The sequence below is a fragment of the Zalophus californianus genome, chromosome 11, assembly GCF_009762305.2.
Source record: "Zalophus californianus isolate mZalCal1 chromosome 11, mZalCal1.pri.v2, whole genome shotgun sequence".
NCBI classification, from domain to species: domain Eukaryota; kingdom Metazoa; phylum Chordata; class Mammalia; order Carnivora; family Otariidae; genus Zalophus; species Zalophus californianus.
This window is the reverse complement of record NC_045605.1, coordinates 112,540,716-112,817,951: the sequence shown is the minus strand read 5'-3', so window position 1 is coordinate 112,817,951 and position 277,236 is coordinate 112,540,716. Positions and strand designations below refer to the sequence as shown.

At 61.1% G+C, this 277,236-nt stretch overlaps 5 protein-coding genes across 17 annotated transcripts; 4 read left to right on the top strand and 1 right to left on the bottom strand.

Moving 5' to 3' along the window:
• Positions 1-3,536: 3,536 nt before the first annotated feature.
• Positions 3,537-29,110, top strand: MUC2 (mucin 2, oligomeric mucus/gel-forming). Its single transcript, XM_035723154.1, has 48 exons — positions 3,537-3,618; positions 4,478-4,748; positions 5,343-5,457; positions 5,819-5,909; positions 5,982-6,091; positions 6,197-6,407; positions 6,653-6,778; positions 7,289-7,406; positions 7,688-7,826; positions 7,917-8,027; positions 8,119-8,188; positions 8,291-8,428; positions 8,523-8,687; positions 9,085-9,179; positions 9,474-9,600; positions 9,826-10,081; positions 10,200-10,252; positions 10,367-10,467; positions 10,808-10,959; positions 11,143-11,281; positions 11,576-11,686; positions 11,771-11,950; positions 12,053-12,292; positions 12,676-12,832; positions 13,023-13,154; positions 13,657-13,804; positions 14,061-14,104; positions 14,469-19,844; positions 19,924-20,064; positions 20,691-20,996; positions 21,274-21,509; positions 21,820-21,994; positions 22,426-22,673; positions 23,270-23,453; positions 23,691-23,913; positions 24,524-24,702; positions 25,052-25,136; positions 25,243-25,343; positions 25,434-25,465; positions 26,159-26,333; positions 26,542-26,646; positions 26,808-26,848; positions 26,988-27,110; positions 27,198-27,296; positions 27,921-28,049; positions 28,168-28,207; positions 28,485-28,611; positions 28,713-29,110. Exons 1-48 carry the CDS (start codon positions 3,543-3,545, stop codon positions 28,948-28,950), a joined length of 12,039 nt encoding a protein of 4,012 aa, XP_035579047.1. The 5' UTR covers positions 3,537-3,542; the 3' UTR covers positions 28,951-29,110.
• Positions 29,111-40,430: 11,320 nt separating this feature from the next.
• Positions 40,431-89,214, top strand: MUC5AC (mucin 5AC, oligomeric mucus/gel-forming). Its single transcript, XM_035723153.1, has 59 exons — positions 40,431-40,468; positions 43,152-43,294; positions 59,347-59,413; positions 59,578-59,651; positions 60,934-61,005; positions 61,639-61,716; positions 61,896-62,157; positions 62,485-62,599; positions 62,912-63,002; positions 63,671-63,780; positions 63,910-64,123; positions 64,205-64,330; positions 64,492-64,609; positions 64,871-65,009; positions 65,198-65,308; positions 65,893-65,962; positions 66,036-66,173; positions 66,260-66,424; positions 66,775-66,869; positions 67,301-67,427; positions 67,604-67,859; positions 67,937-67,989; positions 68,712-68,812; positions 68,991-69,142; positions 69,283-69,421; positions 69,523-69,636; positions 69,730-69,909; positions 70,610-70,849; positions 71,075-71,231; positions 71,762-71,890; positions 72,113-72,275; positions 72,712-72,755; positions 72,843-73,031; positions 73,678-75,333; positions 77,464-77,672; positions 77,735-77,950; positions 78,047-78,238; positions 78,335-78,514; positions 78,695-78,850; positions 78,935-79,232; positions 79,363-81,309; positions 81,605-81,813; positions 82,224-82,398; positions 82,730-82,980; positions 83,065-83,248; positions 83,658-83,865; positions 84,212-84,390; positions 84,739-84,826; positions 84,932-85,035; positions 85,229-85,260; positions 85,621-85,792; positions 86,121-86,222; positions 86,468-86,505; positions 86,994-87,116; positions 87,203-87,301; positions 87,636-87,755; positions 87,952-88,015; positions 88,115-88,229; positions 88,622-89,214. Exons 1-59 carry the CDS (start codon positions 40,431-40,433, stop codon positions 88,956-88,958), a joined length of 11,724 nt encoding a protein of 3,907 aa, XP_035579046.1. The 3' UTR covers positions 88,959-89,214.
• A 15,148-nt stretch (positions 89,215-104,362) lies between these two features.
• On the top strand, positions 104,363-134,343 carry MUC5B (mucin 5B, oligomeric mucus/gel-forming). Its single transcript, XM_035723152.1, has 50 exons — positions 104,363-104,476; positions 106,573-106,644; positions 107,038-107,088; positions 107,406-107,667; positions 107,784-107,898; positions 108,030-108,120; positions 108,371-108,477; positions 109,278-109,479; positions 109,955-110,080; positions 110,191-110,308; positions 110,408-110,546; positions 110,879-110,989; positions 111,249-111,318; positions 111,684-111,821; positions 112,181-112,345; positions 112,682-112,776; positions 113,695-113,821; positions 114,031-114,286; positions 114,599-114,654; positions 114,742-114,842; positions 114,925-115,076; positions 115,393-115,531; positions 115,615-115,728; positions 116,432-116,611; positions 117,521-117,760; positions 117,986-118,142; positions 118,377-118,505; positions 118,606-118,750; positions 118,843-118,886; positions 118,969-119,169; positions 119,372-125,341; positions 125,508-127,034; positions 127,147-127,331; positions 127,595-127,766; positions 128,494-128,759; positions 128,968-129,154; positions 129,251-129,476; positions 129,557-129,735; positions 129,804-129,873; positions 130,098-130,198; positions 130,513-130,544; positions 130,836-131,016; positions 131,181-131,285; positions 131,377-131,414; positions 131,917-132,033; positions 132,176-132,262; positions 132,373-132,495; positions 132,729-132,774; positions 132,982-133,090; positions 133,484-134,343. The coding sequence occupies exons 1-50, from the start codon at positions 104,407-104,409 to the stop codon at positions 133,686-133,688; spliced, it is 13,899 nt and encodes a 4,632-aa protein (XP_035579045.1). The 5' UTR covers positions 104,363-104,406; the 3' UTR covers positions 133,689-134,343.
• An 11,106-nt stretch (positions 134,344-145,449) lies between these two features.
• On the bottom strand, positions 145,450-163,968 carry LOC113914759 (toll interacting protein). Of its 3 annotated transcripts, none has more exons than XM_027580259.2 (6): positions 163,801-163,968; positions 154,812-154,961; positions 152,889-153,071; positions 151,669-151,821; positions 150,777-150,867; positions 145,450-147,993 (listed from the first exon to the last, which is right to left on the bottom strand). In XM_027580259.2, the coding sequence occupies exons 1-6, from the start codon at positions 163,831-163,833 to the stop codon at positions 147,779-147,781; spliced, it is 825 nt and encodes a 274-aa protein (XP_027436060.1). In that variant the 5' UTR covers positions 163,834-163,968; the 3' UTR covers positions 145,450-147,778. The 3 variants fall into 3 exon arrangements, with proteins under 3 accessions (XP_027436060.1, XP_027436063.1, XP_027436061.1); XM_027580262.1 differs by lacking the exon at positions 163,801-163,968 and adding an exon at positions 162,466-162,535 and having other exon boundaries at positions 147,779-147,993; XM_027580260.1 differs by lacking the exon at positions 163,801-163,968 and adding an exon at positions 161,867-162,036 and having other exon boundaries at positions 147,779-147,993.
• Positions 163,969-214,930: 50,962 nt separating this feature from the next.
• On the top strand, positions 214,931-275,122 carry BRSK2 (BR serine/threonine kinase 2). Of its 11 annotated transcripts, none has more exons than XR_003517239.2 (22): positions 214,931-215,113; positions 251,914-252,008; positions 253,264-253,349; positions 255,486-255,626; positions 256,463-256,579; positions 257,192-257,225; positions 257,395-257,463; positions 257,540-257,686; positions 258,838-258,869; positions 259,202-259,366; positions 259,500-259,597; positions 259,683-259,833; positions 262,063-262,128; positions 264,022-264,082; positions 264,826-265,033; positions 265,670-265,718; positions 269,200-269,323; positions 270,436-270,616; positions 270,689-270,778; positions 271,002-271,096; positions 273,346-273,393; positions 274,970-275,072. XR_003517239.2 is itself a non-coding variant. In XM_027577782.2 (21 exons), exons 1-21 carry the CDS (start codon positions 215,020-215,022, stop codon positions 274,745-274,747), a joined length of 2,232 nt encoding a protein of 743 aa, XP_027433583.1. In that variant the 5' UTR covers positions 214,931-215,019; the 3' UTR covers positions 274,748-275,122. The 11 variants fall into 11 exon arrangements, 7 of the variants coding, with proteins under 7 accessions (XP_027433583.1, XP_027433582.1, XP_027433587.1 ...); XR_003517240.1 differs by lacking the exon at positions 274,970-275,072 and adding an exon at positions 274,572-274,660; XR_003517238.1 differs by lacking the exon at positions 274,970-275,072 and adding an exon at positions 274,524-274,617.
• Positions 275,123-277,236: the final 2,114 nt, after the last annotated feature.

Genomic DNA, 277,236 nt, shown 5'->3' with positions numbered 1-277,236 from the left:
GACTGCCCAGCGGTGGCTGGTCTTCTGAAGCACAGTGGCCCTTTCCTCATAGGAAGGCCAGCCCAGTGGACACCTACCCCGTGGAGCCCAGGCCAAGAAGCCCACATTGCTGACTTGGCCTCTCCCCATTTTTACCCAGAATAAATACCTCTGCGTGCTTACCCACCCACCCTTTACACCCAGCTGTGGGGTGGGCAAGTTAACATCCTACTAGTAAACCCTTGCAGTCCAGTGGCAGATGACGTGGGACCTGGGCTTGCACACCCCGGATCTTTTGGAATCTTTGAAGGTGCAGGAAGTGGACATGCTGCGATGTCTGGGTCCCCCTTTCTGATGTCTTGGGGAGGACATGGGGAGGAAGTGAGCATGGCTGGTGCTTTGTCTGTCTGCTCTTGAGTCCTAAGATACTCACTTGCCAGGGACTCTGTCCCTGTGGCTGGCTGGGGCTGGAGTCTCCCTGGGTGTCCATGGGATGAGAACCCAAGATTTCTCTGGGCACACCCTCCATCTGCCTGATGAGGATTGGTCAGAGCCGTGGAACTGGGTTTGGGCCTAGGGTCTGAGAAGGGTATATACACATATATAAGAGAGAGAGAGACAGAGATTTATTTTCAGGAATTGTGGGGGCTGCAAGTCTGAAGCCTCAGGGTGGGCCTGCGGGCTGGACACCAGGGAAGAGCTGATGTTGCAGCTCTAGACCAAAGGCCCTCTGGAAACAGAATTCTTCCCTCCTGGGGACCTCCTTCTTTCCCTCTTAAAGCCTTCAACTGATTGCATGAGGCCTACCCACATGAAGGGTGGTCTAGTCCCATCTAAAACATACCTTCGCAGCAACATCTAGACTGGCGTTTTATTGCTGCCATGGCCTAGCCCTGTTGACACATAAAATCAACCTCTACACTAGGTGACTCGAAACGGGGGTCTGGTGGGCCGGGGACACACCTGCTACCCTCAGTCCCCCCGACAGGTGTGAGCCTTCCTCCTTTCTCTCCACAACACCCCTTCTTTTCCTCCCCTCCCCTACAACCCCCCATGCCGCTCACCCCCATTCCCTCCCCTGCAACCCTCCCCCACAACCCCTCCCCTTCCTGATGGGTCAGGTTTGTGGACAGAAAACAGTGACACACTCACTTCAGGCTGTTTCATGACGTCTTTGTGGCCTCCTCCCCGTGGTAGATTCACGCAATCCTCGGGAGCAGTGTCTTGTCAGGGTAAACGCTGCTGGGCGTGGGGCCTGGCAGGGAGGCTCTGGGTGTCCCGGGCCCTGTGCTGGGGGGTCCGCCTGCCTGGGCAGTCAGCATCTCCTCAACAACCTCCCGGCTGCAGCTGGGCAGGGCTGTGTCCTCCACTGAGGACTGGGGATGGGGGGGGGTCCCCGTGGGTCCCAGGGGGAGAACACGCTCCAGCTGCAGAGGGGACACTTCCAGAGACGCATCCACATCTGTCCACGTGGTAAAGGTGATAGGGTTATGAGTCTCAGTGTAGCAGGCGTCAGTGGCCCTATTTGGGCATTTCCGTCCTGTATTGTAGCAGAGCCTGCACCCTGATTCACCTGTAAGGGACCCCACAACCACAGTGAGAAAGCCCAGCTGGCTGTGGGCACTGACCAGGGATCAGAGAGTGGCGCCGAGCACGGGAAGCCGAGCCAGACTTTGCTGGGGGCAGCGGGGTGATGCGGGCCACCCCAGCCTGACGGAGCGTTCACCAGCACCTTCTGCAGGCTCCTTCCCACCGCACACTCTGAGCCTCCACCCCATGCCTGGCGGCCTGATGTCACTGCTCCTTGGAGCCCCACCTGAGACCATGCAGCTTGGCCAGGAGTGTTAGGGTCAGACCTCTGGGCCTCGGGTCAGCACTGCTGCCGCACCCATAGGAGATATAGGGCTGCCTTTCTCAGACCCCAGTAGTGGGCTCCTACCTTCTCCACCCTCAGTCCCAGGGAGGGCCCCGCTTCTCCCTCCCAGGGGAGGACGCCTCTCATGCTCAGGGCAGGAGGGGCTAGGCTGGGTGTCCGGTATGGGGCCAGGACTTCCCTGAATCCTACTAGGGCAGAGGAAACCTGTCATGGAAAATCACTGCCTCTGGGGGGAGCGAGGGGGTCCGTCCTTGGGTTTTCCCCAGGGCTCACTGCCAGCCTGTTTGGCCCCACAGGGAAGTGGACAATGGGCCCACGGGCGCGTCTGGCTCTGGTTTCTAATCCCTGTTGCTCCTGGCTCAGGCCACGCACTTGTGCCTGGTCCCTGGGCTCCTACAGAGAGGACAGTTTCTGGGCCTGGGGTTGGGCAGTGGGATGCGAGAAGGGGCTTCATCCCAGGCTCCCTGACCTTGGCTCCCGGTTACCCTGTCAGACCCTGGGGGACTGGCCCCTCGATGGGACCCCCAAGGAATCTTCGGGTGGTGCATGCACGCTTCTTGTCCCTAGATGCTGTCACGGTGGCGTGGAGGTCCTGTCTGCAGAAAGGGGCCCCTGGAAGGTGGTAGGCCAAGGTGCCGACTCCTGCCGGGCACTTGCTCCTGGTCATATCTCTGGGGGGAGACTGGGTCAGGCAAACAGCGTGTCCCATGCCCCCATCCGAGGGCGTCCATCTCGTCCAGAGTCTCAGTGATTGTTGACATGAGTCTCTCCCCACTTGCCCTGAAGATTGGGGCACTAGATTATATAATTTGTGGAGTCCGGGCCCACTCGGTTCTCTCTGCACTTCCCAGAAGAGGAAGCTCTGGACCTGCAGCAGAGGCCGCCAGCCTGGGGCTGCCTCTGGGCCACGGTCCCCTCAGGGCCGTCCGCTCCCAGCCTCCAGCCAGGCCCCCTATGCCCCAGAGGATGTGTTTCAGTTAGGCGCCCGTGGGCTGGGCTCCCAAGTTCCAATTACAGGTAATTCCAGAGACTGGCTCAGCCTGGGAACACGAGGGGATCAGAGGGTGTGCCGGAGCTGGGGGCCGGACGTGGAGCTGCCAGCCGAAACGGGCCCAGGAGCAGAGTCCACACCGAGATGGGGCGGCCCCTGGACCTCCCAGGAGCCCACACGTTCCCTGGCTTGGGGGCCTCGGGCCCGTGGTAGGGGAGGCTGGGGGGTCAGAGTGGGAGAGAGGAGCAAACACGGGGCAGTGGTCCTGTCTGGGAGCCCCCCGTGGGGAAGCGCCTCGTTCAGGCCTGGCTCTGCGGGGACGCTGGGCAGGGTGGGCTGGGGCCGGGAAGGGCATGCGCCTGCCAGGTTGTGGTGGTGTAGGGCCCCCCCGCTGGGCCCCGTCCTGCTCGCAGCTGGGAGGGCGTGTGTTGGAACTGGGGTCACTGGTGCTGAGGCATCCTGAGGAGGGCTAGCTTTACTGAGGGCTCAATAAAAAGATAAACCGCAGATAACTTGAATCAATATTTCCCAGGTGGCACCTCGGGAGCCCCCACAGCTGTTTTCTTGATAACCTGGCAAACGCCCCACCCACCCCTCGCCCCTCCCCTGCTCGCCCCGCCTCTGCCGGCCCTCCTGGGCCATATAAGGCCTGGACCCCTGCCCCAGCTGCTCTCCCTGCCGCCCTTCTGAGCCACCATGGGGCTGCCGCTAGCCTGCCTGGTGGCCGTCTGTCTGGCCCTGAGCTCCTCTGGGGGTGCAGAGCTCCAGAGAGGTGAGAGGCAGCAGGAAGGCCGGGGCGGCCCAGAGCAGAGGTTCTACCTGGGAGTAGGTGACCCTCCTCTGCCCAGCCTTTGGGGGTGTACCGCTTGGGTCGGGCATCCTGCCCCCAAGCCCTGCTGACTTTGGGTGGAGGAAAGGAAGGAGGGCAGGTGGTCTTGGGTTCGCACCATCCCTTTGAAGGTGATCTCCTGGCTCGGGAGGTGGTACCTGGTGGAAACCCCTGTGCTGGGCCTTTGTCCAGGGGGTGTGTGGGGGAGGTAGGGGCAGCCAAGAGGGGCTGGCTGTCAGGGACCCTCGGAGGGCCAAGGCCAAGATGGCCCTTCCGCAGAGGGTTTGGCACATGATGAAGGGGTCATTCCAGAAAAGACTGGTCATGTTAGTTGGGGACATCTCCATCCCATGTGGGTTGGGTGACAAAGCCACTGGAGGGGAGCTGGCCTCAAATGTTTGGACACGACGTGGGCACCGTCTGAGGGTGCAGGGACGCAGTCCTGCTGGATTAGGGGCTGTGAGAGCAGCAGGGGGGTACACGGATTCTGGCAGTGACAGGGTGGGGGACACTGGGCCGGGTGGAGAGGGTGCCCGGGGGTCTGGAAAGCCCCTCTGCCCCCGCTGCCCGCCTGGCAGATGGCTGCATCCCGTGCCAGGCTGGGGCGCGAGGGTGTGGCAGCTGGAGATGTCCTTTTGGGGGGCTGAGACCCCCAGGCAGGGTGACCAAGGTCCGGCAGGGGCCACTCTGACAGGATGGCCTCACGGAGGGTGCTCGGAGGGCGGCTGCAGGGCGGGGCCTCGGGACAGGCCTCCGGGGGGCAGCGCAGGCTGCTCACCCCTGCGTGCCCCTGTTCCCCCAGAGGGCAGGACCCGGAACCATGGCCACAGCGTCTGCAGCACTTGGGGCAACTTCCACTACAAGACCTTCGACGGGGACGTCTTCCGCTTCCCGGGCCTGTGTGACTACAACTTCGCGTCCGACTGCAGGCACTCCTACAAGGAGTTCGCAGTGCACCTGAAGCGGGGCTCGGGCAGCACCGGGGGGCACCCCCAGCTCGAGCACATCCTGCTGAACATCGGGGACGACACCATCTACCTCACTCGCCATCTGACTGTGGTCAACGGGGCCACGTGAGTGTGGCTGGGTGGCGGCGGGCGCGAGGGCTCCCCGCCCCTCCCCTGGGGGCCCCAGGCAGCATCCACCCTCTGCCCTCTGCCCTCTGAGTGAGGAGGCCCCCCCTGTTACCCAGGCTCTAGTTACAGAAGGGGGAGCCCCTGGGAGCCCCTCCCGCTCCCAGGCAATTGTCCCCCATTGTCTCTGGAACAATGGGGCTCTAAGCTGCATTCCTGCCCAGGCTCCAGCAGGGTCCGTCCTTTGTCTCGCCCGGTCTCAGAGGTGTGGGTACAGACTTGGGGCGAGCTAGCACCTGGGCCAGCCTGGGTCAGGCGGTGGGGCAGAGCCCGGCTCTGAGGACAGGGCCCTGAGGAGGGGCGGGGCCGGAGAGACAGGCAGGCAGGGGGTGGACAGGGGCTGTCCTGCCATGGCCCACCACGCCGTCTGTGGTCCCCACATGGCTGGCTGGGAGCTGAGGCCACCCCACCCACCCGACGTGCAGCCTCAGGCCCCCCCAGCCCCGCCTCGGGCAGGGGATGGTGGCGGGCCTGCTGCGGTGGGTGGCCATGTGTCGGCTGGCGTGTGACCCTGGCCCGGCGCCCCTGCCCCAGGGTCAGCACCCCGCACTACAGCTCTGGGCTGCTCATTGAGAAGAGCAACACCTACACCAAGGTCTACTCCCGCGCTGGACTTACCCTCATGTGGAACCGGGAGGACTCACTCATGGTGCGTGCAGCCCCACCATGGGCCTGGGGCCGGGGTGCCTCCACCAGGTCTGAGCCTTGTCCCGAGGGGTTCGGCCATGGGGGGGCGCGCTGTGGAGGAGCAGAGGTGGGGCCGAGCAGCCCACCCAGGGAGGGGACCCTCGGGGCCTGGGGAGCTGGGCTGGCCCTCCCCCTGTCCCAAGCCCCTCCTGGTCCTCAGTGACCCCCGGTGCCAGGACACCCTGGCCTGACTCCAGCTCTCCGGTGGATGTCACTTGGAGGAGCTGCTGAGGCTGACCTGGCCACGGGAGGCTCATCCGGCTGCCGCGGCCTGGGGTCCAGCCGGCCCCCAGCCCCTCACCTGCCTCCTTTTCCGCCAACAGCTAGAACTGGACAGTAAGTTCCGGAAACACACGTGTGGCCTCTGCGGGGACTACAATGGCCTGCAGACCTACTCCGAGTTCCTGTCTGAGGGTGAGGGCCTCCCCGGGGGCGGGGGGGCTGTGCGGGCTCTGGGCGCCCCCCGCTGACGGGCTGTGCCCCCAGGCGTGCTCTTCAGTGCCCTCGAGTTTGGGAACATGCAGAAGATCCACAAGCCCGAGGTGGAGTGCGATGACCCTGAGGAGACGCCGGCCCCGGAGTCCTGCTCTGAGCACGTGAGTCGCGGCCCGAGTTCCCGGGTGCGGGCGTTCTAGGCACGACACGGAGGTGGGGTGGGCACGGGAAGCCCTCACCTTGTTCCTGCTCCTGTGTGTCGGCAGCGCGCTGAGTGCGAGAAGCTGCTGACAGCCGCGGCCTTCGACGACTGCCTGGGCCTTGTGCCGCTGGGGCCCTACGTGCAGGCGTGCGTGCAGGACCGCTGTGGGTGCCTGGCGGGCTCCTCCTGCACCTGCAGCACCCTCGCTGAGTTCTCCCGCCAGTGCTCCCATGCAGGCGGGCAGCCCCGCAACTGGAGGACCGCCGAGCTCTGCCGTAAGCGCCACAGAGCCGCCGGGATGGTGGGGCGGCAGGCACCCTTGGGGCCCCAAGGCTGGGGGCGCCGTCTGGGGGGCAGGGCAGCCCAGCGCCCTGGTCCGGGAGGAGCCGCGTCTGTGCCCACCAGGCGGCGGGGCGGCCCAGGTGGAGGCGTGTGAGGCAGCAGTCGGCCGAGCCGGTGCCCCGCTCCCCTGCCCGCTGCACTCCCCTCCCCACTCAGGGGCCTGCCTTTGCCCTCCTAGCCAAGAGCTGCCCCGGGAACATGGTTTACCTGGAGAGCGGCTCGCCCTGCATGGACACCTGCTCACACCTGGAGGTCAGCAGCCTGTGTGAGGAGCACCGCATGGACGGCTGTTTCTGCCCGGAAGGTGTGTGCCGTGGAGGCCGCAGGGCAAGGGGTGGGGGCGCTGCCCCGATGTGGCCCCCTAGGCCAGCGTGCCCTGGGACCAGGGGGCAGCCGTGCAGGTGGTGGGGGCAGCGACAGGGGCGGAAGTGAGGTGTGGTGCCTCCTCCCCTGGCAAATGCCGAAGACCCCCTTCCCCCAAACACACACAGTGGTGGCTTTGGGGGGTCTGGATGGGGGGACTCCTTCCTGGTCATCACCCCGTGGGCACACATCCTGCTGCCCCACTCACGGAGCCTGGAGGCCCCTAGGAAGGTGGTCTGGAGGCCAGGCTCCCATGGCATGGGGGGGGGCACCGAAGCAGAGGTACCTGTGGGGGGAGCGGGGAAGGCCTGGCTGGTGATCCCACCTTGGGGCTCGCCCCACTTTCCGCACGCCGGCCCGGGGCTGTGGCCCCGCCAGTGGGAGCCCCGCTGTGGGGATTCTGGGCTTTCTGAGGCCGGCTGGCTGTAACGTCGTGTCCCGCACCATCCAGGCACCGTGTATGATGACATCGCAGGCCTCGGCTGCGTCCCCGTGAGCCAGTGCCACTGCAAGCTCCACGGGCACCTGCACTCACCTGGCCAGCGCATTAGCAGCGACTGCGAGGAGTGGTGGGTCGGGGGCCCAGGGCTGGGGGCAGGGCTGGTGGGAGGGCTGGCGGGGTGGGCAGGGGGGAGCAGGGCTGGGGAGCGGGGCTGGGAGCTGGTGGGCTGGGGGGGAGCAGGGCTGGCAGACAGGGCTGGGGGGCAGGGCTGGGGGGCAGGGCTGGGGGGGCAGGGCTGGCGGGCAGGGCTGGGGAGCAGGGCTGGGGGCCAGTGGGCTGGGGGGGAGCAGGGCCAGTGGGCAGGGCTGGGGGGCGGCTGAGCCTCATGTCATGCCTCATCGCCCACAGCATCTGCACCGCCGGCCGCTGGGTGTGCAAAGACCTGGCGTGCCCAGGCACCTGTGCCCTGGAGGGCGGCTCCCACATCACCACCTTTGATGGGAAGAAGTACACCTTCCACGGGGACTGCTACTATGTGCTGATCAAGGTAGCTGGCCGGGCGGTGTGCGGGCTGAGCGGGGGCCTGGCCCCGTGTCAGGCTCCGGGTCGGTCACTGCCACTGCCCCATCCCCCGCAGGGCGACCACAAAGACTCCTATGCCCTCCTGGGCGAGCTGGCCCCCTGCGGCTCCACGGACCAGCAGACCTGCCTGAAGACGGTGGTGCTGCTGGCCGACAGCAGGAAGAACGTGGGTGCCCCCGCCCCAACCCTCCCTGCCCCGCACCCCGGGGCCCCCGAGGCCCTTCTCAGCCCGGCCGTCCCCTCTGCCCCTCCCGCAGGTGGTGGCCTTCAAGTCGGACGGCAGCGTCCTGCTGAACGAGCTGCAGGTGAACCTGCCCCACGTGACCGGTGAGTCCCGCCCCCGGAGCACCCAGCAGGGTCTGCTGGCGGGAGAGTGGCCCCCACAGCTCGAGAGCCCCTGCTGACCAGCCAGGACCCCCTGCCTTGCAGCCAGCTTCTCCATCTTCCAACCGTCCGCCTACCATCTCATGGTGAGCACCGCCTTCGGCCTCAGGCTGCAGGTCCAGCTCGTGCCCATCATGCAGCTCTTCGTGACGCTGGACCAGGCTGCCCAGGGGCGCGTGCAGGGTGAGTGGTGCCCTTGGCTAGCCCCCACAGAGGCCCTGCTCAGGGCCTGCCCCCCAGGGCCCTGTCCCTCCCCAACCCTGTGCTGGCCCCTCAGGTCTCTGCGGGAACTTCAACGGCCTGGAAGGGGATGACTTTAACACAGCGGGCGGGCTGGTGGAGGCCACGGGGGCTGGCTTCGCCAACACCTGGAAGGCCCGGTCGAGCTGCCATGACAAGCTGAACTGGCTGGACCACCCCTGCTCCCTCAACATCGAGAGCGGTGAGGCTCGGCCTCGTGGGGCACATGGGGCTCCCAGGGGGACGTGGTGGGTAGGTGGGGGCGGGTGAGGCCGGGTGGCCAGCCCATCCACCTGAGGCTTTCTGCCACGTGGCTGGTTTATGGTGGCCCACAGTGGCAGCCCGCCAAGCGACACAGCAAAGGGGCCAGGCCCGCTCGTTAATCACTGGGTGGTGGCCCTCGTCCTGGGGCTGGTCTGGTGCCATGACATACTGCCCCTCACGTCAGGGTCGGTTGAGGGAGGGGAGGCGGTGGGTGCCCCACCTTACGAGGGGTGTGGTCTTGCACTGGGCTGGAGGGGCCTGGGTGGCCAGGCGGCTGGACTCAGGGGATGTGCTGGAGAGGGCTGCCCCTGCTGAGGTTCTGACCCCTTCTCCAGCCAACTATGCCGAGCACTGGTGTTCCCTGCTGAAGAAGACAGAGACCCCCTTTGGCAGGTGCCACGCGGCCGTGGACCCCTCGGACTATTACAAGGTGGGTGGGACCCGCACATGCACTGCTCCCCACCTGATCCGTGCCAGCAAGGTGTGCTCTGCGCCCCGGGCTGAGCCTGACCCCTGCCTGCAAGGCCGCTGCTGGAAGTTGCTGAGCTTGTTTGTGCAAGCACACGTATGTGTGTGTATGTGCACCTTGCAGGGATGTAAGCCTGTGTGTGTGTGTGCACAGATGTCACTGTGTGCAGGTGGGTGTGCACGTGGGTGTCTGTGTGTGCACACGGGGGTGTGCCGCCCGCTTCCTTCCCTCACTGCCTGTCCCCCTCACCCCCAGAGGTGCAAGTATGACACGTGTAACTGCCAGAACAGCGAGGGCTGCATGTGTGCCGCGCTGTCCTCCTACGCCCGTGCCTGCGCCACCAAGGGCGTCATGCTGTGGGGCTGGCGGGAGCAAGTCTGCAGTGAGTGCCGTCCCCTCTGGGGTGTCCGGGGTGCCCTGTGGCGGGAGGGGTCAGCCCGCTGCGGCCACCCTCTGCTCCTCTTGGCTTGTGGCTCCCAGTGTGGGACAGGGGCTCCCGTGGGCTCCCGTGGGCCCCTTGGCTGGGCGGGCATCTGCCTGTCCTGGACAGAGGGGGGCTGGGGGCCGCCCCTCCGCTCCTCACGCGGGGCCTCTCCCCTCTCCGCAGACAAGGATGTGGGCTCCTGCCCCAACTCACAGGTGTTCTTGTACAACCTGACCACCTGCCTGCCCACCTGCCGCTCGCTCTCTGAGGCCAACGCCCACTGCCTTCAGGGCTTCGTGCCCGTGGACGGCTGTGGCTGCCCAGACGGCACCTTCCTGGATGAGAAGGGCCGCTGTGTGCCACTGGCCAAGTGCTCCTGCTACCACCAGGGCCTCTACCTGGAGGCTGGGGAAGTGGTGCTGAGGCAGGAGGAACGCTGGTGGGTGGCCTGGGCTGGGAGGGGAGGGCCCACATCCCGCCCCGTGTCCCCACGCCACAGGCGTGTCCGTCCCTGCCCCCGGAGCCAGGCCCGCTCACCTCCTCCCTCTTCCCCTCAGCGTCTGCCGCAACGGGAGGCTGCAGTGCGTGCGCGTCAGGCTGCTCGGCCAGAGTAAGTAGATACGGCGGCCCCGCAGGGCTCCCTGCCCTGCCCCCCCCCCGGCCTTGCCGGCCCCACCCCCACCCCAGCTTCTGTTGAGCCGAGGGGCCCCCCTCTGTCCCACAGGCTGCTCGGCCCCAAAGATCCACGTTGACTGCAGCAACCTGACAGCGCTGACCATCCAGAACTCGCGACCTACCAGCTGCCAGACGCTGGCTGCCGGCCACGTGCGTGTGGGGGGCCACCAACGGGGGAGGGCGTGGACAGCTTCCACACTGGCCCTGGGGTCTGGATGCCGGGTCCTGACACGCACGGGCCTCATTGGCCCTCCCCGCCCCTGGGGGCCCCCCGCCCAGCCCCCAGAGGGCTCGGGGCCAGTGTAGGGACCCCTGGCTGGCAGCCCTCGCCTGTCTCCCGGCCCGGGGCTGAGCCCGAGAGAGGAGACAGGACAGGGGTCGGGTGGGGAAGGGACAAAGGGGGAGTCTGCTGTGTGAGGAGAGGGGGCAGCCACGGGAAGGGCTGACGTGGCCATTCGGGGCCTGAAGCCCACTCTCCGGCCACCTGCAGTATCAGACCGAGTGTGTCAGCGGCTGTGTTTGCCCGGAAGGGCTGATGGACGACGGCCGTGGGGGCTGCGTTGTGGAGGAGGAGTGCCCGTGTCTGCACAACACAGACCTGTATGCCCCTGGGGACAAGATCAAGGTGGACTGCAACACGTGGTGAGTGGCCGGCCCCAGGCGCTCTGGCGGGAGCGTCCACCCTGACGAGGGGGTGGAGGTGTGGTTCGTGAGCCGCTGGCGGGGACGTCCACACGGCGCCAACTCGGCCAGGCTGCCCCCCGAGCAGCGGGGGAGGACCTGGGCCCCTGCGGCCCCTCCAGGCCCCCTTCCCACTCTCCTCAGCACCTGCCAGAGAGGGCGCTGGACGTGCACCAAGTCGCTGTGCTACAGTTCCTGCTCCATCTATGGGAGTGGCCACTACATCACCTTTGACGGGAAGTACTACGATTTCGACGGACACTGCTCCTACGTGGCGGCTCAGGTGAGGCCCAGGGCGTGGGCGTGCCCGGCCCTGGTCCCGTGGCCCCGCACCACATCCTGAGCTGCTGCCAGCCCAGTGAGGGGGCCCCGGGAAAGGGGCTGGGGTGGGGGTTCCTCCCGTTCTGGGACCCTCCCACGCTGCGCGGGGAGTGAGGGGCTCGTGTGTGGGGACCCCATGCCGCATGGTTACCCCTCTTACCAGAGGGGGGCTGTGGGTGGGCAGAGCCCAGCTGGGGTGGGGCCGGGGGCACCAGTGGCCTGGCCAGTCTGGCTTATGCCCTCTGTGGGTACCCAGGACTACTGTGGCCAGAACTCCTCCTCGGGCTCCTTCGGCATCATCACCGAGAACGTTCCCTGTGGCACCACGGGTGTCACTTGCTCCAAGGCCATCAAAATCTTCTTGGGGGTGAGTGCGGCTGACCCTGGGGACACGTGAGCCCTCGGGGACCCTCGGACTTGGCTAGTGACAGGGCCTCTCACCCGGGCGCAGAGGACGGAGCTGAAGCTGGAGGATAAGCGCCACCTGGTGATCCAGCGGGACTCGGGCCACCACGTGGCCTACACCACCCGGGAGGTGGGCCAGTACCTGGTGGTGGAGGCCAGCATCGGCATCATCGTCATCTGGGACAAGAAGACCACCATCTTCATCAAGCTGGCCCCGTCCTACAAGGTGCGTGGCGGCCCTCACCTGCCTGGCCTTCCTGCTGGGGGAGGGGACGAGCCCCCCACCCTCAAGCCCGCTCACGGAGCCCCCGGCTGGCTGTCTCTGCAGGGCACAGTGTGCGGGCTGTGTGGGAACTTTGACCACCGCTCCAGCAACGACTTTACCACGAGGGACCACATGGTGGTGGGCAGCGAGCTGGACTTCGGGAACAGCTGGAAGGAGGCCTCCACCTGTCCGGACGTGAGCGTCACCCCGGATCCATGCGCCCGGAACCCTCACCGCCTCTCCTGGGCTGAGAAGCAATGCAGCATCATCAAGAGCTCTGTCTTTGGCATCTGCCACAGCAAGGTGCGGCGGGCCGGGGGCGGGCCCGTGAGAAGCCCGTGGCCGTGGGCTCACACTGGGGAGTCACCCTGCTGCCACCACGTGGCACCTTTCCTGCAGCTTCTGCGCCACCTTCTGTCCTTTGACGAGAGGTCCAGCCTTCCCCGAGACCCCTGGCTCGCCCCCTCCTCCTGCACCTTCCGAGGAGGGAGGAAGGACGCCTGCAGCGCCAGGCCATGGGTGGTGGCGGGGAGGGTTGGCCCACCTGTCTCTGGACCTCCCCCACCCACCCCCCGGGAGGCTAGCGCTGGGCTAGGCAACCCCTGTCCTGGGGTCTGGAGCTCCTGGGCAGGTCTGGCCCCATGCGGGCAGTATGGGCTCAGGGCACACAGAGTCTTCTCCCCCAGGTGGACCCCAAGCCCTTCTACGAGGCCTGCGTCCACGATTCGTGCTCTTGCGACACAGGCGGGGACTGTGAGTGCTTCTGCTCTGCCGTGGCCTCCTACGCTCAGGAGTGTACTAAGGAGGGGGCCTGTGTGTTCTGGAGGACGCCAGACCTGTGCCGTGAGTGTCCCCCCATCCTGGAGCGGGGGACTGTGCTGTGCTGGGGAAGCAGTCCTCACCCATCAAAGCGATGGGTGTGTGGGGGCTCCTTTCTGCCTCCCTGGCCCCAGGGGCCAAGTGTTGCTCCTCGGGGGCCGTGCCGGCCTGGCCTCGGCCCTCCCTGAATCTGACCCCTCCCCCTCCCCTGCAGCCATATTCTGTGACTACTACAACCCCCCGGACGAGTGTGAGTGGCACTATGAGCCCTGTGGGAACCGCAGCTTTGAGACCTGCAGGACCATCAACGGCATCCACTCCAACATCTCCGTGTCCTACCTGGAGGGTGAGCAGGCCTCAGGGGCGCAGGGACGGTGACCCCACGAGAGATGCCCCGTGGGGCTGGGGACCTGAGGTCCAGGTGGGCCAGGCTCACCTTGCTGTAGAGTGCATTCACGGAGCTAAGAGAGCCAGAAAGAACCCAGGAAACTGCAGAGTAAGACAAGGCAGTGTGTGTCCCGGACACAGGTCTGGGGGACTCTTCAGGGCTTTTGAGCCAAGAACTAGGGGCATGACGGAGTAAGCCACCTCTGGGGAGGGAGCATCCCAGCCTGTGGGAGCGAGGCAGGGTCAGGAGGCTGGGCGGGGAGGCGCTGGCTGTCCCGTTGGCCACATGTGGCGGGGTGTAGGCCTTAGTTGGGGGGTCCCGGCCCCGTCCTCTTGTTCTCTGGCCTTTCCCAGAGGAACATCCTGGAGAGAAGCACCTGCCGTGGTGGGGAGGGTGGGTGGGGTCTGCTGGTCGTGGGACCTTCCTCAGTGGTCCAAGCCCCGTGGCCTGTGCCCGCCAGGCTGCTACCCCCGGTGCCCGGAGGACAGGCCCATCTATGATGAGGACCTGAAGCAGTGCGTCACGGCGGGCAAATGTGGCTGCTATGTCGGGGACACTCGTTACCCACCTGGAGGATCCGTTCCCACCAACGAGGACTGCCAGTCTTGGTACCTAAGCTCATGCTGCCGGGGGCCCCGGGGGGGGGGGCAGACGCACACGCACACACGGCTCAGCGGCATATGCATGGGTGCACGTGCACACAAGGGCAGGCGCACAGCCCAGGAGCCAGGGCCTGGGGGCACGAGCTCCCATCCATGGGCAGAGGTTCTGGGGCTGCGCCTGGGACACAGGAGGGCAGGAGGCTGAGGGCGGGAGGCCGGGAGGGGCATGTCCTGCAGTCTGCAGTCTGCACTTACTTTACAGCGTGTGTACCAACACCTCGAAAGTCGTCTGCTGGCCAGAAGAAGGTGAGCTGCCCTCTGCGTCGACCACGAGGTGACCCCCAGGAGAGCCCCCAGGCTGCCTGCCCTGGATTCTGGGGGTGGGGCTCTGTCTCACCCTCCCCTAACCCCGTGGCCCCCCAGGGGTCGTTCCCGGCTCAGAGCTGGCTCCGGCTTTAGCAGCCTCCCCACGCTTGTGATGGGAGCCAAGGTCACCCCTCTGCCATCCAGCTTCTGTGCCCTGATGGGGGGCCCCTTTGGGGTCTGGAGGTAGAGTCCTGAGGGGGAATTGGCCTGGCATTTGTTGGAGCAGGGGGGAGCCTGGGGGGTTCTTGGGAGTCTCTGTCTTGCTCCTGCCATGTTGACCTGGGCCTTCCCTCCTGCCCCCCAGGGAAGATTCTCAACTACACCCAGGACGGCTTCTTCTGCTACTGGGAGGTCTGTGGCCCCAACGGGACAGTGGAGAGACACTTCAACATCTGCACAACCTCAACCACCCGGCCGCCCTCCACCACGATCCCCGTCACCACCAGTACCCCCCTCACCACCACCACCACCACCACCACCACCACGCCAACCACCACGCCGACCACTACCATCACCACCACTCCGACCACCACGCCGACCACCACGCCGACCACCACCATCACTACCACTCCGACTACCACGCCGACCACCACCATCACCACCACTCCAACCACCACGCCGACCACCACGCCGACCACCACTCCGACTACCACACCAACCACCACCATCACCACCACGCCGACCACCACGCCGACCACCACGCCGATCACCACCATCACTACCACTCCGACCACCACGCCGACCACCACCATCACCACCACTCCAACCACCACGCCGACCACCACGCCGACCGCCACTCCGACTACCACACCAACCATCACCATCACTACCACTCCAACCGCCATGCCGACCACCACCATCACCACCACTCCAACCACCATGCCGACCACCACGCCGACCACCACCACCACAGGCACACCAACCTCGACTCCCACCATCACCACCACCACAGGCACAGAGACCCCGACCCCAACACCTACTCTGACCACCACGACCACCTCGACGTCCACACCTACTCCAGAACCCCCGACCACCACCATCACCACCACGCCTACCCCGGGATCAACCACCACAGGGCCAACAATCTCTCCCTGTGTGCCTCACTGCAACTGGACGGGCTGGCTGGATTCAGGTAAACCAAGCTTTACGAAACCGGGTGGAGACATTGAATCAATTAAGGATGTCTGTAAAGAAGACTGGGCAGTCAACATCTCCTGCAGAGCCACGCAGTTTCCCAACATTCCCATCGGAGAACTTGGGCAAAATGTGGTGTGTGACCTCTCTGTTGGGTTGGTGTGTAGAAATGAAGACCAGAAGCCAGGGGGGATCATGCCGCAGCCCTTCTGCCTCAACTATGAGATCAATGTCCAATGCTGTATAATGCCTCACGACTGTATCACAAAACCTCCTCCTACCACCACCCTGACCACCACCACCACCATCACCACCACCGTGGGCACCCCAACCCCAACCCCCACCATCACAACCACCACAGGCACAGAGACCCCAACACCCACCATCACCACCTCTCCAAACACCACCATGACCACCACTCCAACCACCACCACCACGGGCACTCTGACCCCGACCCCCACTATCACCACCACTCCTACCACCACCAGCACAGGCACCCCAACCCCAACCCCCACCATCAGCACTACCACGGGCACTGAGACCCCGACCCCCACCATCACCACCACTCCGAGCGCCACCACTTCTACCACCACCACGGGCACACCAACTCCGACCCCCACCATCACCACTGCTCCGAGCACCACCTCGACCACAATCACCACAGGAACAGCAACCCCAACACCCCCTATCAGCACTACCACGGGCACTGAGACCCCGACCCCCACCATCACCACCACTCCAAGCACCACCACCATTACTACCACCACCACAGGAACCACAACCCCAACCCCCAACATCACCACCACTCCAAGCATCACCACTTCTACCACCACCACGGGCACACCAACTCCGACCCCCACCATCACCACCGCTCCGAGCACCACCTCGACCACAATCACCACAGGAACCGCAACCCCAACCCCCCCCATCAGCACTACCACGGGCACTGAGACCCCGACCCCAACCATCACCACCACTCCGAACATCACCACTTCTACCACCACCACCACAGGAACCACAACCCCAACACCGACCATCAGCACGACCACAGGCACTGAGACCCCAACCCCCACCATCACCACCACTTTGAGCACCACCACTTCTACCACCACCACGGGCACACCAACTCCGACCCCCACCATCACCACCACTCCAAGCACCACCTCGACCACAACCACCACAGGAACCACAACCCCAACCCCGACCATCAGCGCTACCATCGGCACTGAGACCCCGACCCCCACAATCACCACTACTCCAAGCACCACCACCATGACCACCACCACCACAGGAACCATAACCCCAACCCCCAACATCAGCACTACCACGGGCACTGAGACCCTGACCCCCACCATCACCTCCACTCCAAGCACCACCACTTCTACCACCATAGGAACCACAACCCCAACCCCCACCATCAGCACTACCACGGGCACTGAGACCCCGACCCCAACCATCACCACCACTCCGAGCACCACCACTTCTACCACCACCACGGGCACACCAACTCCGACCCCCACCATCACCACCACTCCAAGCACCACCACTTCTACCACCACAGGAACCACAACCCCGACCCCCACCATCAGCACTACCACGGGCACTGAGACCCCGACCCCCACCATCACCACCACTCCGAACATCACCACTTCTACCACCACCACCACAGGAACCACAACCACAACCCCGGCCATCAGCGCTAACATCGGCACTGAGACCCCGACCCCCACAATCACCACTACTCCAAGCACCACCACCATGACCACCACCACCACAGGAACCACAACCCCAACCCCCACCATCAGCACTACCACGGGCACTGAGACCCCGACCCCCACCATAACCACCACTCCGAGCACCACCACTACTACCACCACCACAGGCACACCAACTCCGACCCCCACCATCACCACCACTCCAAGCACCACCACTTCTACCACCATAGGAACCACAACCCCAACCCCCACCATCAGCACTACCACGGGCACTGAGACCCCGACCCCCACCATCACCACCACTCCGAGCACCACCACTTCTACCACCACCACGGGCACACCAACTCCGACCCCCACCATCACCACCACTCCGAGCACCACCTCGACCACAACCACCACAGGAACCACAACCCCAACCCCCACCATCAGCACGACCACAGGCACTGAGACCTCGATCCCCACCATCACCACCACTCCGAGCATCACCACGACCACAACCACCACAGGAACCACAACCCCAACCCCCACCATCAGCACTACCATGGGCACTGAGACCCCGACCCCCACCATCACCGCCACTCCAAGCACCACCACTTCTACTACCACCACAGGCACACCAACTCCGACCCCCACCATCACCACCACTCCAAGCACCACCACTTCTACCACCACTACCATGGGCACACCAACTCCGACCCCCACCATCACCACCACGCCAAGCACCACCTCAACCACCACCAAAACGGGCACACCAACTCCGACCCCCACCATCACCACCACTCCAAGCACCACCACTTCTACCACCACCACCACGGGCACACCAACTCCGACCCCCACCATCACCACCACTCTGAGCACCACCTCGACCACAACCACCACAGGAACCACAACCCCAACCCCCACCATCAGCACTACCACGGGCACTGAGACCCCGACCCCCACCATCACCACCACTCCAAGCACCACCACTTCTACCACCACCACGGGCACACCAACTCCGACCCCCACCATCACCACCACTCGAAGCACCACCTCGACCACAACCACCACAGGAACCCCAACCCCAACCCCTACCATTGGCACTACCATGGGCACTGAGACCCCGACCCCCACCACCACCACCACTCCGAGCACCACCACTTCTACCACCACCACAGGCACACCAACTCCGACCCCCACCATCACCACCACTCCAAGCACCACCACTTCTACCACCATAGGAACCACAACCCCGACCCCCACCATCAGCACTACCACAGGCACTGAGACCCCGACCCAAACCATCACCACCACTCCGAACATCACCACTTCTACCACTACCACCACAGGAACCACAACCCCAACCCCGACCATCAGCACGACCACAGGCACTGAGACCCCAACCCCCACCATCACCACCACTCTGAGCACCACCACTTCTACCACCACCACGGGCACACCAACTCCGACCCCCACCATCACCACCACTCCAAGCACCACCTCGACCACAACCACCACAGGAACCACAACCCCAACCCCGACTATCAGCGCTACCATCAGCACTGAGACCCCGACCCCCACAATCACCACTACTCCAAGCACCACCACCATGACCACCACCACCACAGGAACCATAACCCCAACCCCCAACATCAGCACTACCACGGGCACTGAGACCCTGACCCCCACCATCACCTCCACTCCAAGCACCACCACTTCTACCACCATAGGAACCACAACCCCAACCCCCACCATCAGCACTACCACGGGCACTGAGACCCCGACCCCCACCATCACCACCACTCCGAGCGCCACCACTTCTACCACCACAGGAACCACAACCCCAACCCCCACCATCAGCACTACCACGGGCACTGAGACCCCGACCCCCACCATCACCACCACTCCGAACATCACCACTTCTACCACCACCACCACAGGAACCACAACCCCAACCCTGACCATCAGCGCTAACATCGGCACTGAGACCCCGACCCCCACAATCACCACTACTCCAAGCACCACCACCATGACCACCACCACCACAGGAACCACAACCCCAACCCCCACCATCAGCACTACCACGGGCACTGAGACCCCGACCCCCACCATCATCACCACTCCGAGCACCACCACTACTACCACCACCACAGGCACACCAACTCCGACCCCCACCATCACCACCACTCCAAGCACCACCACTTCTACCACCATAGGAACCACAACCCCAACCCCCACCATCAGCACTACCACGGGCACTGAGACCCCGACCCCCACCATCACCACCACTCCGAGCACCACCACTACTACCACCACCACAGGCACACCAACTCCGACCCCCACCATCACCACCACTCCGAGCACCACCACTTCTACCACCACCACGGGCACACCAACTCCGACCCCCACCATCACCACCACTCCGAGCACCACCACTTCTACCACCACCACGGGCACACCAACTCCGACCCCCACCATCACCACCACTCCGAGCACCACCACTTCTACCACCACCACGGGCACACCAACTCCGACCCCCACCATCACCTCCACTCCGAGCACCACCACTTCTACCACCACCACGGGCACACCAACTCCGACCCCCACCATCACCTCCACTCCGAGCACCACCACTTCTACCACCACCACGGGCACACCAACTCCGACCCCCACCATCACCACCACTTCGAGCACCACCTCGACCACAACCACCACAGGAACCACAACCCCAACCCCCACCATCAGCACTACCACCGGCACTGAGACCCCGACCCCCACCCTGACCACCACGACGACCACCACCACCACGAGCACCCCGACCATCACCACTACCATGGGCACTGAACCTGCAGGTAAGACCACCATGCCAAAACCCCCACTTGAGCCCTCCTTTCCTCCAAAGTCTTGAGTTCATCTTTCCTCTTTTCACAGAATCAACCACGCTTCTGACCACCACCCCAACAATCGTGGAGACATCCAGCACACTATCACCCTCCCCGCCAACAGAAACAAAGGGCACTACCACAGGAGGCACTTCGCCTTCTCCGCCCACTCCTGCTACCAGCACTCCAGGTACATAAGCACCACGGAGCTAGTGTGATTGCTAGTGGTGTGCTCAGAGTCCTCCTAACCCCAGGAGAGCAAGCTTTCCTGCCAGGGGGCCATACAGCTTCTCAGACATGAGGTGTGGGCAGCAGAGCAGAGAGCTCCCCACTTCCCCCCCACAAGATGTCTCTTCAGGCATCGCTTCCTGAGGTCCTGTTCCTCAATCCTTGGCTGTGTGATGGGCAATATGGGCAAAGAAGTCCAGGGAGGGGGCCCCACTGTGGCATGTGGGGCCAGGGCTGGGAATGGAGGCTCCAGTCAGGTGCCCTGGGAGACCCTCCTTCTGTCCTCCACTTCTGCTGGCACCTCCCCATGGGGCTTCAGAGGGCAGCTGGTCAGCATAATCTCAGACGGACCGTGTTGTGACAACCCCTTCAGCCTCACCGCTGGGGACCTAACACTGGATGGTGGGCCCTGCTCACCTTGCCCTACCTTGAGACTGAGAGCCAGGAAAGTGGACGTCGGCCTTTCCATGCCACGTGCCACACCTTGAGTGGGTTTTCTGCGAGGTGGCTGCATTTGCCATTGGGCCCCTGTGGTCTCTCAGATGAGTGGATGCTATCAGCTCCCACCTGAAACCTTCTTTTTTACAGGCATGCAGACCTCTGGTCCCACCTCCTCGAAGACCACCCCCACCAGCAAAACTACAACCGGGCCCCCCTCACCCACCCCAGGAGCCCCCTCCACGCCCACTCCCATGACTGTGTCAACAACCACCATAGGAACCTCCACACCGCCCACGCCATCCAGGCCACAGACCACCAGCACCACGACCTCCCGTGTGCCCACCCCTACACTGACCCCGATCTCCACCCCCAACCTCACCATAAGCACAGGCACAGTCATCTCTTCCTCTCAGGTCATCTGCTGCGTTTTGAACGACACCTACTACATACCAGGTACCCAAGCTTTTCCCTCTGGCTTTCAGTCGACAGAGGCTGGTGGGGCTTTTGTCTCTGCTTTTCCCAGTGGTTGGGGGTGAGGCGTCAGTTTAAGCCAGGAGGTAACTTGGGAAGCTGGATGCTGGATGTGGGTGGCTGTCCCTGTGGTCAGCCCCGCTTTGCTGTAGCCATGAATCAGGGAAGTGGGGGTTGGTGGCCTCATGGGGACCTGCCTGCATGCCCTGGTGGCCAGCCCTGTCTGGACAGTGGAGGACCGGTCTCTCTCCCCTCGCAGGTGAGATGATGTACAATGGCACGCACGGGGACACCTGCTATTATGTGAACTGCTCGTTGTCCTGCACCATGGAGATTTTCAACTGGTCGTGCCCGTCCACACCCACACCCTCCACAACACCCAGCCCTTCCAAGCCGACACCCGCTTCAACGCCCAAACCAGCCGCGCCCACAGCATCGAGCACGCCGGCCACCACCAAGCCCCCTGCGTGCCCAGACTTTGATCCTCCCAGACAGGTCAGTGTGCCGTGGGCTACTTTTTGTCCCCTTGGCACTGAGCACACTCACCCACCAGCCAGGTTTCCGGAGCCCAGACACTGCCTTTCTGCTGGTCATCCAAGACGCCCCTGTCCCTACGCCCTGCACCACCACTGAGGCTTCAAGCAGCCTTTTGGGTGCAGGGTCCACTGGAGCCCCCCACTTCTCACCCACGCCTTCCTTGCCTCAGTGAGCTGCCTCCTGCACGGGGTGCCTGGTGCCCCAGCCTCCAGCAGGGGTGGGGGGGTCCAGGCTGGTCCCCGCTGATCCTGTGCCCTTCCCGCTGTAGGAGAATGAGACGTGGTGGCTGTGTAACTGCACCATGGCGATTTGCAAGTACAACAACACGGTGGAGCTCGTGGAGATGGAGTGCGAGGTCCCGCCCAAGCCCACCTGCTCCAACGGCCTCCAGCCCGTGCTCGTCAAGGGTCCCCACGACTGCTGCCAGCACTGGGAGTGCGACTGTAAGTCCTCTGATGCCGCAGGACCCTCTGCCTTGTCCCTTCTGTGGGCGGGGGCGGCGGGACCCAAGGTGCTTGGCTGGACGGGACAGCCGCCTGCGGTGGGCTTCCTGCTTGCGTCTCATCTCAGGCAGGGGGTCCAGGCGGAGGGGGGGGCTTGCCTGGTGGAGCGCAGTCCCACCCGCACAGAATGAGGCTGCTCCTGGGGCTGGAGGAGCAGAGCTGGACTCGGAACCTGGGCCTTCTGGCTCCAAAGCGAGGCTCCGTCCCACAGAACGGGCTTGGATGCCTCGCACGCCCCAGGAACCGGAATGTGCGGCGCCCCCTTGATTCTGCTTGCTGTTCCCACCCGTGCCTGGGCTCCCTCCAGCTTCTGCCCCCGGCGCAGCCCCCGGCCCCGGGCTCGGTGTGGCTCAGCAGAGCTCCGTCTGCAGGCTACTGCACTGGCTGGGGGGACCCACACTACGTCACGTTCGACGGGCTGTACTATAGCTACCAGGGCAACTGCACATACGTGCTGGTGGAGAGGGCCACCTCCACGCCAGACAACTTCGGGGTCTACATCGACAACTACCACTGTGACGTCAACGACCAGGTGTCCTGCCCCCGCACACTCATCGTGCGTTACGAGTCCCAGGAGGTGCTGATCAAGACGCTGCAGATGATGCCCATCAAGGTTCAGGTGCGTGGCAAGGTTGAGGACACCCAGGCGGGGTGCACCTGTGTGCCCGTTCCCTCACTTGGCAGGGGCCGGGGCTGTTCTCTCAGGCCCTCCAGGGGCCTTCAGGGGCCCCTTGACCTCCCCCACTCAGGCTCCCACCACCTGCCCTAGTCCCAGGACTCCGTGGCAGAAGCCCCCTTCCCGAGCCCAGGCACTGGGCACACACTCCCGTGGGGTTGCTGATTCCTGTGGCCTGGGGAGCTCTGCCCTCGGCACGCACCCCCGGCGACTCCAGGGGCCTCTGAACGCAGTGTCCTCGCGACCTGCCTCAGGGACCGGCCGGGACAAGTCTGGCCCAGACTTGGGAAGGAATGGGCAGGAAGTGGGGGAAGGGACCAGGGCAGGGGCCGGGCAGAGGTCCCCCACTGGACGCACAGGCCTGAAAACAGGCCGGGGTGGGCTGATCCCAGGTGTTCTCTGAAGACTCAGCTTGCCCCGACTCACCCCTGTGGGACCTATGAGGCTCTGTTTCCTGAGGCGGCTGGGGCTGGGCCCCAGGTGAGCAGCCATGGTGCCTGCCCCACTGGCCCCTCCTGACCCCGGGTGTCCGGCCACAGGTGCAGGTCAACAGGCAGGTGGTGGCCCTGCCCTACACGAAGAATGAGCTGCACGTGTACCAATCCGGCATCAGCTACATGGCGGAAATCTCCAAGCTGGGCGCCCTCATCTCCTACAATGGACTTTCCTTCTCCATCAGGTTGCCCTACCACCTGTTTGGCAACAACACCAAGGGCCAGTGTGGTGAGCCCCTCGGCCCTGAGGAGGGCGGCTTGGGGTGGGGGGAGGCTGGGTGTGAGCCCCTGCCAGCCCAGCGGAGGTTCTGCTCCCTGGCTCGGGGCCCCGTGGAAAGAGGCCAGTGGGAGTCCTGCCTGGTCTGTGCCCTCGGCCCCGGCCTGACAGTCACCGGGGGACCTGGGCTGGAGAAGGGGCCTGTGGGGCCTGGTGCTAGAGTACGACGTGGGCTTCCTCCCAACACAGGCACGTGCACCAACAACACTGTGGATGACTGCGTGCTGCCCAGTGGGGAGGTCGTTTCCAGCTGTGAGTTCGCAGCGGATCAGTGGATGGTGAACGACCCCTCCAAGCCACACTGTCCCCAAACCAGAGTCACCACCAAGGGCCCGACCGTCACGCCGCTGGGGGGCAACACCACCTCCCACAAGGACTGCGCCTCTCCTCTCTGCAAGCTCATGAAAGACAGGTGCCCCTGCCCTTCAGTAGCGAACTGCAGGGTCTCGGGGAGCGGCTACCTCTCCCCTCTCTGTGCCGCACCCCTGTCTGCAGAGAGGCACCAAGGCAGGGGGCTGAGCACAGGGCTGGGGTGTCAGAGGGAAGTCAGGGCGCCACGGGCAGGTGCTGGGTCCCAGAGGGCCCAGGGCAGGGGCTCCTAACGTCTACGGGGCTGAGCTGTCTTGTCAGATATCCCTGGGCCTTTCCTGGCAGATCTCTCCTGCCGCAGCAGGGTCGGCTGAGCTGGGGGCCTTATGGAGAGTGGCTGACCAGGGCCAGAGCTAGCATTCAGGGCTGGGTCAGGGAGGCACCCCCAAAGCTGGCAGCCATGCGAGCGAGGGCCTTGTCCCCAGAGGTGTGCAAGTTGACGCTGGGTGGCCCTCCGCCAGGGTTGCTGGCGGGGGTCCCAGCACCCGGCAGCCAGTGAGCGTGGAGCTCCCTCGCCTCTGGCCACTGTCCGCCCACCGGCGCTCGTTCAGTGGGATGCGGGCTGAGCCAGGCTCCAGGGGGGCAGCTGGGCGGAGGTGCTGGGCGGGTGGGGAGGGCCGGCCAGAGTGTGACCCGTGCCCCCTCCCTCACAGCTTGTTTGCCCCGTGCCATGCCTTGGTACCCCCCCAGCACTACTACGAAGCCTGCATGTTCGACAGCTGCCTTGTGCCTGGCACAGGCCTGGAGTGCGCCAGCCTGCAGACCTACGCCACCATCTGTGCCCAGGCGAACATCTGCATCGACTGGCGGAACCACACCCATGGGGTCTGCTGTACGTGCCTGTCTGCCCCTGCCCCAGACCTGTGGTCCCGCGGGCCAGATCGGGGCTCTGGGCTCTGCTGGGCGCTGCACCCGGCCTGAAGCCACGCCGGGGTGGGAGGGCTGGGTGAACAGGGAGAGCAGGCCTGGGCCTTGGGGTGAGAAGAAGGGCGGGCTTGGGGGGCTGGGGGCCTGGGGCTACGGGCTCAGGGATGGCGTGGGGGGCTGAGGCGGGCAGCACCGGGTGGCCCGTCACCCTCAGCCATCGCGGGAGTGGCTGGGCAGGCCTGTCCCTTGCCAGGGGGCCCACAGGCTCCTCCCTCCCAACTCTGGCCCCTCTGAGTCCTATCTCCTTCCTGCAGCGATGACGTGTCCGCCTCACAGGGAGTACCGGGCCTGTGGTCCTGCAAACGAGCCCTCCTGCGAGTCTAGCTTAGTCGCCGCAAGGTGCGCAGGGACGGCGGGCTCGCCCCTCAGGCTGTGCGTCGGGTCCCAGCGTGCCTGCCCCCCAGCCCGTGCGCACACCCATCTCACGATGCCCTCCCACCCCCAGACTCCCAAAGCAGAGGAGCACCGGCCTGGTGGAAGGCTGCTTCTGCCCCGAGGGCACCATGAACTACGCCCCAGGATTCGACGTCTGTGTGGACTTGTGTGGTATGCTGTCCACCCTCATCGCTGGGCGGAGCCCACCCCAGCCCTCCGGCACCGGGCTCTGCTAACGGACTGTGTTCTCTCCCTTCCCAGGCTGTGTGGGACCTGACGATGTGCCTAGAAAGGTAGGTCCTTCCTCTTGGTGCTGGGGTGGGGTTCACCCACAAGCCCGGAATCTGGGGGGCTAGGGTGGGTTGCACACAAGAGGCTGGGGGTCTCAAACCCTGAGTCATGTCATTTAAGTCCCGGAAGGCTGAGCCAGCAGGGGTGTCCCCTGGGCGCCCACCCACCCGTCCACCTCCCCCCTCCTCCCTCCCCCCAGCCTTCCCTACTCCGTCTTTCCTTCCTTCCACCCATCCATGCACTCACCCAACTATCCATCTGTCCCTTTGTCTGTCCAACTGTCCGTCCATCCATCCACCCATCCACCCACCCCTTCATGCCAACCACCCATGGGTCACCTGATGCTCCGTTCTAAACCCGAGATGACATCTTGGCCACCGCGGTGTTGTCCGTGTTTCCCACACGTGGCCAGTTCCTTGGCTCTATTCCATGCACCCCCCACACGAGTGGCGCATTTGCTGTGTGCCGGGCCCGTGGAGGCAAAATGCTAGGAGCAGGTCATGGCCATGGTGTCAGCGATGTGGCCCCATGTGCTGGGAGGTGCGGAGGGCACAGGTTTCCCACGGGACCCTTGGTGCGACGCCCATTGCGGTGCCTCCTCCTGGCTGGGTGCCGGCGTGCTGTGGTGCGGCCCTGGCACGTGGCCGAGGGGGGCTGGCGCCGCGACCCCCTGCCCACCCACTTCCTCCCTGCAGTTCGGGGAGCACTTTGAATTTGACTGCAAGGACTGCGTGTGCCTGGAGGGCGGGCGCGGCATCATCTGCCAACCCAAGGAGTGCCGCCAGGAGCCGGTCACCTGCACAGAGGACGGCACCTACCCGGTCACGGAGGTCAACCCCGCGGACACGTGCTGTAACATCACGACCTGCAGTAAGGCCGCCCCCCGGGCAGCGCTGGGTGCCTGGGGCTCGCCCTGCCACCCCCGGGCTGTTCTCACCTCCCCGCTGTGCCAGGACGCCTCTGACTTGGGGGCCTGAGGGGGCTGGGCCGTGCACCCAAGCTGGGGGTGTGTGTGTGGGGGGGGAGGCCGCTGCCTGCAGGCCCCGCCCTTCCCACTGTCCCCCTCCATCCCCCCTAGAGTGCAATACCAGCCTGTGTGAGGGGTTGCCGCCCAAGTGCCCGCTGGGCTTCGAAGTGAGCAGCAAGACCAGTCCTGGGAAGTGTTGTCCGCACTACTCTTGTGGTCAGTGGGGCCTCGGGGTCTGGGAACCGCGGGCAGGGTCGCCCCACGCGGTATGCATGCCCACCCTGGGCCCGAGTGCCTGTGCCGTCCAGTGGCTGGGCGTCGGTCGCGGGGCCAGGCAGGCCGGCCGGACCCATGTCCCCATATTCTCTTCCTCCCAGTGCCCAAGGGTGTGTGCGTTCACGGGAATGCTGAGTACCAGGTGAGCCCTGGGCCCAGGGGTGGGGTTCCTGGGCAGGCTCTCAGGCTGGGCGGGGTGCCGGGGGCGGGGGCGGCCCTCCTGCAGGCGGGCGGGAGGCCTGGAGGTGGCCCTGCCTCACCCGCCTTCCCTGGGCCCTCAGCCCGGGTCCCCAGTGTATTCCTCCAAGTGCCAGGACTGTGTCTGCACCAGCGGCAGGAATAGCAGCTCACAGCTCAACGTCATCTCCTGCACCCATGTGCACTGCGATAACTCCTGTAGCCCCGTAAGCCACCCCGTCCCCGAGAGCCACCCTCGCCCGTCTCCCGGCTCCTTTCCTGCCCACGCCAACCTGAGCCTGCGTGTCTCACAGGGCTTTGAGCTGGTGGACGTCCCTGGGGAGTGCTGTGGCAAGTGTCAGCAGACCCACTGCATCATCAAAAGACCCAGCATGGAGAACATCATCCTAAAGGTGCGCGGGGAGCTCCACCTGCTCACATCCTGTCTCTTGACATGGGAGGGGCCGACCTGGAGCCGTGGGCGAGGCCTGGGACGACTCCTGCTGCCCCTGGCTGGGTCTCCCCAGGGCTGGGCATGGCTGTGCAAGGGTCCTGGGGTGACCGTGACAAGTGACGAGAGACTAGGGCTGGAAACACCGGGAGTGACTGACTTTCCCCGTGTGGAGCCCGAGTCCAAGCTCAAGGTGTTGCAGGGCCATGCTCCCTCCAAAGGCTCTGGGGGACCTTCCTGCCTCATCAGCTTCTGGGGCTCCAGGCGGCCCTGGGTTTGTGGCCGCATCTGTCCACTCTCTGCCTCGTGTCTTCCCGTGGCCCCTCCTCTCTCCATAAGGACACTGGTCATTGGATTTGGGGCCACCTGTGTAATCCAGGATGGTCTCTTCTTGAGATCTTTAACTTAATCACATCTATAAACACCCTTTTTTCCAAATAAGGTCACATCTGCAGGCGCTGGGGGTTAGGATGTGGACGTGTCTGTGGACTAGAGGCCGCTGGCTGTCCCGGGCCCCCCCCTGGGTGTCACCTGCTGGCTCTGGGCCCGCCAGCCGGGCCTCACCACATTGCCCTGTGCCCTGCAGCCCGGGGACATGAGTCACGACCCCACGAACAATTGCACCTTCTTCAGCTGTGTGAAAATCCACAACCAGCTCATCTCCTCCGTCTCCAACATCACCTGCCCTGACTTTGACCCCAGCATCTGCCTCCCAGTGAGTGGGGGGCCCCAGGGCCAAGCCAGTCCCTGTCCCTTCCCACCCTGTGGCTGGAGGGGGGTGCTGCCCGTCAGGGGGCAGTCCCGGATCCCAGGCTCATTCTTCTTCCCTCCAGGGCTCCATCACACTCCTGCCCAATGGATGCTGCAAGAAATGTGAGTGCAGGCTGCTGGGAGGGAGGCTCCCAGGGCACAAGGCGCAGCCAGGCAGGGGGTCTCCAGCTGGGACCCTCGAGGGGAAGAGGCGCGGGGCACGGTGTCCTGGGATCCACTGGATGCTAAATTTGAGGGCATCACCTGGGGTGCCCTGCTTGCTGGGGGGCGGCTGAGGCCAGGCGCGCTTGGGGAGGGAGAAGAAGCCGTGAGGGAAGAACCTGTAGGCCCCTTGAAGGTGTGGAGCCCCCACCCCAGAGCCTCCACCCCCTCTTGCCAGGCATCCCTCGCAACGAGACCAGGATCCACTGTTCCACCGTCCCCGTTACCAAGGAAATTTCTTACTCCGGCTGCACCAAGAAAGTCACAATGAATTCCTGCTCTGGGTCCTGTGGGACCTTTGTCATGTGAGTCCCAGGCCCTGCGTGTGCCCTGCTGGGGGTGGCAGAGCGGGGGTGGGGGGGTCCCACGCCCCAGGGAGCGGCTCCTCACCGCGGCCCTCCCCCAGGTTCTCGGCGGAGGCCCAGGCCCTGGACCACTGGTGCTCTTGCTGTAAGGAGGAGCGCACCAGCCAGCGAGAGGTGCAGCTGAGCTGCCCTGATGGCCGCTCCCTGACGCACACTTACACCCACATCGAGAGCTGCCTGTGTCAGGACAGCGTGTGTGAGCTCCCGCGGGCCCCGCACCGCCTCCCTCCCCGTGCCCGGCGCGCCAGCCCCCGGGGCCTGCCCCCGGGGAGGGATTGAGCAGGGCCCCGCCGTCCAGCCCCCACCCCAAAACCGTCCTCTGCACGCCCCCCTCCCGCTGACCCGCTGAGCTTCCTCACCTTAGCGGACCTCCTTTCTACGGATATTTATTTTCCGAGTCTTTGTTCAAGTCTTTGCTTTCCAAAATAAACCTGGGCAGACGCCGTGCTGGTGTGTTTCAGTTGGTGCCAAGGGTCCGGGTGGCTACCGTGGGGCGAGTGGACAGAGAAGTCCCAGAGAGGGCACCCCCGGGGTGACCAGTGATCACCTTCCCTAGGCTACCTCCAGAAGCTCTGTCCTGCTCTCGGCGTGTCACGGCGCAGGAGGCCCCCTTCCGGGAGGACTTCCAAATCTGAGTTTGCAAAAAAGGGCTCTCAGGTGTCTTTCCAGGGCTTTCCCCTTGGTGAGGCCCAGCAGCTCAGGGCAAGCGTGTGCACCTGGGTGTGCGCGTGTGTGTACACGTGTGGCTTCAGTGTGTGTGTTTGAAACGTGCCTCATCCTGGGTCTCTCTGCTGGCAAGAAGAACACCCTTGGTCCACGGATCAGGGGCAGCAAGCCAGCTTCGGCTGCAAAGGCTGGGTCTTTCCTGGCTGCTCCGTGTGCCTGCAGAGCAGACCCTCAGACCCACTTGCGGAAGTCTTGGTTGGCTCTGTGGACCCAGGCGGGAGGCTGGCCCTGTGAGTGTGCATGTGCGTGTGCCCGGGCATGCAGGCATGTGGCCACCTGCCCACATGTATTTGTGAAGCTGTTGTGGGAGCTGAGCTGCCAAAGTGGGAATTTTAGGGAAGGGACGCCTCTGGTCCTTTTACAACAGAGCATGGCAGGCTGGTGGGCCGTCCGGGTGGCCGGGGAGACAGCTGGACCAGAGCTGAAGCTCGCAAGGTTGGGTGGGGAGCCAGCTGTCTGTTCTGAGGCAGCAGACCCCAGCCTGACCAGCTGGCAAGGGCATGGGAGCCCTGGGGCCCTGGGCCGAGGGGCCCTGAGTGCAGTCATCCTACCTGCGAGCATCCTCAGAAGCCTAAGGGGAGGGTGCCGATGTCCCCTGGGGCCCACAGTGTGTCCTCTCCCGTGAGTCTCTGCCACATTTCACACTTGACCAAATGGAGGCTCTCAGGGAGGGTGGTGCCCGCAGCAGGCTCTGCAATGCTGGGAGACCAGGGGGGGCTTTGCCAGGGGGGACCGGAACACCCCTTCCTCTGCATTCACTGTGTCCTGAGGAGCTGGGCTGCAGGCTCGGCCCTCCCTCAGCCGAGCCCTCCCTGACCTGCCCCTACCTGACATCAGGGAGGGCTGTGATGGTCAGTCAGGGTGTGTCTGCACATCAGCACGATCCTGGGACCTGGGACTTGGGGGCCTGTCCAGTGCCCTCTTGGCACACGGGGGGACTGGCAAAAGCCCCTGCACAGCCCCCTCTGGTGATCACAGGAACCCACATTGTCCCTGGCCAAGACCTGTGGACTTTCTAGATGGTCAGTTGGCCTGGGCTGGCCTTGGAGCTGCCAAGTGACCCCCCTAGAGCAGGAGGTTTGCTGAGGGCACGGGGCAGGAGGCTCCCAGACTCGGCTGTGTGGCCAAGTGGGGGTTCCGGGTGCTTTAGAACTAGCCTTTCTGTAAAGCGGTCAACATGCCTACCCTGTGGTTCTCACCTGTTCTGAGGTGTGCCCCCCGGGGCCACGAGGGCCTTGAGCTCCAGAAATTCTCATACTGTGTGGTGTGTTTCGTTGATGCGGAGCTGAGCTCCTGGCCCATCCTGGCAGTGGGTCACTTCTGCCCCGCCTGGCTGTGCCCTTCTGGCAGGCAGCCCAGCATCGGCGGGACCACCTGCAGGACAAGAATGGGGGCGGTTCATGGCCTGCATCTGGTCAGCAAAAGGGTCAGCCTTGGGCCAACGTCCTCATCTACCTCCTGGCTCTGCAGCTGTGAGGTGGGGGCTCTGGGTGACCAGGGATGGCTGAGGGTGCAGCTGCACCCGGCTTGCTTCTCTAGGCTGTGCCCCCAGACCCCAGTTTAAGCAGCATTGCCAGGGTTTTCTCTTTGACACATGGCGATTTCCATGAAGCTTTGTTTGGAAATCGGCTTCAAAATCATGAGTTGACCCCTGGCAGATGGTTGCTGAGACTGCTCCCTTCCACCGGAGGAAGCAGAGGACGCTCCCCAGACCCCCCGTCCGACTCTCTGGAAGGACGGATGAATGATCCACGCACTGTGCCCCAGCCCCGCCTGGCCTGGAGGCCGTGAGTGGGGGGTGTCCCTTCGCTTCTTACAGGCCGCCCCTTTTGTTCCCACTGTTTACATGAGGGCTCGAAGGGGTCTGCTAGGGACGCCCATGCAGTGGGCAGCCGCCCTGCCCCTCTGTCTAGGAGTGACCACCTTGGCTGAGCCCCTCCTCACCCTTCCCCTCTACCGCTTCCCAGCTTCTGGTCTCTAGCAGAGTGGTCCGGTCTGGAGGACAGCTCACCGGCCCGGAGTCTGCTCCATGGGTGTCCCTCACCTGCCCAGGTCTGGTTTCTAGCTGGGGAGGAGTCCCCGTGGAGACCCCAGCGTGGAGGCCACACTTTACCCACCGTGGTCCCTCCTCTGGGCTGAGCACCAGCTTTGCACTGACACCCTTGGGACCAGCTGGAGATGCTGATCTGCCCTCTGACCCGAGACAGAGCGGCCCCCACCTTGTCTCCAGGGCTGCCCTTGAACCCTCACAGCCTGCGGAGGCCTCGGATGTTCTCGATCACGCATTCGTGGGACCCAGCCTGGCGCCCTTTTGTAGAGCAGGGGCTTCTCAGTGAGGGCTCAGCAGAGCAGGGGCCCCCCGCTCCCAACCGACCCCCGCTCTGTCAGCCCAGCCAGGACGGTCTTCTTGGGTTCCCTCTGCCCAGAACCGGACGGGCAGGTCCTGGAGCGTCCTCTTCAGAGGAGGAAGGTGGGTGCAGGTGGAGGGGGGTGAGGGGCGGCGAGGGAGGAGGTCCAGCCTCGTCTAGCTCTTTCGTCTTCCTCCTCCGGCCCACATCCCTGAGCTGCACTGACCTGGGGCTCAGTGGCGACGCAGGGCCTGGGACAGGGGCCGGGTGGCTGTAAGCGCAGATGCTCAGATGCAGGGACCACATGGTCCCTGCTGCCACCTGAGGGGGCTCTGGGGAGAGGGGGACACAGGCCACCCAGGACCCGATGAGGTGTCCGGAGGTTAGGGCCTGTGTTGGCCACACTGGCCTCCCTTGTCTTTCCACACAGCATCCCCTAGGTTAGATGCGTGCCTCGCGGTCCTGCTACGCCTGGTTCCTGGGGACGCCACGGCATCCCGAGCGTCTGGGTCAGCGGGCATTCACACACCCTCAGGAGCTGGGCCTTGTGGGCCTGGTGTGGCCTCCAGGGGTCAGTCCGGCTCAGGCTCTGGCTATATGCCGGCAGGCTCGGTCGGCGGAGGTCAGCAGCCAGCCTGCTGCCCACTGGGCCTTCCAGAGGCTCTGCTCATTCTTCAGCACAGGGGAAGGTGGCAGAGCCAGGACCCCTGCCTGGCCCCAGAGACAGAAGGGGCTTCGGGGTCACCCTGCTGTGATGTCAGGTCCAGTCCAGGCCCTGGTGCTACTCCTCCCGAGCTCTGCTGGGCACCATGGGTTGGGGGAGCCCCGGGCCCCACCATCTCACCCTCAATCCTGGGGCTTCTGTGGAAAGAGCCAGGAAAGAGCCTGCCCTGAGCAGTAGCTTTGGGAAGGCAGGGTGGGCGACTGAGGAGGCCTGTCCCCCCACCTCCCTTTGCTGGGGGAGCGTTTGTCCGGAGTCAGAGCGGAGTCCACTGTCCAAACGGTGAACACGAGCTGGTACCGGCTTGCATAGCACGGATGCATCTCGAAAGTGCTGGGACAACAGGCGACCACACGCTTCCCACTGCGGAGTGTGTGGAAATGACAAAGTGCGGGAGAAAGCAGAGCCGTGGTTTCCTGGGACGGGGGTCTGGGGAGGGGACCGGCCGCAGAGTGGCACGGACACGCTCCGTGGTGGGCACATGACACGTATCAGACTGCACGTCGCCTGATGTCGTTTATGGCACGTAAATCACACGTCGATACGAGAGTGAGCCTTCTGGCAGTCGCCTCAAACAACTATGACTCATTTAGCTCATTATTTGGTTTGCAGCCCGGGCTGGCTTGTCACGTGTCTGCCGTCAGCTGGGGGGGTGCTCAGGGCCAGCTGTGGCTGGGGGAGCGGGCTCACAGACGCCCCCCTGCACACATCCTCTTCTCCAGAGTGAGGTGGCAGGTCACACGGTGCCCCACTGTTCGCAAGAGTGACAGGAGGACGGCCCCGAGCAGAAGCACTTCCTGCCCCCGTCACATCCGAGGCTGTTCCGGCGGCCACTAGCCACGTGCACGACCACGCCCAGATCAGCGAGGACCGGCCACGGGGTATGCACGACCGGGAACTCTGGTGGCCTCACGTCACACAGACTAGATGGTAGAAAGAGTGGGAAAGCCCAGCCGTCTCGTTCGGAAACAAATTAGTGTGGTCCCCAAATCGTTCAAGAGCCGCCCAAGGAAGGAACGCTGTGCACAAGACCCACTTGTTAACACAGAGACGGACACCCTGAGGAATACATCAGCACAGCAAATTCAGGAGCAGAGGTGAGAAGCCTCGAGGGGCAGGCGCTTTTCTCTGTCCACGGGGGCGCTGCGCCCCTTTGCCCTAGCGCCTGCCCCCCTCCGCTGGAAACAGAGGGCACAGGCATCCCGCCTCTGCTTTCTGCCATCCTCTAGCGGTGACCTGGAGGGGAGCTGGTCCAGGATCCACGGTGCCAGCCACCGGAAGGTTGTCTGTTGGATTCCAGGGGGACCTATACTCACCTACAAACGTAGTCCGTGGCCTCCAGTCCGTGAATTTATAATTCACAAAGTCAGGCGTGGCCCTGCATCTGCCAAGACCCTTTGCTTATTTTTCAGCTGATTCAAGCACTTAGGTGTGGGGGGTTGCTGTGTACGAACCTCCCCCCCGCACCCTGCGTCCCAACAATCCCAAGCGAGTAGGGTTTTCTCAGGATCCAAGGACACTGGAGCACGAGAAAAGGTACCGGCGACCTGTGCCAGCCCGGGGAGCTCTGCTGTGTGGCAGTAACCAAAGCCCCCGAATCTTGGTGTTTGGTCATTCAGGCTTCCTGGCTGCTTCTACGCGGCTGGGGCCCAGCTGCACATCCTCTCCCTCGGGGACCTGGGGTCTCCAAGATCGCCGGCCAGTGGCCGTGGGACGGCCCCGCGGGGTGTAATCCTCCAACCAGTGGTCACCGGCTGCTTGCCGCTCGCTGCCCCCGGGCCGGGAGGTGCAATGCTGCTAGGGGAGCGGCAGGGGGAGCCCGCGGCTCGCTACGAGCCCGGGTGATTCCCACCTCCGCAGATTGCAGGAGAAAAACTCCCGTTGAGCTTCTTAGTAGACGCACAAGCAGCATCTCACAAAAGTGAACAGCTGGTCTCGATTGTTTTAAGAAAGAAAACTAAGACCACAAGCAATGTTCTTTAACATGTTAAGGGGTAGCTGTCAAAAAATGGCAGCAGGCCTCGGATTTCGTGCTGCGACTTTCGGATCATTCCCGTGAAAGTCGGGGAGAATGGAGGCTGTCCAGCGCTCCTGCTCTCCACCTGCGGCCTTCTGGAGGTTCTTGCCAGATCGATAAAACAAGAAAAAGAAATAGTAAATACCAAGATTGGAAAGAGATGAAACTGACTCGATTTAAAGATACCGTGACCACTGAGAAAGCCAAGAGAGAGCACTCTGCTCTGTTTGGGGGACAGAGAGCTCAGTAACATTGTTGGATACAATATTAATGAAAAACAAAACCACACCAAACCAAGTAGCAAATGTAATAGAAGATTATCTCACTAACAGCAGCCTCAGAACCTGTGTAGATTCCTAAGAGCCAATCACACAACACGTCCCCGGCCTTTACGGGGCAATCCCTCCGCATTGCGGGTGGGCAAGCAGGAGGCTCTTCGTCCATGGAGAGATACGTCATGCTCACGAGAGGTAAGATTCAGTTTTGAAAACTAAGGTCAATTCCCGGCCAACAGCTGTGTAAATCCAGTGAAATGCCCTTCAGAATCTGTAGGGAGCTTCTCGTGGGATGCGGCGGGCCACTCGACCAGCCCGTGAGAGGGGCAAAGAGCCACGGGGAACCAAGAGCATTTCAAAGAAGTGCAAGGTGAGGAGCCTGGCTTCATCGGTCTGCACCACCCACAAGGCCGAGTGGACTGGGTGTAGGGACAGGGATTATTTTCTTTCTTGGTGGACACGTGGGTGAAGCAGGAATGGCAACCTGCTCGTGGTGGGTGAAGCTTGTCAGTGGTACATGGGCACCCGTGTGGTCATGTTCTGTTCTTCACAGTGTGTTTGAAGTCATTCCTGGGACAGAGAATGGGAGGTGGTGATGCTCCGAGCCGTTCAGTGTGGGGTCTCAGGCCTGCTGTGGGTAGGTGCCAGGTTCAGCCCTGAGCCCCGCCCCAGTCTGTCGGGTCCCAGGTCCTCTCCTGTGCTGTGGTCAGCCTCTCCCTCCCCTAAGCTGGCCAGGCGGAGCCCACGGACCCAAGACCAGGAGTATACAGGTGGGGTCAGGCTCTGAGAACCTCAGGGCGCCGGGTGGACTCCAGCAGAGAAGCTCCCATGCTTGCTGATGGTGTCACATCAAATCCCGCTGGCTCAGGGTTCCGCAGCCAGTCCTTGCACCCACCCACCTGCTGGGCCCCTGGAAGGCATTTTCTCCCTGTGGAGTGAGTTTGGATTCGCTTTCTTATAGATTGTCCTGGGCTGAACCGTGTTTCTCAAACTTCGTACATAGGAGCCCTACCCCCAGCACCTCAGAAGATGACCGTAGTTAGAGAGAGGGTCTTTATTTATTTTTTTAGAAAAGTCACCGGGGCCTCCTGTCTGTGAAATCGGGGCCCAAACAAGACCAGACCCCAAAAAGCAGGTGTCTTAGGGCCCTTTCAGACCCGTTGGCTGGGCGGTGGGCCGCGCTCCATGCTTCAAAGTTTTACCAGCCACAGGGACCGCTTCTGCCCAATGTGGGGGGCTGGCATGGTCTACCCAGAAGCTGGATGAAGCCTCTCGGGAATGCAGCAGGTGCCAGCCACACTGTTGACCCTGGGGGTCCTTGCTGCGGTTGGGTGCACCCCTCCGATGGCTGGGATCAGGGTAGGGGTGCTCCTGTCACCTCCCCAGCCCTGCCTGGGGAGCCTGTTGGAGACTGGCTGATGCGTGGGGGTCTGGATGTCTTGCACAGACGGAGGTGGGGGTGGCACGGTGGGAGAAGCCCCCAAAGGCATCAGAACACCCACACTGGTGACGCACCTGCTGGGCTCTCCCACCTGCCCCCAGGCCTGTGTGTTTGTGGTCCCAATCCAGGCCCCCTGGACACGTGCACTTTCTCACCAGGCCATGAGAGGTGCAGCCCCTCCCTGCTTATGACTTGTGGCAGCTCAGCGCTTACTTCTGGCATCTGAGTCCCTGAGTCTCTACGCTAAGCCCTTGGGGGCCTCGAGACCCCAAGGATGGTTCTATGTCCTGCAGTTTGAGTGATGGTTCAGCTGGGTATAAAACAAAATTCAAAGATTCTTTCCATCGGCACTTAAAATATATGGCTGCATGGTCCCTTTACCAGAGTGCATGGAGGAGTCCCAGCCAGGCCCACCTTTCTCAGACGCGTGTCCACTCCCCTTAATGAGTGGGACTCACCTTTGGTGATGTTCTCATGGGGGTCCACACCAGGACCCATCCTGGGTCAGCCCCCCCCAAGCCCCCACCGCCGATGCCAAAGGCTGACCATCTGTTCCAGGCGCTTGGTTTATAGCCTTGCTTTTATCTTTTACTGTCGGCATATTATTCCCATTATTGCTTTAATGTTGTTCACCTTCATGAAAACTAAAAACTTTTGATTACGGTAAAATACACATAAAATGTACCGTCTTCACAGTCTCTAAGCCCACAGCTCAGGGGCACTAAGCACATTCACACTGTTGTGCGGCCATCCCCACCACCTGTCTCCAGAACTTTCCATCTTCCTAAAAGGAGACTCTGTCCCCCCGAGTCACCGACCCCCTTTCCTCCCCCCGCGCCCACCGTCCACTCTCCATTCCCCTGAGTCACTGACCCCCGTCCCTCCCCCCGCGCCCACCGTCCACTCTCCATTCCCCTGAGTCACTGACCCCCATCCCTCCCCCCGCGCCCACCATCCACTCTCCGTCCCCCCGAGTCACCGACCCCCGTCCCTCCCCCGGCGCCCACCGTCCACTCTCTGTTCCCTGTGAATCTGGAGACTCTAAGGACCTCATGTGGGGGCAATCCTGCAGTATTTGTCCCTCTGCGTCTGGCCTGTCTCACTCAGCGTCACGTCCCCCAGGTCCACCCACACTGTGGCAGGTGTCAGCGTGTCCCTCCGTGTTCAGGCTGAGTGACGGTCCGGTGTGTGGACGGACCACGTTTATCCGCTTGTCCGTCGATGGACACTTGTGCTGCTCGCAACACTGCTCTGTGAACATGGGGGTGCATGTGCTGGTTTGAGGCCCCTTTTCAGTTGTTTGGTAGGATTCCAGGGTCTTCTTAAGGAGGAAGGAGGGATGCTGATGGGGTCAAAGTCTCATGAGGACAAGCTCTCAGACCCACCTTGACGTGTCCCCTTGAGGAGACCCCGCGTGGCTCAGCCCTCCCTTGAGCTGGGCAGGGCAGCCGCCCTCCCCCCGCGCCCACCATCCACTCTCCGTCCCCCCGAGTCACCGACCCCCGTCCCTCCCCCCGCGCCCACCGTCCACTCTCCGTCCCCCCAAGTCACTGACCCCCGTCCCTCCCCCGGCGCCCACCGTCCACTCTCTGTTCCCTGTGAATCTGGAGACTCTAAGGACCTCATGTGGGGGCAATCCTGCAGTATTTGTCCCTCTGTGTCTGGCCTGTCTCACTCAGCATCACGTCCCCCAGGTCCACCCACACTGTGGCAGGTGTCAGCGTGTCCCTCCGTGTTCAGGCTGAGTGACGGTCCGGTGTGTGGACGGACCACGTTTATCCGCTTGTCCGTCGATGGACACTTGTGCTGCTCGCAACACTGCTCTGTGAACATGGGGGTGCATGTGCTGGTTTGAGGCCCCTTTTCAGTTGTTTGGTAGGATTCCAGGGTCTTCTTAAGGAGGAAGGAGGGATGCTGATGGGGTCAAAGTCTCATGAGGACAAGCTCTCAGACCCACCTTGACGTGTCCCCTTGAGGAGACCCCGCGTGGCTCAGCCCTCCCTTGAGCTGGGCAGGGCAGCCGGGGAGGAGGAGCTTCTGACCCAGCAGCCGGGTGCGGGCAGGGCCTTGGGAGGAACAAATGCCGGGGGGTCTGGCCCGTGGCCCTGCCTGGTTATTGCCCTGATGACACACTGATGCACATCTCTCCCCTCGGCCCACGGGCACCACTGCCGACCTTCGACCTCCGACCTCCACAGCCGGGAGCCTGATGAGCGATGAGGCCGGGGAAAGCCAGAGGGCCCATACCAGCCTGCATCCCCGCGGCCTCCTGCTGCCCTCCCTGCTCAGCTGCTCCCCAGCGAAGCAGCCTCGGGCTTTGTCTCTCTGCATCTCCGTATCTCTGTCTCTCAGACCACGCCCCACATTTGGTGCTGACCAGTGACTGCGTCATTAGATGGGCTTCATCAAAACCCCATAAATCTCGTAACTAAGTAAGGCAGCCTGGCCAGCCCTGTGTGCAAACAAGAAGCATCCGTGTGGCCTCCACCCCATTGTTCAGGAGTGTGGGGACCAGGTCCTGGGGATGGCGATGGACAGCCCCACTTCTGGGACAGTCCCTCCTGGCTGCACCAACACACCCTTACTCAATGTCCTTCCAAAGTGCAAGGGGACAGTGGCCCAGCCTGGCTGGGGTCTAGCTGCTCTCTGAGACAGGGTGGGGGGCTCAGGGGACCCCTGCAGCCCCACCCCTGCAACCTGGCACAGGCCCGGCCCCCGGGGTGACTCACAAAGAGGAGGGAGGGCAGGTCATGGGAGGGGACAGGCCCCAGGACCCGGAGGCAGTGGTTTGGGGGTGCCGCTCAGGGTGACACAGAAGGGGGGCCGAGCATGCTTCGGGCTGAGACCCTCCAGGCTGCCCTGGCTCCATCCTGGGTCTGACTCACCTTGAGCTGGGGACCCTGCAGATCCGGCTCCTGCCTGGGCTGCTTGGGACACTGGCTGCTCATTCTGGCCGTGGCTGCCCCATGTGTTACACGACACGGGCACGGTGAGGGTCGGACCACAGCATCTCCACCCAGTTGGGGCTGGCAGTTGGGGGCTCTGAGGGAAGGGCTGTGTGGCCTGTTTCTCACCGGCCTGGGCCTGCACCTCGGTGTGTCTGTCCTCTGCCCTGGCACAGAGGGAAGCTGCGAACCTGTGTACCACGGCCTGACCTCGACCTCCCCCTGCAAACGCCATCCCCCATGGGCGGTGGGGGCTGGGCAGAGTGAATCCTGTCTGTTCTGGGGGTAGCTTACCTTCATGGTTTGCTGGGAGGGTCGCAGTGGGGTGGCAGCCCTGCCACCATCCTGCTGAGCCCCTGCTGGGGAGGGACTGTAGCAGGCAGGGCCTGTCCCCTCCACGTTGCCCCGAACAGCCGTTCGAGGTGGATACAGGTGCAAGCAAGCAGGGCTATTCCTCCGACGGACCTCCTGGCTTCAGCTGGTCAGGCCAAAGGCAGGCTGTTCGGGCCCCTGAACACCACGACCTCACATCGGGGGGCACTTGTTTTTCTTTGTCCTCTGCTGGGATCCCCCCTCCCCGTGTCCCTTTTGGGCCCCAGGTGGAGCCAGGGCTCCATGAAGGCCAGGCTGGGCAGACCGTACTCTTCTCGCCGCTTGTGTAAACCCCAAATCTTGCTCTGGCGATCCCCAGTGTTCCGTGTCCTTGAGCACGACGGAGAGGGCTAACGAGGGCCTGCTCTCCCGCGCCGCATCCGTGGGCCTTGTCATGGGAAGCCCTGCGGGAGGAGGGGGGCGTGAGGCCTGCAGGCGGTCCGGTGGCCTCCCTCCTGCCCCACGGGTGCCCCGAAGGAAGTTCTGCCTGGAGCGCCCCACACAGAGGTCACTAAACTGCAAGGGGCTGATCCCCACTCCTGGAGGGCCAGCCTGGGCGGCTGTTGGGGGTGCTTGGAGGCGGCAGGACAAGGGCCCTGAGCCCAGCGTCCCGCGGTCCAGGGCCCTGCACGGGGGCTGCATGGGGCGTCGGGGGTCTGAGATTCTGTGCTGACCGTTGGTCACCACCTGTGTGACCACTGTTTGCCTTCTCCTTTCAGCTGTGAGGTCCAGGGGTGGGGCGGCCCCCAGGCACGTATCTGTGGGACGAGGAAGGAGGTGCCCATCCCCACGGGGCAGGGGCCGCAGAGTCCCTCAGGCTCTCGAGTTGAAGGGACACAGGACAGCCTGTCCCTTGTCCTCCTGTGCCTCAGCTGGCCCTCCCACATGGGCCCAGAAGTGCCCTTGGGATCCCGATGGACGTGCTGCGCTGGGCAGCCCAGCCCCAGGGACGGTGCGTGGGGGCAAGCCCACCATCGTGGAGACCTGACTCTGGACTGCAGGCTTCTGCCCCCAGGGCCCAACCTGCCAGGAGGGGCGAGAGCCTGGGCCTGGGGGCTGGCCCCAGGACATCGTCATGGGGGAGGGGTCGCCTGGAGACGTCAAGTGGGCCGTCTGGAGACCCTCGGCCCAGCTGTTGCCCCCCTAGCGCCCCCAGCCCCTCCGTGGCCAAGTTCTGAGCGGTGGCTGCAGAGACATGGGTCAGCCTCCGATGGCCCAGGGTCTGGCCGTGGCTGAGTCCGGTCTCCCCGCCTTCTCGCAAGGGCCTGGCCTCTCCAACCCAGGCATGTTCCCCAAGGCACAGATGAACCAGGCCTTTGTTTTCCCAGGGAGGAGGGGAACAGAGACGATATTTTCCTTGTCTCTGAGTAGATGTGACTCTCTCTGTCCCGGTGCCAAGGATGTGGCTCACAGGCCCGTGAACCTTGCGAGGCCGCAGCCGTGACTCAGCCTGCCCCAGGGAACCCGGAACTGCTGCTACCCCCGGGGCCAGTGCAGATCCTAGATTAGCCCCGGAGGCCGGTGCACTTGCCTTTGTCATCAAATACCCCTGGGGAAGGGGTGCCGCCTGCTAATCCACCACAAGGCGACAACAGAAAACTGTGCTTGGACCAGGACTCCCTGAGGCAGGTGTCCTCGCTGGGTGGCTCCCCAGGCAGCCCCTCAGTGGGTCGCGGGCAAGGGCCCGAGTTAGCGCTCCCGGAGGGCACAGAGTGGGCATGACCTCCCTGTGTGTGTCCACCTGGGGGACGCTACGCCCCACCACACCCCCTGAAGTCAGCTCAGACAACGTTGTCCCTGGGGGCAGGCAGGATGGGAGGGATCCCCCTCGGTGCCAGGCACCCAGAACCCCCTGAGCCAGTGGGGTGCACTGGCTCTCCTGGGGGGGGGTTCTGGGGGCGCCGTGAGACCACCACGTAGTAAGCACAGGGATCCGTCCCGAGCTGGACCCTGGGCTGGGTCTGACTTGCTGGAGGACACCCTCCCCTGAGATGATCCGGCTCCACATGAGGGCAACATCCAGCTGTGTGGTATGGACGGTGTCCCACCAGGGGCCTGACCTGCCGGGTCACCAGCTCATCTCCCGCGAGCCCCACAGCACGTGTGGGACAACACCCAGGGGTGAAGTCCTCGGGGGGACAGGTTGCTAAGGTCATTCAAGCACTGGCCAGTGGGCCTCTGTGGCGTGTTTGCTCTTGGATACCTTCTGGTTTGGCAAACAGAATATGCCAAGTTTTGCCCCAATTACTTTTGTATTCATGGAGTAAATCCCTGATGGGCAGTGGTCACTACTGCTGGGAGCCAGGCAGGCTTTTCTCTGGAAACAGGGGGACCAACAGACCACCCTCCCACAGGAGTCCCCAAGTCCCATCTGAGTTGGGAGAGCAGGGGTGGGTGCGGCTCTGGGGAGCGAGGTGAGGGCACCTCTGTGTGTGCTGGCCGAGCTGCGAGACAACCGTTCTGGGAGCCCTGGTGCTTGGGGACATTGGAGCTGGGACGAGGGGCTGGGTTAGTCCAGCCTCATAGCCAACTCTTCCAGTGGCTGGAGGTGGGGACAGGGCTGTGGTCCTAGAGGGGCCCACGTGGCACCCCACAGTGCCCACCATGCTGGCCACTTCTCATTGCCCTCCCTGTCCACTCTCAAGTAGCTTGCAGGGTGCAGTCATGCTGGCCCCACTCCTTGATGGTTTCCCCAGGACCCACCCCTCTCCAGCTCCCATGCTTGGAACCACTTCCTGTCCCCACCAACCTGCTGTACCCCACAGGGGAGGGGCAGGGGTTCTCGCCCTTCCCACTCCCTGCCCTGGCAGGCAGCCCTATGGACAGGGATCTCATTTCCCTCCCTCTGGGTGCCCAGTGCCCAGCCCCGGGGAGGGGCTCAGTGGCATGCTGCACCTGCCCCAATACTCTCAATGTCCAGCCAGAGAACCGAGGCCCAGAGTCACCTGGAAAATGCCTCCCTGCCACCCTGCCCACAGCTGCCTGATGAAAAAGGGGTCAAAGGACTTGGTTCTGGTTGCAAGCCCAGGGTATGCAGACAGTGTCCAGCCACCCAGGAGGGGGGTTAGGGTGTCCTGACCTTTCCCTACCACATATGGGCATTCCCCCAGCCTGTGACCTGGCCAAAACCATGGATGGAGGTCCTTCCTAGCCTGGCTGTCCTGCAGGTGGGCATGGCTCCAAGGTGACCCCTGCAGGAAGGGGGAAGGGACCCTGCTGGACAGCTGAGCTGGGGCAGTGGAGCGAGCCTTTCCCTCTTCCTCTGTCACAGCCCAGCGTGAGCTCCTCTAGGGCATGGCCTGCATGACCTTGCAGATAAGCAGATTAGTGTTATGTGCACCCTGGTGAGTGAAATCGGCGTTATCAGGGCCAGGATGTTGTCTCAGGTGGAGCTACCAGACAGGCCCAGGTGAGGCGGGCGTTCCCAGGCCACCAACGGACAGCATGGCTCACTCCTGCCCACGGCCAGGGGAGGGCTGGGGCTGGGGGCCTGGGTGGGTGCAGACCCACAGATGCTGGGGCTCCAGGCTGAGACCTCCTCAGGGCACCCAGCAGCCCCTTCCTTCTCCCACTTCCGTACTCCCTGACCATGCCCGTTCTGAAGTTTTGCCCCCAGGATGCCTGTTCACTTCCAGCCCCATGTCTACCTATAAGTTGTACCCTGCATCTGAGCCTAACCAGGACACCTTCCACGAAACCCGCTACATCCCCCTGCAGGCAGTGAAGCCCCTAGAGTCCATCCTCAACCTCCTGTCCCCCTTTGCTGTGTCTGCAGAAAGTAGGCTCCTGAGGTCAAGCTCCCAGGTTAGGCCCTCTGGCTGAGCCCCAGAAATGCCCATGCCTCCTGAGAGCTTGCTCTGGCCAATGGCACTCTGGGAGAGTGGGCCTGGGGCCCCTAGGCTGGCCCAGAGCCAGGGTGAAGTCACCAGCTGGGGAGAGGAAAGCAAACACCCCTTTGTCTGCAACCCTGGCTTCTGCTTGAGGGGCTCAGGGGACAAAAGCCAGGTGGGCTGAGGAGCCTGTAGTCTAGACAGGCCCTACCCATAGGCAGTGGGGGAAGGGACTTGGACAAAGACGCAGAAGCTATTGGAGCAAGCTCCCAGTGTCTCCAAGACCTCTGAGAACCCACTGAGGGGCCAAAGGAGGGTTAGCCAAGGCCACGGTCCTGGCCCAGACTGGGGGTCAACACCACCATCCTCCTCCCACCGTGAGGTTCCAGAAGACCCACCTGGATGGGGCCAGTTCTCAGGGACTGCCTTGTGGCCTCCCTCCTAAGGGCTGTGTGGGACCCACCCTTCCCCACCCTTGTCACAACACACCTAGAATGTCAGCCTGTTCCCCCTGCCCCTAACTAGCATCAAGACCTCCTCCAACGGGGGACACACCTGCAGAGCTTCAGCCAAGAGGCTGGGCCTGTGGGGGAGATGTGGTCACAACAGATGTTGTCACCGATTGATAACCTACCTGACTGCTGAGTCTGTGGACGAGTCGAACCCATGGCCCTTATGAATAGGAAAGTATCAGAGGTCAAAGGAAGCAAGCAACAAACAAGTCAAACCACTTGAAGTGGAAAGATTCATTAGCTATTATAACAAATATTTCCCTTGAGAAGTGGGGGGGCATAGTTTTGTAAAAAAGATAAAATAAAAAGGGAAATGAAATACACTTTAGAAAATATTAGTTCAAGAAACATTGACTCAGTGAAGCAAAAAGTGGAAGATGGATGAGGAAGGTAACAGACTGACACGAGGAGGGTGAACATCAAGCGTGTGTGTGAAGGAAATAGACAAGCCAGGGAGAGCTGACGTCTCTGCTGAAACCAGTAAGGAGCAGGATGACAGTGCACAGCACTGAATAAGTAATGCGGCAGATATATCAAAAGTTCACTAGAATAAAGAAGGAAAGGACGAAGAGATGAGCTGGCGTGAGTGGCCTCTTCAGCGTTTTTGGAGCAGCTTATATCAGACTAGCACGCCTGCCAGTAAGGATGATAAACTCGGGACAAAAGATAAAATACAATGGTTTTAAGTATGGGGAGCAACCCAGAGCTGATGGCAACTAGATGGGTACTGCCCTTGAGAAAGAGAAGCCAAAGAGGAATGGTTCACATTTTGCTGGCTTCCCCCAGAAGGACCTCCCCAGGCTGCAGGCACGCTGGGCAGAGCTCAAGTAAAATGCAGGATGCTCACGGGGCTCAGGAGTCTGAGGTCCAAGTTCAAGAGACTGGAAGTTAGGAAGGAAGATATGGAAGTGATGCAGCCACAGGTTATCTGCTGAGTCCTTAAACATCGCACATAATGGGGGGGGGCAACACTAGCATCACAGTGGAAAGAAATAGTGGAAGGCTGAAAGATGTAAGAGTATGGAGTTCAAGTCGGCCACCTCAGAGACACCTGATAAACAGCTTGCACTTCCCATTAAAACTCCATAAGCATTGCGTCTGGGGTAAGGACTGTGTCCCAGGCTGAAGAGCTGTGCCCCGAAACCTGACACAAAGCTGAAAAACGTCCAGACAACAAAGCCTAAAGCATCTCCCTCAAGATCATCCAGCGAGCAATAATTTAACTCCCGCTAGCACCAAACAGAAAACTCTTGTGATGAAGATGACAGAATCTAAAGTCTCTGCCATGTATCACGCAGAAGGTCCAGTGTCACACGGCAAGATAGTGTGACCGACAACCAAGAGGAATTAGAACATAAACTTTTTAAAGTAGCCTTATAAAGATGCTAAGTAACTTCAGAGGAAAATGGATATAATGGAAGGAAAAGAGGTGAGGAAGTTCAGGAGAGATACAGAAACTCTGGAAGATGACCAAATGGAAATCCTAAAACTGAAAAAAAAAAAATCTGAGATAAAATAGTCATTCAATGGCTATTAATTGGCAGAAGATAGGGTAGTACCGAGGAAAGGATCAATGAGCTTGGAGGAGGTGAGTAGAAATGATCTGCACTGAGGAACAAAGAGGAAACAGATGTTCTAAAAAGTCTCAGTGACCTGAGATAATGTCAGAAATTAAGTTATTTGAAGAGAAGAAAGGAAAAAAGGGGATAGACAACGTATCTGAAGAAAAAAAATGGCCAGATGTTTTCTAATTTGACTAAAAATTAAGGATCTTAGTTCCAAGGAACAAACCCCAAGAAGAATAAAAATTTTAAAAAATCACATTTATGCACATGATAGTCAATGTGCTAAAAAGAACAAGTGAAAGAAAATCTTTAAACAGCCAGGGGAAAAAAATACATATAGCATACGGAGGAAACAAATAATAAAATGGTAGATACAAATCCAGTCATATAAAAATTTACATTAAATATAAGTGGACTAAACTGTCCAAGTAAAAGGGCAAAGATTATACACAAAAAAGCACGAGCCAACTGTATGCAGCCTACAAGAGACACATTGTAAATATACATATGCAGAGAGGCTAAAAGTGAAAGGATGGGAAAATGTATGCCCTGTGATCAGTAATCAGTCACAAGGAAGCCAAAGTGGCTGTATTACTAACAAAGTAGACTTCAAGACAAGGGGTATTACCAGAGATAAAAAGGGTCATTTTATAAGGAAAAAGTGCCAATTCACAGGAAAGCATGACAATGTTAAATGTGGATGTGCCTAATAACAAAGGTTCAAAATACACCAAGTAAAAATTGACAAAATTTAAGGGAGAAACAGACACACCCACAAGATTTGGAGATTTTAACATTTTTCCCCTCAGTAATTGATAAAGCAACTAAACAAAAACTCAGTAAGGCTATCAAAGATCTGAAAGACACCATGGGCAGACTTGACCTAGTTAGTGTTTTAAACACTACCCAAGAACCCCCGATACACGTTCTTTACAAGTCCACGTGGACCGTTCATTAAGATCTGGAAAACACCAACAGGCTATAAAACAAGGCTCAATAAGCTTCTAAGGACTGAAATCACCAAAGTACGTCTTCTCACCAAACTAGAAATTAAGTAAAACCCAGTAACAATAAGACAGTGAGAAAATATTTGAAAAATCAAACAGCATAGTGAGTTCTAAATCACCTATAAATCAAAGATGTCACAATAGACATACCAGAAATGGTAATATGTGGGTAAATATAAATGAAAAAAAAATGCATTCTACAATCCTTAAAGAAATCCCTAAAAATACAAAGCAGTATTGCTAGAAAGCCTACGGAGGTGTTAAAACTCAATAATGCAGAGTCCTTAACAGACTGTACTAAGTGTTGGCACAGCCGTGGACCAACTGGAGAGCAGGTGTCACACGCCGAACATATGGCCCCAGAATTCTACTCCTAGATATTTACTCAAACGAAATGTAAAAAGAGTGTGTATGAAGAGACTTGCACAAACATGTTGATGGCCGCAGGCTGGTTATTAGAAAAGACTGGAAACAACGAAACTCCTCACCAGTGGTGGTTGAAATAAACAAGCTGCGGCATCCCCAGTGGATGCCAGGCAAGAATAGAGAGAAGCCGACTGTAGATATGGCACAACATGGACAAATCTCAGCACATTGAGTCGAGGGGCACGAATCCATTATGACTCCACGTGTATGAAATTCCAGAATGGGCAGAAATGAGGTATAATGACCAAACGCAGGCCGGCAAGTGGGGTTGATGGGAAGGGTGCTTGCAGTAGCCTTTTGGGGTGATGGGAATGTTGTATGTTCATTGTGATGGTGGTTCCGATGTTTGCCCAAACTCACCGACTATTAACTTGAAATGAATTCATTTGATTGCATGGAAATTGTATCTCAATAGAGTTTATTTTTAAAATAAAGAATACATTGATTAACTGAAAAGAAACAAGGAACAAGGACAACCTGAATTGGGCGGTAGTAGGCTCAGCCAAGCACACGGGAACTCGAGGAGATTGGAGACGCAATGAAAACAAAACGAAACATTTCCAAGTCGAAACAAGATTTCGGTCTTGCTGTTTGAGAACCTCTGCTTTTCATTGAGCCAAGTGCGCAGAACAGACAAAATTCTTGCTTTCATCGGGGTTAGAATTTAGTGGGACTATGGTTTGGTTATAGAATCTCAGTAATTGGTGTGTAATTGTGAAAGGGACGTAATTCTGTGGGAAAACCCATGGTGGGGAGGGGGGCCAGCCTGCAGCAGGGGACGGCCAGAGGAGGTGGCCACATGCAGGCGGCCGGGGAAGGACAGGGTCTTGAGATGCTGGTGGCTCCAGGTGAAGCCTGTGGTGGGAGGGGGCAGGCCCCCCAAAGACAGTCCAGCAAAGGGGAAGCATAGCGCCCTATGCCTTTCCTGAAAACTAAAAACCCTCAAAGGCAGGCTTCAGTCGCCTGAGACACAACCTCAGTGGAAAAGTCAAGAGCGGGGAAGTCATAATATAATAACCCACTGCGAACCCTGGAAAGATCTGGTTCAGGGGTCGTTCCAGAAAACTGTGCGTTATGGTGACAACACAGAACACAGAGATCACAAATAATTCTTGGAGGACGGAACACCAGGGGGAACTTACTACCGCAGTCCAGAGGGGACATTTCAGAACAACCTGGAAGGAAGACGCGCATAGTGATTTCTCCGTGAGAACTTAGAATCGAGGGAACATCTGCAGGAGAAAAAAGGCAAGGGACCCACGGGCAAACTCCAACCGGACAGTTGACCAGTGAGAAAGGGCGGGGTGCCTTAAACCTCGACGACCCAGCGCTAGCACAGGTTGGCTCCCCGCAGCAAGGAAGCCGGAGGTCGGGCCGCGAGGAAAGAAGCACCACAGGCTGACTACCTATTATTGACAAGAACCGTGTCCCAGGAAAGAGAAAAGTAAAAGCACGAGGTGCCCGAGGGGGACGAGCAGAGGTCAGCGCAGTGGCTGCAGGGTCTGCACCCAGAAACGGGGAATTCAAACAAGAAATCAAACAGGACAGAGAGGAGCAGTACCACCGCACAGCCTGAGCGTGATTTGTGAGACAAACAGAAGGAGACGGAAGCGCGGACAGAAGGGAACTCGGGGCCCAAAGTGCACCCCAGCAGTGAGGTCTCTGGCCTTTAGTTCTGCCTCACGTCCTCGTCTTGGAGCTTCAGAAGTGGGCAGTGTGCCAGGAGAACCTACTCGCTTGAGCCAAGGTGGTCGGGAAAGGGGCAGGCTGGTGGAACAGAGCACATTCATTCATTCATTCGAGAGAGAGAAAGAGAGAGAGAGAGCGAGAGAGCGCACGCGCCAGGGGTGGGGGCAGAGGGAGAGGGAGAAGCAGTTTCCCCAGCCCGATGCGGGGCTCAATCCCAGGACCCCGGGATCACGACCCGAGCTGAAGGCAGACGTGTCACGGACTGAGCCACGCAGGCGCCCCCAGAGCGGTTTTAGAGGCCAACCCAGCAGCTGCCTGACTCCAGGAGCAAGCTGTGCCCCCAGCCCCCAGCAAAGGCTGAGGGGGCCAGCCTCCCACCCCTATCAGGCTGCTGGGGGGCGCCCCAAGCTCCGGCTGGAAGTCCGGCAGAGTCAGGGCAGGAAGATGACCCCTTCCGCCGGGTGCAGGGGAGTGGTGCCGACCCAGCCCTTCCGCTCCCAGCCAGGGGCTCGTCAGTGGAAGGAAGACAAAACATGCTCCGAGGAAGGAGCTGAGATCCGTACACCAGAAGAAGTCCCCTAAAAGCTGTGAACTATGTGAACTGAGCACAGACAAAACCCAAGGGAGAAATACACAAATGGACAATTCCTGTGGAGACACCACACGCCCCTCCCCACAGCTGATAGAGCAGCTGCTCAGAAAATTAACAAGGATGTGGAGGAACTTAATCCTGTCGACCAACAGGACTGGCATTTACCGAACACGCCACCCAACAGCAGCAGAGCACACACGCCTTTCGGGCGCCCACAGGGCGTAGGCCGAGATGGGCCACATCCTGGGCACAGAACAAACCTCTACCTGTCGGACATAACTGAAACCAAACTGGGCAGAGTTTGTTCTCTGACGACAGAATTAGGAGTCGGTAATAGCAAGTTAGCCAGGAAATCTCCAAACGCTCAGAAACACACGTCTCAGTAATCCACGGGCCAAGGAGGGAGAGTCCAAGGAAGCATGGAGACGATACGCCCAGCCGCGTGGGAACGAAAGACACAACGTGTCAGAAATTGAGGGGCAAAGCTCAGGCAGGGCTGGGGGACTTATTCTACTGGGAGGAATCGGTGTCCCTGACTTCAAGACCTACTAAGCTGCAAGGATCAAACTATGTGGTGCTAGGAGAGGGATGGAGATGTGCGTCCATGGGCAGAACCGAGAACCCATGAACAGACTCACGCCATACACCTGACTGATCTTGGCAAATGTGCCAAAGCAATTTGATGGACGAAGGGTCGTCTTTTGAACAAGTCACCGGGGCAACTGGACCATAGCCTTCAGTGCAAAGTGCAAAACAGTACAATTTTTAGGAAAAACAGGAGAAATTCTTTGGGCTCCAGGGATGAGCCAAGCGTTCGTGGCTCTGACCCTGAGAAGGAAAACACGGCAGACTGGACTGCATCCAGACAAAAGACCTTTGCTCCATGGAAGACCCAACGAGGATGAAAAACAAGCGGCAGCCAGCAAGGAGACGTCTGTAAACCACACATTCAACAAAGGATTTGTATCTGGAATATATGACCGACTCTCAAAACTCAACGCTGAAGATCAAACGAGCCAATCACCGATGGGCAGAAGATACAGTCGGTTCACCGATGAAGATTCCAGTTGGCCAATGCACACGAAGACAGATGCTGGCCATCCCTGGCCCGGGGGCCTCGCAGATTAAACCCCAGCGGCGTGTTGGGACACCTGGGGGCCCCGGGTACTGGTGAGCACGCAGGGAAGTGGGTGTGCTCGTTCTGCTGATGCGAACGTCCAGTGACACCCCCTCTGGAGCTCAGTTTGGCAGGTTCTCCGGAGTCCAGGCTCACCACTGTGATGCCATCCGGCAATTACGCTCTTGGGCGTTTGTCCCAGACAAATAAACGCTGATGTTCTCACAATGTCAGCAGCAGCTTTATTTCTGGAATATCGGGGAATGGAAGACAGCTCAGCCGCCCTTCCATAGGTGACGGGTTAGACCAGTGGTGGGCCGTCTGCACCACCGATCACTACTCCACAGCGAGAAGCCACGAACTATCAATACACAAGAGAATCTGAGGTGAATCTCCCGAGAATTATGCTGGATGAAAAAAGCCAATCCCTGAAGGTCAGAGACTATTCTTGAAACAACAAAATTATCGAAATAGAGAACGGATTTGTGGTTGCCAGGGGTTACGCAGGTGGTGGGCATGAGGTGGGTGGCTCCTCGTGGGGACGGCAAGGTTCCCTGTCCAGAACGTCCACGTCCCAGCCTGGCTGACACCCCCCCACTACGGTTTTGTGACAAATTCACTCAAAATGGATCAAGGACCTCAATATAAAACCTAAAATTATAAACCTCTAGAAGAGAATAGGAGAAAATCTTGGTGACCCTGGGTAAGGCAAGGTCTCCTAGCTGCGTCAGCAAAAGCAAGACCCGAGAAAAGAGGACTTGGTAAACTGAGCCTCTTTGCAGCAAAACCTGCTGCTCCTTGGCGGACCCCGTCACGAGGGTGAGGAGACCAGCCACCGACGGGAGAAAGTTTTTATGAGTCACAAATCTGGTAAAGAGCTTGGATTCAAACCTCAACAATAACAAAGCCAACAGCTCAATTTAGAACTTGGCAGGAGTTTTGATGGACAGGTCAATGGAGAAGAGGAGCCTCCTCCTAGAGGCTCAGGGTGCAGTGGGGGTCTGTCCCCTACTTTTTCCAGGTCCTGGAGGTGCCCACATTCCCTGGCTCGAGGCCTGCCCCCCATCGGCACCGCTGTTGGTGCGTCTTCTCCCCCCGACTCTGCGTCTACCGCCTTCTTCCTGCTGCTTCCTTCCTCCAGCCCTCCAGGCTCCCTTTTATAAAGACCCTGGACCTCATTACATCGGGACTCCCACGTCATCCAGGGTAACCCCCACTCCCATCCCAAGATCCTTCATTTAATCACGTCTACGGAGTCCCTTTCACCATGTAAGGTGGCACCCACAGGTCGCATGGATTGGGTCCTGGATGTCTAGGCCATGATCCAGCCTAAGACATATAAGAAAGTATTCCAGTGCAACCATTCTGTATCAAACTACTGGAAATTAACATTAAAAAACCTCCAATATGGGGCGCCTGGGTGTCTCCATCGGTCAAGCATCCAGTGCTTGGTGTTGGCTCGGGTCATGGTCCTGGGGCCCAGGGATCGAGCCCCACACCGGGCTCCCTGCTCCACAGGGAGCCTGCTTCTCCCTCTGCCCCTCCCCAACCCCGCTCATGCTCTCTCTCAAATAAATAAATAAATCTTTAAAAAACAAAACCCTTCAAATACTTAGGAATAAACTGAACCAGAAATAGGCACGGTCTCTATGGAAAACCACAGGGAATTGCTGAAAGCGACCCGAAAGGAGCACATCATGTGGACAGACTGGAGGACGAGACGCTGGTAGGATGCTGCCTCCCCTCACACTGGTCTGTGGACTCCATCCCTGTCCAGACCCCAGCTGCTTTTTAGGCACTGACGAGCTCGGCTAAGGTTTGTGGGGCTGTGGCCACGGCGTCTCCAAGAGCCACGTGGAAGGACCTCGCCAGCATTCCGCGGACTTCGGTGGTCAAGACCCAGTGGCATTGCCACAGCTGTTGAGCCGTGGGCGGGCGGGGCAGAGAGGCACCCGGAGACAGAGCGGCGCCCACGGCCACTCTGTCTATGCCCGACGCACCAGAATGAGCCAGCGGGGCAGGCAACCCGCCATCGGCTTGGACACACGGGAGCCTTCTGTCCCCTGATCAGAGGCACTTGTGTCCCACAGGAAAGCCAGGGCAGGGCCCCACTCAAGGACGGAGCAGCGAGTGGGGAGCCAGATGCTGGCTGGCGGCTCACGGAGAGGGCATCTGGGTGATATCTGTCTGCACCGGGCTGTGGCTTGTGGAGAACAGGGTGGACGCTTTGAGTGGCCCATTGTCTCTGCTGGTCAAGTCTCCTCAGCTCCAGGGGCCACAGAGGCAGGGCTTCCCTGCTCCACCTGAGCCTCTGAGCCGGGCGGGGTGGGGGGGGCAGCCGGCAGCCTCTCAGGGCGCCCCTGGTGCCTGCCGTCCCTGCCTCTGTGCTGCCTCAGCCTCCAGTCCAGGGTCAGAGGGTGTGTCTGACCTCAGGAGTGGAGGCCGGACGGGCCCGGGGCGGCGGGTCTCTGTTGCCCCCAAGGGCTCCTGAGAGCTCCCTACTCGCCCTCCCTGCCAGGGGCCCAGGGTCTGTCGGGGAGGGTGTCAGGGTCCCCCCAGTACCTCTCCGGGGACGCCAGCACCGTGCTTCAGCTCTCTGGCTGGGGGCCGTGTTTTGGGAGGAAGGGATACCCACCTGCAGCCCCGCCATCTTCGTGGTGATTTCCTTTGGCAAATTGCTCTCACCTCTTTACAAATCCCCGCACCCCGGGGCCGTGAGCGTCTCTCTTCCCAGGGTCACTGCCTGGAGGCTTGGGCCCCTGGTTCCTCCAGAGGGACACGGTGTTGTCTCCACCCCCCAGGGGCCAGGCCGAGGGAGGTGGGGTATGGCAGTCCAGCCACGTGCAGGCTGGTGCCCTGGGGGGGAGGGGACAGTGATCCAGAGCAGGCGTGTGCAGAGCACCTGCGCCATTTACGCACATGGAAGTCCTCCGAGATGCCAGGTGTGACTGAGTGTCCGCATGCCTGTTGCTTTGTTAAGTGGGAGCCCCAGGCGGGGTGGTTCCCCAGCACCTCTGGGCGTCTAACCCCCACAGTGGGTGCCCAGGCCTGAGAGCTTCTAGTGCCAACGCCCTGCCAGCCCTGGGAGCCTCAGGGGTGCCAGCCTAGCCCCCAGCCATGGCTCAGCTCCCAAAACCATGGCCTTTGTGAACAATCCAGGAGACGTGCCGGTTTATTTGTATTTTATAGGAACTTGGGAAATGGGAGAAGCAGAAGCCCCTTTGGCTGGGAGGCCTGGGCAGGGCTGTGTGGCCGGAGGACCCCCAGTGGCCACCAACGGGCTTGGAAGAGTTTGCTGCAAAATGCCTCCTTTTAGATCTGCAAATTCTACCTAAATTTATTTATGGTTATTTTCTCAAGGCAGGGGTTTTGCTTAAAATTTTTTCCAATTAAAAAAATTGTGTGGGCACCTAGGTGGCTCAGTGGGTTAAGGGTCTGCCTTTGGCTCGGGTCATGATCCCAGGGTCCTGGGATCGAGCCCCGCATCGGGCTCCCTGCTCGGCGGGAAGCCTGCTTCTCCCTCTCCCACTCCCCCTGCTTGTGTTCCCTCTCTTGCTGTCTCTGTCTGTCAAATAAATAAGTAAAATCTTAAAAAAAAAAGAAAAAAATTGTGGTGAAATACACATAAAACGTACCATCTTCACCGTCTCTAAGGCCACAGCTCAGGGGCACTAAGCACATTCACACTGTTGTGCGGCCATCCCCACCACCTGTCTCCAGAACTTTCCATCTTCCCAAAAGGAGACTCTGTCCCCCTGAGTCACTGACCCCCATCCCTCCCCCCGCGCCCACCGTCCGCTCTCTGTCCCCAAGTCACTGACCCCCATCCCTCCCCCCGCGCCCACCGTCCACTCTCTGTCCCCCTGAGTCACTGACCCCCATCCCTCCCCCCGCGCCCACCATCCACTCTCTGTCCCCCCGAGTCACCGACCCCCATCCCTTCCCCGGCGCCCACCGTCCACTCTCTGTTCCCTGTGAATCTGGAGACTCTAAGGACCTCATGTGGGGGCAATCCTGCAGTATTTGTCCCTCTGCGTCTGGCCTGTCTCACTCAGCATCACGTCCCCCAGGTCCACCCACACGGTGGCAGGTGTCAGCGTGTCCCTCCGTGTTCAGGCTGAGTGATGGTCCGGTGTGTGGATGGACCACGTTTATCTGCTCGTCCGTTGATGACGCTTGGGCTGCTTCCACCTTTTTGCTGTTGTGAGTAATGCTGCTTCGAATGTGGGGATGCAAATATCTCAAGACCTTGCTTTCAATTCTTTGAGGGATATACCCAGAAATGGTGCTGTAATTATTGCAAATAGGATTTTATACTGAGAAAAATACCTTTTAAATTTGCTGATAGTATTAGACAGACACTCTACCCCCCACACACCCCTGCGGTGCTGACGTCAGAGGGACTGACCCGTGGTCCACGTGCCGTGGGGAGCCGCAGTGAGGGACGTGTGGATGACAGTGCATTCTGTCCCCCCCTTCCTATTGATCAAGTGGCCCGGCAGGTCCCTGAGCCCGGTGGGGAAATGGCACTGTGGACGAGGCTGCTTGATGGGGCTGGTGGCCCCCTGCGGGCAGAGGAGGGGTAGCCTGTGAGCCACTCCCTGACCCCTAGGACACAAACGTGCTCAACTTCAGGGATCGGCCCCAGTGGACAGTGCCCTCCCCCAACCCCGTCACAGACCCTTGGGGTGATGGGGGCAGGGGTGGGGCCCTCTGTGGATGGGGTGGGAGCAGGGCGCAGGGGGAGCTGGCCCTTCGACCAGACCGTGGACCTTGGGGGCCAGGGCTCAGCAGCCAGCCCAGCTCTAGAGAGGAATTCTATTTGTCCAGTGATTCAGATAAATAAATATGCACACGAAGGTTCCAAATCAGTGCAGCCCCGCCATAAAACCAAATTTACTCTCAGGTCCCTTTCTGTCTCGTGGGAGAGCTCACCCCTGACCCCCAACCCATTGGGCAGTGAGGGTCTCGGCGCCTCAGGCTAGGAGGTTGACCCTAGCCGTGGGCACTGCCGCATGGCTCTCCTGGGCCCCCCACCACCGTGGCGAAGCAGGAAGGGATGGGGTTGTCTTTGTCCTTATCAAGGAAGCTCCTGGCCGCACCTGCCTTTTGTGTCAACAGCACCCATAGATAATCCGGCCTCCACTATCAGTGGCTCCCAGAGCCCAGCCCACTTCCCACTTCCTCCCCGCGGTTATGAGGGACGCGGCCTGTCCCGGGTGATTTGAGAAATCACTCCCTATCACCCAGGATGCGTGGTAACCCTTCCACAAATGCCCATTTCCCCATCTGTGACGCCAGCAAACTCGGCACCTGCGCGCTGGGTGGGGGCTGGCAGGGCCACACCTGCGACCCTCGGGCTGTCGGTGTGGCGGGCGAGCTGCGGGCGGGGCCACGGTGCAAGATCTGATGTAGTCGGGGGGCCAAGAAGCCACACTCATTAAATGTGCAAAAGTCCAAGAAATGACACAGTGTGGGGTCATCAGGCCGTTTCAGGGACTTGGCAGCAGGAACTCTGCAAGGGCCTGACTCAGCCCAAGTCTCGGTGGGCCCCCCGGGGGCAGTGGGGGCACTTCTGGGGTCCAGATGAAGCTCAGAGGATGCCTGGCTGACTCAGGTCTCTGAGCAGCTGGTCCTGTGGTCACTGTTTCCCAGAGGAGGGACCTGAGGTGCAGGGAGGGTGATATGCTGGCTCTGGGCCACACGCGGGTGGGACACCTTCTCCCCGAGTCTGGGGTCCCAGCCCAGCCGGGTGCCTCCCACCTGAGTCATCCTCAAAGTGCAGTAACCACACCTCCTCCCACTCCGGGGTCTGGGTTTTGAAGGACTGAACGAACAGACAAAGGCCCCGAGGTGCGGGCTCAGCGGGCGCTGGCTTGTTGGTGCGTTGGAGTGGCCGGCTGGGTCCTCAGGGCCACCGGGAGGGGCCTCTCCCCGGCGCAGGGCATGCGGGGGCCTGGCGTGTGGGGTGCAGGTGCTGACTGCTGGGTGGGAGTACCCCCCGTTGGGAGGGTAGAATTGGGGTGTGTCCCCACTGCAGCCCCTGGAGGGCACCAGGAAGGGAGGATAGTCCTTGCTGACCTCCTCGTCCCGGAGGGAGAACACAGCCCCACGGAGCCCCACTTGAGAAGAGCCGTGAAGCTGCTTCCTTTCCTGCCTTAGCCTGGCCTGGCCTCCCCTGGACAGAGTCCCCGCCTGCAGCCTCATGGAGGAGCAGGGCAGTTGGGGGGCAGCCCCCCAGGTCCCACTGGCTAGCACCGAATGACCCCAGCAGGTCCGTGGGTCACCTGCTTCAGGGCCTTAGCTGTGCCCAGGGTAGGAACACTGACAGGGGGCTGGCGGCGTGGAAACCAATGTCCCCCACCCTGGTCGCCTTGCCCAGGAATGGCTGGGCTGGGCCGGGTCAGGGTCAGGGTCAGGCCAGGGCTGGGCGCCCAGAGTCCCAGAACTGTGGTTCTTCCTATAGTGACGGGTGTCAGAGGAGTGGGGGGGGGGGGGGCTCTGTCCCAGGCGAGGAGCTGGGGGCTGCCTCTCCATCACCTCATGCATCTGAGCTGCAGGGAGCACACTGCCCCCCATCTTCACCCTCGCCCCGGGAGTGGGGCACTGGCTCGCACCCACCTGCAGGGCCCTTGCTCAGGCCCGATTCTGGCTGGTGGGCTTCGTCCTCACCTGGGTCAGTCTCGGTCCAGTCACCCGTGACAAAGAGGGCCATCTGATGGCCGCTTCCTGTCCCAAATCTGAGTGGCGATAGCAGTGACAGCAAGAGCCCCACTCTGGGACGTGGCCAAGGCCGGCCAGACCCTGTGAGGGCCGGACCCCGCCCGGCTTCACCAGACTCCAGCAAGCCCATCACTTTATCAGACCTGCGGGTGGGGGCTGGCAGCAGGGGCCCCAGGGAGCAAAGGCCCGTCCCCACATGTGCCCCCTATTCCCTGTGCACGGCACCCTCCTCATGTGGCCCACTGCTTGCCTAGATTCCCATGCACCCTGTCCTCAGATGAGGGAACGGAGGCTCAGGGAGGCCACAACTAGCCCCAGCCTCGCCCTGTCCCCGCACCACCCCTCCCTGAGCATGAAGCCCCCTGAGAAGGGGCAGGAGGGTGCAGTCACTGCCGAGCTGCTCCAGGGGACCCCCAGCCCCTCATCCTTTCACAGCCCCCTCCATAGTCTTGACCTTGGCTCTGTGCATGGCCACCGAGTGGACGATGTTGGGGGCGGGCTGGCCAAGCACTGCACGCTGAGAAGGGCACATGCTTACCCTCAGCCCACCCCAGGGGCACAAGGTCACAGAGAAGAAGGACCCCGATGTTTGAGGCTAGGTGGCCAGTCCCACACCTGCCCTGACTCCAGTGCCCTCCCCAGGGGTCCCTCAAGAGCCCCAAAAGCTGAAACATGAGCTGGCGCCAGGCCTGGGGCCTCCCAGGGTATCCTGCCTGGGTTGGGTTTTAAGAGGACGGGAAAGTGCCCGGTAGCCTGGGTCCTGTGGTTCAGGTTGGGCCCCAGGAGGAAGCCTGGAGCAGCCAGGCTGTAGTGGACCCCGGCAGTGGTCTTGGACCCTGGCAGCGGTCCCAGGCAGCACCTTATGGGAGATGGAGGGGGATGAGCCTGGGAAGGGACATTAACCGGAGGCAGGGACCTCCAGTGGCCTGGAGGCACCTGGGCAGCCAGCTCTGGGTGGTCAGCAGCTGCCCGGTGGCACAGACTTGTGCATGCAGGGCGTGTCCCCCAGCAGAGAGGAGCGAGGGGCCGCGTGTGAACCCCGGCTTGAGTCCAGTGCCAGCAGCAGGGACACTGCTGGACCTGTGCCTCCCTGCTTTGGGGGGGAGTCTGTCCCTCACACTCCCCTCAGCCTGGGTCCCGGATGCTTCCCACAGACCCTCAAGGCCTCGCCCACGGCCCCGGTTCCCACTGTTCACTGTCCTAACCTCCAAAACCTCACAGCGCTTTGGGGCCAGACCCGTCCACCCTGCCTGTCCCTGGGGACCCTGCTGCCTTGCTCAGCCGCAGGTGACCTGGTGTCCAGCTCCAAGGCTGAGCAGGGGAGCCTGGTGGGGGTCAGAACGGCTGAAGCACCAGGCAGCTGGGGGCCGCACTCACTCACCCTGTCAGCTTTCCGCTGCTGCTCTCCCACGATCCCCCACGATCCCACATGATCCCTCACGATCCCCCACGATCCCACATGACCCCCCCACAATTCCACACGATCCCCCACGATATCACATGATCCCACATGATCCCACATGATCCCACACGATCCCACACAATCCCACACGATCCCCCACGATCCCCCACGATCCCACATGATCCCCCACGATCCCACACGATCCCACATGATTCCCCACGATCCCCCACAATCCCCCACTGCACGCGGTGTTTTCTCTCTCTCACAGGCACCAGGGCCAAGTCAGGGCGTGGGGAGGGGACGACTCAGAGACCGAAAACCAGGCAACTATAAGGCGCTTGGGACAGGCCCCCCTGAGCAGGAAAGAGATGCTCCGAGGGGCCCAGCCCAGCCTCTCCCACTGCCGCTGCCACCACCTTCCCCAGTGGGGACCTCTCATCATCAGTGGACCTGCTGGTCTGTGGGGCGTGTGGCTGCCTTGTGGGGGAAAGCTCAGCCCTGGTACGCAGCACACCAAAAGGACCCGACGCCCATACACCCACGGTCTGGGGCTGGGTGTCGGCTGTACTATAGGGCCGTCTCAGTCCACCTGCTGGGATGATTTCTGGGGTAAGCCCGTCAGCAGCTCCCCGGCCCAGTGGGTTCGGCCACTTCCACCCCTCGTGGCCACGAGGCCACGTGTGACTCAAGCTGGCCCGGGGCTGCTCACTGCATGCCTGGAGCCAGGAACCGGAAGCCCAGCCAGGGTCTGAGGCGGTGCCAAGCCGGGCGCTGCACTGTGGGGCAGGGTCCTGTCGCTGGGGGTGCTGCCCCCTGAGCCCCTCTCCAGAGAGGGTGAGGCCCTGGCAGCCCCATCAGCCCCAGGAAGTCTGTGGGGTCTGGCTTCACAGAAGCATGCCTAGGGAAGCTGCAGGGGTGAGGGGCACAGCGGGAGGATCCCTGCAGGCCAGGGTTGGGGCGCCCTCAGGAAACCAGGCCCCACCTGGCAGCTACGCCCATCTCTGCCTGGCTCCGGCTGCTGTGGCCAGCCGAGAGTGAGTGCCCACTGTTTGCCTGGGTGAGGGGAACGGCAGGCCCTGTCCCGCCCACCCACGTGAAGCTACTGGGCTGGAGCCAGCTCTGGGGCTACAAAAGGCTCCTGCCCATTCAGGTCCTTCCTCAGACGCTGCCCCTGGGGACTTCTCCCCTCCCTCCGTAGAATGGGTGTCCGCGGGAGGAAGCTGGCCCCACTCTGGGCCCTGGCCCTCACCCTGGCCTGTGCCCAGCACACAGGTAAGGCTCCCCCCCGAGCCGCTTTCCCAGGGTGGCCCTGACATCCCCGTGGTTCCCCTACCTCTGGGGGCAGCTCTGGGCCCGGGAGGGCGGCAGGCAGCCCCGAGGCCTTACCCTGGGCCCCGGGGAAGCTGAGCATGTCTGAGAGTGGCTCCCGGCCCCTTGGCCCCGGGCTCTGGCCCTTGTTATCTTGCAGTTGCCAGCTTGTGGGGTTGGGGGGCTCTCGGGGGCCACGGGGGTCCACGTGGGGGCAGGGGCCCCTGAGGTGGGGAAGCGGGAATCCAGCGTCTCCAAGCCCCCTGTCTGTCTTCCTATCCATCCATGTGTGATTTCCTGCTGCTCGCTGCCTCTACCCCCTGCTCTGAGCAGGTCCTCGGGGCCCTGCAGCCTGGCAGAGCAGCCCGCTTGTCCCTGGGACCCCCTCACCACACGGCCCCAGGCCACCAGCTTGTTTTCCACATCTGGGCGTTGAGAGGGGTGTCCAGGGGGCCTCAGCCTTGGAGGGTGGGTGTGATCGTGAGGTCCATGCCGTGAGGATGCTGGGAAGGGGCTCTCAGACCCTCTGAGGCCCCCTCCCACCCAGGTCTGCACCCTGTGGCTTCTGTATCCCAGGGGACGGCTGGGTCCCGGACAGGGGCTGGCTGACAGGTTGCTCCCAGAGGAGCTGCCCGGGGCAAGGGGGCAACGTTCCCGAGGCCCTCAGCACTGTGGCCACCACAACATGGCACCCTGCGCGCCCACACCCTGCAGTCCCTGGCCTCCTGCTGCCGCGCGCAGGGCCAGCCCTTGCTGGACACTCCCGGGGCACCTGCGTCAGGGATGAGCACAGACTGTCCCTGCAGGGTCAGGGCCTGGGCCGGGCAGCCTCACCCCGCTCGGCTCCGCATCCCCCAGTCCGTCCCAAATCCTCCCCCAGGGCCCTGGTTGTCTCCTGACACACTCAGCCGACCTGTAGTTTTACTGTCTGATCCCTCCACAGGCTGCCGTGCAGTGTGCTCTTTATGTCCCAAGCAGGGAGATACTCAGTGTGAATGAAGGAATAGTGAATGAATGAATGCCACATCAGGGCCAGGGGACCCCCAAGTGCTCGTGGGGCCAAGCTGAAAGAATGCTCATAGAGGCTCATGGGCCTGACGTGGGCAGCATGGGCGGAGACCCTCCCCACAACCCCAGCCCTGAGCAGAGAGAACCCCCACCGCTTCTGGGCCCTCGCGTCTGCCCATCCCTCCCTCTGTGCCCTGCCGGCCTGGCTCAGGCCCAGCGTCCTCTCTTCTTCCCGTAGGCCAGGCCCAGGATGGCTCTGTGGAACATGGCCACAGGTCCCCAGACCTTCCCGTCCCCCAGGAGCTTGGTGGTGAGTCGACCCCTACCTGTCAGGGCTGCCCTGCCCCACTCCCTTGGGGCCAGAACTTGGGGGGCTGGAGGACACCCCCCCCACAGCCCCGGTCCGTCACCTGGGGGCCCCCTGAAGGCTGCTTGTCTCCCCGTGGCGGCTTCAGACAGGAGGACAGCCTAGAGGCCCGAGCTTATAGCAACATCCTCCTGTCTCCGCCAATGTCCTGATCCCTTAGCCACATATGCGTCCCCTTGGCCTGGGGCGGGGGCTGGCGGGTGGCCTCTCTGGGGATTCCTGTGCCTCCATGCTGGGCATGCTGCCCTGGGAAAGGGTCATTCCCCCAAACTGGGCTCAGAGGGAGGCTCGTCCGTGACTGGCCTCAGCGCCCAAGGGGTCGTCCTCGGCTCCTGGTGCTGCCTTGGGCATTTCTGAGACTCTGGGCACCAGGGACGAGTTCCGGGCCAAATTCTGGGCTGGAGAGCTCACAGCCCCTCGGGGCAGCCCAGAGGGAAGGCCACTGGCCTGCAGGAGCCTCGGCTGACCCCATGGACCTGACGTCCAGCTCCAAGCTGGGCGTGGTGCCAGCGGGCTTGGCAAGGGTGGCAGACGCCCGACTCCAGCCACAGCCGTGTGTGCAGGCGGCCTGACACGGTGCCCGCATTCCTGCAGGCCACCCGCTCCGTGGGATGACCTTCCTGCCCCCTCTGAGGACAGCTCCAGTGGTGCGAGGTGAGAGAGGGTCTGTGAGGCTGGGCGGGGGGCCGCTGGGAGGGGTCCCGCTGCCCAGGTGGATGCATTCCCAGGACGGCCTGGGCCCAGGCAGCTCCTCCCCAGCCGGCCGGCCCCCGGGGAGCCGCGTCCCTGCTTGGGGCGCAGGACGGCACCCTCAGGCCCGCCTTGGTCCACAGCCCGGAACCCCGCGCACAACGGGCGCGTGTGTAGCGCCTGGGGCGACTTCCACTACAAGACCTTCGACGGCGATGTCTTCCGCTTCCCGGGCCTGTGCAACTACGTCTTCTCGGCGCACTGCGGCGCCGCCTATGAGGACTTCAACATCCAGCTGCGCCGCGGCCGGGCGTCCAACGCCACCACGGTCATCGGCGTCACCATGAAGCTTGATGGCATGGTCGTCCAGCTGACCAAGAGCTCCATCCTGGTCAACGGCCGCCCGTGAGTCTGGGTGGTAGTGGGGGGGACGTGGGGTCATTCCCGAGTGCGGGCCCAACCGGGCACTCCCCAGGCCTCTGTGCTGGGCCCCCTGCGGGTGCCCCCAGAGGCCCAGGGCTCTTTTCCTGCCTGCGGAAGTGGCCCCCTTCCAAAGCTCCTCTGTGACAACAGAGCTCCGGGGTCCCCCATCCTCGCGCCTGTGGCACTGTCCGTGGGCACAGGGCTCTGGTCACAAACGTGCCCGTAGGGGCCCTCCCTGGCCAAGGGCCAGACCTCCATTGCCCCGTCCCTGAGTGCCCTCGGGGCCTCAGCCTGGCCCTCTCTCCACAGAACTCAGCTGCCCTTTAGCCAATCCGGGGTCCTCATTGAGTTCAGCAGCAGCTACTTGAAGGTGGTGGCCAGGCTGGGCCTGGTCTTCATGTGGAGCCAAGATGACAGCCTCCTGGTGAGGCCGGGGCCCGGGGCCGGGGAGGGGGGCACCGCCAGCCCAACAGCCTCCCCAGAGAAGGATGAAAGTGCTCTGGGCATGGGTGGGGGGGATGGCCAGACCCCACTGCACAGGGCCGGTGAGGGGGGCGCCCAGGGGTACCTAGTCCCCCCCCAGTGGAGACCCTGCTGGCGTGGGGGGCAGGCATCCACAGCCCACGACACCTCTGTGAGGAGCCCCTAGCCCCTCCTTGGGAATGTCCCACACGTCCTCTGTCCTCGCTGAGATGTGCCTGTGGGTCCAGGCGTCTGATGTGTGTTCTCATTCCAGCTGGAGCTGGACCCCAAGTACGCCAACCAGACCTGTGGGCTCTGCGGAGACTTCAGTGGCCAGCCTGTGTTCAATGAGTTCTTCTCCCACGGTCAGCCCCCTCCCCGCGGCTGCCCCACGGTAGCCGGGCTCCTTCCTCAGTGCGCTCCCTGGAAGGCTGTCTTCCAGAATGTCCTCAGCTTGTGTGCCTGGGCGCACCCACACTCAGAGCCTCACGCACGCACCCACACGTGCACAGATGAACCAGCACACATGCACACGTACCTCCCCGCGCCCTCGGCACTGTCTCCGAGCAGACCCTCTCACAGTTTCTTGGGCCTCCTGCTGCCGGGAAGTGGTATTTCATGTGACCCACACCAGTCGGAGTCCCCCACCCCCAGGTCCCCCTCGCCAGGCCTGTGAAGCCTACAGGAAGCTCACCCATAAGGGGCTTGCCGCCCAGTGGAACGCAACTGCTCAAGCATCTGGGGGCCCCGTACAGGCTTGGCTGGGCTCCGAGGGCCGGGGGAGGTCAGGGTCACTCTCCAGCCCTCTGGGCTGTGTGCCGACCTGGACTTGGAGAGCTTACCAGGCCTAAACCCTCTGCCTGTAACCCCAAATGACTTGGGTGGTTCCCCACTTAATCTTCAGACTCCCTGAACATCCTTTAACCCAGCAGTGTGTCTGGGGGAGGCGGTGCAGCGGGGACGCCTGGGGCACCTTGGGGGAAGGTGCAGGGGCGCCGGAAACCTAAAGAGCCTGGCGTTGCGCTTCCTGCAGGTGTCAAGCTGACCCCCATCGAGTTTGGGAACCTGCAGAAGATGGATGGTCCCACGGAGCAGTGTCAGGACCCTGTCCTTGGACCCCTGAGGGACTGCTCCCCTGGCACTGTAAGCCCTGACGTGAACGGGAGCCGGGGGTGGGTCTTGCTCCTGTGGGGCCGAGGCGGGGTGGGGGCCAGGAGTCCAGGGGAGGGTCCGGGGCCTGCACTCAGCCTGGCCTCCCGGCTCCGCACCCAGGGCATCTGCGAGGAGATCCTGAGCAGCTGGATGTTCTCGGGCTGCCGCGCTCTGGTGGACGCCCGCAGCTACGTGCAGGCCTGCCGGCAGGACCTCTGCCTCTGTGAGCACGCTACCCACAGCAGCTGCATCTGCCACACGCTCGCCGAGTACTCCCGCCAGTGCGCCCACGCTGGGGGGCAGCCCCTGGACTGGAGGGGCCCCCACCTCTGCCGTGAGTGCCCCCATCATGTTGCCCTGCTCTGGCCCGGAGGTGGGTGTGGGATGTGACTTGGCTCTGTCCTCCCCGCTGCAGCCCAGACCTGCCCCCTCAACATGGAGTATCACGAGTGCGGCTCGCCCTGTGCGGACACCTGCTCCAACCTGGAGCACTCCCAGCTCTGCGAGGACCACTGCATGGCTGGCTGCTTCTGCCCCGAGGGTGAGCGGAGCCCCCTGAGAATCACACAGACGCCTTCAGGGCCCCTGGGTCTGAGGAGCCCCTGAAGGGCAGAGCGAACTTGGGCAGAGGGCGGGTCCCTCCACCTGCTCAGGGGGTGGACTCAGCCTGGCACTTGCCGTATGGCCTGCCTGCTCCTGCAGGGATGGTGTTGGATGACCTTGGCCAGGCCGGCTGCATCCCTGCAACCCAGTGCTCCTGTGTGTACAACGGGGCCGTCTACGCTCCAGGAGCCAGCTATGCCACAGACTGCACCAACTGGTAGGACCCCAGGCCCCCACCCTCCTGTACCCCCGGACGTGTCCTGGGATGGCCCCCGGGAGGCCATGGCCCAAGTGCCGGCTGCCATCTCTCACCTGGGATCCCGGGCAAGGGCCAGGGGCTCATCATGTAGACACCAGTGGGCCCGGTCTGTGCAGTGATGCAGGCAGGCCTGGGCAAGACCCGTGTCCACCTGCCAGTGTGGAGGCTGGGCTGCATGCTCCCAGGGGCTGCACACGCTTGGTCTCTGCCCGTACTCAGCACCTGCTCCGGGGGCCAGTGGAGCTGCCGGGAGCTGCCGTGCCCGGGCACCTGCTCAGTGCTGGGGGGCCCCCACTTCTCCACCTTTGACGAGAGGCAGTACACAGTGCACGGGGACTGCAGCTACGTGCTGGCCAAGGTACGGGCCCCGGGGTCCTCGCTTCAGCACAGGGCTTTCAGCTGCGGCCGCCCTGCCCGGGCTGCAGACAGCTGCGGCATCTGTGGCCCCCAGCTCCTGGCGCCACCCCACAGGATTTCCAGGGTGGGTGGGGAGGCAGGGAGGGGGCCTGGAGCCTCTGGGTTGAGCGTGAGGACCCGTGTCTGCAGCCCTGTAAGAGCAGTGCCTTCACTGTGCTGGCCGAGGTGCGCAGGTGCGGCCGGACGGACACTGAGACCTGCCTGAGGAGCCTGACGCTGAGCCTGGGCGGGGGGCACACGGTGAGAGCAGATGTGGGTTGGGGGGGCACACAGTGAGAGCAGACCCGGGGCCGGGGGGGTGCATGGTGAGAGTAGATGTGGGTTGGGGGAGTCTGTGTCCCTCATGCAAGTGACCTCTGCCCAAGCCCTTGACCTGGCGTGGGGGCGAGGGGCTGGGGCTCAGCCTGAGGACCCTCCCACCCCACGCGTCTCTGAGTGATGGTCCCCAGATGGAAGCACTTGGGGGAGGGGCACCATGGCCTCCACGCCTGCCCCCAGCAGCCCTGAAAGGAGGGACCAGGGCACCCCCGGTAGCTCGGCTTCATTGAAGACACCTTGTCTCTATTTTATTTTATTTTTAATTTATTTTTGTTTTTTATTTTTATTATTTCATAAAATCACTTGGGTTTTTACCTGAGAGAATGCTCGGTCCTTGAGGGAAACGTAGACAAACAAGCTGAGCCCAGGGCAGAACTTGGCTCATCAGCCCCTCCTCGAGGGAGCCTGTGGCCCCCAGGGGCAGGGGTCCTGCCGGCACATGTCACAGCCTCTGGGGCCACCGGGGCCACTGGCTGAGCCCTGACCCTGCTCCCTGCTGCTCCCAGGTCATCACGGTCAAGGCCGGCGGGGAGGTGTTTGTGAACCAGATCTACACCCAGATGCCCATCTCAGCAGGTGAGGGTGTCGGGCCTGCCCCCTGAGGGTCCTGCCCCTCACAGCCCACTGAGGCCTTGTCCCGTGTCCACAGCCAACGTCACGCTCTTCAGACCCTCAACCTTCTTCATCGTCGCCCAGACCAACCTGGGCCTGCAGTTGAGTATCCAGCTGGTGCCTATGATGCAGGTGTTCGTGAGGCTGGGGCCCGAGCTCCGCGGGCTGACCTGTGGTAAGAGGCGCCGCCTGCCCTGGGAGCCCGGGCCCACCCTCGGCGGCCAGGGCTCACAGGGCCTCATGCTTTGCCCTCCCACCCAGGCCTGTGCGGGAACTTCAACCAGAACCAGGCCGATGACTTCCGGACCCTCAGCGGCGTGGTGGAGGGCACGGCCGCCGCCTTCGCCAACACCTGGAAGACCCAGGCCGCCTGCCCCAACGTCAAGAACAGCTTCGAGGACCCCTGCTCCCTCAGCGTGGAGAACGGTACGTGGATCCCCACAGTCCCAAGCCCCACCTGGGTGCCGGTGACCCCGGGCCGCAGAATCCAGTCTGGCCCCGGAGGAGGGATTCAGGAGGTAAACAGGCAAGCTCGCCAACTAATTTCCCATTACTTCTGGTAAAGCTGTGGTAACTTCTGGAAGAAGAGGAGCAGGGTGTTGCGGGGGTGGTGGAGGCGTGCCCTCGGCGTGCCTGCCCACCGACCGTAGCAGGGGCACCCGGGAGGGAGCCTGGGACCCTGTGCACTCCTGGCGCCGCTCCCTACGGGAGGTTGTACACGTCTGTGTGGCTTCCGTTGGACGCCAACTGTCCAGCCTGCTGACCTCTGTCCACAGAGAAGTACGCTCAGCACTGGTGCTCCCGGCTGACGGATGCCCACGGCCCCTTCGCCCGGTGCCATGCTGCCGTGAACCCTGGCATCTACTACTCGGTAACGCCCACCCACCCACCTCTCCCCTCCAGCCACACGGCTGCCCTCGGTGCGGGGAGACAGGTTCCGCAAGGGTCCGACATGGTCCAAGGTCTGGAGTTCATCTGTGCCTCTAGCCCTGTAACCAGGCATGGGGGCCAACAGCCCCTGAGGGCTTGTGTCCAGCCGGGCCCTGGAGTCCAAATGACAGATCAGTGGTGGCTGAGATGCTCTGGGGTCTGAGCCTGACCACACGGGCTGGCACCTGTTGGGTCCAGAGAGGAGGGGCTGTGGTCCTTCTAGCACCCACCTGGAGGGGAGCTTGGTGCCAAGATGGTCTGCAGAGGGCAGGGAGGCCCCTGGTGCGGGCTCGAGGAGGGGTCCTAGAGGAGGCAGGGGCGGCAGCGTGGGGGATGCTCATGGCATGTGGGTGACAATGGCCCCGTCCCCAGAACTGCATGTTCGACACGTGTAACTGTGAGAAGAGCGAGGACTGCCTGTGTGCGGCCCTGTCCTCTTACGTGCACGCCTGCACCGCCAAGGGGGTGCTGCTCAGCGGCTGGAGGGACGGCGTGTGCAGTGAGTGTCCCCCCCACAAACACGTGCTCTGGGGCCTCTGTCCCGTGCGGGGCTTGGAGCCCTGGAGCACCCTGGCCAGCCGGGCCTGGGACCCTGCAGCTGGGGCAGGGGAGGTGGGTGTGGGTGTGGGTGACAGCTGCCGTCCTGACTGCCTCCCCCCACCTGGCATCCCGCAGTGAAGCCCACGACCACCTGCCCAAAGTCGCTGACCTACCACTACCACATCAGCACCTGCCAGCCCACCTGCCGGGCCCGGAGTCACGAGGACGTCACCTGCGGCATCAGCTTTGTCCCCGTGGACGGCTGCACCTGTCCCCATGGCACCTTCATGGATGATGCGGGCAAGTGTGTGCCGGCCACCAGCTGTCCTTGCTACCACGGGGGCTCTGTGGTCCCCAACGGGGAGTCGCTGCATGAGCGTGGGGTCATCTGGTAAGAGCCCCTGCCAGATGGGCTTGGTGGGCAGGGTGGCTGGGACGGGGGACCCTCTGACCACCCTCTTGTCCCAGCACCTGCACACAAGGCACGATGACCTGCATCGGAGGCCAGGTTCCCACCCCAGGTGAGTCCACAGAGAGGGAGGGGCTTTCATTATCTCCAAGCTTCTGGGTGGCCCACCCCCCAAGTCAGTGTGGCTGGTGGGTGTGGAGGGGTTTTTCTGTCAGGCCAGCTCAGTGAGGGGGTGGTGGCATGTGTGAGCATGCCGCGCACACGCACACCGTGGACACACACACGCTCACTCACACACACGCATGTGCCACGTGCACACACACACCATGGACACATATACACTCACTTACATGCACGTGCCACGTACACACACACACCGTGGACACATATACACTCACACACACGCACGTGCCACACGCACAAGGTGGACACATATACACTCATGCACGTGCCACATGCACACGCACACCGTGGACACACACACGCTCACTCACGCACACACACGTGCCACGTGCACACGCACACCGTGGACACATATACACTCACTCACACGCACGTGCCACACGCGCATGCACACCATGGACACGTATACACTCACGCACAAGCAGTGCCACGTGCACACCGTGGACAGATACACTCATGCACATGCATGTGCCACGCACACACGCACACCGTGGACACACATCGTGCACACGTGCACACGCACCCCGCTGGCTGAGCCTCAGGGCGGGCAGCACAGACTCGGCCGCTGGGACACACTGTGTGCAGCCGTGTCTCTCAGAGCCAGCTTGGTGGGTGGTGGTTGGGGACCCTGAATGGCCCCTACCTCCCCAGTCTGCACCCCACCCATGGTCTACTTCGACTGTCGCAACGCCACACCGGGGGCCGCCGGGGCCAGCTGTCAGAAGAGCTGCTTCACCCTGGACATGGACTGTGTGAGAGCCCCCACACCCCCAGTGACCCCCCGTGGGCTTCTGCTGAGGGGCCCTCTAGGGCTGCTCCTGGGAAGACCGCTGCCTGAGGGCTCCATGGGCTCACTGCAGGCCGTGGGGGGGGGGGGCGCCCTCGGCTGTTGACCCCGGCCAACTGAGCCGTGTCTCCTGTGCCCCACAGTACAGCTCCCAGTGCGAGCCTGGCTGCGTGTGTCCTGACGGGCTGGTGGCTGATGGTGAGGGCCACTGCCTCACTGCAGCCGATTGCCCCTGTGTGCACAACGAGGCCAGCTACCCGCCCGGCCAGACCATCCGGGTGGGCTGCAATACCTGGTACGTGGCAGGGAGGGGGCTCCCTGCAGTGGGGGGTGCGGCCCAGCCCTCAGGGTCTGCCCATGGCCCCCACAGGGGCCCGTCCCTACCCCCTACTCCCCATGGCCAGCTTGGGCCTGACCGGTGCCCCCTGCCCCCAGCACCTGTAAGAACAGAATGTGGCAGTGCACAGAGGACACCTGCCTGGCCACCTGCGCAGTGTACGGGGACGGTCACTACCTCACCTTTGACGGGAGGCGCTACAGCTCCAGTGGGGACTGTGGGTACACGCTGGTTCAGGTGCGCAGTCCTGGGGGCTCCCCGGCTGTCCCGCGGTCCTACAGTGCAGCTCTGGGCACCCCAGCCTCCGAGCCGCAGGAACAGCCTCTGCCTGGCTGCAGGACCACTGTGGGGGCAACGGCACCGCCAACGGAACCTTCCGCGTGGTCACCGAGAACGTCCCCTGCGGGACCACGGGCGTCACCTGCTCCAAGGCCATCAAGCTGTTCCTGGGGGTGAGTGGGGGGGGTGGGGAGGGACAGGGACCACCTTGGAGGGATGCCTGGGAAGGCGAGTGGGGACAGGCCTGAGTGACCCCTTCTGCGCAGAGCTACGAGCTGAGGCTGAGTGATGGCGGTGTGGAGGTGATAGAGAAGGGTGTGGGGCAGGAGGTCCCCTACTCCATCCGCCAGATGGGCATCTACTTGGTGGTGGACACCGAGGCCGGCCTGGTGCTTCTGTGGGACAGGAAGACCAGCATCTTCCTCAAACTCAGCCCTGAGTTCAAGGTGGGCCCCCAACCCCCGGGATGGCCCGCCCTCACCCTGAACCAGATGGCGTGCCTCCAGGGAGGCGGTAGGAGGGAGGCCCTTCGCTGTGCGTGCTGTGTCTTGTAGCTGCCAGGACGCTGTCACAAACTCGTGGCTCCTCGTGGTTCTGGACACTCGAAGTCCCGTGCAACTGTCCCCGGGCCCGTTCCCTCTGGGGGCTCTGGGGGAGGATCCCTCCTGCCTCCTCCAGCGTCTGGGGCCCCAGGCGACCCTCCTGCCTCTGCCTGCATCCTCACGTTACTGTCTTCACTGGTGTCTGTGCCCACACGTCCCCGTAGCCACAGCCCACGCCCACCGAGGGCGTCCTCATCTCAGCCGGATCGCCGTCTGCAGTGGCCCTATTTCCACATGAGGCCACACTCACGGGTCCCGGGTCGGGACCTGAGCTGGTCTGTAGGGGACACCACAAAGCCCCCAGTGCTCCTCTCCTGCACCCCCTTTCCTCCGGGAGGGACGCCACCGTGATCCTGTGTGCTGAGTGGGGCCCCACACACGGTGAAGGTGGAGAGCCACCCTGCACACTCGGAGCCCCCTCCCCTGGGGGGCTGTGGGGATGTGGGGCCCCAGGGGAGCGTGTGGGGTCACAGGAGGCTGGGCTGGGCTCTGGCCACTCCTGCACACACCCTGAGCCCCCCGTGCTGCCGTCCCTGGACTGCAGGGCCGGGTCTGCGGGCTGTGTGGGAACTTTGACGACAACGCCGTCAATGACTTCACCACGCGGAGCCAGTCCGTGGTGAGCAGCGCCCTGGAGTTCAGCAACAGCTGGAAGTTCTCCCCATCCTGCCCTGACGCCCCGGCCCCCAGGGACCCCTGCACCGCCAACCCGTACCGCAAGTCCTGGGCCCAGAAGCAGTGCAGTATCATCAACAGCGCCACCTTCGCCACCTGCCACGCCCACGTATGCGGCCGTTCCCCCGGGCGCCTGGGAAGGAAGGGGCGGGCAGAAGTCGGGGGGCCCGCGTCACTGTCCACCCTTTAGACCAGCCTGTGGTCAGCCCCGGGGGCCCACGCGTCTGCTTTCCCCGGCTCTGAGGGGAAACCGGCCCAGGTTGGGCCATACTGCAGGCCTGACCCCCAGGAGCCCCAGACCCCGAATCCGAAGGCTCTTCCCCCTCCCCCCAAGGTCGACCCCGCCAAGTACTACGAGGCCTGTGTGGGTGACGCGTGCGCCTGTGACTCGGGGGGTGATTGTGAGTGTTTCTGCACGGCGGTGGCCGCCTACGCCCAGGCCTGCCACGACATGGGCGTGTGCGTGTCCTGGCGGACCCCGGACATCTGCCGTGAGTGCACACAATGCATCGTCAGGGTGGAGGGACTGACAGAGTAGTGTGTGATTAAGACCGGTCAGCCGCGGGTTGGGCAGGAGGCGTTGGAAAGGAAAGTGAAACGTGGGAATGGGGGATGGGTGTCGTCGGTGGAGAGATGGCAGAATGTTCTGGAACCGAGAGGGGTTAGCAGAGCTCCCACCTCCCACCCAGTTGGAACCTGGCCAGTGGGGAGCGTTGCTGGGGAGCCACTCCGGCCCGAGTCCCCCACCCCAATGGGTGGCACCCCCAAGAAGCCAGGGGACCCACGGCTGCATCTGACCACAGGCATTCGAGGCCCATATGCTCTGAGGCCCCATCCAGAAGGCACAGGGGAGGGCATGGCTTGAGAACAGCCCACGAGACTTGTGGAAGGTTGGGGGCAGGGGAGCTTGCCCCGTGTGGGCCCCCGAGGCTGACCTTCCAAGGGCACCACCCCGCTGGGGCCGCTGGGTGGCTCGCTCCAGGCTGGAACTGGCCCACTGAGCCTGCCCGCTTGCCCACAGCCCTGTTCTGCGACTATTACAACCCTGAGGGCCAGTGCGAGTGGCACTACCAGCCGTGCGGGGCACCCTGCATGAGGACCTGCCGGAACCCCAGCGGCCGCTGTCTGCACGACCTGCATGGCTTGGAAGGTAGGCTGCCACCACGCTGGCCAGAGGGGGCTGCCCTGGGGATCCTGGCACCCTCGGCTGGGGTGCTCTTCCCAACCCCTTGAGGTACCTTCATGGGTGCAACCCCACGTGCCCACCGTGCTGTGGGTGAGAACTAGGGCCAGGGGCTGAGCCAAGGCCACGGGCGGTGGGAGGTGGACAGACAGGTGGTCTGGCTGGGACTCAGGCCTCTCTGGACCACAGGCTGCTACCCCAAGTGCCCGCCCGAGGCCCCCATCTTCGATGAGGACCAGATGCAGTGTGTGGCCATGTGCCCGACCCCACCCCCACCGCTACCCTGCCGCGTCCAGGGCAAGTCATACCGGCCAGGCATGGCAGTGCCCTCCAGCAAGAACTGCCACTCCTGGTGAGTCGCGTGGCCAGAGCGGCGAGCAGCCTGCATTGTGTGCGGGATTCGACCGGCCACCTTCCCTCAGGGCCTCCTCCTTCAGATTGGTGGGGGGCTGCCACAGCCTGGGGGTCCTAGGGTCCAGCTGGGAGCCTCCCTGTTGCAGAATGGAGGTGGGCAGCCTGAGGGATGGCAGGGAATGGGGTTAAGGGGGAACCGAGTCATGATGCCACCCTGAGGACCCCCTGGAAGTATTGCCCTGGAGAGGAAATATCCATCAGACTGTCACCAGGGTGCGTGGCCAGGTAGACACCTGCCTCCATTGCTCAGCGATTGGAAGGGGCTCCCCAAGAGGGTGTGACCTTGGGCTTCATGTCCATGGAGGGATGAGGGGTGGCTCTGGCATGGTGGGGTGCCCTACACCCCAGACTCACTTCCTCCTTCCTGCCACCAGCGTTTGCACTGAGAGCGGCGTGCAGTGTGCCTATGACTCAGAGGGTGAGCAGCAGGGGGCCTTCCTGGGGTCTGGGGTCTCGGGGTCCCTGCCTGCCCACAGCCCTAACGTGCCCGACTGTCTCCTCACAGCCTGTGTCTGCATCTACGATGGACGGCGCTTCCGCCCAGGGGATGTCATCTACCACACGACTGACGGCACAGGCGGGTGCATCTCTGCCCACTGCTCCGCAAGCGGCACCATTGAGAGGCGTGTCTACGCCTGCAGCTCCACTACCCCCACACCGCCAACCACCTTCTCCTTCTCCATGTCTCCGCTCGGTAAGGCAGACGCGCTGGGCGCCGTGTAGGGCTGTCCGTCTCCCTGAGAGTCCAGGAGGGGCCCGGAGCTGGGCAGCCTGCCCTCCCTGCGGCTGGGAAGGCCCAGCTCAGCCTGTCTCCCTGGCAGAGACTGGTGTCCTCAGTGGCACCATCAGGGCTGGGGCCCCCAGCACAGGGCAGAGGCCATGGGCAAAGGTACCCGAGGCCCGCCTCTGGGACGAGGGCCACCGGGAGCGCCCTGGGAAGTTCTTGCCCGGCCACGGCTACCTGCTCACCTTACACTGCACTGAGGAGCAGGCAGCCCGACTCCTCTCCCTCCCCTGGGGGCATCTTAGAGCCTATCAGAGCTTCCCCCGAGAGTGCAAGTTCCGCTCAGGGTGTGCCTGGGGAGCAGGATTCCCCCTAAATGAGATCAGTTCACCTGTTTATTCAATTGCTGTGGGCTCCACACCTGCCTGAGCCAGGTGTGTCCGGGGACTTGGTGCTTGCTCTCCCAAGTGCCCCTTGTAGGTGGAGACAGTCACACCAGCTTGACATGGTGAAACCCACAAAGCTGCTGACGGACAGGGGGGCAGGGACAGGGGATGAAGGGATGCCTCAAGGACCCCAAGAGACTCAGCCCTTCCGCCTTCTCTTCTGTCCTCAGTCGTGAGCTCAACACCTCCGTCCCGCATGTATCACACCTATCCCAAGAGCAGGGTGCACGCAGGAACAACCTCCGGTCCAACTGTCCAGACCCTCCAGGCCTGTGGGGAGCAGTGCTGGTGGTCGCCATGGCTGGATGTCAGCCACCCGGGGCGGGGCATCGACAGCGGTGACTTCGAAACACTGGAGAACCTCCGTGCCCACGGGTACCAGGTTTGCACAGTACCGAAGAGCGTGGAGTGCCAAGCTGAGGGGGCCCCTGGGGTGCAGCTCCAAGTCCTGGGGCAGCACGTGGAGTGCAGCCCGACGGTGGGCCTGACTTGTTACAACCGCAACCAGACGTCAGGGCTCTGCCATAACTACCAGATCAGGATTCTGTGCTGCTTCCCCAGGACCTGTCCCATCTCCACCAGTCCAGCTCAGACCACCACTCCTACAGCTTCCAGGAATACAGAAATTGGGCCCACACAAGGGGTTAGCAGGATCCCATCTGTGCCAACAGAGAGCAAAACTTCCCCAGCCACTGTCATTGCAACTGGCTCAAGCACTCTCTCTACAACTAGTGAAACACCTGCTCCAGGTACCCCTACACCTGCCCTGGGTAACACCACCCCAGTTACTACCACGAACACCCCAGGTACTACACCTGCCCCAGGTACCACCATGATTACTCCGGGGACTACACCTGCCCCGGTGAAAACTACTCTCTTAACTCCAAGCCCAATGCCAGTTTCAACAACACGTGAGCCTTGTTTACAAAAGTTGTGTAGATGGACCCAGTGGTTCGACAGCAGCTACCCTGGGCTTGGTATAAACAGTGGAGATTTTGACACTTTTCCTAATTTGAGATCCAAAGGACACAAATTCTGTGAAAAACCCAGTAATGTGGAGTGCAGGGCAAAGTTCTTCCCAAACATCCCACTGGAAGAGTTGGGGCAGGATGTGATCTGTGACAAGAGTGTGGGGCTAATATGCCTGAATAAGAACCAGTTACCCCCATTCTGCTATAACTATGAAATCCGGATTGAGTGCTGTGAGCTGGTGGATGTGTGCAGACGCATCAAACACCCTGTGACTTCTGAGACCACACACTCAACTCCAAGGGAAACTGAGACCAAAACACAGCTTACTTGGACCACTGGAATTCCCTTGTCCCCCACACGACATGGAAGTGCCATCTCAACACCGGTGCACCCCACAACCAGCACCATACCTGAGACACACTTGGTCTCCTCAACTATGACTGTCACCTGCCAGCCACAGTGCACGTGGACCAAGTGGTTTGACGTGGACTTCCCGTCCCCGGGACCCCACGGAGGAGATATGGAAAGCTTCAGCAACATCATGAGAAGGGGAGAGAAAATCTGCCGCCGGCCTGAATACATCTCGCAGCTGGAGTGCCGGGCCGAGAGCCACCCCGAGGTCAGCATCGAGAATCTGGGCCAGGTGGTGCAGTGCAACCTCAGCAAGGGCCTGGTGTGCCGGAACCGGGACCAGGAGGGCAATGTCGGGATGTGCCTCAACTACGAGATCCGGGTTTTGTGCTGTGAGCCCCCAGAGACCTGCTCTACCCACAAAACTGTCACAGTCCCTCACACCCCAAGTGTGAGCCCCAACAGCTTAACCGAGACCACCACCACTTACCTGGTGACATCCCGCTCAACATCTGTCCCATCAACCAGTCCAAACTCTGTCCCAACAACCAGCTCAACCTCTGTCCCAAAAACCAGCCCAACCTCTGTGCCAGACAGCAGCTCAACCTCTGTGCCACCAAGCAGCACAAGCTCTGTCCCAACAACCAGCTCAATCTCTGTCTCAAGAGCCAGCTCAACCTCTGTCACAACAACCAGGTCAACCTATGTGTCACCAAGAAGCCCCATCTCTGTGCCAGAAACCAGCTCAACTTCTGTGCCAACAACCAGCCTGACATCTGTGCCTGAAACTGGCAAAACCACCGTGCCAACCACCAGCCCGACATCTGTGCCAGAAACCAGCAAAACCACTGTGCCACCAACCAGCCCAACCTCTGTCCCAACAACCAGCTCAACCTCTGTGCCAGAAACCAGCTCAACCTTTGTCCCAACAACCAGCCCAACCTCTGTCCCAAAAACCAGCTCAACCCCTGTGCCTGAAACCAGCTCAACCTCTGTGCCACCAAGCAGCACAACCTCTGTCCCAACAACCAGCTCAATCTCTGTCCCAACAGCCAGCTCAACCTCTGTCGCAACAACCAGGTCAACCTATGTGTCACCAAGAAGCCCCATCTCTGTGCCAGAAACCAGCTCAACTTCTGTGCCAACAACCAGCCCAAACTATGTGCCTGAAACCAGCAAAACTACTGTGCCAACCACCAGCCCGACATCTGTGCCAGAAACCAGCAAATCCACTGAGCCACCAAGCAGCCCAACCTCTGTGCCAGAAACCAGCTCAACCTCTGTGCCACCAACCAGCACAACCTCTGTCTCAACAACCAGGTCAACCTATGTGTCACCAAGAAGCCCCATCTCTGTGCCAGAAACCAGCTCAACTTCTGTGCCAATAACCAGCCCAAACTATGTGCCTGAAACCAGCAAAACCACTGTGCCAACCACCAGCCTGACATCTGTGCCAGAAACCAGCAAAACCACTGTGCCACCAACCAGCCCAACCTCTGTGCCAGAAACCAGCTCGACCTCTGTGCCAGAATCCAGCTCAACCTCTGTACCAACAACCAGCCCAACCTCTGTGCCACCAAGAAGCCCCATCTCTGTGCCAGAAACCAGCTCAACCTCTGTACCAACAACCAGCCCAACCTCTGTCCCAACAACCAGCTCAACCCCTGTGCCTGAAACCAGCTCAACCTCTTTGCCACCAAGCAGCCCAACTTCTGTCCCAACAACCAGCTCAACCTCTGTGCCACCAAGAAGCCCCATCTCTGTGCCAGAAACCAGCTCAACCTCTGTACCAACAACCAGCCCAACCTCTGTCCCAACAATCAGCTCAACCCCTGTGCCTGAAACCAGCTCAACCTCTGTGCCACCAAGCAGCCCAACCTCTGTCCCAACAACCAGCTCAACCTCTGTGCCAGAAACCAGCTCAACCACTGTGCCACCAACCAGCACAAACTCTGTCCCAACAACAAGCTCAATCTCTGTCCCAACAACCAGCCCAACCTCCGTGTCAGAAACCAGCTCAACCTCTGTGCCACCAAGCAGCACAACCTCTGTCCCAACAACCAGCTCAATCTCTGTCCCAACAGCCAGCTCAACCTCTGTCGCAACAACCAGGTCAACCTATGTGTCACCAAGAAGCCACATCTCTGTGCCAGAAACCAGCTCAACTTCTGTGCCAACAACCAGCCCAAACTATGTGCCTGAAACCAGCAAAACCACTGTGCCAACCACCAGCCCGACATCTGTGCCAGAAACCAGCAAATCCACTGGGCCACCAAGCAGCCCAACCTCTGTGCCAGAAACCAGCTCAACCTCTGTGCCACCAACCAGCACAACCTCTGTCTCAACAACCAGGTCAACCTATGTGTCACCAAGAAGCCCCATCTCTGTGCCAGAAACCAGCTCAACTTCTGTGCCAACAACCAGCCCAAACTATGTGCCTGAAACCAGCAAAACCACTGTGCCAACCACCAGCCTGACATCTGTGCCAGAAACCAGCAAAACCACTGTGCCACCAACCAGCCCAACCTCTGTGCCAGAAACCAGCTCGACCTCTGTGCCAGAATCCAGCTCAACCTCTGTACCAACAACCAGCCCAACCTCTGTGCCACCAAGAAGCCCCATCTCTGTGCCAGAAACCAGCTCAACCTCTGTACCAACAACCAGCCCAACCTCTGTCCCAACAACCAGCTCAACCTCTTTGCCACCAAGCAGCCCAACTTCTGTCCCAACAACCAGCTCAACCCCTGTGCCACCAAGAAGCCCCATCTCTGTGCCAGAAACCAGCTCAACCTCTGTACCAACAACCAGCCCAACCTCTGTCCCAACAATCAGCTCAACCCCTGTGCCTGAAACCAGCTCAACCTCTGTGCCACCAAGCAGCCCAACCTCTGTCCCAACAACCAGCTCAACCTCTGTGCCAGAAACCAGCTCAACCACTGTGCCACCAACCAGCACAAACTCTGTCCCAACAACAAGCTCAATCTCTGTCCCAACAACCAGCCCAACCTCCGTGTCAGAAACCAGCTCAACCTCTGTGCCACCAAGCAGCACAACCTCTGTCCCAACAACCAGCTCAATCTCTGTCCCAACAGCCAGCTCAACCTCTGTCGCAACAACCAGGTCAACCTATGTGTCACCAAGAAGCCCCATCTCTGTGCCAGAAACCAGCTCAACTTCTGTGCCAACAACCAGCCCAAACTATGTGCCTGAAACCAGCAAAACCACTGTGCCAACCACCAGCCTGACATCTGTGCCAGAAACCAGCAAATCCACTGGGCCACCAACCAGTCCAACCTCTGTGCCAGAAACCAGCTCAACCTCTGTGCCACCAACCAGCACAACCTCTGTCCCAACAACCAGCTCAATCTCTGTCCCAACAGCCAGCTCAACCTCTGTCACAACAACCAGGTCAACCTATGTGTCACCAAGAAGCCCCATCTCTGTGCCAGAAACCAGCTCAACTTCTGTGTCAACAACCAGCCTAAACTATGTGCCTGAAACCAGCAAAACCACTGTGCCAACCACCAGCCCGACATCTGTGCCAGAAACCAGCAAAACCACTGTGCCACCAACCAGCACAACCTCTGTGCCAGAAACCAGCTCGACTTCTGTGCCAGAAACCAGCTCAACCTCTGTACCAACAACCAGCCCAACCTCTGTCCCAACAACCAGCTCAACCCCTGTGCTTGAAACCAGCTCAACCTCTTTGCCACCAAGCAGCCCAACCTCTGTCCCAGCAACCAGCTCAACCTCTGTGCCACCAAGAAGCCCCATCTCTGTGCCAGAAACCAGCTCAACCTCTGTACCAACAACCAGCCCAACCCCTGTCCCAACAATCAGCTCAACCCCTGTGCCTGAAACCAGCTCAACCTCTGTGCCACCAAGCAGCCCAACCTCTGTCCCAACAACCAGCTCAACCTCTGTGCCACCAAGAAGCCCCATCTCTGTGCCAGAATCCAGCTCAACCTCTGTACCAACAACCAGCCCAACCTCTGTGCCACCAAGAAGCCCCATCTCTGTGCCAGAAACCAGCTCAACCTCTGTACCAACAACCAGCCCAACCTCTGTCCCAACAACCAGCTCAACCCCTGTGCCTGAAACCAGCTCAACCTCTGTGCCACCAAGCAGCCCAACCTCTGTCCCAACAACCAGCTCAACCTCTGTGCCAGAAACCAGCTCAACCACTGTGCCACCAACCAGCACAAACTCTGTCCCAACAACAAGCTCAATCTCTGTCCCAACAACCAGCCCAACCTCCGTGTCAGAAACCAGCTCAACCTCTGTGCCACCAAGCAGCACAACCTCTGTCCCAACAACCAGCTCAACCTCTGTGCCAGAAACCAGCTCAACCTTTGTCCCAACAACCAGCCCAACCTCTGTCCCAACAACCAGCTCAACCCCTGTGCCTGAAACCAGCTCAACCTCTGTGCCACCAAGCAGCACAACCTCTGTCCCAACAACCAGCTCAACCTCTGTGCCAGAAACCAGCACAACCTCTGTCCCAACAACCAGCTCAATCTCTGTCCCAACAGCCAGCTCAACCTCTGTCGCAACAACCAGGTCAACCTATGTGTCACCAAGAAGCCCCATCTCTGTGCCAGAAACCAGCTCAACTTCTGTGCCAACAACCAGCCCAAACTATGTGCCTGAAACCAGCAAAACCACTGTGCCAACCACCAGCCTGACATCTGTGCCAGAAACCAGCAAAACCACTGTGCCACCAACCAGCCCAACCTCTGTGCCAGAAACCAGCTCGACCTCTGTGCCAGAATCCAGCTCAACCTTTGTCCCAACAACCAGCCCAACCTCTGTCCCAACAACCAGCTTAACCCCTGTGCCTGAAACCAGCTCAACCTCTGTGCCACCAAGCAGCCCAACCTCTGTCCCAACAACCAGCTCAACCTCTGTGCCACCAAGAAGCCCCATCTCTGTGCCAGAAACCAGCTCAACCTCTGTGCCAACAAGCAGCCCGACATCTGTGCCTGAAACTAGCAAACCCACTGTGCCAACCACCAGCCCGACATCTGTGCCAAAAACCAGCAAAACCACTGTGCCACCAACCAGCCCAACCTCTGTGTCAGAAACCAGCTCGACCTCTGTGCCAGAATCCAGCTCGACCTCTGTACCAACAACCAGCCCAACCTCTGTCCCAACAACCAGCTCAACCTCTGTGCCACCAAGAAGCCCCATCTCTGTGCCAGAAACCAGCTCAACTTCTGTGCCAACAACCAGCCCAAACTATGTGCCTGAAAACAGCAAAACCACTGTGCCAACCACCAGCCCGACATCTGTGCCAGAAACCACCAAAACCACTGTGCCAACCACCAGCCCGACATCTGTGCCAGAAACCAGCAAAACCACTGTGCCACCAAGCAGCCCAACCTCTGTGCCAGAAACCAGCTCGACCTCTGTGCCAGAATCCAGCTCGACCTCTGTACCAACAACCAGCCCAACCTCTGTCCCAACAACCAGCTCAACCTCTGTGCCACCAAGAAGCCCCATCTCTGTGCCAGAAACCAGCTCAACCTCTGTGCCAACAACCAGCCCGACATCTGTGCCTGAAACTAGCAAAACCACTGTGCCAACCACCAGCGTCACATCTGTGCCAGAAACCAGCAAAACCACTGTGCCACCAACCAGCCCAACCTCTGTGCCAGAAACCAGCTCGACCTCTCTGCCAGAATCCAGCTCAACCTCTGTACCAACAACCAGCCCAACCTCTGTCCCAACAACCAGCTCAACCCCTGTGCCTGAAACCAGCTCAACCTCTGTGCCACCAAGCAGCCCAACCTCTGTCCCAACAACCAGGTCAACCTTTGTCCCAACAACCAGCTCAACCTCTGTGCCAGGAACCAGCTCATCCTCTGTGCCAACAACCAGCCCATCCCCTGTGCCAGAAACCAGCTCAACCTCTGTGCCCAAATCCGGCACATCGTCTGCTCCTACAACCAGCACAACCCCTGTTCTCACACCTGAAACAACCCACTCCTCTCATGTGACTGTCACTTGCCAGCCACAGTGCACGTGGACCAAGTGGTTTGACGTGGACTTCCCGTCCCCGGGGCCACATGGAGGAGACACGGAAACCTACTGCAACATCAAGAAAAAGGGAGAGAAAATCTGCCGGAGACCTGAATACATCTCGCAGCTGGAGTGCCGGGCTGAGAGCCACCCTGAGGTCAGCATCGAGAATCTGGGCCAGGTGGTGCAGTGCAACGTCAGCAAGGGCCTGGTGTGCCGGAACCGGGACCAGGAGGGCAATGTCGGGATGTGCCTCAACTATGAGGTCCGGGTTTTGTGCTGTGAGCGCCCAGAGCAGTGCGGTCACACTTCTGTGAAACCCCACATGACTTCACCTACCAAGCACTCCCCCGCTCCTGAATCTACCTCCATAGTGTCCACTGTGCCGTTGCTCAGCTCCGTGGCGCCATCCACCACGACATGCTACTGCAGCGTGTCTGGCAAGCTGTACCCCTCAGGTATGTGAATCGTGCCTGTGTGTGTGGTGTGTGCTGCCCCCGGCCACTGCTGTCTTGTCCACAGGAAGCCGTGGTGTATGGGAGAGGGGAGGGTCCCTTGTATGAATGGGCTACAGGGTGTCTCTGAGCGCGGCACTGAGCCATCTTTGAGGATTTCTTCCTTTTATTTCTGGGCAGGAAGGCCTTCTACCAGGTCCGCCCCTGGCGTGGACATCGAGCCTAGAAGAGCCGGTCTGGGCTGTGGCTCTCCCCCAGCACGGCTCCGCTCACCCCTGCCTGATATTTTCTCTCACAGGATCCATCATTTACCAACAGACTGACCTTGCCGGCCACTGCTATTTTGCCATGTGCAGTCTGGATTGCCACGTGGTCAGGCAGATGAACCAGTCCTGCCCCAGCAGCGTGTCACCTCCTGCGCCGACCACCTCCCCCCACGGCTCCTCCCTGTCGGCCCCCGTGCCCGTCACTAAGCAGGGATGCCCGAACGCAGTCCCCCCAAGGATGGTAACTCCCCCTCTCTGCCCTTCTCAGAGGCTGGTGCAGGGACCCTCAGCATCTTTCCAATTCAGCTGTGGGCAGGAAAAAGAGTCACCTGCCGGCTGAAGCAGGCTGACTGTTGGGGAGTGGCCAGTTCTGGTCCTGCAGGGCTGCCGAGAGGGGGTGCCAAGCGGGGAGCCGGGAGTGTGTGCAACCAGCAGATGACGGGGTGCCCAAGTGGGTGGGCGGGGCTCTGGGTGGGGCCGGGCAGCTGGGGAGGGTGTGTGGGGTCAGAGCAGAGCTCCGGGGGGGAAGGCCCTGTGTGTGGAACAGGGTGGCAGGGGCTGGACAGGGCAGGTCCCGTCCCCTGCTGGCTTCCCACGGCTCCCCTCTTGGAGGACTGCAGCCTTCCCATGCTGAGAGCTGTCCTTCCACAGAAAGGCGAGACCTGGCCCATGCCCAACTGCTCTCAGGCCACCTGTGAGGGCAACGGCGTCATCAGTGTGCACCGGCGCCACTGCCCCCACGCTCAGCCGCCGACCTGTGCCAACGGCTTCCCCCCAGCTAAGGTGGCTGACCTCGACGGCTGTTGTCCGGGCTACCAGTGCCAGTGTGAGCCGGGAGCCAGGAGGGGCAGCGGGGCCGGGGGGCTCCTGCCAAGGGGGCGGGATGCACTTGGGTGAGCTAGCAGGGAGGACTGCCCGACACTGAGGCGGGGCAGGGATGGCGCCAGGCCTCCACCGGGGCACCGAGTAGAATCCCGCCCGAGTCCCAGGGCCCCCAGGGCCGTGTCAGGCCAGGAGGAGGCCGAGAGGGCCTTGCCCCACCGCTCAGGCCTCATCAGCTCCCTCTGGACAGAGTCCTGTGCTGGTGCTGGGCAAGTGCGTCCCAGGGCAGACATGCCGATCGGGAGGCCCCGGGTAAGGCTGTTCTGCGCCCGCAGGTGTGTGCAGCGGCTGGGGCGACCCCCACTACATCACCTTTGATGGCACGTACTACACGTTCCTGGGCAACTGTACGTACGTGCTGCTGCAGCAGATCATTCCCGTGTATGGCCACTTCCGCGTGCTCATTGACAACTACTTCTGTGGGCCCGAGAACGGGCTCTCCTGCCCGCAGGCCATCATCGTCGAGTACCGGCAGGACCGTGTCGTGCTGACCCGCAAGCCCGTCCTCGGTGTGATGACCAACGAGGTGGGGAGTCCCCCAGGCAGCTCCCCGTGGACCGGGGCGGCTGGGGGCGCCGCCTCATTCTGTCTCGTCCTCGGCCGTGTCTAGATCATCTTCAATGAGAAAGTGGTCAGGCCTGGCTTCCAGAAAGACGGTGTGAGCGTGTCCCAAATCGGCATCAAGATGTATGTGACCATCCCCGAGCTCGGCGTCCAGGTCATGTTCTCTGGCCTCATCTTCTCGGTGGAGGTGCCTTTCAGCAAGTTTGCTAACAACACAGAGGGCCAGTGCGGTGAGTCCCATCCCCACCGGGCCCCGTGGACGCTGGGCCCTTTCTCTGCTGGTGGCACGTAGCCGAGATTGTCTGCGGTGGGAGACCCCCGGGGACCGCATTGTCGGCCAGGGCGGAGGCTACTCGCATGGCCCCGAGCCTGCAGGTGTTTCTGCTTTCCGGCCGCACGGAGAATGTGCAGGACGCGCACCGGAGGGGCCGGGGCCTGTACCCCACGCCTGAGGCTCACACCTGTCCACCCTCCACGGGGGGTAGAGAAGCTCCTGGGGTCAGGTCCCTCAGCCAACCCATCAGGGGCTGCCCCGATCAGCAGGGCCCCATCCCCAGCTCGGGGGCCTCGCCGCCCACGGGTCTGGGGGGCGCTCGGCTGTCCCCTGCCGGCCTGACGCCCACCCCGCCCCGACCCCAGGCACCTGCACCAATGACAAGAAGGATGAGTGTCGCCTGCCTGGGGGGGCGGTGGCAGCCTTCTGCTCCGATATGTCCGGCCACTGGAAGGTGACAACACCCCACCAGCCACTCTGCCACGACCATTCCCTGACGCCCCCTGCAGCCAGGCCCACGCCCTCGCCCACTGCGTGCTCGTCATCCTCAATCTGCCAGCTGATTCTGAGCAAGTGAGATTTGGGGAGGGGCCGGGCAGGCAGCCCCCGTGACCTCACCCTTTACCGCCTCCGGCGGCTCCCAAGGGAGCAGGGGGTCAGGGTGGATGGAGCAGAGCCGCGGGTCGCTGCTGGGACACCAGGCGCCGGGCCGGCCGGGTGGGTCGGCTTCCACTAGCTTGCTGTGGGTCTGGGCCTGCGTCACCACCGCAGGGCAGCACCCGGGTTTCTGGGCCAACGGGGAGGCCCAGGGGAGAATCTGAGAAAGAAACAGCTCTGCTGCGGCGGGCCATCCTCCTTGGGGCACGCAGACCTAGGGGAAAGCCCGGGCTGCCCCCCGACCTGGCCTCGCTGGCTGCAGGGTCTTCGAGCGGTGCCATGCTGTGATCCCCCCGCTGACCTTCTACCAAGGCTGCGTCTTCGACTGGTGCCATAAGACCAACTTGAGAGTGGTGTGCTCCGGCCTGGAGCTGTACGCGTCCCTCTGCGCCTCCCGCGGTGTGTGCATCGACTGGAGGAGCCACACCAACCATGCGTGCCGTGAGTTCCTGCCCTGTCCTGGCGAGCCACGGCGGCCGGCCGGTGGCCGGGGGACAGACACACCAGGCTGGCAGTCAGCAGCTGGGCTTCCTGGAGGAGGAGGCTTGACTCCAGGGCAGAGTGTACTCAGGTCCTGGCGAGTCGGGGTGCCCCCAGGTCGGCGTGTCTGGGGCCTGGAGTGCAGCTGTGGGCACGCAGGGGCGGGGCCTGAGGGGCCCGGCTTCCGGGCTGCAGAGACTCCGGCAGGTGTCAGGAACTCAGCAGGTGCCTAGGAATGAGGCTCAGGGCAAGGCCTGGAGTTTGCTCGGGCTGGTGCCCGGGGCCTCATCTGTGCCCCCCACCCCACAGCGTTCACCTGCCCTGCTGACAAGGTGTACCAGCCCTGTGGCCCATCCAAGCTCTCTTACTGCTACGGGAGAGACAACACCAGCCTCATGTACGTACCTGCCTCTCCCTCCTAGACCTTCCCCAGAGCCCCCAGCTGGCCTTCTCCTACCCTGGAGGGCACAGGGACCAGGCCAGCCCTCTGCTGTCCCCACAGGGCTCTGCAGGACGCTGGCCCCATCACAGAAGGCTGCTTCTGTCCAGAGGACATGATGCCTTTCAGCACGAGCTCTGACGTCTGTGTGCCCATAGACTGCCACAGTATGTGCCCATGGGTGGGGCTGGGGGCTGGCAGGTGCACAGGACCAGCTCCCCCGTGGATCTCCGCTTCCCAGCCAGATCCTGGGGCTTTCTGCCGTGGCCTGGGACCGCCTGGGCCCCCAACATGGGTCCTGCCCCTCAAAGGTGGGGGGCTGCAGCTGCCCACCTGTGACCTCAATCTCTCTCCCTCCAGAGTGCCTGGGGCCCCACGGGGAGCCTGTGGAGGTGAGTGTGGCCAGCTGGGGTGGGGGGCAGGGCGTCCTCTCAGGGCCAGAGCCTCAGAGGAGGGGCAGGGAGGGGTCAAGGCTTCCATACGGGGGTGCCAGCCCCTGGGGTGGCCCTGTCCCATCGTCCAGCGGGGCCCCCTCCTGCTCCGCTGGTTCACAGTGAGAATGGAGGTGGTCACCCACCTGGAGCCTCCTACCCATCTCCCGTCCCTGAAGCCCCTTCCCCACCGGCTCCCCCTGGTTCCCCTGCCGGCCCTCAGCTGTGGGCTCCTGGCACCCCTTTGTGTGGCTGCAGCCATGCTTGGACCGGCGGGGGCCAGGCCCACTGTCCTGGGCTCACACGTGCCTCGTCCTGCAGCCTGGCCACACCGTCCACGTGGACTGTCAGGAATGCACCTGTGGAAACAGCACGCTGACCTTGAGCTGTCAGAGGCAGCCCTGCCCCCTGCCCCCAGCCTGCCCCGTGCCCGGCTTTGTGCCTGTGCCTGCAGCCCCCCAGGCCGACCAGTGCTGTCCCCAGTACAACTGCGGTGAGCACGGAGTTGCTGCCCCCATGCCTTCACCTGAGCGCACGGGGCCCCTTCCCACCAGGTGCTGCCGTGCGGGCACCGGACACGGGGTGGGGGGCACAACCAAGGGGACAGCACCCTCCCGCCCCCCACTAAGGCCTCAGCCGGTGACCCCCCCCCGCCAAGAGACATGCTCTGGGACGGGTGGGTATGCCAGGAGGGCAGGGGGCTAGCTGGCCCGCTGGGTGGTCAGCACTGCTGAGGACCCCTGGGGACAGCTCTGGGCTGGGGGTGGGAGCGTGCAGAGCCAGACGCAGGCCCCTGAGTACCACCTTCCCGTCCACCGCAGCCTGTGACCCCAGCTACTGCCCCAAGCCCATGGCCTGTCCTGAGGGCTCCCGCCTGATCCTGACCTACAAGGAGGGGGCCTGCTGCCCGAGCCAGAACTGCAGTGAGTGTCGGCAACCTCCTCGTGGGCCGCCCCGGGCACTGCGGAGGGGGGCAGCCTCTCTCAGGGTCCTCTGTGGCTCGGGGTGACCCTGGACAAAGGTGCAGCTGGGGCACCACTGCTTGGTGCCCAGGGGCCAGCCTGCTCTCGTGATACGCGCGGTCTCTGCTGCTCTGGGGGCTGGGGGGGCCGGGGGGCGGCAGGGGGTGAGGGTGGGTCCGTGAGACTGAGCGTCCCCTCTCGGACAGGCTGGAGTGTCTGCAGTGTCAATGGCACCTTGTACCAGGTAAGAGTGACATGGAGGTCAGGACCCTGTGGCACCCAGGGAGCTGAGCCCTCCCTGTCCCCGCCCCTGCCAGCTTTGCCCCGATATGGGGCCTGCAGGCATGCCAGGCCCCCTGCCAGCCCGGGTGCATCTCCAGCAGCCATGAGCTCTCGGGGACCACAGCCCACAGCCCAGCATAGCTGAGGCCAAGTTTGGCCCCCCGGCTTCACCACTCCTCAGCATCAGCCGGGTGGGCGAGGCCTGCATCCCTCGGCTCTCTCCTGAACGTGACGAGGGCCCCCAACCTCAGTTTTCCCCAGCTGGGCCGTCTCGAGCATGTGACCTCCCTGGGCACCCTGGTCACGGGGCGTAGGCTTCGGGCTCCCCACCCCCCTGCCAGGAGGCAGCACCTAGGGTCACCCAGAGGGCCCGGTCTGCCTAGCGGGGGCCAGGCCTGGAGGGGGACGTTCCGGAAGCTCAACGGCCCTGGCCGCCCCGACTCTCCCCAGCCCGGCTCCGTGGTCTCCTCCAGTCTGTGTGAAACATGCCGGTGCGAGGTGCCCGGCCGTCCCCTTTTGGACATGGCCGTGATCAGCTGTGAGACCCAGATTTGCAACACCCACTGCCCTGTGGTGAGTGCCTGCCGCTGCTGCCCCACCCTGCCGCCCTGGGCAGCCAGCGCTGGGGCTCAGGCTGCATTGGCCATGTCTCCCCGCAGGGCTTTGAGTACCGGGAGCAGAGCGGGCGGTGCTGCGGTGGGTGCGAGCCGCAGGCCTGCCTCCTCAACACCAGCGACAGCTCCACCCACCTCTTCTACGTGAGTCCTGGCTGTGGGCGGGCTCGGGGCCCCGGGGCCGCGGGTGAGTCCTGGCTGGGGCGAGGCCACCCCTCCCAGGAGCTCCGGGGGAGGCCGGGCCTCGGGGCCAGGTCCCACCCCTGCCTGGACGGAGCTGCTGTGAGGTGCCCGGTGGCAGCAGGGGTGAGGAGTGCTGAGCCGGCCGCGTCCTGGCGCACGGGGGGCCCCTGGGGAGTGATCATCGTGGGGCATGCGCCTGGCAGAGGCCAGGAGGGCTCTGGAAGCCCATGGGCCGGGAGGCGGACACACAGACCTCCCCTGCCCGCTCACCCTGCTGGCCGGCTCCTCCTTGCAGCCCGGCCAGTCCTGGTCAGACCCTGGGAACCCCTGTGTGACCCACAAGTGTGAGAAGCACCGGGACGGGCTTGTGGTGGTGACCAGGAAGAAGACGTGTCCCCCACTGAGCTGTCCTGCGGTGAGCTCCGGGAGTCCACAGCCCCGCCTGGCCCCCTGGGCACCCACGGGAGGCCACAGCGAGATTCGCCCGGGGTGGGGGTGGGGAGCCGAGGTCGGCCGGTGCAGTGGCCGCAGGGGCACCGCCCCCTCCTGTGCAACCCCCGACTCCTGGGCCGGCTGCCCTGGCCCTCACGGCAGCCCTTTTGTCGGCACAGGACCAGGCCCGGCCGAGCGCAGATGGCTGTTGTGTGTCCTGTCCTCCACACGGATCCCAGAGCAGTGAGCGGGGGCGTCCGTGGGGGGTGGCCAACCCCCGCCGGGGGGGCCGGGCTCCTGGCCAGTCCCGACCCTCCGCACGGCCTCCTGTGTCGCCCCCAGGCTCGACCTGCACCATGTTCCACGAGTCCAAGGTCATCAGGCAGCGAGGCTGCAGCTCCGCCCGACCTGTGCCCCTGGCCTACTGCCGGGGCAACTGTGGGGATAGCGCCTCCATGTATGTGAGCCCCTTCCTCAGCCCGGCCCGCTTGCGCGGGGCAGGGTCTACACTGGGTGCGGGACTCACCGGCGCAGGGGACGGAGAAGGGCGGGGGCTGGGGCAGCGGGGGCCGGCGGCCCGCGGACTGTCGGGCATCCGGCTGTTCGGTTTGGAGACCACAGACTCAACGGCCCCGTTGGTAGCATGCCTGGGCTCAGCTGTGGCTCACTGGTGGCCTGGTCAGCTGTGGGAGTATTCACACTCTGCAAGGGGCGCATGGGTGCGTGCGCCTGTTACAGGCGGGCCGGAGCGCCTCGGAGAGCAGGTGGTCGCGACACAGGGTGGGGCGCTGGGGGTCTGCCATGGCTGCGGGCCACGTGGCGCCCGTGCTGAGCAGGCCCCGCCCGTAGGTACTCCCAGGAGGCCAACGCCATGCAGCACCGCTGCGAGTGCTGTCAGGGGCTGCGCGTCTCCCTGAGGAACGTGACCCTGCTCTGTGCGGACGGCTCCAGCCGGGCCTTCAGCTACCCCCACGTGGAAGAGTGTGGCTGCGTGGGGCAGCGCTGTGGCTCTCACGGCACCCCGGGCCACGTGGAGGGGTCGGGGTCCATGCAAAGCGACGAGGAGGAGACCCAGGAGATGGAGCTTGCGGGCTGGAGGAGGGGAGCCAGGGCCACAGGCCCCCCCGGCAGACTGACCAGCACCCGTCCTCGGGGCTCGCGGCCCCCCCCGTCCGGGATACACTGATAAGACCGTCCTGTTCTCTACAGACTCGGCTCCGGGGGACCGAGACCAGGCTGGCCTGCCCGCCCGCCTCGTCCCTCCCCGGGGTCCAGCCGGCCCTTGGATGTGCGGTGGCCCCGACCAACCTGCAGCCCCGCTCAGGACCAGGCTGCGGTGGGCCAGGCTCCTCTGGCCGTGGGTCCAGCCTGTGTTCCCCGGACTTGAGCATCACGTAGGGGGTCTTATCAACGACGGTCACTTGGACTTGGTGCCTGGCTGTTTGGTCGGCCACCAGGAGGCACAGCCTCACCCTGCCGGCCCTGGGCCGCAGGAAGTGACCAACCGGATTCATAAATACACTTGGAGCATTTTGCAACGTGCGGACTCTGTGTGGTTTTTAAGCTTGTCCGTAGAACCCAGGAATGGGGTGGGGACAGCCTGGGTGCCAGAGGGCCCGCCCCACACCCTCAGCTGGCCCCCAGGACTGGGCAGCCAGGGAAGTCGGCCGGGGCACCTGCTGCCGCCAGCTGCTGGGGAACAGCACGTATCCATGCACAGAATAGAGGGAGGGAGGGAGTCCTGTATGGCTCTGCCTAGCCACCCCGCTGGTCACACTGGGCACCAGTAGGCCTTGCGTGGTGCAGGAACCTTCTAGAAGAGGGCTCCGTCTTTTTCCCACAAAGCATCAGACCCCTCATCACATAAACGCCGGGTTGGGTGTGTGTGCGTGTGCGCACTCGTGAGCACAAAGGCCCACTGCAGACCAAACCCTTGCCCCTCCCCTCATCCTCCCTGGGACCCCAACTCTGCCCTGAGAACCGCCACGTTCCTCAACCCCTTCCTTGGAGGCCCCAGGGGAGGCCCCAGACCACACCCCCAGCAACATGCTGGCCTCAGGCTGGACCAGCCCCACAGCAGCCCCGGGAGTATGGACAGGGCTCGCCTTGCTCCCAAGACCTGGCCAGAGCAGCCCTGCGTGGGGTGGGCACCACCCTTTATAGTTTCTGTAGTGCACCCACCTGGACGGTGTTGCCCTCACCCCTGGTCCAGTCCCTAGCCCTGCCCGCCCCAGCTGTCGCTGCAGCCACACGGCAAGGGGGACCAATCTTGGGGCTTGACCCCTCCTGTGAGTGACCAGCTGGTGCCGGAGGGGTTCCCTCGGGCTCAGGAGACCACCTGAGTTTGAGGTGGACGGTCACGGCCACACAGGGACAGGGAACAGGCCGCTGGCCCCACGGGACGCCCTCCTTGGGAGCCGCACATTCTCAGGCCTCTGGCTGCGGGAGCTGCTCTTCCACTGACCGCTTGACCCCACGGCTGTGGGCGGCACCCACGTCAGTGCCACTGACCCCCCTGAGCGGCTCGGGTGTCAGAGGGAGCCGCCTCTTCCTCGGGGTGCAGGGTGCAGTGACTAATCCCCTACCCCCCGGGGACAGCCCAACCCCCTGCCTGGATCTGGGGCTGGCGGCCGGAAGTAACTGGAGAGCGGGTCCCTGCCCGCCAGCCCCAGCCCCAGCAGCCCTGGCCAGATTATGCAAGTTGTTTCTGGAAAGAGCTACAAGCCGGGTGTGGCCACCAAGGCCTCCAGGAGGCTCTTCCCACAGGGGAGGCTGCCCAGGCTGCAGCCTGGGACCACCACCCCTCTTGGACTCCAGGAGGCTGTGGGGATGAGTTGTCATCTCTGGGGTGGGGATAAGTGACCAGAAGTGGCCCCTGTGGGCCTGGCTGTCCTGGGCAGCTTCAGACCCCACCTCCCGCAGCCTTGTCGGAGTCTGGCCCGGAGAGCCTTCCAGGGCTGGGTGGGATGCTGGTGGCTCTGACAGGGAAGGGCTGTTCTGCACTCATATGCTCGGAGAGTCCAGATGGGGAGGCAGCTTCTGCCCAAACCAGGGATGCCAAGTGCTCTCAGAGTTGGACACAGGATGCTGGGGAGCCTGTGACCATGTGGGTGGGTTGCAGCTGCCTCCAGAGCCAGAGCCCCAAAGGCCCCGGGGGGCTGGCCTGGTCCTGGGTGCATGGGGACTACAACTCTGACCTCTTAGGCCACAGACCTGGGCCCTGGGTCCTGGGTTGGCTTCGTAGAGAGCCCAGGGGGCTTGGGTGATGGACACAGAGGCCTCTGGGGCGGCCACCTAAGCTTTGAGAGCAGAGACAAAAGAATGATGATTTGGGGGACAGAGTGAGGACTTCTGGGCTTGGGGCTGAGGCAGGAGGGCAGCTGGTGGGCACAGCTCCTGCTGGACGCTGGACACACGGCTGCTGCCCTCGGGGTGCGCCCTTCCAGATGGGCAAGGTAACGAGGGACACGGAGTGCCAGCAGTGGGCCGGCCCCTGGAAGACCTGGGTGCACCTCAGCCCAGTGACACACTCTGTGGGCAAGAAGCAACACACGAAGCGTGCACCTGCAAGAGAAAACCCAGCGGAATCAGCAGAAGCCCCCAGAAGCAACGACAGTCTGACTTGGTGGCCGGACCCATGACCCTCGGCCCCTCTGGAAACGTCCGTAGTGTCAGAACCGTGCTGTGAACTACTGCCCAGTGAGGGGTGGGGGTGGGGGCGGGGAATGGCCGCGCCTTGGACTGGGGACATGTAGACACAGAGCAGGACCGGAAGAAGGAGCCGAGAGGAGTGTGCGCCCGAGACGGCTGCCCTGCGTGGCGCCAGGCGGAGCCGCCGCGGTGAGGTCTGGGGAGGAAGTTGGCAAATGCATTGTGTCAGAGGCCCTCACACATCCGGTCTGCTGTGACAAAGCACAGGGGGGTCAGAGCCAGGGGTGCACGCTGGAGCACGGCAGCCCCCACTGGCCAGGGGCCTGCCGCCCTGAGGGGACCCTCCTGCTCCCGGGCCTGGCTGAGCTGGGCAATGGTGGGGAGAGCACACGGATTACTCGGAGGAAGGCCGCAGGGCAGTAAGGCAGAAAAGGGCAAGAGGTTGAGATGGGGGGGTTCTGGGGCCTGTGGGTGGGGGCAGGGGCCCCAGGCTGTACAGGCTGTGGGTGCCTCCGAGGTGGGCCAAGAGAAAGGTGGCTGGGTGGTTGAGCGGGGCGCAAGGGTCAGCGAGGACCAGGGTGTAGTCCTGGGGGGCCTTAGTGAGGGGGTCCTGGGGGTCCGGGCAGAGGTGGTCCAGCCCTGCCTTGTCCTTCAGACCCCCACTGCTGGTTGAAGATGGACAGAGGGGGTGATGGAAGGAGCGGGAGACCAGCTGGGAGGCTGGGCTCAGGGCAGGTGGGGAGTGAGGAGGGGTCAGGGGTAAAGGTGGTAGGCCAGCCAATGGACAGCGGGCAGGAGGGGCTGGGAGGCCGGAGCTCCAGGGCCACGCTGGAGGTGATGGTGGGGAGGGGAGGGGAGGGTGGGTCTCCTCGCTGTACTCCCAGACTGAGGACCCTGGAGGGGAAGACGTCGACGTGGGGAGAGATCCCTTGGACGAGACTGAAAATACCAGCTGTGCCCAACAGCTTGGGAAAACACTTTGATGACCTGGGGTTCCTAAGCACCCTGTTCTGGGCCCAGGACCCTGGGCTGCCCAGTGCCCGCCCCAGGGTCTCAGGGGCCTGAGCAGGGGTCGCCTGGTGGGGCTGGAAGCGGGGTTCCGGGAAGGGTGCTCAGTCCAGGTCGGATCTGAGGCCGCCCAACGAGGACCCTCCACTTCTCCAAGGCAAACAGCTTGGGTGGCCCCCCAGCGGGCTCGGGGGACACGTGCCTCACTTCCCACTCCATCAGTGCCCCTGCCAAGCCCGGGGCCACCTGTCCCTGTATAAGCACCACAGCCCATCCCCCATGCAGTGACAGAGCAGGTCGGGTGCCCTCCAGGGAGGGGGGGAGGGGGGACCCAGCCCACTTCAGGGGCTCCATCTGAGCAGGGGGACCCAGAAACTCCTGCCTTGGCCCCAGCCCCTCCTCCTCCCAGGGGAAGCAGCCCCAGGAGCACCCCAGCTGAGCACGGAGCAAGGACCCCTAAGCAGTAGCCTTGCCTTGCATCTTGGTTGGTCCCAAGTAGAGCCCAGGGGTGGGGGGCTCCTTCCTGCACTCCACCCCCACAGCCATTGGCCCTGGCCCCAGGAAGCTGCCTAACCTGGTCTCAGCAGGAAGCCGGGGCCTGCGGCTCCTCCGTGGGGGGGGGGTTGGGGGGCACATTCCCTGATAGCCCCAGCCCAGACAAGGGTCCGGTTGTCCAGAGGCCTTGCTCTGTCCTCAACCGATGGCTCCCAAGCTTCCACGGGTCCGCGAGAGGACCAGTCAGTGCTAGCGCTTTGTGGAAACCAACAAGAAGCTGAGCCCTGTGGAGAGCAGCCCTGGTGGGGGCCGTACCCCACGATGGGTCAGGATCTGCCCCGGAGCCCAGCACCTCATCCGCTGTAGTGGGAGCTTGCTTGGCTCATGAAGCCCACTGAGTTCTTGCGGGGACTCTACCTCCACGCCCATGGTCATCACAGACCACTGTCCCTGGGCAGTGTCCACACCTCCAACTCCGGCCATCGGGCAAACTGAGTCCCTGTTTCTGGAGAAACAGAGCTGCTCCTCCATCTGCATGTGGGTGTGCGTATCACACACGGTCCTGGCGTGATGTGCAGGTGTGGACACAGGTGGGGGGCACCAGAGCCCCAGGAACAGCAGGAGCCTCTCCTCCAGAGAGGCCGTTGCTGGGCAGAGGGGCCTGGCTCTGACCCTCACCCCCCTACACCTCCCCCCACACACAAAGTCCAGCTCACCATGCATGCCCCCAGCAGCCTTTCCTGACCACCCAGACCTTGCTAGGCGCTGCCCCGTGAACCCCATGAGCTGGGTTAACAGTTCAGAGTTAAATTCACTGACCACTGACCTGGGGGCGGCTCTAGCCCCAGCCTATGGCTTCACGACCCGAGCCTGGGGATGTAATCTTGCGTCCCCACAGGAGCAGCATGGACACGCTCATGTCTAGTCTCTTAGCTCTGCATGCTCCACACCTACTTACTGAGCGCATTGGCCACGTCCCCGACTTTGGGATGCAGCCAGGGGCCCTGATAGAACACAAGTAAGAAGACATCCAGGCACCAGGGGTCCCCTGACAGCCTCCCCAAGAAAATGTAAGAGGGTGAAGTCGGCGGCTTCCAGAGATGATTGGCCGGGCCCCACAGAGGGACGGTGCTCTGCTGCTCAGCCTCCCCAACTGTGGGGCCTAAGCCAGGACATGGCTGGCATGCAGGATGCGGGTGTGTCCCCCCACCATCCCTTCTTCAGGTCACTGGTCACTGCTGGGGCCCTGGGACTGGTGGGGTGGGCCAGCGGGAGAGTTGGTGGGCGGGCCTGGGTGCGGATGCCCTGGTGCCCCGGCCACCGGCATTGACGCTTCTCTCTGCATGAAGTGGGGGAAGTGGGCCCTTCTGCCAATCTTGTGGGTGCTGAGTCAACACTGGGGTTCCTGGAGGAAAGGGAGGGTCTGTTTGCCGGTTGACACTTGGTAATCTCTGCCTTCCACTAGGACGCTGCTGCCCCTCCTGCTGTTTGCTCTCCCTCTACTGTGTTAATCCTGAGCAAACCAGACTCAATGGCTTGCCTCTGACCTTCTCTTCTGTCCACACAGGTCCTGCCCATGCTGGGCCATGCCTGCCCCCTCAACCAGGCTCCCAGACTTCCCAAGACCATGCATGGGGGTGCTGCTTCTCCTGGAGATTCACCAGGGCTGGGGAGGGGGGAGGAGGAGGCACCTGGTGCACCTGCCTTAGGACCAGCCACAGGGCGGGGCCCCTGGAGGTGCAGGATTCCCTTGTGTGTGCACGTCTGCCGCTTCCTCGGGCTGGCTCTGCCCATAAGATGGAGTGGCTGCCCGCCCCCTAGTTCCTCCTCCACTCCTGGCCTTGTCTTCTCCCCTCCACTGCTCGCCGCGTGCTGGCCTCCCTCAAGTCCATTCCCCAGATGGCAGCCAGAAGGGAGCTTTCTGGAGAACCTTTTATTGTGATGTGGTTTCAAGTTTATGGGTAAGTTGCTGAGATAGTATAAAGAGCTCCTGTCTGCCCTTTATTCAGATACACGGATGTTTGCATCTTGCTCCCTTCACTTTGCTGTTTGCTCTCATGTGTGTGCGTGCACCTGCCCGCCCTCTGTATCCACGTGTTCTTTTTCCGAGCCACGTGGGTTTAAGAGGTATGCCCCTTCACTCCAACATAGGTGGGTGTGTGCCTCCTAGAAACAGGACAGGTATCACGCTCAGTGGAGTCAGGAGTGACACACAGCACCCTCTAAACCACAGTCCTCAGTCATCCTGATCCGATCCTGATTGTCATAGCCACACATTCTCCCAGACCAGGATCTGATCCAAGACCCCATGTCCCATGAGCACCATCCCTCTTCTCCTTTAGTCTGGGATCTGTCCTCAGCCTTTTACTGTGTTCCTTGACCATGACATTTTCAAGGGGTGCAGGCTGGTTAGGTTGTGCAGCACACTCAAATCTGGGTCTGTGTGCAGCTTCCTCACCTTAGGCGGGAAGAATACCACAGAGCAAACGTGTGCTTCTCTGTACTTCGCACCTGGAGGCACCCAACGTCTACTGGACCCATTGCCAGGATGGATGTCCACCTGCATCACTCAGGGTGTGTCTGGCAGGTTGCTCCACTGGAAACTAACCATCTCCCCCTCAGAACCAAGAAGGGTCTGATGGGAGATGTTTGGGGCCTGCAGGTGCCTCGCCCCTCAGGCTGTCACCATGACCGATGCCTTTCTAGTCCCGTCCACTCTTCTTGGTTGGCATTCTTCTGCAGGAAGAGCTCTCTCTTCTTTCCCATTTACTTATTTTTAATTTTTTTCATTTATATCAGAACAAGCTCATGAACTTCTGTTTTCAGTACAAATCTTTTTAAAAATATAAACCAATCAGGAAACTAGTGGAGCAGGTAGCTCTAAGTGTTTGTCCACCACAGAAACACTGAAAAAAACAAGGACAAGTGGTCTGAGCCAACTTTGTGGGAGCTCTATACACAGTCAAAGTTCACAGAAACCAAACTAATGTCCAAGCAAGAAAAGGCCGTCTTCAAAATGGTCAGAAATTCCTGTGGCAGTTTTTTCTCATCCTTGCCCCCACCCCAACCCCAGTGCAGTGATGGCTTTGTCCTTGGATTGGCAGCCTGGTCCCCATTCCTCCCCCCAAACCAGAAGGAGCAGAGAATATCATGTCTGCAGGTTGCTGTGCTCGTCTGCTCTAAGCTGTGTGGTGGGTGGGTACCCGGAGGGCTGACACAAGGTGCTCACCTCTGTTTTGCTTACCTTGGCACTCAGGTGGCTGAAGCAGCAGGCACCACTCTCACAAGTTGCTAGGTGACTACAGACCCACAGACTCCTGGAGCAAGCAATCACAGGTGGGGACACACAGTATTTCCCCTTCAGCCTGCATGGGTTGAGGTAGGGCTTTTGGGAAATTAGGACATCTGAAAGCAGGTACGTGCACATGGGGATTTGGAAAGCCACGACCATGCTCAGGCAAGATCCCCAGGCTCAGAGCAAGCCTACCCGAGTGCTGTGGACCGTCCCAGCACAGAGGCAGGCTGCAAGACGGGAGAGCTCTGGAGAGTCAAGGAAACTCTGCCAGAGCATTAGCTGGACATGAGCTAAAGGAGCAGAGACTTCAGTGGTCATACCAGGTGATCCCTGAAGTGATCAACATCGTTTGGAAAACTCTCAAAACAAAGGGACACTTCAGCCTTTGACAACAACAAAAGGAAGGAGGAAAAGAAAAGAAAAGAAAAGAACAAAACAGCAAACACCAGAGAAGGGTGAGAATCTAACTTCCAGAGCTACCATATTATCATAGCCAAATCCTCAATTTTCAACAAAAATCAAGGGGCTCACAAAGAAAGAAGAAAGCATGGCTATTAAAGGGAACAAAATAAACTGACAGACATCATCCCCAAGGAAGTCCAGGTGTCAGAATTACTAGACAAGGACTTTGCAACAACTGGGTTAGGTGTGTCCCGAGGGCCAGAGCAAAGCCCAGATGGGACCAAAGGCAATCAGAACATCGATGCACGCACAAAACGAGAATGTCAACAAACAGATAAAAACGAGTATGAAAAAAACCAAACAGGAATTCTAGAGCTGAAATGCACTACAACCGAAGCAGGAAATTTGCTCAGAGACAGGAATGAGGGGATGTGAGCAGGTAGGACACCATCACGTGGGCTGACACAGGCATGACCAGGGTCCCGGAAGAGAAGAGAAAGGGGCAGAGGTGTTGTTTGAAGAAATCAAAGTGAAAACTTCCAAGAAGCTCAAGAAACTCCAAGTAGGATAAACTCAGAGAGATCGACACCGACCCTGTATAATCAGACTGCTGGCAGACATCGCAGGGATCCTGAAGGCACCTTGAGACAGGCGGCTCGTCACCTGCAATGACACTGTTAGCTGACTTGGCGGTGGAGCTCTCGGAAGACAGAAGGCCGTGGACGGTAGAGCTTGACGTCCTCAAAGAAGCCACGGTCAGCCATGGATTCGGTATCTGGCAGAACTGTCGTTCAAAAACGAGGGAGCAATTAAGCCATTTCCAGGTAAACAAATGCTGGGGGAGTGCTTCAGGACAAGCCCTCTTCTACAAGGGGTACTGAAAGGAGCCCCTCAGGCTGAAAGGAAGGACACCAGACGGTCAGTCAAAGCTGTATGTGGAAGGAAAGGTCTGCCATCAAGCTAAGCATGTGGGCAAATATAGAAATCAACATTGCTGTAATTTCTGTTTGTCACTCCACTCTCACAAAAACAACCATAAATCTGTGTTGTGCCCCCCAAAGCAGGTGTGATCTGTCACAACAACACAAGGAGGGTGGGGCCACACAGGGGCATGAACAGCAGGAGCTCAGCCAGCACCAAGTCCGAGTAGACTGTGACCCCACGGCCAGCACACAGAGAGGGTCTGCACAACAGACACAAAAGGAAATGAGAAGAGAATAAGAATTCATCACTACAGAACTAACCAAGCACATGGAGAACAAAAAGCCAGAAGACACACGAAAGACAAACAGTAACCAGGTGGAGGCCAGTCCGTCCTTATCAGTCATTCCTGCAAATGTACAGACATTGGCGGGATTGATTCAAAAAACACAACCCAACTCCACACCGTCTGCAAGACACTCGTGTTAGAACTAAGGTTACAAAGCGAAAGCTTAGAAAAATATATTCCAGGCAAATAGTAACCAAAAGAGAGGCAGGGTGGCCACATCAATACCACATAAAGTAGACCTTCAATTCCAAACAATTAGGAGAGAGAGAGAAGGATATTCTGTATTGATAAAAAGTCAATTCCACAAGAACATACTGCAATTATAAAGTCACACACCCCACGCCACACAGATGCAACAATATGACATGCAAAGGACATCGTGGAGGGGAGAGGCTACAGTCCCATGTGCTCAGTGATGGGCAGGACAACCCGACCAGGCTAATAAGGAAACGGAGGACTTGCACATGCCATAAACCTGTCATACCTGCAGACAAACAGAACACCCTCAACAGTAGAAGACCCGAGAATGTGCACATGGAACATTCTCCGGGATAAACTATGTGTTATGCTCCAAAACAGGTTTTAATACGTTTTAAAATGTCAAAATCATACGAAGCATTTTTCCTGACTACAAAGGGATGAAGCTGCAGATCAATAGTAGAAGGAGAAGCATGGCGGCGCCTGGGTGTCGCTGTGGGTTGAGCGTCCAACTCTTGGTTCCAGCTGAGGTCATGATCTCTGGGTCCTGGGATCGAGCCCCGCGTTGGGGTTCCACGCTCCGCGGGGAGTCTGTTTGAGATTCTCTGTCTCTCTCCCTTTGCTCCACCCCCTGCTCCCACTCTCTAAAGTAAATAAATAAATCTTAAAAAAAAATAAAAGAAAAAGCGTGACATTCACAGATATGTGAAAATTAAAGAACACGGTATTTTTTAAAAAGATTCTGTTTATTTATTTGAGCGAGTAAGTGAGAGAGGGAACACAAACAGGGGGGAAAGAGACAGAGGGAGAAGCAGACTTCCCATTGAGCAGGGAGCCCGATGTGGGACTTGATCCCAGGACCCTGATCATGACCTGAGCCGAAGGCAGACGCTTCACCAACTGAGCCACCCAGGCGTCCCTCAACAACACAGTCTTAACCAACAACAGGTGAAGAAGAGATTAGGGAATACTTAAAGATCAGTGAAAACAGTGAAACACGACATGCCAAAGCCTAGAAGGCTCAGCAAGGGGAATGCTGAGGGGAGATGCTTGGCTGTGAGCACCAACATGAGGAAGGGGTGCACATCGGCAGCCACACGGCACTCCCCAAGGCAGCAGCGAGAGAAGCGAGGACTGAACCCGGAGCTCCGGGGAGGAAGGCGCTCGTGACCGTCAGAGCAGGGATAAAGAAAACAGGGCAGAAAGCTGCAGAGAGAACGAGCAAATCCAAAAGTTGTGTCTCTGCAAAGACGAACAGAACTGACAGGCCGCGGCAACAAGAGGAAAGACTCAGCGCCCAAGTTGAAAACAGAAGGGATGTTGCTACTGATCAGAAATAAATGTGATCTTAAAGAGTCCCGCGAACAATTTTATCAGGTTTGATAAACTGGAAGAGATCAATGAACCAGACAGACGTGCCGCTAGCGTGGAGGGGGATTGGCAGTCACAGCCCTCCCCACAAAGAAAATCTCGGGACAAGAAGGCCTCACGGGTGCGGTCTACCGCATGTTTAGAGAAGAACCAGCACTGAAACTTCCCAAAGTCCTCCAAAACACCGCAGAGGACGGACCTGCTCCTGCCTGGCTCTGTGAGGCCAGCGATCCCCCGACACCGGAGCCGCACATAAGACCCATATCTGCCATGAACACGGGTGCGGCAGTCCTCAACAAAATACCAGCAAACCAACTCAGAAGCTCATGAGAAAATTATACACCACGACCAAGTGGGTCGTACTCCTAGAGCGTGGGAACAGCTCCGCACACACGAATCAAACAGTCACCCCATTAATAGACTGGGGGGGCACATGGCCGTCTCAATGGAGGCAGAAATAGAATCTGCCAGAATTCAACACCCTTTCATGATAAAAACAGCCAACCAGCTAGGATTAGAAGGACACTCCGTCATAGTAAAAGTGACATATGACAAGCCCACTCCTGATGTTGTCCCCGGCGGTGAAAGATGAGAGCTTTTCCTCTTATTCCTCTAAGATGGGGAATAAGACAATGACACCCACTCTCAACACTCCTATTCAGCAGAGTGCTGGAAATTCAGGCCAAAGCAATCAGGCAAGTAAAAGAAATACAAGGTACCACGGCCTGGGTTGGAAAGGATGTCACAGATGACATGGTCTTAGGTGTAGAAAACTCTAAATACTGTTTAGAGTGTTTAGAGTTTAGTCTTAGGTTTGAAAACTCTAAGCTTCCTGTGGTCTGAATATGATCTCCCCAAATCCATATGTTGAAGTCCTCACCACAAGAGGTGATGGGGGCTCTGGGAGGTGACTGGGTCATGAGGGTGGGGCCCGCACAGATGGGGTCAGTGCCATCGGGAAAGAGCCCCCGCAGAGGCCCCTGACCCCTTGTCGGTTTTGCAAGAAGTTGGCAGTCTGCGCCCCAGGGGAGAGTGTTCTTCACCGGAGCCCTGCCCTTGGTGCCCTTCTGGTGGGAATGTAAAATGCTGCCCCTATTGTGGAATTCCCTAGAAAGTTAAGCACAGAATTAGGATGTGATTCAGCAAGTCCACTCCTGGGTCCATCCCCAAAGAAACTGCAAGCAGGGACTCGGGCAGATACTTGCACTCCCGTGTTCACGGCAGCCAACGGCTGGAAACAACCCCGCGTCCATCAACAGGTGACACGGGAAACAAGATCTGGTGTAGTCACCCAGTGAGATACCCCTGAGCCTAAGAAAGGGAGGGCATTCTGACACCTGCCGCCACACCTCACAGACTGATGCTGAGCAGATAAGCCAGACCTGAGGGGTAGGCACTGCATGACCCCGCTCCTATGGTCCCTGGGGCCATCCAGTCTGGAGACGGAGAGGGGAGGGTGGGCACCAGGGCCCAAGGAGTCTCTAGTGGATGGAGTCTCTTTTTGGAAAGATTAAAGGTGATCTGGACGGACGGTGGTGAAGGTTGCAAACCCCCCATGCCCCCCGCAGAGCTATCACTCTCTCCGTCCCTCCAAAGCTCCTCTTGCGGCCCCAGATGGCCCTGCGTATTGTGAGCTCCATGGGGCAGGACCCTCACTCTCCTTGTCCAAGTTGCATTCCCAGGGCCCAGGGCAGCCCCACCCTGGGGCTCAGAATTTGCTAGAAGGAAGGAGGGACGCAGGGACAGAGGACAAAGGCAAGGAAACGGATCTGTGTGAAGAGCAGGAAAAAGTACAAGAGGTTGGGGGGACTCGTGGTCTCCACCTGGGGCACGGGGTGTCCTGGGAGGCTCTCTACACGCTTACAGCCCGGGGGGCAGGGTGGGAGGAGTGGGCATGGCCCTTCTCACAGTGGGGGTGGCTCCTGGGCCCAGCCCCCAACACAGCCTCATGCACCGCCCCCCAGGGTGACTTGCCCCCTCCAGGGGGGTGGTCAAGGACCCCTCTCTGCATCCCAAATGCCCGGCATGGGGCAGAGGTGCTCAGGAATGTCTGTCGGTGGACAAGCTGGGGGCCTCAGGGGCCATGATGTCCCAGTGCATCCTCCACCTGTTTCTTTTGGACCAGGCTTGTCCCCTGAGTCACGCTGGAAACACCCTGACTGGGTTAGGGGCAGGAACGAAGCCCTGCCATCCCAAAGCCAGGAGAAATTGGCCTGTCACCCACATGTCACCCGGGACGCTTCCCTGCCTGGACCACCCTCCCCACCGGGGTCACCTGGCCTGCCCTGTCAGGCTAGCCTCAGTCACACGACTGGGCCTCTTGGCCATGGGGAGCATGAGCCCCAGGGTGTAGACCAGGGCTGCCAGGATCAGCCATCCGGGGGGGCAGAAGGCAGCAGGTGTGAAAAGCACCATCCCCGTGATGGTCCGGGGTGCATTCTGAGCAGACCCAGAGCCAGCCATGCCTGTGCCCCCCAGGGCCGCACCCCAACCCTCCTGCACCCTCCATGGTGCCCGAGGTGAAGCTGGGCAGACCAGCCACACTCAATAAAGGCCTGAGTCCTGGTGCATCCTGGGAGCCTGGTCCTCGTCGGTCTGCGCATCCTCCTGCTGGGAGGCAGGAATGCGGGGAGGGGTGAGCTCAGAAGGGCCCCGGGGTTGCTGAAGACCCCTGCACACCCACCAAGCCCTTCAGGGGCGGGGGCGGTCTGCCTCTGGGCTCCGTGCAGCCCCTGGGTCTGCGGGCTGAGTGAGGAGGGGGGTGGACCCAGGGCGCGACAGGCTCCTGGCACAGTCCCTGGCGGAGCCCTCCCGAGCTCCAGGAGGCGGCCCCTTCCCGGCAGCCTGCTCTCCTCCCTTCCCTTCATCTCCGTCCTCAGCTCCGTCAAGTGTGAAGCGGTAAACTGGCTGAGCAAACAGGCTCCTGAGCCGCATCCGGGATGTCTCAATAGCTGTGCCCCGCAGGCCCTCCACCTGTCTCTGCCCAGAGGACAGTGCTCACGGGGAGGGGCCACGGCAGGCACTAGGCCACGCCAGGTCCCTTGAGTGCTTACTGTGTGTAAGCTGTGGCCTGTGGGCAAGGCCCCTACCCGCATGAAGCTCTCCTTCCGAGGTGGGGGCGGGGAGGGATAGACGGCCAACTCGAAGCCCCGAGTAACTTCCATTCAGGTCCTGAGTCCAAGGCTCACGTGTGCAGGGGTTGGGGGGCGGCTGGTGGGGCCCTCTGAAGGCTGCAGGGTGCTTGCTGAGTCGGGCGGCTGAGGGATGGGCCAGCGGGGCAGGTGCCTGGGCGTGGCTGGGCGCCCAGTGGGGCACGGACCGAGAATCGGAGCCCTCAGGGAAGCAGCGAGGGAGGCCTGGAGGTTTGCAGGGCCGTGGATGCAAGTGGGCAGCACTTCAGGCCCGTCTGTGGGAGCTCCGATGCCAGGGAGCAGGGCCCGGCTCCCGGGTGGGGGCACCCTGCTCTAAAGACGCCAGGAGCCAGCGGACCCCGGGCCTGCAGACACGCATGGCCTGAGGGCCCGTCAGCCAAGCAGAGGTGTGACCGCGGCGAAACGCTTCGTGGAAGCTTTGGAGATGGTTTCCCCATTGCCGCAGCAATTCCACTTCTGTGAATTAATCCCCGGAGAGACAAAGGCAGGGCGATCCCAGGTGTGTGCGCCAGCAATGACGAAGCTGCCCGGGGGGGTCCCGCGCCTCCCAGCTGGGGTCCGCCCCAGGGGCCACTCTCAGACACCTTCAGCCTGGGGTGAGGGTGCCCAGCGTTGTTGCCAGAGCCAGAGAATAAGATGCCCGGAGTGTGAGTCAGAAGGGGGCAGCCGGTGAGGCTGAGCTGGTCACTGACCTGGAAAAGGTTACCGTGTGATCCTCGCAACCGGGCCATGCCAGCCGGGGAGCTGGGACTTCGTGGCTCGCACTCAGGGCAGGACTGGGGTTGAGAGACCCCCAGGCCCCCGAGGTGACCCAGTCAGCCCTGCCGGGAGCCCCCAGGAGCACATCACCGTGTAGACATCGGCCCCTGCATGGCCTGCTGTCAGCCGAGGACCCTGGTGGCTCAGAGACCATGAGGAGCTGCAGGTTCCTCTGGGCTACCCGGCCTCGGGTCATCTAGCCAGCTAAGGAGCGAGGTGAGGGTCAAACCCGCCATGCTGGGAGCTCCTGGTCCGGCCTTGGCCAGGGCAGGCGATGGACAAGGGCCAGCCTGGGTATCCACTCCCAGGGCCTCAGTTTCCCCTCAAATCTGAACTTGGTGACAGAGAGGAGCCCAGAGATCCGCAGGGGCACTGGTCAGCATGGCTAAGGTCTCAGGGCATGGAGCCTCCTCCCAGGACCCCCACAAGCCATGCAGCCCAGGTACCCCGCCCGCCACATGGCTGACCACCCCCTAGCTGCGCAGAAACTCCAGGGACCAGGAGTGAGTGCCCCCGGCCAGCGCCCAAGGCTGCCCAATGGCTGAGGCCTTGGCCAGGTTCCTGGGAGGGGCTTGACATGCGGGCTGAGTGTGGGGTCGTGCCGACCACCTCCCTACTGAGTGAGCGAGACACGACCAGGGCGGCCCAGGGCAGCCCAGGTGGCCGCATGCAGGGGCTTTGCCACCCAGGATGGGCTGCCGGCACCACCCTCTGGGCACCAGGTGGCTGCCCCTCTCCCTCTGATTCTCAGAAGCTGCAGAGGGGTGGGGGGGGGAGAGTGGGGGCAGGGGTCCTGTGAATCTGGGGCCCACAGCTGCAAATCCTTCCTCCTCCAGGCGTCTTTCCTGCCGCGGCCCCTCCCCGAGAGCAAACACACGTGGCTGCCTCGGGGGAAAGGACAGAGCCCTGCGTGGCCCAGGAGCCGGGCACGGGGCCAAGGCTTCTTGCTATATAAGCCCCAGGGCCCCCAGGGAGTGAGCACTGGGGCCCACTCCCTCCCAGCCACCCGCCCGCTGCCGTGCCAGCCCCCAGGATGGGTGCCCCAAGCGGGTGCCTGGTGCTGGCCTGGGTCCTCGCCGCCCTGCTCCTCGTGCAGAAGACAGGTGAGGACGAAGACCCCGGCTCTGTCTCTGCAGCAAGGGGCCCAGCAGGCCGCTCGCTGGGGGTTCTCCTGCTGGGAACGGCAGGCAGGACCCTGCCCGTGCGTCCCCAGTGCGGCCCCCAGGCTCTCAGCCTGCACCCAGAGAAGCTGGTTCCCCTGGGAGAACCGCCGAGAGGGTGTTGGGGTGGGAGCTGAGGCTGGGCGTCTCTCTGGTCCCTGGAGCCCCCACAGCGGCTCCAAAATTCCTCCTCAGATTAGGGTTGGGACAGCTGACGGGTGATCCAGCAACAGGGGAGCTCCATCTGAGGCCGCCACCCAGCCCTCCGCGCCTCCCCGGCCGCCCTGTGGCACTTAGCGTCTAGGGGAGGCACCACTGGCCCTAATACCTCCTGTCAACATGAAAGACACGGCCTCAGGAGCTGCCTGGGTGACACCCAGCAGGGCTGGCCTGGAGTCCTGGCCACTGCAGGCCACCCTGCCAGGTCCTGGCCCTGAGCGCTGCTCCCCTGAGGCCTCCCCGAGCGAGGTGCCTCGCCCAGCCTCAGGGGCCTGGGCAGGTGGACACTGGCCCACGGCTCTCTCCATCAGTCGTCTCCCAGAGCCCCTGCCCCAAGCCGCCTTTCCTGGGGGCTGAGCAGGGCTCAGAAGTGGGGGGACTTCCCCAGAGTGACTCCCAGCGGGGGTGCCAGGCCCCCCAGCCTGCTGTGCGATTCAGGTGCCCGTCTGCTGGTTTGCGCAGCCAGCCCCCACTCCGCCCAACTCTTCCAGGCTCCTCTGGGCCATGCCAGCCTCAGCCCATGTGCCTGATGAGTGGGTCTCGCCAGCGAGCCCCCTCATCCTCCACCTGCTTCTCTCTGGGGGGCAAATCCCGTTGGGGTGGGTGAAGGCCGTCTGAGAGGAGGACCCCGCGTCGGGGGGGTGGCCGCTATCAGCCGCGATGTGAAGGCGCAGTCGGGAGCGGGCATTTCTCAGGCCCGGTGATGGAGACCAGGTCTCGCTGGGCGAGTGACCCCGCCTGAGGAGGGCCCCAAGTTGAGCCAGTTCTTGTGGAAACCGGGCCTGGATGGGGAGGCGGTGTGGGGCGCAAACTGCCCCAGGGACACCCTCTGGCTTCTGACTGTGGGGTGCGGCCAGTGGCTGGCCCTAGCCAGGCTCACGCGGGAAGGGCTGCAGCTCTGGGGTCAGGGGCGGACTGAGGGAGCAGCTGTGCCTGTGGGAAACACAGTCACCTAGGGCCCTTGGAAGGAAAGTTTAATGCCGGGCCAGTGCCTGTGGTTTCTGTGTGCGAGGTCCCCGCTGGAATAGAGGCCTCACCGTTCCCCTCACCAAGCTGGTTGAACCCGGGACATGGGGACATGGGGGCCCCACCTCCCACTCCCCAGGAAGCTCAGATTTGGGCTGAGCGTGGAGCCTCCTGGCAGACTGCAGGAAGGAGGTCAGGGCCATGTGAAGGGGCGCCGCAGCCTGAGCTCGGCAGAGGGGCCTGGGAGGGCTCCCTGTGCCCACCACGGCAGCGAGGGGCTCGTGGGGGCCCGGCCACCGGGGGAGTCAGCCTGGCGGAGGAGGCCCTGCCTGGAGGCGGTGGGCGCGCAGGCCCCCGGGTGCAGCCACCCCAGCACCAGGGCCCCCAGGCCTCCCACCGCCACGACGGACGGTTCTAACTCCAGTCTGGCTCTGGTCTTGGGTTTCTGCTAAGTCACGCCCAGAAGCCTCCCCAGCTGCCTGAGGCTTTCTCCCCCAACAAAGCCGGTCTTTGTCCTTCTCCAAGGGTTGCCTGGGATGGGGCCGAACCCTCTTCTGGGGTGGCCAGGGTCAACGGGGCCAGTGCCTTTTCCTGATTCCATTCTCCCGCCCGGAGCCAGCAGCACCAGCTGCCCCTATCCCGGAGACGAGGCACCACCCCGAATCTGTGGATGGGGTGGGTGGGGGTCAGCGCAAGGCCACCGGGTAGCTGCGGCTCCCTGCAGAGGCCTCCCATCCCGGCGGAGCCTTGCTTTCCACCAAGTCGAGTGTTCACGGGGCCGCCCGCCTGAAGCCTGCCCAGGAAGGAGGGCGAATGTCCGGCTTCTCACGGACTCCCGTCCCCTTTCCCCGCAGAGACCCAGGGCAGCGTGGAGCCCAGCCAGGCCAGCACAGAGGCTGCCACGCACAGTTGGAGGGCGAACGTCGGTATGTGGCCCAGGCTCTGCAGGCAGGAGGGGCTGGGCTCCCAGAGGGCTGGGGATCTGGACCTCGGATTTCCACAACAGCTGCATGTCACACAGAGACCCTCCTGGATCCCACCTGCCCATAAGAAGGGACGGCAGGGGGCATGGGTCCCAGAGAGCTAAGGCACAGAGCAGAAAGGCTGAAATGCTCACATGTACTCACACACGCACACTCAGGGCAGCAGTGTGTGTTGGGCAGATGGGGAGAGCCGGGGAGGGGCAGCCTTAGTCCTGGGGCTCACTGGGCTGGGTCAGGGCGGCCTGCACCTCTCTGTTGCCCCAGGGCAACCAGTGAGGAGGATGGGGGGGTCCCCCGCCTGGCCACATTTCTAGTGTGACCCATTCTCCTCTGCAGCTTGGAGCATGACCGCCGTCCCGCCCATCACCATCTCGCCCACCATAAGCTGTGAGTGGATGCTGCCCACTGCTGACGGGGTGGGGGTGGGGGCTCACAGATCTGGGGGGTAAAGCTGGTACTCTGTGGGCGACTGAATGGCCTTGGTCCCGGCCGGGAGCCTTCCCTGGGGCCAGCTCTCCTGGGGGCTGACCCTGGGCGCTGGGGTAGGATCGGGGCTCTCAGGGAGCATCAGGGTGGCTCAGGGCAGCGAGACGGGCGAGCGGCTGCCCTCCTGGCTCCCCACCCCAAATCCAGGGACGGCTGCCCACGGGTGGCTGGGCGAGGCTGGTGGCATCTGCCGGGGCCCCAGCACGCTCTCCCCATAGCCTGGAACCCCACGCACAACGGGCGCGTGTGTAGCACCTGGGGCGACTTCCACTACAAGACCTTCGACGGCGATGTCTTCCGCTTTCCGGGCTTGTGCAACTACGTCTTCTCGGCGCACTGCGGCACCGCCTACGAGGACTTCAACATCCAGCTGCGCCGCGGCCTGGCCGGCTCCAGGCCCACCATCACCCACATCAGCCTCAAGACGCAGGGGCTGGTGCTGGAGGCCTCCAACGGCTCCATCCTCATCAATGGGCAGCGGTGCGCCTGGCGCGGGCTGGGGAGGGGCCGGGACTCTGGGGCTCGTGGCTCGGGGCTCGGGGCTCGGGCCCTGCTGGACACCCTGGCCGCAGGGCGACCGGAACTTTCTACCCCAGGGGGGAACTGCCCTACAGCCGCGCGGGCCTGCTGGTGGAGCAGAGCAGCGTCTACATCAAGGTCACTGTCCGGCTGATGCTGACTTTCATGTGGAACAGAGAGGGCAGTGCCCTGGTGAGGGCACCCCCCCACGCCCCTCCCTGCCCATCCAGGACAGCCTCCCAGCCCCGGGGGCGAGGGCGGCAGGGGTGGCAGGGCTGAGGGCTTGGCCGGCTGAGGCTGGAGCTGCCCCCCTCTACTCCCAGCTGGAGCTGGACCCCAAGTACACCAACCAGACGTGTGGTCTGTGCGGGGACTTCAACGGGCTCCCGGCGGTCCAAGAGTTCTACTCCCATAGTGAGTGCCACCTGGGGTACGGCCGGAACGGCCGGAAGCCAAGCCTGTGGGTTCTGCCCCGGGGGGGCGCCGGATGCTCCCGAGGAGGCGGGGAGGGGGCAGCCTGGGCACTGGACAACACTCAAGCTAGTGACGCCCCAGGAGAAGTTTCGGGTGCCCCGGGCATGGGCAGGGGCCCCCCTGGCAGCCATGGCCCGCACTGCCCCCAGGGGCCCTCAGCACGCTCTACACCAGCATCTCCTGTCCACAGACGCCAGGCTGACCCCTCTGCAGTTCGGGAATCTACAGAAGCTGGACGGGCCCACAGAGCAGTGCCGGGACCCCCTGCCTTCCCCGGGCAGCAACTGCACAGACGGGGTGAGCTCCCCCTCCCTGGGCAGGGGCCAGCCAGGATGGCGGGCTCAGGCTTCCTGGGCCGGGACCTGGGGTGTCCAGGCAGAGAGGGTCCCCTAGCCCTCGGTGGCGGAGGACATGGCCACCACTCTGGAGACACATCCTCTCTCACCTACTCACCTCCCCCGACCGCACACCTGTTCTGAGAGTGTGGGCAATGCACGTGTGTGTGCAAATATGTGTCTGCACATACACAGTCCTGCCCGTGGTGGGGCACTTGGGAGCCCAGGTGAAGGAGCCCCACAAGGGAGCTGGGAGGACCTCACCTCTAGAATCTATCCATGAGCCTTAAATCCGGATGTGGAGCTGCAGTCCACCCCCAGCTGGTTGGGGGCAGGGGGCGGGGTGCCGGGGAAGGAGGAAGGGTTCATCGGTGGGCTGGCTTCGGCTCTGCTGGGGCTGCCTGAGGGCCTCCCTCTTCTCTGACTGGCCTCTGGGGGTGGGGGGCACCTTTCCTGGGGGCTCACACCATGCGCAGGTGCGTCGTGGAGCCCTGGGGGGTCGGTGGAGTCCACAGTCGTGGCTCAGTCCCCAGAGCCAAGCAGAACTCTGCACCCAGTGGTGGCAAGTCCACGGTGGTTGAGGGGAAGGAAGGGAGGGTGGACGGCTGCCCGTCTGGCTGGGCGGACAGAGGACAGACGGATGGAGGGATGAAAAGAACCTCAAGGGGGGGAAGGGGGTCCCTGGCCTGGAAAAGTCTGCAGGGCCCAGGGTCCCCCCACAGGCACCGAGGGTGGACGGTGCCAGTCTTCTGTGCTCCCCAGGAGGGCATCTGCCGCCGCACCCTGTTCGGCCGGGCCTTTGCGGGGTGCAACAAGCTGGTGGACCCTGCCGCGTACGTGGCCGCCTGCACCCAGGACCTGTGTCGCTGCCCCACCTGCCCTTGCGCCACCTTTGCAGAGTACTCCCGCCAGTGCGCCTACGCGGGGGGACAGCCCCAGAACTGGAGGGCCCCGGGCCTCTGCCGTGAGTGGCCCCTGGCCAGGGCCAGCCCCAGGCCCTACACCCCCTCCGGGTCGGTCCCTGGGGACGGGGGGGGGGGGGACAAGACCCCTGGGCAGGACACCTGGCATCTGGCTGGGGGCCCTGGATGGTCAGTAGGGAGGGTGGCCAGGAGAACAGAAAGGGGCCCTGGGGCGCTCAGAGGGAGGACCCGGCCTGGGTGCCGCGAGCTGAGCTCACCCCAGAAGCCAGGCGGGCCCAGGGGGGCTGTCCGGGAGGCGTTGCGCCCCAGGCTCCCTCACCTGCCGCCTCACCCAGAAGACAGCTGGGGGCCAGGACAGGCGGGGCCCAGCTTCCCAAGGCGAGGGGCTCCCTGAGCCCGGCTGTAGCTTTGGGGGACCCCTGATGGCACGTGGAAGGCTGGGAGCAGAGGTGGCCTGCCTGTGCACCCCACGCCTGGGCGGCTTCCTGGGGCCCAAGTGCTGCCTCCCCCCTGCAGCCCAGACCTGCCCCCTCAACATGCAGCACCGCGAGTGCGGCTCGCCCTGCGCAGACACCTGCTCCAACCCCCAGCGCTCCCAGCTCTGCGAGGACCACTGCATGGACGGCTGCTTCTGCCCCCCAGGCAGGTCCTCCTGGCCCTCGGGGATTGGCCCCCACTCCCTCTGGCTGCCCCCGGTCACTGAGGTTCCAACACCCGCCCCGGCCCACTTATGACCCCCCTGCTGTCCCCAGGCACGGTGCTGGATGACGTCACCCACAGGGGCTGCCTGCCCCTGGAACAGTGCCCCTGCACCCATGGCGGCCATACCTATGCCCCGGGGGCCTCCTTCACCACCATCTGCAGCGCCTGGTAGGCCTCCTGGCTGCCCCGCCCTGGGGGGTGGGGTGCATGGGATGGGGTCTGCCTCCTGCACATCACGCCCCCTCTGCTCACGGCCTCCCTTCCCAGCACCTGCTCCGCGGGGCTGTGGCAGTGCCGGAACCTTCCGTGCCCTGGCACCTGCTCTGTCCAGGGCGGGTCCCACATCTCCACCTATGACGAGAAGCTCTACGACGTGCACGGAGACTGCAGCTATGTCCTGTCCAAGGTACGGCCCCGGTGGGCTTTGCGGGCCTGTCCGGGCACTCTCGGGCCCCCTCTGCCCCTGAGCAGGGTCCCATGATGGCCATCAGAGGGGGTGAGGCCCCCTGGATCTTCTCCTGGGGTCCGATCCCCAAAGGGAAGCCCCTGGGCTCACACTCACGGGGCCAGGGGCTCCCAGGTCCTGAGACAAGCTGCCTGGAGGTGGCCGCCGGTGCCCCAGGCCACGGTGAGCCACCATCCATCTGCACCGACATATGGGCAATGCTGGGAACAGGCCACCCTGCCTGTGCTGGGGAGCGGCTGTCCCCCAATGCGCTGGTGGCTTCGCCCCGTCAGACGTGTGCAGGGAACAGATTCAGCGTGCTGGCCGAGCTGCGCAGGTGTGGCCTGACGGACAACGAGAACTGCCTCAAATCAGTGGCGCTCAGCATGAACGGCGGGGACACGGTGAGGCTCCAGCAGGGGAGGGGTGGACACAGGGAAGCTGGCAAGACACACAGGCCCCGAGGACGCGGACCCCGGCCCTCCTTGAATGCCACAGCCCCCAGCCCGGCCCCTGGTCCTAAGGGTCCCACAGAGCTGGAGGCTCGAGGCCAGAGCTCCGCACCCGGCTCTGCCGGGCTGGCCCCTGGGGACCGCTCCCTGCCCCCCCCCCCCCGGCAGGCGGGCTCCTCCCCCCACCGACCTGGCTGCTTCCCCTCCCCAGATCATCCAGATCCAGGCCAACGGCGGAGTGTTCCTGAACTCCATCTACACCCAGCTGCCTATGTCAGCAGGTATGGGCTCAGGACGGCTGCGCCAGGCTGCGGCGAGGCAGCCTGCCCCCCAGAGCCTGCACACAGCCAGCGAGGTCCCTTGCTAGTTCCCCACGGCCTGGGGCAGTTCTGGAATATCCCGTGGTTGGTTTGCTGTCTGCAAGCGGGTTTGGTCCGATCTGTGGGGACCCGGTGTGGAGCACGCTTGGTGCCCAGCCTCCTGGGCACCAGGACCTGTCACGCCCAGCACTGCCCACTACCAGGGCCCACCAGACACCTGTCTCCTCCCAGCCCATCCCCAGAAGACCCGGCCAGCCCCCTGGGCTGTCCCCAGGAGCAAGGCAGTTCTGTCGGGCCAGACTCTGACTTGGTCCCCATCCCTGCAGCCAATATCACGATCTTCAGGCCCACCTCCTTCTTCATCCTGGTGCACACGGGCCTCGGGCTGCAGCTGCAGGTGCAGCTGGTACCACTCATGCAGCTGTTCCTCAGGCTGGAGCCCTCCTACCACGGACAAATGTGCGGTGAGGCCGGCTGCGTGGGCTCAGGGGCCGCTGGTCCCTGGACTTAGCAGCAAGCGGGATGCATTAGAGTCTGGCAGGAAGTGGGAATTGGGAGGGAGCTGCTCCCAGGGCACCCCGCATCTGACCTGCGGCCCCCGGGAGGTGACCTGGGATGGCGGGTGGACAGTGAGCCATGCTGTCCTTACTGGGCAGGCTTTGCACAGGGGCTGACCCCTACCAGGGCTTATCTGCAGATGGCTCTGGAACCAAAATCCTGGGATGGATCTCTCTGGCTGGTCTCCTTGCGATGGTTTCTAGAGGGACTGCAGGGCCAGGCTGGACGCCCCACTAATGCTCCATCCCTGGGCCCTGGCCCCCAGGCCTGTGCGGGAACTTCAACCAGAACCAGGCCGATGACTTCCGGACACTCAGCGGCGTGGTGGAGGGCACGGCCGCCGCCTTCGCCAACACCTGGAAGACCCAGGCCGCGTGCCCCAACGTCAAGAACAGCTTCGAGGACCCCTGCTCCCTCAGTGTGGAGAACGGTACTCCCACTCCTGGGAGCCCTCCGTTTACCTGGGCCGGGCCTAGGAGCTGAAGCTTCCCATCTCACCAGGCCCTGGGGTGGGTGGGGCTGGGGGACCCCGATATCCGGGATGCATGCATGCATGCCGGCAGCAGGGCCTGGGGCCCGTCTCTGGGACGAGCACCCTGCTGTCCCACTAGCGTGATGGGTCAGCCCCACATTCCAGCTCAGCTCTCCCGGGGCGGTAGGGGCCCGGGGGCCTGGGTGCAGGAGCCGAGGCTGCCGGGGCGGGCGGGCGTGGGAGAGGAGCGGTGCAGGTGGCGGCCAGCCAGCCGGCTTGCCTTCCCTGTCCCAGAGAACTACGCCCAGCACTGGTGCTCCCTGCTGACTGACCCGGCCGGAGCCTTCTCCCGCTGCCACTCTGTCCTCAACCCCGAGCCCTTCTACTCGGTGAGACCCCCAGCTCCCCGCTGCTTCCCTGGCTCAACGCACAGCACGTGCGCGGGTCAGGCAGTCCTCCCTTGGGCCACCGTGGGTGTGGCTGTTGGTGTCACCGAGGAACACAAACCAGGTCGCTAAAAACTAGAGAAATTGCTTCTGGTCCCAGTCCTGGAGGACAGAAGTCCACAAGCAAGGGGTGGGCAGGGCCACGCTCCCTCCTATGGCTACAGGCCCTCCTGCGTCTCCTAGCCTCTCGAGGCCCCAGGTACTCCTGGGCTTGTGGCCACATCACCCCAGCCTCTGCCTCTGTGCCCCTCCCCTGTGTGTGTCCAAATTCAGGGCCCATCCCGATGACCTTATCTTAATCACATCTGCAAAGACCCTATTTCCAATAAGGTCATTTTCTTAGGCCCTGGAGGTTATGGCTTCTGCATATCTTTTGGGGGGACCAACCCAACCCACAACAGTTGGCTCGTAGGCCACTTTTCCAGAAGCTCAAAGGCCTACAGTGCACACGAATGCACCCCCAGGAGTGTGTGTCTACAGGTGCAAGCCCCGGCCCACCTCTGCCCATGTTGGGGGTGGCACAGCTCCACCCTCTTCACCCCATGTGCTCCCCACAGGCAGCACAAGCGGTGATGTCTGTGGAATGCAGTCGGACCTGGCCCTGGTCCCGCAGAGGCCCCTGCTGACCCTGACCTTAGCCCGGCCTCATGCTTCCTTGCTGCCTCCTCCCCGACCTGGCCTGTGCGGTCACTTAGGGCACAAGCTGCCCCTCCTGGGGGCCTCCACCAATCTGTGGGTGCCGAGGGCCCGGCTTGCGGTGGCACGGCCAGCCCGGGCGGGTGTCCCAGGAAGGACGCACGGGGAGAGGAGGGGCCTCAGCGGGCTGGGGTCCCTGACGGCTCCCCGCGGCCCCGTCCCCAGAACTGCATGTTCGACACGTGTAACTGTGAGAAGAGCGAGGACTGTCTGTGCGCGGCCCTATCCTCCTATGTGCACACCTGCGCCGCCAAGGGGGTGCTGCTCAGCGGCTGGAGGGACGGCGTGTGCAGTGAGTGTCCCTGGCCAGCCTGGCGGCACTGGGGGAGGGGCAGGGGGGCTGGGGACCCCCACTCCCACGTTCTCAGCCAGAGCTTCACGCTTCCTCGTCTGGGCCAGCCAAGGACCTGGTGTCAGAGGGGAAACTGAGTCTCGGGCTGTGTGAGCCTCAGCCTGGAGGGGCCCTCCAGCCACTGACTGGAGCGCTGCCCCTGCCCCCAGCCAAGTATGTGAGTAGCTGCCCCAAGTCCCAGCACTACAGCTATGTGGCACACGGCTGCCAGCCCTCCTGCCGCGCTCTGAGCCAGGTGGACGTCACCTGCGGCATCTCCTTCGTGCCGGTGGACGGATGCATCTGCCCCTCGGGTACCTTCCTGGACGACTCGGACTCCTGTGTGTCCGCCGACGCCTGCCCCTGCTACTTCCGTGGCTCTGTGGTGGCTCCGGGGGACGTGGTGCATGACAACGGCGTGGTCTGGTAAGCAGCCAGCTGGGCCCGTGACCCCCCGCCCCCCGTCCTGGGCCTGCAACAGTCTCACCCCCCGTGTCACACCGAAAGATGCCTGGGCCTCCCCGGAGGATTGTGGAACACAGAGGGGCTCCCTGGGGAGGGGGCTCCCACCCCCCCAGCCGTGCAGTAAGGAGGGACCCCTCCCCTGGCCGGGGAGAGGGTTCCGAGGGTCCGGCGCCCAGGAGGGTGTGTGTGTTGGGCTCTGGGCAGAGCTCTGGGTGGGGTCTGCGGGGTGGTGGGTGGGCCGTGGGACCAGGCAGGGTGGTCTGTCTCTCACAGCTCGTGTGCGGGTGGGAAGCTGAGTTGCCTGGGAGCGGCAGAGCAGAAGAGCTCAGGTAGGGCCTCCCACCCGCCCCCGGGGGGCAGGGGCTTCCGTGGGCCTGGGCTGGGGCCCCTCCCAGCCCAGCTGCCTCCCTCTGCAGGGTGTGTGGCCCCCATGGTGTACCTGGACTGCAACAACGCCTCGGCGGGCATGCCTGGGGCCGAGTGTCTCAGGAGCTGCCACACGCTGGACGTGGACTGTGTGAGTGGCCGGGGAGGGCGTGCTGCCCCCCAGTGTCCCTGGGCACGGGGGTGACGAGCACTGACGCCGTGCCCGCCCACAGTTCAGCACCCACTGCGTGTCTGGCTGCGTCTGCCCCCCGGGGCTGGTGTCGGACGGGAGCGGGGGCTGCGTGGCCGCGGAGGACTGCCCCTGTCTGCACAATGAGGCCACCTACAAGCCCGGGGACACCATCAGGGTTGACTGTAACACCTGGTGAGTTGGGGCTTCCTGGAGGGAGGCAGGGAGGCAGGGGGCAGCTGGGGCCTGGCATCGCCCCCAGCCCTGGAGAAGCCCTGGACGGTCCCCTCTGTCCTCGGAAGGTCCCCCAGGGCCAGGCCTTCAGAGCTGCCGCCAGGGCCCCCAGCCCCGCCTCACCGCAGGCACCAAGAGCCGGGAAGCCAGAGCTGGGCAGGCGGCGGGCCAGTGCCCGCGCTCACCCCTTCACTCAGCCCTCCGGAGGGTGCGGCTGTGAGGCGCGGCGGGGCTGGTCCTGGGCAGCGGGCAAGCAGGCTGTCCCCTGTCCTCACAGCACGTGCAGGAACCGCAGGTGGGAGTGTGGCCGCAAGCCCTGCCTGGGCACCTGCGTGGCCTACGGGGACGGCCACTTCATCACCTTCGATGGGGAGCGGTACAGCTTCGAGGGGAGCTGTGAGTACACGCTGGCCCAGGTACGCAGGGGCCCCCTCCGCGCTTCCCTCCTCGGCCCGCCGCTCCCGCAGCCCTGAGCTCAGCCTGACCCTCCCTGACCCAGGACTACTGTGAGGGCAACGGCACCGCCAATGGCACCTTCCGCGTGGTCACCGAGAACGTCCCCTGCGGGACCACGGGCGTCACTTGCTCCAAGGCCATCAAGCTGTTCCTGGAGGTGAGGGGTCACCAGGAGCCCTGTCCCTCCCTCTGCCCTCCGGCTGGATGTCCTGGGGCCGCCTGGACAAATGGCCACAGGGGGACCTGAAGCCAGAGAAATGCATTCTCTCTCAGTTCTGAGCAGCAGGTGTCCCAGGGCCGAGCCGCCCCCCGCCAGCTTCCAGGGGGGCTCCCTCCTGCCTCCCCCAGCCCCGGCGCTCCATCGGCCCCTCCCCCGCAGGCCCGTCCCCTCTCTCCTGTCACAGGGACACCTGTGTTTGGACTGAGGCCCACCCTAATTCGGGAGGAGCTCATCCCTCACTGACCCCTGCAGAGACCCTTTTTCCAAACAAGGTCGCATTCACAGGTTCTAGGGGCTGGGATGTGGACACACCTTTTGGGGGGCCTGCATTCAGCCCACCACAGTGGGGTACCCAATTCCAGCAGAGGGACGTCAGAATTCACCAGGCAGGGAGCCACACTGTTGGCTGGGGGCATCAGCCCCACTGGCCTGTGGCCCCAACCTTCCACGTGACCTCCCCGGGCTCCCAGCACACCCTGCTTGGCCTCTGGCCTCCTGTTCGCTGACAGTATCAGGAGCCAGCTCATCCTTGACCCCAGTCCTGTGCCTTGGGCCCCTGACTACCATAGGTCAGTGGGCTCCGGCCCCCAAGCCAGCCCCTCTAGTCCCTGCAGCCACTACCTCCGTGTGCCCTCTGCAGAACTATGAGCTGGTCTTGCATGAGGGCACCTACAAGGTGGTGCAGCGGGGCCCAGGCGGGGACCTGCCCTATAAGGTCCGATACATGGGCATCTACCTGACCGTGGAGACTCACAGTGGCCTGGTGCTGTCCTGGGACCGGAAGACAAGCCTGTTCATCCGACTGCAGCAGGACTACAAGGTGAGAACGGGCGGGCCGCGGACCCCTTCAGGCAGGGTCAGAGCCCCTACTCCTAGCTCCGGCTCCCAGGGGCCCGTCGGGCAGCTGACACTCCACTGAGGGCCGGGGCGAGTCCACTCACAACGCCGACTTCTGAAAGGGCTGTGTTGAGACCAAACTGACCAATAGGCAGAGTCCTGCTTAGAACACTGTTCTTGCTCCCTGGTGTCCCCATGCCCACTGGGCCTGCTTGCCCGCCTGTCCACCCCCCCCATCTGCCCACCTGCCTGCCTGCCCGCTGCTCTCCTGTCCACCTGCCTGCCTGTCCCCTGCTCACCCCGTCCACCTGCCTGCCCTGTCCCCTGCTCACCCGTCCACCTGCCTGCCTGCCCCCTGCTCACCCGTCCACCTGCCTGCCTGCCCCTGTTCACGTCAACTTGCCTGCCTGCCCCCTGTCACCCGTTCCCACCTGCCTGCCTGCCCCCTGTTCACCCGTCCACCTGCCTGCCTGCCCCCTGTTCACCCGTCCACCCTGCCTGCCTGCCCCCTGTTCAACCGTCCACCTGCCTGCCTGCCCCCTGTCTCACCCCGTCCACCTGCCTGCCTGCCCCCTGTTCACCCGTCCACCTGCCTGCCTGCCCCCTGTTCACCTGTCCAGCTGCCTACCTGCCCCCTGTTCACCCGTCCACCTGCCTGCCTGCCCCCTGTTCACCCGTCCACCTACCTGCCTGTCCCCTGACATGTCCACCTGCCTGCCTGCCCGCTGCTCACCTGCCCACCTGCCTGCCTGCTGACCATAGGACCCACTGTGTGCCCTGTCCTGCAAGTTCATAGGGTACTGCCCTGGAGTGCCCCCTGCCGGGCTGGGCTGGGCTCTGGCCACTCCTGCACACACCCTGAGCCCCCCGTGCCGCCGTCCCTGGACTGCAGGGCCGGGTCTGCGGGCTGTGTGGGAACTTTGACGACAATGCCGTCAATGACTTCACCACGCGGAGCCAGTCCGTGGTGAGCAGCGCCCTGGAGTTCGGCAACAGCTGGAAGTTCTCCCCATCCTGCCCTGACGCCCTGGCCCCCAGGGACCCCTGCACCGCCAACCCGTACCGCAAGTCCTGGGCCCAGAAGCAGTGCAGTATCATCAACAGCGCCACCTTCGCCACCTGCCACGCCCACGTATGCGGCCGTTCCCCCGGGCGCCTGGGAAGGAAGGGGCGGGCAGAAGTCGGGGGGCCCGCGTCACTGTCCACCCTTTAGACCAGCCTGTGGTCAGCCCCGGGGGCCCACGCGTCTGCTTTCCCCGGCTCTGAGGGGGAACCGGCCCAGGTTGGGCCATACTGCAGGCCTGACCCCCAGGAGCCCCAGACCCCGAATCCGAAGGCTCTTCCCCCTCCCCCCAAGGTCGACCCCGCCAAGTACTACGAGGCCTGTGTAGGTGACGCGTGCGCCTGTGACTCGGGGGGTGATTGTGAGTGTTTCTGCACGGCGGTGGCCGCCTACGCCCAGGCCTGCCACGACATGGGCGTGTGCGTGTCCTGGCGGACCCCGGACATCTGCCGTGAGTGGGGCTCTGCCGCGGTGGGGAAGGGCAGATGCAGGGGTGGGGCCTGACCCACACATGGTGAGCAAGAGACCCCTGGCGCCCAGGTGCCCATGGGCGTGCCCACGTCTGTGTGCTTACGGACCGGCCAGGCAGGCCGCCGCCGGACAGGAGGGCCTGTGAGGGACCGGCCTTCTGAGGGCGGGGCAGGAAGCAAGGGGTGCACCCTCAGCCTCTCCCCTCTGCGCTTAGCCGTGTTCTGTGACTACTACAACCCCGAGGGCCGGTGTGAGTGGCACTACCAGCCGTGCGGGGCGCCCTGCATGAGGACCTGCCGGAACCCGAGCGGCCGCTGTCTGCATGACCTGCCGGGCCTGGAAGGTGAGGGGCAGGGAAGGGCACAGGTGGTGGGGTGACCACCCCGGGCAGCACCCAGCACCTGGCCACGAGGGTGAGTCTTCTCCGCGCTGTGCCCGCCCAGGCTGCTACCCGAAGTGCCCGCCCAGCGAGCCGTTCTTCAGTGAGGCCCAGATGAAGTGCGTGGCCCAGTGCGGGTGCTATGATGAGGACGGGAACTACCACGATGTGGGTATGAGGGTCCCCACGGCAGAGAACTGCCAGAGCTGGTGAGTGGGCGGGCGGTGAGTGGGCTGGGGCACCTCGGAGGGGTGCTCGTGCGGCCGGCAGGCCCTCAGCACTCTCCTCTCCTCCTCCGCAGTGAATGCAGTGCTGGCGGCCTCCAGTGCACGCACAGCCTTGCAGGTAAGGCTGAGGGGCGCCACACAGGGCTGGGGGCTGGGGGCTGGGGGCTGCAAGTGAGCCCTGTGCCGGCCCTGTCTCCCAGCCTGCACCTGCGTCTACAAGGGCAGGACCTACCATTACGAGGACGTCATCTACAACACAACCGACGGGCTCGGTGCCTGCTTGGTAGCCACCTGCGGACACAATGGGACGATCCTGCGCAGGGCTGTGGAATGTCCTGGAACCCCGTCCATAAACCCGCCCTTCACCTTCACCACCACCGTGGCCCCGCTCTCCTCGACAGGTGAGCCTGACAGACGCCCTGCTGGTCCTGCCCCTTCCTCCTGAGCCCCAACCCCAGGCAACAGTCTGGGCGGAGCGGGAGGAGGTCAGAGTGGGCGTCCTCGGCGCGACCCACGACCGACGGCCCCAGGTCACCGCTGATCCTGGGCATGGCTGGCAGGGGTGCAGAGCACGCTGATGAGGTCCCCGCCCTCCGCCCCCAGGCTCAGTCCCCACCGTCTCCACCGTGGGCTCAGTCCCCACCGTCTCCACCGTGTGTGTGCATGAGCTCTGCCTCTGGTCCGACTGGTTCGACGGCGGCCCCCCAGAGCCTGGCATGGCAGGTGGGGACTTCGAGACATTTGTGGACCTGAGGCAGAGGGGCTACCAGGTGTGCCTGGCCCCGGCGAGCATCGAGTGCCGGGCACAGAAGCTCCCCGACACCCCGCTGCAGCAGCTGGGCCAGAAGGTGAAGTGCGATGTGGCCCGGGGGCTGACCTGCCTCAACAGAGAGCAGAACCCCCCGCTCTGTCACAACTATGAGCTGCGGGTCCTCTGCTGTGACTACCTGCCCTGCGGCACCTCCCCTGGGGCCACCACCTGGCAGCCACCGGCCAGGTCCCTGTCCACCCCCGCCACGCAGACCCCGCCAGCAGAGCCCACCACGACAGGAAGCCTGGCGCCAAGCAGCTCCCCGGCCTTGACCACAACCTCCTGCCGGCCCCGGTGTCAGTGGACAGAGTGGTTCGACGAGGACTACCCCAAGTCTGAGGAGGCTGGGGGGGACATCGAGTCATACGACAAGATCAGGAGCGCGGGAGGGGCCATGTGCGAGCAGCCTCTGGACATAGAGTGCCAGGCTGAGAACTTCCCCGGCAGGAGCCCTGCAGAGCTGGGCCAGCGTGTGCTCTGTGACGCCAGCTTCGGCCTGGTGTGCAGGAACGAGGAGCAGGTGGGCCTGTTCAGGATGTGCTACAACTACAGGATCCGCGTGCTCTGCTGCAGCCATGACCACTGCACGGAGCCCACCACCGGGCCACGGACGCAGACCACCGTGCAGAGAACCACAGGGGGCCCCTCCAGGGAGACCCTACCTATCCATACGACTTCCACAGTGATGGGAGCCACAACAGGCACTGTGGCCACCAGCCCCCCGTCCATCCCACCCAGAGAGACACGCACGACCACAGCAAGGACATCGCTGCAAGCCCTGAGAACCACCACGCAGGGCACAACAGGCTGTCAGCCCCAGTGCGAGTGGACAGACTGGTTTGACGTGGACTTCCCAACCTCAGGGGTCGAGGGCGGGGACCTGGAGACCTTTGACAACATCAGGGCTGCCGGGGGCATGCTGTGCGAGGAGCCCCAGAAGATCGAGTGCCGCGCAGAGAACTACCCTGAGGTCAGCATCGACCAGATCGGACAGGTGCTGAGCTGCAGCCTGCACGTGGGGCTGGTGTGCAAGAACCAGGACCAGAAGGGGCCTTTCAACATGTGCTTCAACTACAACGTCCGTGTGTTCTGCTGCCACCCAACCCCACACTGCCCCAGCACTGGGGGCCCCACGTCGCCAACCACAGCATCTGGCCAGACCCATGCCTCCTCCCCTGGGACCACCCAGATGCTTGCGACCCCTGCCAGGACCACAGAGAGGGTCTCCAGCCCCAGTCCCTCTGCCTCCCTGAGGACCCCAACGGCCACCACCAACCCCACCTCATCCAGTGCACCCACCACGGTCCCCGTGGTGACCTCCAGCACGTGGATCCCCCCAGGGTCCACGTCCAGCACGGCCACCCTCGGGACCACGCTGGTCTCCACAGTCCCGCCGCCCAGCTCCACCACGCACTCCCTGGCCACCTCGTCCTCCACGGGCTGCAGCCCACGGTGCACGTGGACAGACTGGTTCGACGAGGACTACCCCATACCGGGCCTGGATGGCGGGGACTTCGAGACCTTCTCGGTTCTCCGCTCAGCGGGGCACGACTTCTGCCAGCGCCCCCGGGACATCCAGTGCCGATCGGAAAAGGCGCCGGACGCGCGTCTGGAGGACTTGGGCCAGGTGGTCCAGTGCAACGTGAGCTTCGGGCTGGTGTGCCGCAACCGTGAGCAGCCGGGGCCCCTGCCCTACTGCCACAACTACCACGTGCGCGTGCTCTGCTGTGAGGACGCTGGCCACTGCACCAGCACCACGGCCACGGGGGCCACCACGCCGTCCCCAGGCACGCCCACCATGGGGGCCACCACGCCATCCCCAGCGACGCCCACCACGGGGGTCACCACGCTGTCCCCAGAGACGCCCACCACGGGGGCCACCATGCCGTCCCCAGGGACGCCCACCACGGGGGCCACCACGCCATCCCCAGCGACACCCACCACGGGGGCCACCACGCTGTCCCAAGGCACGCCCACCACGGGGGCCACCACGCTGTCCCCAGGCACGCCCACCATGGGGGCCACCACGTCGTCCCCAGCGACGCCCACCACGGGGGCCACCATGCCGTCCCCAGGCACGCCCACCATGGGGGCCACCACGCCGTCCCCAGTGACACCCACCAGGGGGGCCACCACGCCGTCCCCAGTGACGCCCACCACGGGGGCCACCACGCCGTCCCCAGTGACGCCCACCACGGGGGCCACCACGCCGTCCCCAGGCACGCCCACCATGGGGGCCACCACGCCGTCCCCAGGCACGCCCACCATGGGGGCCACCACGCCGTCCCCAGTGACACCCACCAGGGGGGCCACCACGCCGTCCCCAGTGACGCCCACCACGGGGGCCACCACGCCGTCCCCAGTGACACCCACCGAGCGGGCCAACACGCCATCCCCAGGCACGCCCACCACGGGGGCCACTACGCCGTCCCCAGCGACGCCCACCACGGGGGCCACCACGCCGTCCCCAGGCACGCCCACCACGGGGGCCACCACGCCGTCCTCAGCGACGCCCACCACGGGGGCCACCATGCCGTCCCCAGGCACGCCCACCACGGGGGCCACTACGCCGTCCCCAGCGACGCCCACCACGGGGGCCACCACGCCGTCCCCAGGCACGCCCACCACGGGGGCCACCACGCCGTCCTCAGCGACGCCCACCACGGGGGCCACCATGCCGTCCCCAGGCACGCCCACCACGGGGGCCACCATGCCATCCCCAGTGACACCCACCAAGCGGGCCAACACGCCATCCCCAGGCACGCCCACCACGGGGGCCACCACGCCGTCCCCAGCGACACCCACCACGGGGGCCACCACGCCGTCCCCAGCGACGCCCACCACGGGGGCCACCACGCCATCCCCAGTGACGCCCACCACGGGGGCCACCACACCGTCGCCAGCGACGCCCACCACGGGGGCCACCACGCCATCCCCAGGCACACCCACCACGGGGGCCACCACGCCGTCCCCAGCGACACCCACCACGGGGGCCACCACGCCGTCCCCAGTGACACCCACCGAGCGGGCCAACACGCCATCCCCAGCGACGCCCACCACGGGGGCCACCACGCCGTCCCCAGCGACGCCCACCACGGGGGCCACCACACCGTCCTCAGCGACGTCCACCACGGGGGCCACCATGCTGTCCCCAGGCACGCCCACCACAGGGGCCACCATGCCATCCCCAGTGACACCCACCAAGCGGGCCAACATGCCATCCCCAGGCACGCCCACCAAGGGGGCCACCACGCCGTCCCCAGTGATGCCCACCACGGGGGCCACCACACTGTCCCCAGCTACGCCCACCACGGGGGCCACCATGCCGTCCCCAGCGACACCCACCACGGGGGCCACCACGCCGTCCCCAGGCACGCCCACCACGGGGGCCACCACGCCGTCCCCAGCGACGCCCACCACGGGGGCCACCACGCCGTCCCCAGCGACGCCCACCACGGGGGCCACCACGCCGTCCCCAGCGACGCCCACCACGGGGGCCACCACGCCATCCCCAGTGACGCCCACCACTAGGGCCACCACACCATTCCACTCCGTGCCCATCATCCAGGTCTCCACGGCCTCCACACTCAGCCCCCACAGCAGTGAATCCGCACTCTGGCACCCCGAGACCTCGCCCGGACTCCCCAGTGCCGTGCCCAGCACAGTCCTGGCCACCTCCAGCACAGGGCCCAGCCCCAGAGCCTCCCTATCACCCCCCACGCCCGCAGCCACCAGCTCTCTGCCCGGCACCACCTTGGGTCTCTTTACGACCACCTCCAGGGCCATGGAACCCACAGGCAAGATCAAGACCTCCCTGCCTGTGACCTCCAGCCAGACACAGGCCCCCACGTCCCCCGTGGCCGGGTCCACGGCCTGTGAGCCCCGCTGTGCCTGGACAGACTGGCTAGACGAGAGCTACCCGGTGCCGGGGGCCTCTGGTGGGGACTTTGAGACCTACGCCAACCTCCGGGCCATGGGCAAAGCCATCTGCAAGCAGCCGCTGGAGCTGCAGTGCCGGGCAGAGGGGCGGCCAGAGACGCCTCTGCAGGAGCTGGGCCAGGTGGTGCGCTGCAGCCTGGAGGATGGCCTGGTGTGCCGCAATCAGGACCAGGCTGGCCTGTTCAAGATGTGCCTCAACTACCACATCCGCGTGCTCTGCTGTGAGGACTACAGCCACTGCCCCAGCACCCTGGCCACCACGGTGGTCAGCTCGCAGGGCACCAGCCCGGGTCTGACCCTCATGCCGGCCACCAGCACAATGGCCTCCAGTTCTACGGCCCCCAGCACTGGCCAGACTGCGGCCACCTCCACGTGCCAGCCCACCTGCCACTGGACCACCTGGCTGGACAGTGACCAGCCCCTGCCCGGCCGCTACGGGGGTGACATCGAGACCTACTACCACATCCAGGATGCTGGCAGCCAGCTCTGTGCGGAGCCTGAGGCCATCGAGTGCCAGGCTGTGCTCTACCCGAACGTGCCCGTGGGGCGGCTGGGCCAGGACGTGAGGTGTGACGTGAACTACGGGCTCATCTGTAGGAACAACTGGCAGAAGGGGGGCCGCACCTGCCTCAACTACCACATCCGCGTGCTCTGCTGTGAGGACAAGAGCCCCTGTACCAGTTCCCCGGCCACGGAGCCCACCAGCACCAGCACTCGACAAAGGTCATCGGGGGTCACTGGGCTGCAGGCCACGACCACCCACCCCTCCTCCCCCGGGACCACCCTGGGGGTCACTAGCCCCACCTCCCAGACAGGACCCTCCTCCTCTGGGACCACCCTGAGGGTCACCAGCCCCACCTCCCAGACAGGCCCCTCCTCCCCCGGGACCACCCTGAGGGTCACGAGCCCCACCTCCCAGACAGGACCCTCTTCCCCGGGGACCACCCTGAGGGTCACTAGCCTCACCTCCCAGACAGGCCCCTCCTCCCCCGGGACCACCCTGAGGGTCACCAGCCCCACCTCCCAGCCAGGACCCTCCTCCCCCGGGACCACCCTGAGGGTCACGAGCCCCACCTCCCAGACAGGACCCTCCTCCCCCGGGACCACCCTGAGGGTCACCAGCCCCACCTCCCAGCCAGGACCCTCCTCCCCCGGGACCACCCTGAGGGTCACGAGCCCCACCTCCCAGACAGGACCCTCTTCCCCGGGGACCACCCTGGGGGTCACTAGCCTCACCTCCCAGACAGGCCCCTCCTCCCCTGGGACCACCCTGAGGGTCACAAGCCTCACCTCCCAGACAGGCCCCTCCTCCCCCGGGACCACCCTGGGGGTCACTAGCCTCACCTCCCAGACAGGCCCCTCCTCCCCCGGGACCACCCTGAGGGTCACTAGCCTCACCTCCCAGACAGGACCCTCTTCCCCGGGGACCACCCTGAGGGTCACGAGCCCCACCTCCCAGACAGGCCCCTCCTCCCCCGGGACCACCCTGAGGGTCACCAGCCCCACCTCCCAGCCAGGACCCTCTTCCCCGGGGACCACCCTGAGGGTCACCAGCCCCACCTCCCAGCCAGGACCCTCCTCCCCCGGGACCACCCTGAGGGTCACGAGCCCCACCTCCCAGACAGGACCCTCCTCCCCCGGGACCACCCTGAGGGTCACGAGCCACACCTCCCAGACAGGACCCTCTTCCCCGGGGACCACCCTGGGGGTCACCAGCCCCACCTCCCAGACAGGACCCTCCTCCCCCGGGACCACCCTGAGGGTCACGAGCCCCACCTCCCAGACAGGACCCTCGTCCCCCGGGACCACCCTGGGGGTCACCAGCCCCACCTCCCAGCCAGGACCCTCCTCCCCGAGAGGACCACCCTGAGGGTCACTAGCCCCCACCTCCCAGACAGGACCCTCCTCCCCCGGGACCACCCTGAGGGTCACGAGCCCCCACCTCCCAGACAGGCCCCTCCTCCCCAGGACCACCCTGAGGGTCACTAGCCCCACCTCCCAGCCAGGACCCTCCTCCCCTGGGGACCACCCTGAGGGTCACTAGCCCCACCTCCCAGACAGGCCCCTCCTCCCCTGGGACCACGCTGAGGATCACTAGCCCCACCTCCCAGCCAGGACCCTCCTCCCCTGGGACCACCCTGAGGGTCACTAGCCCCACCTCCCAGACAGGCCCCTCCTCCCCTGGGACCACCCTGAGGGTCACTAGCCCCACCTCCCAGACAGGCCCCTCCTCCCCTGGGACCACGCTGAGGATCACTAGCCCCACCTCCCAGACAGGACCCCCCTCCCCTGGGACCACCCAGGGGGTCCCTGTCTCCACCACCCAGACACTTGCTACCCCTGCCAGGACCACAGAGAGGGTCTCCAGCCCCAGTCCCTCTGCCTCCATGAGGACCCCGATGGCCACCACCAAGCCCACCTCACCCAGTGCACCCACCACAGTCCCTGTGGTGACCTCTAGCACGTGGATCCCCCCAGGGTCCACGCCCAGCACGGCCACCCTCGGGACCACGCTGGTCTCCACAGTCCCGCCGCCCAGCTCCACCATGCACTCCCTGGCCACCTCATCCTCCACGGGCTGCAGCCCACGGTGCACGTGGACAGACTGGTTCGACGAGGACTACCCCATACCGGGCCTGGATGGCGGGGACTTCGAGACCTTCTCGGTTTTCCGCTCAGCGGGGCACGACTTCTGCCAGCGCCCCCGGGACATCCAGTGCCGATCGGAAAAGGCGCCGGACGCGCGTCTGGAGGACTTGGGCCAGGTGGTCCAGTGCAACGTGAGCTTCGGGCTGGTGTGCCGCAACCGTGAGCAGCCGGGGCCCCTGCCCTACTGCCACAACTACCACGTGCGCGTGCTCTGCTGTGAGGACGCTGGCCACTGCACCAGCACCACGGCCACGGGAGCTACTACGCCATCCCCAACGACGTCCACCACGGGGACCACCACGCCATCCCCAGGCACGCCCACCACGGGGGCCACCACGCTGTCCCCAGCGACACCCACCACGGGGGTCACCACACCGTCCCCAGAGACGCCCACCACGGGGGCCACCACGCCGTCCCCTGGAACGCCCACCATGGGGGCCACCACGCCATCCCCAGCAACACCCACCACGGGGGCCACCACGCCATTCCACTCCATGCCCATCATCCAGGTCTCCACGGCCTCCACACTCAGCCCCCACAGCAGTGCGTCCACATCCTGGCACCCCAAGACCTCGCCTGGACCCCCCAGTGCCGTGCCCAGCACAGTCCTGGCCACCTCCAGCACAGGGCCCAGCCCTAGAGCCTCCCTATCACCCCCCACGCCCGCGGCCACCAGCTCTCCGCCCGGCACCACCTTGGGCCTCTCCACGGCCATCTCCAGGGCCACGGCCACCCACACCTTGCCACCAGTGACAGTGACCACGGTGTCCACATCTGTCTTCAGCACCACGGGGACCCCCGTGTCCCCCAGCTGGAACTTCACCACCCGCTGCCTCTGCCGGGCGTTCGGGCAGCTCTTCTCACCTGGTGAGTGGAGGAGCCCGTCATTCCCTGCCCAGTGTCCACCTTGCGCACTGTGCCTCCCGACCTCTCCGGAGCTGACGCTGCCATGTCTGACTTGGTGATTCTCTCTTCACAGGGGACGTGGTCTACAATAAGACAGACGGTGCGGGCTGCTCCTTCTATGCCATCTGCAACCAGCACTGCGACATTGACCGCTTCCAGGACACCTGCCCCACCTCTTCGCCCCCAGAGTCCTCTTCGGCCCCCATGACCTCGCCCTCCCAGTCTCAGGGCTGCAACCTCATCGTCCCTCCCCGAAAGGTGCACCTCCTGCCTGTGCTGTGTGCCTGGTTGGGGCACCGATGGTGGGCCCAGCCCGGCCCGGGGTCGCTGTGGCCCCCTTGAGCCCTCCACGGCAGCTCTGGCTGGAGGAAGGCACTCGGGGTTCAGGATGGGATGGCACCGGGAGTGGCCAGGACACAGGGCAGCTCTGCCCCAGGAAGGCGGGACCTGAGGCTGTGGCAGGGCGGTGGGGGCAGGTCTCGTGGTCCTAGTTGGTGAGCATCTCGCCCACTCTCCCCCAGGTGAACGAGTCCTGGACCCTGTCGGACTGCACGGTGGCTCGGTGTGAGGGCCACAACCGTATGGTCCTGCTGGGGCGGAAGCCAGTGGCCAGCATCCACTGCGTGAACGGACACCCTCCGGTCAAAGTGTCGCAGGAGAGCGAGCCATGTGACTTCCACTTTGAGTGCGAGTGTAAGTGGTGGCGGGGTGAGGGGCGGCCGCTCTGGGCAGAGGGCATCGGTGGGGGGGCACGCGGGAGCCAGGGCCGCGGCACATGGTGCCGGCCAGAGAGGGTGACACGCCTCCACAGCAGGGGGAAGGCCCAGGTTTGCTGAGCCCACCCGCACGGCAGCCTCTGTGGCTGGAAGGGGGCCCGGGCTCGGGGGGCTGTTATCCCAGGGATTCCTGAGCGTCCCTCCTGGAGCTTCCTGCGGGGAGAGCTTCTAGCCTGGCCCCTGGATGGTATGGGTGTCAGGTTCCAGGAGGAAGTGAGAGCCACACACGGGGGTCAAAACATCAGCAATGACCAACTCTCTCTGGAGGCTGCAGGGAGGGCCCTTCCTGCCTTCTCAGCTTTGGGGGCTCCAGGCGTCCAGGACTTGTGGCTGTGAGCCTCCAGCCACGGTCTCTTCCCGTGGCCGCTCCTCTCTCTCCTGCAAGGACACTTGTCACTGGGTTAGGGCCATCTGGGTGATCCTGGCTGGTGTCATCTCGGGGTCCTTAATCACAGACACAAAGATCTTTTCCCAGTTGAGGGCACATTCTCAGGGTCTGGTTGGACATGGGGACGCGCCTTTGGGGCCACCATGCAACCCACTCCACCCCCTTTTATAAAAAAGGGCAGCTGGGGCCCAGGGGGCTCCCCTAAGGTGGCCATTTTGGAGTGGCGCTGGGTGAGGGGACTGTCCATGCCCCGCAGGCTCCTGCAGTGGCTGGGGGGACTCGTACTACACCACCTTCGATGGCACTTCCTACTCCTTTCGGGACAACTGCACCCATGTGCTCATGAAGGAAATCACCCCACGCTATGGGAACCTCAGCATCTACATGAACAACTACTACTGCGGGCCCACCAGGGCCACCACGGCCTCCGCCCACTGTCCCCGTGCCCTCAGCATCCACTACAAGTCCATGGAGGTCATCCTCACCACCAGCACCGGCACACGCGGGCAGGAGCAGAGCCTGGTGAGTGGCCGTGCCCCGGCATCACCAGGGAAGGCCCGCGGGCCCGGAGGTCAGCTCCCAGAGGCGCCTGGGGCAGGGACCCGAGCATGGCCGACGGGGACCCCAGGTCCCAAGGGGAGCATCTGCACTTCAGGGTGTGAGGCCGAGCCCTGAAGGCAGGCCCTGCTGCCCCAACACCCAGTCATGGATCCCCCCGACACATCCCCAGATCCTGTTCGACCAAATCCCAGTGAGCTTGGGCTTCAGCAAGAATGGCGTGAGTGTGTCGGTGACGGGGACGACCATGATGGGCATCGACATCCCTGCCATTGGTGTGAACATCACCTTCAACGGGCACATCTTCCACATCCAGCTGTCCTACAACCGCTTCAGCCACAACACCGAGGGCCAGTGCGGTGCGTGGGGGCCAGGGGCGCCCCGGCCACAGCCACTCAGCACGGGTGGGGAGAGGGGAGGGGGGAGAGCTTGACCTTGCTGCCCCACCGCCCCAGGCACCTGCACCAACAGCCAGACAGACGACTGCCGCCAGCCCGACGGCACCATGGCCCCCACCTGCCAAGACATGGCCCACCGCTGGCTGGTCCCCGAGAGAGGCCGGGAGGCCTGCTGGGCACCTACCCGCCCGCCCCCGACGGCTGGCCCCGCGCCCTCAGCACCCAGCACGCCCGCCTCCTCCCCGTGCCCCCCCGCGCCCCTCTGCGAACTGCTACGGAGCCCGTGAGTCGCTCCTGTGGGTCTGGTGGTTGTGGGGCGGCGGGCTGCTCCCCGCCCCGGCCTCTGACCGCCCCTTCCCGCAGGCTCTTCGCAGAGTGCCACGCCCTCATCCCACCGGACCCGTTCGTCAGCTCCTGCGTCAGTGACGGCTGCCAGGCCGACCGCCCCGGGGCGCCCTGCGGGAGCCTGGAGGCCTACGCAGCGCTCTGCCGCGCCCGGGGCGCCTGCCCCAACTGGCGGAACGCCACCAGCGGGCTGTGCGGTGAGTCAGGGCGGCCCCGGGCGCTCCGGCCCCCTCGGCCCACCTGACTCCTGTCTCTGTGACCCCAGACTTCACCTGCCCGCCCGACAAGGTGTACCAGCCCTGTGGCCCTGCACAGCCCACGTCCTGCGACTCCAGGTAAAGCCTGCCTGAAGGGTATGTGGCGGGCCGGGAGGGTCTGCGACTCCCCCCCAAGCCTCAGGTCCCTGGGGCTTCCTTCCCTGTACGCCGACCTCTGACCCCCGACTCCAGGCCCTGGGCGGCTGGTCAACACAGCTCTCTGCCATGCCTTCTGCCCTTCCCGCCCCCGGACTGCCACTTCCTTGGCTCGAGGGTCCCAGGGATGCCCTCCTTGCTTGCAGGAGCCAGAGCAGAGTGGGCAGCGGGCTGGTAGAAGGCTGCTTCTGCCCCGACGGACACACCCTCTTCAACACACACACGAATGTCTGCGTGCGCGAGTGCGGTGAGCATGGCCCCAGTGGCCCTGATCCCGGAGCTGCTGCAGAGCCAGAGGCCGAGGGCCTGGGGTGGGAAGACCCTCTAGCGGGAGACCATCCCTCCCGGGTGCTCGCTCTCCTAGCCCAGTGCCCACCCTGAAGGTGCAGCGTGGCCATGACACCGAGTCCTCCGGGGGCTTCTGTCCCCAGCAGGAAGAAGAGCCCCGGCTGGGGGTGGGGTGGCCAGGCCTGCAAGGACATGTCCTAGGGCCTGTGGTCTCTGCCCACTGGGTCCGGGACCCCGCACGCCAACTGAATCCCCTTTCTTCTTCCCTTCCAGCCTGTGTGGGACCAGATGGGTTTCCCAAATCCGTGAGTGTTCTGCCCCGCAGCTACCTGCCCCCTGGCTTGAGCAGAGGGAGGGAGGGCCCTGTCTCAGGGCAGCCTGCTCTGCCCGGGCAGCCCCTGCGGAGTGCTGGCATGGGGCACCCCGGTGTGAGACACACCCCTGTCCCATGGGTGCTCCAGAGATGGCAGCTTGAGTGGGAGGCTGAGGGCTGAGCTGGCCACACTGAGGGTGGGGCCTTCCCTGCTGCTGGAGGCAGCCCAAGAGGCCAGGGCCCTGTCCAGGAGTCTCCAGGGACCCTAACTGCTCTGTTCCAGCCTGGGGAGCGGTGGGTCAGCAACTGCCAGGACTGCAAGTGCCACGAGGGCTCCATGTCAGTGCAGTGCACCCCCGTGCAGTGCGAGGTCCTGGAGCGGCCCCCGCAGTGCAGCCGGGTGGGCTTTGTGGCTGAGACCAGGCCTCTGGCCAACAACTCATGCTGTCTGCAGACGCTGTGCGGTGAGCCCTGTGCCCCACCGGCCGGAGGGTGACAGGGTGGGGGGAGCTGCGGGGCCGAGGAGTGGCTGAGGCTGGACCAGTGTGGTGGGAAAATGAGGCCGCCGACCTCTGGTGTGCCCTGGTACAGTGAGGGGCCCCCTGACGGCACCCCGACCCTCCCACAGTCTGCGACACGACCACCTGCCCCCAGAGCCCACCCAAATGTGGGCCGGGAGAGGAGCTGATCCGCACCCAGGAGGAGGGTGATTGCTGCCCCACCTTCATCTGCCGTGAGTGGGGCTGGGGGCTCGGCGGCGGGGGAGTGTCGGAGCCCTTCCTCCCCACCAGTCGGGCAGGTGCTCAGCTCCTCTTTCCTTCCAGAACCTCAGCTGTGTTACCACAATCACACCGCCTATGGGGTAAGGGTTCAGCCGCTGGGCGGCTGAGTGGGATGAGTCGCAGTGGGTGGGGCCCCAGGCTCAGCTCATCCACATGGGACCTCCACCCCTCATCTGCACATGCCCGGCCCCGCCTGCACCCTCCTGCAGGACAGGGGATAAGTGTGGGGGCTCCGGTCCCTTTAGAGCCATGTGGGGACACGGGCGAGGGGGACAAGGGGGCAGCCCTGTCTGTCGAGCGCCTGGGGGCGTTGCTGGCTTGGGGCGTCCCAGGAGCTTCCTCATGGCAAGAGTTTTGGGGTGGGACCGTGCCCTCCCAGCCCCTCCAGCCGGCCTGGGGTCCTGCCTCTGCCCTGGTCTGTGCTTAGCCAGGGGCACAAGCATAATTCCATCTGAAGAAGGAAGAACCTGCTCTCTGTAGGTCTCCCCTTCTCCCAGCCCACCCAGCTGCAGGGAGGGGTCCTGGCCCTGGGGCCTCCGCCACTGTCCTCAATGTCACCTCCACTTACCCCGTCCACTGCAGATCGGTGCAACCTTCCCATCCGGCACTCCCTGCCACACGTGCACCTGCCTGTCCGGGGACACCCAGGGCCCAATCGTGCAGTGTGAGGAGGACACCTGTAACACTACCTGTCGCCAGGTAAGCCCTCCTGGGCACACCCAGCCCTGGGCAGGGATGGCTTCACGGGGGCCGGGTTGCCAAGGAGGTCGCTGGGCCCTTAGGGTGTGGATGGGAGGGCAGGAGGGCTGGGGGTAGCCATGGAACCACCCCTGTCCCTCAGGGCTACAAGTACTGGAAGGTGGCCGGACAATGCTGTGGGGAGTGCGTGCAGACAGCTTGTCCCACGGAGCATGGCTGGCTGGTGCAGGTACGAGGGGGTTTGGTCTCAGCCCCCCAGCCGGGAGACCCTTCCTTTCGGCCCCTCTCAGCTCACCAGATAATTCCCTGCGAGCCTCCACCTTCCCCGTTGCATTTCAGCCCAACGAGACCTGGGTCAACAGCCTCGTGGACAACTGCACGGAGTACCGCTGCGAGGTCAAGAACGGGCTCCACGTGCTCACTGCGAGGCCCACGCCCTGCCCGGACGTGTCCAGCTGCCAGGTGTGTCCTGGGGCTCGGGCTGCCCCACAGCAGAGGCCTGACCCGACCCAGCCCAGCTTCTCGGCCGGGACCCCCACCGCCCCGGAGGCCCCGCCCACGTCTCCACCGGGAGGCCCTGCCCCCCACCGCCCCGGAGGCCCCGCCCACGTCTCCACCGGGAGGCCCTGCCCCCCACCGCCCCGGAGGCCCCGCCCCGCCCCGAGCCGGCCCTCTCTCTCCCCCTCCCCCTTCAGGGCATCCTCAGGAAAACCGGCTGCTGTTACTCCTGTGAGGAAGTGGGTAAGTCAAGGCCCGCCTACCCGCCCTCCACCTCCGCCCAGTCTCCAACCAGTCTCTATCCGTTGGTTTCTGCCCCAAGCTGCCCTTGGCCCCAGGGCGCCACCCTGAGCGCAGGGCTTGGGAGGGTGGCGTGTGGGGAGCGGCCCCAGGTCGGGGTCCTCAGAGGTCCCTTCCCACACCTCCACCGTCTTTCCTCCGTCTGCCCAGACAAGTGCCAAGTCCGCGTCAACAGAACCATCCTGACACACCAGGACTGTGCCACCCGGGCCCCGGTCAACCTCACGTTCTGCAGGGGCTCATGCCCCGGAGTGTCCAAGTGAGCGAGGCCTGCGCCCCTCCCGAGAGGCCCCTCCCCACCCCACACTGCCCTGGCTTCGCCAGGTGTGAGCAGTGCGCTCAAAGAGCAGAAGGACCAGTGCAGGGCTGGCTCAAGACCCAGGGAAGGTTCCCCCGGGGGGGAGGGTCCGGCCGGGTCAGCAAGTTCTGTGAGCTGGTTCCAAGACAAGAGGGGGCCTGGCACGGGAAGGTCAGAGTTCAGTGACCCTGAGCACTGTCCCAGGCCAGGTCAGAGAAGCCCCTAGTGCTCGGAGGATGAGCCCCGGGCTGCCGGGAGTGGGTGGGGGCCACTGGCTCCAGACCCCAGAGACACCAGGAGCTCGGGGGCTGGGGCTGGACAAGGTGGGTCCTGAGGGCGGCCCTGCGTCTGCAGGTACTCCATGGAGGCCCAGGCTATGGAGCACCAGTGCACCTGCTGCCAGGACGCAGGTGTTCATGAGGAGGTGGTGACCATGCAGTGTCCCGACGGGACTGCCATCCAGCACACCTACACCCACGTGGACAAGTGCAGGTGTACCTCATCCTGCGCCCGCTCGCCCGAGGCTCCTGAGGACAGCACCCCCATCTTCCTGACCTAGGGCCCCACCACTGTCTGTTGCCATTCTGACCCCCTCCCGCCAGGCCCCCCACCCCAATCTGGAGCCAGGACACACACCACCCAACCACAGAAAGCTCAGCCAGCCTGCTGCAGGAGCCCAGGCACACCCGCTGCCTGGGCCCTCGTGGGACCTGTGCCTTGGGGGTCGCCCTGGAGGGCGACGGCGCAGTGAGGACCTGCTTGAGGAGGGCTCCGGGAGGGGGCCTTGCCCTCAGAGCCCCTCCAGCACGTCTTGGCCACTTGCCTGGCCGTCGGGCCTGGTCCTCATCTGAGACAAGTGCCTGTGCTGCCCGGACTCACCCCCTTCTTCGTGTCAGAGGGATGCCCCATAGCAAACTGCCCTGGAGCTGCCGTGCTGTCCCCCACTGTGGGCCTGCGTGCCCCCCACTGCTCCCCAAGCCCCATGGAGCAGGTTCCTGCTGACCACCTCCTGCAGTGGGACGTGGGCTGGGGCCTGTCCAGTGGCCACCAGCTACCTCCGGGGAGTGGTGTCAGGCAGGGTGGCTGCCCGCCCACGTGTGAACCTAGGCCTGGGGTGACCACGGCCGCTGGGAGGTGGGCCAGGGAGGGGTCAGTGCTCCCCAGCACTCCCTCTGCCCACCCTGCCCCCATCTTGCAAATAAACACTGAGCATCGTGTACACTTCTTGGTCCTGGTGTCTTTTCTACCCACTGAGTCTGCTGGGCTTCTCCTCCGCCAGGTTGCATAGCACCCCCAGGGCTGATGCTGCCCCTGCCCCCTGGGAGGGACAGGTGGGAGGAGGGGTCTGGAGGCCCTCAGGGTCAGTCTCAGGCTGTGGGGCACTGGCTGGGGCCAGGGATGAGCCAGGGGCTCAGAAATGACCCTCTCCATTATTTCCAACCCAGGGGATTTATGAGGAAGCTGGTTCACTGATGTGGAATGTTTGGGAACCCCGCGGGAGGCATGGCTGTGGCCCAGGTGTGTCAGTGCAGGAAGCAGTGGCCTCGTGGGCTGGGGGCGCACAGAAGGAGGGGTGCCCAGTGCTGCTCGGGCCCCAGGGGGGCTGCCAGCCGCTGCAGTCCCTGCTCCCTGCCTGCCACAGCTCACTGAATTTTCTCCAGGGCGTTTGTCCCACCTCAGCTTGCTCTAGGACTGGCCTTCTTTTCTCATCTCCCCCAAGGGCGGGGATTTCTCGCCAGAGAGCTCTAGAGCACGTGGTGGGACGTGGAAGAGCTGGGGAGCAGGTGTGGGGTGTGGCAGACAGGAGACGTGCCAACCAGAACCATATGCACAGCCCCCAGACGCAGATGGCACCCTGGCTTAACTGGGCAGGAAGGAGGAGACATGGCCCAAGGGGCAGGGGTGGCTTCTGGTGGGGCTGCCACCTGGGGAGGCAAAGACAATGCCTGAAGGAAGCTGCTGGTGGGGGTGTGTGTTGGAGGGTCTTCTCCCCTCCCGAGTCGCATGACCTGCCTCTGCCCTCAGTGTGGTTCCCAGGGTGGGCCGCTGCAGGGACTCAGTGAGGAGGGCCTGGGCTGTCTTCAGGCCACTGCTGTCCTTTCCTACGCACGTCACAAGGTCTGGGCAGGGTAGGCCACTCTGGGACCCGGCCGGGCTGGACGGCGATGACTGCCGGGCTGGCAAGGTATGCCTGCAAATGAGGCTGGCCCTCCCGGGGCCGCCTTCGGAAAGCTGACCCAGAGCCTCACAGTCTGATTTCCTGGGGGCTGTGGCCATGTCCCCAGCTGAGTCTTTGTGAACCCAGGTGCAAAACAACTGCCTTCCCTAAGCCCCTCCCTGTCATTCCCTGGCACAATTCTTTCCTTAAACGCATGTACCTCTCGCCAAATTTAAACATGTTCCTAAGGCACCAGGAATATGGGTGTCACGTGCCGTGCACTAGGGCTCACATATACCACGTGCTGTGTGCCAGGGGATGCTCTCATTCAATCCTGACAACACTCTATGCAATGTGTGCCATTATTTCCTCTCACTTTACAGATGGGGAAACTGAGGCACACCATGATGTAAAGCCAGGCTCAGTGCAGCCATCTGGCTCTAGAGTCCACACTATCAGCCAGAGGTTCCCCCGTTGCCCTGGAGAAGGTAACTATAAAAACCAACACGGTGCATAAAAACAAAACAGTTACTAAACTTCAAGTATTTTTAAAAAGGGATTTCTGGTTTCCAGATGGAAAAGTGTCTTCCCCCACAGGAACAAAATTCACCATGACAAAGATAGAAAGAAATTTTAAAATAGAAGAGCAGAAAACAAGAAAGTGAATGATCTGTAAACCCAACAGACATCCTGAACGAAGGGAGGTTTTGGGGGATGCGCCCGTGGTGAGTGGGGGGGGGGCCGTGGCCTCAGGGCAATATTTGGATCCACATGTAAGAACAATGACCTCTCAGAACTGAAGGCATGAGCTCTTGACCGGAAGTACTCGGCGAGTGCCAAGGAAGGTAAAGAGGTACATCCATTCAGAAATACTTGGGGGTGAGATCTGAGGGCATCGAGATAGAGAAAAACTCGGAGCTGCCAGGGAGACATGACCATGTGCCTGCACTGGGGTGAACGGGCACTGGAGCCCGGAGACTCCGGCAGAGCCCCTCTGCAGTGCCGAGGGCACAGAACTTGAACGCTGAATCCCACAGCCAAGTAAACTATCATTTAAGAGTGATAATGAGGGGCGCCTGGGTAGCTCAGTCGTTAAGCGTCTGCCTTTGGCTCAGGTTATGGTCCTAGGGTCCTGGGATCGAGCCCCGCATCGGGCTCCCTGCTTCTCCTGTTTGTGTTCCCTCTCTCTCTCTGTATCCATCTCTGTCAAATAAATAAATAAAATATTTTTTTTAAAAAAAGGGTGATAATGAAAAAAAGGTATTTTCAACATACAAGGACTCAGAACAGACATCTCACAAGACCCTGTGCGAGAGAAATCAGCAACATGGCGTCACCTCTCAGAAACCAACACATGGCACGCAGAAGTTCATAACTTTAATGAGTTGGAGTCATCAGTATTTTTCTTCACAGGTAGCGCTTCCTGGTCCTATTTCACAAAACCTTCCCAACCAAACTAAAGAAATTTGGTCTTCTGGATTATTTTCTAAAAGCCTGACAATTTCGTCTTCCACTTAGCTTTTTTTTTTATCCTGGTATAAAACATACATAACATAAAATTTACCATCTTAACCATTTTTAAGTGTACAGCTTAGTGGTATAAAATGCACTCACACTATTGTCCGTCCACCCATCCACCCATCCATCCCTACAATCCCTTTAACTTTACAAAACAGAGACTCTGTACCCAGGAGGCCATGTATTTACCCTTATTGAGATCTTTATTTCTCCATATAAAGTTACTAACGTTCTTTTATTTCAGTATACAGAACCCACTTGAGTATTTCTTGCAGGGCAGGTCTGGTGGTCACGAACTCCCTCTTTTGTTTATCTGGGGACGTCTCAATTTATCCCTCACTCTTGAAGGAGAGTACTGCTGGACATAGGGTTCTTGGTTGACAGGGTTTTTTCTTTTAGCATTTGAATGTATCAACCCACTGCCTTCTGGTTTCCAAAGTTTTCTCATGAAAAATCTGTTGATAATTTATTGAGGACCCCTGCACGTGAGAATTCCCTTCTCTTGCTGCTTTCAAATTCTTTGTCTTTGGGTCTGGAAGTTTGATTACAATGTTTCTTAGCTTGGGTCGCTTTAAGTTCATCTTCCTTGTGTTTGTTGAGCTTCCTGGATGTTTATATTCATGTCTTTCCTCAAATTTGGGAAGTCTCCAGGCATTATTCAAGGATTCTCTTTGCCCCTTTCTCTTCCCCTTCTGGGACTCCCACAATGCATATATTGGTCTGCCTGCTGGTGTCCCTCAGGTCCCCTTAAGCTCTGTTCCATTTTCTTCCAACTTTTTCCTTTGTCTTCCTTGGACTTGATAATTTCCCCTGTCCTCTCTTCAAGTTCACCTTTTTTTTTTTTTTTGTCTGCGCAATTCTGTCTCAGAACTCCTCTAGTGAATTTTTCATTTCAGTTATTGTACTTTTGAGCTCCAGATTTCTTTTTAAGTTTCCCATCTGTTTATTGGTATTTTTATTTGGTTCATACATGGTTTTCTTTCTCCACAACTTCTTTTAGTTGTTTTAAAGTCTTTGTCTAGTGTATCTGCGATCAGGTCTTTTTCAGAGAGAATTTCATTAATTTTTTTTTTCCTTTTTATAAACTATACTTTCTGGTTTCTTTGTATGCTTTGTGATTTTTTTTTTAAATTCATTTATTTGAGGGAGATGTAGAGAAAGAGCAAGCACAGAGAGAGAGTGAGAGGAAGAAGAAGGCTTCCCACTGAGCGGGGAGCCTGATGCAGGGCTCCATCCCAGGACCCTGGGATCATGACCTGAGCTGAAGGCAGACATTTAACCGACTGAGCCTCCCAGGCGCCCCTGCCTTGTGATTTTCTTACTGAACACAGGACATTTGAATTGAATAATGTGGTAACTTTGGAATTCTGATTCTCCCCCTTCCCCTGGGCTGGCTGCTTTTTGTTTTTATTTTTATTATTGCTGTACACTATCTCTGTGGATCAGCAAGGATCAGCTTGACCTGTAAATACACTGTCTGCTCAGGTCTTTTCTGAGCCTTTTCCCAAGCACCCAAGATCATGTTCTAACTTTCCCCTTATTTGCAGTTGTTTTTGAACGTCCTAGTCTTTAACGCCTGGCTCCCAAAAAGGGAAAAAGAGAAAAATGAAGGGAGAGAAGAGCACTAGCCCTTTCAATCCTCTGGAAGTCACTTCAGCTTAAGGGGGAGGGGCATGTGACAACAGGGGTGGGGTGCAACATGGTTACCTAGCTGTTTGCACCGCTGTGATCAGAGCACAGTTCCCTAGCATTTGGAGGGCAGGGTCCTTTTGGCCCACCGGCTCCCACAAGCTGTGTGCAGGCAGCTCCAGGGATACATGTGCGACTGCCTGCCTGGGGCCAGGGGTCAGGCGGGTAGCTGCTGTGCTGAGAGCCAACGCTGACCGAAATGGACAACTTACTCCCCAAGCATTCCTCCTGAAAGCTGCAAGCCTTCAACAGACTGCAGGTTTCAAAACAGTTCCATTGGACGTGCCCATGCAGCTGTCCGGGTGGGGAGACTGGTTCTCTCCTCACGGCCCTTCCTCCTCTGCCACCTTCCCAGAATCTTCCTGCCTTTACATTTTGAGTCTGCCTGGAACTGATGTTTGGAAGTGGCACAAAGCAGGGGCCTAACTGCACTTATCTTGGGTCTGGCTAACTGTCCCTCACTGCACCACTGTCACCCTGCACTCTGGTCTCTGCCCGGTTCCACTGGACTCTCCATCTGTCATCTTAATGCAGACAACAGTCCTTACAGTCTCGGTTTCTACCTGAGCAAGACTTCCCACTTCGTGCTTCTTTTGCAAGAATGCCTTGACTCTTCTTAGCCTTTTGGACTTCCACATGCTTAGCATCAACTTCCCAAGTCTTACAAACAACAAAAAGCAGGACTTGTGGGGAAGGAGGTCATGTCGAGTGAATTACCATATGACAGAAACCAGCATCTGCACATACTACTTTAATCCATGAACACTGGTCACCCCTCCACCTATGGTGGCCCCCACCCTCCGCCCCATGGCGCTGTCTGAACTGCTCAGACTTGCTGGAAGCATCTCTCTGAGTTTCCCCCTTTTCTTTGTCACATTTCCAAACATTTTAAAAAGAAGTTTTAAACATAAGCGATTAGCATTTTGGGAGCTGTTTTCAATGGGGATGTTCCCAACAAACCTAACTTGCTGTATCCCTGTTCCCTCTCAGGAAGGGCTAGTCGGTCCTCTTCCCAAAGGGGCTGCCATATTGCGCCTCATCTATGAGCCAGCACGCGAGCCACCGAGGGCCGCCCCCTGGAGGTCCGGGTCTGCTCAGACAGGCCATCCCTGGCTTGCTGGGGACTCCCCAGCGGGCTCTCCTGAGAGAGACTCTGCCACTGTGCCCCTTCGGAAAGGAGTGAGTGCTGTGCCAGACAGAAGGAGGACGCTTCCTCCTCATGGCCACTCTGGACCGAGCGTCTGGGTGTGCTCCACGTGGCCTCACTCTCTGCCTGGGCAAGCGGCACTCCACCTTGCCCCACTTCTCCCTGCGGTCAAGGACAAGAACGTCTCCATAACCAGAGTCACTGAGGGCTGAGAGGTGGGGCATCCGCTGCTGGTCCTGCCCACTGTGCCCACTGAGACCCTGTGACCCCTGGGTGCTGCCCCAGCCCCCAGACACTGTGCCCTCAGCTCGCTCCTAGTCCCACTGCCAGTGCCCCGGGCCAGCCCTGGATGCAGGGGCTGCTGTGCCTCCCTCCTGGGCCTGGGGAGCCCCTGACCCATCAGACATCCCCTGCCGCCGTCACCGCTTTGCCTGGCAGTGCGGTCCGCCTGGGTGCCGGCTGAGGCCTGCATGTCCCTGCTGAGTGGACCCAGTTCTACTGCCAGGCTTGCCGGAGGTAGGGGCCCAAGGCCAAGAGAAACCCCGAGGGCTTCCCATGGGACGCACCAAGGGCACAGGGGGCAGGTCGCAGCCGTTTCTAGAACTCTGCTGGTGTGTGTTTCACTTGACAACTCATCCCAAGCCTCATCCTACAAGGGGTGCTGGCAGGCACCCATGACAGCTGTGTGACCCCCGTGTCATGGTGACCTTCCCCGCAGTCTGAGTGACCTGGGGGTCGCGTCCTCATTCTCCCCTGCAAGCTGCTCCTTCCACGGATGGAAACCACGCAGGTCCACAACGGCCCAGCTGTCTGGGGCCTGAGGTGGGGGACTGGAAGCAGGGGGCATGGAGCTTCATGGTGGGTCAGCTTTGAGGGCAGAGCTCCCACCCCACAATCTCAAGGGTGCCGCCCAGCTGCCGAGGGGTGGTCCATCTTCCGCGGGCAGAGCCCCACCCAGCCCAGGGCCCAGGCCGGACCCTCCTCCTCAACACCCCTCAGTCCGGCTGCACACATCCCGCCGGCCTAGGCGTGAATGCCACACGCTCTGTTCTTCCCTCGTTGTGGCGTTTACTCCCCCACACTGACGCGAAGGCCTACAGGATGACGGCAAATCAGGGTCACACGTCAGGGGGGAGACAAATGGGAGGCATTCCATGCTGAGTCAGCGAGTCCTGCATCGTAACGTCCGTTAGCTTTCACATTTCCACCGTCATAAGCGAGGTTCATTGCTTTCATTTGGAGGATACCTTACGGCGATGGGCGTTACAAGTGAGTACACAGAATATTTTGCATTCCGTCAGGGCTAATGTTTCCACAAGCATGCCAGCAGCCAGGAGCGGACGCTCTGAGGAACCGGCTGCGCTCCGGTCACCACGGACGCACACACCCAGCCCCGCTCACGCACTTCCTCGCCTGACGGGTCTGTTCCATGTCCACCGACCGTCAGCACACGTCCTCCACCGCCCCACCCCCATGGGGCCAGCATTTTCTCCTGGGGGCTTTGCCCAGTGGGAAGCAGCACAGCCCTTGACGCGGTCCTTGTACATCTCACGACCTGAGAGCTTCAAGCCTCACATAAAACCTGGCTGTGGCTTTTCTTCCACAAAGACTGCTCTTCAGAAATGAACAGTTCAAAAGGTGTTTGGATCAAAGAGGTCATGACAACAACTCAGCTCCCTCAGCACCAGGGAAGAAGCCCGGAAGGCCTGGGGTCTCTGCACACCCAAACGCAGGACGCCCCATGCACTCGCGCCCCGGAGGCGACTGGATGGCCTACCTGGTTACTCCAGGGCCGCAGCGCGCACGGGGCTGGGACCTGAGCCCTTCCTCCCTTTGTCCGCGTGTGGACTGGGCACCTGCTCTGTGGGCACAGGGGAAATGAGCAGCAGACCCCGCTCCCCCGAGTTCCCAAGCAAGCCAGCATCTGCACAAGGACGGTGAGAAGATAAATGACAATATGTGTAAGTCCAGAGGGTCTAGGAGGTGTGGGAAGGAGCAGGGAGTTGCCAGGGTGGCCAGGAAAGCGGCCCAAGGAGGGGACATTTAGGAGAGGCTAAAGGGAGGCCAGCATCTGTGCAAAGGCCCTCGGGTAGGGCTCACCAGCAGCTGGGTGGGGAAGTGGGTGGAGGAGAGAAGTCTGGAGGCACTTGCAAGGGCTCCAGCCTTGACCCAAGCAGGACGGGACTGCTGGGCACTCTGTGCACATGAAGGATGTGACCCAGCCTGAGCAGATGTGAGGGCAGATGCAGGAGTGTGCAGAGGTGGGAGCAGGACTCCGAAGTCCCCTGCATCCTCGGTCCCCACCCCTGTCCCAAACATCCTCTCCTGGCTTGTCCCTCCAGCTGCACCTTCTCCCACCGGAACCCTGAGCCCTCCGGGCTGTGCCCAACATGGCAATGCTTCTGGGGGGCTGTGATCACGGGCTCTGTGTCCCCACCCCAGCTCCTCACCTGTGGGGACTGCTTGCATTCTGCGTCAGAGCTGTCCCGGCCCCCGGAATGCGAGCAGGAGAGCCCTCCCACCCACCCTGCCTCACCCTCTCCTCTGGCATCTCTGCCCCCACCCCAGGGCGTGGACCCGCAGGGGCCGGGCCTCGTTCTGGCCCTCTAGGCAGGGGGACCGGTTTGTTCTCAGTCCTCATCTTGTGCTTGTGTGAAGGCAGGAGGGGTGTGGCACGGGGAAGAAGAAAAGCCATCTCCTGGGACTGAGCGAGTCCACCAAATCATAGGTGTGATGGTGTCTGGTCATGGGGCTGTGGGCAGGTGCAGTCCCCACAATGGGATGGTGCCTTGTAGAGAGGCCCAGGGAGCTGCCTTGCCCCTTCTGCCACGTGAGGACACGGAGGGGACGTCAGCCCCCAGAGCTGGGAAGCGGAAGCGTCCGTGCTCTGTGCCCAGGGCCTGGGCGCCGTCACAGTGGCAGGGACGGACCTTCGAGGATATCCTCACGCACACGGAAGACCCAGAAGAGCTGATGCAAAAGCCAGAGCAGAGAGCTGAGAGGTGGCAGACAGCGAGCCAGCAGCAGCGACAGCAGCGAACGCCACGCGTCCAAACAGCCCTGGGGACGTGTTCTGGGCTGCGGCACAGCTCTGGAGCGGCCAGGCCGGGGCTGGAGCTTGACTGCATGCAGCTGGCTTGGCTCTGGGAAGTTGGGGGCCCGCCCTAACGACCCTGTGGGTGCTGAGGAAGGGACCGGAAGGCTTAGCCCGTGTTCCAGGGTGGCACATGTGAGGAGGGCACCTGGACCGGGAACCTCGGAGTCGCAGACACCGTGACAAAACCAGCTCCCCAGAGAGCAGAGGCAAGGGTGGTGAGAACCTGCAGGGACAGGCTTTGGGCCCTAGGGCTCCGGGGCAAGCTGGAGGGGCCGCACGCTCACACGGAACAGCACACAGAACAGTCTCCTCGATGGAGGCCGGCAGCCGGACCTGAGCTGCCGGCTGGAGGACGGTCCTGCAGCGCTGCACCAGCAACACAGGGTGACGACCCTGGCCCTTCCCAGAGGTGCTCCCGGATCAGATGGGACACCAGGGCCCCACTAAAATGGGGACTTATGCCTCAGTCAGTTGGGCGTCTGGGTCCTGGGATCTCAGGGCCCTGGGATGGAGCCCCGCGTTGGGCTCTGCACTCAGCGGGGCATCAGCTTGGGGATTCTCTCCCTCGCTCCTTCCCTCTGCCCCTCCCTCTCTCTCACACACGTGTGCGCTCTCTCAAATAAGTAAGTCTTTAACAAAATAAAAATAAATAAAAAATAAAATCAGGGGTTATGGGGCCATGGACCTACCCGATGTCATGTCCCCAAGCCTGTAATGAGTGATTGGGGTGGACAGGCTTACCGCCAGCAGAACCCACCAGCAATCCCTTCACTGTTCAGTAACCGGTCGTGCAGCTAGGGGGGAGCCCTGAACCCCAGACCAAACCGCCTGTCTGAACCACGGTATGGGGGAGGGGGCTGGCAGAGCACAGGGCTGCCTGCAAGGACAGCCCCATGTAGCCCCTGCCCTGACCCCAGGCCACGTCCTGCACTTGCTTGCCAGGATCACGGGGCCAGTGGGTTCATGGTAACAGGCAGCGTGACTCACACGGAGCGAGCCTGCGTCTTGTACGCTCCACATCACCACCGTCCCCAGACTAGAACCCGTGTGCCCCACGTCACACACTCGTGTTTCCCAGTCGGTACAGATGCGTGTCACAGAGGTGGTGGGCACTTAGCCCCATGCCCCGTGGGGCTCACTGTGACTCCTGAACCGAGTCAAGCGTCCCCCCTCCCACCCCGGTCCTTCGCTCCCCGGGGGCGGCGGTCCCCTGGGAAGTGCCCAACCTGCCACTGATCTGTCCGTTCAGATGCCCACTCCAGTGGCCGCGTCTTCACTGCCAGTAGCTGTCGGGCTCTGTCCCATCCTGTGCGCAGCCTCCCGATCTCTGCTCGCACTTAGTTTTGTCCTGTTTTCACATTTTAGGTCCCCGTGTGGCGCTCAGTGGAGTCTGACACTGTGGCCCTTGAGGTCTGGTTGTGTGGATTCTTCTGCTGAGCCTCACTCATGGCTACTCCCTGCTGGTGCGGACCGTCTGCCCAAGCACACACGAGGCCGCGTGTGCGCTCAAGTCCTCAGAGGCCAAACCAATACTGCGTTCCTCCAGAAAGAACGTGCTTCTGCTTCCACCAACCTAAGACGGCTTTCTCCCCCGGGGCTTCCTGGGCCACAGCAGGCTTCTGGCAATCGCCTGTCACCTCCTTCTGCGGCGGGCACTTTCCTTCGAGCTCACCTTCGCAGCAAGCTGGATGCTGGCCCCTTGTCAGGAGCCATGCCTGAGGCTTCAGAACAGAACCAAGCTGGCTCGTGCCCGGACACCCAGGACCTCAGCACCTCCAAACACGCCTGGGCGCCTGTCGCGTGCATGCTTGGGAACATGCTAAGCAGACAGACCCCCACCCCACTGCGCTGACCCTCCGTGCAGCCCCCGCACCCGCCTGGGGAACTCCTTAGAGCTTGGCTCTGCCCATGGCATCCTGGGCACTCTGTCCCAAGCTTCAGAACAGAAGCGCTCCTTGCTTCCTCACATCATGTCAGGCTCGAGCACACGCGCTTTCCTCCACTGCTTTGGGCAAAAGATTCATGGCGAGGGCGCTCGGGTGGCTCAGTCGTTAAGCGTCCGCCCTGGGCTCAGGTCATGATCCTGGGGTCCTGGGATTGAGCCCCACATCGGGTTCTCTGCTTGGCAGGAAGCCTGCTTCTCCCTCTGTCCCTCCCCCTGCTCGTGCTCCCTCTCAGATAAATAAAATCTTAAAAAAAAAAAAACAAAAAACCAAACCAGACATTCATGGCGACACACAGCAAGTGGCAGCCAGCTACATGGAAGAAACACTGTGCGGCACCCGACCTTGGGGACAGGGTGGGGGCACATAGCTGCCTCCCCTGCCGGCCCTGAACCTCTCCCTGTCATTTTTTTTTAAAGATTTTATTTGTTTGAAAGAGACAGAGATAGCGACAGAGAGCACAGGGCAGGGCAGAGGGAGAAGCAGGCTCCCCTCTGAGCAGGGACCTGACGTGGGGCTCGATCCCCGGAGCCCGGGATCGTGACCTGGGCCGAACGCAGAGGGTTAACCGACTGAGCCAGCCAGGCGCCTCTCTCCCCATCATATTTTAATTGAAAAACAAAACTTCATGCTGGGTATAAATATTTCAGGTTAATGTTCTGAATTCAGCCATTAAATTTCACCTGTACTCATACAACCATCCGTGTAGCTTGTTAGCGAGTGAATGTATTCTGAGCTAAATTAAAAACTACTCGGGAACAAAAATGGTAAAGTTTCATTGGAGAAGTTTAATTCTCTACTTTTATAGATATCACATATTAAATTAGAAGGCCGAAAAGCAAAAATATACTTTACAATCAAAGATAACTCCGGACACTGGACCCCGACAGAAGCACAGGAAACAGCTCTGAGAATCGTTCCCACCAGCGCACAGAGCTGCGGCCAGAGGAGTCGGTAAGGGGAGGGGCGCCTCCAGGAACGCTGCAGGGCAGGCGGGAGGAATCCCCGGCACACACCATCGCTCCGTCCTCAGCGTTGGGGGAGGGGGGGCTGCATCTGGAGGAAAGGCCATCGACCAGCTCACGGAGGCCCCCGGGGTCTGCCACCTGGCCGTGTGCACGGGGCCACGAGGGACGGGGCCCCAGACACCAGCAGCCGCCCTGGCTCGCGGGAGTCCATGGTGGCCACGCTGTGGCCATGTCATCGGCCCGTCCCAGGCCTGCTTCAGGGGAACTGCAATGTGACCCACCCCTTCCGCAGGAGCAGCAGGCCGCCACAGGCCACGAGCCCACAGACAGGACGGCGGGGCACGAACAAGGAAAGGAGAGCCTAACACAACCAGGAAGGCCCTGCAGAGTGAGGGCTCTCTCCGATGTCACAGTGTTCACGAGGAAGGGAGCACAAGGGACGGGTTTAGAGTCCCTCTCCCGCCAACCGAGGTCCCGCGAGTGAGCCCGCTGGGCTGCTTGCCAGGTTCCGTGCCTGTCCCCACAGGGAGCACGTCCCCGACGCGCCCAGACATCCCAGCAATGGGGAGGCGGGAAGCGGCACCGGGGCCTCTGGGAGCCCGGGGCCTGCGCTGCGCGTCCGTGCAGGTTGTCCCCACAGGAGAGCTGCGGGCCTGCCTGACACTTTTTTCTGTTTGGGGAGAAACGTGCTGCATGGCCCCAAACTGACTGAACAGGGAGCTCGCGCTCCGCGAGAAAGCAGAGCTCACACGTCCAAGCCAGCGGTCGGCGTCCCCCGGCTGGCGGCGTCTTCACTGAGGGGCCTGGCTGGTGCGGTCACCGTGCCGCCAGCTCGCGCTCCTTCAGCCTTCTGTGCACACGTCTCCGACCGACCTGCGCCTGGTGGCAGCAGAAGCAGCGTCCTCCAGCCGACAGGAAACTCCCCCAGGCAGGGGGAAGGCGGCACACAGGAGTCCACCCTCATGCTGACCCCTCGCAGGGCCACGCTGCTGGGGCCCATCGTGCCCATGGCAGAAAGACTCCCTCTCCAAAGGCAAGCGTCTCATGCACAGGCTGCAAGCAGCACCTGACAAACCTCTCAGGCGGCTGATTTTCATGAGGTGTCCCCGCCCCCCGACCTGTCCCAGTCCCGTGGCCACGGCTGCCACGCAGCCCACAGCGCGGCACACACACCTCAGGCCTCCCGGGAAGACTTAAAACATTCACCAGATTGCTGCTTCTCTCACCCAAAGTAAATTCACAGTGTTTACTCAAATTAACGTCAGTAGTAAGCCAACGGTTCCTAAATACCCTTTAATAAACAAATACAAAGTACTGGACCTATCACTTCTTATTCCCAGTTTCAAGGTTCTGTTCCGAGAGTTGGTCAGAGAATGGAGCGGCAAACCCTCGGAGTCACACCCCACAGAGTTGGCAGGAGACAGCAGGAAAAGGCATCACAGGGTCCCCGGGCCCAGGACGGCCCTGCTCCAGAGCCCATGGGTGGGGACAGGCGGGCTGCTGGGCTCAGCGCCCCCCGGATCCAGTGCGATCTGCATCTGTGCAGACCCTGCCGCTGGGCGGGCAACATGGAAGTCGGTCTGCCCAAGACACTGGTGAGCAGCCCAGAACCACACACAAGGAACATCCACAGAAGGATGTGAATTTTAAGGTTGAAAGTTGTAAAAATAACCCAAATCGGCTGTTAATGTTCTATGTGCCTGAAATAATAGGTCTACTCTGGTTAAGTAAACTGCATGCCATTAATCAAACCTGGAGAACAGCGACACTTTCTAAAGCGTTGGCAGGTGCTTGCAGAGAGTGATCTTGGGACAGCGTGCGGAGAAGGAGCCCACGGCACATGAAGACACATATCCCCAAGTGGCGGGAGGGCGAGTGTGCATACACAGGACACGGCCCACGTGCCTACTCTGCTCCCAACGAAGCCAAGAGGAGAGCCACGCACACCCACGCCTGAGCGACGGAGGGCTCAGCAGCCGGGGACCAACCACCCACATGCATCCCACACGAGGGTGAGGACTGGAACTACAGACGCCCGAGAAAAGGCTACACAGGGCTCCTTCACAGGAAGGGGGGGAGGGGCCGGGCCAGCACACCGGGAGAGCCGAGGCCACGTGGCGGCCGGGGCTCTAGGACTCCTCGCCCATCTGGAGCAGGGAGTTGATGGCTGCGTCCCTGTCCCCTCTCTGGGCTTCCAGCACGGAGCGGATCACCTCCCGGTCCATGTTGGGGAACATGTCCTGGATGGCTCTCAGGTCCTCCTCGCTGCAGCGGGGCTGGGCGCTCACGGCTGCTGGGGGCAGGGCCACGGGCACCACACCAGGGCTGCACACTGCAGGCACACCTGCAAGCACAAGACACCGTTTAGGGAACATGCGACGGCACCAGTGCCCACGCTGAGCGCTGGCCCGGGGGTCAAGGACGTGCGCCCCCCCGCCTGCAGCCCTCCCCCGCAGCAGGTGCACTGTCCACGCTCCCAGCTCAGAGCCCGACAGGCTACTCGCACTGCGGTCCCTTCAAACTCCAATGTTCATGGACCGAAGGCCACAAAAAACTCTGTCAGAGAAGGAACAGCACACGGGACGGGAGGCCGATGGTCCCACATCAACTGGCGACTGTGGGGCAGCCCATGCACCAGGTGGGTCCCTCCGATGCCAACAAGCACGCGAAACCTGAGAGCAAGGTGCACACCTGGAGCGTTTCCTATCCTGGGCCAAGGTGGTGAGATGCTGAGAGCCCAACTCTCCAGCTGACCGTCTCCAGGGTGGATGAAATCACGGAGCAGAACAGCAGTGCGAAGGCTTTCCCACACCGGGCGGCACTGCCCCCATCTGGTGGGCACGGCCTCCATGCAGCCCACGCACTGCTCAGCGCATACAGACCTTGCCGTACGCTTCGAAAAGGCTCTCACCCCCACCCCAGGGTTAACTCCCCCGTGGGACCCCCACCTGTCGTGGGGGGGGCAGCACCTGCAGGCAGCCCCCCTCCCGCGGGAGCAGGGTCTGCACACACACGCACCTCCCCACATGACACGTGCACATGCGTGCCATGTACACACACGCACATGCACGCATGCACACACCAATACTGCAGACCACACACGTGCACGCACACAACACACATCACTCATCACATGTATGCACACACACCAGTACTGCAGATCACACATGTGCACACATATGCACACCTCGACAAGGTTAGGGATGTAAATTATTCACAGCAAAGAAGACTCTGAAGCACAAGCCTCACACGACCACGGGCAGTGGGCGCAAGTCCCTGTTTGTAGGAAACGTACTGGAGCCGGTGGGCGGCTCAGCCTCAAGGTCCAGGCAAAAGCTCCTTCCTTTCCTTGGCCACCTCCTCCGAGTAAGTCACTGTCCCAAAGCTTACAAACGTGCATCCAAAGAGAAGTTCAAAGTCTCCATTTATACAGAAGTCTGCCTTTCCCAGAATGAACGTTTTAGGACAAAATTTAAAGGCATTTACAAAGAGAGCTAAGGAACCAGAAAAACATGTCTCCTGACAAAGTGGACTTTTCGTTACTCAAACAGGTCCGGTGCAGTGACGCTGTGGCTGAGGTGTGCGCCCAGGAAGACGTATGAGCAAGACCTCACCTGGCCATCTGGAGCAGGGTCCTGATCAAAGGGGCGCCTGGGCCACAGGCACAGACCCTCAGGAGGGGCTGTGTGACCGTGAGGGCCATGGGGGCCGAGGCTGTGGCGGTACAGCTCATCCGGCTCTGCGCCTTTGCCTCTAGGGACCGCGGCCGGCCCACACCCTGATTCTGGACTTTGGCCTCCAGAGTGGAGAGCAGACAATCCTTCTGGTTTACGTGGCCCCAGGGCACTCACACCTTTACCCATAAGGTGCCTGTTCCTGCTCAAACCTCCAAGGCAGGCGGTCAAACCCCGATCTCACACAGACCCTGAAACCGCTGCAGGGAAGGGGCAGGGAGAGGCCCCACGGAGAGCCCCCCTGAGGCAAGGGAGGTGCCCAGCCATTGGACTGCTCCAGCAGGAGGGAGTGTTCCCCCACTCAGTGTGCTTCCCAGGCCAAATACATCCCCTCGGTTTTCCTGAGTTTCTGGGTCTCTGCCGAGGTTCCCTCTTCCCACTTAGTTAAGACACTCTTTAATTCTGTGAATGAGTCCTGGTTACTCTGGAGCTCCTGGGTCCCTGAGGCCACTTCCTATTGACTGGTTCTGTCCCAACCAGGGCTCACCCTTTCTCCGCCTTGTCTGCTGGACGGTGCCCTGTGGAAACCGGAGTCTACGGCTCTCCCCGCTTCCTGAACCTCTGTGGGCACCCTGGACGCATGTGCAGCCTCCCCGCCCTGCCCCCTTCCTTGTGGGGCTGTGGCTAGGCTCCGGGGTGAAGGTCAGCCCAAGGCGACACCCTGGTCCTGTGCCAGCAGCAACTGCACAATGATGAGGCCTCTCTTCTCTGGCTGGGTGGAAACCCCGGGGCACCCCAGCCCTGAGGCAGCATGGCCCCTGCCCCGCAGCGTCCTGTCCCAGTCCAGCCCCTTTCGTACGGTGGGACCACCATGCCGCCTTGGGCAGAGACCGCGGTGACCCGGGGCTCCTCCGCCTCCCTTCTCTTGGGGATCACAGTCCTACAGGGCCTGTCTGCTGATGCCCGATCACAGCTGCCGCCTCATCCATTCTGCCTGGGTTCATGGCTGTTTGCGGCAGGGGCTGGTTGAGTCCAGTTACCATCACAGCCAGGGCAGAAGTGAGCCGATGGCTGACATTAACATTTGAAAATCCAAAGACATGTAAGCAACCCAACTGCTGTCACAAACTGCTACTTTACAAAGATGAATAAACACGACAGAACAGGCACATTTGGGCACATGGCTCACGTCACCCCACAGAGCAGGATCTTTCATGACGATAACTCGTATACCAACATGTTCAGAGATTACGTTTCTACACCTCCACAAAAGTTCAACTCGCCAACAGTCGGGAAAAAAACCTGTATCCTACAGACGTATAAAATAATTCAAACCTAAGACCACATCCTTGTATTTGGAAGGATCCCGAGAGTCATGCGCAGACAGGACTTAGCCTGCACGCTGCGCCGCAAGCCCCCGAGGACAGCACCAGGGAGGGGGAGTGACACACACCTGTGATGGGCACGTAGCCGACGCCTTGCTGGTACACAGTGGGCATCAGGACCACAGGCTGAGGCGGCATCATCACGGTGGCCGGCAGTGACTGGAACACACGGAAGGCGATCATGGCGTCACAGAGAACACAGCACCCATGGCGATGGACACCCTAACACTGCCCTGGTGGAAGGCTGGGGCGAGCAGCTTGGCGACAGGGGCTGTTACAGAGCCGTGGCCGACTGACGTGGGATCAGAAGGGAACGTGGTCCCGGGAAGCAAACAGGTACTTTGAGGACCTACACCTGTAACGCTTCCCGACTGCCTCTAGAATGCTACCGGCTCCGTTAACAGAACCGGGGTTGTGTGTTCGTGTGACAACAGCAGTTGCGTAATCGAACGTCTACGAATCGCATCACACCGATGCTGGGACTTGCTTTTAACAGCCCCGGGCTAAAGAAGGGGAATGAAGCTCTGCTGGGCTGGGACACCTGCAGGGAACTTCCTCCAGGCAGTTAAAACAACAGGGACACCACCACCGCCTCGGTGGCACAAAGGTCCCAGACCCCGACCTGCCCCAGGAGCAGCAGGCCGCGGGCCATGGAGCCGGCACGAGCCAGGACACCTGAGGGCCAGAGGGCCAGCGGCCGCTCCCTTAAACCCCATGTGAGACCCCTCCCGACCACCTGGTGGGCCCGCTCCAACCATGGGGGAGGCCGTACCCTGAGGGACAGGCCACCAAGCCATGCTGCTCCTCCCACCAGGACGCCCGATGCCTGCAAGCCAAGGTCCCCGTCCCTCGGGGACGGACAACTCCGCCAAGCTGAGGCTGCCGCTCAGCCGGCCCCCTGCCCGCGCTCACCGTGTAGGACGTGACCAGCCGCTCGGCCGGCCCCCTGCCCGCGCTCACCGTGTAGGACATGACCAGGTTGATCATGCCCTCCTTGTCGTCGCCCTGCCGGCCACTGAGGCTGTACCACTCGTCCTCCACCTTGCCCTGCTTCAGGGACTCGGGGATGGTGACGTGCGTCCAGGCGATGCGGTCATCCATGGAGAAGGCCCGCTGAGGGAGATGGGGGCCCCGGTGCCGCCGTCACCGCGAGGCCCGGCCTTGAGGCCCCGCCCCTGCCGCCCCCCCCTCCGGCCCCATGCCCCACTTCCCCACCGGTGCCCTCACAGCCCCTCAGCCCCACCCATCATCCCTGCCCTGAGACCCCCGCCCACACCCCCACCCTCACCCTGCCCCCAAGGGGCCACCACCTCCAAGAGTTACCCCCCACCCCCCCAAGGTCTGGCTCCCCCACCACCCTCATCCCCATGAGGCCAGGAGGGCCTCGGTCAGCATCTGGACAAGTGTGGTCTGGCCTCTGCCCACCCTCTCGGGACCCCTTGCAAGTCCAAAGCCTAATGGGCATGGATGGAGGGAAGGAGGCCCTTTCCCTGCTGGGCAGGCCCTCCCTTCTACCCCTGTGCTGAGTAACGGAAGAGCAGGAGGGAGAAACCTAGGAAAGAGGGAGGGCAGAGGGCACTGCACCGGGGGGGGGGTCACCTCCAGGCCCTGCTGCCCAACCCCCAGCGCTCTGACCTCTCATCCTGCCAACTGATCCCCTGGGGCTCCCTGGACAGCCACGGAGGACTGGGCTGCCCCACACAGGTGCCCAGAGGACCATGCTCAGGAAGAGCCCCACCGCATCTATCTGACCCCCCCAGGGACACCTGGGGGGCTGGCAACTTGCCCAAGAACCCCGTTCCACCCAGTGTGGGGTCTGACCCACTTTACGTCCAACCTGGTTGTAAGAGCTGGCCTCCGTGTGCCTTTGGTTTGGGGATGTGTTTGGGGCTTGGGGAAGGAGTGCAGCCAACACTGTCTCCTTGGAGTGCCTGGTGTTCCCACCCCTGCTGATGCTGTTTCTGAATCTAACGGGTGAAAGGATCTGCATGAGACTGTGTACCCTTCACTGCTGCTGGGGACACCAGCACACCCGTCACAAAGCAACGACACACTCTGTGTCTGGGCACGCCTGCAGCTCCTGGACAGCCTCAGCGGTGGAAGACAGGGCAGCTGTGGCTCCGGTGTGGCCATGCGCGGCCTGCACCCGCTGGGCCTGTGGTGGTGGGCGGCCCTCTCACCTCGTCGAAGATCTCCAGGTAGAAGGAATCCACGCCCGGGGGCACCGTGCACTGGATGACTTTATTCCAGCGAGGATTCTTGGCACCGTTGTGGGCAGTGGGTGTCTCGTAGACCGCATAGCCAAGGCGCAGTCGGCAGTACGGGTCCATGCGGGTCATGCCATAATTTTTCGCCAACTTGGCCTGAAATACAGCCCTTGTTACTGAATGAGCAGCTGCCGTCAGAGTGAAAGACACACGCTCACCTAAGTTGTCCACCCTCTTCGAGTCATCAACCCCAGGGTTTTCCGGGGAACAGGACACAGCCAAAAACTGTTCCTGGGCACCAGGTGCCGAAGGTCCCAGCTCAAGTCAAGGGAGCCGCTGTGCCGTGTGGGGCAGCTCCTTCTCCAGCGTCCCCCTCAGAAGAGGCTGCAGAGGAGGGTGACAGGCAGGCTGTCCTGGGCCAGAGCCGAGAGCCACCCGGGACACGGGGCTCGAGAGCCAGCCTGGAGCAGCGGGGTGGTGAGTTCAGGGCACCTTGCCCAGCCACCGCCTGGCTCCCCTTTCTGTTCTCTGTCCGCTACTGCAGGTTATGGATCCTGAGGAGCCCAACCTTCAGCCAGACAGGCTGCCTTTGCAGGGGAAAAAGCACAGGGACCGATGAAGAGGGAAGGCTTTGGCTGCCTAGGGTATCGGTCAGCAAACATCCTTCCAAGCGTATCACACATTGGAACATAAAACCAAAACCCACATAACTTCAACGTGGAGACACCTGGGTAGGACAGCGCCACCACGGCCCTGGCAAGGAGCGCGGTGCGCTGCCGCCTGCCAGCACCAACACGGACCTGCACGCGTCCACCAAGAGAGGCACACGGGCAGGTGCATGTGTGACAGAGCGCCAGGCCCAGGACAGAGGGGCCTCTCAAATCTCAGCGACGAGAACACAGCCCAGTAGAATGTGGGCGAAGGCCCGCAGGAGAAACGAGATGGCTCCACACAAAGGAAAACCCCAACAAGCCCAAACCAAACCAGCCCTGTCCTGATCACGCGAAGGACCTGCACCCTGCATGCGGAAAGCAGACAACACGCCTACTGGACACCCAGAAAGAGGCCCCATGGGCTATGGTGTGGATGCTCCCATCTGCAGCTGAGTGGACGGCTAGCCTGGGCGTGGGGGCAGGGAGGGGAGAGGGGAGCCAGGGCCCTGACCACAGAGCGCTCCGCTCCATCAGCAGGAACCACCGGGGACACACCCCAGGGAGGGAGGCCAGGAAGCACGGTGGGGCCCCCCGCAGACCGAGGGGAGAAAGGCTTATCACAAAGGGCCACGGGCCACGCTGAGAGGCCCAAAAGGCAAAACGGGGCTGGGAGGATGGTGTGGAGGGTGCGGACCGGCCGCTCGTGTGGGCGCGTGAGAAGTCGGACTTTCAGAAACACGTGAGTATCTGAGTGACCCTGTCAGCCCCACGAGTGTGGCCAGGTGTCTGGGCGGCAGTCCCCTTAAAACCCACAGTATTCGCAAGGCCCGACTGTGACTCTGCCTCCCAGTGACTCCCCTTCCTTCTTGGTTTCACAGAAAGCTGTGGTGACCAAAGCCACGTTAGATCCTGACCACGCCTTTGGCTTTCCTGCGGTCCATTCAGCAGCCAGGGCCTCCCTTCGTGCCCCTCGGGAGAGGCACTGGCATGAAGGGGTGGTGCCCGGCACACAGCACACACACAGCACATCGCTCACTGGCTCTTTCTGCTTTTCTGGTAGAAGCCTGGGTCATTCTCAGTACCTCACTTACATCATTTCTCATCAGGTATGTTTCAAGAAAAACGAATCACAAAAACCCTTTGTCCACACAGAAAATGCGGCCTGACAGCCACAGCCCACAGAGCAACCGCATGCAGGGCCGCCCCCACCCCGAGCAGGCCCCAGGCAGGCCCCGACACCCACCTGCACCACGGTGATGCTGAGGCGGCCCACTGTGCTCGCCGCCGCTCCATACTGCAGCCGCTGGGCCGCCTGCACATCCAGCTGCACCTGCTGCTGCGTGGCCGTGGGCGTGATGCGGAGGAAGTCCTGCGGGAGCTCACCGACGTACACCTTTGGGGCGAGCGTGTGCGTTAGTGTGGCGGGAGCTCAGGGTGTCATCTACAAAGCAAGGGGCCCACTGGGTCCAGGGTCTCCAGCCTGAGCGCCTCGAGCCACCACACTGCCCTCCAGCATGGAGCCCACTCCTGGTGGACACGGAAACACGCTCAGGCCCTGACCGCAGGTTCTCATGCTCAGAACGGCTCCTCGACGGTCTCTTGGGCCGTGGTCAGGTGTCACACACCCTCTGCCTACGTGTCCGTCATCGGCTTTCCCTGCGGACTGCAAGGCACTGGTTGAAACCAAGCAGTGAGACAAAATCGGAAGCTTGGATTTCCAGTTGTACGGAACCCCCCCACCCCCAATGCTGACACAGCTCAAATGCAACAACAGCCCAGAAGACCCCACAAAGCCCCAAACAGCCCCCTTCTGCCTCTTGCCGAACTCCTTGTCCACAAGGCTGCCTGGCCTCCCAGAGACGGGGCCAGGGACACGCAGGACAGTGGACTGTGCAGAGGCCCCAAGGGCTCCCAGAAGCGTCTTCCAGGAAGAGGCAGCGGGAGTTGGCTGCCACATGTGGCAGTGGCCGTGGACAAGGCTTCCCCTGCAGAGATGAGCAGAGCACGGCCCGCCGGGTGTCGGACGCCCAGGCAGCCTGCACTCCGCTCTTCCCCGGGCAGGGTGGGTTCAGGGTGCGCAGCCCCTGGGGCCACAGATCCCCGTGGGAGGGAGCAGCAGAGCTACAGCCCAGGGCCCGCCTGCAGGGGTCCCCAGGTCCTCCTTGGCCGCCCCAAGGAGACATCACAAGGCTGAGAGCCTTGAAGAAGTGTTATTTTCAAGAAATGCCAAAAGGATAACCCTGTGTCACAGGGAGTTGTGGCAAACTGCATTTCCTGACAGCAACCACCGGGGACCACCTCAGATGTCCATGCACCAAATATCCTAAGGCCTCTATTGCTCAAGTTCTGGCCTTCCAGATGACATGGATCTGGCAGGATTCCAGAGGGTTCCGCACCCGCTGAGGTCATAAGCACCAATGGGAAAGCATTTCTCTCCAGGCGCCTTGTGCTGTTTCATTTCAAACATCCCTAGAAAGGTCTAGATTCCATGTCCCCATCCCGGGCCTGGAGATCACCCAAACCAGGCACTGAAACCGATGGAAAGCCACTCAAGACCCTGGGGTCAGGGGCTCCGCCCTGGCCACTCCCACCTCGGCACCCATCAGCTTGGTGCTCCAACTGCTTCCTCTGCAGAGCAAGAGCACCCTTCTCCCGGCTGTACCCCACACCGGGCCGACTCAGGCACCTGAAGAGGACAGCAATTTACACCTTCTCGGTCTGGGGTGGGTGGCCCCGGTGGGCCCAGAGGGGACCCGAGCACTCATTACAGACGGAAGGAAAAGCAGTGGCGCCCAGGAGGCCCAGGGTTGCCAGGTGAGGAGTGCACTGCCTCCCAAGGGGCCTCGCAGGTGCCCTTCCCCCGTTGTGCCACGTGGCTCACCAGCAGGGCCCAGGGCTTGCCCTGGAAAGAAGGCCGCACACCCTCCATCACAGCTGAGATGCTGCAGCTGGCCTGGCAGCTACCAGACCAACACCCATCGCCAGTTGCTGTGGGCAACCGGGAGCCACACTCCCAGCCAGCGCTCTTCCCAGCGGACACGGGGCCGGATGCTGCCTTGTCAGCCGGCCTTGAGCCTCCCAGCCTCCACCTGCAGGGGCCGTGGTGAGCTCTGCCCGCTCCTGTGAACACAATCTGGGAGACACAGACTCATGCCAACCAGATTCTCATTTACTCTGAAAAATAACCGCTCACCCCATATCACACACGGCAGCTCTAAGGATCCAGCAGGGAATGGGCCATGCCCTTGGGGGGGGCACGCCGGGGATGGCCAGGCATATGTCTGCAGCGACAGTGGTAACAGGGTGTGCTCAGGCATGGGGATCATTATTTCTGTTTCCCATCATCCCATCATCTGAATGGGACTTGCAGAACCACATTTCCTTTCTACTGTACTCGTCTGGGTTTCTTCAAGAAGAACACACTCCTTTTTAATGGGGGGAAATAAAATTGTATCAAAGGTCAGAGATCGGGGTGCCTGGGTGGCTCAGTCGGTTGAGCGTCCGACTCTTGATTTCGGCACAGGCCACGATCTCAGGGTCCTGGGATCGAACTCCATGATGGGCTCCTTGCTCAGAGGGGAGTCTGCTTGGGACTCACTCTCCCTCTACCCCTCCCCCCGGCGCTTGCGTGTGCTCTTTTGAGCAAGTAAACCTTTACCAAAAAAAAAAAAAAAAGTCAAACATCTAGTGTTTTCAACCACGCTTTAATATAAAACTATAAATGTGAACTGAGGATCTTTACAACATAAATTAAGAGTGCAAACAAAACACGGGAAGGGGACAGAAGTTGAGCTCCCCGGCCGACGCCAGCACTGACAGGCTGGGGGATGCCGGGTTCCTGAAAAGCCTCAAGGAGGGCACCACATCCCAGAGGCTTCTTCCCACCCAAGGGACAGGCTACAGAATCCCTGCCCAGCAGACCCCAAAACAAGGAAAGTCTGAGATGGTCCCAGAGAGCAAGCCACCAAGGGTCCGTGGCAGCTCTGTGCCCTGTGGGGTCTGGGCTGGAACCCTACGACAGAAGGGACAGTGAGGCAAACACGGGGCATCCAAATAAAGCCCGGAGTGAGCAGTCACACACCAAAGCCAGGTCTCTGGTTGTGACAGACGTGCCCTGCTGACGTCACCAGTGAGGACCTCACACAAGGTGCAAAGACGCTAGGGCTCTCCGAACTGTTACAGCCATTGCGTAACTCTAACATGTGAAGTTTGTCAGAAAACATGTCAACTTAACTAAAAAGAAAAAAGGAAACAGCGCCCCACTTCTTACGAAATACCAAGCTCTTGGTCATATGCAAGCAGCACCTGCGGCCCCGGGAGCCGGCAGACAGGTCTGCCCGCTGCTCCAACCACGGCAGAGTCCGTCCACGTGAGCGGACTCCCACACCTGCAGTCAGCACTGCAGATGAAACCAGTCCGCAGTCAGGCCCGACAGGCGAGCCCAGACACCAACACAAGCCCGACCGCTTCAGAGACCAGCCAGGGAAGGTTGTCATGAGCGCCTGCGTTACTGACATACAGAAGTTCAGGGCTAATCCTAAAATTTACTTTTGCAATATAACAATGGAGGAAACGTCTGAACGGTCACATCAAAGTACATGCTTTATCCTGGCTCAAGGACTAGAGAAAATGGTTAATCTTGACCAGAAATAAATAATGAACATTGTAAACTGTCATCTGGCTCATGCTTACAAGATGGATACAGAGTCCAAAATGGACTGTCAGCCGTGCGCCGGCTGGGGCAGGGGGCCCTCTGGGCCTGTCTGTCGTCACTGTCCCCACAAGGACCATCTACCCCTCGCCACCCTCACAGTCTGCAGACAGTGTCTATCAGTCCACATTCCGTCCACGGACTCGTGCTCTGCATACACACAGTGCTCCTCAGTTAAAGCAGGCTTACGATAACGTTTTTAGGGGCACCTGGGTGGCTCAGTTGGTTAAGTGCCTGCTGCTGGTTTAGGTCATGATCTTGGGGTCCTGGGATGGAGCCTGGGATTGGGCTCCCTGCTTTTCCCTCTGCCCCTCCCCCCTGTTGGTGTGCATCCACTCTAACAAATAAATAAAATCTTTAAAAAAAAAAAAAGGAATGAAGTTTTTAAGTTAAAAGTTAGGTTAAAAACCGAAAACCTATTAATGCTTTGTATCTGTATTTGTTGAGAACCTTGAACATATTTACTTAGAAGTTATAATGCGTCAAATTACGCACACAAATCAGCAATTTATATAAACACAGTACCAATGTAATCAAGAATTAAAAATTAATTCAACTGTTACTTTTCCAGTAAAACATCTGGAAAATTTTCTTAGAAAATATTTTTAGTGAACTCTTAACTTTTGCTTGAAACGAGAAAATACTTTTTAGCCACCCGCTGGATGTTCTTTTTGGCGCCCCGACATAGTGACGGGATGGAAAATGCCTGTGGTATGAAAACAAACACGAGAACGAGGCAGAGCTCCCGTGTCCACGTGCCCCACCAAGCCGATGGCCACGTGACACTCAATGAAACAGGGCATGGCGATGCCGCGAGGAGCGGGGAGCCCCAGTGCGGGCCGCCAGCCACCGCGAGGCCTTCTGTTCCCTCTGCCTCCTCTGAGAACCTGCCCTGCCCTCTGGGGCTGGTGTCACCCGTGAGAACACAGGCACTCAGGGCTCCGGAGCCCCCACCACGGTCCAAAGAGACACCCCAACACAAATGCCTCCTTGGTCCACAGCTATCACTCGGCTCTCGGTCCACATCACTCACACTGGAACCACGGCTGAAAGGGACAGAGGAAGGTGACAACAGAGACACAGAGAAGCCCATGTGGCCACGAGCTGTAGAGGGGCCGAGGGCCAGGTGGTGAAGTCAGCAGCTCACAGGATAAGGAGCCCCAACCTCGGGACGGTGTCTGGTGGGCCAGGAGCCCCAAGCCTCCCTGGCGTTGCAGGGGCCTGCCCTGCTGAAGGCCCTGCAAGGGCACACTTGCCGCTAGATTCACCGAGGCCGCAGCTCAGCAGGAGCGCAAACACAGCAGCTGACTTACACCCTGCTGAGTCTGCATGGGAAAGTCTCTACCATAACCACCAAGAGAACAGAAATCCGTGTGTTTTCCAGACCAGGACAGAATGAACACCTGAATTTGAGAAACTATTCAACCGCCCCAGAGAACACAAGGAGAGACACGGACACAGAAAAGGTAGACCCGAGCACCGAGGACAACAGCGGAAGGGCACGCATGTGCGTGACCACATACAATTACTTAACGTGTTCCCGCTAAGAGACGAAGACGCTTCTTAGATTTGACTTCTTAAAGGTCTAATGACATGCTGACGATAAACCAACCTTAGACAGAAAGACGTCTCGTCAAAGAATGAAGACACGAACACAAGGTGGATACTCCCACACTAGCATGGGTCCAAACAAGAAAGGCTCCGTGCAGCCGGCAAGGGCACCGCGCCCCGACCCTGGACACACCCCCACCCGGCTCGGAGAGGCCGGAGGGAGAGGCCCGGGCTGTCAGCCGGGAGGATCTGGGCCAGCCGGTAGGGCGAGCAGGCATGCCACGGCAGGCAGGGTGTGCACACGAGGCCCACGGGCTCACGACGGTGCTCAAGAAAGGAAACGCTGCCACGCACGAGCCTAAAGAGAAAGCCAGGCCTTCCCTCCAAGTCCTGGAAACCAACGGGCAAGAGCTGAGCATTTCCTGACCTCTCTTGCACAACTGTGTTTCAGCACAGACAGACAGTGGACCATCTGCAAAGCCATCTTAGCAAGGAGTCCCAGTTAATAAAAACAGAACAAGCCATAAAATACAAATATCACCCTTTCCCATCCCTAGAGTCGTCACTGATCCAGCAATAATTATCAATATCGAAGTTATTTACATTCACCACTTACTTGAATTTATCTGTATATTTATATATCTATTTACATTTATACGGAATTAAGAACGCTGTTACTACGTCGTCTATCAAGAACAATCATCATCATCAGGGCTGACGAGGACCTGGACAGTCTCAAGTCACCCAAGTATCACCCAGCAGACCAGCTCAGGTCAGGAGGGCAAAGCCATCATGAGGAGGACGGTGCGCTCAGCCTGAACCCACTGCCCGCTCAGCACCTCCAGGGGGAGGACGAGTGGCTGTGGTCCGCCTGAACTCCAGGGGGCCCACCCACACACCTGAACTCCAGGGGGCCCACCCACACATCTGTGAGGGAGGCTGGAAAGGCTCCGACACCCCTGACTGAGCCTCGATCGCCATCCCCATGAGTTGACAGGCACTATGTGGTTTAAAGCAGCATGTCCTACAAACTCCCCAAGTTCTAACAAGGAAGGCAGGGGCCCATCAGGTGCTTCTGAACGATCTGTGGACTGGACAGAAACCCTGGACAGAAAATAGACGTTGTCACAAGAATACTAGCAACGTGAAAAGCAGGGCAAACAGCATAGGCCTGGGGCATGGCTCAGTGGCGATTCAGGGAAGGAACTAGCCTGGACAGACAGATGCCTAAGAACCATCTGAGCCCCACCGAGGGAAGCAGCCAGCACTGCCCCATCCTCAGCCCACCTCACCCAGCCCCTCAGGCTGCCCTGTGTGAGGACATGGGAAACGCCCCCTCACCCCGACCAGGCAGACTCCCGTTCCTCCTTCACGTCCCCAAGGACGCTGCCTTCACTCCTTTGTGGCAAGTGGGGGGTGACGGTCATACTTCAGAGTATGTCCCACACGTGTGAGTCCAGGCTCTGGGCTCCCTGGAGCCCTGGTGGAGCCCTGGGTGCCATGCACAGGGATGCAGCCCAGCGGCTCAGGGCTAATGCTCAGGAGAGCCGCCCAGTCACCACCTAGCACCTGAGCCCCGCCCAGTGCTCCTTCACCACCGCCTGCTGGGATAGCTGAGCACCTCGCCTCATCCTGTGCCTGCAGAGCACCCAGCACCCCGTGGAGTCCGGGCACCCTGGGTAAAGGAAGAGGCCCGCCAGACTCGAACAATGGCAACATGGTCCTTACAAGGACTGCTTAGCCCAGAAGGGAGCAGGGGACACGAAGAGGCTGTGTGCCAGGCAAAAAGCTTTCTTAAAAAGTTAACACTGTAGTGACCAGATAAAACTAAAGCACCCAATCCATTTGCTGCCGGCAGGCCTTTCATCTAGAAAAGCACCCTGGCCATGCCTGTTACTCGTACTGGCACAGGCACCCACCCTCCCTGGCCTTCCAGCAGCAGCCCACCCTCTCTCCCTCCAGGCCCAGCCCCTCCCCACGGGCTCCTCCTTCAAGTGTTACGTTAGGTGCCATCTCCCCCCAGGAACCCTACCCACCTCAACCACGGCCCGTGACAGGCCACCTTCACATCTAAGTCTTGAGTTAAGACCCACAGCTCTGGGGCGCCTGGGGCGCTCAGTCGGTTGAGCGTCTGACTTCTGGTTTCAGCGCAGGTCACGATCCCGGGTCGTGGGATCGAGCCCCACATCGGACTTCACGCTCAGTGCAGAGTCTGCTTGTCCTCTCCCTCTGCTCCTCCCCTGCTCATGCACTCTTCTCTCGAACTCTCTCTCAAATAAATAAGATCTTAAAAAAGAAGAAAAGACCCACAGCTCTGAGTGTGCAGCTCACCAGCTCGCAGGCTGTTTGCTGCGCTGCCCTGTAAGATCCTGATGGGGGCACCACACCTGGGTGTTCACTGTATCGTGCTGCCCCAAATACCATGATCGATAACACTGGCTGAGGAAGACGTCTCCTGCCCTGCACTGGCACTCAAGACCCCAGCCCCGGATGACACCTTCCGGGAGCCCCCACCAGCTCCGGCCCAGCCCTGACATTACTGTGTGTTTGCAGGTCGAGGGCATCCCATACTGCACACCAACGACACACGTAAGGCCACAGCACAGTCACATGTGCCAAGAAACACCATACTCACGGAGTCGACAGAGAAGCAGCACGGGACAACACAGGCCCCACGTGTGTGAATGCTCTCAGACGCTCCTGCTCCCTCCCTCCGGACTGTAGGGGCTTCGGCTTTATGCTGTCACAGAACTCCGTGTTCCCCTGGTAACAGGACGAGCTGAGCTCCACAGTGCTCCCTTCACACCAGACACCACGCCCAACCTCATGCGTGTTTACGCTCAGTCCCACGCCTCCAGTGAAGTCCCGCACAAGGGCACTGGGTTCCCAGGAGGCTGAGGACACATGACAGGCCAGGGCAGGAGCTGTCCTGCCAGACCATTAAGCCCACTCCTCCCTGGCGGGGGGTGTGGGAGGACAAGGAAAGGAGCCGCTGGGGTTCCCTTGCTCTTGATCAGCCAGTTGCATAAACATGAGAAATTGCTGGCAGCGAACCTGCTGTAATTTGCTGCGAAGACGGAGCATTGGAAGCCCCAGGACGAGTCCAGAACGCTCCCCACTGGCTCCGGGACCTTCCCACACCCAAGTCCGACAGGAAGTGTGGGTCAGGTCCCCTTCAAAGCTCTCAGAAGGAGTACCTGTGCCCAAAGGGGAATTCCGACAAAACCAGGGTCTTCCTTTCAACCTCAGAAAAAGCGTTCTGCGAACAGATCCTCCTCTAGTGTGCACAAACAAGATCCAACCACGTCCAGCGTTAAGGGTGAGAAGCCCTGGGAATGGGAACTTACCCTCAGCAGCTGACTGTGAGATCACATCAAAGGAACCTTTTTTCCTGCTCAAAAGGACCAAATTGTTCCCCTGCTGGGCATCTTGAGCTGCTGTTCATAAAAACTTCAGGTTTGTGACAACCCGCCCCCGATGCAGTCTGAATGGGCTGCTGGGAGGCTACCTCACCGCCCGGCCATCCTGGGCCAGTCTACACCAGCTCTCCTGCAATGCCACAGTGTGGGGGTCCACACGGGAGCCCTCCGACTGAGAACTGGGAGGGGCCCTCCCAGGTCCTCGGTTCCCACCCTCTCATTCGCAGATGAAAAACTGACGGTGTGACAAGGGCCCCTAACCGGGGACGCAGCTGGGCTAGCGAGCCTTACTCTGCGCGGGGGGAGGACAGACACCACCTGGGGTTCAGGGTCCTCCACGACAGAGGCACCGCCGGGGGGGCTGCTCCATGTGAGGGCCATCCGGCGCACAGGGGACCCTCCTCGGTCCGGGGGACCCACCCGGGGTGCGGGGCCTCCTCCGTCCGGGGCCGGCCCCGCCGCGCCACCGCCCCGCCCGGAGCCCGTCGTCGGGCCCTCCCCGGAGGCTACGGAGCCCACGCCCGCCGCCCGCCGCCCGCCCGCAGCCTCACCGGCCCGCGCTGCGTGCTGACGGTGGTCGCCATGGTGCTACCCGGCCCCCGCCTCGCCCACCGGGAGCGACCGCGACCCTCGGCGCTGGAGCCTGCGACGCCGACTGCTGTCCCGCGAAAGCCGCCACCGCAGCCGCCGCCGCCGCCGCCTCGGTCAGCTGACGGCTGGCCCCGCCCCCCGCGCTGCTCACTGCGCAGGCGCCGCGCCCGCCCCGCCCCTTCCGGCAACGCACGCACGCGCGCTCCCGGCGGGCGCCTGCGCAGTCGCTCTTCCCGGGCCGCGGCCCTGCGAAATGGCTCCCGAGCTGGTCGTGTGGGCATGCCCGCCAGCGGCCGGCCGCTGCCGGTCACGTGGCCCGCGGAGCGGGCGGCGCGGGGGCCGCGCCCCAGTCCCCGCTCGGCGCGGCGCGGCGCGGCACCCCCAAGGCCCCTGCAGCGGTCTGCGAGCGCACGGCACGGACGGCCCCGGGGCCGGCACGGGGGCGCTCCTGTTCCGGCGCCCCCGCCGCCGCGGCCCCCGCGCCGCCCCGCGCGCCGTCGCTCATCCCCCGGCCCTCCCCGCCCTCCTGGGTCCCACCACCCCCACCACGGCGGGCGGCGCCCACCCGCCGCGCCCCCTGGCCCGAGGCTGCAGCTCTGTCCTCCCCTGGCCTCTCGGTCCAGACGAGAATAGTTACGGAGCCGCGTCTTAGAACTGTCTGTGCCCCGGATCCGAGCAGAACCCGCTTCCTTGAACCTGCATGATCACCTGCGGAAACCCAGTCCCCCGTGGTGTGTGTGCTCATTCATGATCCCCGCTTGCTAAGCGGGGGGCCCTACACGCAAGACCTGAGCCCTTGCCCTCTGTGCAGCTCGCCAGGGCTGTCCCAAGCGGCCGGCCCGCTGCGGGTCTGCGTGGGCACCGTATCTATTTGCCAGCGCACCGGGGAGTCCCAGCCGCTCGACTACCCATCTGTTTGCCCTCCGCTTGCCTACGTCCCATGGCACCCCTGGTGAGAATCTGAAGATTGGGACGCCGGCGCATGACACATCCCTAGCGCTCAAGTGCCCCCGGCAGGATTTTATCCCCGTGCTGGTCAAACAGAGGAGCAACTCAATCCTGAACCCCGTTTTGAGAGTCTGTTTTCTGGGGCCACTTCTGGTGGCAATTACTGTATCAGTCAGGGTCCCAGCAAGAAACAGATGGCATGCTCACAAAAGATAATTGGAGGAATTTTAATAAATGGACGAGTTACAAGGAGGAACAGAGTTAAGTGAAGGAGCAAGGCTTGGTGAGGGAGGCAGCAGTGAACAGGGGAAGAGGCTCCCTCCGCAAAAGGCTTAGCCGAGGCAGACGAATGAAGCCCCCCTGAACCCCAGGCCTGGGGGCGGGGCCTGGGGAAATAAATACTCCCCCCACACACACACATCTCCAGGTGTCTCCCATTAACCCAACCAGGTGACCAGTTTGCAGAGGTCCCCTTTTTGGAGCACAAAAAATTCAGAGGAAGGTGGAGGGTGAGTCTGGAGCATGTGGAGACTGCCCTACACATGCATTAAATATCAGCACCCACGGGAGGGTACAGTTCTGTCAAATAGAAAAGACAGGAATGCCTAGGGGTGGCTGGGTGGCTCAGTCGTTAACCATCTGCCTTCGCCTCAGGTCATGATCCCGGGGTCCTGGGATCGAGCCCTGCATCGGGCTCCCTGCTCTGCAGGAAGCCTGCTTCTCCCTCTCCCACTCCCCCTGCTTGTGTTCCCTCTCTCACTGTGCCTCTCTCTGTCAAATAAATAAATAAAATCTTAAAAAAAAAAAACCTTCTAAAGATCATTAAGGAAAAATTATAAAACTTTACCGAAAGACAAGAGTACCCGAATAAATTGAGAACTATATACTGTATTTGTGGATAGGAATGTTCAGTATCAGAAATACATCAATTCTTCCCCAAATTGCCCTACAAAAGAAACTCTCATTAAAACCCCAGAAGGGCTTTTTAAAAGAAATTTAGCAAACTGATTCTAAATGTGTATGGAAGAACACAGGCTGAATAATAGCTGGAACATTCGAGAAGGAGGCAGAGATGGAAAGGAACTGTCCTAGGAGATGTCAAAATAGTATAAAACTAGCAATCAAGGTTCTGGTGTTGATGTGGGGACAGACGGATTCACCAGTGGGACACAGTATGGAAATGATTTACAAGCGTGCCGGCCTGGCTGAACAGTTGGGAAAGGAAATTTTTTTCAATCAGTGTGCTAAAACAATTAGCTGTACTTGGGGAAAAATTTAAATTGGACCCCTATTTTATGCCAACCAAAAGAGCAATTCCTGGTTGGGATGGAATGGATCCAAAAGATACCTGATGGATCCCACATCTATGTTATGTTTGGAAAGGATAAAGTGAGGGTGAGCTGTCACCTCTGCTCTGATCCCTCTGGAAAGATGTGAGCAGGAGTCGAGGAGTTGGAAGGTGGCCCTTATAATGGGAGCTATTTAGTAAACCCAGTGTGAGAGCAAATTGTTCAGCAGACCACGCATCCTGAATCAGGGCACAGACCAAATGTCCCTGAGAAGGGGAAAGGGATCCGGAAGGTGGAAAAAAAGAGAGTGAGGCAGGCCAGAGAGGGGGTTTTCAAACCCAGAGTGGGGAGTCAGGTGAAATAATGAGCTGTCCTCATGGGGCTTTCATGAGCAGAGCGGGGTGGAGAACACGCCTTTGGCAGAATTAGAGGCCAACTGTATTTCCGGGAAGGGAGCTGTAACATAAACACTGGTTCCCCCGACTGATGGCTCATGGTGTCTCACAGACCCAGTGCCAACATTCGGAGCCTTGGCCCCGTGTGTCACCTGAGTGGTGTCTGCCCGTGGGATCACTGCTCCCAGGCCATTGCCACATTGTCACGGGAGTCCCACCCTCCCTGGCCTTTCTGTGTCCGGGTTTCAATGGCACACATGGGTCTCAGTATTTGTGGGGCACCTTAATGTGCCCAGGAGCCCCAGACGGACTTCCTGGGTGTCTTGGGTGGGATTCTTGAGAAATAATATTGTTAAAATAACATTTTGAGTGTTTAGTCTGTGTCAGGTATTGTTCCGCATGCTTGATGCTTATCATCTCATGAGTTTGCACAACGGTCCTACGGAGGGCGTGCTTTTCTTCTCTGCGTTACAGATAGGGGTAACAAGTGAAGGATGCACATGTTTACAGTGTCTACCTCCAACAAGTAACTAGTACCGACAATATACAAATACTTCCCGCGAGTCGCAAAATCCCGTAAAACGAGAAAGGAGACCAGGCAGGTAAAGGAACAGGTGTTTCGAACTGGCAATTCAAAGCTTTGACAGGTGTATGGAGGGGCACCCAAACTCACTAATAATAAGGGAAATAACATGACCATGAGGCGCCACTTGACATTCACCAGAATAGTAAAACTTAGGGAGGAAGGGCCACAGGTCAAGGTGAGGATCGTGATGGGAAGCTCTTGTGGCGCTGGTAGGAAGATAGACTGCTGGACCCTCTCTGAAAAGTAGTGCAGTCATGCTTGGTAAGTGGTGCCAGTGAGCCGTCTCCTGAGGGCACATTCTGGAAACACACACACTGATCCACAAGGGAATGCATTCAGGCTGTTTGCGGCAGGGTTGTTTGTGTAGCAGAAGTGGGCGGCCTCATTATTCACCTTTAGAGGAATGAATAAACCCAGTGTGATGGGTATACAGAACGCTATGCGGTAGGGAGAAACACTAATGTGGGCGTCTGCAGAACAATGCACATGCATTTAAACAATGCACACGGATATTTTAGGCAGCAGCTTTCAGGACCCAACCATCAGGCAGCCAGGGCAGCATTCCCGTGAGACAGGAAACGAGGTGAGCCCAAGGACTGTCCCTGCTCACCGCCGATAGAGGGTTTCTGGGCTGCTAGGCAGGGAGGGGTGACCGAGGCGAGCACCAGTGGTCTCCCTGAGCCAGGAGACTTGGAGCCGGTAGGGTGGGATTCAGGGAGGGGAGCCACACAGAGAAAGAGCAATGGTACCAGCAGCACATCCCCTGCAGTCTCCGGCTGAGGACAGAGTGGCAAACACATGGGATAAAACTGCCTGAGGCCGGGAAAGAACCATTTGTAGGAATTACAGAGTAATACCACTATAGCCCACCCAGGGTCTGGACCCGTTACTATTTCCACCAGGCAGAGCAAAAATCCACATGACCAACAGGACCCCGAGTGGACCACTGGGCAGGGTCAGCCTTAATACCACCAGGGATAAAGTTGGTCTCCTTAAAATGATAAAGGGATAAACATATTAAGGGGACATAAGAATCCTACAAATTTACATGTCCAGTTATAGAGCTTTGGAACACTTGGAACAGAATGTGTCAGACCACAACCCTCCCATCAACGTTCGGCCAGACAGATGGGAACTCGGTAAGGGCACACACGACCCAAGCAATGTAATCTGATTGACACAGAAAACAACAGTAAAATACGTATTTTTAAGTGCACACTGAACATTTACCAACATAGACCATATTTTGAGCCAGAAAACGGTCTAAAAGATTCAAATCATACAAATTATATTCTCTGGCCAAAATAGTATTACATTAGAAATCAATAAAAATATACCTAGAAAATCCTCCCGTTATTTGGAAACTAAATAGCCCATGTATCGGGGCGCCTGGGTGGCTCAGTCGTTAAGCACCTGCCTAGGGCTCAGGTCATGATCCCGGGTTCCTGGGATCGAGCCCCGCATCGGGCTCCCTGCTCGGCGGGAAGCCTGCTTCTCCCTCTCCCACTCTCCCCCTGCTTGTGTTCCCTCTCTCACTGTGTCTCTCTCTGTCAAATAAATAAATAAAATCTTTTAAAATAATAATAATAAATGAATAGCCCATGTATCAAAGAAGAAATTAAGAGGAAAATTAGTATTTTGATCTGAGTGAAGATTAAAAACTCAGCACCGTGATTTTTTTGCGGGTGCAGCTAACACGGCATATAGGGGAAATCCATGGCTACATTAGAAAGGAAGAAAGATCTGAAGTCACTGACCTCAGCATTCCCCTTTGGATATGAGAAAAAGAAGAGCAAAGTAAGTAAATTCTAAGTAAGCAGAAAACAAGGAAAAAATAAACATCATTAAATAAATCAATGACATAGAAAATAGAAAGACCACAGAGAAAATCAGTGAGAACAAAAGCTCATTTTTTTTTTTTTTGGAAGACCCATAAAATTGATAAACCCCCAGTCAGACTGATTAGGAAAAAGTGAGAGAAGACACACATTGCCAATGCCAGGAAGGAGAAAGTTGACGTCACTACAAATTCGACGCATAGTAAAGGTGTAAGGGGCCGACGCAATCTTGAGAAAGAACAAAGCTGGAGGCACCAACCTCCCAGATCTCAAACTACACCACAAATATATAGTCATCAACACAGTGTGGTGCTGGCACAGAACCAGGTGCAGAGACCTGTGGAACAGAACAGAGAGCCCTGAAATAAACCCACAGGTACAGGGTCAATTAGTCTACAACAAGGAGGCAAGAACACCTGATGGGGAGAGCACAGTCTCTTCAACAGATGGTGCCGGAAAACTGGACATGTGCAGAAGAATGAGACTGGACCCCTTCCTCACACCACACACACAGAAATCCATAATGGATGAAAGACTTCAATGTAAGACCTGAAACCACAGAATTCCTAAAAGAAAATAGAGGAAGTAAACTCTGGGACCTCAGTCCTAGCAATGTGTGTTTGGACAGGTCTCCTCAGGTGAGGGCTACAAAAACAAAATAAACAATTAGGGCTACACAAAACCAGAAGCTCTGCACAGCCAAGGAAGCCATCAAGAGAGGGCACTATTTTATTTATTTATTTATTTGAGAGAGAGGGAGGGAGGGAGAGAGAATCTGAAGCAGACTCTGCGCTGAGCACAGAGCCTGATGTGGGCCTCAATCCCAGGACCCTGGGATCGCGACCTGAGTGGAAACCAAGAATCAGATGCTCAACTGACTGAGTCACCCAGGCGCCACCCCCCCCAACATAGTTCTTTATTAAAGAAGTTGAAAGCCTTTCCACGAAGAAACTCCAGACTCGGATGGCTTCACTGGTGAATTCTACAAATATTCGAGAAGGAAATAACCTCATTTCTACACAGACTCCTCTGGAAAAGAGAAGAGGAAGCACTCCCCAGCTTATTCTGTGAGGCTAGCACCATGCTTGCACCAAAACCAGACACAGACCTTGCAGGAAAACCCCAAACCAGAATTCCTCGTGACCAAGAGGCAAAATTCTCAACAAAATTTTTAGCACACCGAGCTCATCCACACGTAGAAGGGCTGATACGTCATGACAACATGGCAGCCATCTCAGGAATACAAGGGCGGTTTAACACCTGGAAATTGTCCTATAATGTAACTTACTATAGTAATAGACTGAAGAAGAAAAGCCAGACGATCACCTGGAGTCAGAGAAAGCATTTGACAAAATCCCAAATCCATCCTAGATGTTAACTTTCTGCAAGACAGGAGTAGAAGGGGCGGCCCCGAGGATGAAGGGCATCCATAAGGCAGGCCCAGCGGGCGTCACACGCCAGCCCAGGAGCCAGACAAGGGTGCCCACTTTTGCCACTTCTATCCCAGCTTGTGCGGAGGCCAAAGGCAGGCCTGTCAGTCAAGGAAGAGAAACAAGGGGCATCCCCAATGAAAGAACCAGTGTTTGCTCGTAGACAGAACGGGTGTCCCCTTGACGCACGAGTTGCTTGTCCCACGGTCCTTGGCCATTCTGCTGCATTTCGTTGGGTCTCCGAGAAGGCAGGCCGTCTGGTTTGCCGTTTGGAATGTTTCTCTTCAGCTGGCCTCTGGCGCCGGGATTCCTGCGTCGGCCGCGTCCACTGTACAGATGACCCCGTCGAAGACGTCCTTCGTTTCCGTCCCAGTGTCGTCGATCTCCGGCGCCTCCTGTCTGCTCACCTTGCCCGTCCGTCCTTGCACGCAGTCGGCCTGATGCATTAGAGCCCCGAGCGTGTTCGTCCTGGTCGTTTCAGACCGCCGGAGCCCTGCCGTGTCTGGTTCTGTTGCTGCTCTGGGTCCTCCAGGAGCGGCGGTGACTGGGCCCCCTGCCTCTTCTCCCGTGTATCAGTGGGAACGCCTGCGTGGAGCTTGAGGTTCTCTCCCCCACCGCGGAGGCAGCGCCATGGTGCCTTATGCTCAGGATTTTTTATTTTTCAGCCCTCGCCACACGGACGCCCTTCAGGGTCTGTCGACGGATGGGTCTCATTCCATGGCTCCCAGAGCCGGGGCCTCCCCTGGAATCACGAGGCACAGACAGGGCCCCGCGCCAGAACTTGTATCTTCTTTCCGGAAAGAAGTGACACCCACGTCATCCCAGGGAAAGGACGAAGGCCCGGCCACGCTCAGGCGATTCCCCCAGCGGGCACACAGTGTGCCGAAGGATGCGTAGGCAGGTGAGTGTGGACACAAGCAGCCAAGTTACAGTGTGTGCAACATAAGGTTTAATAAAACAAGCCAATTTGCTTGCCCTCCAACTGCAGGACGAGCTGCTGGAAGCACTGTGCCCCTAGGCATTAGTCACGGGAGGGTAGAGATGGGCCGGGCCAAATTACAGATCGGGAAAGGCCGGCCAGGTGAGAAATTACAAATATGACCTTTAAAGCAAGCACAATAAAGGTTTTCTGTGGTGAAAGCTGCCAGGCCCAGAAGAAGCACGTCTCAGCCGGAGCGGGCCTGGTGGGCCTCCTGGCTCCGCGGTCCCAGAGCGCCGTAGAAGGTGACCCGCCATCTCTGGGTCGAGGTCGGTCAGGCCGGGGGGGGGGGGGTGGTCAGAAGGAAGTGTCTGCACACCCCTTACTCTCCGAGCAGCCAGAACCTGCTGCTTGTCTCCCTTCCTCTGCCTGTGTGCAGCTGGGTCCCCGCAGGCAGCCGTCAGGGTCCACCCAGGAGACCCAGGCCGCTCCACTGCCTGCCTCGGTCCCTGCGGCCTGTTCCTGCTTCTGCTCCAGGAGAGGAGACTGGGCTGCCTTCTGAGGACGCGGGACGTGACCCGCGTGTGGTGCAGAGCCCGGTGGCTGGGAAACGTGGTCCCAGCCAGCGGGTTTGTGGCCCTAGTGTCGGAAAGAGGCAAGGACAGATTCTGGGGGTCCATTCGCAGTCCCCTGTGTTCAGCGCCCTCCATGTCCACCACCCCCACCTGCTTCGTCCTGCCCTGGGTCGTCTCAGCCCTGCTTGTTACCCAGGGGCCCGCACACCCTGGGCTGCCTCCCTGGCCCGCCCCCTCCCCTGTTAGCACACCCTACAAACCACCCTTTCACCCCGTGCAACTCGATGGCGCTCGGGGCATCCAGAGGTGTGCACGCCTCACCACACCAATTTTAGAACACTCCCAACCCCCCCAAAAAAGCTCTGCACCCCCTTCACTGTCATCCCCACCCCGGCCCAGCCCCTGGCAACCACAAATCCTGCCTCTCTAGACTTGCCTCATCTGGACATTTTCTTCTTTCACACAACACCACGTCCTCCAGGGCCATCCACACTGTGGCCGGTGTCAGTGTGTCTCCCCTTGTTCAGGCTGAGTGACAGTCTGGCGTGTGGATGGACCATAGGGCCCACGACCACAGCGATGGGCTGCTTCTACCTTTTCCCTGTCGTGAGTAACGCTGCTGTGACCCGGGATGAGCCAGGGGCTCTGAGCTCCTGCTTTCATTCCCACCTCATCTCTTTCATGGATGGCGATGGCATCTTGCTTACCTGCTGTTCCCACGTGTTGCCTTTATGAATGACCTCACTATGGACATTGCACGTTTTAACATGGACGTGTTTTCATTCTTCTCGGTTATTACACCACTCAGTTTCCCCCACAGCCCCACACAATCCCCTGGCACCAGCCGCGGGTCCTACAGATTTAATTCAGTTCTGACCTGTGTCTCTGGGGACAGCATCAGGCCCCACAGGCAAAGCCCGGGTCCCACAAGATGGCTCCCAGTGCAGACAGCCATCCAGGCTGTCACTGTGCTTCTGACCCACCCGCTACAGATCGGAGGTCCCACAACTCTCCTTGGATTCGGTTAACTTGCTGGAGCGGCGGATAGGACCCAGGAAACCAGCTAACTTACTAGATTACTGGCTTATTATGAAGGACATTAGAGGGTGCAGATGAGGAGATCCATGGGTCAGGGCTTTCATGCTGAGTGCGCCACTCGGAGGAATCAGCCGGTGTTCGTCCACCTGATTCCTCTGCCTGCCAGTCCCTCTCCACCACCGGCTGCGTAGAAAACTCCTCTTCAGCCATCAAGACTCGCTCCATGTCACCTCCTGTGTTAAGGCTCTGCTCACACTCCCGGGCAGCTTTGACTGCTCCCTCAGACCTAGGCTCAGGCAAACGGGGAAACTGAGGTCAGGGAAGCTGAGCACTTTGCTCAAGATCACACGCCAAGAGTGAGGGGGTGAGTGGGTGAATTTGTGTAGGGGCAGAGTCCTGCGTGACGAGACAACGTAGACTGGGCAGGTGTGCCCAGGCCGCTGCAGGAAGTCAGCCATCCAGGAGGGAGACAGTCAGCTGGTGAAGAACGGCCTTTCCGGAGAATCGGCTAAATCCCAGATTCCTCTAAGTAGCAGCTCTTGCAAACGATTGCGTGTTAACTTTCTAAGTGTTAACTAATTCAGAGATGTTTGGGGGGGCAAGTTTCAACTAACACAATCTCTGGGCGCAAAACTCTGTTGTAACAAAGCCCAGGTCTTTGTTTTCTTTTAAGTTTTTATTTATTTATGTAAGTGATCTCTACACCCCACGTCAACGTGGGGCTCAGAGGACCGAGAGATGAGGAGGCACATGCTCTTGGACTGAGCCAGCCGGGCGCCCCATCATTTTTAATTCACGTTCTCACACATCATCCAGATGGAGCTGAACCTCTGGCCGGCTTTGTCCAGCGGTCTGCTGCGTGTCCGTCTGGCTGGCAGAGGCCCTACAGGCTTGCAGATCTGACTGCTAACTTCCCAGGGACTAGCAAGCCCCGAATAAACTCAGCCACTGCTAAAAAGTAATGTATGTAGACTTCTAATTAAATAAATGATATTAAAGGCAAAGGCAGCAAATACTCAAAACTCACCACCTCCTAATCACTGGGCAGCATCCTTACGCGGAGGAGGGCTGCCTGGGTCAGTGGTGCGCGCGGGGATCCGCCCCAGATGCCGGCGTGAGCGCATCCTGCATGTCCGCCTGCAGCCCCAGGGCCGGGGCAGGGTTCACACCCACCCGCACAGGCTGCAGCTTTTCTGATTGTACGGGCTGCAGAAAGAACTAGAGAAAGTGTTGATAACACGTATTAAAGGTAACGTGGTCACTGGAGGAGACGCTCTTCCAGAAAGTCCCTCGAGCCGAGGAGCGCCCACGGAAGCACGCAAGGGGTCCGCTGCAGGCTTGATGCCCAGCTGCACGGGGCCCACTAGGACCTCAGGCTCCCTCTCGGCGCTCTCCCAGACCGCCTGCGACTCCCCCGCGGGGTCAGGCACCTGCCTCCGGCAGCTCGGAGCTCGTCCCGTTCGCAGGGCCCCGCCTGTCGCGCTGCTCCCGCCCCCTAGCGCGGCTTCTCTCCACCCCCGCCCCTCGGGAGAGGTGCTGTTGAGAAGACAGTGGGGGGCAAGGAGACTCCCCAGTCCGGCGCCGTCTTAACCTGAGCTCGGCGGCGCCCTCTGGCGGCCACCCGCGGAGACACGGGGCGTCCGAGCCCTGCGGAGAGGTGACCCGCGGGGACACGAGGCACCCACGCCAGGAGGCGCCATGCTCAGGACTCTCCATCCATGGCTCCAGGTCATTGGGCAGGTGTCCCTGGATCCCACGACCCCTCCTCAGCAGAGTCCACCATCCCCTCCGGACCCCACGATCCAGCATCTGGGTGTCCCCTGGGGAGGCTCTATCTCTGTCCCTGTCTGTGTGTCTCTGTCTTAATTTGTGGCTCTCTCTTCATCTCTTCCTCTTGGTCTCTCTGTCTCTTTCTCCTTTTATCGCTCTGTCTCTGTCTCTGTGTCTCTCCTTCTCTGTCTCTGCGTCTCACTACACCCACCCCCCCGCCAGGGTTCTCTTTCGTGTCCAGGTGCTCATTCCCCACTTGCTGTGGTTGATCTTCCTCTGGATCTCCCTTCTGAGCCGGGATCTCCGTGCTCCCAAGCCTCCCCACGGCCTAGGCTCCCGCCTTCCCTGCACCTGTCCTCGCCCCTGCCCCCCGCAGCCCCATTTTCAGCGTGCATGCACCCTGGGGCTGGCGGCTGGGAGCCTTCCCTGTGCCGAGGCTCCTCGGTGACCCCTGGCTGCTGACTGGCCACCAGCTGCCTGGCCACCAACAGGAAGTGGCTTCCTGCCTGTGTGGCTGGGCACCTGGAGACTCCGTTCCTGCAAGGGCCACACCAAGCCCATGTGCATTCCACACTCACCAGCGCGGTGTCGGGCCTCTCAGCCTGCCCTTCCTGGGTGTATCAGCAGCCCCTGCTCCTGGCATCCCAGCCCTGCACCTGTGGGGTCCGCGTGACAGTGCACACACATGTGAGTGTGCGTAGGGATGCCTGGGTGTGTGGTGCATCTGCACATGCATGTGTGCATGCACGTGCACACGCATGTGTAGGGGGTTTGATGTGAGCCTTTCAAATCCAGCGTAAAAGGGTTTCTCCGTTTCTGGGGAGAGCAGAGAGCCCCACCACACCCGTGAGGGTGAGGGCCGCTACTGCCCAGGGGCACGGGGCTCCAAACACCATGGTGACCAGCAGGGCAGATGTCCACGTGTCCCTCAGCATGCTCTGACCCTGCTCATCGGCGTCCACGGTACAGTGGTGCTCCCATGCACACGGATCCTCTGGACGCCCCAACGGGAGGTGGGGTCCTGCAGAATTCAAGTAGGGTGCAAACTGCCAGGCGTCCTCACGGACCAGGCAAGGTCAGGGAACACAGCAAAAGGCTGGAGGGGTTTCAGCAAGACCCTCTGTAAATAGGAGATGCAAAACGAGACACAAGAGAAAACACAGAGCCCTCGGTGGTCCCAGAGAAGGATGGTGGGCTTCACTTCCAGGGACCAGCGCAGACAGGGGGCCCCGACAGAAGAGAAAGGACGGGTCACGGCCTCATGCAGATAATACGGTTGGGTAGCACAAATGTCCTTTTCAGTGGGCATGAGATTGAAAAGGAGGGACTTCTATATCTACTAAAGGGGTAGTCCCTCCCAGAAGACACCACGCTTGGGGCGCACAGCTCCGCGCTCACCCCTGCAGCGCAGAAAGCAAACCCGGGGTGTGGAGCAGATCCATTGTCACAGTGAGCCCCTCTGAGACTCTCAGAAAGTGAGGAAGGAGGAGAGAAGCAGGTGCCCGGGACCGGGTTCCCTCGCTGCTGAGTTAGACCGAGTGTGTGCATGAGCTCGAGGAGGGGAGAAGCAAACAGAACCTCACCTTCTCAGGCGCACGGGCACAGGGAAGCTGGTGGTCATGACAGGGCTGCTCCAGAGTCCCCAGAGCCTTGTGTGTGCACAGCCGGCCTCTCCCTCTATGCGTGTCTGTGTCCTGGTGTCCCCTTCTTTTTTTATTTTATTTTATTTTTTAAGATTTCACTTATTTATTTGAGAGAGAGAGAAAGAGCATGGGGCAGGGGGAGCGGCAGAGGGAGAAGCAGACTCCCGCTGAGCAGGAAGCCAGATGTAGGGCTCGATCCCAGGATCCTGAGATCACGACCTGAGCCGAAGGCAGACGCTCAATGACAGAGCCGCCCAGGTGCCCCTAGTATGACTATTGTTGATAATACTGCTATAAGCCTTGGGGTGCAGGTGCCCCTTCGGATCACTACATTTTTATCTCTGGGGTAAACACCCAGTAGTGCAATTGCTGGGTCATAGGGTAGCTCTATTTTCAACTTTTTGAGGAACCCCCATCGTGTTTTCCAGAGTGGCTGCACCAGCTTGCATTCCCACCAACAGTGTAGGAGGGTTCCCCCTTCTGCACATCCCCGCCAACATCTGTCGTTTCCTGACTTGTTGATTTTAGCCATTCTGAGTGGTGTGAGGTGGCATCTCATTGTGGTTTTGATTTGTACTTCCCTAATGGCTAGTAATGTTGAACATTTTTTCATGTATCTTTTAGTCATTTGTATGTCTTCTTTGGAGAAATGTCTGTTCATGTTTTCTGCCCATTTCTTGACTGTATTTTTGTTTGTTTGTTTGTTTTGGGTTTTGAGTTTGATAAATTCTTTATAGAGTGGATACCAGCCCTTTATGTGATAAAATATTTGCAAAAATCTTCTCCCGTTTAGTAAGTTGTCTTTTGGTTTTGTCAACTGTTTCCTTTGCTGTGCAAAAGCTTTTTATCTTGATGAGGTCCCAATAGTTCATTTTTGCCTTTGTTTCCCTTAACTTTGGCGATGTTTCTAGGAAGAAGTTGCTGTGGCCGAGGTTGCTGCCTGTGCTCTCTTCTAGGATTTTGATGGACTCCTGTTTCACATTTAGGTCTTTCATCCATTTGGAGTCTATTTTTGTGTGTGCTGTAAGGATATGGTCTAGTTTCATTCTTCTACATGTGGCTGTCCAATTTTCCCAACACCATTTGTTAAAGAGATTGTCTTTTTTCCCATTGGATAGTCTTTCCTGCTTTGTTGAAGATTAGTTGACTGTAGAATTGAGGGTCCAGTTTTGGGTTCTCTATTCTGTTCCATTGATCTAGTTGTCTGTTTTTGTGCCAGTACCATACTGTCTTGATGATCACAGCTTTGTAATAGAGCTTGAGTCAGGGATTGTGATGCCACCAGTTTTAGTTTTGTTTTTCAACATTCCTCTGGCTATTCAGGTCTTTTCTGGTTCCATACAAATTTTGGGATTATTTGTTCCAGCTCTGTGAAAAAAAGTTGATGGTATTTTGATAGGGATTGCTTTGAATGTGTAGATTGCTCTAGGTAGCATAAACATTTTAACAGTATTTGTCTTTCCAATCCATGAGCATGGAATGTGTTTCCATTTCTTTGTGTCTGTCTCAATTTTTTTCATAAGTGTTCTATAGTTTTCAGAGTAGTGATTCTTACCTCTTTGGTTAGGTTTATTCCTAGGTATCTTATGGTTTTTGGTGCAGCTGTAAATGGGATCGACTCCTTAATTTCTCTTTCTTCTGTCTCATTGTTGGTGTATAGGAATGCAACTGATTTCTGTGCCTCGATTTTGTATCCTAACACTTTGCTGAATTCCTGGGTGAGTTCTATCAATTTAAGGGTGGAGTATTTTGGGTTTTCTACATAGAGTATCATGTCATCTATGAAGAGTGAGAGTTTGACTTCTTTGCTGATTCAGATGCCTTTTATTTCTTTTTGTTGACTGATTGCTGAGGCTAAGACTTCCAGTACTATGTTGAACAGCAGTGGTGAGAGTGGACATCCCTGTCATGTTCCTGACCTTAAGGGAAAAGTTCTAAGTTTTTCCACATTTAGAATGATATTCACTGTGGGCTTTTCATATATGGCTTTTATGATATTGAGGTATGTGTCCTCTATCCCTACACTCTGAAGAGTTTTAATCAAGAAAAGTTGCTGTACTTTGTCAAATGCTTTTTCTGCATCTATTGTGAGGATCATATAGCTCTTGTTTTTTATTTATGTAGGGGATCACATTGATTGATTTGAGGATGTTGAATCAAACTTGCAGCCCAAGAATAAATTCCACTTGGTCATAGTGAATAATGCTTTTAATGTACTGTTGGATCCTATTGGCTAGGATCTTGTTGAGTATTTTGACATCCATGTTCATCGGGAATATTGGTCCATAGTTCTCCTTTTCGGTGGGGTCTTTGTCTGGTTTTGGGATCAAGGTAATGTTGGCCTCATAGAAAGAGTTTGGAAGTTTTCCTTCCATTTCTATTTTTTGAAACAGCTTCAGAAGAATAGGTATTATTTCTTCTTTAAATGTTTGGTAAAATTCCCCTGGGAAGACGTCTGGCTCTGGACTCTTGTTTGTTGGGAGATTTTTGATTATTGCTTTGATTTCTTTGCTGGTTATGGGTCTGTTCAGGTTTTCTATTTCTTCCTGTTTCAGTTTTGGTAGTTTTATATGTCTCTAGGAATGCATCCATTTCCTCCAGATTGCCTAATTTGTCGGCATATATTTGCCCATAATATGTTCTTATAGTTGTTTGTGTTTCTTTGGTATTGGTTATAATCTCCCCTTTTTTATTCATGATTTTATTTATTTGGGTCCTTTCTCTTTTCTTTTCAGTAAGTCTGGCCAGGGGTTTATCAATCTTATTAATTCTTTCAAAGAACCAGCTCCTAGTTTCGTTGATCTGTTCTACTGTTCTTTTGGTTTCTATTTCATTGATTTCTGCTCTCATCTTTATTAATTCTCTTCCTACTGGATTTAGACTTTGTATGCTGTTCTTTCTCCAGGTCCTTTAGATATAGGGATAGGTTGTGTATTTGAGACCTTTCTTATTTCTTGAGGAAGGCTTGTATTGCTATATACTTCCCTCTAGGACTGCCTTTGCTGCATCCCAAAGATTTTGAACAGTCGTGTTTTCTTTTCTTTTATTATTATGTTATGTTAATCACCATACATTGCATCATTAGATTTGATGTAGTGTTCCATGATTCATTATTTGTGTATAACACCCACTGCTCCATGCAGAACGTGCCCTCTTTAATACCCATCACCAGGCTAACTCATCCTTCCAACCCTCTCCCCTCTAGAACCCTCAGTTTGTTTTTCAGAGTCCATCATCTCTCATGGTTCATCTCCCCCTCCAATTTCCCCCCCTTCATTCTTCCCCTCCTGCCATCTTCTTCTTCTTCTTTTTTTTTTTAACACATAATGTATTATTTGTTTCAGAGGTACAGATCTGTGATTCAACAGTCTTGCACAATTCACAGTGCTCACCATAGCACATACCCTCCCCAATATCTATCACCCAGCCACCCCATCCCTCCCACCCCCCACCACTCCAGCAACCTTCAGTTTGTTTCCTGAAATTAAGAATTCCTCATATCAGTGAGGTCATATGATACATGTCTTTCTCTGATTGACTAATTTCGCTCAGCATAACACTCTCCAGTTCCATCCACGTCGTTGCAAATGGCAAGATTTCATTCCTTTTGATGGCTGCATAATATTCCGTTGTGTATAAATACCACATCTTCTTTATCCATTCATCTGTCAATGGACATCTTGGCTCTTTCCACAGTTTGGCTATTGTGGACATTGCTGCTATAAACACAAGGGTGCACGTGCCCCTTCGGATCCCTACATTTGCATCTTCGGGGTAAATACCCAGTAGTACAATTGCTGGATCATGTGGTAGCTCTATTTTCAACTGTTTGAGGAACCTCCATACTGTTTTCCAGAGTGGCTGCACCAGCTTGCATTCCCACCAACAGTGTAGGAGGGTTCCCCTTTCTCCACATCCCCGCCAACATCTGTCGTTTCCTGACTTGTTAATTTTAGCCATTCTGACTGGTGTGAGGTGATATGTCATTGAGGTTTTGATTTGGATTTCCCTGATGCCGAGCGATGTTGAGCACTTTTTCATGTGTCTGTTGGCCATTTGGATGTCTTCTTTGGAAAAATGTCTGTTCATGTCTTCTGCCCATTTCTTGATTGGATCATTTGTTCTTTGGGTGTGGGTTTAAGAAGTTCTTTATAGATTTTGGATACTAGCCCTTTATCTGATATGTCATTTGCAAATATCTTCTCCCATTCTGTCGGCTGTCTTTTGGTTTTGTTGACTGTTTTGCTGTGCAAAAGTTTTTTATCTTGATGAGGTCCCAATAGTTCATTTTTGCCCTTGCTTCCCTTGCCTTTGGCGATGTTTCTAGAAGAAGTTGCTGAGGCTGAGATCGAAGAGGTTGCTGCCTGTGTTCTCTTTTAGGATTTTGATGGACTCCTGTCTCACATTTAGGTCTTTCATCCATTTGGAGTCTATTTTTGTGTGTGGTGTAAGGAAATGGTTCAGTTTCATTCTTCTGCATGTGGCTGTCCAATTTTCCCAACACCATTTGTTGAAGAGACTGTCTTTTTGCCATTGGACATTCTTTCCCGCTTTGTCGAAGATGAGTCGACCATAGAGTTGAGGGTCCATTTCTGGGCTCTCTATTCTGTTCCATTGATCTATGTGTCTGTTTTTGTGCCAGTACCATATTGTCTTGATGATGACAGCTTTGTAATAGAGCTGGAAGTCCGGAATTGTGATGCCGCCAGCTTTGCTTTTCTTTTTCAACATTCCTCTGGCTATTCGGGGAAACAGTTGTGTTTTCATTTTCATTTGTTTCCATGAATTTTTTAAATTCTCCTTAATTTCCTGGTTGACCCATTCATTCTTTAGTAGGATGCTCTTTAACCTCCACGTATTTGAGTTCTTTCCAAATTTTCTCTTGTGACTGAGTTCAAGTTTCAAAGCATTGCGGTCCAAAAATATACAGGAAATGATCCAATCTTTTGGTATCAGTTGAGACCTGATTTGTGACCCAGGATGTGATCTATTCTGGATAATGTTCCATGTGCTCTCAAGAAGATCTTTTGGATTTTCTGCATACCCAGTTCCAACAAAACGTCATTTTGTTTTCCCTTGAATTTCTCTTTCTTACAGCACCGGTCAGGACCCCAGCACTGAACATGGAGGGACAGGATCCGAGCTTTCCATAGCTCGCCAGCGAGTTGGGTTGAAGAAGTTCCATTCCGTTTGCCTGTTATTTTCTAAATCACCATCACCATCTGTGGAGTCAGGGTGAGTGTCGCAGAGCACGCAGTCTCATCATCCCTGTTGCCCAGGGAAGATCGTGACACGATGTGTGGTCACTACCCGCATGTGGGACAACCTCAGGACCTGGCTGGATAACTGCATCCGCTCTGCATGTGTCACACAAAAAGCCACCAAAGGACCCCCTGGAAAGCGGATGAGTCTGGACTGTTGTCTGAAGACCTGCTTTGCACCTTGCAGTGCGATTTTAAGTGCCAGCATCAGAAGTTGCAAAATTGGCATCAGCCACTTAGAAGGGCCCCTAGGGAACACAGCGGGCCGGTGTTTCCAGGAAGGCCGCAATGAAGTCTGGGCCGGAGAGTCCGCGCCTCCCAGGTGGCCCAGGGCCCTTTCGCACACATGGGAGGTGCCTGGCCTTGGACAGAGCTCCCTGCTTCCTAAACGAGCCCACAGATTCAGAGGGACCCCCGCAGAGACACCAAGACACTGTTCCATGGAGTCAGACGAGCTGGTGACAAAGTTCTCAGGGAAAAGAAACACAGAGCGGGGACTGGAGCAGCCGATGTGGGGACGTCCCCACAGCCTCCCCAAACCCTCTGGAAGCAGTGGTGCTGGTACGGCTCAGCGGCGAGCACAGATCCTGGAAGGCCGGGCGCCATGGGAGGCCCGTCTGGGACCGAGGCGGCATTGGGAACAATGGGGTTCACAATAAATGGCACTGGGGGAGCCCAGTGGCCCCGTGGACAAGAGACGACTGCTCCAAACGGATTAGGCAGGAAAGAAGAAACGAAGCCGCAGGAACAGGAGAAAACACGAGGGGGCCTCTTCACCCTCCGGGTGGGGAAAGATGTTCCAGCCTGAGGCACAATCCAGAGGCAACAAAGGAAAATGATGGATAAATTGACTATATTAAAAAATGCTTTAATTGCTGGGCAAAACCCACAAACAAAGCAGCAGCCTGTGGCTTAGGTGGGGGAGAATTCTTGCTGGCCAAGCTGGCCGGGGACAAAGGCTAAAGTCCCGAGCATTTAACGTCCCTTCCGAGTTGAGGGAAATGAGATCAAACTCTGGAAAAACAGAGGGGAGACATGAACACTTCACAAACAAGGTGTAAAAGCGGCCCCCAAACACATAGAAAGTACCTAAAGTCACTTATACTTGGAGAAATGCAAATTGAAGTAAGGTGAGATCCCACTCCTCCCCTGACAGGCAGGCAATAATGGGGGTGCAGCTGCAAGGAAGCCCCGGGCTCACAGAGTGGGGTCCTCTGGTGGCTGTGGCGGACGGGCAGCACCTGTGTCCACCCCAGGGTGAAGGGCAGCTGGCGGTAGCTTCCTCAGGCACAGTGGGAGAGAAACCCCAGTGCTTCCAGGCCAGACCCCGAGGGAAGGAAGCTACCTGGTCCAGGGTGGGCTGGTGCGCCAGGGCCGCGGGTTTCAGAGGGCTGGCAGGTGCAGAGGAGGGTCTGCTGCTTCGCCTAGGCTCTCCGTCAGCCAGAATCAGCCCCACGAAGAGACGGCGGCGCAAGCCGTGAACCGGTGCGTGGAACCAGGATCTGTACCCACGCGGCGGGAAAGGACAAGCTTGATCTCAGAAACAGGCCTTCGCCACTTCTGCGGGGGGCTCCCCGGCGAGCACTTGTGCCAAACTCTGGAAACAAAATTTTTAAAATTTTATTTATTTATTTGAGAGACAGAGAGAGTGAGCGCATGAGTGGGAGGAGGGGTAGACTGAGAGGGAGAAGCGGGCTTCCCCCAGGACCCAGAGATCATTCCCTGAGCCGTAGGCAGGTGCCTAACTGACTAAGCCGCCCAGCTGACCCTGAAAAAAAATTTTTTTAAAAGCAATTCTCCCCCAAAGTAGATTGAAAGGCCTGCAGAACACTGACCCCTCCCAAACACACTATGGTACTCTCACCCGGTCGGTTCCCACATCCCACCTTGGAAGACTGCTCCAGGATGGAGCACCTGCTGATTGGAGGCCCACTGACGTGCCCCATGAGGGGTCACTGGGCACCGGGGCTGAGGTGAGCAGCAGAGTGAAGAGAGGCCGCAGGATGGTATGGCAGGGCTGACACCCTCCTGTTCACAGTGGACGGGGCCCTGGAGCCTCTGATCCAGGGGAGCTGTGAGAGAGCCCACCTTCCTCCTTTCTCTGCCGCCCCTGCTGGGGATGCCTGCACTCCACGCACCCGCCCTGGGGCTGCCACTGCCCACCTTCCTGCCTCCCCTTTTCTGTCCACGTCAGTCCTTCCCGGGATACCCAGCTGCTGCCAGGACACCCGTCTGGGAGACAGGCCTTGGGGCTTGCTGCCCAACGGCCCCTGGTGGATGACAGCAGGGTGTAAAGGCAAAGACTGTGTCGGGAAGGCCCAGCCTGAGTGTCTGCACACTTTTCCTCACACGTCTGCTCGTGAGGCACATTTCCCTAACTTGGTCTTCAGGAAAGGGGCTTTCTGATAGGTCTGCACACAGACTGTCATCGAATGGGTTGCTTTCTATTACTCTGATTTGGACAGTGAGGTCCCCCCTGCTTGGGGCCCAGAGGAGCCCCAGACATTGGTTGGGAGGGGACAGGGTGGTGGCGAATGAGGCAGCTCCCCGGAGACCGGCCTGTGCCAGTGTCCTCATGGCTGCACGAGCTGGAGGCCCGGGGAGGTACAGCCCTTGCAAACCTCACAGTGCCCACACTGGAGGGGGGGACGATGCCCCCTCAGGCAAGACCCCAGGGACAGCTCCCCCACAGTTTAATAACAAGGTGCTTCCTCCTGGACCCATGCGCCCCAAAAGTATGCAAGCGCTTCCACAGCTCTGGGGCAACGAAGACACGTGTGCAGTCAGGGCAAGGCTCTCCCATGAAATGGAATCGGGGAGAGAAATGAGTATTTCTAAGTAGACATGTTGCACAGTGAGATGGTGTGTGAATGAATGATCAAAGGTCATCCTCCGACATTTGTCCGCTCCAGCCCATCTCTGAAGGTTATCTGTCCAAGTCGACCAAACCTAAACATGCCTTTGTGTCGAGACAATGGGGGCTCACCTTACCTGCCTTCTGGGGTCCTCAATCTCTGAGTTTCTATTCCTTTATCTCTAGAATGTGGATAGGGTTAGTTCCTCTATCATAGAATCCCTATCAGGATCCATTACAAATGCATTTAAACACGGAGAAGAATACCTCGTGCATGGCTATGTCCAGCACGTTGGCCTTTATCGGTTTTACTACTGTTGCTCATACACGTCAGTAACTCCTGAGCTGGAGTCTGCAGCCCTGATTTCTCCCCAGGGCCCTGGACTCCCCTCCACACCATCCCTGTAAACAGAAGCACCACCACCAGCTGTGTAGGCAGAAAGAAAGCTAAGAGCCTGCGACTCTCCCCTCACCCTCACCCCCATTTCCAGTCCCTGGCGGGGGTCCAGCAGAAGGGTCACGTGATCTGCCTAGCGATTAGCTGGGTATTCCTTTGGAATAAAATCCCAAGTCCTTACCGTGCCCGCTGGAACCCCCTCTGCAAACGACTCCACCTCTGTCCATGCCACCTTCCCCAGCGTGTGCCAGCCTCAGGGCCCCTCCCCGCTCACTGGACATGCTGTGGGGGTTCGCTGGCGCTCCCTCCACTGCCCCCATTCTCGATCAAATGAGAACACAGACGCAGGATTTGAACCCGGCGGGCGGAACCCTGACCTGGGGAGTCTAACCACTGGACCACAGGGCACTGGTGCACAAAGTTGCAGCCCAGTGTGGGGCACTAGAGGGTGAGCTGCGTCCTAGCACCAGGGGAATGGGCATTTGTAACTCATGCAAACAAGATGCCGGCTGGACTGACAGCTTCTCCGAAAATCCAGCCACTCATGGGACACACGTCTGTCCACACCAGAGCGCTCAGCCTCAGAGTCCCACCCCGTGTCAGGGGAGGAGCGGTTCTGCAAGCTGACTGGGGCCGTTTGCCGTTCTTCCTGCAGCAGGTGGCATGATTCAAGGGGGTCCCTGGGAAAGCCACCAAGAGTATGCATCCTGAGTTTCCTAGAGAAGAGCCCCCACTTCTGTGTGCCTCGCCTTGTGGGGCCTTGTGACCCTGGTGTGGACAGCTCTCAGCTTGTGGGCGGTCAGCTGGGGAGGCAGGGAAGGCAGCCCCAGGGAAGCCCCCTGCCTCTTGGCCCCTTTCCTATTAGAATTTAAATGAGGGTTCTTCAGTTTGATGGATGGTTTGTGGCTTTCACTGGACGAAGAGCACAAAGGCCTGAGTCCCCAAGGCCTCAGCTGCTCCATCTGGCCTGACTCTGGGGGAGGCCCGGCGCTCCAGCTGCTGTCTTTGTTGCCTTTGTCCTCCTCTAAGACCCAGGCTGTGGGGTCTCGCCCTACAGGCCTGACAGTGACCCTGGGGGCTGGCCAGGTGCTGGGCTGGATAGCCTTTTAGAGTGCCCATGGCCTGCTGTTGAGGAACCTCAGAGTCCCCTGGGCATGGGCTTTGGGGCTGCAGGCGGCCCAGACTCAGACCCACACAGGCTGCTGCCCCTGAAGCAAGTCTCCACGTGTCCTGCTGGCCTTCTAGAACCTTCCGGTGGCCTCTCTTCCTGCCATCTTGGTGCTTCACCCTGGGTTGTCTTGGCTGACTCCCCTGCCTGTCACGACACCCAGCCCCCTCCTAACCACAAGCCCTCTGCAGTGCCCATCCCATCAGATTTTCTTCCTGCCCTGGGGCTGAGCCTAACTTGAGAGCTCCATAGTCCTACTTTTGGAGGCTGTTGGGGAAAGAGTCACTCTATCACTGTTCCCAGATGTCCCTCTCAGCCACACCTCGTCGCATGGGCTGCCCCTGCTGTCCAGGCAGCTCTTGCTTATATTCCTCCACTTTCTGGGTCCCCCTGTTCTCTCCCTAGGAATGTATATCCCCCTCTATTTCCAGGGTCAGCTAGAGGCTGGCCTTCTCCAAAAGTACCTCTGGCTGTCTGGTCCCATGCAGGCAAACATTTGCTACAGAACTTAATCAGTCTCCGAGTGGTTGCTTGTCTGAGGGCCTGTTGTATGCTGGGGCAGAATGGTGAACGAAGCCAGTTGGTCCTGCACTCTAGGGAGGGAGTAGGCCAAAGAGGCACATCTCTGGTGGAGCAGGTTCTGGTCATATGCCTTTGTCCTTAGTGTCATGTAACTGCCAGGGGCCACCTGCTGCTGTCACACCTCCTCCCAGGTGGGCACTGTCTTCCACTTCTGGGGCAGAAACACTTTCACACTCTTCCTCATGTACCTTTAGTCCCTGGCCTGACACTGTGGTCATGGGAGGGCTTCTATGACCTACTCCAATTGACACACAGAGATGCTTCTAAGACTTTCCATTGGTCCCCATGTCTCTTGAGTTGTTCACCACTGAGTTTGTGGCAATTTGGTATAGAAGCAATAGAAAACTACTACAATAGGGTAGAACAATTGGAAAGAATTAAAGATAAAAGGGTAGCAATTGATGCAAGTAGAATATGTGGCAATAATAAACTCCAGGAAAAACAGTAAATTGTACAAGGAAGGAAATATACACTATCTGTTCACTAGGATGGGCGCTATTTGGCCACAATGGCATAAATATTGACTATTCATTCAAATAAGAGTTTTCTTTATATTGAGCGTGTGGGAAAGGACAGGTGAGGGGTTATAGCAGAGCTAATCCTCATCTAGCATATGGAAGTTAGTAAATAATGTCTAAAAGTGACCAGTTAAGAGGTAGTAGAGGATAGCAGATAGTTTCACAGCATATGTGAATGCACTTAATGCCACTGAATTTCACACTTAAGAATGATTGAAATGGTACATCTTACGTTATGTGTATTTTACCAGAATTTAAAAATTTTGAAGAAATAAATAGCAAATAAAATTGTGTGCATCTAGAAAGTATTACTGAGGCCTCTGTGCACAAGGCAGATGAGACCTCAGCTTGAGGAGACTACCTGGAGATGCAGAAATAAATGTCAAGTTGCACATTACCCTGCTGGGGATGGACAGTGCAGGGAAGAATAAAGGAGGGAGGGGCTGGTAGTACTGGTGTGTGTAGGGAGAGTGGTGGTGTAAACAGGGAGGAAAGTGAAGCCTCCCTGCCAGGATGCCCTGAGACCTTGTACAGGGACAGCCATGTGCATATTCAAGAGAGGATGATTGCAGGGAGTGAGAACATGTGCAATGGTCCAGGGGTGCAACAGGCCCAGAGTGTGCAGCCTGCAAGTAGGCCAATGGGGCCAGACCTAGGGGGTGGCCAGGAGAGTTGGCAGAGGTAAGGTCAGGAAGGTGGCAAGGGCTCAGGTGATGGGGGGTCATTTAGTCACTGGAGGGTCTGAACAGAAGGTGATGGTATTGGGGTGCAACAGCTCTGGCTGCTGGAATATCTACCCAGTCTTGGGCCAACTGCAAACAGCACCTCAGGCAGTGCTGGAGGCTGGATGGCCGAGATCCATGTGCCCGAGGACATGGCGTGCGGGGAGGACCTGAGTCTGGTGTGTAGACGGCTGTCTTCCCCTGCATCTCCACATGGTGGAGAGCAGGGAGAGTGAGAAGAAACTGTCCCTGCTCCCTTCTGACAAGGGCACGAGTCCCACTCCTCAGGGCTGCACCCTCATACCTGCTCACCCCAAAGGCCCCGCCTCCTAACGCTGGGGGTCAGGGCTCCCATGTAAGAATCATGGGGGACACAGACATTCTGTCCATGCAGATGGCTGTGCGGATGGAGTGTGAGCGACCTGAACCATGAAGGGTGTTAGGGAAGGTCATCAGAAAGACATGACCGCCAGTTGACCTGTGACCTGGGCACGAGATCCCAGGCGGGAGCTCCCGAGAGGGCTGTGAACATACGATGTCATGTGTCCTCCTTCTGAGGATTGGCAGGGGGCTGTGGGGACAGAAGACCTCAGGGGTCGCTGGGTCTTGCATCCCTCCTGATGGGTAGGTCATGCAGTCACTCGACGTCCAGATCCAGCTTTCACTCCCTACCATGGCCCCATGGAGAGGCAGGGGCCGAATCTCCCAGGAGAGTGGGTATCTCACTGGGGCTCTTCCGCCGGGCTTACCAGGGGTTCCGTACAGCATCCCTGTCTGACACGGGCTCTTCAGACACCAGTCTGCTGAGTCACCATGCAGAGGCCCGGAAGGCAGCCCAGTCCTGCCACAGACCCGATTCTGGATGACTGTTTGAAACGGTACACCCAAAATACAGTGCGTCATCCCTCCTGACTCCGACAAGGCCCAGCAAACGTTGTGCCACCTTCCTTGTGGTGTGCAGTGCAAACAGCAGCTGTGGGGCGGCCACCCCCGGGCCACAGAGTGTCCACACACTGCACTGCGAGGGCCGAGTCCTTGATTTTGTGGGTTTATCTCCCCCTGCCAGCATCAGTGTGTTCTCCCACGGGGGTGAGGACATTCATTACTGCCCACCACCAGCCCCGATCGCCATGATGCCATCAGCAGACTTAACTGGCCTTTTGTTCTATGGGATGACCTGAGGTCCTGAGGTTTGCATTTTGACAACACGGGGCAGTAACAAATCCAGAGGCCAGTGGGTGGCCGTGTACTGCTGTCCTTGCCAGGTAGAGGCGGACGCCCCCACCCCCCCCCCCCCCCCCCCGCGCCACCACGGTCAGCTCCTGTGAGGGTTTGTCAGGCAAGAGGTTCCTGTGTTGGGGGCACCTGGGGGGCTCAGTCGGTTGAGCATCTGCCTTCGGCTCGGGTCATGATCTCAGGGTCCTGGGATCTAACCCCGTGTCGGGCTCCTTGCTCAGTGGGGAGCCTGCTTCTCTCCTTCTCTCTGCCTCTCTCGCTTCTGCTAGTTCTCTCTCTCAAATAAATAAATAATCTTTAAAAAAAGAGGTTCCTGTGTTGCATGACACAGACCACATCTGGCAGACCGGTCTGACTGTGTTGACAATAATCCGCTGTCATTCTCCCAAATCCGTCTGTTTCTTTCACAGGCCAAGTAGACGAGGAAGATGGAAACATGGTCTGTGGTATTGGTGCAAGTTCGTACTGAAATGCTCTTCCCCAGTGTCCCCAGAGCAGGGGACACCGGCCTCCAGTCCCAGCTCCAGTCCCAGGTGAGACGCAGGAGCATCGAGACCAGGGGCTGTGTGACACTCACTCTGTCTTTGCAGCCCCTCAGCAGGACATGTGGACTCCTTTCATCCTGGGGTTCCGTGTGTGTGTGTGTGTGTGTGTGTGTGTGGCTCAGCTCTGGGACCTGGGGCAGGGTCATGAGTCTCCACCACGCTGACCTGAGTCACTTCTCTGATCACTAGACCTGCAGGTGTTCCCGTGCACTCATGGGGTCCATGACAACTCAGGTAGGCTGTCTATTCCCATCCCAGGGACACTGTGAGCGATCAGCTGCTGCCCATGGTCCTGCGGGGAAACTGTGTTGGCTCTGCTTGGGCTGTTTCCTGCTGAGGCAATGACAGTCACCTTGTGGCTGGGAGTGTCTCCTGGCTTCTGACACTAAGGTCACATCATGGCGTTGAGGCAGGGAGTCAGCCGAGGTGGGAGCATCTCTCACCATCATCCTTGTTCCTGGTCCTCCCCCCGTCAACGTATTTCCTGACGCTTGCTTCCTGCAAAGAGACACCGTCCGGGGTGGACAAACAAGTCCATGGATCTGGAGATAATGAGAGTTGGTGTAGGTGAGGCTTGAGATGGGTCACCTCTTCCCTTGGTTGTCTCCCTGGCCAAGGTCCTCATGGGGGGTTCTTGGGCACAGGCACGCCTTCTCAGGTGGTGGGAAAGCACTGCTTCTGGGGCGAGGGCGGTTCGGGGGATTTGGTGCTCAAATTCAATAAAATCCACTCCAATTCCCATGGTCTCACTCTTTCCAAATGAATGCCCTTTTACTGAAGGAACTCGGGAAAACATTGACTTCTACTTCAGCTGTAAATCTTTAGACTGCAAGATTAAATTTGAGGTCCTCTTTTTATTTAATTTTTCTTATACTTGCTAAAGTTTATGAAATACTGTTGTTTCTTTTTAATTTAAATTCTAATTAGGTAGCATACAGCGCAATGTTCGTTTCTGGAGTAGAATTCAGGGATGCATCACTTACACACAGCACCCAGGGCTCATCACAACGGGTGCCCTAATTCCCATCACCCACTCAGCCCATCCCCCACCTCCCTCCATCCACCCTCCGTCTGTTCTCTATCATTAAGAGTCTCCTATGGTCGGCTTCCTTCTCTTTCTCTTTTCCTTCCTTCCCCTACGCTCATCTGTTTTGTTTCTCACACTCCACATATGAGTGAGATCATGTGATCATTGTCCTTCTCTGACTGATGTATTTCACTTAGCATAATGCCCTCTAGTTCCATTGAGCCCCAATTCAGGCTCTGTGTTCAACGCGGAGTCTGCTTGTCCCTCTCCCTCTGCTCTTCCTCCCACCCAGGGACGCATGCTTTCTCTCTCAAATAACTGGATAACTAAATAAATAAAATCTTAAAAAAAAAATACAACCCTCTAGCTCCAACCACGTCATTGCAAATGGCAAGATTTCATTCTTTCTGATGGCTGAGTAATATTCCATGTAAATATATATACACCACATCTTCTTTATCCATTTGAGGTCCTCTTTTTAAAAAATATTGCCCTGGGGCACCTGGGTGGCTCAGTCGTTCAGCGTCTGCCTTCGGCTCAGGTCATGGTCCCAGGGTCCTGGGATCGAGCCCCGCATCGGGCTCCCTGCTCGGCGGGAAGCCTGCTTCTCCCTCTCCCACTCCCCCTGCTTGTGTTCCCTCTCTCGCTGTCTCTCTCTGTCAAGTAAATAAATAAAATCTTTAAAAATTTTTTTTAAATTAAAAAAAAATTAAAAATATTGCCCTGAAAGCTACAAGAGATAATTTTTTTTTTTTTTTCCCCCAAAGGAGCCATAGAAGCCCTCTGGTTCTCTGGCCATGTTTTGAGCTGAGAATGAGGCCACGCTTGTCACTTCCTCGCTGTCAACCCCCAGTATACTCAGGAGTATCTCACCACTTCCATTGTAATGTTCTGCTGCAAGAGCCCCTTCATCACAAACAATTAGAGGTGATAATTTTATTAGTAACTATATTCATGGATTATCTGTAGCCTCCTTTTTTAAAAAAAGTTTATTTATTTATTTATTTGAGGGGAGAGAAGCAGAGGCAGAGGGAGAGGGAGAATCTCAAGCAGGATCCCTGCAGAGCACAGAGCCTGACTCGGAGTTTGACCTCACATCCCTGAGATCATGAGGTGAGTCAAAACCAAGACTCGGATGTCCAAACGACTGAGCCACCCAGGTGCCCCCTGTATCCTGCTTTATACTGGTCATAAGGTCATTACTGACATCAAACTTAACCTGACCTGATAACCAATCCCAGATTCCTATTTTTAAGGTTCTACATTCCTGGAAACACTGCTGGTACGTGGGAAGGTCAGAGGGGGGTAGTTGGTCAGAAAAACTGAAGTCACATTAGGTATTTTGGGTAGAAAGAGATATATTGTAGGAAATTCCAGGCTTGCACAAACATTGAGAAATTTGTAAATCACAGGGGAGGAAAGTCACTTTCAGAAAGAGCAGGGGGGCCATATCAGGGACCCCAGGTGACTGCAGCCCTGAAGTAGCTAGAGGCTGCCCAGTGACCTCAGCCATCTGCAGCACCCAAGGAGAGTCTCAGGCTGACCCTGGAAGCCAAGGGAAGCTACCACCACCAACTGCAATGGCCTCCCTGAAGCTGCCATGGAAAGGAATGTCTGTTCCTTCCCTCTGCATTCCAGATCTTGCTCAAGTGTCTCTTACCATCAGAGGGTACACTTAAGGGACCCTGGGAGCCCTGCTACTAGCTTTCTCTACTGGGACACAGAAGAGAATGCAGAGGGAAGAGGGATTATCCTGAATTAACAACAATCTGGCACTAAATGCTTTGTCTTCATTTCTAAATATATGAGTATTTTCTGCTTATCTTTTCTCTATCGGATTCTAGTTTAATTCCACTGTGGTCAGAAAACAGACCCTACACACTTTCTTTCTTTTTTTTTTTTTTAAAGATTTTATTTATTCATTTGAGACACAGAGATACAAAGAGAGAGAAAAGGAGCATGAGCAGGGAGAGAGGCAGAGGGAGAGGGAGAAGCAGACTCCCCACTGAGCAGGGAGCCCAATGTGGGGCTCGATCCCAGGACCCCGGGATCATGACCTGAGCTGAAGGCAGATGCTTAACCATCTGAGCCACCCAGGCGCCCCAGACCCTACACACTTTCAATCCTTTCCAATTTTTTAAAGACTTGCTTTATGGGCCAGGATAGTTTTTGTAAATGATCCACGTGCTTAAAAAAAACAAAGGTGCTATGTAGTTGTTAGGTGTAGTGTTCTATATACACCCATTAGGTCAAGATTATTGTTTGCTTTGTTCATATAATCTATGTGCTTACTGATACCTTCTCTCCTTGTTGTATCAGTTACTGACAGTTTTATGTTAAAAAGTCCCACTGTGATTGGGGATTATTCCCCTCTCTTTGAAGTACTGTGAATTTCTGTTTTACATATTTTGAGGCCATGTTATTAGGTGCATAAAATTTAGAATTCATACCTTCCTGGTGAAATAGTCCTGTTTTCATTATGAAGTCACCTCTTTATCTCTAGTAATGCTTTTTGCCTTACAGTTTACTTCTTTCTGATATTGATGTAGGGATCCTTTCTTTCTTTCGGTTAACACTTACATGGTATTTGCTTTCCCATCATTTATTTTCAGTCTTCTACATCTTTGTGATTTAGATATGTTTCCTGTATATGTCATGGAGTTGTGTTTTATTTATTTTTATCCTATCTGACAATCTTTGTCTTTCAGGTGGAATATTTATTCCATTTATATCTAATATAGTTACAGATGTACTGGGGGCTAAAACACTACTTATTACATGAGTTCTATTTATCCTGACTGTTCCATGTTTCTTTTTCTACCCAATATTGCTTTCAATTGAATTGATTGAATCTTTTCTATTATTCCACGTTTTCCCTTCTGTTAGTCTGTAACGTATATAGAATGTTGCAATGGCTTATCAAAGATTCAGACATGGTACCAGATTGGAGGGAAACGCTTTACAAACTGGGCACTCTCCCAGAATGCCACCTGCCCAGCATTGATATGTGGTGTTGTTCCTAGTGGTGGCAGCTTCTTGGAGCAGAGGCAGAAGCCCCTTTGGTGGCCAGGACTCTATGAGGATTGGGAATTGTTTCTAGAACAATGATTCCTGAGCAATTTTTGTGTGTTTTTTTTTTTTTTTTTAACAAGTGCTTCTCTGCTTAAATTACCAGGAGTGGATTTTGTTGTCTGCAATTAAGAACCCCGATCAACACAGACTTCAATCCTTTATTTTTATTTTTGAGCATTCTAAGTGCTCTTTGTCAGACTATTCTACAAAGTTAATTTTCTATGATTATATAACTGATAAATAATATCCAGGTTATATAAATAACTCTTACAACTCAACAACAAACAAATAATACTATTTTTAAATGGGCAGATGACTTGAATAGACATTTCTCCAAAGATATACGAATGGCTAATAAGCACATGGAAAGATGCCCAGCATCACTAATGACCAGGGAAATGCAAATGAGACATCACCTCACACCAGTTATGAAACCCATCTGATGACTGCTATCAGAAAAACCCAAAAGCTAACAAGTGATGGTGAGGATGTGGAAAAATTGGGATGCTGTGCACTGTTGGTGGGAATGTAAGCTGGTGCAGATGCGGTGGAAAACAATGTGGCAGTTTCAGAACTACCATATGATCTGTATCCCACGACTGGGTATTTATGCCACAGAATTGAAAGCAGCAATGTGAGTGGAGGCTTGCACACCCATGTTCATAGCAGCTGACATGTGGAAGCAGCCCAAGTGTCACCAACAGACAAGGGGATAAACGTGGTCCGTCCACACACCGGACCGTCACTCAGCCTGAACACGGAGGGACACGCTGACACCTACCACAGTGTGGGTGGACCTTGGGACATGATGCTGAGTGAAATAGGCCAGACATAAAGGGACAAATACTATAGGATGCCACCCATATGAGGTCCCTAGAGTCTCCAGATTCACAGGGAACAGAGAGTGGACGGTGGGCGCTGGGGGAGGGATGGGAGTCAGTGTCTCAGGGGCACAGAGTCTCAGTTTGGGAAGATGGAAAGTTCTGGAGATGGATGGTGGGCGGGCTGCACATGAATGTGCTTAGTGCCCCTGAGCTGTGGGCTTAGAGACGGTGAAGATGTTAAATTTTATACTGTGTATATTTTACCACAATTTTATTTTATTTTATTTTTTTAAAGATTTTATTTATTTATTTGAGAGAGAGAATGAGATAGAGAGCACGAGAGAGAAGAGGGTCAGAGGGAGCAGACTCCCCGCTGAGCAGGGAGCCCGATGCGGGACTCGATCCCGGGACTCCAGGATCATGACCTGTGCCGAAGGCAGTCGCTTAACCAGCTGAGCCACCCAGGCGCCCTACCACAATTTTAAAAAATTAATTTATCTGGAGTGCATTCGTGCTGTGACCCCTGGCTCTGTTTCCATCACTTGTATTTCGGTTATACCTCCATCAAGCTGTGAAATCCTTTTAAAAATAAAGAATTTTAAAGCATGAGTGTGTGTGAAAGAAGCCAGACACAAAAGACTGCACCCAGTTTGACTTCATTTATGTGAAATTCGAGCACAGGCGAGGCGTGTGGGGCGCCGGCAGTCAGACCGGTGCTGGCCAGTGGTGAGTGAGGGTCTCTGTGAGGGGCCCGTGGGAGCGTCCGGGGCTGACGGCAGTGCGCCTGATCGCCCCCAAGGTGGAGCGTTGGCCGCACACATGTGTGCATTCATCAAAACGCATGAAATCATGCTTGCTGTAAACTTCGCATTTCAGAAATATGTTTTTTTCTCTCAATTTAAGAAAAATGTGTGAGCTAAAAGGAGAAGTAGACAAATCTGTATTTGTTATTGGAAATCTTAGCTCACTTCCCTGGGTAAACAATAAAACAAGGGGAAAACAGTCACTCTACAGGAGATTTGCATCCCACGATAAAACACACTAGTCCCCAGCAATGACACCGTGGGGACATCCCTCTTTCCAGGTGTAAATACAACATCCAGAAAAACACACCGTGTGCTGGTCCACAAAGCGAATGTCAACACCATGCACAGTGTGTGCTCAAGAACGTCACTAGGGATCACCACGTCTTTGGAAATTGGGAAATGTGCTCGGCCCCGGAGGCATGTTGTGGGGCCGGCTCATCCCCACTCCTCCGCCTCCCCGTGGGGGCCACATGGTCCCTGCTCACCTGCCCGCCTGACTCCGATTCTGCACCAGCCCGCCCACCATCCATCCCCCATCCTTCTGCGGTCCCCATGCCCCCGCCTTCCACCGCAAGCCTTCCAGTCTAACTGTAGGGGACTGCCCACCCAGTGATCTCCCTCGCTCCCTGCAGGGTGGTCTCGGCCTCCCCCAGGTCTTCCTGTGGCTGCTCACACTATCGAGGCCTCGCCTCGAGCTACAGTGGGCTCCCTCTCACTGGGGACAACTCTGCCCACCTCACAGCTGCTTGAAGAGTGAAATGATGTGGGCAAGCCTGTTTTATGAAATTCGGAGATCTGCTCGCATACAAGTCATTGTTCTTAGACCCCGCAAAGGGCAACGTAAGGAGGTGATGTGTCCCCAGGGTCTTGGGGCTTGTACTGGAGTCGGGAAGGCAGCAGGGACCGACCTAAAATCATTTCGATGGAATGACGCAATTGCAAAATAAATCCCACAGATGCATGGAGGAGAAGTTTGGTGAGCAAGAACGTGTGGGCAGGGGGAGGAATGGCAGAGTCACCAAGGAAAGCTTTACATGACCCACTCACCTTCCTGCGCCCACATCCTCTGGCCATCGGCTGGGACCCCAACACCTACTCAGGCTCAGCTGCGCCCAGGCCCCAGGGCTGGTCCTCCTGGGGGAGGTGCGGGCTGCATCTAGGGGTCCCTGGCCACAGTGCAATGACCCAGCCTCACGTCACTCTAGCTGCTGATCCCAGGACCCCACTGGATACAGGCACATGGTGCGCCATGTGGCCCAGTGGGAGTATCTGGGAGGGCTTCCAGGAGGAGAGGACCTGACACCTCCTTACCAGCCCAGTGAAAGTTTCCATGAGCGACTTCCCAGCCAGCGGAGTGAGAGGCCCAGGGTGGAGGGTCAGCAGTAGGCACAGCGAAGGGACTGCTGCGGCAGGAGGCTTGGAGGCCGGTCCGGTGCTGCTCCCTCTGGGCCTAGAGGGAAGGGGGCTGGGTGAGGCTGGGCCAAGGCTTTGGGGTCCTGTGAGCTGTCCAGCAGGGGAAAGCAGGCGATGGTGGGGGCTGGCAGCCGGGAGCAGCCGGTCAAGGCTCGCTGGAGATTGATGCTGGCTGGTACATCGTGTATCTGGCCCATGTGCTCCCCTGAGTCCTGCAGGCCTCATCGAGGGGTGGGGTCCACCCACCCCCCCTTGGATCTACATGGACTTCTGAATGACCTCTGAAGCCAGGGCATAAAAGGCAAAATAGTTCCTCTCTCTCTCTTTCCTCGATTTGGAAGCCAGACTCCAAGTGCCAAGGAGGCCGAGAGTGTGTGGAAGCCAGTGACAGCCGACGGCCCCAGATAAGCCCTCAGCTGGAAGCTGACAGTGAGCACCGGTCAGGAGGGTGATGATGAGCCTTTGGGAGGTTCTGGAGGATTCCAGCCTAGCTCTGTAGCCTCCCGGCTGAGGCCCCAGGCATCAGGCACGGCCACCAGCCATGCTCACCGCAATCTTAGCTCCTGACACACAGGATCCATGAGCATAACAGTGGTTGTTGATGCCACTAAGTTTTGGGGAGATTTGTTACATGGCCATAGAGCAGTAGGTACTGAGAACACGGCAAGCATGGATCCCTCCCGCAAGCCTGGGGCATGAGGGGGCCAGGTTGGGGTCCCTCTGGGTGCCCTGAGCGCGTGGCACCCACCTGGCAGGCCCAGCGGCATTGGCATTGAGTGGGGCTTCTGTGTGACTATGGTAATGAGGGATGGGCGGGGCTGCCTCGTACACCTGTCCTGAGGGCGAGGGCACTGTGAACCCCGAGAGAGAGGCATTTCCGGGAACAGAGAGGCCTGGCCCCCAGAGTGAAGACAAAACAGAATCCCCAAGACTTGGGCAGAAGTCAGGGTCCCAAAAGCAGACAAGAGGGATCCGATGCTCTCCTGCTGTAGATTGAATTTCCCCCCAAAATTCACAGGACAAAGCCCTAGGCCTGCAGTGTGACTGTATTTGGACACGGGGCCTTTGGAGACGATTCAGGTTAAATAAGGTCATGAGGTTGGGGCCCTGGTCCCATAGGACCCCGGTCCTGCAGTGGGAAGACCCCAGATCTTGCTGCGCCTGTCCCCCGACCTTGAACCCCAGCCTCCAGGACCGGGTGCTGTTTGCACCCCATCTGTGGTGCTTTGTTACCTGCCACCTCCTGTGAGGCCCACGTCCTGGGGACACTTCCCCGCTCCTGGCCCCGCCCCACCCCTTGTAGACCGCAGAGCCCCGGAAACACTGCTGCGCCCAGTGGTGATCCAGGGCAGAAACGTCCTGTCTGGGCTGGGCCGGCATCAGGGCTCCGCGGCTCCAGCCCCGGGCCCCACCCTCGCTTTGCCACCTGCACACTCCGCGTTCTTGTGCTGCCCCCACCTTCTGGGGACGGCAGTGAAGGCAGACCCGCAGCAGCCCCAGACCCCTCCCCAACACGGAGAAAGGCAGTGATTCTCGTCCAGCAAAGCCTTTGCCCTGAAGGCTGCCGTGCGGGGTGCAGCCAAGGGTCCTGGACTAGCTGTGTGGCCAGAACACCGGGCACTGTTCATGGGACAGGCCCAAGAAGGGGACACCGCCGGGACCTTAATGCCATCCTGCCTGGGCACCTTCCCAAACAGTCCCTGCGCCCCTGCACCCAGGGCACACTGCCACCACCGTCCCTCATGGACCGGGGAGGCCAGGAGAGCGAAGGGGTCCTGCCGCTGCTGGGAGGGGAGGCAGGATTTGAACCCGGGGGGCGGAACCCTGACCTGGGGCGTCTAACCACCGGACCATCCTGCGAAGACCATGACACGGAGCGTCCGGTCCTCAGTAAAGCCAGGGAGCTTGGAGGTGTGCCCCATGGTGTCTGGAGTCCCGGGAGCTTAGAGCCTCAGCTGAAGAGGAGGCTCCTAGAGCCGGCAGGCGCCACCTGCAGCTGGATTTCATGCCACGAGTGGCCGGTCCTGCCCCCTCTTTCCTCGCTCTAATCCGCTCAGAGGGACTTGGAAGCTCAGGTCTGCTAAACCCCGCCGCTTCAGTTCCTTCTTATCCGCAGCTTGTGTTCTCCTCATCTAAAACCAAGCGGGGCACGCATCGTCTCGGTCTGTGCGGCCGGCTGCGGGGCGCTGGGGCGGTTCAGCCCCCTCCTGCCCCCACAGCTGCATGCTGCTCTGTCTTGAGCCCCGGGACCGGCCTGCAGACAGGGTGCCTGGAGCCCAGGAGGCTGGGGAAGCTGTGCGGCTGGAAGCAGTTTCTGACCGTGAACGTGGGGCTCACGCGGCCTCCCTCCTCCAGCGGACTGCGGCTGCAGGGCTGGGAATGGGCAGGGCACAGGCGCCTGGGGCACCCAGCAGAAGTGGGGGGATGGCCCCACGGGCTGGGCCTCGTCCCTCCTGTGGACCTGAGGACTGGGTGTGGGGGCATCTCTGGAGCTCTGTCCCTCCCCCTGCCTGCCTCAGTTCCCTCCAGGCAGCAGGGCCCCGGGACACACTCCGACCGCTCCCCCAACTCACTCCGTCCACCCACCTGGCCCCACCTGCACACACCTCTTACTCGTGGGGGCTCCCCACAGAGGTGCTCGGCAGAATGCAGGACACATTTGAACCCCAGAGAAACAATGAATAGTTTTTCAGCATAAATGTGCACTGCATATTACATAGGACACACTTAGACTGAACAAATTATTCATTGCTTCTCTGAAATTCAAATTTAACTGTGCATTCTGTGTTTCTATTCACTAAATCCAGCCATCCTGCTGGTGACACTGATGTTGGCGAAGGGCAAACTTGCCCCATGTGCCACCTTGTTTGCCCCCGGCCCCCTCGGGGACAGGGTGAGCCCAGCCCCGTGCCCTGAGCCCCTCTCCTAGGCTGGCCACCCCTCCCAGTCTCTGCCCTCCCCCTGCTTCAGGGCCCTCCCTGGGCGCCATCCTGACTCGGGTCTGGACACATCCCAGGGCTCGTCTTGGCTTTGCTGAGGCCAGTGCCAGTGGCCCAGCCCAGGATGCATCTTCACGATGTAACCGTGCCACCTGGCCACCCCATGGTCCACGGTCAGACCGTGGGCCCACTCCCTTCCCCACCCGCTGGACAGGTCATCCCTGTGTCCTCCTGGAGCCCAGGTAGAGAGAAGAGAAGACCTTCTGGAAACAAACAGAAAGCTCCAACCCAACTTAAAAAGAAGGGACAAGCTCTTCTGCGGACAGAAGGCTTCTCTGGGCACCGCTGGGGAGGGCCGTGGTGGTGCTGGTGGCAGCAAGAGTGGGGGTGACATGGGTCCCGGGCTGGCCCACACCCCTGCAGCCCTGTCCCCAAGCACAGGCTCGCTTAGGCACCAGCTCCCAGCGGCTCTGGCTGGCGGCCGCCCATGGGCCACAGAAGCCCAGCAGGTCTGGGCTCACACAGCAGCCACCCGTGAGCAAACAAAGACTGACCGTCGCTCCCCTCCCCAGAGACCTCCACTGTGGGAGGTATGTGCCGTGTCATCAGTCTCACGTTTTGGGTGGGGTCACCTGCCTCCCTCCCTCCCACCATCAAATCAGTCATCTGTAGAACCACCCGGGCCTCACGCGGCAGGTGCTCGATCAACGGAATGTCGTAGGCATCCTGGCGTCTGAACACCGTCACGGAAATGCTCCTGTTTCCTCGTTGTGGGTCAGGTCCTCTTTGCTCCTTGTAGATGTTCGGGCCTGGGGTCCTGGTGGAGCACCTGACGCCGTGAGCAGCCACAGGCAACAAGGAGTGGAAGCCCGGTCCTGGGGCGAGAGGTGCACATGGGTGGGTGTGGGCTCCCCGGCACTCTCACGGGGCGTATGGAGGAGTGGGAAAGGCCATGGGAGCATCCCCGTATTAGGCGGGCCTTGTTACAAAGCACTGCATACAAAGAACCCCAAACTCCAGTCTGCAAAATGAGTGTGTGTGGCCCAGCAGAGTCACGCCAGGATCTCTGGGGTCAGTGGCCATGGCTACGGCTGTGGCTTGGGGTCAGCCTGCTCCCTGTGTCCTCTCTGGTGAGGCCCCTCAGAGACAGGCAAGGACCCAAATGCCCCCGCTTGTACCCACACCCCATTGGCAAAAGCAAGTCACGTGGCCATGTGGCATTGGCGCCTGCACCAGTGGAAGGCAGCTGTCCAGGAGAGGCCAGGAGACTGGAAGACGACGACCCCACAACACCTGCACAAGAGGGCAAGTGGCAGAAGGGGAGCCCCCGAGCCGGGCGGCACAGAGCCCCAGGGGCCCCAGGAGCCACGAAGCCACGGGAGCAAGGAAGCTCAAGCACGGAGAGTGTTGGGTGGGATCAAGCCCGCTCAGAGGGGTAGCAGGTGCAGGGGGAGTGCAGAAGGAGCTGATGCCCTTGGCAATGAGCAGCTCCCTCAGGGTGCGGCTGGAGGATTGAATGCTCCCGGAGACAAGTCTTCAGCTGCCCTGCTGAGGCTGCCACACCGGCCCATCCAGAGCCAAGGGGCAGGGAATCCTTGGGAAGAGAGCAGATCCAGCAGGGGTGTCTTCCCCGCACCAGTGTGGCTGCAGCACTCCCCTCCTCTTTGGGAGGGGTCCCTCCCAGGATCAGTGGCTGGCAGCTCTCCACTGCCTTGACCAGTGGTGCCCGGGTCACTGAACTCCTGACATGTGGCCGAGAGGCACAGACCCAAGAACGTGGTCTCTAGGACTTTACATGGGTCTCCAACAGCCACACCCAACCATAAAGGGTCAGGTTTAGGTGACCAAAAAGAATTCCAAATTCTAACCCACAGTCCGAGATGCCCTGGTGGGGCTCCTCCGACTGGGAGCTGCTTCCCGGGAGCACCTGGCCTTCCGGCTGCTCCCACAGCTCCAGCTCAGAGCTCAAGCCCTCCTCCTGGGTCCTGGGGAGGGATGGGAGGACCAGGCAGGTGGGGGCGTCTGAGGACCCACAGATCAGGGCTCTCTGGGTCCTGGACAGGACGGTGAGCGCAGGTGAGTGTGTGTGGGTGTGAGAACATGTGAGTGTGAGCTCATGGGCCTGCGTGTGGCTAGGAGTGAGCGAGTGAGAGCACATGGCGGAGCAGAACACGGCTTGCATCAGGTAAGGCAGACACGGAGCAGGGACAGCCTCACACCGACAGGCAGGTGACTCGGGAAATGGGTCAGGGCAAGTGACCCATCGTGGTGTGGGTCCTGAGAAAAACACCGGTGTCACGGGAAACACTGACGTTGCAGAGCCGCAAATCCAGCAGCTGCTCGGGTGTGGAAAGGGGGTGCGCGGGCTCGTCCTGAGACGGAGCAGACACACTTGGGGAAACACAGACCATCCGCTGAGTTATAGGAAGTTCAATTATTAACATTCAACATAATTACGAGATATTTTTCTTCCCCTTGCATCCGAAGAAAGCGCTCTGCCCGCCCTTTGGAGACATGTGACCCGCTTCTGGGCGCGAGAGAATGTCTGATGGACTTCTAATTCTGAAAAACAAATAATAGTAATGATAATCATCATAAAAACAAATTGAAAACATAAATAACCGGCCTGGTCACTGGGCGCGGAGCGTCGGCACCCGAGGCGGGGCGGGGGTGCAGGGCCGGGGCGCGGCACTGTCCTCCCCAGGACGCGGGGCCGGGGCCTCTCAGAGGCCTGGAGCGCGGTCTGCATCCGTCAAATAAGTGCACAGAGAGCCGTCCCGAAATGCATGGAATATGAAGCCACAATTCACCCGCGTACAGGCAGGCGTCCTTATCGCTGGATGCGGCCGCTATCAATCAGATGGGGAGACCCCGCGGCGCGCTCAGTGCTCCAGGCGCGGTTTCTCTCTGCGCGGGCTCGCGGGGCACGTGGGGGAGGAAACACGCACTCCCCCCGCAGGTGCAGTCCCCGCTCTGAGGCCTTCACCCCGTGAGTGTAATTGCAAGCTCGGCCGGCTTCCTCCTTCCTTCTCTTCCTTGGCGGGAAGAGGGGGTGTGGGGCTGGGCTGTCCCGGGAGGAACCGGATTAATGCTCCAAAAATATCCGGCCAGTGCTGGGAGAGCCGGCTGGGAAACAATGCCCTCCTTCCACCCCTGCCCCCAGGGCCAGCCGGCTGCCTGCCGGCGCTTTATCCCCGCCCCCATCCCTGACAGTCCGCGGAGGGGGGGACGGAACAAAAATCCCCCGCTTTTAAAGAACGCGACCCCCATTTTCTTTCCATCCTATTTTTTAAATTTTTAATTGCGACTAAAAATAAGGTAAGATTTACCATCTTAAGCATTGTTAAGTGTGCTGTTCGGTAGTGTTAAGTGCGTTCACCTTGTCCTGCAGCCACTCTCCAGCAGCCTGGGGGGTTTTAACTGCCTATTTCTTATTCAGATGCCAGTGGAAATACACACGTGGGGAGTGTGACTCATGCAAGTGCCTTCCCTTCCCACCCATGACCCCTTAGGGGACCAGGAGCAGGGCCATGCGTCCTTGATCTTGACCTTGCAGGTAGGAGGTCCCTTCGCTCTCAACGCTCCTCCACGCCCACCTGCTGATGTGCAGACTTCTCACCACCCTGGGCAGGAGCCCAGAGCCTCCTGGGGCCCCAGGGCAGCCCACCCCACCTCTGATTTACCCGGAAGTCTTTCTGTGCCCGGAGATCCTGGGCTCTGGATCCTGTGGCTCCGGGGCTTGAGTTCACGGATCTGTCCCCAGAACAGCCCTCGCTGATCAAAGGCGGGCACAGACTCCTGAACTCTCCTTGCTTTACTGTCTCCCTCTCCAGCTCTTTTCTCTTGTGCCCAAAGATGGGGAAGGAGCCACAGCCTCAGCGTCTGCGGCAGGACGCTGCAAAGGGGCCCCAGGGGAGCTGCCATCCTCCTGCAGGGGCTTGGTCTCTCCCCCAGCAGGTAGAAGTAACAGGCATTGCCACTGGGACCCTCAGGCCAACCAGCTCCAAGAGCCAGCCAAGCTCTCTGCAGAGTCACTGGGAACTGGCGTATCCCCGCGCGGCACAGCCAGGGAGGGCAGCTGCGGCTGGCTCTGAGGGCCCGTGGAGTGAACTGTGTCCCAGCACCTGCTCCAAGCCCCTGCTTTTGACACCACTCCCTCCCCCATCCTGAGCTCAGTGGGTGGAGTGGTGACCCCCAGGGAGTGGTGACCAGCCCAGCTGGGAAGAAAGGAGAGCTCTCTCTTGGGTTTGCCTCCAGGGCGAGGTGGGAGTGGAGTGACACAGGTGGGCTAGGGCTTCGCAGCTCTCAAAGGGTTTTATTTCCAGGATGACAACAACCAGTAAAGCTGCCAGACACATCCCCCAGCCCTTCTGCCTCTGGATGGGCTTGATCAAGGGTCTCTTGTGGCAAGTGACGCACCTGACTAAGCCCAGCATAAGTGGAAAATGACCTCAAGGACACAGGACAGGGGCTTCTTGGGCCAGAGGGCAGGCCTAGGGTGTGTCTCTGTCCCTGTCCCTGTCCCCACCCCCCCAAGCCTCTCCCAGCCCAGCCCTCTCCTCCTCTCCTCCCTCTCCTTTTTTAAAATTTTATTTTATTTTATTTTTTAAGTAGGCTCCACACCCAACATGGGGCTTGGACTCACATGACCCTGAGATCAAGAGTCGGGTGCTCTACTGACTGAGGCAGCCAGGCATCCCTCCCTCTCCTTTGTAATCTGACTTTGCCAGCATCTCAGGGCCCCTGGGGGCCATCCCACCCTCACAGCTCCCAGGCTTCTGTGTCCTCAGGTCAAGTGGGCAGCACTGCCTGGTTATTAGTGTGGGTACTAAACCAATACAAGAGGTGTTCTTACAAGAAGAGGAGATGTGGACAAGCACGTGCATGAGAGAGGGCACCCTGGTGACACAGGGCCCGTGGAAGGTATGAGCAGAGGAGGAACGAGATCTCGCCTGCATTCTCAGAGGGTCCCTTGCGCACGGTAGTTACCCCATAAGAGGCGAGGGTAAAAGCCAAAGACCACCAGGGACACTGAAATACGAATGTACCTGTACACCAACACATCAGATAACCCAGGGGGGATGGCGAAGTCCTAGAGAGACACAAAGCACCAAAGCTGACTCAAGAAGAAACAGAAAACCTGGATAGACCTGTAACAAGTAAAGAGATTGAGTCAGTAGTTTAAAAACTTCCCACGAGGACAAACCCTTGCCTATGTGGCTTCTCTGGTGAATTCTACCGCAGGTTAATGAAAAAGTAACACCAGTCCTTCACAAACTGCTCCAAGAAGAAAGGGAACACTTCCCCATACGTTCTGTGTGGCTAGAACAACCCTGATTCCAAACCAAAGACATCACAAGAAAAGTACAGACTGACACACCCAATGAATATAAGACACAAAAATCCCCAACAAATATTAGTAGAGTGAATCCAGCAGAGTGTAAAAAAGGACTATAGACCACGACCAAGCAGTGCATAACCCAGCAATGCAAGGCTGGTTTAGTGTTCGAAAATCAGCTAACATTGGGGTGCCTGAGTCGCTCGGTTAAACATCCAACTCTTGATTTCAGCTCAGGTCATGATCCTGGGGTCCTGGGATTGAGCCTTGCATTGGGCTCCCTGCTCAGCAGGGAGTTTGCTTCTCCCTCTCTCTCTGCCCCTCCACCGACTCATGCATGAGCTCACTCTCTTTCTCTCAAATAAATAAATCTTAAAAAAAAAAAGAAAATCAAAATCAGCTCATGTAAGATGCCTTGTCAATAGCTTAAAAAAAAAAAAGCACCACAGTGTTGTCTCAATAGATGGGGAAAAAGCATTTGACAAAATCCAACACCCTTTCATGATTAAAAAAAAAACAAAAAACATGTAACAAACTAGGAATAGAAGTGAGCTTCTTCCACCTGATAAAGGGCATTTACAAAAAATCCTACAGCTAACATCATACTTAATAAAGGGAGACTAGATGCATTCTTTGTGACCAAGAACATTCTTTGGGAACAAGGAAAGGATGTGTGTCCTTGCTGGTTTTATCCAACATTGTACTGGAGGTTCTGGGCAGGATAATAAGGCAAGAAAAGGAAATAAAGACATCCACATTGGGGGAAAAAAGAAGCAATACTACATTTGCAGATGGCATGAGCTTGAATACAGAAAACCTGAGGACTCTACTGAAAACTATCAGAAGAATAAGTCTGGCAAACATGCAGGATGCAATGCAAACATTATTTTTGTTTCTCTAAGCCAGCAAGAATAACCCGAAGATGAAATTAAGGAAGTAATTATATTTATAACAACATCGGGGAGAATAAATACTTAGGAGTAAATTTAACAAAAGAAGTGTCCAGTCTGTATTCTGGAAGCTAGAAAACATTGCAGACCATGTAATGTGGAGACAGACCATGTTCATGGACAGGGCACTGGATGTCGCCATACAGAGGCTGTTCTTCTCTTTCTCTGTCCTAACGACTCTCAGCACCATCACACTTGGCAGAAACCAGCTGGAAGAAAAGTCCTGGCAATCACATGTGCTCACAGTTAATCACACCACCACAGTGGTTTTCTCTGGGTGGTGGGACCAAAGGTGAATTTTTTTTTTTTGCCTTTTGTATGTTTATATTTTTCAAAATGTTTTCAATGAACACATATTCCTCTGGTAATTAAGAGACACATAAGTGTCCTTTTCTCAACAGAGCCTTTTCAGACCCATTGGTCCACCCTCCCTCTAGACCTTAGCTGTTGGCTCCTCCTTCCGCCCCTCATCCTGGGTCCTCTGTCTCCCTCGCAGGCCTTACTGTGCCATACCTCCAAGTCCGCCAGCCCCATCCCATGGCCCGTCTTGTTCTTGTGCACATGCCATCTATGTGGGTGGCTTGAGTACACAAAGAGCCAGAGAGCAGGTCTTCCTGAGTATCTGAGGCCCGACATGTCCTTCCGGGGCTTCTCGGCCATCCCTGCCTGGGGCACAGGCACCTCCAACTCGGGAGTCCCATGGGGATTCACAGCTCCCTTCCTACCCTAGCCCGCTGCCCCCTCACTGGCACATCCAACAGCCACCAGGAAAGGATCCCCCAGGGCTCTGACCTGCCCCTTTCCTGGCTCCTCATGGCCTGAGCCTCACTCACATCCCCAAACCAGCCCTTGGTCACCTGTTCCCAGCTCTGCCCCTCCAGCCCATCCTCTACCTGCAGCCACAGCACGGCCCACCCTGCATCCCTTGTCCTGGTGACCCTCCACAGCTCCCACTGCCCCAAGAACCAGGGCCAAGTCTCCTCCAGGACCAGCATCCTGTGGTCAGTCTCCCCCTCTGCTCCCCCAGGACCAGCGTCCTGTGGTCAGGCTCCCCCTCTGCTCCCCCAGGACCAGCGTCCTGTGGTCAGGCTCCCCCTCTGCTCCCCCAGGACCAGGGTCCTGTGGTCAGGCTCCCCCTCTGCTCCCCCAGGACCAGCGTCCTGTGGTCAGGCTCCCCCTCTGCTCCCCCAGGACCAGCGTCCTGTGGTCAGGCTCCCCCTCTGCTCCCCCAGGACCAGGGTCCTGTGGTCAGGCTCCCCCTCTGCTCCCCCAGGACCAGGGTCCTGTGGCCAGGCTCCCCCTCTGCTCCCCCAGGACCAGGGTCCTGTGGCCAGGCTCCCCCTCTGCTCCCCCAGGACCAGCGTCCTGTGGCCAGGCTCCCCCTCTGCTCCCCCAGGACCAGCGTCCTGTGGCCAGGCTCCCCCTCTGCTCCCCCAGGACCAGCGTCCTGTGGTCAGGCTCCCCCTCTGCTCCCCCAGGACCAGGGTCCTGTGGTCAGGCTCCCCCTCTGCTCCCCCAGGACCAGCGTCCTGTGGTCAGGCTCCCCCTCTGCTCCCCCAGGACCAGGGTCCTGTGGTCAGGCTCCCCCTCTGCTCCCCCAGGACCAGGGTCCTGTGGCCAGGCTCCCCCTCTGCTCCCCCAGGACCAGGGTCCTGTGGCCAGGCTCCCCCTCTGCTCCCCCAGGACCAGCGTCCTGTGGCCAGGCTCCCCCTCTGCTCCCCCAGGACCAGGGTCCTGTGGCCAGGCTCCCCCTCTGCTCCCCCAGGACCAGCGTCCTGTGGCCAGGCTCCCCCTCTGCTCCCCCAGGACCAGGGTCCTGTGGTCAGGCTCCCCCTCTGCTCCCCCAGGACCAGCGTCCTGTGGTCAGGCTCCCCCTCTGCTCCCCCAGGACCAGGGTCCTGTGGTCAGGCTCCCCCTCTGCTCCCTCTCTGCACGAGGTGAGCTCCAGAGGCCTCGCTCTGCCCTGTCCCCCTCCTCCTGACCATAACTAATGCTCACTACTTCTCTGCCCACCCAGGAAGTGTCGCCCCTCATTCTGCAGATGAGGAACCCAGGCTCCTCCTACAGGTGCCTTCCTGGGGCCTCGGGACAGGCAGTGCCCCAGCTGGGCTCTTGCCCAGTGCCTGCTTCCTGGGGGCTGACTTACCTCCCATCACACTGTGCCATCCCTTCTCCTTTTCTTGTCATTATTTTAACTATTTGCCACAAAGACTTTCGAGCCACGGGGCATGAGCAGCAGCACCCAGCAGATAGGGCTGCAGCCCCCACGCCCCTCCCCCCAGAGGTCCATCCTCCCTGAGCGACCCAGCAGTGTGCTAGCTGAGGAGCTGCAGGGGACCAGGGCTGGGGGTGGGGAATGCAGTGGGCAGCAGTAACTCTGCCTGGGGGAGCGGGCACATGGGGGTAGCAGCGGCACAGCCTGCAGGTGATGACTGGTGGGTCCTGGGGTCAGGGATGTGGGCACTGAGGGTCACTGGCAGGAAGAGGGGCTCTTAGTGGGCCCAGTAGGAATCCATCAGCAGGGTGCAGGCAAGAGGCCGGGCACAGGGAGGTCCCGGCCACAGTCCCCTTCCCGGTAGAGCTCAGGGATGGCCAGCCCTGCCCAGCTCCAGATGCCTAGGGTTGGGGGGGACCCAGGGTGGCCCTCAGGGCCAGGATGGTACAAGAGACCCCCCACCCACACAGTGACCAGCCCCTGATGGACGACAAAGGGGGTACATCAGACCCCTGTAGATGGACAGAAGCCTGTCGTGTCTAGGACGGCACCACTCCATTCCAGAGTGGCATGTGTGGGTCAGGGGTGGCGATCATGCAACATAAGCGACTATGGGCTGGGGTGGGGGGCAGGAAGAGGAAGGGAGGACAGTGGAGGGGCTGGGAGGCTGGCAGGAAGACCCAGGGCCATCCTCCTCTGAGATGTAAAGAAGGAGGAGAGGGGCAGAGGAAGGTGGGAGCCTAGGGCTCCCTCCCCTGACCCTCAAGACCCAGAGGCGGAGCAGGGTCAGGGCGGGGAAGTGGCATCCGAGGCCCTGACCAGAGCCACCCTGGTCCAGCTCTCGGGCCAGGGCCGGTCCCAGGGCGAGGTTGAGGGACAGGTGGGGCCCTGGCCAGATGAGGGTCGGGTGGCCTAGTGCACCCCTGAGGGAACCAGGGGCCTGTGCACAGGATGGTGGGGGGGGGCACAGGGAGACCCAGCACAGCTGGGGTGGTGCATGAGCAGGGAAGGGAGCCCGGGAGGCAGGATGGACAAGTTCCTAAGGTGGCTGGGGTCAGAGAAGGTCCTCGAGTCCTTAAACGATGCTGGGAATCCAGAAGGTTGCCGTCCCTCCCTTCTGGGCACATTGCTCCTGAAAAGGGGCATGGGAAGCCCGTTTCCCTGGGAATGAAGGGGTTGGGGGGCTAGGAGTCCTCTTTGTTCTCTCCGGGCCCTAGGAATGCAAATAACAGCCAGGACCTGCCCACCTGTCAGGTCAGCTGCCCACGTGTGCATTCTCCCCAGGAGGATGCTCAAGGCGCCCCAGCCTCCTCGGCCAGGAGCAGTGTTCCAGCTCACTTACGCCCACCACCCAGGACTCGTCACCATTTGTGCGGCCGAGGGGCGGCAGCTGGGGTGGGGGTGTCATACTGTCTTTAATGCCCGGCGTCCATGAACCTCTGGCAGTGGAATGAATCCATCAGCCCTAGGCCTCAGGAAACCAATGTGGAGCCGGGAGCGCTCATCCCTGGGCCTGGGGATGTGAGCCGCGGGGTCGGGCAGGCAGAGATGAGGCTGTTCACATGCCCCCGAATCTGGGGCAGCCACAGACAGCCTGACGCTGGCGGGACTTGGCAGGGGGTGTGGGACGCACCGAGGCGCACCCCGAGCCCCACCAGGCTGAGCCGCAGCCGCCCGCACCCCCACACCAGCCTCTGGCCACAGCTGCGCCGCTGCCTTGTGTCTCTCTCGGGGGCCACGTGCAGACCTTCTCTTTCTAGCACGTTCTCCTGAGGGCCACTGGAATGGACAGCATTGGCCCTGCCCACGGGAACACTTGGGCTGCAGTGGAGATGGCATGTCCCCCTGAACGCCGAGCAGGCCTGCTTCCTCCAGGAAGCCTTCTCCCACTCCCCTACCCGCAGTCATCAGATGTAGGACACCTGCAGGGATATGGGCTTTCTCTCCCTACCCGGACCCTCAGCTCTTCAAAGTGGAACTCGTTCTCTCCTCTCGGTCACCCTTGTGCAGTAACCCCGAGCCACCTTGCATGCACAGGTGGGGTGTGTGTGACAAATGCACAGCTGTTCAACTGCCACAATCATGCTACGGAGCATTTCCAGCGCCCCAAAAGGGGCCCCCTGCCCTTCTGCAAGCAGCTTCCTCCTGCCCCTGCGGCTGGCACAGCCACAGTCTGCTTTCTGTGACGACGGTCTTGCCTTCACGGCCGTGACGTAGACATGAAATCCTGTCACCCGAGTCTTTCCCCTGCAAGCTGTCTCCGAGATCCGTCCGTGCAGGGTGCCCTTCCTTATCATAGGATTCCACCTACGTGTGACCAGACCGCAGCCCATCCAGCTGGTCGCCTGCTGAAGGACATTTGCATCACTTCCAATTTCTGGCAGTTACAAATGAAGCTGCTCTACCCGTTGGCATCCAGCTCTTGTGTGCACAGAAGTTTTCGCTTTTTCTCAGGAAAACACCTATGAGTGGGCTTGTTAGATCGAGTGCTAAGTGTGTGTGGAATGTTACGAGAAACTGCCAAGCCGGTTTCCAAAGTGGCCAGACCGTTTTGCCTTCCCCTCAGCACGTGCAGGTGCCGGGGCTCTTGAGTTCTCGCCGCTGTGTGGTCTAGGTGTTCCGAATTTTAGCCGATCTCACAGGTGTACTGCAGATCGCACCGTGGGTTCTCCTCTCCTGTTTCGGATGACGAAGCACGTTTTCAGGTGTCGATTTGCCATCGGCGCCTCTTCTTGGATGAAGTGTTCTGTCCAATCTTCCAACTGGATAATCTTCTTATCGAGTAGTAAGAGTTCTTTATGTATTCTAGATACAAATCTTTGACCAGAGGTAAGTTTTGAAAACATTTCCTCCCAGTCTGTGGCTTTTCATTTTCTTTACGGTGCCTTCTGAAGCACAGACCTTTTTAATTTTGTTGAGGTCCAATTATTATTTTTAAAATTTTCTGCTTTGTGCTTTTTGCATCTTATCCAAGAAATGTTTGCTTAACCCAAGGACACAGAGGTTTTCTCCTGTGTTTTCTTCTAGAAATTTTATAGTTATAGCTTTTACATTTAGATCCATGAATCATTCCTAGTTAATATTTGTTAATATCGGGTAGTTAATCTAGTCCGTACGTGTAGATAGTGTGAGGGAAGTTTTGAGGCTCTTGATTTGCATAAGGATGTCCATTTCAACACCTTTTGTTGCAATGACTGCATTTCTCCAGTGGGTTACCTGGCTCCTTTGTTGAAAACCTAGTGCCATAAACATAATTATTGATTTCTGGGCTCTAGTGTCATGCTGTGATTTATACGTCTATCTTTAAGCCAACATTCTGTCCTGACTGATGCAGCTTTAGAGTGAGACTTGAAATCAGGGAGGATGAATGCCTGACTTTATTGTTCTTCAACATTGTTTGGGGTTTCCTTGGTCCTATGTATCTCTTTTTGAATTTTAGGATCAGCTGGTTAATTTCTTTTTTTACAAAAAAAATGAGCTACCTGTGGTTTTGCTTGAAATTGCATGAAAAATATAAATCAATTTGGGAAGAATCGATATCTTAATACTGAATGTTGGAGTCCGTGAACAGGGCGCAACTCCATTTATTTAGGTCTTTTTTTAGTCTCTCAGTGGTATCTTGTAGTTTTCTGTGAATGGATTTCACACATATTTTGTTAAACCTACCTCTAAGTATCTCAAGGCTTTTGATTCTTTTGGTAAGCGGTATTGTCTTTATAACTTCAGGTTCTAATTGCCCATTGTTAGGATACAGAAGCAGGATTTTTCTACACTGGCCTTATAGCCTGTGACTTTGCCAAATTCACTTGTTAGTTTTGTAGTTTAGGGTTTTCTACAGACAATAATGTCACCTGCGAATTGAGATGGTTTTAATTTTTCCTTTTCAGTCATGTAAAAGCATAAACAGAAGTGTTTTGGGATTTGTTTTCCTTGCCTTATTGCATTGGCTAGGCCCCGTGGGCTGGAATAAAGTGGTGCCAGGGCACATTCTCGCCTCCCTCCGGCGGGTCCTTCATCACCCAGGTGATGCCTGCTTCCCTCTCTTCACCAGACTGAAGGAGCCTGGTCTTAGTTTCCCCAGAGTTTTTGTTTGTTTAATCACGAATGGGTGCTGAATCACACGGTGACCCGTACCGATCAGTCCTGAAACTTTAGACTAACCTTACCTTCCTGGGATAAGGCCCGCCTGGTCATACGCTTTACTCTTTTTTACCTTGCTGAAATCGGGTTGCTAATGTTCTGGGAAGGAGTTCTGTGTCTGGGCTCCTGAGGGGTACTGGACTTGGATCTGCTTTTCCTGCCTTGTCTGCGTGCGGATCTGGTGCCAGGGCTATGATGGTCTCGTAGGAGGGGCTGGAAGCGCCCCCTGCTCTGTGCTATTTCTTCTTTAAGTGTCCGGTGCAGCCCTCCCCCCAGATCCCTGGACCAGGCAAACGGAAGCCTGGCCATGAGGGGTCGTCCTCTTGACCCCCACAAAGATGGGGCGATGGTGTGTTCTGCTGTAAATGTGTTGAGTTTGAGAATCTGTGCAACGGCCACAAGGAGAAGGAAGGTGGCCCCACGGCCCTGGAGCTGGGGTGGGACTGGTGACCGGCTGAGGCAGTTGCCTGGAGGACTCAGACGGGCAAGTGGAGGGGTCCCACACAGAGCCCTGCGGGACCTCGATGCGTGGGGTGGGGCTCCACGGGAAAGACTGACATGTGGCCCCAGAGGGAAGACCCTAGGAGCTCAGGGGTGGGGTGGGGTGGGGATGGGAAATGGGAGTCTTGAAAGCCAGGAGTGTCAGACGAGAGCAGTCAACGGCCCAAATGCTGCTGAGGCTACAGGGAAGGTGGGTCCTGACAAGTGCTGCAGGTTGGCGGCCCTCTAGACTGTAGTGGTACTGTTCCAGCACATGGAAGTGTGCGGTCCGCAGGGCATGTGCCCCCAGTCGCGGCTTGGCGACACACCTGGGCTAGCCCTCCACTTCTGCCTACAGAGGACCCTCACTCACCCTGTACACTTGACTTGTCTGCCTCCAGGGAGAACTGGCCACTGGGTAATTTTAGTCCAAGTTCCCAAATGCTCCTTAAATCCAGCTAGCCCACAGCTCCCAGCCTGGAGCTGAGCCTCGGGCTGTGTTTCATGCTATGAGCACGCCCTCCACCTTCCCCCAGGACAGGGCCCTGATTAGAGCTGCACACCTTTTGAGGCCCCAGCACTTAGAACACAACCTGGTTAGCGCGTGGGCCCAGCGGGGCAAATAGTCCTTCCGAGGGCGGTCTCCCCTTGCTGAGCTGAGAAAGGGGAGAAAGCAATGAGAACAGCCCCCGCCCGCCCCCCCTCCACCCCGGGCGGGGCGCTAGAAAGATCCGGGAGTTTGCAGAGTTCCCACAGCCCTCCCCCCAGGGTGAGCAGGAGCAGGGGATGGTCCTGAGCTGCCGGTAAACAGCGGGGAGCGCGCAGCACAAAACCTGCAGGTGTGCCCTGGGCAGACTAGCGCCTCCGCCAGGAGCCCGGCGGCTCCAAGGCTGCGGGCACCCCCGCACCCACAGGGTTCTGGGCTCGGCCCTGGCCCTCGCTTTCCCCTTCCCCGCCCCCACCCTCTGCAGCGCTAGCGTCTTTCCCAGAGAAACGGGGGCCCTCCACGTCTGGCGGCCTCTGCAGACGCCTCCCCGGAGCCGTCGGGGCCAGTGCGCCTTGGCCCGGCCGCCGAGCCCACGGAAGATGGTCCGCGCAAAAGCCCGGGAGCCGCCGCCCCCGGAGGGAGGCCGCTGCTGCTGTGTGACCTTGGGTGAGTTCCTTGACCCCGCTGTTCTGGTCACCGTGGACACCCGGGCAAATGGAGCAGAGGCCAGCGCCCCGGGCACGGCCTCGCGAGGTGCAAGGTCACGACTCGGCCACTCGCTCCCCGCGGCGCTGCCCCTCCCGGGGCAGGGGAGGCGAGACACTCGTTACGACCGCGGTGATCGGGGCTAGCAGGGACGGCACGAGGGGGCCGGGGGACCAGGGGAACCAGGGGGGAACGGCGGGGACCGGGGGTCGCGCCGCAGCACCCGCCAGGGGAGAGCCTCCCGGACCAATTGCTCCGCTGCGGGAGCTCGGCTGTCGGGGCGGGGTCCGGGCGGGGCGAAGGCCAGGGAATGGGGGGGCGGCGGACCTGGAGACGCCCAGGCCCGGCCCGTCCCCGCCCCCGCCCCGCCCCGGACCCGTCCCGGTCCCGCCCCGCCCCGCCCCGGACCCGCCCGGCCTCGCCTCGCAGAGTCCATCTCCTCCAAGAGCTCCCAGCGGCGGGGCGGGCTGAGAGGCGGAGCGACGAGCCAGGGCGCCGCTGATTGGTTGGTGGCGCTGATTGGCGGGCGCAGGAGCCACTCGCCGCCACCGCGGCAGGCGGCTGCGCTCGTTCGGGCTCGGCTCGGCTCGGCCGCTAAGCTCGGCTCGGCTCGGCTCGGCCCGGCCTTTCGGCGCGGCTCGGCTCGGCTCGGCCGCTCGGCTCGGCTCGGCTCAGCTCGGCGGCTCGGCTCGGCCCGGCGGCTTGGCTCGGCTGGGCTGTGCGGCCGCGGACTGACGGACCGGCGTGCGCGGGGGGCGCGGGGCGCGGGCCTCGGCGGCGGCGGCGGCGGCGGCGGCGGCGGCGGCGGAAGCCTGGTGCCCCCGCCCGCCCGGTCCTCTCTGAGAGCCGAGGCAGCGCCGCCGGCCGGGCCGCAGCGGAGCCGGGCGCGGGGGGCGGCGGCGCGGGGAGGCGCGGGGGGCGCGGAGCGAGCGCGGCCCGCCCGGGCGCCGCCGACCCGGCCCAGCGCACGGACGGACGGACGGACGCGGACGGACGCGGCCCCTCCCTGCCGCCGCCGCCCGCCCGCCCGCCCGGGGCTCCCACCTCGCCGGCGCCGGGCCCGGGAGCGATGACATCGACGGGGAAGGACGGCGGCGGGGCGCAGCACGCGCAGTATGTGGGGCCCTACCGGCTGGAGAAGACGCTGGGCAAGGGGCAGACAGGTGCGTGCGGGGCCGGGGCGCCGGGGGGCCCGCCGGCCGGGACTTTCGAGAAGACCCGGGGTCCGGGGGGAGCGGGAGCACCGAGGGTACCTGGGACAACGGGGGTAGGGAACCAGGGACACAGGAGGGGGGCGGTAGAGGACCGGGGACGTCGATGGAGAACGGGGGCTGGAGGGACCGGGGCGCCGGGGGACAGGGGGTTTCGGGGAGACCAGGGGTCCGTGGGGACCGGGGGCACCGAGGGGGCCCGGGGACACGTGTGTGTGGGGGGGAACCAGGGGACCGGGGACATCGAAGAGGATGGGGACATGGATGGGGCCCGGGCGCCGGGAAGGACCAGGGGCGCAGGGGCGCACAGGCCCGCCGCCGGGGAGGCCGTGCTGACTGCGCGCCGAGCGGTGGCGGGGGGGTGGGGGAAGGCCCGGAAGGAGGTCGTCCCGAGCCGGGAGCTGTAGGCCCGGCCCGCGGCTCCGGCCGGCGGCCGCGAACAATGGGCAGCTGGGCGCCGGGTCCCGCCGCGGAGCCCGCAGGCCGTGCGGCTGCTGTCGGCCGGGCGCGGCCCAAGGACACGCGGCGCTGACGGGGGCGCATGGGCCGGGCCGGGCCGGGCCAGCGCCCCTCGGCTCCGGCTGCAGGTGCGCGGCCCCGGCCGCATTGTGCGCCGGAGCGACCGGGCCCATTGTGCCGCGGGAGGAGGGGGCCGAGCGGGCGCCCATCTGCCGTCTGCCGCGGCCCTGCTAATAGGCGTGCTGCCCGAGCAGCTGCGCCCCGGGCCGCGCGCCCCCGGCCGCGACCCCCAACTCCCGGCGGCGGCGGGCAGGCAGGCGGGCAGGGAGGTGGCCCTATGCATCCTGCGGGCCGACCAGGCCACCTTGGCCAGGCTCGGGCCTTCCTCCACGGTGAGAGTGGGAGAGTACCGAGGCGACTCGGAGGGCTGGACAGCGCCTGGCACTCCTAGCCGCTGTTTGGAATGTCTGCGACAGGGCACTGCCCCAGGGGAGGGACAGGGAGGCTGGTACTGGGCCCTATTCGGGATCCCAGGCCATAGATTGCAAAACCCTGGCCTGTGGGAGGAGGGAGCTCCTTGGCTGGTCCTGGCTGTCTTTCTGGTGATGAGGCTAGGTCCCAGCCTAGCAGCCATCCCCTCATCCAGCTGGCCAGGCGTTCACAGAGTGGCTTTGTGGGAGGCCAGGCTCAGCCATTTTCTTTCTTCTCCCAGGATGGGCCTTCTTGGCAGCCCAGAGGTCCAGTTGGCACTGACTGCTTCTCCCTGTCTCTCTGGGAAGTTCCTTAGACCTGGGGCCGGCAGGGGAGAGGAGGAAGGGAGGAGGAGGGTGCAGCAGTGCTGGCCCCACCTCGCTGGTGCAGGGGGGGGGGCCCAGGAGGGAGCTGCTCTGGCCAGGGAGGCCGCAGGCCCTTCCCAAGCCTCCGTTGGTGGCACAGAGGTGGAGCTAGGAGGTGGTGTTAGGGAGGAAAGTGGGCCAGGCCCTGGGCTCTCCAGGGAGGGCAGTGGCTGTGATGTAACTAAGGCAAAGCGCCTAGGAAGGGACCTGGCAGGGGGCGGGGGGAGCTGCCCCTCTCCCACTCTGGGTGCCAACTGCTGAGGCCCCGAGGGGCCCCTGGCAGCAGGGCAGCGCTGTTGGGAGTGGGGGTGGTGTGGCCCGGGGTTCAAGGAGGAGGTGGCAGACTGCCGGTGTTCATCTGAGTTCAAAATACGCATGTTTCCTACAAGGAACAACTGTAGTTGGTGAAATCCTCAGTGGGGGAGGGACCTGGGGCAGCAGAATGTGGGAAGCAGTGAAATAATCTAATTATCGTACCAATAAAATGTGATTATAAGGAAGCATCGTCGTGTGAGTGGTGACAGCAATGAATTATACGTGCGCCGTGCTCGCCCGTCTCCATGGCAGGGGCTGGTCTCCTTACTCTTCATCGAGTTATCCTGTTGTACAGTTAATTACAGGAGGTTTCCACTGTAATTAACAGTAATGAATACAAAAGGCTATGCTGCGCGTGTGTGTCAACAACACGTTGCCATGTGATGTTTAGAAGCAGCTCCAAGTGGCACACAAAGCTAGCAGCCTTCCTCCTCGGGTCCCTCTCCCCTTTGAGGGGAGTCGGCGTTTGGTCTAGCTGAGGCCCCCTCCCTGGGGGGGGGGGGGCGTCTGTCCATCCCGTGTTCCTTCTGGCTTCACCGAACACCTGCATCCCAGGAGGGCTTTGGGGGAGGCTCTCCTCTTGGTGCTGTCTCTCTGTCCCTTCTGTTGAAGGGTCATCTGGAGTTTGGTGGACGTGGGGCCTTGGGGTGTGGGTGCACCGGGCCTGCTGGCGGGTCTTCGGCGTCAAATGCCAAGAGAGTTGCAGTTTCCCAGGCCTGTTCTTTAGCTCTGGGGATAAACGTCTGACCTTATCTGGGGCTAGGCTTTCTGCCAGCAGACCTCAGTGGAAGAATGAACGACTGTAGTTCCAAGTGCTGCCTCCCTCCCTGGACGACAGCATGCCTGGGTCCTCCCTGCTCTTCCCTTGAGCTCTGCCCAAGTCCTGCAAAGGGGAAGCTGCGGTCAGGGAGGGAGTCAGCTGGGCGACCGCTGGGCCTCTCAGCCCGGCAGGTCCCGAGCCAGGGCCCCTTGGCAGGTGGGCCTGCTGCTCTGCCCCAAGATGCGGACTTCCAGAATAAGAGGCCGGGTGGGGGGCCGCTGCCCAGTGTGGAGTGCAGGTGTGGGCGGGGCTGCCCCCTCCACCCAGCCGGACGCCCCTCTGGTGGCAAGAATGGTCCAGCTTACACTGTTTATTGCATCTTTTCAGTGGCCAGGGTTCTTGTGTGGTGTTGGGCTCAGCACGCGGGTTCTGTCACTCACGTTGGTGTTAGGCCGCCTCTCCCGGGCTGGTGTGGCTGTGGTTTCGAGGGCATCTCCGCACAGCTGTCCTTAACGTCCTGGGGTCACCTGTATCGGCAGCCCCGGGGAGGCCTCTGTCCCAGGCGGTGTCATGTTTTCTGGTGGGGGGATGGGTCTTTAGGTTCTGCTGGGGGACAGGTGTCACTGCCAAGGCTGTCTGTCCGGTCCCTGATGCAGGAAAGGCTTCTTCGCTGGAGGGCAGGGGGCACCTGCACAGGGTGCAGGTGGGTCCCAAGCAGGTCCAGGCGGGCTTGTTGTGGCCACCGGGTGGCCTTCTGGCCTGTATCACTCTGGCCCCTTCAGGACGTGGAGCAGGGCAGCAGATGTGCCTGGGGCTCCGCTCCCAGAAGCCCGAGGACAGCAGGCTCTGCGTGCTGTTTCCGGAGCTGGGTCCACAGGAAGATGTGGAGCTCTCGGAAACCCTTTGTCTGTGGGTGGGAACTGAGGAGGAGGTGGCTGGGGCAGGGCTGTCAGATGAAGGGTCAGTCCAGCTCATGAGAGACGGTGGGGCTGTGGGGGCCGCCCCGCAGCTCACCCGGCTGGGCTTCCCGACTCTAGTGGGTGGGCCAGGGAGGAGCTGGGACTGCCACACCGAGGGAGCTGGGGTGTCCCCTTCAGGTCCTTGAGGGGCCTTTTGGAGAATTCGTGTGGGGTGTTGGAGTCAGGCAGGCTGGAGAGGAGTCCTGAGGTGGGGGAAGCCAGCAGGTGAGGGAGGGGGAGACAGGTAGACCCGCAGGTGCTCCGTGGCCCAGAGCTGGAGCAGATGGGGGAGCAGAGGCAGGAGTGGGAGGGGAGGTGCCTGGGGCATGGAGGATGTGTTTGGTTTTAGAAAGTTGAGCAGAAGGCAGTTTGAGAACCAGTGAGAGGCTGCAGGGTGTGGACCCTGGAGATGGTGGGGGTGGGGGACTGGCTGGAGTTGGCCCTGGGGTGCCGTTGGGGGCTGAGGCCCAGAGAAGGGGTGCGGCCTGAGCAAAATGAAGGGAGACCGGGCGGGGGTTCAGGTGGGCCTCTGCTGGCCATGTGTGGACTACCTACTGTGTCTGAGGGTCTCTCCCCACCCCGTGCGCCTCCGCCCTCGGTGCTGCAGGCATGCCTCTGTCTGTCTAACCCGCCTACCAGCCAGGAAGCAGGCTCAGAACCGAGTGCTCTGCTCAAGGGCAGCAGCTCCTTGGGGATGGAGGGAAAGCCCAGCCTGCTCATGGCACAGGCTCGGTTGAAAAGTTCAAAGTAGCAGGACCCTATTCTCAAATAGTTGTGGTCAGAGCTCCAGGGCATGTAGGGAGCCCCCCACGCCTGTCTCCCTTGCCCCCCTGCAGCTGTATGCAAGGCCTGTGTCCCACCAGCGTTCAAGCGGGACAGACCCCACCCTAGTCCCCCTCCCATGGTGCAGGCTCTCCCCCGGAAGCCCCCGGCTTGGGCTGAGAGCTCTCCCTGGGTGGGCTGTCCCTGCTGATGGAGGGCAGCTCAGCTTGGAGGTTTCTGGGGTCACGCCTTGAAGGACGGGCCGTTTCCCAAAGGTAAAGATGGGAGGGTCCTGGAGGTGGCCCAAGGCCTAGGACCCTGGTCTCAAAGTGCCCCCTGCCCGCTACGGTCAGCTACAGCTCCGAGCGCTTCCACAGTGGCGACGGTGACAGCTCTCTGGGGACCGGGGAGCCATGTGTATCTGGAAGGACCTGCCAGGTGGAGGGCACAGCCTGGGCAGCAGTGCAAAGGGGAAACCAGGTGCTGCTGGGCTCAGCTCTAACCACGGGGTTCCCACAGGATGCCCCCACCCAGGGCTCCCAGTGTGATGTAGGAAGAGCATGTCCTGCACCCAGATGCCCAGTTGTCTCTCGAGCTGTCTGGGAACCGGGTGCTCCCGGCTGCAAGTGCAGAGGCAGGGCCAGAGCGGATCCTCACAGAAGGCTCGAGGGGTGACAGCCACCCAGGACTGTGTTTGGGGGAGAGGAGCATCGAGGTGAGGGGCTCCAGGTCCTGCCCCATACCTCGCCTGCCTGAGGGTGGCCAGGGGCAACCTGATCCTTTCTGTGGCTGACAGGCTTGGCCACGTCTGGCGAAGCATGTGGGATGGGGGCCTCCAGGGCTGGCTCCCTGGGCTCCCCTGCCCCTCCCCGAGCAGCCTCCTGAAGGACTGTGTGGGGCCGGCAAGCGGGTTGCCGCAGAAAGCCGGCCTGGCTTGGGCCCCAGGCAGGGGCACATGTCTCTGGCTGATGGGAGTCCTGATTTCCGTGGGTGTTTGTGGGGTGATCTCTGGGCCTGAATACACACCATCCGCGTCCTCTCTGCCTGGACATCAGCTCTGCCCGGTGCTTGGCACCTTCAGTGTGTCGGAAGCAGCCAGGTCTTCCCAGGCCAGAGGCTGGATGCTGAGCCTGGTGCCTTGGCCGGGCTGCCTGTGTGTGCAGATGCTGGGCAGGGGGGGGGGTCTGTGACTGCTGTGGGCCAGGAGCAGTTACGGCACCTTCGTGGTGGCCTGGTGCTCTGGTTTGGAGAACACCTGTGTCTTCAAGGCCACGGGGCTCAGAACTGGCTTTTAGGTGGCCGTGCTGGGCTGACTGCTGTGGCGACCCTGCCTTGGCCCCCTGGGGCGTGGCTGCGCCTGGAGCTCCCCAGGCCCCAGAGCCCCTCCTGCCTTGCCTGCCTCTGGTGGATGGCGTCCCTGTGGCCTGGGAGTCCTCGTGCCCTCTGGGGGCCCATTGCCACACGGCAAGTGTGGGGGCCGCACACTTTTGTTGTGAGAGGCGCCTTGCTGCCTGCCTGTGGCCCCGCGTGCTCCCCATGTCAGCATGTCCCTCCGGGCCTGCAGGGTGGGGCCCATAGGCCTTTGTGGCCGCCTCGGAGCTTAATGGGGTGGCTCTGTGCCGGAGGCCCAGGCTGGGGGCAGGCTGGACTCTGGTGCTCAGTGGTTGATGGACTTGGAGCCTCAGCCCCTCGCCCCCAGAGCAGGTTTCCTGTGGCTTCCGTGAGGCTCGTGCCGGGAATCATGTCGGAGGGGGTGCACATCTGTGGTGGGCCGGAGGACAGAGGGTCCACAGCTGTCGGGTCGCATCTGGGGTCTCAGAGGACAGGAGGGGCCCCTGGGCTCCCTAGGACCTTGCAGGAAGTCCTGTCAGACGTGGGCAGAGCTGGTGTCTCCTGACGGTTGCCCTGATGGAGCCCTTCCTGGTGCCGGGCCAGGTCAGCCCTAGGCCTGGGGTGAGCCTGCATGAGCCCGGCCAGGGGTGGCCAGGCCGTCTGCAGGCTGCCCGAGGCCTTGCCCCAGTAGTGTCGGCTGGCTCACAGGGCTGCCCCGGGCCAGCTGCCTCGGACACTGGACAGGAGGGAGGCTGGGCTGGGCCCGAGGCTGTGGGCACAAAGCGGGGATTGTGTTGGGCCCCACCCCGAGAGGTGGCCCGGGCCTTGTTCCTCAGCCTCTGAGGGCCAGTGTTCCGGAGCCAGGCAGCAGCTCCCCCAGCCCGCAGCACTGTGCTCCCGAAGGCCCCGCGGCTTTTGAGAACAGTGCTTCTCTTCCGGCCGGTCTCCCCGCTGTGCCCTGTGGCAGCGATGCCCCGGGCGGATTTCGAGGGGACACGGAGGTAGAGAGCACCACGTGAGATCCTGGGGACACACACCCTGGCGGGGGGTCAGCTTGTGAGGACAGAGCCGCTCCCCCCATGCTTGCCACATCCTTGTCCACGCAAGGGATGGGGCTGACCCCACGTGAGCCTGGCCACGGGGCGCAGAAGATTCCCAGGGCCTTATGGTTCTGGGCTGGGGACTGGTGGAGGGGCTGAGGGTCCCTGGGACTAGGGGCTCAGCAGCCTGCCATTGGTGATGGAGGCACCCCACCACTACTGCCCACTCTGGGCTCAGGCAGGGCCCAAGGGTGTGCCCTGCAGGGCATGGCTGGCCTCTCTGGCCCCAGGGCAGAGGTGGGAGGGCAGCCTAAACAGTGCTTATGTGGCTGAGTGACGTGTGACGCAGCAGGCACCGGGGACACGTAGGCCGCGGGGCCGTGGGCTGTCTGTGGGGGTGGTGGGAGGCTGCCTGGCCAGGAATGTGGCATCTGTGAGGGGTGGTTTGGCCCGGGTACCTACTGGGTAACTACTGACTTGGGCCAAAGGTCAGAGTGGAAGGAGACTGAGGAGGCAGCGCCTGGTGGCCCTATATCCTGGGGGTGGCCGCTTGGGAATCTGATGGGGCCCCCCTCCATGGCCAGTGTCAGCGTGGCTGCAGGCTGGGAGGCCAGAGCAGAAGTGACGCTGGGGAGTGGCTGCCTGGGCTGGCCTGGCCTGGCTGAGAGCTCACCTGAGCCCTGGCTGCCTGCTTCCCTGGGTAGGGGGCCTCCTACGGGGGCCATGCCGAGGTGGGAAAGGTGATGGGCAGAGGTGGCCACTGGGCGAGCCAGGGCTAGAGTGGGGAGGCAGCCCTGAGGCAGGGTAGCTTAACTCCCCTAGTTCTGTCTGAGACATGGGGGCCCTCACATGTCCAGCTTCCTGGGGTGGTGCCACTGACCTCAAGCTGGACGCCAGGGCACGGGTGGGCAGGGGCAGTCAGGAGCCCAGGTCTGCAGAGGCCAGGTGAAGCCCCTTCCCCAGGGTGGGGAGCCAAGGGCCTGGGTGTAGCCTGGGGGCCCTCACTGGGCAGCTTTCCTGCTGGGTATGGGCAGCACCAAGGAATGAGCCCCTGATGCCTGTGGGGAGAGGCACCCTGGAACTTTCCAGCCTCTTTGCTCTTCAGGGAGGGAGGTTCAGTGTGCCGGGGGAGCTCCAGGTCCCCTGGGACCATTGAGATGTGTGCGGTCAGCTGGCCCATAGGCATGACCCTGAGGATCCTGCCTTGTCCCCCCCTCCCGCATCCACTCCTGGCATATGGTGTGCAGTAGCCTGGAAGGGGCCGGGCCTGCCGCCCCCCCACAGGAGCCAGCTGGAAGGTGCGGGTGTTGTGACTGTCCAGGGTCTCCAGGGTCGGCCTCTGTACAGAGCCCCCAGAGGCAGCCCCCCCGCCCCGGCGGTCAGTGAAGAGCTCAGATTGTGGGTAGTCTGTGTGACCCCTTGGAGAGTCTCAGGTTCCTACCTCAGTTTCTCGGTTCTCCTCGCGTGTGGTGCTGGGTGGGGGGACGCAGTGAGCTTAGGGCTTGGCAGGGGGCCCAACGTGGTGGCTACACCCAGTGTCCCCCTAGGGCCGGCCATGGTGCCTGAGGGGAGCCCCTGGCCGGGGCAGGGGACTGCAGGGAGAAACAGGCAACAACGAGCGTTGTTGCATTTGCTCCTCCCCTTGGGGGGTGCGGTGTTCTCACAGTTCTCAGTTTGGGGGTGAGTGGGTGGGGATTGTTGCAAGGCCTGGCTGGGCCAGCTGTGCTGGGCTGTGGGGCTGGGGAGCAGGAGGGCACAGTCTTGGGGCCTCGGAGTGGTGGCTGCCTCACCCCGAAGGCTCTGGGCTGGTGAGGGGCTCGAACTGTCCCTTCCCTCTGCCACACAGTGCCATGCGGTGCCACGTTGCCCTGGGACACTGCCCTGTTCCGTGTCCTGCTGCTGGCCAGCCAGCAGCTTCCTCTGTCCTGGGGCCCACCTGGGATGGGGCCCTGCACTGGGACTGCAGCTGGGGCTCTCGTGGGAACGGCTTCTTGTCTGCGTCTGCACAGGGGCATTTTCAGACACAGAAGACCCCGAAAGCCCACCCCAGCCTCGGCAACAGGAGGCCGATTTTGCCCCCCACCCCAAGCATTATTTGGAGGCAAGTCCCAGACATAGTTTAAATATTTTGGTGTGTGTGTCTGACAGAGATTCTAGAAAAGCACAGTACCAGATCACCCTGTGAAGTTAGCACCGATTCCCCAAACTGGCAGGAGTCCAGCCTGATGCTAGATTTTTCACCTGAAGTGGCTGTTCCCTTGAGGCCAGTGGGGCCCGGGGCTAGGGGCTGCTGCCAGGAGTCCTCAAGCTGAGTGTCACCCCAAGGCCTGGGACCATGAAGGTCTGCATTCCTGTGCTCCCCAGGGATGCTGCTGCAGGTGGGGAGCCCACTGGGGGAGAGCACGATGTGCGGCTGTGTCCTATCCTGGTGTGGTGAGAACAGTGTGGCGGAGGTGTGGGCTGCATTCTCCAGTCCACGGATCCTCCGTGCTGGGTGCCAGGTATGGGATGCAGCAGAAGGCGGGCTCAGCGCTGCCTGGGGGCCACGGGTCTGCCCTGTCCCGAAGCATCACTGCCCGTTGTGCACACAGAGGGACAGGCCCAGTGGGGCTGCTACACATGCAGGAGTGGGTGTCATGCAGGGTCATGCAGGGTGGGGCCAGCCTCCCCAGCCCCCTGCGGCCGTAGCAGAGTGGAAGAGGGAGGCCCCCTCTGCGTGTGGGCCCCACCGCCCCTCCTCGCCTCCTGCCGGTCCTCGCGTCCACGTCAGCCTCACCCTCCTGGCTGTGCTGGTCCTCTCCTTGAGTGCCGGTGGGAGCACTCACTGCCTTGGGCACGCTGGAGGGGCACGCAGACAGCCGTGTGTGGGGTGGCCGGAGCTCAGGCTGGGTGGCCGAGGCACACACACACCCCGGGCCCACGTGGCAGCTCCGTCGTCCTGGAGCTGCTCGGCCAGCACACCTGGCCTCTGCCTTCCGCATGTGACTTCACGGAGGAGCGGCTGATGCCTGCTTTCCCCTGTGGTGTCTGTGTTCTTGGGCTTCCTGCCTGGTGCGAGGCCTGCTTGAGGCAGCCCTGTGGTCGGGGCTCACACTCTCCATGCAGATGCATTCCCCAAATATGCGTGCATGTCCTGCTGAGCCATCTGACCAGGATCGTGGTCACCTGAAAGAATCTCCCTCTTTAAGCACAGGACAAAGCTGCCAGCTAGCAGCAGGACATGGAGCAGGGCAGTGTACCGGGGCAACGTGGCACCGCATGGCACCGTGTGGCAGAGGGAAGGGACAGTTCGAGCTCCTCGCCAGCCCAGGGCTTTCGGGGTGTGAGGCAGCCACCACTCCGAGGCCCCTAGCAGGCTCCCTAGGAGCTCTGTCCCTGGAGCATGGCGTAACAGCCGGCAGGGCTGTCAGAAGCTGGAATGGGGGTGGCTGGGGGTGGGAAGACAACCTGGGATCCCTGCACTCTGCCCAGGAGTACCCCTCACTGGTCCCTGCCAGCCCCCCCTTACCTTGTCCCCCCTCTCCGAGTCTCCATGGGGAGCAGCCGCAAGCCCTCAGGTCGTGCCACCCTCCTGGGTGGGGGGGCTTGCTGGCCACACTCTGACTCTGGGGTCTTCAGGACTGAGAGAAAACTGCCCTGTGTGGGGTCTTGGTTGTGGAGGGGGCCCCTGGGGCTGGTCTCTGTCCCTGGCTAGGCCGACCTGCGTGGGGAGCTGTCCAGCAGGGCTGTGCTGAAGTCTGCAGCTTCCGTGCCCGGTGAGCCAGGCTGCGGCTAGCCACACGTCCTCAGACCTCTGCTGCTGGGGGAAGGGCCAGATGTCTGGCAGGCTCCTGCATCCAGGCCCTGCTGTGGGACAGCTTCTGTGCTGATGTGGGGCAGGAGGTGGAAGCCACCGGGCTGCTAGACATGCTTAGTGGCAGCTCCCAGGGGGGACCCCAGCCCCCGGTCCCCCCTCTCCCTGCAGAAGTTGCTGGTGGCCAGGTCTCCTGGGGCTGCCACTGACTCTCTGGGGACAAGGGGAGGGCCAAGGCCCCAGAGAGTCATGACCATGATTGCCGCCTGTCCTCCAAGGCTGTGGGGGCACGAGGGAGCCCTTCCTGACTCTGGGGTTGATTTGAGGTGACTTCCCAGGGCAGCCCCTGGTCCCCCTCTGATATTTGCCTCGTATCTCCAGTGGCAGGAACCTTCCTGTCAGGTCCCTTGGGGATGTGTTGTGGGGGCTGCGAGGGCACAGAGCAATCTGGGGGACTTGACCGGTCGCCTGGCCCAGTGCCCTGGAGGCTGTGGGTGGCTTGCATCATCGGGACTCCTTGGGGAGGAAGGCTGGTCCCCACTGGCCGGTTGTTGCCCCTGTGGCCACCCTCTGGGCCCCCTTGTTTCAGGGGTCTTGTGGCCTGAGGGTGGATGACGTGCAGGAGTTTCTGCAGGACACTGAGCCATCGGTGGATACCCTTGGGGGGGCCGAAGGGGCTGGGCTGTGGGTCTGAGGTATGCCTGTTCAAGCCCCTCACCTGAGGGGACAGAGATGTGGGGGTATGTCCCTGTCTCCCTGGCCTGTGGTGCTCCCTGCACAGTCTGCTCCTGCCGCCCCCTCCTCAGGGCTGGGAACTGGGGGGGGTGGGTATGGTGTAGAATTCAGGAAGCCAAGCTCCCGGCCCAAGACCACCATCCTGGGCTAGCAGGGGGTGGGCGTGGGTATCTCCCACGGAAGGCTGAGAATGAGGCAGAAAAGGGAGTGTTTCCTGTTGTTGGAAGGATGCTGGGCTTGGTGGATAGCGGGGGGTTGATTCTGGCTTATCTCTAAAGAGGCGGAGGGCTTGTCTCAGATTGGAGGTTTGCTGACTCTAAACCCCCAAATCCCAAGGGATTTATAACTAATCATAAAGTGGCACAGATAGAACATCCTCCAGCAGATGCACGGAGTGACAGAGGGCATCTGCACACGTGGGCTCTGTTGTCCTGGCTGGCACAAGAGATGTATGGGGGCTTGGTGGGGGCTGGAGGGGAACCCCTAGGTGGCACCGGTGGCCCGGGGTCTTCAAGGGTGCCCCTGTCAGATTCACTTCTGGTTTTGCTGCTGGCTGGGGGAGGGCTGCGGTGTGCATTGCCCTCTGAGTCCCCAGAGGGCTGCTGTCCTGGGCGCTGCCCTGTGGAGGTGGGGACAGGCCAGCCCCCCGGTCCCTCTGCCTGTGGGGTGCTCAGACCCATGTTCCACAGCTTGCCTTTGGGGTCAGCTAGCCATGGGGCCTCTGACTCTGGGTCTCTGCATCACACCACCCCCTCCATACCATCCTGCCCTGGTGTCTGCAGGAGTGGGGTATGGAGCCCAGTTGGGTCACTTGGGGGTCAGTCACAGTTGTCCCTACATCCAGAGACCCAGAAGGGTGGCCACTCCCCACCCCAGGCCATGCCATCCTCGGTCCGTAGATCAGTATGGGGGTCACCTCGTTGTCGGGCTGATGCTGCTGATGCCCCTGTTGGGAGCCAGGCTGGGGGTGGGTTGCGGATGACCAGCAGGGGGATTGGACTGAAGGCCACATCCAGGGGAAAGCTGGGGAACAAGCCTGAGCCGGTTAGCCCTGTGGTCTCACTTACTGCTCCTTCTGTCCAGGTGTCTGCAGCATCCTGAGTCCACCCAGCGGGCGGCCTGTAGGTGACAGTCCCAAGTGACAGTCCCTGCCACACCCCCGGTGGCCCCCAGTGGCTCCAGCAAGGTCCCGCCCATCTGCCTCTGCCCAGGACTTCAACGTGGGGCAGTGGGTCACTCTACCGAGGGACATCCTTATCCTTAGCATCTGTGTGGCTGGCCCTTTAGGAGGTCTGGAAGAGCCCCGTGGGGAAGCCAGGCCCCCTGAGAGGGGCTGGCAGCTGTGGGCATGATCCCCAGGCCCCGTCTGGTCAGCTCTACACGTCCGTGCTGGACCTCAGGAGCTCGCTGCTGTGGGGCATCCTGCTGTACCTGGGGGGCTGCAGACCAGCCCCCACTACCATGGAGGCGCTTCTTCTCTTAGATGACAAGGGCTCTCTGCCCTGGTGACCCAGCAACCCCCAGAAACAGCATGGGCATGTGGGGCGGGGGGTGGGCATCAGCTCTAAGCAGGCACAGGGCAGGTGGGGGCCAGGCCCATCCGCGGGTCAGCAGAGACAGAGCCTGGGAGCCCCATGCTGGCAGGGTGATGTCGGCTTCTCTGGCGTGGCCTCAGGACAGGTGGCCTGCATTTGGGTACGGGCCTTCCTAACCTGGCCCCGTGTCCAGTGGGCCTGCACTGAGACTGGCCTGCAGGTTTCCAGGTGCAGAGGGCACGTGTCTGTGTATTAGCACCTTGCCTGCTCCGGGCCCTGGGCAGTGGGTGCTGGTGGGGGTAGGGGCGGCTTGTGGGACAGGGCGTGGCTCAGGATTCAGGGCATCGGGGGTCAGGAGGTCAGGGCAGTGGTCCAGGGAGCAGCAGGCCTGAGGTTGTGTGTTGGCGGATGTTGGGCACATCGGGGGAGAGGTTGCTCTTTTTCTGGGACCTTGTGCCCATTCTTGCCTTCTGGGTGGCCGAGCCCATCACCCGAGGGCCAGCGCTGAGAGAAGAGGTGGTAGAGGTAGACATCCCACTCCGGCTCCGTGACTGTGGACAGCTCTGGGCAGGTGGGCCTTGGGGACCCATGCAGGTGTTTGGGAGGATGAGAGTGACACATATGGGCAGGCGGGTCTTTGTCTCTCTTCTCTCTCTCTCCATCCTTTGGAGCAAGCTGCCCACTGCCTGCTAAGCAGATTCTATTATTACCCCACGCCGGAGATTACATCCTCGTGGCGCCCTTCCGGGGATGGGCAGGCTCTCCTGGTTCCCAACCCCGGCGGCAGGGGGGCAGGGCAGAGGGCCGCAGGTCTGTTCTCCCGCTTCTGCTGGTATTGAAGGCAGGGGGTGAGGCCAGCCGTCTGTCTGGGGAGCACATCCCTCCGAGGGACCCGAGCACGTCTGGGTTTGCCCCCGCAGAGGTAGCTCCCTTGGCAGAGGGGCTAAGAAGTACCCTGGACCTCTGTGCCTCACCCAAGCCCAGTGCCAGGCTCCCTGGGCAGCCTTGGCCAGGTGGCAAACAACCCACTCATTGCCCCCCCCCAGCCCTGGTGCCTTGGCATCTGTGTCATGTGGGGCACCGGCCAGGGTCCCTGAGCCCAGCCACCCTGCCCCAGCACCTGCCTCAGCCCTTAGCTCCCCTGGGTCAGGTGCTCCTCAGTCGGAGTACCTGTGCCTTCGTATGGAGTGGGGCCCCAGGGCCTGCCCCCAGCCAGCACCCAGCAGGTCCTGGGCACTAGACTTCCTATCCTGGCCTCCTTTGCTAGGTAGAGCTACCCTGTTCTGCCCGGGACCCCTGAGCCAGGACCGGTCTCTCAGGGAGGAGTCTAGGAAGAGGGCCTGAATCAGTGTGCCCCTACCCCATAAGCAGGGAGGGGGCACAAGCTTGCGGGCCCCTGGCGGGGGGAGGGACACAAGACCATCCTAATGTTTGGGGAAACCAAGTTAGATAGTTTTTTAAGTGCGGATCAGGTTGTTTTTTGTTGTTGGTTTGCTTGTTTTTAATGCTAAACTCCAAATTGACAGAGTGCAGAGTGGTCCCCGTGGTGTCTGCTCCCCTGCAGAGACAGTTTCTTGGGAAACCCCCAATGACTTGTCCTACTTGGGGGCAGGAGACCTTACTGCCCTTCAGGGGTCCGTCTGCCCTCCCGTTTTGTCCTCTCCAGCCTGCTGGGCTGTGGAAGCCCGTGTGTCTCCAAGGCCGACCCGGGCAGCCCTCGTGGGCATGCTGGGCTAAGGGGCTGCTGGGGGGTGCTGGTGGCCGCAGGCAGGGCAGGGCTGTGCCCTCGTCTGCCTGACCACAGGCTGGCTGGCAGATGCAAGGGCCCTCAGTGGCATGTGGCTTCCCTGTGTCCTGTGTCGGGACTGGCGACACAGCCAGGGTGCTCATGGGAGCTGGGAAGCAGGCAGGGATGGAGGGTGCCTGGCCTCTGGCATCTGCTCACTTGCAGCTTCTGCTTTATCGGGGAGGCCCTGTGGCTTCTAGGAAGTACTGGCACCCCTGGCTCTGTGCCTGAGGGTCCCCCCTGCACACAGGGGCCCCCGTCCACACAGCAGGCGTGTGTGGATTTGGATGGGGTTGTGCCTGGCCCCCACAGGCCATGGGTGTCTGTGTGTGCAGTGACAGGTGGTGGTCCCCTCAGGCTTCCCAGGCTGGGCAATCCTACTGCCGTCCCGGGGGTCTGGTGGGAGGGGCTGGCCGGTGTGGAGACGGTAGAGAGGGAAGGCCTCTGTGCTCCGCTGGGCAGGTAGGCTGAGGTCTGTGTCTGCTGCTGACCCCCTGGGGCCTGGACTGCTGGCTGCTGGCCTCTCCTGGCGACCCCTGGTCTTCCCCCCTGCCAGGCACTCGGTCACTGACTCATTTGCTCTGCCGGCTGAACCACTGTGTCCCTCCACACCTCCCTGGGAGACTGGACAGCTGCTGGCCGCACCGTGGTGTCCACACTGCAGGTGTGACCCTGGCCCCCTGGGGTCTTGCCTCCTTGCACGTGGGGCTCCTTGTGTGCTAGACCCGGTCCCCTTCCCTTCACAGCAGCCCCCAGGCCCTCGCCCTCTGCCGCCTGCTCCCGGCAAGCCCACCCCCTTCCTGAGGACCCTCAGCACCCACCTTCCTGCCTCCAGCTGTGAGCATTGGCAGGTGACCCCATCATTAGCCCCCAGTCCTGAGGCGTCTGAAAATAGGACACCAGCTTAAGAAAAAAAAAACACAATTTACCAGATTGAGTTTCTGAATAGTTACTGGGCTTAATCAAAATATTTCACTGGGCTAATTTTACAGTATTGAATTGAAAAGCCAGTCAGGAGAAATCTCATGGGGTCGTCTGCCGCTGTTGGAACCAGAGACGTGGCTCTCGCTTGCGTGCCCCGCCCATGGCTCCTTCCTCCCAGACTTCCCAGTGCGGAGTGGGTGGAGGTTCTGGGCAGGGGGTGCAGAGAGGGGCATGCAGGGCTGGGGCCAGCTGTCTGCTGTTGCACCACCCAGGGGAGCCCCAGAACTAATGGCTTCACAGCATTCTACCCCCCAGACAAGGCTGTGGGCTCCCTTCGGGCATCCTGCCTCATGCCTGCATGCATTTAGCTGAGCCCCACCTGCCCACAGGGCTGTGGTCAGAGGGGCGTTGGGGCCCAGCTGGGGCCCAGGTGGTGGGCACCTCCTCACTTTCTCCCTGACTCTCCCCCGCAGAGGGCCCCCCGTGGTTCTCAGGTTGGATCTTCAGGGCTCCGAGCGCCTGGGACTCGTGCCCATAGGATGCAGAACTGAGCACACAGTAGGTGGATGCCCCTCAGAGATGCTGGCTGGGCAGGTGGGCCCTGCTGGGTCTGGGGGGAGCCCCAGCCTGGAGGTAGGGACGGTGACGTTCTGCTCTGGATGTCAGCCACGGGTGTGCAGCTGAGGGAGGAGCGGCTGCCCTCCCGTCTGGCTCCAGGGTGAGTGGGCCGTCTGGGGGCTCCTCGTCGCGGGGGAGGGAAGGGAGGCTGGGGTGCCCCATCACATCACACACCCCATGAATCTCAATGCCTCTGTGATTGCCATGGCAGCCACCTAGCGCCAAGCCCGTGACTCTGGGCAAGAGGGGAATCCCCTCCCACCCCCTCCCGCCCGCCCTACTGGCTGAAGCCTCCCTCCACTCCCCGCCGGTCTGCAGATCTGGGGCAGCCCCCAGCCCCCCTCCCTACCCTCCGGGGAGCTCACAGTGCCCTGCCGGGGCATCCCCTGGTTTCCCCCACAGCCCATGTCCGCAGACCTGGGAGGAGGGACCCAGTTCCTGTGGTCCTGAGCAAGTCCCCGCTTGTGGTGGGATGGAGTCCAGTGTCCCAGACACAACCTGGTGGACGGGTCCCTGGGCAGCAGCCCTCAGAAGGTGGATGCAGTATCATGGGGGGCTTCACACCACAGCCCCAGGCTGGAGGGGGCTCTCGATGCCTGCCCTGTCCTGGCCTTCTGGACCCACCAGGGAGGTGGCCGGTGAATGGAGGGGGTGGGCACTGGCCAGAAAGGGCAGGACCGACCTGGGAGGGCTGGCACCCTCTTTGTTCCTGCGGCCCCTGCAACTCTGCCTTGAGCCCGCCTGACTCCCCCACTCCCAGGCCCTGTGCCTGAGCGTGGAGAGCTGTGGCCGGGCTGGGAATGGTCCTCCAGGAAGTCCTCCAGTGCCCTCCAGGAGGGTCCTGGCTCCCGCCTGCGGAGGCCGGCCTGCAACCCCTGTCTGGGCGTGTTATTCAGGAAACTGCTCGTCTCACCTTCGGCTCTTTTGAACAATGTGGCATCGGTGGGTTTCTCGAGCTGGTCAGAGGGCCATCTTTCCCCAACTCACCTGGTCTTTCCTTTGTGGTCTGGGGGAGCCGGGATGCTCTGAGTCAGTCGTCGGGAGGCTGCCTGAGTGCCTGTGCCCTTGGTGCTTTACTCCACACACCTGGTGATTCCAACAGGGCAGGTGGATCGGCCTCTGGGCTCTCACAGGGGCATGAGGACCCTTGAGGAGGGTGCCTATGGCTGTCTGGTCGTGTGGACGGTTCTCAGGTGGGCGCCTAGGTAGAAACCCACAGTAGCGCTTTTGAGTCTGTGTTGGTTACACCTCCCCGGAGGTGCTGCGAGCAGCCGCAAGGGCAGATGGCTGGAGAGGCAGGTTTTAGGAAGTAACCAGGGTTCAAAAAACAACAAAAAAGAAAAAGCATGAGCTTAGCCTCTGTCCCAGGCTGTGTGTGGCCACCTGAATCTGCTGCTCATGTGCTGGGCACCTCCAGGCAAGTCACCTAACCTGTCTGAGCCTGGGCCTCATTGAGAAATGGGCCCTCGTAGTGTGTGTCTCCCAGAGGCGTGAGAATTCACCACGGTCTCGGGGCCGGGCCTGGATCGGGCTTCTGGTGACCTGCTGCTGTCTTCTTGTCCTGGCACCTGCCCCGTGCCCTTGGGCCCCCGTAGCCAGCCCGGACAGCAGAGCATGGTGGTTGCTGTCCTTCTGGGAGGTGCCCTTGGCCCACCTGGAGTTTATTTGAGGCAGCAGGTGAAGGCAGAAGTACCCACTGTGTCTGTGTGGCTTGCTCACCTGCCAGGTGCCACCCACGTGGTAGCCAGGACTGTCCGAGCCTCCCCACTGGGGTCCACGCGTGCCTCAGGGTGGGCCTGGGTGGGTGGCTGGCATCCTGTGGATGCACTGGGGTTGGGCTTTCCTTGGTAGGGGCACCGCAGGGCAGGTGGGTCAGGGACCCGGCGGGTCAATGGCCATCCCCAGTGCAAGACAGGTCCTGCCCTGGGCGGGCTGTTCCCATGGCAGGGGCTGGGGGGGGGGTGTGTGGCTGGAGTGGCTGGGGGCCCTCACCTGGCCTTTCGTGCAGGAGGAAGCAGCTGTGAGCCGGCTGAGGCCAGGCCTGCTTGCTGCAGGCAGAGAGGCCCGGAGGCCAGTGGGGGCTGCAGGCCCTGGAGCCTGCCCAGCCCAAGGAGCAGGGAAAGCAGGGGTGGGGGGAAAGTGCTTAGTGCCGCCTGCCGTGCCTGCTCTCGTTGCCATGGCAACAGATGGTGGTTTGGCAGGAGAGAGGAGGGGAAGGGCTTTGTATGAGGCTGCTCAGGGTTTGGAGACCAGCTGGGGGTCCTTTGGGGAGGGTGGGAGCTTTGGCTGCCAGGCTGAGCAGGCTCCCCAACCCCGGCCCCCAGAGTGGCCCAACTGCCCCCAAGGGCAAAAGTAAACCCACGCGGAGCTTCCTTTCCCTGGAGCTCCAGCCTCGTCCCTGCTCACAGTGGGGCCCTCTCCCTCTTTCCTCCTTGCTCCTGGGCCAGAGCCCCCACCTGGACATCCCAAGAGCCTGGGTCAGTGAGCAGGGTTCGGGAGGGTGCTGCACTGAACAGTGGGCATGGCTCTGCCCCAGCCCTGGACTGGCTTCTGACCACAGGGGCTCCTGCCACCCCAGGATGGTCGGGTCTCCAGCAGCCCTGGGGACACACCCTCTCTCCTGGTTGCTGGGAAGGGGAGGCCCAGGCCCCCCGGGGTGATCACCTGGGTCCCCGCAGCCTGCACCCCCAGCTCCTCCTGCACCCACCCGCTCCTCAAAGCCAGGCCGGCTCCTACCGCAGAGGCAACTTCCCACCCTGCGGGCTCAGCCCAGACCGCCTGGTTATTTCCCCGCATGAATGGGAGTCCGTGTGCACATGCGCGTGTGTGAGTGTGAGAGCAAGAAGAGAGTCACCCATGGGGAGGACTCTGCGCTTCCATCGGCACCAGGTGAGGCCCAGCTGTCAGGTTCCCAGGTGGGAATGCATGCACCTGAGCTGAGTCCTTGGGCCTGCCACCACCCACCCCACGGCTGAGCGGGCTGCTGGCCACCTGCCGAGCCTCGGGTCCCCTGGGACCTCGGATCCTCTGGACCCAAGCCAGGCTACTTCCGGGGCAGGCTCTCCAACCCAGTTTGGTATCTGAGGCCCTGTCCTTGCCCCCCACCCCCACTAGCTCCTCCTGCAAACAAGCAGCTCTCAGCCCGGGGCAGGGATGTGGGTGGGGCCTGGGGACCGGAGCTGCCTCTCCCCAGCTCCAGAGACCACTCTGGGGGGTTTATCCCTTGGCCCCTCCTCCTGCCCCCGCCCAGAGGCCCCCCACTGCCCTTGTTAGGAGCTTATGTGCCTTCTGCCCTGTGGCCTTGTTGGGAAGATCCAGGGGCGCCGGGGCTGGTTTCTCTGTGGCATATCACAGCCCTCAGGGCTGAGACAGAAGTCAGGGTCAGAGGGAGCAGGCTGGCACCCCAGGGCCTGTCCTTCAGTTGCTGTGCCTCAGCGCCCTGTGAGCACCCCCGGGGGGCATCTGACCCATCACCAATGCCCCGGCAATGCCCTTCCTGGCAGCCTTCAGCCTGACGCCTCCCAAAGGCTTCCTTGGGAACCCCAAGGGCAGACCCATTCCCCTGGGTCTATGCCTCAGCCCCATCACCCTCTCTCATCAGCCCAGGGGACCCCTCCTCTGCCCCACCTTCTTTTACCTCCCCTGCAGCCCCTGGCAAAGACCACAGGGAGGACCTGGCCCCAGAGCCCAGTGCTGACCCTTGGAGGCTTTTGCAGCAGAGGGTCCAGAAGGCCCAGGCTGCGGGCTGGCTTCTTGATCCTTCCTTAGGAATGAGCTGTGTGGTGATGGGAAGCATGTCAGACTTGCCCTGCTCGAGGACGTATGTGTGCATGCATGTACTTCTGTGAAGGTGGGGCCTCCAGGCTCGTCCCTCACCCCCTCGCCCAGCACTAACCAGAGGGCCGGGGTGGGTGGTGGGCAAAGCAGAGAGGTGGGATGTTGGAGGGGCAGAGCTGGATTGTGTGGTGGGCTTGGCAACCCCCCTAGGCCCAGCCCCTGCTGCTGCCCTCCCCTTTGGGGTAATGAGGGCCTGCCCCCGCACCTCCAGTCTGTGTGGCCTGCATCCCCTCTGGGCACATGGCCTCAGAGCAGACAAGCTGACCTATTCCTGGGAAGGAGAGTGTACCAGGAAAGCTGCCGGTGGGGGCCTCCTGGCTCCTGGCTCTGGGGGAGCTCCCCTGTTCCTCTGCCCACCGCTCCTGTGGGGTCTCTGCCTGCTCCCAAGGCTGGGGTCCTGGGACAGGCCAGCTCCCCATTCCCTCCGGTTGGGGTGTGGTTGGCTGAGGACGTGGGGTGGGGGCACACAGGCCTCTGGGAGGAGGTGGGAAGCCAGAGGAAGACCTTGGGTCAGTCCAGGGAGCAGCTTCCAGTCCCTTTTCCGAGGGGTCATTTTCAGAGTTGGGGCTGCGCCTGCAAGGCTCCCTCCCTTGGAGAAGTTTGGTTAGCGGCAAAGGGGTGGTTGCCGCTCCTGGAGGTGGAGAAGCAAATGGATTTCATAGCTGGTTTGGTAAAATGCTCGCTTCTTTTTTGGTTGGACTTAGTTTGACTGTTTTCAGTCGAAGAAAGGTATTCCTGGAAGGTGGGGGAGGGGCACCAGAGCCAGCAGAAGTGTGGGGCGAGTCCACTGAGTGAGGAGACTTGGGGGGCAGCCAGGCTGGGCTGTGTCTGGGACAACAGGGTGCTGTGGCTGTGCTCCTCCAGCCACACCCTGCGCTCCAGGTCCCCCGGCCCCAGCTGCCTGATGGAGCCCCCGTGGACCTGGAGCATCTGGGGCCTGCAGAGCCGGGGCCGAGCCCTGCCTTGGGGACTCCCCACACACTGTTCCCATTATTGTTATCCCCTGACCCCACGAATCCAAGAGCTTATGGGGACCTGGGGAAGGGGTCCTGACCTCAGCCCCACAGTCAGCGGGACGACCTGCTATCCACCCTCACTGCACCAGCTCCTCGTGCCATCTTTAGTGACACGGCTGGTCGAGGGGTGGGTGAGCTTGGCAGTGGCTGTGACCCTCCTGGGAAAGTGCAGGAATGTTCTGCCAGGCATGCTGACTGCTGGCTCTGGCCTGGGCTGCATACAGCCAGAAGGACGTGGCCCCTGGGGTGGGCTCAAAGACCAAGGCCAAGGGCAGCCCCAGTCAGTGCAGCAGGGCATGGGACTAGGGTCACCCCTGGGGTCAAGGCTCATCTGCAGAGCCTGGCATGGGAGTGGGGCTGCCCGCAACAGCTGTGTCTGGATGCCTGTGGGGACACGTGGTGAGCCAGCCCCAACCCAGCTGCACCCCCTTGCAGAATGGGCCCCTCCCCAGGACTGGTACCTGCGTTGCACCCTGATGCTCAGAGTGGGCTGTGTCTCAGCGGTTCTTTACACAGCAAATTGTTTGGTAATTGTCATGTGCTAATCAGTGATAACTGCTTTTGCTTGATCTGGGCTTTAGTTCTAAAACAATTAACTATCATCAATTAATTAATTTAAAAAGAATTTACTTTCATTTTCAAAGTAAAATACATCACATAGGAACTAAGATTAGTACTTATGCCCGAAATCACGCCCGAAGTTCACCCTGTGTCACTGGTTTAGGTTTTTAAAGGGGAGCAGAGCTCCGGGGTTGGGGGGCGACACGCACGCACGGGTAACCTGCCGCGTGCGTGCTCGCCCTGCTGCCCCTCCCTCACATGCGCACTCTGTCCCGTGCAGTCGGCCTGCTCAGAGGAAAGGGGGGCCTCGCCAGCTTTTGTGGGAGGTTCACAGGTGCTCCTGGTAGGGGGCTCTGCCCCCCCCCGCCGTTGCACAGAGCTCCCCGAACTCCTGGCCTGGGGCCACCGGTGCTCTCAGGACTTATGTTCTGTGACTTAGTTTTTACAGATCTTTGCAACTCAAAAGTTCTGAAGTCCATGGCCAGCTGGCACCCAGAACAAGATGGACAGAGTTCATCACTGGCTTCTGTGGCAACCCCAGGCCTTGTCTGGCACACGGGGTCCCTCCCAGTGGTGGGGGCAATGTCGCCCCGGCGGGGCTGGGGAGAGGGAGCAGCTAGGAGGCCAGGCTGCAGGTGTGGGGAGTGGCAGGACTTCTTCTTGGCTTCGGGGGCCCAGAGCTGTGTCCTGCTGTGTGTGGGACCGCCACCTGTGTAGAGGTGCTGGCCAGGCTTTCTGCAGGGTCCTGAGCAGGTGCCGCGGATCTCTCCGGCACAGTAGACCCCGCCGGCCAGGTTATCTTCATTCTGTATCAAGGGGGGGCCCGGGTAGCCAATCACATGGTCCAGAACGGGGCTCTGCAGCCTCTCCGGGGAGGGCCGACTTGGTGTAATTCTTAGCCTCGGACATTAGTGTGACGCGACGGGAGTAAAGTGGCGGGAAAGATACCTGAAGTCTGTGCATACAAGACACGTGTCTTACCGGCTTCTCCAGACATTGCTCTCCACCGGGTGGCCACGAGTGCTCACCAGGGCAAGTCCTGGGCTGCACATTGTGCTCTGAGTGGTCCGGCTGTGGGAGGCTCCCAGAGCGTAGCCCCCAAGGCCACTTCTCTGAACCATTCCCATTTCCAGGACTCCCGGTGGGGAGCTCACGCCAGAGTCTTGACTGGCACTTGAGGCACTGCCTAGCGGCCCCCCCGCACTGCCCTCTCCCCGCTGCGGCAGTCCAGCTCTTCCCAGGCGCTCTTGCTCGGTTTGTAAATAACACCCTAACCTGGCTCCATGGACTTGCTGCAGCGCTTCTTCTCTTCACTCGCATCCTCCCCAGAGCGACTTTTGCTTCCCCACTCCCCCAAATAACATTTCTGTCTGTGCTTTAGCCACACCATGCTTTCTGGGGAGGGTTGGTTGGCTCTCAAAAGTGAAGTCACGAGGAGGGTTTCCGTCATTATCAGTGTGGAAATGTCATTCAGTGCTAGGCTGGATCATGTGCCAGGATTACCTGCCCTTGTCAGGCTGGAGTGATATGACCCATTAGAAGGAAGCTGTGTCTGTGTACCTGCCTGGTGGTTCTGCTCTGACCTGGTGGTTATGGATTTGGGAAAATCAGACGTTTCAAAGTCCTTTGAGTGGATTCCCTTTTCTGACATCCCATGAATGTTTACACTTGTGACACACTCCTTTTGCATCACCACCACTTTCTTTGGGTCCTTTGATTTTTCTGGAGTTCCCAGTTGCCTTTTTTTTCATTGCACTATTTATCATAAACTCATTTAAGTGTCTGTGTGTGTATAGAGGGCGAGAGAAAGAGAAAGAAAAATGGGGGAAGAGGCATGGGGCGATGGGGGTGGGGAAGGAGAGAGAGAGACCATTCATTTTATCTAGTTCTCTTTTTTTCATGGTAGCCTCCTTCTGAGAGCCCTCTGTTCTTAAAACTGCTGTGTTTCTCTAAAAAAGCCACCTTCAGGGGCGCCTGGGTGGCTCAGTCGGTTAAATGTCCAACTCTTGATTTCAGCTCAGGTTGTGATCTCAGGGTTGTGAGCTTGGGCCCTGCGTCAGGCTTGGTTCTGGGTGTGGAGCCTGCTTAAGATTCTGTCTCTCTCCCTCTGCTCCTCTCCCCCTTCTCTCTCTCTTTCTCAAAAAAAAAAAAAAAGCCACCTTCAGGGGGTTTCCCAGGACCCCCCTCTGGATGGGATCCATTCCTTCCATCTGGTCTACCACCTCATTTTGTCGGGTGACTTCCTAGGAAAAGTTACATGGAAGAGAAGTGAAATTCTCAGTCTCAGAACTGAAATTACCTCCTCTGTGCACTCATGCCCCCACAGGGAGTCCTTTGCCCCCAGCACTTCCAAAGATTTTTGCTCCATTAGCTCCTGACCTCAGATAGATGGAGGAAAGATGCCAGTCTGATTCACCTGCCTTTGTCACTGCCTCCATTTACATTAAAGCTCTTGAAAAGTGTTATTCTTGTTGAACCCACATCTTTTCTCTTTATCTCTTGACCCTGCCACCCTACTCCAGTGACCTGCCTGGTGCCAAACCAGTGGTCCCTTCTCAATGAGCATTTGGTATAGTTGAACATTCTCCTGTATTCCTCTCTTCACCTAGCTTATGAAATTCCACATTTGTCCTTTTTTCCTATCCCAATATCCATTTTCCCCCAGTCTGCTTTGCCAGCTCCTCCTCATCCAGGAGTACCCCAGGTCAGCTTGGGTGTTCTCCCTCGATAGTCATCCTGGGGGATCCCACCCTTTCCCATGGGCTGAGGGTCTGCATGGTCCATCTTTATCACCCTCTTTTACCTGCAACTTGTGTGTGTCCTTATATTTAAAGCGTGTCTCTTGTAAACAACATACAGTTAGATCTTAGGCACCCTTTTCCCCTCTCTGACCGTTTTTTTTTATTGGAGTGTTTAGATCATTTACATTTTATGTAACTATTGATACAGTTTGACTTAAGTATATGCCATCTTTGTATTCGTCCCGTTTGTTCTTGGTACACTTGTTCCTCTTTTCCTGTCTTATTTTACATCAAACAGGTATTTTTTAAAGGTTATTTTACTTTCTTTTCTCACTAATATTTTTGCTATACTTCTTTCCCCTCATAAGCTCATTAGGGGATACTCTAGGGCAGTCATTCTCAGAGTCTCAGGCCAGGGACCCCTTGGGGAGATCCTTACAAATGTCTTTATATTGCCTTATTCTTGAAGGATATTTTTGCTGGATATAGAATTCTGGGTTTTCTTTTAGCACCGAGGTGGTGTTAAGCCACTGCCTCCTGGCCATACTCTTTCTGGTGAGAAGTCATGTACTACTGACACTCCCCCGATGTTATACACGTCCTTTTCTCTGGCTGGTTTTAAGATTTTCTCTTTTCCTTTCAGTTGTATCAGATTAGCAGTGATTTGCCATGGCATGGCTCTCCGTGCTTCTGTCTTGCTTTGGCTTCAGTGAGCTCAGTGGATCTGTGGGCTGATATATATGTAATACCTTTAGGGGAAAATCATGACTGTTATCTCTTAAAATATGTCTTTCTCTTCTCTTTTTCTGGGATTCCTGTTACGATTATGTTAGACTTTTTGGAGCTGTCCCACAGGTCTCTGATGTGCTGTTATGTTTGTTTTTTCATGCTTTTGCTTTCTGTATTTCAGTTTGGGCAGTTTCTATTGACCGTAGAGTTCATTAATCCTTTCTTTTGTGTCCACTCTGCTGTTAAGCCCATCCAATTAATTCTTTTGGTCTGTCCTTTAGTGTAATTTAAAAAATATATATACTTTTGAGGGAAGAGGAGGGAGAGAGAGGAGAAAAAATATTTGTATTTATAATATTATCTTAAAATACTTTCCTGAAAATTCTAATATTTGAGTTAGCTGTAGCCTGCTTGCTTCTGTGGGTTATTTTTTTTTTATGGGTTATTTTTTTGTCTTGAGAATAAGTCACGTTTTTGTACTTCTTTGTGTACAACATCCTTTTTATTGTATGCTGACATTGTTTATTTAAAAAGACAGTTCAGCTGCAGTAGGGAAGGTTTTTGGTTTTTCCAGAATGGGCTCAGCCTTCCCTCTCAGGCATTTAGGGCGGGGCTGGTCACTTTGATCTGGGCAGGACTGAGTGGTCACTTCAGTGAGTTTCTGTTCAGCTCTAGCTAAGTATATCGAGGGTGTGAACCCCACACTGTGGACATCTCTTCTTTTTTTCTCTGTTGTTTTGAATGCCTGTCACCAGTAGAAGCCCCGTGAGTCCTCGATGAGCGAATGAGTGAGTGAAGCAATGAAACAAACTCCTGGGACCTCACTGTCAAGTCTGTGGCTGCATGTGGCTCTGCTTGCATTCCGTGGCCGGGCGGCTATGGGGCCTTTCACTGGCACGTGTCCATGCCCACTGGGTCTTGGGTCTTGGGAACATCTGCTGTCCACTCTCAGCTCCTTCCTTTAGTCAGATATTCACTTCCTGGGTTATCCGTGCCTCCTGGTTCATCTTTTCTTCTTGTCTCTGTTCTTAGCCTCGTTGGCATTTTTCCATGGTTTGGTCCTTCTTTCACCTGCTTCTTTTTACAGCAATTACTGTCTTTGCTTTCCTAGAGCTCTTTCTTGTTTTCTCATCTTTTTTGTAGATTTCTTGTTTTATAGATGTAGCAAGTTATTAAATCTGAGTGAGTCAATGCAATAATCAGTAAAAGCTTTTCTAAACAGCTGTTTCTCCCAGGTCAGTTCTGTTTCTGTCTGGACTCCCTCTGGAAACATGTAGTTGGCTGTTTACCCACATGAGGGGGCCTGAGTGGGTGGTGTGGCTCCTTGTGTGAGAAGGAAGAATATTTTCTTGCCTGGGTCTCTCTGGGAGGGGACTCCTGCTCACAGCTCAGAGTGTGGTCAGTCTGGTGGGGGCATGCTTACGGGCGGGGACTGGGCATTGGACCTGTCAGAAGAAGGAAGGCTTGCTCAGCGCAGCCTCCTGGCCCCTAAAATATTGGATTTTGTCCCAGTCTGTGTCCCATTCTGGGCATGGAGAGGGGGATGCCAACCTGGGTTGTCCTCACATCGGCACCCTCAGTAAGTGTCACGTCTGTCTCTGCAGCCCTACCTCCAGGCCTGCCCTGCACTCCCTGGCTGATGCTGAAGCCTGGAGCTTCTCTTGGGTCCTCTGGAGACTGGCAGGCCCAGTCCTCGTCATCACCTGCCCCCTGCCTTCTGTTTCCGGGATACTTCAAGACCTCCTCTCCACCACCATTTTTTAATCCAGAGGGTGGCGTTGACAGCAGACAAGCACAAGGGACCTGGGGTCTCTCTGGCAGGCAGGGTTCTGGCAGCTTCTCCAGGCCCCTGCCCACAGCCTGGACCTCTTCCCGAAGTCCCCCCACCCCAAGCATCTGTCCCTGCCCCCTCTTTTCCCCAGGACTCCACCCGGCTCTGCCTCCTCTTCCAACACCTGGGCCAGCAAAGTCCTCTTGGGACCCATCCCCCTCCCTCAGCTTCCTTCTCTCGTTTGTCGTACGTCCCCAGTGGAGACACCTTTCGAATGGTACCTTATTGTGGCCTGCTTAGGAAATGTCTCTAGTACTTCCTAAACACACGTTAGCCCCTGAGTGGGGGTAGGGACTGCCTCTGTCACTGCCTTCAGGGTCCAGCAGGTACCCAGCATCTCGACCCTTCTCAGCTTTGATCCTGGGAGGCTGTCCTGAGTGTCTCGTGGGGGAGGAGGGTCTGTGCTCCCAGGAGGGCCAGGACCTCTCCCTCAGCCTTGCAGCTGGGTCCTGGCAAGCAGGTTCTTAACCCTGGGGCTCCAGTGGGTGGTCCCTATCAGCATCTTCCAGTTGGGTGAAGAACCAAGAGAGAGCTTTTTAGGAGGAGGGGGCATGAGGAACTGTCTTCTGATTTTCAACTGGCTCTGGGCCTGAAAACCTGTGAAGCCTCTGAGGCCTGACTTTGGGCTTTGGAGAGAGGGTGCCTGGCTTGACTGGCCCCCTGCGGAGACCCCCTGCGGATGCACACGGTTGGGCCCCTTCACGGGGGCAGTCCCAGACTGCCTCTGGGAGGGGCAGGGATCAAGGATAGGGTGCTTAGGACTGCAGCCATGTGGGGGGGGGGGGTCGTCATTCCAGCTTTACCCCAGGCAGGAAAGGGTGTTAGGACACCCCCAAGGCTGAAGGGGCCACCGAAGCCCCCACCCCAGGAGGGGAGAGGGAGCCAGGCTTCAAAGCTGGTCCTGGACCACAGCCGTCCTTGCTTACTGCACATGTGACCACCTCCACCTGCAAAGGGCTTTTGGGCAGCAGAAGAGCCCCACTGTTACACGAGGAGCTCTGCAATGGGGGAGGCAGGAAGACGTGCATGGGGGTGGGTAGAAAACTGGCCTCTCCACCCCCCCTTTCCTCCCTTGGGTCAAGGGCAGCAGGAGGAGGGGTTCCGGTCCATCGTACAGAGGGGGTGGCAGTCCCCTACATCGTGTTTGGGTGCTGTGGGTGGGGAGGGCGGGGAGCTTGGCAGAGGCAGCCCAGCGGCTGCAGCGGGTGTGAAATATTTCAGGGCTTAATTAATTTAATTTGAGAGGTTCCTTTTCAGAGCGTGAACAGTTGTCTCCCAAGAGACGCGCACCACCGCCTCCCCCCTGGCGCCTGGTGGGCGAAGGATACATCGGAATCTATATTGAGACTGAGCCTGCTGCGGCCGGTGTTCCCTCCGCCCCCCCCCCCCGTCCCCCATCCCCCTCTGGGTCCCCCCACTGGGGCCTCCTTCCCAACCTGGAGGAGCGTGTGTGGGTGCGAACCAGGAGCTGGCCGCGTGATGGGGGGGTGTAGGGGTGTCGCTGGGAGCTGCGGCCTGCAGGGCCTCCACGGGGCCCAGAAGCGTGGGCGTGCCGGGCAGATGGATGCGGATGGATGCGGGTGGATGCAGCGCCGCGCAGGTTGGGGGTGGGGCACGGGATCTAGACATCCCCACCCCCCCAAATGGAGGAGGAAGGGTTTGGGGAGCTCAGAGCCCCAGGAGGAGGCTGAGAGAGCCAGGGCGCCAGCCCAGCACCCCCCACTCCCCAGAGCTGGGGCAAGGGGCCTGCAGGCAGGAATGGAGGTTGGGTAGGGGCATGGGAAGAATGCAGGCCCAGACGGGGGCTACGGGGAACGAGGGCGCTTTGATGTCTGGGCAACTTCAAAGGGGCTGCCCTCCTGCATCTGCAAGTCCGAGGCGCCCCTGGCAGCACAGGGCTGGGGAGGGTGGGCTGCAAGCCTGCACATCTGTCAAGGAGGTGCATTTGAAGCGAGTCCCCTGGGTCCGGGCGCCCCCAGGCTGGAGCCTAGGGCAATTGAGTGGGCAGGGGTGCTCCTGAAACCTGGGAACTAAACCCAACGCAGTGCCCCTACCCCCGCAGGGGCATGCTCCCTCTGCCTGTGGAGGAGTGGCCTTGGACCAGCCCTGGGAGAAAGGAGAGCACGATGCTGAGGGCTTGTGTTGGGGGGCCCCAAACCCTCTTCCTGGGCTCACGTCTGGCGTCTGGCGCCTTGTCAGGGTGCGGGGCAGCTGGCAGCAGGAGGGTGAGGCATGTGGCCCTTTATTCAGGGGCATGGACATCAGGGAGGGGCCTAAGGCTGGGCCTTCTCTCCCTGAACTTCCCCAGCCTGACCACAAGCCCCTCACTCCCCAGCAGAGTGAGGATGGTGGGAGTGGGAGTCAAGCAGCTGGAGAGGGCCCATCCCCTGTCGCGGGGTGGGAGGCAGCTGGGGTGGAGGGGCTGGGCCTCAGCATGGCCACCACACATGCCTGGTGTGGACTGTCTCCCAGCACAGCCTCCCTGGGAGTCCCCCCCCCCCCCACCTGCTCTGAAGAGGGGCCACGCAAGACCCGGTGGGGCTTCCAGGCTGGGGGACTCCTCATGGGGCCTGGGCACTGCTGTCATCCCACTGGAGGCCAGAGGGACCTTGCATTCTCCCTGAGCATGGGGCTCAGAGCCTCTGGAGACTGGAGAGCCGGCAGCCATCCCTCCGCCAGGCTCCATCCCCCTCCCACCCCACACCTGGGGGTTCGTGAGCCCACTGTGAGTCCCTAGCAGTCCCGGCCTCCTTGACTCTCCCTAGCTAAAGGTTGCCGCAAGCAGGGTGCTCTTCCAGGAGGGGTGGGCGTTCCTGCACCTCCCCACCCTTTGGAAGGAGGTGTTCTAGCCGCCGAGGGCTGGCCCCTTGGCCCTACCTGCACCCTGTGCCCGGGTGCCAGAGATCTCAGGAGATCTCAGCCTCCTGAGATTACGGCTGGTGCCAGAAGGGTAGTCCAGAGAGCTCTGTGCTCTGCTGGTGTCCTGGGTTTAGAGGTTACCATTGTGCCACGACTCCCAGAATGTGGTGCAGGCAGGCTTTGGCTCCAGGCTCAGGGAAGAGCAGGGGTGTGGCTGGAGGAGGTGCCCAGGGAGTGCTGACAACCGGCTCCCCAGGGCACCCTGGCTCTGGTGTCACCCCAGCTGTGCAGCCCAGAGCAAGTCAGCTGCTGTGTTTGGACCCCAAGTTACACTGATCCTCTGTCCACGGTGCTGAAAGGACCCTGCCCCCACCTTTGGCGGGTGCGGTGCTGGGAACCTGGACTCATTCCCTTTAGCATCTTTGGGCTTCAGCCCATGTCTTTGCCCAGCATCCTGCTGACTCCCTAAGCCTGTTGTGAGGGGGTCCTGGGGGTGGCGCTTGTGCCTGCACCAGCTGGGGAAGCGCTGTCCCCAGGCTCAGGCATGGGCAGGTTTCACCCTGCTCCCTTGGGCAGTGACAGGAGAATGGGCCCTAGGGTCAGGCAGGCCCAGCCTCAGTTTCCTTTTCTGAGAAAGGAAGTGGGCTGTTGTGAAGATCAAGGTTCAAGTGGAGGATCCTTAGAAGCCTCCTTTTCCTGCCAGTGGTCTCGCTGGAGCAGGCGGCCACATCCAGGCCTGACCAACCCCCCAGAGCCCACCCTGCCCTAGGGCCTTAGCCTTAGCACGACCCCAGGTGACTGAGTCTGCAGCTCATAGGGTGCCTCCCGCCAGGGCTGTGCCTGGTGCAGGCGGCGCAGTGCTGAGAGCCTCTTATGAGGAAGCGGAACCCTCCCTCCCGCAAATCCTTAAATCCCCAGAGTCCTGCTGGGGCCGAGAGGCCGGGGAGGGGCATGTGCGGCAGAACAGTTTGCCGAGTGTGTGGTGGGGGAGAAGCTCCCATCACGGTGAGGGGTCTGGAGACGTGGGCTTAGCTGGGCTTGTAGTAGAAGGCACAGAAAGCCCCTCGGAGGTGCTTCTGGTTCAAGAGGAAAGAAAACTCCAGGTAAATGCTCCCGTGAGTGGAGCAGGTCCTCTGCTGGGTTTCCGGGGCCGCTGTGACAAACTGCCCCATACCTGGTGCCCAGAACAACGGCGTCTTCTTTCTCTCGGTCATAGAGGCCGCGTTCCAGGCTCCTGGGTGCGCGTCAGGCTGCACTGGCTGCAGGCCCTGGTTCTTGGCCCCAGGGCGTTGGCTCAGGACGAGGCAGCAGGCTCCTCAGAGCAGGGATCCCAGGGAACGGACCCTGGAGGGAAGCTGTGGTTACCACCCTCCCTGGAGGATGAGTGCTTCTTTCTGCCACATTTCATTGGCCACACAGGCCAGCGTGGTGCAGTACAGGAGGGGCCGTGTGGCCGGGATGCTGGCTTCTAGGAAGTGGGGTCCCTAGGGGTCCTCCTGGAGGCTGCTGCAGCCTGGAGAGGCAGGGTGACAGGGTGGCCGGCAGAGGGTGCAGGGCCAGGTGCAGCTGGGAGCACGGCAGACAGCCACCCTCCTGTGCGTGCGGCCTGTGCTCATTGCCTCTGCCCATGAGCTGCTCCCAGGAGGTGGGGGCGGGGCCTCTACAGCCCCCTCAAACCTGCTCTCCTCTGGGCTCAGCTCAGCGCTCAGCTGGCCCTTCTGGGCCAGCAGGTTGGGTGGTCCACCACGGCTCTGGCTGCCCACCCGGGTGTGTCTGGCTGCATCAAGCTCCCATCAGGGGCCTTTGTCCTGTGAGGAACGCCATGCCTGGCTCCTGCCCATTTGGTCCTGCCTCCAGATCCAGGCATGTGGGTCCTGGCCTCGGCATGGGGTAGTTGTCCATGTGGGGACAGTGGCCAGGGCAGGACTCCCTGTAGCATCTGGGCCTTCCCTCAGTATGGCTGCCGAGCTGGCCCTTGAGAGCAGAGCCTGGGAAGCTCAGGTCCCAGAGACGGTCAAGGGCAGTGTGTGGGCTCTGAGCGTGGATCCAGGCTGCTCCCGTGAGGATACTGTGCGCTGAAGCTAGGGCTGGGGGGGCTCCCAGTTCTTCCCCACCTACAGGCCTGTGTGCCTCTGCCCCTGTCTGTCCTCTCAGGCTTCTCCCGCTGCCCAGCCTGCTGTGGGCAGCCCAGCCCGGGGAGGTGGGGCTGGCTCAGGGCCACCAGCCCTGCTGACTCATTTTCCCAACAGCCAGTGTGCTGCCACCTCCCCGCTCCTTCCAGGAGAGCCCAAGCAGGAGGGGTGACAGGGCCGTCTACCTGGCAAGACAGGCGTGTCTGCTGTGCCACGCCCCGGAGACTGCTCCCTCTCGTGCCCATAAGTGGGGCCCCACGGTGAGGCTGGGTGAGGAGGCGGAGAGTGGGTGCCCCTTGGCTATGCTGGCAGCCCTGGGACCTGAGGGTCCCAGAGGTGCAGCGGCTCATGACAGAGGAGGGGCAGCCTCCTGCCCCAGCTGTTAGGGGCCCTCGGGTGGCCCTGTGAGCACTAGCGGCTGGACACTGGTTTCTCCCGAGACGCAGATGGAGCCCCGCGCTGCCCTGCTCCTCCACCCTGGCTCAGCAGAAGCGTCCGCCGCCCCCCGCATCATGAGTCTCCCTCCCCAGACCCTGCAGTGGGCACTGCTCCCCCTGGTCCCCACGTGCAAGGACTAGCTGACACAGCGCCATCACCAGTCGCGGGTGTGAGCACACAGGCAGGGGGCCCTGCGAGCAGGTGCAGGCTCGGTCAGCACCGCGGACAGTGGCCGTCCTTTTCCGCGGCCAGGTTCCTCTCCGGAGAGCCTCCCTGCTCCCCAGAGGGACTCGGCTGTGTCTGGACCACCGCTCACCACCCGTGAGCCTGCTACCCACTCCTGCCCCGCGTCCCACGTCCACTCCTCTCGCGGGCTTTGAGGGCGGACAGCCGACTCCCACCCTTTCCCTGATTTCTCAGCCTCTTCTGGGGGGGTGGGGGGACTGCCGGCTGCCAGGCCGGGAGGGAGCCGCAGGAGGACCTTCTGGGCTCAGGAGAGCTGCCTCCCCCGAGGGCAGGACCGCGGCCACGGCTGGAGGTAGGGTGCGGGGTCGAGGGCCAGGCGAGTCTAGAGTAACTGAGTCAGCAATGGGGAGGGGCCAGGTCTCCACCGATGCAGGTATTTGGTGATTTGGATGAGAAACGGCAGAAGCGATCATTTCTCCCTTTGCCCACCCCCACCCCGGGCAGGAGCTGCGTGTGCCCTGCGTGCATCGCTTCACAGGACTCTGCAGGGCCCGTGGTGTTCCCAGGTGCTTGCAGAGGCTGTGGCACTCACGTGGCCCTGGTCCACGGCCAGCTGGCAGTGCGGTGGGGGCAGGTGTGACTGGTCATTCACCTTGCAGGCTCTGGGCTCCTCTCTGCGGAGGGCCCTCCACACCCGGCACGTGGTGAACACTCAGAGAAGGTGGCTGTCCCTGATGCAACAGCGTCACCTGCTCCTAGACCCCCGCCCAGACCAAAGGGCAGCCTCTGGGCGGTGGGAGTCTGGGGCCTTCTCTGGGGGCCCCCAGGGCTCAGGGCGCTCATGAAGGACCACGACCAAGAAGAAGAGCGAGGTCAAGGACGACCCCCAGGAGGCATCCGCTCAGGACTGCCCCCTGCCCTGACCCCTGGCCCTGCAGTGCCCTGCTCCTCACTGCTCTGGGGCTGTCCTGCACCCCTCAGAGCCATGTGGGGCCCAGCACTCCCCCCTCCTTCCAGACCATGCAGTGGGCGTGAGGACCGGTTGGAGCCACGGGGCAGGAGGAGTGGGCACTGCCTGCAGAGTGCTCCCGAGCCCACCCTAGAGAGCACCAGCCCGCCCGCAGCCCCCTGGCGCTGCCCTTCTGGCCCCCTCTGGGTCCCGTGGACAGTAATAGCTGAGTGGAGGGGCAAGGGGTGCTCAGGAGGACAGTCCATAGGTCCCCCTGACTTTCCGGGCCGGGCTTGGGGTCTCGGGGTGGGCACGCTCATTAAAGCCCATGCACGTTTGTGCCCAAGTCTGGGGTGCAGTGAGGACCTGCTGGGTGGGGTAGCCCCAGGAGACCGGGGCTCTTCCTTGGCCTTTTGCCTACGCCTTCCCCGTGGGGGTCCTGGGTGCCTGGAGCCTTCCTGCAGAGTGGACTCAGGCAGTCCAGCCCTCCTGCGCCCGCTGCCTGGGCCTGGCGGTCATCGGTGACAGGACGCTTGCCCTGCCTTGGTACGAGCAGGTGTTTGCTGTAGAGACGGGAATGTGTCACAGTCCAGAGACAAGGCTGAGCTGTTGCAGTGGCTGGGTAATTAGGGTGATTGTGGGCTTCCCCAGCAGACGCTGTCCTCGCACCATCCCGAGCCCGCGCAGTGGGGGCTCCCAAGGGCACATGGCCCACTCCCTGCCTCCAGGGAAGTGGCAGGGCTGCTAGAAACCCAAATACCTCACCCCAGAGGACCCTAGGGCTGTGGGAGGCCAGCACATCCAGGGCTGAGCCACGGCCCTGGGTGGCAGGAAGCTTCACTAAGGAGGGGCACCTCTACACTGGGTTTTGAGGGGTATGTAGAAGTCTGCAGCTCTGAAGATTTCCTTGGCAGAGGCAGCAAGTGGAGGAAGATGAAGGCAGGGAGGGAGCTGCCAGGGTTCCAGGACCCTGCGCAGGGCAGCCCCCCCGCCCCAGCCCCGCGTCCTGGCCGGCCTCACCTGGGCTCAGCGGGAGGCTCCTGGGGGCCAGGCCCGTGAGCAGCTTGGGGGCGGGGGGCAGGGGCAGGCCGTGGCGTGGGGCCTGTCTGGTACACATTGTCTGCTGGGCAGCCGTGCAGCAGCTGGTGAGGCGGCCACGGTGGCCCTTCACGGCACACAGCACCTGGGACGGCGCTGGGCGGCAGCACCGGCGGCACGGCTTTGGGCCTCTGGAAGAGGGGCCGGCATGGCTGTCGCGCTCCCTGTCACTCGGACACCCATTTATTTCCCTTTTCTGGAAGCAGGGTGACAGTTCCCCTCACGTGTCTGCGATTCCTGCCTCCTGAGGACACGTGTGCACGGCTCTGTGAGGGGTGCACGTGGGCGCGTCCTCCTGCCTGTCGGCCGGGCGCGCCATCCCGTCTGCTCGGTACCCCGGTGCCTGAGCCATGGTTCCTGAGCTCGCTCCTGTCTGGGGACGTCCTGTGCCTCCCGCTGTTTGCCGCAGGAGCCGGCCCTCAGAGCTGGCCCAGGGCCGTGCCCACCTGTGCTCGGGAATGCACAGCGATGACGCTCTGCCCTGGGGGCGTCTCTCGGGCTCCTGTTCCAGCCGTTTCTGACCTGTAGGTGTCTCCTCTGGGGAGGTGTCCGGCCGCCTCGTCCGGTGTCTGACCTGGGCCTTCTGGACTTGGAGGAGCTCGTCCCCCGTGGGGTAGAGGCTTTTGCTGCCTGTTTCCCCAGCTCCCCTGCCCTGTCAGCCTTGTTCTGGGGACTTGCTAGGCACACGTTTTGCTTCTAACTCTGGCTGGCGCCTGCTGTCTAGGTGGCGGGGCCGGTGGCGGGGCCGGTCCCATCCTGGGCTGAGTCCCTGGGCTTCCAGCCTGAATTACAGATGGACGCCAACAGCACCCTCCTGCTGTGTGCTCTGTGCTCTTCCTGCTGACCTGGAATCGCAGGACTCAGGCCAGATCAAAGGCAGCCGGCAAGAGGCCCCAGGGGTCTGCAGGCCTCCTTGGGGTGGGAGCTGGGCGGCGGGGGCGGGGGGGCTCTGTGGGCACACCCTGCCGGAACCCAGGAGCCCATCTGTCCTTCCCTGAGTGTGCACACGAGCTTCTGGCCCTTGGGCATCATCCACAAGGGCCCAGGTCCCCCACCTGCCGCTGTTCCTGCCTCTGGGCAAGTACGGCGTCCTCCCGCGGCCGAGTTCCCTGCACACGGAGAGGCTAGCCTGCAGGCCCATCCAGCCCAGCACCGGGGGAGGGCAAGAAGCCGTGCTGGAAAGGACAGCCATGACCATGCTCCATGGAAGGACACAGAGGCCACGTAAAGTTACGGACATGCGGTCCGTTAAGGGAAGGTGTTTTCTATGCATGTGACAAGGGATTCATTTCCCATAAAAACCGAGGGGCTCTTGCAAATTGGTAAGAATCCCCCCAAACCCAGGTGAACCCAAGCAGCTGGTGAGCATGACAAGGAGCTCAAGGTCATGGTTAAAGCAGCAACAACAGGGGGGCCGGGTCACCCCAGAACCATGGGATGGGTGTGCGGTCGGGGTCCTGACTTTGATCAAGTCTGATGACACAGTGCGGGTGCCCCTCAGTGTTCACAGAAAGGGCATCCCAAGGTTGGGCTGCGTTGCCACAGTGAACGGGGTCCCCGGCCCCCTGTGCCCCCAAGTGCAGGAGGTGGCTTCAGCCATCGTGATTGCCTTCACGTGCCCACCTGGGAATGAAATCACCTTGAGGAATGTCGGGGTTGGGGGCCTAGGCTCAGGGATGGAGAGGTGGGGTGTCCTGGGCCCGAGCCCACAGAGCGGTCCAGCCAGAGGTCTGGAGGGTGCTGGCAGCGGCCTGGGCTGCAGTGGGGGCAAGGCTGCTGGTGGCCCTGGGGGCCTGTCCCAGCCAGGGAGGGGAGGGAGGAGAGACGGAGGCCTGGCTGTGGCCACACGACAAGGGGGCGGTGACCAGGACCAGAGAAGTGTGCTGGGGCTCAGGTCCCAGAAGTGGGGCCGTGAGGAAGAGTGAATTAGTGTTCTGTCCTGGGGGAGGGTCCAGCAGTGGGGGGCAGGGGGCGTGGCAGGCTGGGGTGGTGCCGTCCAGGCAGTGGCTTTGGGCCCATCGTACTGTCCTGAGACAGCAGTGAGCTGGACACTGTCTGGACACTTCTGCCCAGAGATCTGCAGGCTGGAAGGAGGTTGGTGGGTCGGGTGGCAGAAGCTGAGCATCCCGGGGGGAGGGGTCCCTAAGGGTCCCGGCAGGGGGTGGCCCTGAGTCTGAGATACCCTGGCTCCCCTGCTGGGCAGTGGCTGAAGGCCTGGAGTCGGGGACTCGGGGGGTCATGGCCTCCAGAGCAAAGGGGGACTCAAGGAGGTCAGAGGGCTGGTCCCATGGGCAGAGGATGTGGTGTGGGGCAGGGATACTCCAAGATGAAGCTCTTCTGGGCAGTGACCAAGGAGCGTGGGACGGCGGACAGCAGCTGTGGGAGTCCAGCTTGAGGCGCACTGGGCGGAGGGGGGTGGGGGCAGGGCCCAGGCCCTGAGTGAGGGCCTTGAGGGGGAGCAGGTAGGCCCCTGCTGGTTGGAGCCCTGGATGGGGTCTCAGGGGGCTTCTCTACTCTGCAGGCCTTGTGAAGCTGGGGATTCACTGTGTCACGTGCCAGAAGGTGGCTATTAAAATTGTCAACCGGGAGAAGCTCAGCGAGTCTGTGCTGATGAAGGTGAGCTCAGGTGGGGGGCCTGTGGTGAGAACCCCGGGGGCTGCAGAGGGGCCAGCCCAGGCGGGTCCCACTGGCTTGGTTCTGCTGCAGCACAGGTGGGCGGCTCCAGCCACAGAGCGGGCTCCCTGCGCTACTGTCCTTTGACCGTGACCAGCACCCTCCGTGCTGGCCGCCCCCCGCCGGCCCTGCCTGCCCTTTCTCCTGGCCTCAGCCCGGAGCCTGGGAGGGACAGGCCGCATCCTGGGGCACCGTCCAGGCCCTGTGCCAACCTGTTGGGATAGCCATTGGGGCCTCAGATTCCCCAGTTGGATTCAGGAGGAGGCCCCTGCCTCTGAGGAGGGAAAGAGGAGCTGACACCTCGCGGACGGGACCACACCACCCCCTCCTGCTTCCCGCCCTCCTCCCTCCCCAGTCCTGGGAGCCCCTCGCGTGGTGGAGTCTGGGCCCCCTTTGGGGCTGGACACTCAGCGGGAAGGGGTTGCCCAGGCCGCGGGTCCCCCCACCTATCTGCCTGCTCACCTGTGGGTGTGGAGCACTCAGACCTTTGCAGGCAGGTGGCATGCTGGGGGGTCCCTTTCACCACGCCTGCCCCTGCCCTAGGGACTGTGCCTCATACCCTCTCCCAGACGTCTCCTGAGGGGGCACGTGGGGCCAGGAGGGCAGCGATGGGCTGCCCGAGGAGTGGAGGCTGATGGGGGAGCTGCTGATGGGGAAGAAGTCCTCGCCAGAGGGCAGGGAGGGACTTGTGTGGGCCCCACTGGGGAACCCCAGAGACCACAGATGGGGCAGTTTTAAGGGAAGGTGATGCTTGCTTGGATGGGAGCGGGCAGACAGCACCTGGGACTCACATGTTCATTCGGGGACACTGAATTCTAGATGCCCATAAGCTCTCCGAGCAGAGACACAAGAGCTCAGTGGCAGGGGCCTGGGGATCTAACTGGGGCCCACCTCCCTGGAGGCCTGGCAGGGCCGGGGTGGAGGGGCTGGGAGGCAGACCCCTTGTGTGATGTCCCTGGGATGGGCTGGGCCAGTCCATAGGGGTGCAGACTCCATCGCTAGGCTGGCCCTCCTCCAAGCCTCCTGCTGCCCCCATGACCCAGCCACGGCATCCAGGGGGGCACGGCCCACTTGATCCCTCCGTCTCCCCACCAGCCAGAGACCCCTGGAGGGCAGGGCAACATGGCATTGGTGTCCCCCACCGCCCAGCCCCAGGGCAGTGAGCCTGCCCCCAGCTGGACCTCTTCTTCCCATGCAGGTGGAGCGGGAGATCGCCATCCTGAAGCTCATCGAACACCCTCATGTTCTAAAGCTGCACGATGTTTATGAAAACAAAAAATATTTGTAGGTATTGCCGGGCCTGGAGAGCCGGGGTGGGGCTTTGGGGAGGGCACAGGCAGCCCCCCAGGCAGGGGGCCCTGGTGGGGAGGGAGCTCTCGGGAGGCTTCCACAGTCAGTGCTCCCAGGCCAGACCACGGCAGAGTCACCAACTGTACGGCCTCCCTGAGCTCACCGGGGCTGTGGGTGGCGGTCCCTCCCAGGGTCACTGCAAGGGGGCGTCCATCCCTGTCACTCCTTGTGTGACTGTAGGAGGCCCCGGCCTGTGATGCCCAGGCCTCAGGAGGGGCCCCAGCGGCACTGTCCTTGGGCACGTTGGCATTGAGTGAGGAAACATGAGCAAGGGGCTGGCCCGGGTGGCTGTCTGCAGCCCGCCCACACTGTCGTGGGCAGTGGAGGTTGGGGCACGAAGCCGGCCACCCAGGGCTGCCCCGGGGGAGCAGGAAGCCTCGGGCACACAGATGGAGGATGGGCCCTAGGTGCAAACCGCGGCACCTCCTACACGTGGCTCACTCTTTGGGCCTGTTTCCTCAACGCCGTGGTATTCTCGCTGCGCCAGCCAGGACCCAAGTGTTTGAGGGTTAGGGTGACGGGAGCCACCCGGTCAGCACGGGCGTGCGGGTGCTGGGTGGCAGGCCCCTGACGCTGCGAGCACAGGGAGCTCTGCCCCCACGAGACGCACACCTGCATGACCCCCCACCATTGGCCTCACTGGGGGGCCCACCTTGCAGTGTCAGTGGCGTCCCATGAGCTTGGGGCGAAAACATGCGGGAGACCTGTCACACCTCATTTCTGCTGAGATCCTCTCGAGGATAGACCTGGTGTGGGGGGAATGACAGGCAGAGCCTTTGGCTCCAAGGAGGCCACCGTGGGGGGGGGGGGGCACAGCTTGGGCAAAGGCCCGATGACAGGGACACCGTGCCCAGTATGAGGTGCTCGGGGGCCAGGCTGGGTCCTGCGGGGCCCCGCACGCTCCCCAGGACTCCCAAGCCCAAGGCTGCCCAGGTGAGGGAGGGGCCCGGGGCCCTCTGCCAACGAGATCAGCCTGCGGCCTGTGCTGTGCTGGGACCCTCCCGCTCGGGAGCAGGGCGAGACCCCCCAGGAGGGCCCCTCCTGCCTGAACCCCACCTAGTGCCCCCTCCACGTCTCCCTGTGCTCCCACACCCCCACTGACCCCTCCGCTCCTGCAAGACCAGCTCTGGAGATTCCCTTGGCTTCCTCCAGGAACTCCTTGGGGGTCCTGCAGGCATCCGTACGCACATGTCCCGGGGGCCTCAGGGTCCCTCCTTTTGCCTGTAGCCCCAGACACGGCATGCCCTGCCCCTCCAGCTCTCCCCATCCCGCCCTGCCCCCACCGCAGCCCTGCGCCATAGCCTGGAGGGCTCTCAGTCTCTGGGCCCCCGCCAGGGGTCGATGCAGCAGAGGTGAGGGCGCCGAGGGGTGGCAGAGGCAGGTGTCAGGCCTTGAGGCCACGGGCCCACAGAGCCAGGGAGCCCGGGGCCCTGTTAGAATCCTCCTGGGGGCCCAGCCCCCAGCCCCTGCCCCAGTCCAGGCCACCAGGCCCCGGGGAGCCGAGTGGGGGCAGTTACTCCCTGCCCGCTGGGCCACGCCCACCTTTTTGCTCTGTCTTCCGAGACCCAGTGTGAGGGCCCATCCCTGGGCGCCCCTAGCCCTGCCCTGCTCCAACCCCTTGCTCACCCTGTTTGGAGGCCTGCCCTATTGGCCAGGGCTCCCTGAGGGCCTGAGTGTCTGATTCAGGACCCTGCTCTGGGAGCCCAAGCTGGACTAGCCAGGGAGGGCCTGGAATGGTCCCAGCCCCAGCTTGCGTGGGGGTCCGTGGCCACAGTGCCCCTTTTGCCTGGAGGCCCGGCTGTCCCTCAGCCAGGGGGCCAGGGGTGACCCTGTGCCTGGATTCCCCCCAGCAGAGGGCTCCCCCCATGGTGGTCCTAGAAGCAGGCCTGCCAGGAAGTGGGGGGCGTGGAGCCCTCATGCTGAGGGTGCTGGAGGCTGGGACAGGCAGAGGTTGGTGCCAGGACGGGGTGCTGGCCTACAGCCTCTGGCCAGTGCTGCTGTGGCTGGGTGGCCCCAAGGCGGGCGGGTTGGACTATGTGCAGCCACCCGACGCCCACCTGTCCCCCACAGATACCTGGTGCTAGAACACGTGTCTGGTGGGGAACTCTTCGACTACCTTGTCAAGAAGGGGAGACTGACCCCCAAAGAGGCCCGGAAGTTCTTCCGGCAGATCATCTCTGCGCTAGACTTCTGCCACAGCCACTCCATATGGTGCGTGCCCCGACCCCTGCCAGGTGTCCCCATCCCCTGCGAGGTGCACCCCCATTCTCTACGAGCAAAGCCTCATTCCCTGCTAGGTGTCCATCCCCCACCAGGTGCCCCCATCCCCACCAGGTACCCTCCATCCCCCACCAGGTACCCCCCACCACGTACCCTCCATCCCCCCACCAGGTACCCCTGGCACCAGGTACCCCTCACCGCCCACCAGGTACACTCCATCTCCCACCAGGTACCCCCAGCACCAGGTACCCCTCACCCCCCACCAGGTACACTCCATCCCCACCAGGTACCCCCCACCACGTACCCTCCACCCCCTACCAGGTACCCCTGGCACCAGGTACCCCTCACCGCCCACCAGGTACCCCCAGACCAGGTATCTGCACCCTACCCTTGCACTTACCCTGTGCCCCTGGAGCAGACAGCACACTTTTTATTGACCCCCCCCCTTTAGGAGCATCAGGAAGCTACTGCCAGGTGTCCACCCCAGGTTCTAGAAGCCCCCTCCTCAGGTTTCTCAGGGGTCCTGGGGCCAGGTCACCCTGGATTGGGGGTCCTAGGTTGGCCTTGGCCCATAGCACTTATGGGGGGGCCCCAGGGAGTAAAGCAAAGCCTGCCTCGGGGGCGGGTGGGAGCAGGTGGTGTGACCCCAGAGGGTCTCTGTTTCTCTGTCCCCCGAGACCACAGTGACCAGGCAGGTGACTTCCCATTGGCTGCCTGTGACATCACCAGGCTGGGCTGCCATTGGCCCCATGCTGTGCAGATGGGCTTTTTGGGGAGGGGAGGCAGCTAGGGGGACTGGTCAGCCTCAATCCTGCCTTCCTTCCCAGCCACAGGGATCTGAAGCCAGAGAACCTCCTACTGGATGAGAAAAACAACATCCGGATTGCTGACTTCGGCATGGCGTCGCTGCAGGTTGGCGACAGTCTGCTGGAGACCAGCTGCGGGTGAGCGGCCCTGCCAGGCCAGGAGAGGGCCCGGCCGCTGTCCCCGACGGCCCCCGCCCCGGCCATGCCGCCGGTGGTCTCAGCTGCTTAGCCGGGGGGGGGGGTGCCTGGAGCCCCAGGAACCCCAGGACCTTGACTCTGCCCCCAGATTTTGCTGCCAAGTGTGACACTGTGGAGGGACCATTCCCGTGACCATTCAGGCCCAGGCCCGCGCTCGGCTCCGCGGCCCTGGAAGGCGGGTCCGGTCCCAGTGGCTGCCCGCTTGCTCAGCGGGCACTCAGCCCCGTGGTCCTTCCGGTGATGTTACTCCCTTTGGACCAGGGCAGCAGGCAGACAGCCTTGAGTGTGGCGGAGCCCACAGGCTCCTGTGTCTCCGTCTCCCCCAGAAGCACACAGCAGGGATTAGATTGTGAGGACGTGGCACCAAAGCCCCTTGAGCCTCCTGGTGGGCCTGGGGGCCCCCCAGAGGGGCGTCTTCTGCAGGCAGAGCGTGCCTCTGGGCGTCTGCACTGCTGTGGTCCTGGGGGGCAGCCCTGAGTGCAGGTGGGGTGGGGTGGCCAGGGCAGACAGCAGGTCCTGAACCCCGTGCCTGACCGCTGCTTTTGCCTCCAGATCCCCCCACTACGCCTGCCCCGAGGTGATCCGGGTAAGTAGCCCCCGCCCCCGCCCTGGTTGCCGCCTGTCCAGGGGGCTTCGCCACCCGAGCCTTGCAGACCCCGGGCCCTGGCAGACTACCCCCCCTACACCCTGTACCTGGGCCCCACCATTTTGCGGAGCTCGGCCGTTCAACCCCCCAACCCCACTGCCGCCCGCAGGGGGAGAAGTATGACGGCCGCAAGGCAGACGTGTGGAGCTGCGGCGTGATCCTGTTCGCCCTGCTGGTGGTGAGGCCCCCTTCCCTCCCCCGCGGCGCTGCCCCTGTGTGCCCCTCCCCAGGTGACCCCAGTCCCCTGCCGGCAGGGGGCTCTGCCCTTTGATGACGACAACCTGCGGCAGCTGCTGGAGAAGGTGAAGCGGGGCGTGTTCCATATGCCGCACTTCATCCCGCCCGACTGCCAGAGCCTGTTGCGCGGCATGATCGAGGTGGACGCGGCCCGGCGCCTCACGGTGGGTCCCGGGCATCCCGGAGGGGTTGGAGGGCCGTCTTCTCTCCCTTATGCCGCCCCCCACCCCCGGAGCCTGCAAGGTCCCATCTCCGGCGTCTCCTCCCGGGGCAAGGGATGGCACCTGCAGGGCAACCCCACCTAGGCCTATGAGTGTGGTGCGGGGGGCCCTGGGTGTGCATGGTGCGTGTGAGTGTGCACACGTGTGAGAGCATATGGGTAAGTAAGCGCTGTGTGGGCACATACACAGGTGTGTGGGTGTGTGCATGGGTGCACGGGCCTGGGTGCACATACACAGGCATGCACTTGCGTGTGCGTGGGTGTGGGTGTTGGCGCGGGTGTGGACGCGTGATTTGGGAGTGCTGGTGTGCCTGGCAGGTGAGCGCCCACTGACGCTGACCCCCGAGTCCTGGGCCCGGTCCATGTGAGTAGCTCCCCATGGCCACTGCTGATGCCTGGGGGCCAGGGAAGGTCTGAGGGCAGCTCTTCCTTCCGAAAGACACCCCCAGCTGGCCGCCTCCGGCCTCCCTGAGGCTCAGCTAGTGCCGGGAGGGCGGGTCCCCAGAGCAAGGGCAGGAGGACTCCCCGGGCTGGCCTTCCCAGGACAGGGGCGGCCCAGTGCCCAAGAGGCCACCCTCGCCTACCCTCCTCGGCCAAGCTGTCCCGAGTGGAGCTGGGGGGAGAGCAGGGCTGGCCCCCAAGCCTCCTGCTCACACCTGCACCCAGCGCCTTCCTGGGCACAGGAGGGCCACCCTGGCCGCTTCCCCTGCCCTCCTCCCTTGGCCTCCTTCCCAGAGCCCTGAGAACCCCGGAGGCCACTCTGCTTCCGTGCTCACTCCCTCTGCCACCCAGGTCCCCCAGCCCTGCCTGCAGCCCCCTGGCCCTGCCCACCTCCTTCTCTCTCTAGGTCAGCATTTTCTCTTCGACCGGGGGTAGGCAGGGTCAGGGGTGCTAGCCTGGAGCCTCCGGGAACGCAGCCCCTCCCCACACGCGCCCCCCCCCTCCACCCACACCCCCCCCCCCGCCATGCCCTCTCTCCTCCCCTCCCCCTCCCCCACTCCTGTCCTGCTGTCTGCACGCTCCCGCCCCCCGACCTCCTAACGTGGGCTCCTCCATCCCTCCTCGCACTAACTCCCTGTTTCTCTTTCCTTGTAGCTAGAGCACATTCAGAAACACATATGGTATATGTAAGTAGCTCTTCCTCCCACATCGCCTGCTTTGCCTGCCACCTGTCACCGTGGCCTGGAGGGCCTGCTAGGGAAGGCGGGGGGGTGACCCAGCCCAGGGCAGGCCTGCCCCCAGCCTCAGCCGCTCCTGGCTCTCAAGGCCCCCAGGCCGGCCTGCACTGGGCTCAGGCAGGATGCAGGAGGTGTGCAGGGGCTGGGCACACGGAGAGCAGCAAGACTCGGGGCCCCAGGAAGGGGTGGGCCCTGCCCTCCCGGCACCTCGGGGTGGGGGGCGGAGGAGCCCCAGGCTGCAGAGGGCAAGGGAGTGACCCCGCGGTGCCTGTTGTCCACAGAGGGGGCAAGAACGAGCCAGAGCCAGAGCAGCCCATCCCCCGCAAGGTGCAGATCCGCTCACTGCCCAGCCTGGAGGACATTGACCCCGATGTGCTGGACAGCATGCACTCTCTGGGCTGCTTCCGGGACCGCAACAAGCTGCTGCAGGACCTGCTGTCCGAGGAGTACGTTGGTGGGGGGCTGCGGTGCAGCCTGGCCGGGGGCCCCAGCAGCCCCTCCCAGGCAGGCGGCCACGGGGTGGGACCCCATCCAGGAACGGACTTGCCAACCCTTCTCGGTGCCTCTCACCCACTGCAGGGAAAACCAGGAGAAGATGATTTATTTCCTTCTCCTGGACCGGAAAGAAAGGTACCCGAGCCATGAGGACGAGGACCTGCCCCCCAGAAATGAAATAGGTATAAGGTGGCAGGGTGGCCTGGCCCCATGCTGCCCCTCCCAGGCCCAGCGGGCTGCCTCGCCCTGACCCCTGTCTGCACACAGACCCTCCCCGGAAGCGTGTGGACTCCCCAATGCTGAACCGGCACGGCAAGCGGCGGCCTGAACGCAAGTCCATGGAGGTGCTCAGCGTGACGGACGGTGGCTCCCCGGTGCCCGCACGACGGGCCATCGAGATGGCCCAGCATGGCCAGAGGTGCGTGCCTTCCAGGAGGACTCAGCGCTCTGCCTCCTGGTGGCCTGGCCCGGTTGGCGTTGGCACTGCTCACGGCCTGTGCTGGGCCTGGCATGGCTCATCTCTGCCCCCCAGCCCTGGGGCTGGGCCAAGGCCACTGGGTGGGCCTGGACCACGCTGTGCTAGGGGCTGGGCCGGGCTGCTCAGGCTGCTTGTGCTGGACTGGACTAAGCTGAACTTGGCTGGGCTGAGTGAGCTGAGCTGGGCTGGACTGTGCTGAGCTGGGCTGGGCTGGATTGGACTGAGTTGGACTGGGCTAGACTGACCTGGTCTGGGGTGGACTGAGTTGGGCTGAGCTGGATCAGACTCAGCTGGACCAGGGTGGACTGAGCTGGGCTTGGGCTGGGCTGGGCTGGACTGGACTGGGGTGGGCTAGACTGGGCTGCACTGGGGTGGACTGAGTTGGGCTGAACTGGACTATGCTGGGCTGAGCTGGGTTGTACTGTGCTGAGCTGGACTGAGCTGGGCTGGGCTAGACTGGGCTGGACTCAGCCGGACTGGACTGAGCTGGACTGGACTGGGCTGAATTGGGGTGGACTGAGCAGAGCTGGGCTGAGCTGGGTGGGTTATACTGAGCTGAGTTGGGCTGGACAGGACTAGGCAAGACTGGGCAGGGCTGGGCTGGACGGAGCTGGGCTGGGCTGGACGGAGCTGGGCTGGACGGAGCTGGGCTGGACGGAGCTGGGCTGGGCTGGACGGAGCTGGGCTGGACGGAGCTGGGCTGGGCTGGACGGAGCTGGGCTGGGCTGGACGGGGGTGGACTGGGTTGGCCTCGACTGAGCTGGGCTGAACTGGACTGAGCAGGATTGGCCTGGACTGGACTCGACTGAGCTGGACTGAGCTGAACTAAGCTGGACTGGACTGAGCTGGGCTGGACTGGGGTGGACCGGGCTTTGCTCTGTTGGCCTGGGTTGTACTGGGCTGGGCAGGCCATCTGGAACAGGGTCGGGCTGGACCGGAGTGGACGGCACTTGGCTACACTGGGATCAGGCCATGTTCAGAGCCACCCAGCAGGCCTGTCCCCGCTTGATGCTGGCCCCATGTTTGGGTTTCCTGTGGTAGTGGGGGTCAAGGACAAGAGTGGAAATCTGCCTGGCCACGAGCAGGTCCGGGCTGTCCCAACAGCGCCCCCTGGAGGAAGGAAGGGCGTCCTGGTCCTGCAGAGCCTCTGCTGATTCTGGCCGTGGCCAGGAGGGGCCCTCGGCCAGTCCTCATCCTGGCGCTGGGCAGGGCCTGCTTGGGGAGGGGCCCAGCGTTCCTGCCCAGGTGGGGATTTCTGCCATAGCTCTTGGACCTGGAGACCCAGCTCTGGGGCTGCCCCTGGCCAGCTGGGGGCTGAGTGCTGGGGACAGCCGGGCCTCTCAAGGTATCTGCCAGGAAACGGCCACCATCAGGATTAAACTGGGCTGGTGGTCCTCAGCTCCCTCGGTGGTCCCAGGCCTCCCCCATGGAAACGGGCTGGCTCTAGACCGCCACGGGCCACTGCCCATGGGCTCCGGCACTGGGGGGCTGGTGAGGGTGGGGGGAGAAAGGTCTCTGCTGGCTGAGCTCCTGCCCCGACTGCGCCTCGCGTCCTTCTCCCCAGCAGGCCCCCGGGGTGAGAGGCCACCTCTCCCCAGCCCACCTTTCCTGAGCCTTGCCCCTGCTCAGTGCACGCTGAGTGCTGGCATGGGGCCCACTGCATCCTGGCCACCCCGCATCCCTCCCTCACCTGCCTGGAGCAGGGGCTGGGCATGGGAGGCCACGGAGCCCAGTGTCCTGCTCTGCCTTCCAGGCCTGGCTGCCTCGGGGTGGGAGGAGCGGGGACGGGGTCAGCTGTGGACCGTCCCGGCGGCCCCTGGAGCGTCCCTTCCTCCCGACACCACCTGACCTGCCACTGCCGCTCCAGGCCCCGCTGCTTCTTCTGGCTTGGGCCACCGGCTGGGGCTGCAGGGGTCCTAGGGCTGGTGGTGGGTGCTGGGCATCCTCCACGGCCTGGCCACCCCCCCCCCCCACCCAGCAGGTCACCAGGGTGGGGTGCGCTGTGGCCCTGGCTCTCTCCTGCCTGACCTCCCCTCGTGCCTGTGTGCCTGGCCTGGGGCCAGGTGGGCCATGCCCAGCTTGTGTGGAGCTGTGCGGAGGTCCAGCCTCCCGGGCCGCCTGGTGGGGCTGCGTCAGTAACTCTGTTTTCTCGCTTTGTTCCTGCTGTAGTAAAGCAATGTTCAGTAAAAGCCTGGATATCGCTGAAGCCCACCCCCAATTCAGCAAAGAAGACAGGTATACACCCTGCCCACCCATCCCCCGCCCCCCAGCCCCAAGGATGACGGTGGGCCTGGTGGCAGGGCTGGGCCTGAGGTGCTTCCAGCCCTCGCAGCTCTGGCGAGGGAGACCTCCAGCTAGCTGGGGAAGGGCCTGGGCCAGGCGGGCCTGAGGCCCCGAGGAGGCGTGGGCTGCCGGGGCAAGGCCAGTGGCCGGCCTGACCGGGTGGGGAGACCCACTGCGCTCTCCCTGCCCGGGGACTCCCGAGCATCTGCAGGCTGTGAGGCCTCAGTGGAAGCGGCAGCCCAGGGCGGTGGCAGGCTCCCCAGGATGTGGCAGGAGGCATGACGGTCTCAGGGGTCTCTGCATGGGGCCCGGCGTTCCTGAGCCCCCCAGCCCTGCCTCTGCAGGGCCTCCTGCCCGTGGCCGACAGCGGTCGGGCCTCACCCGTTTCCCCCCCGCCTGCTCCCATACCTGCCCGTGCCCCTGCCTGCTCACTGCTGGCCTCTTGCCACCCCCCCTGTCGCCCCGCCCTGGCTGCTCTGCCTGCTGGCCCCCTCCTTTCTGTCTCGGACAGGTGCGGCCTGGTTAGGACGCTGTGGAGGCAGCCCCCACCCCTCTTCCTTCCACTGCTTCTTTTCTGGTTTCCTTGTGCCAAGTGACGAGCGCATGGCTGGCTCAGTGGCAGGCAGGCCCCAGGCACTGGGCCTCACTCTTGGCTGCTGCCCGGCCAGCCTGTGACTGCTGGGGTGGGCACCAGCCGGGACCGACGGCCCCCACTCCCTTCCCAGCATCTGAAAGCTTTGGACCCAGGCCTGGCTGCGGGCAGGCTGGGCTGGGGGGCCGGGAGCAAGGTCAGCGCCGTCCCCTGGCTCTGTCTGTGGCTTTGTTAGGTGGAGGAGCTGGAGGGTCACTGCTATGGGGCCCCAGCCCACAGATGCCAGGGCCCTGGTCAGAGTGGGCTCAGCTCCTCCCTGAGGCCCAGGGACTGGGCCGGGGTGTGAGTGGGTGGGCGAGAGCCCTCTTGGGGCCGGGCTGACTGGTGCGGGCAGGCCTTCACTCTTTTCCTCTTCTCTCCTGTGGCTGCCTCGGCCCCCTTCCCTGTTTCCTTCCTCGAAGGGTGGCAGGTGCCAGCACCCAGGGCTGAGCAGGCATGGTGTACCTTCCCTGAGGCCGTGTGGTGTGCCCCTCCCTCGCAGGGTGCCCAGTTCCTGCCCCACCAGGTCTGCGGGCCCAGTGGGGCTGGTGGTGGACAAGGCTGGTGGTCCCAGCCAGCACTCACCCCAGCTTGGCCTCGCCCAGACCCCCGTGGTACCAGTGAGGAGAGAGCTATGGGCTGGCGTGCTGTGGGCACCTTTGGGCCGGGCAGGTGGGACATGGGCATGGCAGGGCTGGGCTAGTGCCCACTTGGTGGCCCACGTGCTAGGATGGGAGGCTGTCCGCCGAGCACAGGACTCAGGGCCTATGACAGTTCAGCCTTGGGGGTTCCGGTTGGGCTCGGGGCACTGGAGGCTGGACAATGGACCTGACATGGGGGCTGGATGCAGCTCCCAGGAAGCGCCCGTCTCCCCTCATCCCTCTGTCCGCCCAAGCCCCTGACAGGCCCTTGCTGAAGGCTCCCGGTGCCGTCCTGGGCCTGGGCCTTGGCCATGGGACAGCTCCCACGTAGAGGAGAGGAGCCCGGAGACAGGCTCTGACGGGGCCCCTGAAGGGGCTGTGGGGCCCTCCTGGGCCCCGGGAGAGGCGGGGTGGGGACAGGGAACAGCCGTGCGTGTGGCCAGGTGTGCGCAGGACAGGGGGGCCTCAAGGCTCTCGGCCGGGGCTCCCGGCCTCTTGGAGGGTCCGCCCGGGGGAGAGAAGCTGAGAGCCGCGGCCCCTCCCGGCTGACCCGCCCCGCACCTGTGTCCACAGGTCCAGGTCCATCAGCGGCGCCTCCTCGGGCCTGTCCACCAGCCCGCTGAGCAGCCCCCGGGTGAGCCCCTGCCCCGCCCCACCCCCCCAGCTCCGAGAGGCCCAGCGTGCACCGGGGTGGGGGGGGGCAGGGGAGGCTCCCTGAGCCCGGGCTGGGCCCGCGTCCCCCGCCTGCTGCTGGGGCTGCCGCGTGGTTGCTGCTGCTGGGGCTAACTGCACGTTCTTTTGTTTTGTTTTCTCCTGTGTTATTTGTTTTCCTTTATGGCAAACGCTCCCACCCCCACGCCTGCCTGTCCCCGCTGGTCCTGCCCTGGGGTCCTGCTTGAACGTTTGTGGTCCGCCTGGTGCTGTGCATGCGGGGGGCGGCGGGCACTTGCATGGCGGCTCTCGCGGACCCTCGCACTATGCTCCCTGCCCTCTGTGCCTGCCCTGTAGCCTGTTAGAAAGTTTGCCCTGCCTCCCCCGCCCCCCGAGAGCCCCTCTGTGGCCTGCCCCCTGGCCACCTCCGTGGAGCCTGAAGCTTGTCGGAGCGCCTCTCGGCCCGGACACGTCCTCCCTCCACAGGCCGCCTTGCGGCCCAACCCCAAGACCCAGACCTTGCCGAGCAAGGCCAAGCTGACCGACAAGCCGCTGCAGGGCACCAAGTCCAACCCACTCCCGGCCGGCACCCAGGCCCGACCCTCTGTCCCGGGGGGCCTAGGCCCCCAGCTGGCCCTGCCCCCGGGCCCGCCGACCATGCCGGCTCCCATCCGGCTCCCGACCGCCGGGACTGAACCCAACACCAAATCTGTCCCTACCATACAGGTGACCCCTCACCCCTCTCCAAGGGGCAGTCCCCTCCCCACCCCTAAGGGGACGCCTGTGCACACGCCCAAGGAGAGCCCGGCAGGTACGCCCAACCCCACGCCACCGTCCAGCCCCAGCGTCGGAGGGGTGCCCTGGAGGACGCGGCTCAACTCCATCAAGAACAGTTTCCTGGGGTCACCCCGCTTCCACCGCCGGAAACTGCAGGGTCAGTGGAGAGAAGGGGGGCTGCGAGGGTGGCAGGGCCTGCCCCCCCTTCTGTGCTGTGCCAGTACCCCAGCCACTAGCAGGGCAGTGGTCGGTGTCCTCTAGGCTGGCACAGGCCCAGGCGGTGCCTGCGGACGGCTGCTTGCTCCCAGGCCTGCCCACTGTGTGTCGGGGGCCCCTCCCAGCTCCTGGGCTTCTCTTCAGCCCAGTGGCCACTTGAAGCCGGGCTGCTTGAGCCCTGGGAGGACAGCCAGCCGCCGGGTGGGTGGGGGAGAGGGCCGTCAGCAAGCCCGTGGGATGGGGCAGCGGTGGGCAGCTCATTGCTGTGCGCTGGGTGCCGAGGGTCAGTGAGCACTGCCTGGCCACCTGAGCCTCCGGCACAGCCGATGGGTGGGCCTGGGTGACCAGTGCCATCTGTCGGGGGGACAGCAGGGCTGGCTGTAGGCCAGAGACGTTCTGGCCCGATTGCAGCACCAGAGGCAGGGGCAGCCCCGTGGCCCTAGGCTCCGGCGGGGGCCGGGAGCTTGTGGGGTGGCCCTGTGAGACCCCGGTCACGGTGCGGGGTTGGGGGGGGCCCTGGTGAGGGCAGGGCAGAGTGGTCACGCCTTCTCTCCCTGTCCTTCCCATGTGTGCGCAGTTCCAACACCCGAAGAGATGTCCAACCTGACCCCGGAGTCCTCTCCAGAGTAAGTGGTCGCTGCCCAAGGTCAAAGGGTGAGCCACTGGCCTCCCTCCCGGTGCCCAGACGCCAAGTACGTGGGGGGGCCCATGCTGGACCCTCCCGTATGGCAGGCCAGGGGGCCCACGAGGGCTTCGGGGCAAAGAACCCCAGCCCCTACAGGTCCTGTTCCCCTCTCCCTGGGACCCTGTGCTTGCCCAGATCCCCCCGCCAGCCCCTGCCTGGGACACCTCCTCTTCAGCACCCACATCTCTGTCTCCGGCACTTTGAACGCCAGGTTGGGGAGCAGGGCCTGTGCTGCTGAGGGAGCCGGCCGGCTCTTCCTGGCCCTACCCCAAAGCCACAGCCTGGGGCTGGCTGGAGGCAAGGGACGGCACAGCCATGCTCGGAGGGGCTGAGGCACGCCAGCTGAAAGCCCCAGCCTCCACGCGGCGGGGAGGCTTGCGGACCGGAGGCCGAGCCCTCGTGGCAGGGCAGGCGTGCTCACCCTGCTCTGGACACAGGCTCAGCCCTGCACACGCCCAGTCCGGGGAGCCCAAGAAGGACCAGCCTGTGGTGTTTGCAGCAGGCAGCCTCCACCAGGGAGGGCTGCGCTGGGCAGAGTGGAGCCTGGAAAACAGCCGGAAACGTGGGGGCTCACAGGGATGGAGCGTCTCAAGGCAAAAACACAGTGCTGGCCAAAGAGGCGGAGGGACAGCCCCGGGACGGCCTGGTGGGGGCACGCGTCCAGGGGAGGGTGGCACTGTTCAGGGCCAGGAGCAGAGCAAGCCCTCATCTGACCCTCACCAAGAGGAAGGAGCAGGGTCCATGGGAGGCGATGGGCAACAGATCCACAGCTCACCCCGCCGCCAGTCTGGACTGGGGCGGAGACCCTGGAGCGGCCCTGCCCCCACTCTCCCGCCCTGGCGGTGGCCTTGGGCCTGCAGCCCTGGGGGACGCCGCGCGAACAGGAGTTGCGCTGTGGGTGCAGGGCAGGCCTCGCGAGGGGCAACAGGCAGCCTCCTCAGAGGCCCCCGTCTCATCACTGAACAGGAGGTGCTACAAGCTGGCGTGCTTTGCGTGGGGCCTGGGCACGCGGCCCATCCCACCGTCAGTGCCCCTCGGCCGGCACTTCCTGCTGTTGTCACCGCGCTCACAGACACCCCTGTAACGTAACTGTTGGGTATCCAGGCAGGTTAGAGCCCACGGCACCCGACGCCGTGTAGGTGGCCCACAGCCTCCCATCCTCAAGTCCGTCCGGGGGCCTCGCCCCCTCCCGGGGGTCCTGGCCAGCGCCCACCACCCGGCAGTTGTGGCCGGTGCGCCCGAGCAGATGCGCCGTGGCCCGGGAGGCCATAGCAGCTCACGCCCCAGCACCGCCTCCTGCAGAGGACGCGCTCGGCCGTGGCGCGTCAGGGCTCGTAGGGAAGCACCAGTGCGGTGCTAGGGCGGATGGCAGGTCTGAGGCCGTAGGTTCGGCAGGCGGAGGTTCCAGTTTGGGTGACGTCACAGCCTTGAGTGTGACGTGTGCAGGTGGGGAGTTCACGCTGCGGTGTTGAGTTGAGCAGAATTCCTTGGGGAAGCTGCAGCCTTTGTTCCTGAGGCCTTCACCTGCTTGGACGAGGCCCACCACACCAAGGAGAGTGGTCTGCTTTACTTGGAGACGCCCGGCGGCTGCTGGATGGCCCAGCTGACACTGAAGTCGGCCGGCGCTGCCTCTCTGGCTCCTTCAGGCTTCTTCCAGGCACGGGACTGCCTATTACACTAGATGCGAAACTGCTGGCTGCCAAACTATAAACAAGTCACGTTTTTGGTGTTCTTCTTCATCAAGGGAGGAGAAGCAGAAACCCCTTATGCGGGTTCCAGAACTGCCCCCCGCCCCCCCCCCCCCGAGTATGTGCCGGGGCACAGCAGAGAGCGCCAGACCCGGAGCGGACAGCGGGCAGGAGGGCAGGATGTGGGGAAGGAGGCAGAAGTGGCCGGTGACCAGGGCGTCCGGCAGGACGTACCTCCCTGTCTTCACCTCTGCGCTGTTGTTGGGTCGGGATCCCTGGGCCAAGCAGAGGCCAGTTCTGGAACTGGGCAGGGAAAGGGGAAGCCACATGGTCAGGAAAACCACGGAGAGGCCCCTGCGGCTCCCGCTGCCAGCGCCGGTGGCGCAGCAAGATGCTGGGCTGGGGCCCTCCTGGGCCTCGCCGTCTGAAGGGGCGGAGCCCCAGGGCGGCTGTCAGGACGCGTCAGCACTGCAGCCTGGCGGACTGTTCCGAGCTCAGCGCCTTAAACACCACGAGCTCCACGTCTCAGGCTCTGCGGGTCGGGCTGCAGGCCGGGCCAGCTGGGCCCTCCGCTTTCTAGAGTCAGTGGGCTGTGGTCACCTCCAGGCAGGCTCAGCTGGGGCAGCACCTGTGGCCCAGCTCCCTCGGTCGTCGGCGGGATTCAGGGCCTGTGGGCTGCTGGGCTGCGGGCCTCTCCGTCATGTCAGGGGGCTCCGTCGCCATGCAGTGGAGACCTGCTAGCAAGCAGGAGACGTGGGTGGCCTTGAGTCACGTGTTCTCGGAGGAGACATCTGTCCATTCATTCTGCTTAGAAGCAAAGCCCGGCCCCGTCCATGCCCCAGGGAGGGGCCCGTGCAGGCGTGCACCCAGGAGGCAGGATCTTGGGGCCAGCTGAGGGACGCCCACGCTGGTGTGCACCGCGGTGGGGGGGATGCAGACGGCGCAGGTCAGATGCAGGTGCAGGACAGAATAACAAGGCTGGACAGAGGACAGAGGACATTGGGAGGCCCTGGGCAGCAGTGAGGGGAGGGGCCTCGTGCAGGATACACCCCTGCCCCACCTAGCACAGCACCTGGCTTGGAAGCAGCCTCCATGTCCCAGAGTGACCCAGGCTGGGCAGCAGGCAGCCGGGCAGCCCCTGGTCCTCGAGGACGGGGTGGCCGGGGGTGGGGGGGGAGCTGGGCTGTCCCACCAGATGGGAGGGGCATGTAGCATCCTGGGCCCCCAGGCCCCATCGTCCATGCAGTGTCTCTCCCAGCCATTTGTCCATATGGGCGCAGAGCTCCCCGGCCAGGCCCGACCCCGTACCGCAGCCTCCCACACTGCCCCTGCTCCCCATGCAGCCCCAGGCCAGGGGGCACCTTCCTCCAGGCTGCTGCAGGATTGCTGCATAGCAAATTCCCTCAAAACTTGGTGGCTTAAACAGAGAGGAGTAAGGCTGGGGGTCAGGGTGAGCTCTACTTTCCTTTCTGGTGGGTTCTGGTGGGCAGTGCCCAGACCCAGGCGGGCATATGGGGAAATGGGGCCCGGCCAAGACTGTGGGATGAGCATTAGGGCTGTGGGGTGAGGGTGGAAGGAATCGGGGGCCAGGGCAGGAGTTGGGTGGGAAGGGAGGAGCTGGGGCAGTAAGCTGGCCCTGGCCAGGAGGGGAGGGCGGGCCTGTCCTCAGAGGCTGGGCTGACAGTGAGCATACCCTGATACGAGCAGCCCTCTGCCCGCACTTCCCTCCCCCAGGCTTGCCAAGAAGTCCTGGTTTGGGAACTTCATCAACCTGGAGAAGGAGGAGCAGATCTTCGTGGTCATCAAGGACAAGCCCCTGAGCTCCATCAAAGCTGACATTGTTCACGCCTTCCTGTCGGTGAGCCTCTCCCACCCATCTGGGGACGCACATCCTACACAGACACTGGCTCCGGCCTGCCTGCCTGGAACCAGAGGGTCACTGCACGGGCCCCTGGCCTGGGGAGGGAGGCCGGCCCTCGTTCTGAGCAGCCCTGGCTGTGGGAGCACCACTGAGACAGGGAGTAAAGCACAGGCAGCTCACAGGGGAGGGGACCTCTGCCGGGTCCCGTCCCAAGAGGCCTATCTCCGTTTCCCGTGTGCGCTCCCCCACCCCCACCGGCTGCCGCCTCCTGGAGCCCCTGCCTCCTGCTGAGGCCTGGCGGCTCCCCGAGGGTGGGCCGCACTCAAGCCTTGGGTGCACTCCGTTTGTCTTTGGGAGCTCTTTGAGCACGTGGAGCAGAAAGCCCTGAAGGTTTGCTTCCAGAGTCCTGTCAGGGGGCCTGGCCCGGTGCTGGGTCCCCGGGGGATCACAGCAGCCCTGCAGCTGAAGCTGCCCCACCCCCATCAGGGCCGGGGCCTGCCACGGGGGTTTCTTCAGCCTGGTGCAGCCTCAGCCCAAGTTCCCCAAGGGCGGGGGACCACCTGCCATGGCAGCCTGCCCTCCTCCTTAGGGCCCCTGCTCCGGGCCTCCCTCTCCCTCTCCCTCTCCCTCTCCCTCCACCTCTGCAAGATCCCTCCCCTGGTCAGCCTTCCGGCATGGGCTGGGCCTTCCGGCCTCTCCTGAGCCGCAGAGCCCTGTCGTAGGAGTGACTCCTCCAGGGCAAGACTGCCTCCTGACTTTGTTTCAAGGGCATTTCCCTTTGCTGCCTGTATGTCAAGTGCATAGGGGCCCCTCTGCCCGCACTGGGAGCGGCGCCCTTCCCGAGCCCACAGAGCGGCAGGGTGTTGTCCTCGGCAGGGGCCGTGTGGCCCCAGCCTCTGGAGGCTGTCACGCTGGTCCCAGCAGCTGCTCCACGGGGTCTCCTTGTTCCTGTCTCCCCCGACCCTCTCCTCTTCCACTCTGCTCCCACGTCCCCAACCCGCACACAGGCAGAGAGGTACAGGCTCCTGCCCGGCTCACGGGGGGTGCGAGGGGGGCCGTGCGGGGCCGGCCGGTGCCCAGCACACTCATGCTGCCCCACCACCCCGCAGATCCCCAGCCTCAGCCACAGCGTCATCTCCCAGACAAGCTTCCGGGCTGAGTATAAGGCGACGGGGGGCCCGGCGGTGTTCCAGAAGCCGGTCAAGTTCCAGGTGGACATTACCTACACCGAGGGCGGGGCGGCACAGAAGGAGAATGGCATCTATTCCGTCACATTCACGCTCCTGTCAGGTGAGCCACGGGCCCAGGGCGCGGGCTCCGGGCTACAGCCCTGTCCTGGGCATGACCCCCTGTCTCCCCCAGGCCCCAGCCGCCGCTTCAAGAGGGTCGTGGAGACCATTCAGACCCAGCTACTGAGCACACATGACCAGCCCTCCGCCCAGCATTTGTCAGGTGAGGCGGGGGCTCAGCTCGGGCCGCCCTGCGGGCTGGTGAGCAGGGGTGTGGCCCCTCCGCCGTGCCCACTTCCCTGCCCACCCAGGGGGCGGGGCCCTCCCGGCGCAGTGGGCCGGCCCGTCTCTGCCCACCCAGGGGGCGGGGCCCTCCCGGCCCTTCCCTGCCCCCAGGGGGCGGGGCCCAGCACACCACACTGAAAGGCGCCTCTTGTCCACTGTAGAACCCCCCCCGCCAGCGCCAGGACTAAGCTGGGGCGCTGGGCTTAAGGGCCAGAAGGTGGCCACCAGCTACGAGAGTAGCCTCTGACGCTGGCAGGTAAGGTGTCCGGCCCCGCTGCAGGGGCAGGGAGGGGGCTGTGGGCAGGTCCTCCGGCGAGAGCCACACTGGCCCTGAGAAGACCGCCCTGTGCCCACTCACACACCCAGCGGCCAGCTCCCGGCCCTGGACAGGCCACACAGGGCCCAGCACCCAGGCTGAGCAGCCAGGCCCGGGCAGCCTGGCCCCGGGCCAGCAAGAGCGGGCTCCAGGAGAGCAGCGGCCAAGGTCCTGCCTGGGAGCCCTCCGCCCTCGGAGCTCCCCCAGCGGCACGCAGCGAGGCTGTGGGCCTAGCGCCCACACTGGCTGACACGTGGTGGGGCTGCCTGCCGCCTGCCTTCCCTGTGACAGGCCTGTGATTGTCTGGCCATGAGTTCCCAAAGGAGGGGCTCCCCAGCTGGGCCTACAAGGGGTCACACAGGGAAAGGGGTGGCCCAGGCCTGGAGGTGCTGGGGGTCCGAGGGCCTCAGGGCCCACACCGCTCAGCATCTGGTGGGGAGTGGGCTACGTGCCCACCGTGGGTGGGAGTGGGAGAGCCCATGTCTGGGCAGGGTGGTCCGTTAGCAAGGGTGTGGTTGCTGTCAGGATGGTGGTAAGGCACGGCTTGCCGTGAGGCCTGTGTCAGGGTTTGGGGTCCGGAGCACGGCATCCAGCCCGAGCCCTGAGCATCCCCCGTTGGCTGGAGCCTCAGTGGGCCCTTCCTCCAGCCTGGTGGGGTCCGAGAGGCCAGACTGGCCCCATCTGTTCGCCCCCCTTCCCCGCCCCTGCCATCCTCATTTCATCGTGTGTGTTACCCTTTTCTCCCCCAACACGTGCCTCGTCACCCCATGGGCAGGTCAGGGCAGGGGTGGCCCCAGCAGCCTGGTCCCGGGAGCCAGTCTGGCATTGGAGGCAGGGCGTGGGGTGGAGGTGGCTCCCTGAGCCTTCAAGGCTTCCATCTCAGAGCACAGTAGGGCTGACAGAGGGAAACTGAGGCCAGGGAAGGACAGAGCTTGTCCAGCGAGGTGAGCAAAAGGCTAGGGCCTGGTGTGCCCCCCAGCAGATGCCCAGGCCTGCAGCCACTGTCTGGGCGCTGCAGTCTCCCTGCTCCTGGCTAGGCCATGGACAGTAACCTCAGAGAGGTCATTCTGCCCCTGTTAGCAGGCGTCCCTCATGCCAAGTCCCAGGCACAGCAGTGAACAAGGTGGACACCACCCTCCCCCTGGGCTCTACTGCCAGTCCTAACCCCATCCCAAAGCAGGGGCCTTGGTTAGCCCTGTGCCCAAACCTCTGTCCCTGCAAATTCTTGGGTACCCAATCTGGGGCCCAAGCCCGTCTCCCCTGCCCTCCTTCAGGGGGCCTTGGACCTGGGGAGCCTAAGCCAGGACCCCAGCCCGTACCCTGGCCCCATCCCCAGGCCTCCTGATGGGTGTCCCTGGCCTTTCCCAGCACCCTCCCTCCTGCTCCAGGTGCTCTTGTCTGGTGAGCTCAGTTCCAGAGCCGCTGTGAGCAGGGGGCAGAAGTGGCCCCTCAGCTTCCAGGGCAAGAGACCTGGTGGTCGCTCCAACAGGGACAGGAGGCCCAGAGGTCGCATCCCACCCCACAGAAGCTCCTGTGAGGGCCCTGAGGGCGGAGCCTCCCACCCTAGGCCCCTGCCAGTACCAGTACTCGCAGGCCCAGCAGAAGGTGGGAGAGGGCCAGGGAAGGGGGGGCAACACGAGCTGAGGGGCAGTTGGGAGCCACGCAGCTGCTTGAGCTGCCCAGTGGCAGAGTGAGGACACACAGATGGCCAGAGTAGACCGCAGCCAGAGCCCTGGGCTTCTCGGTTCCAGAGCCTATGTCTTGGGCCCAGGGCGGGACAGAGCGGACCGAGGGCCAGGCAGGCCCAGGGCACCCAAGGGGCAGGGCCACGCCCCATGTTCCTGCTCTGGTTGTAGGACGACTCCCCTCCGCCCAGGAGAAGGCCCCCACTCAGTGCCCACAGTCTGAGCCGGCGCCACCCAGGCTCCACCCCCAGCCCCGCCCCAGCCCGGCCCCGCCCCCCGCAAGCCCCGCCCTGCTCTGGGCTCCACCCCCCCACCCCGTCTTGCCCCTCCCCCCAGGCAGCCGGTCCCAGCAAACTCCCTGCTTGGCTATGGCCAAGCCCCACGCCGGGCTCTGCCTCTCCCTGAGGGCCTGGCCAGAGGCTGAGGGCAGCGCCTGGCCAGGGGTCCAAGTGGGAAGACTTTTTCACACGTCTCCCTCCCTCCTCTCTCCATTCTGTGCTCCAGACACCACTAACTGTATGGAAATGATGACGGGGAGGCTTTCCAAATGTGGTAAGAACCCCTCACGCTCACCTGGGACCCCCCCCAGCCTGTCACCCCCACCTGCAGCCTGCTCCTGGCAGGGTGCCGCCCCCGCCACCCTGAGGGCTATCCTGGGGTCCCTGTGTATACGCGGGGTCCAGATGTGCACACTCAGGCCCACCCAGTCCCCCACCTCTGCCAGGAGCAGCCTCAGTCACCCACCCCCTAGGGCAGCCATAGGCCCGGCCCTAGGATCCAGGCAGGCCAGGAAGGGACCCCAAAGGCTCAGAGCCGTAAAAGGTCCCCAAGCCCCAAGTTTGGCAAGGGTCCCATGTGTGGGCTCCGGCCTGGGGTCTGGGTAGCCTCCAGATCTTGGGCAGGAGGCTGGTGTAGAGCTTTCTGTCCACTGGAGGGGGGATGACCGTGTGCTGTGCATGCACACCATTGCTCTGGGCTGGGGGCGTCAGGTGTAAGGAGTAGAGCAGAGCAGAGGCGTCGGGACAGAGAACAGGCCCACCCAGGTGGGGGTGGTCAGACCATTCCTGCCCTCAGGACATTCCCTCTGGGGTCAGGGCTCCCACTCTGGCTGCCTGCCCCCAGCCCTCCCGCACCCAAGCCTTCCATGCCTGTCCACCCATCCGTCCATCTGTCTGTCTGCTGCTGACCTCTGTCCACGCGGTGCTGCCTGGGCTGGCCAGGGGCCGGGCTCCAAGCCTCCTGGGAGGAGTGTGGTGGGCACACTGGCTCCAGCCTCCCCAGCCCAGAGAACCCCCTGGCCCCCTGCACGGAGCCAGCCTGGGGTCCCAGGCTCCTGCTCAGCCCTGGGGCTTGGGGCAGTGCTGGTTTCTGTGCCTCAGTGTCCAGAGTGGGGCTGGCCGGCTGGCCAGGCGTTGGGGGGGCTGAGGGGGGGACTGGTGGCTGAGGTGGAGGGGGCCAGGCCTGGTGAGGGAGGAGGGGTCTCTCCACCTGCCCGCCCCGCTTGCTGCCCACCTGCCCCCGCCTGCCGAGCCCGGCTCAGACCTCATCTCGCTGGGTTTTCTTTCTCTCGTGGAGACCCTTTCGTTCATTTGTTTGTTCTCTCTCTCTCTCTCCTTACCCCTTCCTCTTTCTCTTTTCTTTTTTCTTGTTTTTTTCTTTTGTCTTCTGTTCTGTGTACCCAGGCAGCCCATTGAGTAACTTCTTTGACGTAATTAAACAACTTTTTTCAGACGAGAAGAACGGGCAGGCGGCCCAGGCCCCCAGCACGCCCGCCAAGCGGAGTGCCCACGGCCCCCTCGGTGACTCCGCGGCCGCTGGCCCCGGCCCTGGAGGGGACGCCGAGCACCCGACGGCCAAGGACACGGCCAGGACGGGGCCGCCCGCCGCCCGCCGCGAGCAGCCTTAGACACATAGCCCCCTCCCCAGCCCGGCACGGCCCGCCAGGGGCCCGCCCGGCTCGCCCCGCCGCCCGCCCCGCCCGGCCCGCGGCGACGCCGGGGAGGAAAGGAAAGGGGGCACCGGGGGCCACCGCCTGCGGCTGGGCCCGCCCGTGCCCGCTCTCTCTTTCTCCTGCTGTCTCTCTCTCTGCCTGTCTCTGACAACGTCACTGTTTCCGCTCTGATACCAGGAAGTATCCCGAAAAGTTAACATGTCACCTCCACGAGGCCATCCTCTGTGCTCCGCGCCGGACACCGGCTGACCGAAGGCAGCTGCCGCGGACCTGCCCTCCCTCGTCTCCTGCTGCCGCCCCGCCCGCCCGCGCGCCGGCCCGCGGAGCGGCTCCGCCGGGGCTCGGCTCCGGACTCACGGGGACCACCGCGCGGCAGGCCCGGCCCGGCCAGGCCGGCGTCCGGGGCAGGGCCGCGGCGGGCGGAGCGGCCGAGTCGGCCGGCCAGCCTCTGCCCGCGGCCGCCCCCCCCCCCGCCCGCCCCCGACACGGCAGCCGCCCCTCCCGCCGCTCGCTCGCTCGCGTCCGCCCCGTGCCCCGTCCCCTGCTCGTCTGGGGCTGCCGCGTGCTCTCGCGCTTGGCGACCCTTCCCGGCCCCGGTGGACACTGACCCCGGAGGCCCCGGAGTCGCCTGCCTGCGCCAGGGCTGGCCGAGATCAGTATTATTTATTTGCTCTTTTAACTTATTGAGTTTCCTTACTTCTCTGTTCAGGGAAGGGGCAGCAGCAGCGTCCTCCTGCCGTCTGTCTGTCTGTGTGTCTTGGGCAGGGTGGGGTCTAGGGCCGAGGCGCCCGAGGATGGAGCCGTCAGAGCGCCGGGGTGGGGGGGGCGGGACGGCAGGGGCGGGCCGGCGGATGCAGCGCCGGCAAGCTACTGTAAACTTTAAAGAATTCCTGCAAGATATTTTTATAAACTTTTTTTTCTTGGTTGTTTTTGGAAAAGGGTGTGGGGGTGGGGGGAGCCGCTGGGGCAGGGCTAGGTTTTGTGTTCAGTTCTTTCTATATACATACACATATATATATTTAAAGAACAGCGCGGTTCGCTCTGTCCCATGTTCTGTCCCGTTACTGTGTAGAAGCGACTCCAGTCCCATGGGGGGGGGGGCAGGGCACGGTCTCCAAGCAGGATGGCACCGCCCAGGGCCCCCCCCCCCCCCCGTCAGGCCCAGGCTAGGGACGATCTTGGTTTTGTGTCTGAGAGTGGGGGTAGGACGAAGGCCCTGAGCTGGCTCCCACACAGGACAGCAGAGGCACCGCAGGGTTTTTTACTAAAATGACAAAAAGTAAAAAAAAAAAAAAAAAGTTGGCGGCGTCCTCCACAGTGTGTGTTCTCTGTACACAGCGAGGTGGTGGGGTGCGGCTGCCTCACTTCGTCCCTGTCCCCAGCTTCTGCTTGTTTGTGTTGGTGGGCCCGGTCCCTCCGGTTTGGCACGGACCCCGTGGTGCTGCGAGTGCCCGGGGCGCCTGGCTGCCCTCGGGAGGCACCGGGCCGGCGACGGGCCAGGATGGCAGGTTTTGATTGCATGCCTTCGCTGTAACGAGTCCACTTTGCTTTGGTGTCTCTTAGCCGCCCCTCCCCACCCTGCCTCCCTCCCATCGTGGATAGCTTTTAATGCTCTGTTACATTGACCCCCACCACAGGCTGGGGTTTCAATACATGAACAATTAAACACCTATAACAGCATAAGCCACGCGGTACAAGCGGGAGGGGCTTCTCCAGAGACAGAAGACACCGAAAGCAATACCTCTTGTCAGCCTTCCTCTTTTGTACTTGGGACACACGCAGACGTCACGGAAATGAACAAGCCCCACCCAGTGTATCCCTTGTCAGATAACTGTGAGCAACCTTAGTTCTCGAACAATAAATTCCTTCAGTAAAAATACCCGACGCCAGTCTCCGTCCAGGCGGGTGGGGCCGGGATGCGGGACAAGCGGACCGGCTCTTGCCCCCACACACTCCCCTCGGGCTCTGCCGGGTGTGGACGGTGCTTGGCGCCCCCTTCTGCCCCAGAGGAAGATGACAGACCCCTGTGCGGGGGGGGGGGGGGGGGGGGGGGGGTTAGGGGCCCGCCCCCAGGCCGAGCAGGGATCACATGCTGGGCTGGGGCGGGGGGAGGCCCCGGGGGGGGGGGGGGGCGGGGGCAGGGAGGTGCCACCTGAGGTTGACATGGACCACCACCCTGCCTGGCCACTGCAGCTCTGTACCACCCCCAGACCTCATGGGGACACTCTGGCGTCTGGAGAATGGACCTCCTTTCTGCTCTTTGCTTGGTAAGGGGCGGATGGGGCACCGTGACCCAGCCCTGGAAGTGATGGGCCGAGGCTGGTGGGCAGCCCCTGGAGGATTTGGGCTGGCCTCTCCCACAGAGGGGAAAGATCCTAGCCGTGCCCGCCACGCCTGGCAGCCACCCCTCTGCTGCTGCAGCATGAAAGCCAAGTCCAGACCCC

What these genes read in the sequence shown, in the direction of transcription:
- MUC2 (XM_035723154.1), top strand. Translation starts at nt 3,543, where the DNA reads ATGGGGCTGCCGCTAGCCTGCCTGGTGGCCGTCTGTCTGGCCCTGAGC. An exon ending in GAGGACCGCCGAGCTCTGCC is followed by an intron (nt 6,408 to 6,652) that starts GTAAGCGCCACA and finishes TTGCCCTCCTAG; the next exon opens with CCAAGAGCTGCCCCGGGAAC. An exon ending in TCCTGTGGGACCTTTGTCAT is followed by an intron (nt 28,612 to 28,712) that starts GTGAGTCCCAGG and finishes GCCCTCCCCCAG; the next exon opens with GTTCTCGGCGGAGGCCCAGG.
- MUC5AC (XM_035723153.1), top strand. Translation starts at nt 40,431, where the DNA reads ATGGACGTGCTGCGCTGGGCAGCCCAGCCCCAGGGACG. An exon ending in ATCCTGGTCAACGGCCGCCC is followed by an intron (nt 62,158 to 62,484) that starts GTGAGTCTGGGT and finishes CTCTCTCCACAG; the next exon opens with AACTCAGCTGCCCTTTAGCC. An exon ending in ACCTCTGTCACAACAACCAG is followed by an intron (nt 78,239 to 78,334) that starts GTCAACCTATGT and finishes GCCTGAAACCAG; the next exon opens with CAAAACCACTGTGCCAACCA.
- MUC5B (XM_035723152.1), top strand. Translation starts at nt 104,407, where the DNA reads ATGGGTGCCCCAAGCGGGTGCCTGGTGCTGGCCTGGGTCCTCGCCGCC. An exon ending in ACCCCGAGCCCTTCTACTCG is followed by an intron (nt 112,777 to 113,694) that starts GTGAGACCCCCA and finishes CCCCGTCCCCAG; the next exon opens with AACTGCATGTTCGACACGTG. An exon ending in GGCAGAGCAGAAGAGCTCAG is followed by an intron (nt 114,655 to 114,741) that starts GTAGGGCCTCCC and finishes CTCCCTCTGCAG; the next exon opens with GGTGTGTGGCCCCCATGGTG.
- LOC113914759 (XM_027580259.2), bottom strand. Translation starts at nt 163,833, where the DNA reads ATGGCGACCACCGTCAGCACGCAGCGCGGGCCG. An exon ending in ACCTGGAGATCTTCGACGAG is followed by an intron (nt 151,822 to 152,888) that starts GTGAGAGGGCCG and finishes CATCTCCCTCAG; the next exon opens with CGGGCCTTCTCCATGGATGA. An exon ending in ACCTGGTCATGTCCTACACG is followed by an intron (nt 150,868 to 151,668) that starts GTGAGCGCGGGC and finishes CGTGTGTTCCAG; the next exon opens with TCACTGCCGGCCACCGTGAT.
- BRSK2 (XM_027577781.2), top strand. Translation starts at nt 215,020, where the DNA reads ATGACATCGACGGGGAAGGACGGCGGCGGGGCGCAGCACGCGCAGTAT. An exon ending in GCTGGGCAAGGGGCAGACAG is followed by an intron (nt 215,114 to 251,913) that starts GTGCGTGCGGGG and finishes TCTACTCTGCAG; the next exon opens with GCCTTGTGAAGCTGGGGATT. An exon ending in TCCTGTTCGCCCTGCTGGTG is followed by an intron (nt 257,464 to 257,539) that starts GTGAGGCCCCCT and finishes CCCTGCCGGCAG; the next exon opens with GGGGCTCTGCCCTTTGATGA.